This window comes from Xyrauchen texanus, chromosome 24, assembly GCF_025860055.1.
Source record: "Xyrauchen texanus isolate HMW12.3.18 chromosome 24, RBS_HiC_50CHRs, whole genome shotgun sequence".
In the NCBI taxonomy this organism is placed as follows: Eukaryota; Metazoa; Chordata; class Actinopteri; order Cypriniformes; family Catostomidae; genus Xyrauchen; species Xyrauchen texanus.
Window position 1 is genome coordinate 6,477,921 of NC_068299.1, and position 288,358 is coordinate 6,766,278.

Below are 288,358 nucleotides of genomic sequence, written 5' to 3' on the forward strand. Positions count from 1 at the left end.
TATGATGTACATCACAAAAAAACTAAACATTACATAAACATGTGAAAATGTAAAACAGCTAAACTTAAAAAGGTTAAAAATGAATACAATGAAAAAATTAATACAAGTATTAAAGCCACTACGTTCTGTTGTATCTCCATTGTTATGGTTTGCATATGGTTCGCTCTACTGTTTATCTTGAAGCAGACAGATAATACCGTTACTATTTAAAAATCATAGGTAGGGAAGACAATGTACATTTATATATGCTGCATTTTGATTATAAAATTAATATCAATATTAAAGTAATCTAATTTAATATAATCACATGTTCATGTATTATCATTATCATCACCAGATTCGTCAAAGCCAAGAAAGCTTTGCCAAAAATTGCATTTTTGCACCGTTGAAGGGCACTTCACGAAGGGAACGCCACTGTCGTTCCAAACAAAAGTAAGAAATAATTTTATTTTTTTCATAAAGGGGCCTTTTAAGGAGACTTTTAGTGAAGGCTACATTTAAACAGTAATGCCATGTTCTCTTCAGAGTGCCCACATCAAGAGCTCTGTATATCGTAGTGAGTAGGGCATAGGGATGATCGCTTTCGATTGATATTCGCCCAGTTTGAAGATTAAAACGGTCGGGCTTCCGGTGTTGATTTTTTCTCCCTCTGCGTGCTTCCGCTTGAGAAGTGTGTTTTGATTGGTCAGCTTGAGGTCATGTAACCAATCACGGCGCGCCTACCATGGAGGAAGGAATAAATGCAAGATGGCTCCTCATATAAAACCAGCAGCCTGGCTTCTCTTTTGTGATCAACAAAATTACTTTCCCCTACCTATTCGATTAAAATACCGTCTTTGGGAAAGTGCAGAGGGGTGAATTCGTCTGTGCGCTGGTGTAAGCGTTACTCGGCTTCTCCGGGCGCTGTGGGAGATATTTTAGAAGCGAGCACCGCGATTTTGTGCCCGTGCGCGAGATATTGGGCCTGGTCGCGCACGCGACGGCCGGCGATACAACAGCGCGAGCCCGAGCCTGAACCCGGTGTCACCGGCGCTTATCCAGCACTTTACCCGGACTCCCGAACTGCCCACATGGCAGTTTCTAGGTTAGTCTTATAATTTGGTCTGGTTTCCAAAATGCTAGATGTCTCTGCAGCTGAATTCTTATTTTTTATGTTATTGTTTAGATACGTGAAAAATGTCTGTCAGACGACCCGTTACTAACTGTTAATGTTTTTATTTTAATTTCAAATGTAAGTCATTGTCTATAACTGGGGGGTACATTTAACAAAATAACGTCCCACGCCCATAAATATGTAACGTGTCAGTTTAGGTTGCTGATAACTTGTTCTGCTTATCAAATATAAGCATTGTTTTATCTTCTATTTCTCGTGTAGTATGAATTAAACTTAAACAGTCGGTGATTTGCCAAAATGGGCCTTCTTTATCCAGGTGAATCTCTGGGTAATGTGTTGATCCACGTGTAATTTAGCGGACTAACCCCATGTCATCTCTCAGAGGGTTAGTCACTGACAAGTTATTTTTTCCAAGTTAGCATCCAGCTGGACTTAAAGCTGCACTTATGTCTCTAAATCCATCACTTCTGTTCATGCAGTAGATTCATGTGCTGTTATATAATGTGTCCTGTCATGGTAGTGTGAGGGAACCTTGTTGATATATCTATTTGACTCTTCAGACACAGTCGGATTGTCATGTGTTTATTAAAATTCATGCTTTGTGGCTAAAATGGTCAGAATGGTCTGCGATCCAGTAACATTAATTAAATGCAAGTGTCACAATCTGGCAATTATTGTGTTCCTGTGTCTTGAGTGTTACATCATTGTGATACTCTCTTTCCAATAGTCTGTCTCAATCATTTTCTTAAAGCATGTATAGGATCTGATTGTTGGGTCTTTATTCTGAGAATGAAAATATCCTCCCTCTCTCTCCAGGCTGGAACGTCTTTTTATCTTGCTGGATACAGGTACTACTCCTGTGACCAAGAAAGCAGCTGCTCTGCAGCTGGGAGATGTTGTCAAACTTCACCCACACAAGCTTAATAACCTTTTATCAAAGGTGAGTGTTCAGGCTTTGCCCAGGCAGGTAGTATAAAATGTAACCAACACTAATCTATTTAGTTGTCAGAATGAAAAATACCACATTAACGGTGCCGTTGAGTAGCATGGAAAATGTAAACGATTTGACAGGTGTCACTGAATTGGATGTCCTGAAATATAACATGTCTTTGTGACAGTGCTAGTCTCTAAACCACAGCAAACCGAATATGACAGGGGGTCGCCATCAGATTCATTGTGCAGTGACAGTCGGTGCAATTTAAAAGAATAGTACACCCAGAAATGAGAATTCTCTCATCATTTACCCATCATTTACTCATGCTATCCCAGATGTTTATGACTTTTGTTGTTCTGCAGAACACAAATATTTTTTTTTTTTTAGAAGAATATCTCCACTCGGTATGTCCGTACAATGCAAGTGAATGGTGGCCAGAACTTGTAAGCTACAAAAAAGCACAAAGGCAGAATAAAAGTAGTCCATATAACTCTTGTGGTTAAATCCATGTCATCAGAAGCAATACGATAGGTGTGGGTGAGAAACAGATCAATGTTTAAAGCTACTCTATGTAACTTTTGGCCCTCTAGCTGTTGAAGCATAAAACTGCAAGTTACTTGCGGAGGAAAGCTTTACGCCAGTTGTGAGTTGGCACTGCTTTTGTGATGGATGAATCTCATGATTTGAGTGAGGACTCTGAGATTACTTGCAGAACGAGTCCTGAAGAGCTATTTTTATGTTGATGTTATGTTTTTTGCTTAAACATTTATAACTAGTATTACTTTTAGGAAAATAAACAACACTCTGAAGTTTGATTATTGAAGTTTTATCCACTACACGATACACAAAAAAATAATTGTATTATCTTCCTTGACGTCATCTTATAATATCAATAAAGTGTTTTTGCACAAAAACTGTCATAGTTTAGTAAACTTTCTGATAATTTCCCACCCTGGCCCTCTGACTGAACACTCTGTTTTGGCCTCCGTGTCCCCTTTAAACTTCGGTGTAAATGCCCACTGTTCCTATTGGCTAACATTGTGCAGCCCCTCAAATTCAGCCATATTTGAAACTCAATCGGAACAGAATAAACAAGCTCTCCACAACATCATAAAACTAAATTTACACACTATGCACAGCACATTGTACACATTGTATCTGGATGTATCAAAGTACTCAAGCATATCAGCACCATAACTATCAAACAGTCTGTTAACTGCCCCATTCTTCAATGACAGTTCCTTTGCAAAGCTTGAAACGTATTATGACTGGTTCACAAGCAGCCCACGCTGATATTAGCTGCACAAACACGGTCCATTTGGAATTCCCAAATTTTGATTTCCCATGATGTCAAGCAAAGCAGCACTGAGTTTGAAGTTGGGCCTTAAATACATCCACAGGTACACCTCCTATCAGAAGCTAATTGTCTAAAGTCTTGACCAAGTAGATGTCCTAAATGATTTGCAAAATCTATAGTTTGCTAATATTATATCTGTGGTGTGGTTAAAAAATGAGATTTGATGACTTCAACCTAAGTGTATGTAAACTTCTGACTTCAACTGTACATGGTTCATGTCCAAAAAACATGGTACCTTTTTGTTAGTGGCTTACAATTCTGTGCATTTTTTAGTGGTGATGTAACACCCTCTTTGTATGCATAATATTTATTTCAAGTTTGAAAAGAGAGTATGATGTTTGTAAGCATGGAGGTTGTTGCTTGACTGTCTGATGTATTCCAACAAGCCTTGCTTTTGCTTTTGTTACAGTGCTCTGATTATCTATCTGTTTTCCTTCCTTCTGGCCATCAAAGGTTTTAACATACTTGAGGAGTCCAAACTGGGATACGCGAATCGCAGCAGGACAGGCTGTCGAAGCCATAGTGAAGAACATACCTGAATGGAACCCAGCTCCAAAGCCAAAAGATGGTGAGCTGAATATTCTCAGATTGCATGACCAAAGAATGAGGTTTTGGAATGATCTGTTCATTTTTTACTGCAATGCACATTGCTGCAGTAACTGGTTACATCATCTGCTTTGTGTATCTGCCTTCAGTCTGGCAAGTTCTGTTCAAGGCTGTTGCAAATCACACCAATCTGATTCCTGGAATTGTGATGCTACACATTAACCACTAACAAGTCTGAGGCCTGTCTAATGGTTTCTTTTTCTGTTATCTAGTAAAGTGATTTTCTTGTGATGAGCAAGTTCTTTATAATGTTTATTGTCCTCCAGAGGTGTGTGCAGAAGACATGTCTCCAGAGGACAGCTCCTCAGACAGGCTGAGTTTCTACAGGTTCGATATCTCCCGTCTGCTCAAGCATGGAGCATCACTGCTCGGTTCTGCAGGTGCAGAGTTTGAGATGCAAGATGACAAGTCGGGTATGATTTTGATTTCTCACACTGGCGATGTTATTTGTTTGTGGTAGTGATCATCAATTCTGTGCTAGCAATGGTGTTAGCAATAACAAGGTCATTTGTTCGATTCCCAGGGAATGCATGGACTGATAAAATGTATACCTTGCAGGGCTCCAGACTAACATTTGAGAGCAGTGGCACCAGCACCTCACTTGGTAGCACCGGTGGGGGTCTGGGGCTGATAAAATGAAAAGTTTAAAGACCGAAGCTAATAATAAAAGTATTAGTATTATATTACAAAATAAGTCCAGTTACCAATAATATTGAATATTTTGCCCCACTGAAATGCTCCTACAGTAAGACATTGATTTTGAGTTGAGATGCACATGTACATTTACTGGTATTAACGTCAAGAATGTTGTCTATAACATTGATTAAAAGTAAAAAGTCTACACCTAGTTTATATAGGGCTAACTTATTCTGACTGTGCAACTAAATTGGGACACCTGTCATCTTGTTTTTGTTGATTCTTGGAAGTTTGAAGGCTAACAAAACTAGACCTTTTGAAGAGAACCAATATTTTCTATAATTCACAATGGTCCAGGAAAACAAACTATGGCATTTTTGTAATTAAATAAAGTTCTCTAAACCCTTAAATTATTAATTCAAAATATAAACTGCCATAGTTGTAACAAAAATGAATGATTCCTCACCCCCTAATGTGGCCCATTATAAATGAAAATACTTATTACGGTCTAAAATGCTAGCTTATGCAGTTAGTGTTCCTATAGTACGTTTATGGTAATTCTCAAGGGTGCTGATGTGTGAAAAGTCTTGTTTATATCCATGTTCCTGTTCATCTTGTCAGTAGCCTACTGTTTTGAATGTTGGGCCATTTAATGTGGTTTTAAACTACTTCACTCACTTTTCATAGAGGTTTGCATCTGAGAATTCTGTGCCAAATCGAAATGTTTTCCGCGCCTCGCATCGAGATTCACTGGTTCTCGCAGGCAGCGCTGTAATGATCAGTGGTCTGTGTCGAGAGCTTGAGACCGGTTCGTCAAGTAAACGCAACTTTTCCACGCTCGTGCTGTGCTTCTCGCTGGTTCTTGCAGCGCTGTAATTATTTACAATCCACAAGTGAACGCAGCTGCTCTGTCTGTGCTAAAAATTTGTCCTGTTTGTGGATGGCACTGTTTCATTCAACATTTGAGGAGTTTGCCATTTGATATTTCTTAATAGAAAACAGGAGCGCATAAACAGAGAGGGAAAGGGGGAGAGCTGGCCAACATTGTAGTCGCACCAGTGCGACATGTAACAAAACTTAGTCGCACCAATGGGGAAATCGTTTGTAATATGTGACCATTTAGTCGCAGTCTGGAGCCCTGCCTTGAATGCATTTTAAGTCACTACCGACAAAAGTGTCTGCAAAAGCATATGTAAATGTATAGTATTTCTCATATTTGGGTTCAGGGGTTTGCATAAAAAATAAAAAGAACAAAAAAATCCCATAAACCTGCTCTGAAGGAGGGACCGTAGCTATATCCAGTGCTCGGAATAACTTTTGGGGTTGGCTCTTTTGACTCTGGCCTGTTAGTAACGAGCATAGCTAGAACCTAAAGACAACTCCGAAGATCTTGGCAATCACATAGCAACACCCTGGCAACCACCCACAATACTCTTCACATCTAATTTTATTTGTTTGTTCACAGGTTCATTTTGGGTGGAAGATGCAACTGGAGCTTATTGTTTTTTGTGTGTACAGATAATATTTGAAAGATTGTGTTATTTTTAAATGGTTTCTTAGCCTTAGATGTTTTTGTTGATGTCAGATGTCACATTTAAGATAGGTTTGATTTAATTGGCCCTATCAATTGTTTGGGTTATCTTCAGGAAGTTACTGTTAGACCCCGTTTGCTGGGATCTTCTCAGAGCTTCCTGTGGACGCCACTTGGTGTTTTCCCCTCAGCAGATCCAGTTAGATCTCCTGTATATTTTGTTAGCACATTTGTTACCAGGTATAAATTTCTAGTCACACAGACTGTGCCTTGGCTTAAATTCAGAAGAGCTACGCAACACGATCGTTATCAGTTGTAAATTATTTTCCCCACAAGTACTTGGTATGCCTTCCTCTTCTTTTGTATTAGAGGAACTCTGACATTGGCAAGCCACCCATCATCTGTGCAGCCAAATACTAGAAGATGGAAGAATTTGTTTCTTCAAGAAAATGCTAGTAAAGATGTTCACTGAATTTATGTGCTTTTGATTTGACTGTAGTGAGGAAATAAAAGCAATTTCCATTGACGTTCTACTTTCCTGAATCGGGTAACAAGTGCAAGTGATAAGTGTACAGTTTATTTGCATGTCTGTAAGGATAGAGGAAATTTGAATGAAATGGACTTGTATGTTTTTTCATCCCTACATGTCCTTGGTTTTCATATTAGTGTTCCATAAGTTGTACTTGCTGGGTTTTTTCATATCCCTAACTCCAACACTACATACATCGGCCGCCAGTATATTGTGCATGCATACTCAAATTTGTAGCTTGAGAAAAGGTGTGCTGTGACTTTTCTAAGCAATTGGACTTCAATGCAAACTGGATTTTGTTTTCACCTGAAGACTTTTGGAGGGACCAAGCCTTATATAGGGACCAGAATATCATAAATGCTTGGGTGAGGGATCTTTTGACTTAGGCCCTTAAGCAACCACCCAGAACACCTTAGCAACTGCATAGCAACACCTTGGCAAGTGGCAACAAACCAGAACACCTAGCATCGTTGTGGCAGCGTTTGCTCTCTTATGATTTCATTCACAACAGTTTGTCATGATTATGATCTGTTCTTCAGGTGAGACAGATCCCAAAGAACGTTTGGCCCGACAGAGGAAGCAGTTACAGAAGAAGTTAGGATTGGATATGGGTGCTGCCATTGGCATGGACACAGAGGAACTTTTTAATGATGAGGACTTGGAGGACACCTGTGTCTCCAGTACCAGCAGAACACTTTCTAATAAAAGCCTGGGCTGCCCCTTCTCACGCAACCATATGGTGAGTTGTGTTAGAGACTTTGACCTTCCTTTAGCCTTCAAATGCCAGTTCACACCAGTGTTTCCTGCACGGCTGGAGCGCCGCTGCTGAATCTTCAGTGCAAGGGCAAGAGAATGATACTCATGATACTAGTTCAATGTGATGAGCTAAAAAGAACGCGTTCTGTGAAATGATACAAAAACATGTCTTTCTATTGCATTGTGTAGGGCTGAACAATCCATTGAAATAAAATCAAAATTAAGATATGATGTCATGCGCTGCTCTGTTCTGAGCACACGTGAGGTGGTTCTGTCTGTGCTCCCTCCATAAATCTCATCTCATGCACAGAATAATGGATGTGTTGCGTTCAATTGTATTTACAGTGCTCTAAATTCACTTTAACTGGCCACTACAATTTACTATAGAATTACAAATCAAAAATCTCATAACACTATGATTTTTTTGTGGATTGAAGCGGAGATGAGAGCATTTTACCATGTTGGAATTCACAGGCGCTCATTCAAAGGCTTTTGTTAACATGACTTAAAATTAGTTTTTTTTTTTTTTTTTAACCTGTTCCCATAGCAATGCTGTGTACAAATTAAGAAATTAGAGAAATATTTCTTGTATAATAATAATAAGAGGGTTGTTGTTCGTTATTATGATACATTTGTAATTGGGACTCGACCTTAATACTTTTTATATCGTCCGGACAAATAGCCTGATTAGAACTTCAATAACGAAAAAATAACCAGCTCTATTTGTGATATTGTCTAGGCCTGTGACACATATTACAAAGTTAATATTATTATGATTATTATTATTATATTAAGTGCATAACTGTATAATTCACTAGCGATCGGCTTGTGTGTGTGTGCTGAACGTGTGTGTGTGTGTGTGTGTGTGTTTCGAGAATGCTCGTGGTGATGCGTATAAGCGCCTGAATTGTCAATTACATTTCAAAATTCTGGTGTTCATGTAAAGTCATTGATTTATGTCTAAAGTGAATGTAAACAGTGTGGGGGGGGGTGGTGGATTTGTATCAAACTGTCATACTTGTAAATGTAAGCTAATAGACCTGCTGCAGTCTAGTGTGTCATTTATATTAATTAAACAACCATAAGAAAATTAGAGAACCACTCGCTGTTCTTGACTGGATAACTTTAGTAGCTTTAAAAAGTATTATAATAATAATACAGAAAAGACCAGTCAGTAGTCATTTTATATTGCATTTCATTCTGGATGTTTACTTAAATACTTAATTTGTATTTTTTTTTTTTTCCTTTTATTTTTATCTATTTCTATTCATTGCTGTTTCCTTTTTTTACTGTTGATTTCACTAGTCTTGAATAATTACTTGAGAACTTGAAACAATTCTTACATGGTTAACAAATTAATTTGTGTTATTGTCAAACACTGCATGCAAGGAGTGCTACTTGGGTGTATAATAATTCCCATTGGTGCTCTTTGGATAAGGGATATTCTGGTCAGATGCTCTAGTGGTCCAAGGCACTAAGAGTAGGGTTTACATTTATACGTTTAACACACCCTGATTAAGTCTTTGATTTAATGCAATAGCCATGACTTCATAAAGGCTTTTTAAACATGTAAACCCTACTCTGAGTGCCTTGGACCACTAGAGCATCTGATTAGTGTTATTATTTGTTGTATTGAAGCTGGTATCAAGAATCTTCAAGTTAAATTTCTGACTACTAGGGTTGCTCTGACACCAACATTTTGGCTGCGTTATGATACCAGCCCTGGTACCTCTGTATTGATACTGGCTTGATACTTGGGCAAAAAATAAAAAAATGTCTAAAAGAATTGCATGAAGTCTTATAGATAAATGCCTTTTCTGTTTTAATGTTTCTGTAAAAAACAAAACAACATGCACTACAGAGCTTTACAGTATGAATGAAAACAATCTTATTACCTGAGGCTGAATCACAACATGCTGAAATTAAGTACTCTTGCTTATGTAATATTGGTTGCCTATTATTATTATTATTATTATTGTTATAATAATAATATAACATTTTAATATTATATTATTGTTACTTTGAATATTGCCACTGATTTGATTTGAATATTACACTTATACTTTAGTAATATTTTTCTTTCGTAATGTCTTCAATTTTACGCAATCAGCTGAACAGAGCTGAACATTTCAGCGGGACTTTTATTTTGAAAGATATTTTTGAAGTTCTTCCTGTTTGTGAAGAGTTCGTTATATCAAGCTTTCCGCAACTCGTGAGCTGAAATCTCAGAGCAGCAATGGAGAAAGGGTTCATTATGGAGTTCACAGACATTATGCACTCAACACACTGATCTGTGGCTCTGCAGATGGATACTATTGGACAAACTGCATGAAAATCACGCATTAGGTCTGTGTTGCATTTGTGTGTTCATGTGCGTGACTGTGTGTGTGTGGAGATGACAGGCACAGAGCACTCTTATTCCTACTGTGGAGCACAGCGCATGTGACTTATTTCATTAAATGACATCTTTTTCTGCTGTTTAATGATCACACTTGGCCATACAGAATGGTCTATGATTTCATCTCAAAACTCACATTACATTTTGCTGATGGCTTTCAACAGCAAAATGTAAAGTTACTTTAATATAGTACTGGAATTAACGAGATGATATTGTACCATTTCAAATTTTTTGGTATCACAATAATTGGTACCTGTATACCGTGCAACCAAACTTACTCAAATTGTGCATTGGGACAATGTATCATAATATACTGGACAAATAATAATATTTTTTTTTTTAAATTCTGAATAGTGAATAACCAATTCACTTGTCCGAAGGACAAGCACGTGACTCATACCTGTCAACATTTGGGTAACATAATCCGGGAGACCTGATCGGGGGTTGGGGTGGTGCTGGATGGCAGAGGCAGGCTAAATATATACAAATTGTGCCGCTTTGATTTAATGTGCTGAGTAATGTAATTTTTCTCTCTGTGTCCGATATTAAAATCAGTGCGACACACTTTGCAAAAGGTGTGGGCATTGTCAATATGGCTTTGATATATGAAATTAAATTCTTCCATCCAGCTGTTGTTAAATTTACATATTTATATTGTTTTTTGCTGAACCACTACCTAAGTCTTCTCCTTCCATCTACCAGTGATGCTTGATTCAACTTCCCATGTCTACTACCTGCGCAGATATCAACCGCACAAATGGGTTGAAATTTGTATGATGTGTCGATTGTGTGAGTCGGATGCGTTTCATACAAGATCTGCCAACTGGAAATCTTTGGAATAATATATTGATGTGATTTCATATAACGAGGTTTAGGCCATACAAATTACGGGAGTTTCTTGTGAGAAATAACTAAACGGGAGGGGGCGGGAGATGGGTGTGAAATACGGGAGACTTCCGGGAAAAACGGGAGAGTTGACAGGTATGACGTGACTATGCTTACTGAACTCACTGAATTAGTATTGTTCAAATGACAGTGTAGCTAGTTACAGATACACTTTTGCAATATTGTTTACAATAAATATACAAATTAAAATGTTACAGTGCATTCACAATTATTAGGCAAGTGAATATTATGTTCTTATTATTTTCATGCACGTTTTCCAACTCCAAACCATATAAACTTGAATGTTTATTCAATAATTTTCAGGTGATATGTATTTGTGTAATGAGGGAGGGTGTGGCGAAAGTGACTAACAGCTTATATCAAGGTGTGCATAATTATTAGGCAGCTTCATTACCTGAGATTTAACTGACACTGAAAAATAAAATAATTGTAAAATGCCTTTCATACGGATGAAACACTCTTGAAATAGCGAAATTATTAAGGCATGACAATCAAAAGTTTTGTTGCGAATAGTCATAGATGTTGAGAGAAACCAGAATGAGTAGTGGTGTGATCTGCACTTTTTTTGTCACAGGAGCACAAATTACTTCAATACTCGCAAGCACTTGGGTGTTAAAGATTGCGTATCCGTGGAACACTCACACAAAACACAGCTCCGCGTGTTTGGATGGGAGGCATGTTTGGAGCGTGGGATGAATCTCATTGAATTTGGTTTGATGGTCGCTCAAGTGAAATTTTGGGCCTCAGAAGCAGATTCAGTGACATTTTCTTGCGTTCTAGACATGCTATTCATCTTATGACAAGTCCAGCTGTCAGTGAAACACCATGTGTTTCATCATTTCTCTCAGTATCACGAGAAGCCCTGAACACTGATAGGCACGTGCACATGGAAATGTACATATATCGACATACAAAATGTACAAGCATTACAAATCACTGTTCTAAAGCCAAACCAATTTCACACCATGGAAGACACACTTTTCCCTTCATAATCTCCTTCTCATTCAAATGAATTTGAGGAAGGAGCAGTCTCTCCGCCTTCCATTTATTCGACAGAATGTGAAATGCATGTTATGTGCTGTACACATTTCTCGTGTGGCAATTTTGTGTTACCGGGATAGAGACGATAATCCAAAATGTATACCAGTTGGCAGATTTCAACCGATTTATCATGTCTACCGGTATATCGCCCACCCCTAACTGAGATCACATTTTGCCCCCATTCTGATGCTTGATGTGAATATTAACTGAAGCTCCTGACCCATATCTGCATGACACTGCTGCCACACAATTGGCTGATTAGATAAGAACAAGTAGATGTAAAGGTGTACCTAATAAAGGGGCCGGTGAGTTTATAACTTGGCTGTATTCTCCCCTTTAGCCGGCAGCAGAACTCATAGATTCAGAGTTTCGCCCAGGCATGAGCAATCGACAGAAGAACAAGGCCAAGAGGATGGCAAAACTGGTTGCAAAGCAGAGATCGAGAGACATGGATCCTAATGAGAGGAGGTAGATCTGGCAATTATGATTTTCAATACAATATAGATATTTGACTTGTTGACAGTCAGTCTTTCCACTGCTCTTATGTTCCTCTGCCACAGCAATGACAGTTTTGAGGGAGAACCAGAGGAGAAACGACGGAAAACCACAAACGTAGTCATAGAGCAGCCAGCAACGGACAGCAAAGTCTTAATTGATAATGTCTCTGATAACTCCAGTTTATGTGACGAGGTGTGTGACATGCACAGGGCCTGTATTGTAAGAGCTGTACATTCAACATGCATTTTTGTTTAATATTTGTTTTTGTTTGGCAGACTCAGGAATGGCCATTGGAAAGCTTCTGCGATGAACTGTGCAATGATCTCTTCAACCCTATGTGGGAGGTACTGCAAAAACACATCTACATGAAGCACCTTCTCTATTAAAATCAATTTAATATTCTGTCTTTCATGAAGTCATGTGCTTTTTGTAAGTCACGCAATGTTCATAAACACAGTTTATAGTTAAATATGGTTCTTGACAACTTTTTTTTGCCATGTTTAGATTCGTCATGGTGCTGGTACTGGACTGAGAGAAGTGCTGAAGTGTCATGGTGCTGGCGGAGGAAAGGCGGTTGGCAGTAAAGCTGAACAGGTGTTTACCAGCTCACATTATCACTCTCAGAGGTTTATAGAGGTTCAGTGTGTGTGATGTTTGATGCCTTCATTCTCAGATGGAGCGACAGCATCAGGAGTGGCTTGAGGATTTGGTCATTCGGCTTCTGTGCGTCTTCGCTCTGGACAGATTTGGAGACTTTGTGTCAGATGAGGTTTGTAATCTAAATTCATGTCTCTCGACATCTTGGCTGTTTTGCAGTGGTTGAACAATACTGATTTGCTGCTGCGCTTATCTCTATAAGGTGGACAGACATAATTTGTTTAAAAGGCATTTATACAACACTCCTATAAATAGTCACAAACTCCAACTCAGGAGAGGATGAAAACACACACCACAGTCAAGATGCACTCCAAACTTTCCAAACAGATTAAGGTGATGTAGATGGCAAAGTATGTGGGGAATTATAATACAAAAGCAAAAACAGAAGCAGTGTTGTTGTGAAATAAAATAGAGCCATAATTGGTGTTCCTCTTGAGCAAAATCTTGCCTGTCAGAGCGTCTATCAGCATCATTTCACAGTCACAAGGGCTTTTATCCCCTTTACTTGGGTATCTGAATCTAAAGAAATATAAAGTACTTTCATTTTTCATTGTAAAAGTTTCAAAGAAATATTGGACTGCTGTCATTATGCTTCAAAACAAACATGATCTCTTAACATTCATTTTCAAATGCACTCAATTGATAAACTATAAAATATTTTGGTAAAAGATCCCTCAGAGCCCACTGCATTGGCTGTCTCTGGACCACCCAGTGCAGTTTTGTAGTGACTATTTTGACTGTTTAGAATACATTTTTTCTTCCGCCAACTTTGAAATAACAATGTGTAAATGTGAATGTATATCTTGATAAATATTGATATCGAACAATATGGGCCATATCGCCCAGCCCTAAGCTGAATAGTTGATTAAGAGCTAACGATTAATCGTTGGAACAATCACCCGAATAATCATTAGATTAGTCGATTATCAAAATAATCATTAGTTGCAGCCCCAATGTAAAACTCGTGACAATGTGAAAAAACTAAGAATACTGAAAATATTTTTCTTAAATTTTCCAGGTGGTTGCACCTGTTAGAGAGACATGTGCTCAAACTCTTGGCGTGGCCTTGCGGCACATGACAGACAGCGGTGTTGCCATGACTGTGGATATTCTGCTTAAGCTGCTAATTGAAGACCAGTGGGAGGTTCGACATGGAGGCTTGCTAGGCATCAAATATGCTCTCGCCATCAGACAGGTTAAGCGGTCTCAAGTTTTTGTTATTTTTAATGATTGGCTGAAATGCCAAAATTCTGTGTCTTGAGATATTGAGAGTGTATTCCAGTTGTTTTGTAGTTTGTTTATAACCTGTAGAACCATACTGACCCATAGGATTTGATCTCAGTGCTGCTGCCTCGTGTTCTTCCTGCCATCACAGAAGGGCTGAGGGATCTGGATGATGATGTTCGTGCCGTGGCAGCAGCATCTTTAATTCCAGTGGTGGATGGATTAGTTCAGCTGCAGCCTGATAAGGTCTGAGGTCTAAGTTCATGAGTTTGAGTTGATATTTGAATTTTGCTGATATCTAGAGAGGGGGTGACTGACAAAGGATAAATGCATTACATTATATGAAACAAACATTTGAATCTAATAATATTATATATATTTTTTAAATGAAAATAGACCTATTTGAAAGCAGAACCTGGTATATTTTGGAATGGCACAAGGGGAATAAATACTTTCTAAGATGGCGCAATTATCTATCTTTGCTGATCTAAAAATGGCCCATGCATGCTGAAACTATGCAAGTCAGAATTGATTTGTTAGTTTGAATAAATGGGTATTTAATGCTACTGTATATCTGACTCTTTATTTACAGCTGTAGATTAGAGTTGATCTGTGAATGTTTGTTCGTATGTTGAATAGGTTCCATTCATCGTAGACACACTGTGGAATGCTCTGTTGGAGCTGGATGATCTTACATCCTCGACCAACAGCATCATGACCCTCCTGTCCTCCCTGCTCATCTACCCACATGTCCGCCAGTGCAGGTGAGATTTCTCTTTCAAAGTACTTGTGACACTTTCATTTCTTCACAATAAAAAGAAGCCCAACTGTGATGTGAATTGAACCTCAAACCTTATTATTTTGCTTCTCCAGTATGCAACAGTCACTGACTGTGTTGGTTCCTCGAGTGTGGCCGTTCCTAAGACATACCATTGCATCTGTTCGTCGGGCAGCATTAGAGACCCTCTTTACTCTGCTGTCCAAAGCTGATCAGGTTGGGTGATCTGTATATATCTGACTTCACACACCGTTACTGGAATTGCTGAGGAATTGAGATTAGTGTTTAGCATCAACCGACATTACACCCTTTGCCTTTAAAGTTGTACAGTTAATCAAATCAAAATCATGACATCTCTAATTAATAAATGCTAAAGGCTGAAATCTAAAAAATAACTATTGTATACATGTGTGGAAGAATTTAAATGTGGATTACTGTTGTATATTAATATTGTGCAAACTTGCCGGTTTGTTGTTTGTACACCCTTTTGAATGTGAGAACAGATTCTAGGATTGGTTTTGAGTTGACACTCAAATTGGCAGTGAACAGCCAATCACGTAAAATTCAGAGAAAGAGCTCCATTCATATTCACTTCTCGCAAGATGGAGTTAGTGGGATTTACCTCTCCGCCAAGGCCGCTCACTATGAAGAATTTAAATACATTTAAACTGTACAAGAGATTTTTCTAAAAGAAAAAAGTTATTCATCCCTTTCGCCATCTTGTGGAGTGATTTTAATATTTTAATATTTTAAAACCAATCACAATTGGCAGGTCTTATATTAATCCATCTTAGTAGCTGCTTTATAATAGATTAATATTATGTTTATATTATCATTAATATTTTATGGTTAGAGAAGGTAAGTGTAAAACAATTATAGTGTATTTAAATAAAATATAGGACTCCATGTGCAGAAAATCTATATTTAAATAATTTGAGGCGATTTTGTGGATTTCTAAAATGTATTTATTTTGGGTAAAATGCTCTTTAAGAGACACAGAGGAGTGACTTCATTGTGTCAGAGATTTTCATTTTACCCACAGCTGATTGGTTCAGCATCTGTTAGCGATTTGTTGCCAAGAACAAAACCTGCCACAGACCAGGGTAGCTGTGTAGCCCAAGTTACTATGTCGATGAACACTGGTAAAAGCAGGTCCAACCTTCATGGTTCCTATAACCCAAGGTTGATGCGAACTAAACAAACGTACCTAGCAATTCATTGAAACCAGCTTCATGGTACAGGCCTCTGCTGTGTTAGTTTGATTATGCTTTTTGTTATCTTTTTATCTGACCAGTGGCAAAAACATATGTTTATATAAATTGCAATAGCAACGTGTCAGTATGATCGCAATGTGTATTTAACAAATCGTGCAAGTTCAATGGCATTGTTCTTCATTCCATGTTTACTGTTCTCATTTTTAATTGTCCCTCAGAGTTGTGCTGTGTGGCTGAATCCCATCATGCAGGACATGTTAAGACACATGTTTCAGTCCTGCATCCTGGAGAGCAATCTAGAGATCCTAGAACTGATACAGAAGGTACTGTTCACTGAAGTTCAACCTGTCACCCTCTTTGGAAGGTTTTAGCTGATTGAAATGTTAATTGCTTGATCTAGGTGTGGGGGGAGTTGTTGCGGCAGGCCCCGCAGCAGTATGTGGTTGCAGCCAGCTGTCCCTGGATGGGTGCCTGGCTCTGTTTGATGATGCAAGCACCACACATCCCAATAGACCCCAACATGCTATTAGAAGTTAAGGTCCGCTTAAAGGTGAGGGTTGAGGTCAAACTTTCTTTTGCAGTGCTTCACTGGAATGGATAATTTGTTGTTTTATTACTTGACTTTTTAACAATGTGTTTGAGTAAATAATGACACAATTTTCATTTTGGCTGAACTATCCATTTAAGCTGGTTGCTGTGTTTTAAATGTTAAACACTGACATATAATTTAAGGATTATTCTGCTCAAAAATGAAAATTGACATTTGCATTCTTTGAGTCTTTCTACAACCTTCAAACTTTCCACTCGTACAAAAGCTTGCTCAGAGCTACGTTCTCTATTATTGTGTAGGAGAAAGCCTCTGGGAAGACCCGACAAGGTTCTGCTCCAGTCAAGGAAACGATCCAGGAGTACATTGGTGGAGCAGAGACTATCACTGAAGACCCTGCCACACGAGACTACGTGGTGACCCGTGCACGTCTAATGGCTGCAAAGTATGCGTCTATTCTACATTTATTCTTTTTCTCAGCAGTTCTGTGTTTGCGGAGGCAAATTTCAGTTTTGACTGTTGTCTTTTCCTAGGCTGTTGGGGGCGCTGTGTAGTTGTATCTGTGACCCACGGTTGAACAGCTCCTCTCAGGAACTCCGGCCTGCTGAGTCTCTGGCTCAGCTCTTACTGTTCCACCTCAACTCCAAATCAGCACTGCAGCAGATTGCAGTTGCCATGGTGATCTGTGAGTGGGCAGGCCTCCAGAAGGTGAGAACGAAAGGGGGTTAATGGAATAGTTTTCCAAAAAATATAAATTCTGTCATTTTATCACCCTTGTGTCATATGATTTTCTTCTGTGGAGCAAAATGTAAAAAAAATTTTTTAAAGAATATCCTGGCCTCTCTGCCACCATAAAAGTGCTCTATAAGACTTCATAAGAAAAATGCGCTGTATTCCAAGTCTTCTAAAGTCACATGATAGCTTTGTGCTTGAAACTAATGTTTTCAGAAAATAAAAAATATTTTTTATTTAATCACAGGTATATTTTTATGTGCTGTTAATGACGTGCTGTACTGTGTCACAGGAGTGTGAGCTGCTGTCCAACGTGGTTCAGCCTCGTTTGCTGGTCATCCTCTCTGAGCAACTTTATTATGACGAGATCGCCATTCCTTTCACGCGCATGCAGAATGAATGCAAACAGCTCATAGCCCTGCTGGCTGACTCCCACATCGACGTGAGAGAACAAATGGACTGCACTGTGTTTACTATTGATCAGGCTAATGAGCTGGTTAGTAAAGAGGCTAACTTGAATACAAAGTTCTAAATCTCTGTTCTAAAATCTAGCTGCCTACTTCACAGCATTTTTAGGCATCACAGGAGCTCTCCTGATGCAAAGGCTGTTTTTAAAGGTAGATGAATCTCATTATACAGTGCTGTTAAAAAGTATTTGCCCCCTTTCCTGATGTCTCCTATTTTTGTGCATTTTTCATACTAAATTGTTTTAGATCTTCAAACAAGATATAACATTAAACAAAGGCAACACAGGAAGTAAACGCAAAATACAGTTTTCAAATACATATATATATTTTTTTTTTTTATTGAAGAAAAAGGTTATCCAAAACTTATATCACCCATATGAAAAACTAACTACCTCCTTACACTTAGCTGGTTGTGCCTCCTTTAGCAGCAACAACTGTAACCAAATACTTCTGATTACTGGAGATCAGTCTTTCTGCTGTGGTGGAATTTTGTCCCCCTCTTCTTTTCAGAACTGCTTTAGTTCGAGCATGAACTGCCTGTTTAAGGTCCTGCAACAGCATCTCATTCAGGTTCACGTCAGAACTTTGACTAGACTACTCAAACTTTAATTTAGCTTCTTTTGAGCCAGTCAGAGGTGGTCTTACACCTATGCTTTGGATCATTGCCTTGTTGTATAATCCAATTGCGCTTGAGCTTCAACTCACAGACTGATGACCACATGTTTCCCTCAATTATTGCAAGTCTCCCTGGCCCTGAATCAGCAAAGCATCCCCACACCATCACACTACCACCACGATTCTTGTCCGTAGGTATGATGCTCTTTTAGTGGAAATGAGCCATAAGACCAAAATAGCTCTCCATTCCCACCATAGGGCCAAAACCCCCATAGCGTTCCCCTAAAACCTGGCTTTAATACGCCACCCCGGTGCAAATGTCACACACCCCGCCCATTTCACAAGACAAAACAAGTATCCTTTTTATTAAGTTATCTAGAATATCAAGTTTTTATTGTATGGAAACGTTAGCTAGCTAGCAAAATAATTTAACATTGATAACTCAAATTTAACTGCCATGGTATCTTGAATGATCTCAACTAACAGCAGGATGATGTCCCAGCACACAGTCCATGATCTCTAACCATGGAAAGTTCTTCCTTTTGGGCACCTCTTTGTCAATTGTCCATCTTAATGGATTTGTAATGTGTCTGCAATTTTATTTATTTTCTCTGAGATGCGGTTGCGTGATATACAAATAAGTCGGCACCCAGAGATGTATAAATTTAGTGATAAACATTCACTGTTATTAAATTCTATCAATCAACGAGTCAAAGTTCCTACATTACAAGATATTAAAGCTTGTTTAACAAATGTTTGCAGAGACTTGTGTACAAAACACATTAAATTAAACTCTTTTGATGATCGTACACCTGTAGCACTAATGCTAGCCTAGCAGCATTGTTTATCAGTTGGATTTCTAGGAAACAGTCAAACCCCTGTTATGCTAATGGGTGTGTTACAGTTTTGGTTGTTTAAACGCAATTTTCGAAGCATCTGGCAATGGAATTCGTTTATGATCGGAGTTCGGAGAATTAAAATTGGAATATCCCACATCTGGCTTGAATGAAAGTTTCTCGCTAAACTCTGCCTTTGACATTGACCAAGCCTCAATCCCCAGTTGGCATTCTTTGGCCTAAGGGCAATCGGTGATCCAAAGGCCATTGGCCTGAATAAGACCTGAGGAGGCACTATTAAGCCCTGGAAGTGACCGTGGGGAAGCAACTGGCCTTGGCATTCGCTAGCACACCTTCATTTGGCCCAACAGTGGAAACGTGACTACTGTGGTTCTTTTGGAGTCCCAGAGCCTTTGAAATGGCTTTGTAACCCTTCCCATTCTGATGTATTTCAATCATCTTTTTCTTTTGACTGTGGTATAATTTGCTAATGGGTGAGACCTTTTAGCCAACTTCATGCTGCTGAAAATTTTATATTTAGGTGTTATTTGATTGAACAGGGCTGGCAGTAATCAGGCCTGGGTGTGTCTAGTCCAGCTGAACCCCATTATGAATGCAGTTTCGTAGATTTGGGGATTTAGTAACTAAGGGGGCAAATACTTTTTTTGTATTACAGACTAATGGCGAACTCTTTGAGATCAATTGTCAATTAAATGTTTCTGTGTTCTTCTCTATTCAGTTAGGATACCAGTTTAAAGCAAGGTAGCTCACTAGGTATTGGAACAGAGCCTATTGTACTGTATATTGTTTTTAGATAAGTATCTGCTAAATGACTACTTGCTCATCCCCTGATTTTCTGTAGGTAACCACCATCTTCTCGGAGTGCACCTCATCTCTGAACCTGAAGTCAAATCAGTTCCAGCCGTTGGACAGTAAGAGGCTGCAGGCTCGTTCCACCGTTTGTGAGACCAGCACAGAGTGGCTGCAGCTGCAGCTGAGAGTTCACACCTTCGCGGCCTGTGCTGTGGTTAGGCTGGCCATGCTGCCTGACAAACTCAATCCTGTGGTCAGACCCCTGATGGAGGCAGCCCGTCGTGAAGAGAACATGCTCGTTCAGGGTTACGCGGCCTCCAACATTGCTTGTCTGCTGCAGCTGTGTGCTTCGAGATCTCCCTGCCCTAATGCCAAGATTGTAAAGAATCTCTGCAGCTCTGTATGTGTAGATCCGATGCTCACACCCAGCGCTGCCTGTCCTGTTCCACCAACCAGCACTCCCACTGTACTAGAGAGCAGTAAAGGTGAGAAGACAAGATCTCTGACATCCATTATATTTTCAAGTCCTGCAGAACAGTTTCCCAACCACTGTGCCTGCCACGAAAGAACGTCAGGTGTGCTGTGGAAAATTATCAGATTCCACAAATTAAATAAATGCAAAAAAATAATAATAATTTCAGGGATCCAAACTCCTCGCCTTTCAGAGTTTGCCATTTTGAAACCATAATCGGTCACATTTGTGATTCTGAAGAGCAATGATTAATGTACAAAAGTGAGTGATATTTATACGCGTTGAAAGTCTTTCACATGACTTGCGTCAGAGCTGCAGAATACATTAAAGTCTATGAAGTGACATCACTTTACACCAGTGTTTTTCACACACGTTTTTGCTTCAATAATGTCTTTGAGAGTACTAAGCAACAAGAAATATTTTAAAACGGTCCAAATTTGTGAAGACATTGAACGTGTAATCATTTCTTTTAATTATTACCTTATAGTTTATGAATATCAGAGACCCCAGTTATTGAAATAATTTAAATTCACCAAGAAAATGCTTAGACCTAAACATAAACAAGTCGTTTTATTACTTTCTGTGATCAAAGCAACTGCAAGCTATTTTCTCTCTCCCAAATCAGTTTTCAATGTTTATTGTGCACACCTCCCACTTTTTTACGTGGCAAACTCTTAAAATCGCCCATCTGTGACTCTTTCTGCAACTCTTGTCACGCTGTGTTCTGCCTCCTGAACCAAATTTAAACTGCCACAAGAAGTGGTCTGTCCGAGGCAAAGACTAAAAATCTAATGATTATTACCTCAGCATCAGTCTCCCTTGATGCGTTTGATTACGCACAGGCGAGCGCCCAGTTTAAGTCGATGCGGACCAAGAGGAAGTTTTGAGTTGTCGATTGAGTTCTGTTCAGCTTAATTCATATTTTAATCGTATTTGTTTTTTGTAATATTGCGTTGTTCAGATGTCTTGTTTTAGTGGCCAAACATTCATCTGCTTCGTTTGGTGTGTCTGTTGTTCATCTGTTCTCTTCATAATTAAATGCATAATCTGCTATATGCTCGTCCTGTAAGTTCATGATTAAAAATTAAAATGTGAATGAAAATAAAAGCTATTTAAATGTCTTATCATTAAAATATGAAAATTCAAATGACGGGAAATAATATATTGTGACGGAATTTTTTTTGACCCTGTCCGTCAAAATGACGGACTATAAAAGTCGTGTGTGTGTGTGTGCGCGTTTTATTATTATTTTTTTATTTTTTTGCTGCATAGCTGAATTTCAAACAATACAAGTAAACATGCTACTAAGATGGACAGAAAACATGGACAAGTTATTGAAAAGGAAAATATTGACGATGGTTGGCCTGTGTGGGATAGTGGTGTGCGGTAGATTTTTTTTAAAAATTTTTTTGTCATAAAAAGGTTGGGAAACTGCTGTAGATCTGATTATTTAGTCAATGTTACCTAAGCATTGAAGGAGGTGTTTTTGTACATTTTGAAGGGTGTTAATGAATCGTTATTGTTCAATCAGTAATATTTGCCACATACAATATTAGAAGCGCATGATATCATAATGTATTTTTTTTTTCCAGTTAGAAAAGTGTCTTTCTATGCCAGGATTCAGAAGTACTAAACAGTTTCTGCTGTATATGGTTTTGATGCCCATTTTATTGTTAAGCATTTTCTAGCAAAAAAAAATAGATTGTACTAATTTTGCATGTAGTACGAATGTGGCAATAATAACAGCTAATTACATTTAGGGCACTGGTGGTGGATATGTTGTCATCTATTAATGTGAATTTCTAAGGTCTTTTAAGAGTTAAAGGATTGGCCTAATAACTTTTGTCAATCGGAGCAAGCCAAAAAATAAAATCGATTCATTCCTGTTTAACATGTTACTACATAATTCATTTGAAATGTGAGCAGACATTTCACATATTTTAGAAGTGTAGTATATTTGATCTGTCCTGCAGCATCTGTGGCTGAGAAGGATGCGATGCATCACATGGTGAACAAGACGAAGGGCATCATCACTCTTTACAGACACCAGAAAGCAGCTTTCGCCATTACCAGTAAGAGGGGACCTGCCCCTAAAGCCCCCAAAACCACCACCAATGACTTGCCCCTAGGAAGCATTATTGCTGCAGAAACGGATGAGGTAGTTAGAATGTTGTTGTTATTATTAAAAGTTTAACCAAGTTCTTATTATGAATTCTGCTAATGATCTTTTTAATACCAATCTAGAGCAAGAAACCATACCTTATCCAGAGGAGAGGAGCAGAGTTCTCTTTAATGACGGTCGCTAGGCATTTTGGCCAGGAGCTGACAAGATCTTTGCCGTATCTTTGGGAGTCCATGACCGGCCCGCTGAGGAACGCGCTGAATGCTCCGGGATTTGGTGTGTCTGCTTTGATTTCTTTGGTTTCATCATACAGATTTTTCAGTTGGAGTCTTTTTAAAAAAAAAAACAATTACAAAAATAAGTGACATCTGTTTTAGGTGGGCTGGATGTTTCTATTGTTATTGGGTGTGTTGTAATCCTTTTATTTGATTGTTTTTAAGGGTAAAGTTCAAAAACAAGATACTAATTCAACAAATATTCAATGTATTGGATGTATTAGGTTGTAGTTTTCTACTTTTTCTTAGGATGAATTGCTTATTTTGTATTATTTCTAATGGTGTGTGTGTGTCTGTCTGTCTCGCAGATTCCAACCAGTTGTTGAAGCAGGGAGATTCAGTTGCTCAGGATCTTGTGAACTCTCTGCAGGTGCTGGAGGTCACAGCAGGAGCCATGACCCAAGAGCTCATTCCTTTAGTATGTACTCACACTTTCAAGGACATCTTGCGTCAAACTACATTTAACAATTGCAGTTACAATGGGAGTTTTTGATTTTACCAAACCATGTTCTTGCTTCCACCTGCAGTCAGTGTGTCCGAGCCTACTGTTCTCTCTCTGTCTGCAGGTGATGGAGCAGCTGCCTCTCCTGTGCACCTGTTTACAGCATCCATACACAGCTGTACGTCACATGGCTGCACGCTGTGTGGGTGTGCTCAGTAAGATCGCTACCATGGAGACCATGAATGTGTTCCTGGAGCATGTGCTTCCCTGGTTGGGTGCTATTGATGACAACACCAAGCAAGAAGGAGCCATTGAAGCACTGGCCTGTATCCTCAAGACACATGACAATCTTGTAATTTTTATATTAGACATGTCCTTGTTAACACGTACTATAAAATAGATGGTTCTGGTCCTGAGTGCTAATTGGCCAGTACAGCTTATTTTCATGATAAAATTCCTTTGCCGTAATTGCTAGGGTGCAGCTCAGCTGTTCATCTTGCTTCTGTGTATATATGACTGCACAGCACACCTTGAGGTCAACTATTAACCTTAATTTAAGTGCCAGGAGCTATATCGTTTAGTGGAAGGATGGTACATCTAGCATAGATGAATTTGCTTCAATTGTAGTAATGAAAATGTGTGCCCTTAAAATGTAGTAGCCATAGTATTAAAGCAAAAATGCACTCAAGGTCTGCTATGTACTCTGCTATGTGCCAAGCCTAAAATGCCCTTCACAATAAAGCACTGCCTCTCATAGCTTATTGCCAAAATATGTATATCATAAAACATCCTATATATATATATATATATGTATATATATGTATATATAAATATATATAAATACATTCTTGGGTCTCTTACATCTTGGGAAAGACTTAAGACCCGGGTATACTTGGTTTTTGTGCGTTCCGGACCGGCTGGCACCTTACCGCAAGGAAATCAGAGCGCATTTGACGCATGCCCAAAACCGCTGTGTGCTGTCAGTCCGTGCGTACTGTGCTAATGACTAAATTTGCTTCACGAATACTGTGCACGGAGCAATCTAAGGACACAATTTAAATGCTTATAAAAAGGTCAAAATATACTTATGTAAATAGGTGTTTGGAGTACAGATATTATCCTTTACCACAGTCACCAGGTGTGATGGAGCAGTTAGATGTGGATATTGTGCCATACATAGTGCTTCTGGTGGTCCCTGTTCTGGGCCGTATGAGTGACCCCTGTGACAGCGTGAGGTTTATGGCCACACAGTGCTTTGCTACTCTCATCAGACTGTTGCCGCTCGAGGTGAGGGCTTGGTGACCAGCACAGTCCAGCATTGCACAATCTGTCACATATAATGAAAGTAATTGGGTGTTGGGTCTATTAAAATTACAAACAACCACCATAAAGTAGCACAAAAGTGGTCTATTATATTCCAAGACTTCTGAAGCCATACAGTAACCTTAATTTCAATCTTTTCCTCATTTAGTTATTCACTGAAAATCTTTTTCTATTCTTAGTATGGTGGAGATGAAGGCTCATCACTTTGATGCAGAACATTTGTGCAGTTATTTTTCCATTTCACTTTAATTTATTTCTTTCAGGCTGGAATCCCAGACCCAGTGTCTATGTCTGAAGATCTGATTCGGCAGAAGGCCAGAGAGCGGCACTTCCTTGAGCAACTACTGGATGGAAGAAAACTCGACAATTACAAGATTCCAGTGCCCATCAAAGCAGAGCTCCGGAAATACCAGCAGGTGTGTGGTGTGGATCTGTCCATGGAAATAAAAAAAATTAGTTCTGTTTTTTTTGGCAAATCTTCACTAGAGTGGAATAATACAGATGTCTAAATTCTGGGTCGTTTCTGTGAAATGAAAGCATGTAAACATTGTCTGTGGACTTTTTCTGCCCGGGTGGAAAATCTGTGGAATGGATTTCAGTATGGTGAAATTTGGTAAATGAACCCCTGATCGTATACACTTCTATTGATGGCTAAAAGCACTGTCAAATTAGTAAATAATTTCATAAGCACGCAAGGGGTTAGGCATGTTTTTCACTGAATTAGAACGACAGTCTTTGAGTTCTAATGACCCAGATCTCATATGAACCTACCAATGAACAGGTGTTGAACACTTGCAGGTTCATGGGTTGTATGTTTTACCAATGATGCTGAAATTTGGTTTCAATCTGAAGTTCTTCCTATTCTTTTGTGTAGGATGGTGTGAACTGGCTAGCGTTTCTCAACAAGTACAAGCTTCATGGGATCTTATGTGATGATATGGGTCTGGGTAAGACCCTGCAGTCCATCTGTATACTGGCTGGTGATCATTTCCTTAGGTAAACCCTCAAACCAGCTTCATGCAACACAAGGAGTTTTGTTGTAAAGAACACACTAGTGTGCAAGCGACCCACTGAATTTTTGTGTGCGCAGAGCTCAAGAGTACACCAGGACGAAAGCACCCGATTGTTGCCCTTTGCCCTCTATAGTGGTGTGTCCACCAACGCTGACTGGCCACTGGGTGGATGAGGTCGACAAATTCTGCTCTAAAGAGTATCTCAATCCTCTGCACTATACTGGCCCCCCCACAGAAAGAGCACGGTACCTTCATTTTAAAAATGCATTTACAAATTAAAAGGAATATTTAAGGTTAAATAATACTTGTGATTTTGATAATTTTACAGATCAAATAAAAAAAAAATCATGCAAGTGCTTGTGCATGTTGACGGCTTGCCTGCTTTACAGCATTGTTAGCGCTTTAAATGCATTTCATGTCATTTACAAACTGAGGTACAAACTGTGGTAATTGACTGCATGTCACAGCAGCTGTCCATGGAGATTAAGTTGTATTTAACTCTGAATATTTCTGTTAAGACTTGGAATAACTAGAGCTTAAGAGTTTACTCTTGGTCTTGAAGTTCTGTGTCATTTTTGCAGGTTACAGCACCAGGTGAAAAAACACAATCTTATTGTTGCCTCCTATGATGTTGTCAGGAATGACATAGACTTTTTCAGGTAACAGTTATTTCATGTTTGTCATTGAAAGACTTGTCATCAATAAGGGTGGGGGGGAAGGAAGGAAAGCATTAATATTTGTATCCCTCTTCCTGTACAGGGATGTTAAATTTAATTACTGTATTCTTGATGAGGGTCACGTCATTAAGAATGGGAAGACAAAACTTTCCAAAACAATCAAGCAGTTATCTGCCAATTACAGAATAATCCTCTCAGGAACACCTATTCAGGTAAGTGCCAAGCTCTAGGCATGACTTTGACTCTCGTTAACCTTAATGCACTAACATTTAACACTGTTTTTGTTGCTATAGAACAATGTTCTGGAGTTATGGTCACTCTTTGACTTCCTGATGCCAGGCTTTCTTGGTACCGAACGACAGTTTGCTGCCCGCTATGGGAAGCCCATCCTCGCCAGTCGAGATGCTAAAAGTTCCTCACGTGAACAGGAAGCAGGTGGGATTTCTCAACTTTGTTTCCTCGTTTAAGCATCACACACTTCACAATATGAAGTTCTTCTTGAGATAAACACTGTTTTAAGGAATGACTAGACATGAATTATATTACGTTTAGATCTATGATTCTGTGACTGACCTTTTGTGGTGCATATGAGAAGGCTGTATGAATGATTGATGATTATTTGGGTCATTCCTATAAAAAGGTGTCTATAATTTTGTTATGATGATTTTTAAAATAATAATCTGTAAGATTTTAGACAAAGAATGTCTTTTAGTTTAAATGTTGATTTAAAATGTTGGTATGCCTTCAGAAAGGTAACAGGATTGATGGTAAGAATTAAATGATATCCACTTTTCAATAAGACTCAACAAGAGGCATTTTCTTGTCTAGGGTTCGTACAAGGTGGCTTTTTCAAATTTTAAGTCCTGGAATACCCTTGAAAATAGCAATTTTTACCAAGAGGTGCTTAAAGTTCTTGAATGATAGAAAATCTTCAAATATGTTGCTTAAATCATTTAATAAATGAAATGTATTTATTTTCGGAAAAACATGACAACAGTTCACTAGACCACTGCTGAAGCAGGCAGCACATAGACAGCGCTGTCACGTGGCACCTGTTACTTTTGGCAGCACTGTTCAGAATGGGCCAATCACAATCGAGTTTTACTGGAGGATTTAAAATAAATATATTTTATAGATACTGCTGTTGCGGATTTAATAAGTATGAATCCTTGCAACTATCAGTTTTAATTACAATTTACACTCCAGAGTGAAAAAATTATGAGATGTAAAATGTTTTGTATGATTTGAATTCAGAGCAATGGAGGATTCAGTTTTGTGAGCCATCTAGTGCCCCTTCTGTAAAGAAAGCTTTGTGTCTCACAAAATAGGTTATTTCTGACAACATTTGGGTCAATATCAAAATATGTTGACAAACATGTCCCTTTTTAAGTCATGAAAATGCTTTTCAAATAGCAAACAATTTATTTTAAATAATTTTATAACCTAACTTTTAATGATATTAAATGGCCGAACAAGTGCACAGGGAATCTCACTCTCTCGCATGCATGCACTCACTGTGTGGGTGTATATGGACAAACTTCAGCTTTTGCACCCCAAATGTTTTTATTTTTTTTAAACATTGTTTTTAACCTAGTGGTGTCCTTCCGAATCAAGGCGCATGCTTATTATCGACTAAAAAGAGAAGACCAATTTGTTTGGGTGACTCGAAAATGTACTGTAAACCCTTTTGATCTTTTAGTTTCATCAAAATTAACCAGTTATTAACTGGTTGCCAGCATTTAAAAATATTTTCACTCTAGAACACTCGAGTGTTTTCGGTTACATTTGGCAAAAAAGTTTTTGTTCCTTGAACCATTTTTAGTCTGACTACAATAATAAAACAAATGTCTAATGTATATTTGGGGGTGTGTGTGTGTGTGTGTGTTTTAGGTGTGCTGGCAATGGAGGCATTGCATAGACAGGTTCTGCCCTTCCTCCTGAGAAGAATGAAGGATGATGTTCTTCAAGATCTACCACCCAAGATCATACAAGATTATTACTGCAACCTCAGTCCTCTACAGGTACAAAAAATACAGGATATTTGTCAAGGATTTGATGGGTTGAATCATTGTTACAGCAAAAGTTGTACTGTTAAGTCAGCAGCCATGATGGAAATCAAATTGAAAATAACATTTATTGGCCCTCATAAAACACTTCAACTCCAGTTAGTCTGTACTGTACACCTTCAGAGAGAAATGAGAATCTCAGTTCTGCATCTCCACAGGCAATACACAAATATTGTCTGTATGGGTAATCTTCAATCTTATTTGTATCTGATTAGGTTCAACTGTATGAAGACTTTGCAAAGTCTCGTGCGAAGGTGAATGTGGATGATGTAATATCTACAGCATCACAGGAAGAAGGGGAGAAGCCCAAACTAAAGGCTACCGGACACGTCTTCCAGGTTGATCCCAGGAATTTAAATGAGGACATGAATATCCTCCTCTCAGACTGTCTTTAATGATGACGTGTTGCTTGTTTCAGGCTCTGCAGTACCTGAGAAAGCTGTGTAATCACCCAGCACTAGTGTTGACCCCACAACATCCAGAATACAAACACATTGCAGAACAGCTTACCAGTCAACATTCCAGCCTCCGAGACATCCAGCATGCCCCAAAACTTTCTGCACTCAAACAGGTGCTCTGCACATAACTGTTATCAAAGCCCTGCCTCATTATTCACAAGTAGGAGTATATGATAGATCAGTGAACATATCCGTCATGGCCAATATTGATATTATTAAATAACCAGCCTCTGTCTTATTAGGCCAATATTAAAAGCAGACGACATCTGGTCTTATGCCTCTAAAAAATCTACTGGCCAATGACTTTATCATTTATGCATTTGTATTCCTAACCTTGTTTTCTCTACCTGGAATGATGTTCAAATACATTTTAACAGATAATATGTAAATTTCAGACAAAAACGTAGTAGTAGTAGCAGCTGCTTTTATTTTTGTTCCATGTTCTTTTCCAGTTATTGTTGGACTGTGGACTGGGTTCTGCTGGATCGACTGATGGTGGCACAGAGGCTGTGGTAGCTCAGCATCGCGTTCTGATCTTCTGCCAACTGAAGAGCATGCTGGACATCGTGGAACAGGATCTGCTCAAACTATTTCTGCCTACAGTCACCTATCTCAGACTGGATGGAAGTGTTCAGGCCGGCCACAGACACTCCATAGTCTCTAGGTGAGACATCTGTGCCAGACTGCAACCTCCATTTTTGCGGCTCTTTTTTTATTTTTATTTTTAAAGGAGGGACAAGTCTAAATAAATGTATGTGGTAAATATGCCACAAATGCTGTCCATTTGAGCTTAACTTGCTTTAAACCCTGAATATTCATTTTAAAGTAATTATTATCCTTGTATGGAATCTCTTTCCTCTCGCAGATTTAATAATGACCCATCCATAGATGTCCTGCTGCTCACCACCCATGTAGGTGGACTGGGTTTGAATCTAACAGGTGCTGATACTGTAGTGTTTGTGGAGCATGACTGGAACCCTATGAGAGACTTGCAGGCCATGGACAGAGCACACAGAATAGGACAGGTATTGAGGAGAGAGCGTGTGTGTCATGTAATGTCTAGTGACAGACAGATATATTGGTGATTGATCAGTCGATGTTTAGACATTTTGAGATTATCTGAATCAGCCAGAAAGCATAATCCTATTAACAAATATTTATTCCCCATTTGTGATTTGACAGCCATGTATTTTTTTGTAAATTTGGAAGGTTTGGGGAAAATAGCATTTATGTATTAATACTTTTGTGTACATTAATTTGTACTATTTCATGTGTATTTATTATTCAAATCAGCATTGTCAGCCACACAGATTCTAAGATATCAACTTTATGCTCTTTTAATTTGGGCCAATTTCAGCTGTGGTAAAAATGTAGCCTAGTTGTGTCCATTTAAACTGTTTTTTTTTTTTTGTGTTCATAGAAACGTGTGGTGAATGTGTATCGTCTCATCACGCGGGGCACGCTGGAGGAGAAGATCATGGGTCTGCAGAAGTTTAAGATGACCATCGCCAATACAGTCATCAGCCAAGATAACGCCAGTCTGCAGAGCATGGGCACAGAACAGCTGCTCAACCTCTTCACACTAGACAAGGTCAGTCCTAATAAGGGGTGTAACGGTATAAGATTTTCACATGATAATAATTCACACAAAAAAGAGAAAATATATATTTTTTTAAAAGTTATATTTATCTGCAGCTAAATTTAGACAAAAAAAAAGACATGTGCTTTACTGCAATTTCATTGTATGCCATACTGTCAAAAATAATTTTTCATATTATTTAAAGAATAATAATTTGTAATAAATACTGCCCAGTTAAACGGATCAGTTATGCATTTGATTCAGGAATTGGCTGCTTTCACGCAGACTTTATTTGATGCTGTCTTTTCTAAAAATCCAAATCAGTTAATTTATTAAAAATCCTGACTTTATATCCATCAATTAGATGTCAACGGTATGAAAACTGTCATTACAAAAGTTACATCCCTAGTCCTAACTATCTAATATATATACATTTATATATAATTACACACAACACCAATCCATGAGAAATTTCTCTCCTAAACAGTGTTTAGCCTGTTATATACTCATTAAAGAATGTTTGCACAAGGACACACATTTTATACTGATGCTGTTTTGTGTTGATGTGTAGGATGAAAAGGCAGACAAGAGTGAGCCGTCCTCTGGGAAACCCAGTATGAAGTCTGTTCTTGATGGACTGGGTGACCTGTGGGACCAGCAGCTGTATGAGAATGAGTACAACCTGGACAGCTTTATGCATTCACTCAAATGAACCCAGTACAACATGCACGGCCGACATCTGGAAAGACTTGGAAGCATAAAGGAATGATGGCGAGATGTCCATCGCCTACAGACACTCCAGTCTAATGCTTGCCTAAAAATCTCATGACTCTCACAGTCTTCCAACTTTTCCCTTGCAAGTAGTCTCTTGTAATTCGCTCAAGACTGACGCCTGCAGTCCGTTATTAAATTGTCTCCTAGTTTGGCACTGGAGGAAGTCTTAAAGTGTTGCACAAGCATCTGTGTGGATAAATTGACAAATTAACCTCAGGATTTCCAGAACTCGCCATCAGTATCACAGTGACCGTATTACCAGACAGAACTAAATGAAAACGGTGAGTTAAGAACTGGAATGCACTGAAAACACTTCTGTCATCATCTAGATCAGTGAAGGACAGTGTTACTGCATCCTCCAGCCCACTCTAGGGGGAGTTAACTGACTATTGTAGGAATATGAAGGGCTTGTAGTTGCTGCCCTATCAGACACATCATTTAAAATGTCTTACATGCACTGACTGATCTTTAGGCACAGCTTTGTAGCATTTTAAAAGGAAAACAAAAATTAGGACTTGTAAATATTTCTGTTATTTGCCTTTTTTGGGTAAGCTGGTAGAATTTTAATAAATTCTAAAAAGCTCTCTTTAAAGAGTGTATTTTCTTGCTTGTCTGTTTGCATTTATTTAATATGTCTCACCCAGTAGCAAATTATGCCACTGTCGAACGAAATTCCAAAAATTGAGGAAAAAGGTGATTGAAATACATCAGTATGGGAAAGGTTACAAAACTATTTCCAAAGCTCTGGGACTCCAGATAACCACATTGAGAGCCATTATCTCCAGATGGAGAGAACTTGGCACAGTAGTGAACCTTCCCAGAAGTGGCTGACCTTCCAAAATTTCTCCAAGAGCACAGGGATGACTCATTCAGGAAGTCATAAAAAGCAGAGGACATCATCCAAGGAACTGCAGGCCTCTCTCACATAAATAAATGTCACTGTTCATGAATCCACTATGAGAAAGACAGTGGGCAAAACTGCCATCCATGGAAGAGTGGCGAGGCAAATATCCCAGGAGATCAGCAGTTAAATAAATACTCAAACCAGCCCGTCTGGCACCAACAATGATACATGCGATTCTCTAATCAGCCAACTGTGTGGCAGCAGTGCATAAAATCATGCAGATGCAGGACATGGGCTTCAGTTAATGTTCACATCAATCATCAGAATGGGGGAAAAAAATTTGATCTCAGTGATTTGAAGCATAACATGATTGTTGGTGCCAGATTTGCTGGTTTGAGTATTTCTGTATCCTCTGATCTCCTGGGATTTTTACACACAACAGTCTCTAGAAGTTACTCCGAATGGTGCCAAAAACATAAAACATCCAGTGAGCGACAGCTCTGTGGATGGAAATGCCTTGTTGATGAGAGAGGTCAACAGCGAATGGACGAACAGTCAAAGTCTACAGTAAATCAGATAACCACTCTGTACAATTGTGGTGAGAAGAATAGCATTTCAGAATGCTATTCTGAGATGTGGATTGCCACTGTTTTGGCGGTACCAGGAGAAGCTACACTATGTTAGTCCGTTGGTTTTAATATTGTGGCTGATCCAGTGTATATGTGTGTAACAGGAGCCAGCTGGTAAATGCCCACCTAACTTTCTTAGGATATTCATTCTTCATAAATTCACAGTATGCCCACCTCTTCAGACACTACTATGCCAATCGACTGTAGCCTAGCCTTTAGCCTCCTCGTTAACGCCCGCCTCCCATGCGGGTGTAGTGTGGAAGTCTGTTTCTCACTGTTTAACGGCGTTGACGAACTCTGTTATCCCATGTTTCCTCTTAGGTTAGTGTTGAAGTTGGTCTCCCCTATGTTTATCGGCACTAAGGGGAACACTAACCATAGGGGGAACAGACTTCGACACAACACCGACCAACCCAGTTCGAATCCTGCTTGGAATGAGTCAAGCAGGACCGGTTACACACATACACTAAATATTATACTATATACGTAACTTCTCAAAATGCAAATATTATGTTATAAACCATCACAGTGGTGCTATATCTTTACTTTTTGATGGGAATTCAAAATTGGCTGTGAGGGTTAGACTTGTAGTCTCTTCAATGGGTTGTTCTGTTCCGTTTGGAAAGCATTTCCAAGAAATGCTATTTGACAAAGCTGTAGAAAATCTACAAGCTTTCTACAGCTCATGCCATTATCTCTCACAACTTCGTTTCTATTCACTGCACAAATCAAATATGGCTGAGAACATTTTAATATTTACATGCAATGCAAATATATCTGTCAATATTTAAGTGAATATTCAGAGTTCAAAACTATTTAAACGGAATCAACAACATTTGTGGCATAAGGTTGAGTATCACCAAAATGAATTTACTTCTTTTCTTTGAAAAAAAAGAAAGGAAAAAAAATCGAGATTACAGTGAGGCACAGAAGTGAAAGGGGCAAATCCATAAACGTTAAATAATTCTCTGATTCAAAAGTATGAACACAAGATAAACAATGTGTGTGTTGACATGATTTTAGGGTGATGGAATTGCATACTATCCTCTGTGTAGTTACATCCAATTTTATAACTTTGTTGCCATGACGACTTAACGCCAAAAACACTGTAATCCTGAATAAACAATTTAAAGAACTTTACAGCTCAAATTGAAATAACACACGAATTTCAAAAGAAGAATTAATGTAGACCTAAGTGCTTTTAAAAAATTAGCTTCACATTTCTGCCTTTAAACCAAAAATGGTCCCCATTCATTTCCATTGTAAGTGCCTCACTGTTACCAAATGTCCCCACAAGGATATTAAAACCTGAGATCACCTACATTGTGGGGCCCAGCCAGCGGTCCTGATGGAAATGGCTTATTAAACATACTAAACAATTTTTTTATTTAAAAAGGTTGGGTTTAGGCAGGGCTGTAGCTAGTGGGATGAAAGTTGGTAATGATTCTAGGAGCCCAAAGGTACAGAGGACCCCACAACAAATTCTAAATTGTATTTCGTCATAGGAAAGGGGCCCAGATTACCTTGCTACGGTCCTGGGTTTAAGGGTAGGGGATATAAATAATCGTTAGATCTGCATAAAATGCATGGAAGTCTATGGAGTCCCAAACAATGATATAAAAACATTGTGTGTGTGTGTGGAGATTATGCCACAAATAATGTCGATTGAGCTCAACTTTTTTTGAACCTGGAATATTACTTAAAAAAGCTAAAACGGGCAAAAATGCAAGACATCTGAGTGTTTGGTAGCATTTCACCACTCACGTTTTACAAGAAGAGAACTGTGCAAAAGATGACAATGTTTCATACAGCTACATTTAATGAGATTTGCTTTTAAGTACAGAAAAGGACAAATCACGAAGGTGTAAAAGAAAGTAGTAAGCATCAGCACTGCGCTTATTTTAGTAAAAAAAACACGTTATTCACAGTTTTACTGCAAATATAGACACGTAGAGGTCCGGTTTAACACTCCAAGCCTTGTAAAGCTGTGTAAGCTGTTTAAACAAAAGTGAAGTATGAAATTAAAGTTATCTATCAAAAGGCTTTTACATTTTTTTAATATAATTCTCTTTATTTTTTAAATAACAAATGGAGCTGAAAGTGTGGTCAATGAGAGATGCCACAAGACAAAAATGAACTATTAGAGCTGTTTGATGTTAAACTGTCACTAAACACAGAACATTTTAGTCTTGAATGGTCTTGTGACCTGTAGTTACACAGCACAGCTTATTAAGGGGTATGAAATGATTGCAATATAATGTAGTAAAATCTAAACTTTAAAGAAATGGTATGAGTGAAATGTTAGCTTTCAGGGGGAGGTTGAAAGACCATTACAAAAGGGTTTATGTTTTGATTGCAAGGGAGGCCTTCACACCATGAATGAATGAAATCTCCAGTACATCTTTTAACATGCATTAAGGAAAAAGTGAGATTTTGATGATATTGTTTGCAAAATCCAATTAAATGGATGAATTGCTCAGAACTGTAAATGAAAGCCGGGCCTCTAGATTCATGCCAAAACACACACAGAACCCTATATTATATCATTCAGGTCAATATGGTAAATACTTTCAACTGAGCTTCTGAAATGGTTATGCGACATCTCATTCAGCCACTGAAGGTTTTTCAGAAGGAAGTGGGTTTTCAGTGGTAACAGTGAAAGCTCATTATGTCATCTCTCTTGACTGGGTTTCACCACAACCTTACATTTGCTCCAATCTGCCATTGTTTTTTATTGCCCATTCATAATACATTTTAATCACATTATTTGACCAACCATGATTGTGTTAATGTGTGTGCGTGATTTTTTTTTCTCCACAGTAGTGTCACATTAATGTAAGCAACTTCAGAGATAACAAGCTTTGCATTTCAAACTGTAGACATTTTAGAAACAATATTACAGAAAAAGGAAGAAAGAAAAATATTTGTAAGAATTAGCTCCATAAAATTAATTTATTCCAAGTAAACATACAAAATAATATTAATGACATTGACCAGATATGAAATTCTTCCCCCAGAAATAGCTAACATTAATGGTTGAGGATTATGTCTTTAAATAAAACACTAAATAAAAAATTATGGAAAATATGTAAATGTTTTGTCTTTTTTTTTATTTAGCAAAAAAAAAAAAAAAAAAAAAATGAAAACAATTCTCAGTACAAAGGCTACATGAGTAAATACACAGTAGAAAATAATTTGTGAATCACAATGCTTGCAATGAAAATAAATCTGCAATAAAGACTTATGCCTCATTTTCTTTTCTTTTTTTACAAACAGTACAAACAGTATTGCACATTACAACAAAGAATCAAGGTTCTCAGCTTAAAAAACAAAACAAAAAAGGGACTAATTCAAGTCTTGGGTGAAGGCCACCACATCACGATGCACATGGGGGCTTTCACTCAATTTAAAGATGAATCGGTTAACACATTTTCAGGTTTTGAAAATTAACGTTTTCTCACCATCTTTCCAAAAACCATAAAAAATAATTGTTTTCCATAACTTATTTAAGATTAACAAATGGGGTCATGTGTGCTTTACAAAACAATGAAGAACACTATTTTAAGAAATGTAAAAAAAAAGTCAAATAAAAATATAATGAACAAAAGATTCTTCCACAACTCTAATTAGCATAGTAAAGGACTGATTGTAAATATATAAAAATGTACGTAGTATGTTTATTTCACTTTAGAGGCACCTGATGGGCCTGCCGTATATAATATTTGTATTATTTATGTTTACAGAACACTGTGATTTTGAAGGAATTCAGCGGGGACATCATCCATACTTCAATTTCCTACAGTATTATTTGAAAATATAATACTCCTTCAGTTGTTGTTGTTTTTTTTTTCTTTTCTTTCTTTTTTTTTTTCAAAAATAAAAAGATAATAAGAATGACAAAAATAAAAATAACCATCTGTTAAATCATTTTTTTTCGAGCAGAATTAAATTAATATAGGCCTATATATATATTCTTTATTTGAATTTAAACTTACTTAAAAAATATTAATCTCTCCTATTATATTTCAAAATTGAGGTATTGCAAAAGATTACGTCAGTCAGAAAGCACACATATGTTTCTATAAAAAAATAAAAATAAAAATAAAAAAATAGAGAGAAAAAAAAAAAGAAACAAACAAACAAAACGCTAACTGTTCAATCATCCAGATACAAAGAGTAGTGCATAACAAATATCATTGAGAAGGAACAAACATAGAAAAATCTGGGCAGGGAAAAAATATCACAAAGACACCCAGAATTCAATGTCATCAGCATTCGCGACTACCATCTATCCTCTTTTCATTTTAATTTACTCCAATACAAAAGTAGTTTGTTTACGTCCGTTTTCTTTTTGCGGGACAACGAACTGAACCGAAAAGCTGACAGTTTTTGACTCTCGGTATTCACGGCAACGCGACGCTCGTCACACAAACGAAACGGGGATTTCCCGTTAAAAATCCAACGGCTAAAGCCTTCACATGCCATCCCATAATACCCATCCACACTCCAAACAAGCAGCCATGACGCGTTTGTACGCGATGCGTTCCTCTCCCCCATACAACCTCCAAGTCTACCTTTCTGAATTTTGTTTTAAAAAATGTCCACAATCAACATTAGCAGGTCATTATTCTACTTCAAGCTTTGCAGGATAATCTGGATATAAATGCAGCGGTTACGCACGGTTATTCTGGTAGCGTTACGGCCACCGTAGTTCATAGTTGTGCAGGCCTATCAGCTCATAACACGATCCACACGAAAGTTATTGATTTAGAGCCAGTTGTTCGCTTATTTCTCCCAGAGTCAGTTTGCCACACTAGTTGGACACCGTATTGTGAATTGTAGGCGTGTTATGTGTGTTGTTGGTCATTTAGAGTCGGAAAAGAAGCGCTCTTTGGTTCTGACTGTTTGTGTTGTGGGCCAAGTATGTAGATTATATTATTTATATGATTATACATTTTATTTTAATAGATGAAACAGTTTTGCATTCCCTAGCATTTATTTTAGGTTCAATCGCAATATCTTTAACCATCTCTTACCAGAATTATGCAAGACTTTACTACAATAATCACAGCAGAACTCTAGTATTTGTAATAAAACACAACATATACCATGGTTTTACTACAGTAGCCATATTTGAACTACTATACCTTTTAGAAAACCAAAATAATTCAGAAAAAAAACCATAGAAAGGTTACTACAGTTTAACTATAATAAACCATGGTTAATAAGTGGAACAAGTATTTTTTTTAAACCATATTTTCCACCAAAAAAACAATAAAAAACACGCCCTTTCAAAATGTAACCATGCTTTCACTGTAGTAAACCTGCAGCAACCATTTGTAGTAAGATCTGTGCTTTTAAAAAACATGGTACATGTAACACAAATGAGCCATGGTGTTACTATAGTAAAACAAACACGTTTTTTTTTTTTTTCAATTTAATCTAATTATACGTTTTGGTATTCTTGATACGGCTTTATTACAAATATCATGGTTAAAATATATGGTTACTGTAGAAAACCATGGTTAATTAACATCTGGGATGGAAAAAGGTATTGCAAGGAAACCCAAAATCACGAGCGAATGCAAAACTATTTCTGAAAATGTGTGTGTGTGTTTATCTACATACTGTATATACGCACATATATATTGTATATGTGTGTGTGTGCAATCTCTGCAGAGAGAACTATCAGAGACGGGACTGTATGCATTTATGTGTACATATATGTACACATACAATAGTTGTGAAGTCACAGGATTTCCAAGTCAGACATCAATAACAGTTAAAGCGAGTCACAGTTCTAGGCGTCATATTAACCTAACTACATACTGTATAAAAAAATTGCACAATTCTATGAACAATCACTGCAAAAAAATACTTCAAGACAGATCGTTAAAAGGACATCCTACATCTAATTTTGATTTCAAAACACATTATTGCAGCTTTGTCATCTGTTTCGGTTCACTACATGATTAGAGAACCTTGTGTGTTTTTTGTTTTGTTTTCAGTGTTTCTGTCATGTGTCTGTATTGTTGGGGAAATGAAAGTGTGGCCCAATTTGAGTTTCGGACATTCCACTGCATGCATTGCGGATTCAAATATGCAGTTTAGAGGCAAACGCAGACCTGCCTCTTGCCCCGGTGAGCACTCAACCTTGCAAAATGATCTGTTCGTCTTTACACCCCAACCTGAATAAAGTGTGACGGTATGGATTCATACCATGGATTTAGCAGCAAAAGCTATTGCAGCATTACATGTACATAACACTAAAAAAAAAAAACTGTCATAAAAATGAAAGCCCATAAATTGAAGCAAACATGAATGCATGAGGTATTACTATACATATTTTTCAAAACGGAGAACAAATAATGGTGTTTTACTCTAATTTTGGCATGTTTCTTTTTTCTCTTTTTTTACACCGGATCGCACGACTTTCTTAATGAATCACTTTTCCTTTGGTAACTTTTTTGTCTGTGTTTTAAGGGGAATATCCTATTGTTGTTGTTTTTTTTGTTTTTGTTGTTTTTTGTCACAATAAGTGCATGCTTCTTAAAAAGTCTGACCCCCAAAATGTTTCATCTATATGTATATAGATAAATCTAAATGAAAAAATATATAACTTCTGTAAATGTATATTCATATATAGTCTCACGCTGTCTAATGTTTCCTATATGCAGCACTAACCAACCAAACGATGGATAAGAAGATTAAAAGCACAACATCCTTATAAGCGTTAACACTGACTGTGGGTCATGTATGTGCCAAAGTGCATCTTTTGAGCACGCAGACTCAAAATGTATATTTTCTTAATATTCTCTGTAAGCAGAGTATTAACTGAACACATATATTAAGATATTTGTTTCTAAATAGACAAAATGAGAATGAAAATCCATGTGTATGTAGTTGTTGAGTTACTGCTAATGATGTTGAAGGTGTTTGGTGGGTGGAGAGGATGGTTTGAGGATGTAGCAGGACTGACATCAGCTCCAGCGGAAGGACACGTGTCGAGGTCGGTCTCCGCCTTCCTTCACCAGCGGTTTGTGGAACTCGCGGCCGGCGCGCGAGTGGATGCTCGCCCAGCAGTACTCACAGTAATACTGCAGACAGGTGACGTTGGCACAGAAAAATGGAGCAAACTTCCCTCCGCAGCGAGCGCCCTGACATTCATCACACATCTGATCATCCAGCACGTACGGCTTCACCTCCACCTGAAAAAACAAAACAAAATCGGATGTGTCAAAACATTGTAAACAGTGTAATGCAGCCAAAATGAGCGACGAATGCTGCAAGTTTTGATGCATTGGTTTGGTGGTGGGGGGGATTCTGGTGGGCATCCAGTTTCAGTCCAGTGATCACCAGCTATTTACTTCTAAATAACATTTCCAAAACAGTCCATTAACTCTGGAGTGTGCATAAGCGAACTGGAATAGCAGTGAGCTAAAATTAACAAATGCCACGTCTGAGACTTCAAATGGTTGTCAGGCCTCCAGCAGCCAATGGCCATGTTGATTACACACAGTCTGCTCTGGGGTTTCCGTCTATTTTGTCGGTTATATGGAAACGGCTTACAGGAAAACCACAAAACTGCAGGAAGGCATTCAGTCACATCTAGAATTACAGTTCAACATAAAATCCTTTTCAGGGTAGTATCTTGTCTGTACTGCTGAAAAGTCCTATAAGTGGTGTGTGAACAAGCAGACCAGTGTAGCCCCAGCAATATTCTGAATTCCAGTTTCCTAAAGTCTAGGGCCATCTGAGTCGCAATACACTTAAAGTGCAAATATAATTTTCAACAATAAACCGCACAAGTTTCTGTGCGGACCAATGCGAACCAGGGACTAAAAGCGAAATGTGTTTCATTTCGGTTCGTTCTGAGCAGAAACTGTATTTTTTCGTTCCAGTTCCAGCATTCCACTGCCTCCTTTTCAATTGGTAACCAGTTAGAATGAAAATAAAGAAAGGTTAATAAAGTTATTTTTAAAATGACTACACATTTTTTTTTTCTTGTGGGGGAATTATCAACATAGAAATCATAAGCAAAGTATACAGTAGCCTACATAAAATAACTACATTCTTAATATTAAATATATCCATAAAAATAATTAAAATATCATTTCAAAAATACATCTGGCCATATAAAATCAATTGCCAAAATCTCTCTCTCTCCTGCATTCATGCACACACTACTTGGGTGTGTTTGGACTAAACATCATCTTATGCAGGCCAAATTATTAGAATTTTTTATCCCCTTTTCTCCCAGTTTGGAATGCCCAATTCCCACTACTTAGTAGGTTCTCAAGGTGGCACGGTTACGCACCTCAATCCACGTCTCAGTTGCTCAGCCAATCCGTGCATCTTATCAAGTGGCTCATTGTGCATGACACCGCGGAGACTCACAGCACGTATAGGCTCATGCTACTCTCCGCGATCCATGTACAACTTACCACGCGCCAATTGAGAGCGAGAACCGCTAATTGCTACCACGAGGAGGTTAACCCATGTGACTATCCTCCCTAGCAACTGGGCCAATTTGGTTGCTTAGGAGACCTGGCTGGAGTCACTCAGCACACCCTAGATTCAAACTCGTGACTCCAGGGGTGATAGTCAGCGTCAACACTCGCTGAGCTACCCAGGCCCAGAATAATTTTATTTTAAACAAAGAATTTGTTTTGATTACAAATCTGCTTCTCAGTCAGAACCCGGCAGCATCAAATCTGTATCAATGCATTTTAATAACCATAATTCAGTGAGGACTTGGAAAAATATTGCGGTAAAAAGCACATTTCTCATTTGTTTCCATGTATCTGGCTTAACTGTGATTTAGACAACAATATATAATTACTACGTATACAAAAGTCTTCAGCATGTCACAGAAGGTTTCATCCATAACGTGCATTAAGGCAAAGAAATGTGTGATGCAGCAATTTCCTTCAGAATCAAAGCACATGCTTACCACGTTCAAGTAAAAAGAGGAAGTGGTGTAATTCTGAAAAATTACTGTGATAAACCATTTAGACTTGGAATATGACGCACAGTATGAGCTGCATTTATGATACTTTTGGGCCCTTTTTAAGATTAAAAGTAAGTTACTATCCACTGCAATTGTATTGAAGAAACGAACCGAGATATTAATCAAAACATCATCTTTTGTGTTCTGCAAAAGAAAGTCATTCAGCTTTGGAATGACATGAGGGTTAGTTATGACAGAATATTAATTCTTGGGTGACCTAAAAAAGACTTTAAGTCAATACTCTACTCAGTTTTGCCCTTTGGCTAGAGATGTTTTTTCCTGCATTGTGTAAAATAACACTACATTTGAGAGTTTGGCTTGCAATCCCCATCACGGAAAAGAGTTTTCATTGTGCAATTCTGGTTGCCATTATATGAGCCAACTCACCCGTTTGTCAATGTCATTATGCTGCAGCTGGACAAATCTGGCGCTGATTGCAGCAATGTAGCTCTGCTGATTGGAGAAGGCCACTCGCCCCGCCCCTTTGGGGTATTTGAGTTCGGGGTCAGTGTCAATGCCAGCGTAACACACACCTCCATAGAGTCTGTCCATAATCATAGCCAGCTCCACTAAACACACACAGATGAAAATCACAGTATTATTCTCAAGCTTTCAAAACAACTCCATAACTTTAATGATGACATATCTGACCTTTGGGGGAGAAAATATGAAAGTACTTCAGAGAGCTGAAAAACACACATCACCTTTCACAATCCAATCCAATCATGTTGGGTAAAATTCAAATCCCATCCTACATTTTTGTCTCAAGGAATATCATGTTTTAATCCAAAATATGCAAGATAACGAAAGGAAAATGGTTTGCAAACTGCATTTTAGGCTTACTTGATGATGTTTTCAGGTGTGATTTTGCCATCTACCATTTTCTAGGCCATGTTTTACACTTCTAAAAAGACTAATACATTTTTTTAATACTTTGAAGGGACAGTTCACCCAAAAATGAAAATTCATTATTTACTCTCCCTCATGCCATCCCAGATTCTTTCTTCAGCAGAATACAAATGAAGATTTTTTTTTGAAGAATATTTCAGCTCTGTAGGTCCATTCAATTCAAGTTAATGGTGACCAAAACTTAAAAGTCCAAAAATCACATAAAGCAGCATAAAAGTAATCCATACAACTCCAGTGGTTAAATCCATATCCTCTAATATTGATCTGTTTCTCACCCACACCTATTATATCACATAAAATTTATTTTTTTAGTATAAATATACACTTTCAAATTTTTCAATTTGACAATTTGCATTCTTTGTTCATATCGCCACCTACTGATCAAAAAGCTGGTCAAAGAGGGATATTTATCGAAGAAAAAAAAAAAAGACTTATAAATTGAGCCGTTTCTCACACCAGTGGATTTAACCACTGGAGTTTTATGGATTACTTTTATGCTGCCTTTATGTGCTATTTGGAGCTTCAAAATTCTGGCCACCTTTAACTTGCATTGACTGAACAAACTGGGCTGAGATATTGTTTTAAAAATCTTTATTTGTATTCTGCAGAAGAAAGTCAGTCATACACATCTGGGATAGCATGAGAGTGAGTAAATGGTGAGAGAATTTTCATTTTTGAAAAGTGGTGACAACAGTATCCAATCTCCTGATTTTAGTAGTTCCTGGTTCGAAACCATCAGGTTTATGGGGCTGGTCTAGAGCTAATTTTTCAGCCCAGAAAAACCTTTTGAGATGGGGCAAGCAAGCCTTTTTACACGCAACAGAGCAAGACCAAGAGATATTAGAGAGGAGAGTGTCACCTGCACGTAGAGGTCGTGGAACACCACCCACAAATATGGTCTTGCGAGGGTCAAGAGGCTGAGAACCGTCCATCACAAAATCACTGTCACTCAGGTTCCATGGGCGAATCTGGACCTGAGGAGGAGAAACGGTTAAATTCTCACAAGAATTCTCCATTTTGTCCAAACCAGGTGTGAAGCATTAAAGTGTTAAGCAATAAAAGCTCTTCCATGTAAATCAGAGTTTTTGCCCGAAACGACTGCAACCAGCATACAGATGTTTTTTTGATTACTTGCTTTCTATTTCTTAAGCCCCACCCACTCTGAAATCAAATTGGTCCAAAATCCCAAATTTTTTCACACCCAAATTTAAAAGCTAAATTGAGTGATGGTGGCGTAGTCGTCTAAAGCACATAACTGGTAGTCAGAAGGTCACTGGTTCGAACCCCACAGCCACCACCATTGTGTCCTTGAGCAAGGCACTTAACTCCAGGTTGCTCCGGGGGGATTGTCTCTGTAATAAGTGCACTGTAAGTCGCTTTGGATAAAAGCGTCTGCCAAATGCATAAATGTACATGTAAATGTAAAAGCTTACCCTGCACACATACACTAATTGGTCTAATTGGACAGAAAATTGCCCAAAGAAAAAAAAAAAGATTTAAATAATACTGTATATATTTACAATCTATGACAAACTCTATCTCCCTGTAAAAATCGTATTTCAGTCCACTAGATGACAGAAAAATAAATGTTTCCTCTATCCCCTTTCTTTACAATATACAGATATGAAATGTAGTTGGCGCTCTAATGCAGTTGAGCGCACACACATGCGCTCGTCCATTGACAGCAAGTGTATATTTACAATCCATAGACCGTCATGACCCAGTCATCTAGCTATCACAATTTGGCCCTTGTCAAAGTCGCTCAGATCCTTGCGATTGCCCATTTTTCCAGCTTCCAACACATGAAATTCAAGAACAGACTGTTTGGTTTACACAAAATTGTAACAAGATAAATCAATGTTATTCACTTCACCTCTCAGTGGTTTTAATATTGTGACTGATCAGTGGCTAATCAGGTTAGAACACCTGCATTTACTGATCTTGTCTGAATTCTACTCGTAGAATAAGGCATGAAGTCAATGATAACACATTTTAATGTCATATGTTTTACATGAAGGGCCCCATTTAAGAGCGCTAGCATTAGTTATAAGTGCAAAGTCAGTGGGCATGGCCATGAAATTTTGGTATTTTCGTGCAAGCGTGCGGTAAGTCTAGGCTTAAGTAGGTTTGGCAAAAACTCCCGCGCAACGTGCAAATGGGCTGGATTAAGTGTAATTCAATTCTGTGGTTCTTCTCTGGCATTTCCACCATCTGCAACCTATTATATAGTCAATTTCCTGTCAAGCACCATCGATATAAACAAATACAGCACATATATAAGAAGTTGGTAGTGTAAATGGACTGTATGCAATTAATTATAATAGACAATGTGCATTAAATGCGTCCTTGATGAATGGCAGTGACACGTATTTCATATTTTTATGACAGTGACATGCTCCTTTTATACGCATAGAAAATGTGATTCTCTTCCGAATTTGGATGTACGCTCACAATTATAGGGAATGTAAGTATTATTAATCATTTTCATCTACTGACACACAAATCAATGCTAGTATTAACAGTGATTGTTACAGTGAATGCACACATGTCGCTTCTACAGGTCGATGTTGATTTAAAAATATATAATTCATGCATTCAAACACAAAAAAATAAATAAACCAAAAATATTTCTAAACTGAAATTACACTTTAAACAAAATGAAAATATAATCAACATAATTAAGTGGAACAAAAATTATACCCAATCCAACAGAGTTGCAACAGACGGAGTTAACAGTTGGTATTGAAGCATCTTAATCGCAGTAACCTATTTCTCAGGAAAACAGCAAATTTGCGCTAATTCATTTACATATGATACACCCACAGTTTGCGTACATACACCCACAATAGCAAACACTCCCACCCACATCCATTTGTGCTGGCACGAAATTTGCCCTTAGAATTAGCGCTCTCATGAAAATTGGATAAGGCATTGTGCATGGTTGTAGCGCTTAGTACTGATTGTCCTCATATTTAAATGCTCCTCTAAATGCCTCCCACAGTGGTATGGGACAGGTGTCTGAATGTTCTTGCTCAGCTTTTTCAAACATATTTTACCTCTGAACAAAGAACAAGAACTTTTCAGTAAGTGTACTGGGGCTTTTAGTGGACCACGGCATGGCTTTACTCACTGGTTTATCTTTAATAGTGGGGCTGGAGACACACAGGTAGAGTTTTCCATCCTCTTCAATACAGGCGTCAATGAGGGCCTGAACGGAACTCTCCTCCTGAAAGAGCAGGAAAGCATAACCTGCAGGAGAAAAAGCATTAGAGATGAGACAATCTCATTGGACAATGTAGCAGTTTATGGTATAGTTTTTCTCAGATAACCCACCCCTAATCAGCACGTAATAACAAAACCGACTGTGATTGATCGATTCAGATGGTCAGAGGTCTGACTACACAAGACTATATGCCATTTGTCCATTATTCCCTGTCTTTTTTGTTTTTCTGCTACAAGACTGCAGTTTGAGAACATCAGGGTCAGAGCCAGCAGAGAGGTTAGAAGGAAGAAAAGTACATGTAACAAAACTGAAACTTGAACACATATTGAGAGCTATGCATAACGCATCAGCTACACATTTTCTCAGACACTTCTTGAGTCTAAATAGACAGGCAACTTACATCATTTAATTAGTACACCCAAATGTCAACAGCCATATAATAGTTCACGTGTTGTACTTGCTATAGTTTACTTCCATACTGCTTCTTCATCAAATAGCAGTCAATCAAGTAAAAAATATGACTTACTGCAATATTCTGGGTTCAATACAAGTTAAGCCCAATTGGCAGCATTTGTGGCATAATGTTGATAACCACAAACATTCATTTTGACTTGCCCCTCCTTTTCTTTAAAATAGCAAAAATCTGGTTTACAGTGAGGCACTTACAATGAAAGTGAATGGGGGCCAATTTTTGAACATTAAAATACATACTTTTTCAAAACTATAGCCACAAGACAAACAATATGCATGTAAACATGATTTTTGTGTGATAAAATCACTTACTAACCTTTTCTGTGTTGTTATAGACAGTTTTACAACTTCCATTGTTAGTGCCTCACTGAAACCCATATTTTTATTTTTATTATTTTTATTTTTTTTAAGAAAAAGGAAGGAATAGACTAAATATATTTTTGTAGTAATCAACATTATGCGACAAATGCTTTCGATTGAGCTTAACCTGTACTGAACCTGGAATATTCCTTTAAGGAAGAGCAAATATATACTGCGATTGTATCGTTACACATTTCATAAGAGAAAGACTGAGGAACACTAAAGCACAGAGATAAAAATGTAAGGGTTAAAGGGATAGCTTGCCCAAAAATTTAAATGATGTCATTATTTTCTTACTCATGTTGTTCGAAACGGCATATGCTTTTTATTTGTCAGTGGATTGCAAAAGTATCTATACAGTTTTTTTATTTTTATTTATTGACTGTTCACATCATACCTGTCAACATTTGGGTACCACAATTATAAGTTGGGGGGGGGGTGCTGCTGGATGCCAGAGGCAGGCTAAACACATACAAATTGTGCCGCTGTGATTTAATGTGCATAGTAACGTCATTTTTCCCACCATGTCTGATATTAAAATCGATATGGCTTCGAGATATGAAATTAAATTCTTCCGTCCTGCTGTTGTTCAATTTGTCATTTTGTTGTTTTTTTTTTCTCACTGGAGCACCACCTGGGATGCTTGATTCAACTTCCCGCGTCTACTACCTGCGCAGATATCAACAGTGCAACTGGATTGTAGGTTGCCAGGTTGAGGTCACAAATGGGTTGAAATTTGTATGATGTGTCGATTGTGTGAGTCAGATGCGTTTCATACAAAATCTGGCAACTGGACAACCTTGGAATAATATATTGATGTGATTATTCATATAACGAGGTTTGGGCCATACAAATTAAGGGAGTTTCCTGGGAGAAATAACAAAACGAGAATGGGGCGGCAGATGGGTGTGAAATACGGGAGTCTCTCTGGAAAAATGGGAGTGTTGACAGGTATGGTTCACATCCCCCAAAAAATAAAAAGATAAATAAAAGTTCTCTATAAGTCTTCTTCCGCCATGTGTTAGCTTTGTGTGAGGAACAGATTGAAATTTAAGTCGTCATTCACTACCAATCTTCATAAACATAGTAACCATGAAAAACTCTTCAAAACTTTGTACTTTTGTGTCCCACAGAAAAAAGAACAGCATGCAGGTTTGTTACAACATGAGAGTGAATAAATTACAGTATGATAGAATTTGACTTTTTGGGTGAAAACCATACAGATAAAGAGATCAGGTAACAGCTTTAATGCTCCTCCTCGAATTCTGTAAACTGGTTTCCAGAAGGTCTCAGAAACAGGAGGAGCTCTTAAAGAGAGCTCAGTATTACTGATCATCATATATCAACCCTGCAAATAGGCACTTACCCATTTTCAACATGTTTAGGACCTCTGTATTAAACTCAGACCTGCCCTCTGTGAGTCACAATGCTTTACAACACAGGATGGAAAAAATGACCAGCATCTTCCATTCACTCAGTCTGAATGAGTGTTTCATATGAGCTGGAGGACCAATGAGCTCATCTGCAAACTCCAGTTAAACACTGTGACATGCAGGCCAGGCACGAAGGCTACAGGAGTCCAGTTATACAGTAAAAGTGCAGTTGTTTTATGCAGGCCAATAATCCCCTAAACAACCCAAAAAAATAAATACAGAGGACCCAAACATTATCTGAACACTTAAGCCATTCTTAACAATATATGAATGTGGTTGCATTATGTAACAGAATATGGAATCAATTGACATTGATAGTACAAAGCACACTTTCAACCAAAAATATTTAAAAACAAAATTGATGAAATGAAAGGTTCAAAATTAAGTATCGACAATTTCAGTTAAAGCCTGTACCTTAACTGCCTGAAAGACTAAATAAATTTTGATTGGTCGCATTTGGTGATCAAACAGACCTTTCCTGTCCAAGTGGGTGGTTCTTGGCCAGAATAAACTACAGATTGTTTTTGGCTTCCATGATATGCCATATAATGATCAGCCACAACATTAAAACCACCTGTCTAATATTGTGTAGGTCCCCTCAGCCAACTTGGTGCCAGGCAGGCTGATTTGAGTGTTTCTGTACCAACTGTGGGAAAATAATATCATCTCAGAATGCTATTCTGAGATGCAGGTTGGTGCTGTTTCCCCGGCACGAGGGGAACCTACACAATATTAGGCAGGTGTTTTTTTTTTTTAAATAATTTTCTCCCCAATTTGGCATGCCCAATTTCCAATGTGCTCCAAGTGCTTGTGGTGGGTAGTGACTCACTTCAATCTGGGTGGCGAAGGACGAATCTCAGTTGCCTCCGCTTCTGAGACCGCCAATCTGCGCATTTTATCACGTGGCTTGTTGAGCGCGTTACTGCGGAGACTTAGCATGTGGAGGCTTCACGCTATTCTCCGCGGCATCCACGTACAACTCACCATGCGCCCCACCGAGAGCGAGAACCACATTATAGCGACCACGAGGAGGTTACCCCATTTGAATCTACCCTCCCTACTGGGCCAATTTGGTTGCTTTGGAGACCTGGCTGAAGTCACTCAGCACATCCTGGAATCAAACTTGAAACTACAGGAGTGATAATCAGCGTCTTTACTCCAAGGCAGGTGGTTTTAATGTTGTGTCTGATCGGTGTATGGACTCAAACCTATACTCTGAGCACCCTATCGGTCACTCTTTCTAGGTACTGACACAAACATCTGCATGTGTTATATGATGAAACTCAGTTGGTCTCTCCCTCTAGGTGTGTACTGTATCTGTAAGTACTTGTCTGCATGTGTCTGTGCAAGCCACAGTAACGAACACCTTTAGGCATTTTAAGCTGCTAGAGACCAATGAGACGCACAAAACACAAAATCTATCAGCATCAACACAATAGACTTCTTTAAGATAAACAGGCTTTGCACTTGCTGACACATTTGCTCAAGGGCACAGAAGTTTGAGCCATTGACCTGAGCCATAAATGCCATGTCACTAATATCTCTGAAGCTGCAGGACGTTGATGCCATGACAACACTGATTGGCTGATGGCACCAAAAGAAGGCACACATTCCCAAGCCGTTCACTAGCGACTATCCTAAGCTTTGACAACAAAGGCAGCAGACGGAAAAATATCAATCCGTTTCACTCTTTTAAGAGCCCTTTAAAAAATGAATTACTGAATACCAAAACAACGTATACAAAATAAGTATTTTAGTGGAGAAAGAGGCTTATTGCAGCCAGAACATGTAGTTACAGCATCTACCAGCAGGGGATAACAGGACCATTCTATCAGCTAAACCTTGACACCATGATTTCTCAAAATGAACTTAATGTTTCGCTGGGGTATTACAGGGAATAAATCTGATTGCGTTTACAGCTGTACTGAAGGGCTGCAGGAGAGATGATGTCATAATGTCATTACCTTTAGGAGGAAAATAGGATTTGCTCTCTGCTTTATGTGGCCAGTCCACCACCAGGTGTCCGTAGCGACGGAAACTATTTGTGATCTCATCTGTAGGAAAAAGGGAAAGTTTTAAGGCCAAAAATATGGATTCCAAAGATTGTAAAAAAGTATGCGTGCAATGGATTTTTAACGTTTAAAAGGATCTCCCTCCACATAATTGCAACAAGTGTTTTCTTATTGTCCTAAAAAAAGAACAAACCACCTTCCACTGTTATTATAGTTCCTAGACATGGTGTTGGAATTTCTTCACCCATTTTTGTCAGCCAAGCAAATTATAATAATTTAAAATCATGCAATAAATTCAATACGTTGTTTAACACCATTATTTTTAATTATCAGAATTGGAGCTGCTCTTTCCCTCCTCCTCCTCCTTGGTCAGACTCACACTCACACACTCTTTGTACTGCAGAATTTAATCAACAAAGCTCACAAATGCAACATGGGAATGAAACATGAACACTAGAGAAGTGGTAGGTCTTCCGCGATCTGCAGCGTTTTCAGAACCTTGCCAGTCAGACTAGAGTCAGTGCATGAAACTGCGTCTCGAAAATTATAGAAATTATTTTTATCAAAATCTCTCGAATGTACATGCGTCTATTGTGTGAAAGTTCACAAGGATTACAGTGGTGCAAAAAAACTGATACATTAATTTTAGTTGGTGTAGTAAAGGGGGAGAACAAGATGACAAGAGGTCTTTCCTGTCATCTTCCCAGGCATTGTTTTTACTTAATTCACCGGTTGTGCCTTTTCGGAAATACGGTATTTTCTCCCCTTTTTCTCCACAATTTGCAATTCCCAATGCACACTAAGCCCTCGTGGTGGCGTAGTGACTCAGTTGCCTCCACGTCAGAGGCCTTGAGATCTTATCACGTGGCTTGTTGAGCGCGTTACCGCGGAGACATAAAGCGCGTGGTTGCTTCACGCTATTCTCTGCGGTATCCACGCACAACTCAACACATGCCCCACCGAGAGCGAACCACTTTATAGCGACCACAAGGTGGTTAACCCATGTGTCTCTACCCTCCCAAGCAACCGGGCCAATTTGGTTGCTTAAGAGACCTGGCTGGAGTCACTCAGCACACCCTGGATTCAAACTCGTGACTCCAGGGGTGGTAGTCAGCTGGAATCCTTCTGTTAAATCTCATGTATTATTTGAGCAGTAGAGTTATTTAAATGGTTATTTTTACAGATTTTTTAGGGTTTATTCTTTGTTGACTACATCGTCATGGCAACGAAGTTGTACAATTGCCTATAACTTTACACAGAAAAGGTTATCACATTAAAGTCAGATTTACGTGCATATTGTTTATCATACATGAATCTTAAATCCGCTGTGTTTTCAAAAAAATTATGTTGCTAACAAGTTGAGAGATAAGGACTACAAATCCCACAAGCATATGAGAGAATGTTCTTGACAAAACAGACTAAATAGCTTATCTAGCAACTTGTGAGCAACATACTTTTTTTTAAAAACAAGGCAGCTTAAAAATTATGACTGTGTATACTTTCTATTGTATAACAAAATGACCAAGTACATTCAGGTAATGTTTACCACAGATGTTATTTTTACTCATGAATCTAAAACTGCCATTATAAAAACTAGAGGGAACCCATGGCTCAAAAATGCTAATTCTCTTCCAGGTTTTTGGACTACAACCAGAACAGCTATAGAGCTGATTAGCTATAGAGAGATTGAATTGGGAAAAGTGTGTATTACATACCAAAATGGAGCCAGGCTGTTGAAAAAGTAGATTTGTGACATAAAAGTCTTTTCAGAGGTGGATCAAGTTATTATATATGGATTACATAAAAGATTACCAAGACTTGCTTTTTTTTGGAATAGCATGTGCCAATGAATCACGCACTGTACGACCATAAACATGCATTAAGAAAAGATATTTAAGATATTAAGATATTTAACCAAAATACCCAACAAACTCAAGATCAGCACTAAGCTGAGAGTGTGTGTGGAGTACCTTCATCGATATCGGGTGGCAGTCCACCGACAAACACCTTCCTGGAGTAGCGTTCCATCCTCTCTCCATTCTGGCAGCGAGTGGGGGAGCTCAGCCCATGAGTGAGGGACTGATCACTATGACTGTCATCCAGGAAGCCATCCTCAAAAGGAAACAGTGAAGAGCGACCTTCAACAGGAAGTGGAGAGAACAAAAGAAAATAGAGGAATCACACAGGACAGGAGATGAAAGTGTGTGGTGAAGATAGAAGAGAGAGAGAGAGAGAAAGGGATGCCCAGAAAAGAGAAACAGATTAGTCAAAGTGGACCACCATAAAAGAAAGCAAAACAAGCTTAGAAATAATGCCATTTCTTTCCTTTCTAAACCAATTTCATTATTGTATTTGTATGGATTGTAAGTGTTTTTACATTTAAATTTAATAACAAAAAACAACAACAACATGTGCGTAAATTTGAAAACACTCTAGAGTAGACCTGAAAGAATTATAGAACACTAAAATAAAAATACAGCAAGTCCACATTCACTCCAAACATACGTGGTGGATATTACAGTCACTGTTCTCATGGCCAACTTTTTTTTTGTTTGATAATACTGTTTTTCCAATCCACCACACTGACTAGATGATTTAAAAATAATTTATCAATGTTTGTACTGGAAAAATGTATGAGACATTGTAAAGAAACACTGTTGACCGATGAACACAATGACTCTGATGAGATTATGACAATATGCGACCATTATTTTCTCTCAAATGAAACCCCAAAATCACAGTTAGCAAATGTGTTAGGTATCGATGGCTAAAATAGGCCTCGGACCACTTTGATTATATCCAATGATGAAAAAACAAACCCTATGTGGCAGAGCGGAGGGCGGGGCCAGGTAGGATCACTACCTGGCCCCGCCCTCCGCCCTGCCACACCCTACTTCAATGATTAGCAGAAAATTGGCAAAATCAAAAAGAGAATGAATTCAATCACATCACAAAATGAAGCAGTTATTATGACGCCACTCCCCCCAGATGTCCAAATCACCCTTATGAACATATATTCAGCCCAAGCACAAGCCCCATCATTTCTGCAAGCACATAACATTCAGAAGGCGACAGGTTACCTCTTCTGCGACCATAGCTCCTGGCTGCTCCAGAGAATAGAGTTAGAGTGATGGACAGAGAGAATCAGGACACGACAGAGAGGACAGACAGAAGAAGAGGGGGAGAGACGAGTGACAATGACTTGAGTTTTTGTGGGGAAACCATGGGAACAGTCACCAAGACAACAGTGAAAGTACTGTTGTATACCACAGAAGAGAGGGCAAACACATTCTCACCTGACCACCACTGTTGTGTCACATCTAAATCTCTGGAATCATGTTTACGTCATTACTAGGACCCCAAAATATACTCTATGGAATTATGTGAACACAAACGCTTCTAGCTACGCAAACACGATTTTGTTCATTCTTCCAAATGCAAAGTAGATCAACATAAGCAGTACTGCTGCAAAAGGCACTATTGTTGGCTTGGCATTAGCATAAATTTCTTATCAGAGTTCTCCTACCCGGGTTGAGAAACCGACAAAATGTCTTCGGTTCAGGTTAGGTTCTGGTTTGTAATTAATGAAAAAAATAAAATAACATGCCTGCCCAACTTGCTTCGTGCACGGTCTCACTAACAGACAAGTGTGAATGGACGAGTTAGGGGATGTTCACACCAAACATGTTTTTGTGAGCATCTGCTCTGTTTTTCCAGATGTAAACTGATGCTAGAAGGACATCTACAACTGTTGCATCTCACTATGTCTTCAGTGTCTCGTCCAGGACAGCCACATAGACACCATGTCAAGTTAAAAATAACTTAAAGTTTCAAAAACACATGTCAGGACACCTATATTTGGTTTCATTCGTTGCACAGCACAAACATTCTGAAGAACTTTAGGCCGCAAAAAGCACTTCATGTGACAGTTACAGTATATTGTTGCAAATGAGCCCAGATTGCTTTATATAAAGAGCGAGCGATTTTGGGTTCAGGTTGCATTTTAAGGCAGGTGCAGACCTCTACTTCTACAGTTTTCTTTCAGGTCAACCACGTCATAGCGACGCAACAGTTTGTAGGACAAGTTGGCAAAGCTAGGTTCACACTGTACAATTTTGCCCACAATATTCTGTCTGAAACAAATGTCAGGGACCGTTAAAGACTTTATGTTGGTAGTCGCTTAATCTGACATATTCACCCGCGAAAAATTAATAGGTTTTGTGATGAATCTTGGCCTCCGACAAGTTTTGGCAGTGTCAGAAATTTTGCATCCCAGTCGTACAGTGTGACTGCTCCTATGGCAGCCAGAAGAAGCAACACACAATCAATGCTGTCAATAGGGAAGTTTAAGACCAAAGTCTTGGCTATGATGTGTATCTTACAGACTGACATCATGTCGCACCGTGTACCATGCCTTTTACACAAGATCTCACTGGAATCATTTCATACAGTCATGACAATCATAAATCATGAAGAACAGTAAAACATTGTTAAGTGTGGATCCGGCTTTAGTTAAACGGTGACATGTTTATAGCTAGCTACCTAAATAATAATAAATCCAGAGGTAAATCTATCACCCTCTTAAGTTTTTCCATTTAACACCACAGTAATGAAAGAATGAACGAACATTGTACATGCAGTCCCATTGTAGCATGTACAATGGGACTGCAAACTTGCAATGTGTTGGCCATGCATTCACATCTGTATTTGCATAATTGTGTAGAGCATCATGTTTATGGCACTTTTAGGACCCCAAATATGCTCTATGGAAGTATGTGAAAGCGAACGCTTAAAGCTATACAAGCTCAATATATCCTCTACAGTCGGACATCATGCCGCACAGTGTGCCATGCTTTTACCCAAGTTCTCACTGTAATCATATTGAACAGTCATGACATCAATTGTAAAAGGATGGTAAAAATTGTTTAGTGTGGACTGGCTTTAGTTAAATGTTTGACAAGTTTATAGCTAGCTGCCTTTATAATAGTAAATCCGGAGGTAATTCTATCACCCTCTCGAGTTTTTTTTTTTAAATGGAAGAATGAACATTTTGCATGTACAATGGGACTTCATACTTGCAATGCACTGTATATGCTTAATTGTGTAGACAATCATGTTTATGGAATTATTAGGACCACCATATATAAAGAATTGTTCTGTCCTAACTGCGATTGAGTGCACTTTTTCAACTTCTTAGGGCAGTTTAGGGCATCTCTATCGGTTTATCCAAAAAAAAAAAATAAATAAATGGAAGAGGAAGAATGTTTGGATACTATTTCCCTTTTCATGGCCCAGTTCTGGACAGAAATGAGGGTCAGTGAAAGGTGCCAGAATTTTTGAATGAACAATTCCTTTAAGCAAGAGATTCTGGATTAGTTCCTTGTTCATCAACTCATAGTAAATGCTCGTGGCTATGCTTTGAACTGATCCAGTAGTCAGGGATGCTTTAAAGTACCTCTGGACCCATGGGCTCGATGTTCCTCAGAGGCCCCCTTCCAGTTGTTGAGTGGTTTTGGGGGGGGGATGGTGAATTGCTGTGCATTGAAAATGTACTACACTGATACCTTTCACGGTTACACACCATCTCTGTGTCAACAACTGCGTCTCATGCTGAAAGTGTTTTAACACACTCCTCCCGCAAACATTGATAGGATAAAATGGGGTAGAGGACACCACGAGCTGGGCATCCTGTGAGTTGTGGGCACCTGGGCTTCAGCCCGGGTAAGCCTGTGCGTTAATGCGCCCCTGCAGTAGTGCTCAACAGTTCATTGCATTCCATTGTCCTATAAAAGCATGATGGAAGCGAAATAAAGTCACATGAGGGGAAGCTCTTCAACACACACAAACTATTCTGGAAGAGACAGGTTTGCCGGTTTAGGCTCCAATTGTGTGACATTTTCAGAGTTGGATGTAAACGTTGTTTTCAGGCTGAGTTTTCATTAAAACGTCACTGTGTACCATCTAAAAAACTTTGGGTATACAGAGATGTCTAATAAATGTTGTCAAGGGCGTATTAATCTCCTAGCAACAAGAAAGGAGAGCTAGCTGTGTTGAATCGGTCATCACCCAGAGAGATGGGACAGGGGTGTTTGGTCCTAGTCCAGAGTTAGATCTGAGAAGTGACTGTAGGGCAGCATTCAAAAGGAAAGTTACAGATCTAATAGAGTTTCTCTTTCTGTTAAATAATAACCACTGTCAAATTTTACAAGGGCGAGAGTGAGAAACAGCAATTAGTGGAAGTCCCTCGGGGAAGTCATGGCATACCACAACGCAAGCTTGAATAGTCATGAAATAAGACACAGAGTAAGAACAGTAGAGTCTGACTTTCCTTGTGTTAGGACAATAATCACAACCCTGTCTTCTAAATAGATGTCAAGGTAAACAATCAACAATTAAGATTAGTGTGCGCCCACAAAACGCAGTCAATAAACCAGAAGACTGACACACCAGACCTCAAACATCCCACTCGAAGCTTTTCACTGGTGAGAAAGAACTCATTCTGACTGAGAGAGATCCTCACTACAAGCATCAGTTTAATGAGCACACTTTGCTTAAGTCATCTGTGACCCCAGTAAAATGCTCCTGGAGTTTCCTCTCTTTCATGTTTGTTCCTCTGGCAGTTTGCCACCTGCTGAAGTGGACAAAGTGTGTATATAAGCTTTCAGGACTGCTAATCATAGCACAGCAGATGTGTGCGGATTGGTGGTACCAGACAGGGGGTCGGAAAGGGTCATCACATTGCACTGAGACCTACAAGAAACGAATGATCGACCGATATGATGCTGATATCTAGATGACTGGTATAATGCTGATATTTACTCAAAACAATGTAATGATAGAAAATGAAACGTACATAAAATTGCACACAAAAAAATTTGAAATAGTGTCACCGAATAGTGATTTTTACGAGTTTGTTTGGCAAAAGAGCAGGAGGTGTGCACAGTAAACATTGAAAACATGTATTTGGGCTTATCGTAAAAATAAAGGTCTTTGATCAAGTTTTTGTTCAGTCTTTTCTGGCTTTTTTTCCAAAAATAATATCTAAAACTCCTTTAAAACAAGATACATTTACCTGACAAGCAACATATAATATATTTAGACATGCTTTTAGAGAATATTTGGAAAACAAGACACATTTTTTTTTATTTTTTTTCCAGTGAATTTTTACTGAATTAAACAAAAAAACGTATTTTCCTTGGAATTCAGTGAATGTCATTTAGAGTTATTTTTAAAAGATGATTTTGTCCTCTTTATTGTTAGTAACCACGTTTAATACAACCTTTTAAGTCTAGGCACAAGCTGAATTGTCAGTTAAGAGCTAATGATTAATCGTTGCAATAATCAACCAAATAGTCGAATAATCGTTCTAATATTCGTTAGATTAGTCGATTATCAAAATAATCATTAGTTGCAGCCATAGTATAGTATAGTGGTGAAAATGCAGCTAGCTCTCAGACAAATGAAGAATTACAAAAAATAAGAAATAAGAGGAAATATATAACCGTTCGCTTTAAAACAGAATTCCAAAACTTTATTAATGCTAATGAGAACATGCTTTCCTTTTCAGATGAACAAAGTACTGCAAGCAAGAGAAACTCACTGTTGAGTGGTAAAATATGTTCAGCGACTGGATGATGAAAGTTCAGACCCATGCGACCTAAAAAAAGAAGAGAGAAAAACACAAACCATTAGTGTTATGAAACAGACACCATGGAGACACAAGACATATTGCAACTTTCCCTTTTTACTCATACATGTTTACTTGGCTATCAAATTAAGTACATACCCTAGACCAGGAGTTTTCAAACTTTTGGATGCCAAACCCCCCCCAAATATGACAATCACCTTGCGAGGGACCCCCTTCTAAAATATGTTTTGTGAATAAAGACCAGATAATATTTAGGAAACATTTTAAGTGTAAAAGTGCATTTTAAAACAATTAAAATAATTATTAAGCTGTGGGGATGCACCATATATTTCAGCCAATTATTGACCAAAATAAAACCATCGATATAAACCAATTTTATTTCTTATAACAGAATAAGCATGACAATGCAGATTTTAAAAACAGATGGATTATGCATAATTAATTCCATAAATGTATTGCATGGCATTATGTTTATAATCATTATTCTGTGTGTAATATAAAAGAAATGCATACCAAAATAAATGATATCTGAAAAATTAGAGTCGAATACATCCATTCATAAAATGAATTTGTAATGTTCTCTCATAATATGTAAAATATGAGTTCTATTGTTTAGAAATGCAAAAAAATAAATAAGAGGTGCAAAAATGTTTTAGAAGTGCAAAATGCCAATGCAGTGGTATCTGAGGGATCTTCTATGAAAATATTACAATATTTCATAGTTTATCAAATGAGTGCAGTTGGATATGAATGTTTTAAGATGATCTGTTCATTTTGAATCATAATGAAGGTATAATATATATATATATATATTTTTTTACATTAAAATATTTTCATATTTCTTTACATACAGATATCCATATACAAATAGTATAGAAGCCCTTGTGACTGAGGAATGATACTGTATGGGGGTTCAGGGGTATCTCCAAAGAGAATTGTAAAAAAAGTAAAAGTCTTAATGGACCATTTTTCTATTTTCATTAAAGTGAGAAAGACTAGGCTACAAACTAGTAATTGTTTTGTCTTTAATCCTTGTCTGAGTTGATGAAATCTGAATAACTTGCCCCACGCTGCTGTAAAATTTTACAATCCACCTTGCGAGCTTGACGCTCGGCTTCCATAGGAAGGAATTGAAAGCGCTAGCTCACTACAAGCCAGTGGAAACATACGATAAGAAAGCCAAACTGCTAGCGTTTTTAGCAACATGCATGTCTAGATGTAGAACACAGGCTAAATATCGAGAATTACTCAAAAGCTTAACATTGATATCATGGAATTTTTTATCGTGATAAATATTGATATCGTTTTATCGACAAGCCCTAGTGAGTATGTTACTAAAAGCCCTTCAGTGGACTTTAAATGCATAGTGCAAGTGCATAGTCCACTGAATAAGATGCCACTGTATCAGTACCTCTGTATTGTTTTCCAGTAAATATAACTATGCACCCTTATAAAAATATAAAGATATTAAAAAGGTCATGACAAGAGGAATCATATTTTCCTTTATCTTTTGTCATAAAAGAGCTGGAGTCACTGCACTATGAACATTCTGTAATTTCCAGGACTCAAAACTTCCTCCTCACTGCAAAAAGATGACTTGTTCCCTACTTCCTCCTCATCTACATCTGAACGCCTACACAACACATCAATGCATATTTCACCTTATTACTTCTGTAGCCCCACCCAGTAGCAGGTGAGCAGTGATATGGCAAGGAGAGAGCATGTCAATCAAGAGTAGAGCAAATCAGAACTGTGGGCGTTTACCGTCAAATCTTAAAGGAGAAGCAGCACCAAAACTGAGCATTTCTGACAGAGGGTCAGAATGGTGGAAAATGATCATATTTTACAAATATTTTACTGTTTTTGTGCATAAAAAATTATTAATATTATAAGTGAACCTAAAAACATTAAAATAATGGAAAAGGCATGTCACGACCCCTTTAAACGATTAATTGCAATCTACAGATCACATTCAACTAAGATTAACATCAGTATTCTTTTGACAGAGAAAAGACACCCCAAAAGAGAGTTGACCATATTATGCTGACATTTCCTCACTGGAAATGTGCCTATGCAAATCATGCATTTCCTTTTCCCCTCTTGCTGTTTGATCAGACCTGAGCTCTGGAAGTAGATGTTAATGTCTTTACCTTCAGCATGAAAGTGGGTGATATCTTATGACAGATACACAAAAGCCATCTTTTCCCCTGACACATTAGCTTGAAATTAAGGTTACCATACAACTTCTGAGAACTTGGACCTTGTCACTTTCAAATTGCTCCTCTGAACAAGGGACAACTAGAACAGGAGCAAATCCCATGCCACAATTTCTGTGGAATTTTAGAAATTCTTCTAAAAATCATAATTTGTGTTCAGCAGAAGAAAGAAAGTCATACACGTCTGGGATGGCATGAGGGAGAGTAAATGATGAGAGAATTTTTATTTTTGGGTGAACTATCAATTTAAGTGCACAGTCTGGGAACTTCTGTTTAAGTAGTTTTTTTGTTTCAAAATCAAAGCTTGTATTCTTGTAATTCATCTCAGAGCTGGTTGGTTTGGTTCATGACTTAGAACTTTACTGTGGCTATTTAATGTATTTTATGAAATCCCTATGGAAACAATAATGGAAAAAACACTTCCAGAACCAAGATGGGCATTGTTCTGCTTTATTGTAATTTTTATTTTTAATTTTAATTGTCAGGTCAATGCATCAATGAATTTTTTCACTCCGTTAAGTAAGTTAGCTGGAGGGGAAAACACCTAGATGAATCAAACAAGCTTGCTGATAATTCTGGCAGCTCAGCACGTAAAGATTAGCTCACAGGTCAAATCACGTTAACAACACGTGTCGCACACCTTAAGCTTCACACAGTCACCCTAATGGGGCTTGTTTGGGGAAAATGTTGAACTATTAATAGAAAAGATCCTACATTGAAATTCTGTCCTGCAACAAATAAAACAAAACAATGTTTTTCATCCAGGTCATTCTATAAGGGACAAGTTGAACTGTGAGGCACTTCTATCAATGTCAAAGTTCAAAGTCAATCTAGCCCTGGGTTGACAAACATCTTGCATCATGGTCTTGGCCACTCACTCAACTTTGTCCTGAGTAAACCGACAAAATGAGCTCTGTCTGAACCCAATGGACCTCAGCGTCCCAGATTATAGGTCGCCATGTCAAGTGTTTCCTAGTTTTAATGAGAGGAACCTGAAAGAGAGGAATGCGAAGAAAAAGTGTCCGGAAATATATTCGTTTCATCAGCTATTTTAGAATGACCATTACAACAGAGTTATTGACCAAAATGAAATCAGACTGCATCTGCTGCCAAGCAGTTTCTGTCACCACAGTCTACACCAAGCCTCAGTAGATATTTCAAATCGCCCACATGTAGGGAACAACAGAGTTGGTGTAAACCTTTGGTCACAATTACACAAGAGAGATCATGTGATTTGTGTGTGTTTGTGCAAATGTTAGAATCTCCATTACTTGATCCTGCAGTTCAAAACAAAGCAAATTCCTCCACATTCCACAGCTATTGGATTAATGCCATCTAACAGCGATTATAATTAATAAGCTGAACACAACTAAGGTCATGTAAATGCCATTAACGGTTTCCTTTATCATGGTAAGGTGAAAAACTGAACTAAATTATGAACCAAGAGGATGTAAACTTGCAGGATAATGTGTGTAAATTTTGTTATAATGCCTTGTGGAATATACAGTATGTAAAAATCTGTTATGTCAAATAGATCATCAGGGCAGTACTAAATTAAAACAAAATGCACATTAAATATATTACACACATTTTTACCGGCTTATCCAATGTGCGCATTTGTGTGCAAACCTGTTTATGCTTTTATGACTAAAGCAATAACATCGCGATGATTTGTGTAAACGCAATTTTCTTGCGTTGTCAGATCAAGCTAAGCATATTGGGGCTTACATGCTTACTCTTTATGAACAGATTCCTGAAAACTCTTTCCATTTGCATTGGTTGTCCAAACAGTCCCATCCCAAACTCACACAATTGGTCAACATTATCCCACGGCAAAACGGCATGTTGTTTTTAACAGTTCCATTATTGGCCTACATTATTCCGACTCACTCATAAGTGCCATCTCCTAGTGGACATTTCTGCATCAGCTCTAGTGTGTTTATCTTCCCCTTGGCGCGACCGGAAGGATGTTGTGTCAGCAGCATGAGAGACCGGAGTTCATATCCCCACGCTGAAACCAGTAAGTAATAGTGTTCACATAAACAATTACGATCACGATTAGTAGGTTTCATTTTCCCCTCTAACATTAAAGTTTTACTCCACTGATAGTTAGGTTTAGGTTTGGTGATTGGGTTGGGGGGGTATAGTTCATGAAATATACATTCCTCTTCACTGTTTTACAGCCTGTACAGCTGAAAACAACTCGCATCACAACTTGCTTTTAACGCCCCTCCATGGATATTAAATCTGCAAAAATGGAGCTCACACATGCCCATACGCCCAACAACAATTACCGCTTTGGCCACTGGAGGCAGTAAGCACAGACCGATTTGAGCAAAGTAAAAATCAATCAAATGTATCCGACTTCACTGCGATGGACTGGCGACCTGTCCAGGGTGTCCCCCGCCTTTCGCCCAATGTTAGCTGGGATAGGCTCCAGCCCCCCGCGACCCTGTACACAGGATAAGCGGTTGATGATGGATGGATGGATGGTATCCGACTTCACTGCGAGATCAATCTGAATTGGTTGAGCTGCTCGAATAAACAAAGGAATGTTTGAATAGCACCACAGAGCCCCGGTGTGACACTTTTAGGTGAAATGTATCAACAAATGATGCACGGTTGTCTGCGTATTAAGCTGGAATGAAAATGATTACACAGATCATCTTTAAAATTCACAATGAAATGGTGTTTGCACCCCAAGCTGCTTCTGTTATTGGACATACAGTTTACAGCATCCAAGAGAAAAAGGACATTCAACCTAAAAAAATGTAGGGCAGGATTTGATCCATCTGGACTTGATTCGATCATGAAAAGTGGGCCTTATATACCAGAAAGGAGAAAAGAGTAAGGGGAATACAACACACATTTTCAGGTTTGGAGAATTTATTCCACAGGCTCTTGATCCGCTAGTGACTTTTAGTAAGTTCTTCAAAAGGAACATGAATGGCATGACAAGTAGATGCTAAACAACTGCTTTGAGTCACCACATTTCCCAAACACATATGAGAACCAAAATCACCACTCGTGAAGATGTGGAAAAGAGTTTACTTTTTGGCAACATAAATGGAATTTTTGATTTTTTTATTCATTTACCAAGTGCCAAAAACCAGAAGCATGAGAAAGTTCCATCCGAATATTTTGTCATCTCCTTTTCGGTCCATTGCCCCACTTTAATGACATGTGCTGGAGGTGTGCGGTTTGCTATGGTTAAGACATTTGTTAGTGAGTTCGGATTCTCTACTCTCATTTCAACACACTGTCAGTCAAGAACCCAACCCTCCAACAGCCAGATTCATTTTCAGAGACACAGTCATCCCTGAACAACACAAACCTGGTCCCATAATGAAGCTTTTCACAGCTCCTCTCAATCCTAGAGCTGGAAAAACAGCTCCACATTTGAGAACGTGACGGGGCCCCTGATCTGGCTCTCCATGCATCCAGCACATAAAAACAATCTCTCTACCTCACACTCGCTCTCTCTTTCCTCCTGTTTGTCGAAACACTCACACACCTCCATTGTCTAAGAGAGGGAAACCATCTCTCATGATCTCCCCTGAGACTGTTGTGTGATCTTAAAACATCTTATGAGAGAATTTCCCACAATGGATAAAAGCAGCTACTGTCAACCTTCTCTTCAGCCAATGCTTTGCTAAAGACTAACTTCTGCTGTCCTGTTCAGTTGCGTCCTCTAAAAGCGGCGTCTCACTAACCGACTCAGAACTCATTGGAAGAAGAGATGTGAAAAACTAAAAATACATATAAATACATGAAATAAAACAAGTCAAAATACAGATGAGGCATAAAAGACACAATATAATATCAACCAAAGCCTAATGATATTAATGAATGAAGCCAAAAGAACAAATATAGAACATATGGATGTTTAAACAGTCCTAACCTGAAAAAAAGATTGTTCCATAAAATATTAGCGATAGTCATTGGTGGGCCAACAGCAGGATGTTGTTTACCTTTGTCGTGGTCGGTCCTGATCATGTCCATTAAAGAATTCTCCAAGGTTTGCAAGTTAAATGGGTCAAAGGGTCGATTTCTTTCCTAAAAAAAACAGAACAAAGAGGTCAGAGGTCAGAAAGTAGAGACAAGCTACTGTAACTACAACCCCATTTCACAACCTCTTGAGTGTCAGGGCTGAGGTTAGGGCCAAGTTCAGATCTGCAGAGACACAAAAACCTTAGGACTGCAATCCTGTCAAATGTTGTTTACATGTGTTTTCGCATGGGATTTTCTTTTTTCCCATTCAATAGAAATTGATTAAGGTTCCTTATTTAAGTGTTTGGCTGTAACATTTCTGTAGCCGATTATGATTTAGACCTACAGTATGTGAACATTAAGGAATGTAATTAAGGAAAATTTAAGCAAAAGCCTTACCCCAAGTATTCTACTTCAGATTGGATTATCTGTTAAAAGCTCCAAAATGCTGTCAGTTTTGACGAACATTAGGTGAGATGGCCTGTCTACTGTGAACTCCATTAAACAATTCAAAGTGAATAAGCAGGGGTATAAAAGAAAAACTAAAAAGAGAGTGAACCAGTGAAAGTGTGGGGATGAATACAGCAGTGGACAGAGGCCAACCGAGGGAAGCGCATTGTTTGCACATCGAGCCTATTGTCTGGCAACTAGCTGAGCATTCAAAAAGCCATATTTCCCCTCTAGGGTTTCCAGATAAAAATCTGCCAACTTTGTAAAAATCAAGAGCAATCAAAACACTGAGCTCTTCACTTCAGTCGCTATCAGACACAAGCCACACATATCTCTGTATTAAACAACTACACACACACGCCACATCTTGTATTGTGGCCACCCGCTTGCATAACTTGTGTTGCATCTACTGAGCTGACTTACATTTAGAGCAGGGGCGTAGCAGTCATTTTAAAAATTGTGGGGGGGGGGGGCAGGCAGTTGTCAGTAGTGAGGCTCACACAGACCCATGTATATTAATATACAATTAAAAGTATTATGTTAATAAAATATACTTTCCTTTTAAAATGTTTTGTATTTTAAAGATTCAAGTATTGCAAAATAATTGCAAATTTTGCTAAATTAGCTGCAAAAATAGAGGGCATCTTGTGGAGCCATTGCTTCTGTATCACACATGACACAAAAGACAGAGCACAAGCTGGTCCTGAATAAATTGTTTAATCAATTACAATAATTGGACATGTGCAATTAATTTTTACTGTGGGAGTTAAATGTATCCAAGTGGCTAGAGTGTTTTGGCTACGTTCACCAAAATTTGTTCAGATCCATTGAATGATTCAGTGACCATTTCTGGTTATGCCGGAAAATGGTGACAAACGAGTTACAGAATCAAAAGAACATTTTAATCCTTTAAAAGTTGTATGTCTACAGATCTACCAAGAGACTTTAGTGGTTTTAAACATTATCAGAACAAAGCAAATCAATAATTTCCCTACAGTTTGTGAGCTGCTGAGCAGGGTTTGTATCAAAAGACAACAATAATAGTCTTATAATAAATTATAATGATATAGGTTTAAAAACAACCAATCAAACATTTACCTCACAAACATTATGTCAAATGCAAAACTTAATGAAGACTCATGCACTGATATAAACTCCACTTACAAAGTGTGCTTAAAAGAAGGATTGTCCTTTGTTTTGTTTCCTTTCATGTAATACTGCCAATCAAGTATGATACGCAGATAAATAACTCATTTGTGTGTTCCTCTTCTCTAGATTATTAATTTAGATCAACATCAATGCCAATAAAAAGCATGGATAGATGAGCATTGTTGAAAGCAACTTTGTAGAAATGCCCGGAGCCGTGTTGATTAGACTGTCTGATTGACGGCCTATTACGTAAGGGTTGTTTCGGCTCATGAATCTCACCTGTGATTGGCTGGATGGTTGCTCAATCAGCCCAAAGTAACAAAACGCAAAGAATACTGTATGCAAATCCACCATTTGGACTTGGTATGGGTTTAGCTTGGAAAAGTGCAGGGGACGACAAAAGAAAAACACCTTTTTAAAGAGTGCAGGGGATGTGTCTCCCACGTCCCCTGCGGTTGCAACGCCCATGATTTAGAGGGATCGAAAAGTTTGAGACAAATCATTGAAAATTTCTCATTTAATACATTTGGTTTCATTACAAATCATATTATTTGCATTACCATTCGAGTGAAAAGTTGAATTAGAATAAAACTAAAACATACATTTTTGTAGTATTTGTATGTCCCCCTTTTCTTTAATAACAACATGCTCTCCAGCTGACATGGAGTTTGTGCAAAACCTAATAGCTATCATAGCAAGATTTGAGAATGTTCCAAAGAGTGTGCTTCAATAGATAAAGGAGTAAACATGACCAATATTACAATTAGTTTAGTGATTAGTTGACCTAGAATATAAAATATAAAGACATAACCTTTCTTTTAAGTTGTTTTAATAACAAAACTTCCTCTCTTTAAATAGGAAATAATACCAAAACGTTATTACGCAACTGAAAACTTTAAATTCCAGATTTTTTATGTGGTCTCAGACATTTGGACCCCACTGTATCCTTTGCTTTGCTTTATTTTTTTCATATTTCTGTAAGAAAAATGTCTTCACTGTGCAGCAACTCCAATTAAGCTATAAGAAATAATTAACTTTAATTTTAATTAAGAAAAAACTCAAACAAAACCCAACCTTCCCTTGAACACTTCTCGAGCTCACAGTTTTGTTACAAATTACAACAAGAATTTATTTAATTTCAGGCTGTTACTGAAGTTCATTAACATCAAGTGAAATGTTCATAATAAGGTAAGCTATATCAGAACAGACAGTGTGCATGACTCATCAAAAACATTCATGAACATTTTTTGAGCTAATTATGGAGGAAACAATTCACTCAATGGAGCAGAATAAGATTGTTAAACTACATAATGAACTGATTTGCTTTATTAAAACAAAAATATCAAATGTACTCTGAGTCTATCACTTTGTCAACAGGATCGCAACAATGTTTCCGTTCATAACAGCAAAACAGGCCACGCCTCCTCAACTCAACAACCCCCAATCAGATTTGAGTGGTGTTCCCAATAAACACCCCCAAGTGGGCTGCAGAAGAGCTTCAAATGAGAATTTGAACCCTTCCACCTTACAATGACATTTATAAAAACAGCTGGAAAATAATTCAAACCAACTCTCCTTTAAAGCAAGTGAAAGTATTGCAAGGAACAATAAAAGGGAACAATAAATAGATATTTCTGTAAATTATAGGCTAAGCATTTGCCAAAAAATAAATAAAAATAAATTTAAAAAATAGAAATAAATAAATATATATATATATATATATATATATATATATATATATATATATATATTAGGGTTGAAACGATTAGTCGACATTATCGATACACTTATATTTAAGATACATTTTTACATATTTGCATATTTAATCACACATCTTAAAGCAATTCTAAATATTTTATATGTTGCTTCTCAAGTAAATGTATCTTGTTTTTTTAGACAATTTAAAATGGAAAACAAGAGAAAAAACATGATAACAATAGTATTTTTGTAGTGAATTTCTTTACTGAATTAAACTTAATAAAAAAAATGTCCCATTAATTCAGTGAATGTCTTTTAGAGGCATTTTTAAAAGATGATTTTGTCCTCTTTATTGTTAGTAAGCACGTTTAATCCAAACTTTTAAGGCACAAGCTGAATAATCGGTTAAGAGCTAATGATTAATCGTTGCAATAATCAACGAATAGTCGAATAATCGTTCTAATAATCGCTTATCAAAAATAATCGTTAGTTGCAGAATATTATGTACATTATGCACTTCCAATGTTTAACAAGATGATAAACCACAACATTTCTTAAAAAAATAAAAAAATATGCTAAAATGCCAAACGCAAAACTCAACATAAGACAATATTTCAGCCTCTATTTATAATGTTTTATGTCTGTATATGATGTTTATTTTGATGCATTATGTCTAAAGTGGTGTATTATGGAAGGTTTTTATCAAATCTCACCTGAAATGGTAATATGTTGTTGCCGTTGTCGGTTCTGAAGGATTCTGGAGGCTCTGATATCATCCAGGGTTTCTGCAAGGCTGCGGGTCTCTGATATTTCGGTGGCCCGATGACATTGCTGCGGAAAGGTTTCTTCGTTGGGGAGATAGGGTTGAGCGCAGACGGGACGCCCAGTCCGAGAGCTCTCCGTGGGTCTCTGCCGCTCCAGGGGTTCGCCGCGGAGCTCCACACGGCGTTCTGATGGTTATTCCAGGCGGACGAAGAGGCGGACGATGCGGACACTTTATTGATGAGGGTCTGGTGACTGTAGGGGCTCCTCTGATTCACACCGACAGGAGATCTTCGCATCTGCGGGGAAAAATTCCCCCCAAACACCGGGTTGACGTGATGGGGAAAGTTTGGAAACATCATCGTCCCGTTTACCGAGGGAATCCCTTGGAAAAAGCTCTCGTCCACGGTGTTCGTGGACCAAGTGTTGCCGAACGAAGGTGATGGAGAGGATCCGACGGTATCCTGATGGAAACCCACAGCAGGCAGGACCGGAGACTCCATGGCGATTCGTTCGGAGTGACCGTGGCTCGGCTCGTCCGGAATCGGCGGGTCGGAGGGGGTCGGGGTGGATGGCGGCTCTATGTTTGACGGGTCTTGCTGCTGATGAGGCTGAGCTTTGCTTTTGTCCATCAGTAAATCATCCTGCATGTTTTGAGCTGTAACACAGATGATCAATTATGATTGATCACTGGGATTTCTATTTATGGGCCCCTGATCACCCATGCATCAGCAGCACAGGATCTGTCTGTATCCTATCCCCCTTTTTTTATCCCCCCACACTTGTGCCCAAATACGAATTAAGGAGAAACGCTTGAAGGTCACCGATATTCACCAATTTTCGCCACGTCTCGTTTTTCTCTCACCGGAACTCTAGAGAGAAATGAGAAACTGATTCTTGTTCCTGTTTTTTTACATAAGCCCCTCCCCTGAATTTGCATACGTCAATAAATACAGCTGCGTAGAGACATATTTTACCATGCAGTTGAACATATATTTTTTTGTTTTTGTTTTGCAGAGTATCCTTTATACATGTGAACACATTTTAGATTCAAAGTCTTTTAAGTTAAAAAGATATCATACTACAATCTCTTAAATGCATTTAAGGATTAGTTCACCCAAAACATTTAAATTCTTTCCCCATTTACCATCCCAGATGTGTATGACATTCTTGAAGAATATCTCAGCTCTGTATGTCCTTACAATGCAAGTGAATGATGACCAAAGCTTTGAAGCTCCAAAAAGCACATAAATGTAGCATATAAGTTATCCATCCATAAGTAAGTTCAGTGTTGTAATCAATGTCTTCTGAAGAGATCCAATTGGTTTTGTGGGAGATCAGACCAAAATCTAACTCTTTTTTTCAATATAAATCTTGTCTTCAGCAGTCTCCTTGGCGATCATGATTTCAAGCTTGATTACACTTCCTAGTGCCATATAGTACTCCTAGACCTAGGAAGTGTAATCGAGCTTGAAATCATAATCACAGCAAGAGAATGACAAGATTTATAGTAAAAAAGGGGTTATATTTTGGTCTGCTCTCACCCAAAACCAATTGGATCTCTTCAGAAGGCATGGATTAAACCACTGGATTCATATGGATTACTTTTATGCTGCCTTTATGTGCTTTTTGGAGCTTCAAATATTTGGTCACCATTCACTTGCACTGTATGGAGAGCTGAGATATTCTTCTAAAAATCTTTGTTTGCTTTCTGCAGAAGAAAGAAAGTCATACACATCTAGGATGGCATGAGCGGAGTAAATGATGGGTGAACTATTCCTTTAATATTGCCAAGAATAACACATTTCTAAGGTATCATGACCATGTTTTTTCTTTCAGATTGAGCATTTCTATTTTATATATATATATATATATATATATAAATTTGATGTATTTTTCTGTATATTCTAAATGTCTGTTTTTTCGTACTCTGGCCTTTTCCCACCTTTTCATTGTTCTCTAATGCAGAACTCACTGTTTTTATGTAATGGGGAACAATAAATAAGAGTGCCAATTTCTTTTGTTGCAATGTGCATGTTTAAAATAACAAGCTACATATGTATTTGTAAAGATTCAAAACCTATAACAAATTTTTTTTTTACTGAGGTTACGGTCCAGTTTTAACGCACTTAAGATGTCTATAAAATAAAATGCACAGTTTTATGCATAATAGTGCAAAGTGTATGTACAAAAATCCATTGCATAGCTCAGCAACCAGGTTATATTTGCTGGTAGATCTTGGGTTACACCCAGTACTGCACAAAACATCTACGCAACTGAAATTTCAACAGCTCTTGTATGTTTTTCATATCTGGGCTCCTAGTCTGGCTGTATTGCACTTAATGTGTTGTCTGTGAATCTCTATATAATTTACAGCCATTCTCAAGTAGCTATTCCTCATCTGTTTTGTGAATTGTTACCATTTCTTTGTATAGCAGGCAGTTAATAAAATCGAGATTTTACTTCAAATTCAGAAAATGTATCTAAATATCCACCTCTTGAGGGTTTCTATGTCGGTTTGTGTAAAAAAGAATACTCCATGAAAAACAGGCCGAGAATGCGACAGTTTCCTCGAGTCTGACCGGTTATGAACTCAATCTTTGATCAAATTGTTAAAACAGAAGATCGTAAGGAGATAAAGAGCGATTCAGTCAAATTTCCCCAACGTTAATCCTCGTTTCTGCTGCATTAGAGCAGCACATCCAAGGTCATTTTAGACACCATTGCATCAGATCACGCGCAGACCAAATAAATATTATAATTTCATACCGTCACAGCACATGAATGCATATGACAGTGCATTTCTAAAACGCACTGGGTACTGGAAAGGAAAATAGATTAAATCCACCCCTTTAAGCCGCCGCACACAACTCATAGTACTAGCCTATTAAACACATTTAACATGCATATGATGGGTTGATTTTCTGTCTTTTAGTTCTGTCGTTTTCATTGTGTGCATGAATTAGACTTTACCTTATCGTTCGCCTTTTGGGATCCTGCAAATAAGGCTATTTCTGTTTGTCTCGTCTGGGCTTTCATATGACAGACGAGTTACTCTTTTTGCATTCGCCTCAACAGCTGATTGACTGCGGCGCATGGCTGATGCACTGAAGGATTGTGGGAATTGTAGTTTTTAGGGAACAAAAATAAAATCGACTGTATGACATGCTGTAAAGCGCATATGATGTTCTAACAAACAAAACACAATATTTTTACCCACTGAGATTTCAGTTAAATTCTCCTACACAATAAATAAATCTAATGCATTCTATGCACAAGAAAATGAAAATACACCATACACAAACAATCAAATAAAAATGTCATATCCATATACTATATGGTAAATAGAAAATGAATTTAGCCTTCATTAATCACAAATAGATTTGTACATGCTGATCAGTTTCACACTGCAATGTAAATGGTTGACTCTCCTTACCGCAGTATGAGGTGTTCTGAAGCCAAATATGTATCTTCATGTTGCTCAAGCAGGCGTAGTCCCTTTTGCTCTGGGCTGCCTGCCTGCCTGAGCGAGTTGCGAGTCACATGCAATAAAGACTCCATCCCCCAGAGTGCATCTGTGGTCGCGAGAGTCAACGCTCGCGCACGAGTGGTGCTGTAGCGTCCGCTCGTGCTCCCTCACGCGCAGTCAACGCGTGCTTCGGGAAATATAAACATTTATGATAATTCATTAATAGATAATTTTATAACTATTCATGTCGGTCGTTTGTAAGCGGATTTGTGCTGTTGTTTGCGTTAGTAAACCGCGCGCATATCAGTGTTTAATACGGCTTTGAGATTCGCCGCGGCCTGACGATTAATCGCCTTTGACATATATGTCATTATTAAAGTTGAGTTAGTTATCATTAATTAAGTGTGTGACCTTATGTAAGCATGACAGATGAAGAAGCGGTTGTGATGCAGCAGATCGTGGACAGGTGAGTGAATGATCAAACATGTAAACAAACGAGGTCAGCAACATACCATCGTGTCAGTTAAGCTGCACACATTTTTTTAGATATGTATGTAGAGAAATGCATATTCTTTATCACATTCTTAATTAAATAATAGAGTGGTTGAGGAGTGATTGTTTGAAGGTTTAGCATTTCAGCGCTTTAATATACGTATGTTAGCTACCTAGCCATTGTTACGTCATTTACGAGGGGGCGTGGCTTTGATTTTTTTCTTTAGGTATTGTTTTGTTTCGTATTTTACTTCTGTACTAAGAGCTTTGTGTGTTTTATGTGTCCTGTTAATTGTTTATCTTCCTCTATTCTTCTATTAATTCTGGTATCCACATTCCCAGGCGGTACTGTAAACACAGTTTTATTTAATCACATTTCAAATATTTTATTTGGAATATTAATATATTGTTGGGCTGAAGGATTTACAAGTTACAGTAGTTTATTGCATTGTTTCATAACCCTTTTCACCTACAATGGGGGCTGTAACTGAGATTGTTGGACTGGAAGTCTGAATCATTTTATTTATTTATTTTGAATGGCCTCAAGTTGATTATCTATTTTATCTTTTGTTTTCCACATGCTACTAAATTACACAGACTTGGCAGCAGGTAGTTGTGGCCTAGATTAAAGGAATGTTTCAGACAGATGCAATACAAGTTAAGCTCAAGCTGGAGTTTATCATTGAAAATGATTTAGACTTAAAATCTAAAGTTATAAAATGGATATAACTTTGCACTGACATGTTAGTAGTAAGCATTTTTATCACACTAGATAATATTCCCATCTTGTGGTTATACTATAAAGCATGCATTGCATTGCTTTACACCATTAGGGTTGCTCCGATACCAACATTTTGGCTTTGGTACGGTACCAGTTCTGGTACCTTGATATCGATACTTGGGCAACAAATAAAAAAGACTAATTTTTAATTAAATTACACAGAAAATGACTTGATTAAAAGAACTGCATAAAATCTAACAGCTACAAATTCTGCATTTTCCAATTAAAATTTTCTGAATTGCATGTTAATTTATTTAATTACTTTTTATGAACAAATGGTGTTTAATCAAAATAATACATACAGCTTTAATCAAATTAAAATGTCATTAGTAATTTTTAACAAAACAATTGCAATATTATTTTGGTAAAATAACACTGTGAAGCTCTGTTGTGCAGCATTTTAATGAAAACATTCATGAAGAAAATGTGATTACTTTATGCACAAGATTGCTATGGCTGATTCACAACATGCTGATGTGATCTTGCTTACAGATGATGATGATAATAATAATAGCATTTAATATTATACTGTTGTTATTATGAGTAGTATTGGAACTTTTTGAAAATTACATTTGAAACAGTAGGTATTTTTTCTGTCTTCAATGTCACGCATCCAGTTGAATAGCTTTCATTTTAGCAGGACTTTTATTTTGACAGACCTTTGAGTTCTTCTTGTTTTTGACGGGTTCTAGTTACATCAAGCTTCCCATTAATGGATACTCCTGTCACGACTTGCGAGCTGAAATCTCAGAGCTGCACCGGTGAAGGAGATTTGAGTGTTCACAGTAGTTTATACACTAAATTAAAATCAAGCACCAGTTGTGTATGTAATTTTTCGTCTGCAAAATTAAATAATTTTAAAGCTGTTCGTAACCGGCAAAGTTTAAAGTCTTGTTGTAGTGCAGAGGTGGATTGACAGGTGAGGGGTGGTGCTTCGCTTCTGTTCAGGATGCATACAGGATGGATTAGCGTTGTTTACACCTCAAATGCGATGTGATCACATGCGTTTATGACTACCTCTGTATGTTGTTTTGTGATCCAATCAGATGTTTAGACCACGTTTAGACCTGTATTTAGCATTGACCACATGTGATCGGATCACCAAAAACAACAACTATCATAATGCTTCTGAAGACATGGATGTAACCACTGTAGTCATTTTGGATTACTTTTATGCTGCCTTTATGCCCTTTTTGGAACTTCTGAGTTGTGGTCAGCATTCACTTTCATTGACTTGACCAACAGAGCTGTAATATTATTCTAAATATCTTTGTTTGTGTTTTGCTGAAGAAAGAAGGTCACATCTGGTATGGTATGAGGGTGAGTAAATGATGTGAGAATTTAAATTTAACACCAGGTGTAAACAAGGTCTTGTTTTGTTTCCTGTATGTGTTTGTGTGAGCTGGAAGCACAGACTTTTCAAAATAACAGTCCCCAGTGTATTTAGGGAATGTTTATGGTTAGAAGTCCTGCGTTATGGACCAGATCTTATTTATTGGATATTATTGAGATTATGGTTGCAAAATAATCTGGGATTGTATTTATTTTGGCCTCTTGCAGTCTATGTCTGTGCCCTTCACATAAAGGAAAGAATAAAGGGCCAGGTATAATTCGTTTTAGAGTGTTTCCGGATTGGCTCTCGCCTGGTTGACCGCATTGGCTTTTGTGAGTTTACTCTTCTGAACGTGTGTAAACCCTAACATGTTTGATGCATGCCCACTGCAACTTCTTTGTAATACATTTTTAGTAGAGTCGGTGCATGTGCCGATGATGACAGAATTTGCGAGTCTAGGAAATCTGGAACAACGCATACTGGATTACGATGAAATTTACGTCACGCATACTGTGTGCTGAGCGATCGCCAACGTGGATGCGCAAAGTATACTTTGGCCTTAAATAATTTTTTTAACATTCATTTAATCGATTTTAAAAACTGTTGGCCGATTCATTGGTTATCACCCTTTTCCACCAGCTAAATTTACATTTATGCATTTGGCGGACGCTTTTATCCAAAGCGACTTACAGAGCACTTATTACAGGGACAATCCCCCGGAGCAACCTGGAGTTAAGTGTCTTGCTCAAGGACACAATGGTGGTGGCTGTGGGGATCGAACCAGCAACCTTCTGATTAACAGATATGTGCTTTAGCCCACTACGCCACCACCATCGGTGTTTGCAGAATCCACTATCGGTTAACCTCTACTTGATACCCTCAGGGGTTATCAATAAGCAATATATTTAGCTGGTCCCTGTTATCACAGTATTATAAATGAAGGATTATTATTTCAGTAAATGACATGGACAAGATCCTTTTCAGTAATGATTCAATGGGTCACTGCATGGAGCCGAGCTGTTCTGTGTCTGACCTTGTCCATGTTTTTCCATTGAGACTGTCCTGTTTGCCAGAGGGCAAGTGCTCACCAAATAAACCAGATAACTGTTCTGTCTGCTGGTTGGACACAGCTCTGTCTTTCCACTTTAAAACAAGTTTGCCAGAAATGTAGATATGTGTGTTTTACACCTGCCATCTGCTTTAATTTTATGTTAAATAATCTCGCCATCATAATTGAATAGTTCACACAGAAAGGAAAATTCGGTCATTATTTACTGCCCTCCAAACCCCTACCTAAATCCGGACTTAAATTTCGGTCTGTTCCGTTCACAAGACTTGTAATATTGTGCACAATAGTTGTAAGGACCACTTTCAGTTTTGAGTGTTCTTCAATATAGTTAATTTTAGTAAAAAAAAAGCTGTGGAAATCAGATTACATTTACTGACATTCAAATAAGTTAACTATTTAAAAAAATTATTATATCACCTTTTTTCTCCCAATTTGGAATGCCCAATTACTACAACTTAGTAGGTCCTCGTAGTGTTGCGGTTACTTGCCTCAATCCAGGTGATGGAGGACAAGTCTCAGCTGCCTCCACTTCTGAGGCAGTCAATCCGCACCTCTTATCACATGGCTCGTTGTGCATGACACCGCGGAGACTCCACATGTGGCGGCTCATGCTACTCCGCGATCCACGCACAACTTACCACATGCCCCGTTGAGAGCGAGAACCCCCTAATCGTGACAACGAGGAGGTTACCCCATGTGACTCTATCCTCCCTAGCAACCGTGCCAATTTGTTTGCTTAAGAGACCTGGCTGGAGTCACTCATCACACCCTGGATTGGAACTCGTGACTCCAGGGGTGGTAACCAGTGTTAACATTTTATAGAATACATGTAAAAAATTAACTGTTTGTGTTTCTGTCACAGCTGAAGGGCGTACCCCTTCAAAAAGACATTATTTTGAATTTGTGTGGAAAATAAATGCTTTTCTGCAAAAAGTATTTTAGAAAGTAGCTTAAAAGTAATTAGTAATGTGGTTACTTTTTTGATGTAATCAAAGTCAGTAATTTAATTACAATTTTCGATTAGAAATTAGTCATTTGTAGTGAATTACTTTTTTGAGTTACTTACCCAACACTGACCACTTTTATGATTATTTTATGATGCTTTAATGTCCTTTTTTTTGCTTAAAAGCCTCCGTCCTTGTTTATTGTAATGGGGGGAAAAGAGCGACCGATACAATTATTAAAAAAATTATTATTCTCATTCTTTCCACGAAAGACAAAAAAAATTACACAGCTTTGGAACCACATAAGGGTGAATAAATAATGACAATCCTTTAACAGGAAACCACTTGAATTCAGCCTTTTGTTAGTAAATGTTCTAATGGAATGTTGGCCTGTTTGTAGACATTTATGTCAGTTAAAATTGGCATGGTGAAAGCTCTCCTCATCCGTCTGAAATGGACTGCTAACTCTAACTTGAATGTCCCTCACTGAGGTAACAACCTTAACGGGGCCTGTGTGGAGGCAGATAGCTGTACTCCAGCATGAAGCTCTATCAGACTCTAACACGCAGCTGAGAGCACTCTTATCAAGGCCTTCCATCCACAGCTGCTCTCTCTGCAATGCAGCTCCTCACTACGGCTGAAAGGATGGGGTCATGCTTAAATCCTGTCTGACCTTTCACGTGGCAGACACTTTATCACCCCCTTTTGTTCTCATCTGTACTCAGTAAGATGGCTCCATTTATTTTGGCCTTTTTTTTTTTTTTTTTAAACCTTACTCTTCCTTGTTTTTCCCACCCTAGCTTTAATGTGTTTCCACAGCACCATGGATAAAACAAGTTGTCTTTTCAAATGTGTGTCAGAATCAAGTTTGAAAGTGTCTGGAAATAATCCACCACATTTAGACCTTTATTAGTACTATTTTCCATTTAAATGGCAATTAAATGTAGCTTTGCAGAATGCCTGTGATTTTATCATGTATACTCAACAAGCTGCAGGATTTGAAATATCTTTCATGACTGTAGCATATTCCAGAATGATCACACATGAAATCAGCATGTAGTTTCTGAGAGTTCTGGAAGCCTAGAATCGGTTATGCTGACTCACCGGCTCCAGCATCTCAATTCCCCCTGTGGCGCGACCGGAATCCCATTGCATCAGCTGTGTGGAAAACTCAGGTTGGGATTGAAACCAGGAAGTAATCGCGTTTGCATAATCAGTGAGGTTGCATTTTCGACTCTAACATTACATTTTTACTCCACTGATGGTTAGGTATAGGTTTAAGTTTGGGGGTGTAGCTTATGAAATATACATTCCTCTTCACTGATTTACAGCCTGTACAGCTGAAACAACTCCCTTGTGGCACCCCTCTGTGGACATTACACCCATAATATGAATCTCATAAGTGCCCATATGGCCATCAACACTTACCGCTTTGGCCACCTGGGGCAGTGTTTAGCATTTTGATAAGGACAGATGATTTTAGCAATAGAAAAGTCAACCTACAGTTTACGATTTCACTGTGAGATCAGTCGACATAACCGGTGCAGGATGGGTTACGTGCAAGCATTTAATACCAAGTGTAATGTACTTGTTTATTCCCAAACCCTAATGATAAGCAAAATGAATAGCAATTGTTGCCTTATCAGTGGTTGCCGTACCGCCCACAGAACACAGAATGACCGTCCGATGCATATTGTACACAAAATGGGTAGACCATTTTGGCAAGCTCTGATCTGATTAGCTGGCTAAACACAATTTCTGGGAGTTAGGGTGCACAGGTTTTTCAATAAATGGGATTTTGTGAACATTAATTGTACATTCAGTTTAGTGGTCGACCGATATGTTTTTTTAATGGCCGATATCCAGAGAGCAGGGTGGCCTATACAATGCCAATATATCACACAATTTAATATAGTAAATAACAAAGTGCTTTGTGTATATATGTGTGTGTGTGTGTATATGTGTATATATATCTATATATCTATATATATATATATATATATATATATCTTATTTAGCACTATATTTACTCCATTTCACACAAAACAAAAAAATTATATTGTATTTTAATTGGTAGATAGCAGTTTCTTCAGATTTCTGTTTAGCCATCACATTTTTGTAATTTATTTACTTGCACATGAAGAAATTGTTAATATATTAGGAAGAAGGAAATAACAGTACACACATGGAATACGTGCTTCAGAGGAAGATATTAGATGAGCGCTCGATGGGAAGAAAACGCTGTTTTTTTGAGCTTCTTGAATTACATCAGTTTAAACAAGATTTCGGCATATTAGCAAATGATATATAATATATGTTTTATTGATATTTGACACTTTTATCATTTGACAAGACAGTTAAAAGTTACAGGGAACTCTTGAGGAGAGAGAGGGACAATGAAACGGGTGAGCATTTTAACATTATGAGCTGAATTGTATCTGTTGCAGCTCTGATATTAACCAGCCAAACAGGAAATTTAGTTGGCAGATGTGACAATAAAAAATTCAGAATATCGGCCGATTTATCGTCCTCTGCAAAATATCAGTTGACCACTAATTCTGTTGCACAAGTTCTCATATTATATTTTTTTTTGTTAATTCTTTTGGTAATTTCTTGCTTTTCTTTGTTTTTTTTATTTATATTTTTTTGCAGCATTTCTCCCAGAATAGCCACATGCATTTTAAGGTGCACTCAGTAATAGTTTATGGATATGTTCTTACACATATAGGGGTGTATCCGGTCCTGCTCAACCCGCTCCGAGCGGGATTCAATCTGGTGTCAGCTGGCATGGGATGCGGCATGCAAACGAGGAGGCTAAAGGTTACAGCCCCTAGCGTCAGTCGCTAGTGCACCTCTTGAGTTCAGAGGAGTTAGGTTTAAACATACCACACAGCTATTATGTACCAGCTGGCTCTCGTTACACTCACCCCCCCAAACATCACTCCCATCCGGGTCACGGCACCACTGTAACCGGTCCTGCTTGACCTGCTCGGAGCGGGATTCGAACCGGCGTCAGCCAGCATGGGAAGCAGCACGCTTACGAGGAGGCTAAAGGCTACAGCATCTAGCGTTAGTCGTTAGAGTGCCTCTTGAGGCCAAGGGAGTGAGGTGTACACACACTGCAAAGTCATCATGTACTAGCTGGCTCCCGTTACAGAGGCATGGATGCAGCATCATTCAAACTCAATAGTTTGCAGTTACCGGTACCATTGTAGAAATTCACCAGTCACAGTCAGCCATGAGTAATTCATTCCACAAGTTAAAGTGTCCAGTAACAGGGTGGTTATTGAGATTTAAGCGAGTAGTATTCAGCCGGTCATGTAATGCTAACATGGCAGCCCCCATAAGGGGACCCTTTTCATTTTTTTACAAGGTTGGAGTGGTAATGATGTTATTTGTTTTTAAAATTGCTATTGATTTCTTCAGGAGAAGAAAAAATATATAATTAGGAAAAATGACTGAGTGCACCTTTAACAGGAAATGGCTGTCAGGATACTCCAGATATTTTTAAGCATAATAAATGTAAGTTCAGTCTGAGAAGACATAGCTGTTATGTGTGTGTGTAACTTATGCTGTTCATTTGAAACAGAAATTTGGAGTTCTTTAGAAATGCTGGCAATACTTTGTGCTGTATGAATTAATGTTCCTGTTGGCTTTATACATTGCTAAAGAAACCTGAGCTTGTGGATGAGTCTTGTGACTCTGTGACCACAGGGGAGAGAGATTGTGTTTATGGATCAGCAGTAAGTCACAGCCGACCCGCCCCCTTCCCCCATGTACAATTATAGACTACAACTTCAAGATGACATGGCCTTACTGAAACTGAACTGAAATTACATTAACTTTAATGTACCTGGTGCGCTACTCATTAAAGTCTCTCTGATATTAGGATCAACTGTAATCTACATGCATCACACAATAATTCTGTTTAAAAACATTTGACCGAAAGCTATTAGGTGAATAATGTTAACCCTGAGGGATGCAGTTTGAGCCGATGATTTGATATTTGTAGAGCAGAGAAAAAGAAAGCAGGATGAAAACAAATAAAACTATTTGCTTAATCTGATCAGGATTATTTGAGTGAACAGTGAACATTGTGCACGTTAATTTCCAATCACAAAATTGCATATTCGTAACAGCCTTATTTATATCTCAGTCCGTCAGTATGCAGTATCTCAGTCAGTGTTACCTCTGATGCTGGGCTCTTTATCGGCTCCCTGGTGATGGAACTTTCTTTCGCTGGCTTTTAGAGGTTCCCACAATCATGTGACCACACTCGGATGAATAAAGTCATTGTGTCGAGGGTTTAATGCCTCTTTAAATACAGTCTGACCTGTGTAGCAATGAGAACATGACCATGCTGGAGAACTTGTCTTTGTATCGTCTACCTTTATTTTTATGAACGGACCTTTTTATTTACATTGTTTGCTAAGATAAGCACCAGTATTACTTGGAGCTGCATGATTAATTGTTACATTTATTTATTAATTAGGCCACATTTATTTATTTTAAATTGTTAATGCAGTTGAAGTCAGAATTTTACATACAGCTTAACCAAATACATTTTAACTTAGTTTTTCACAATTCCTGACATTTAATTGCAGAAAACTTTCCCTTTCTTTGGTCTTTATTTTAAGAATGAAATGTCAGAATAAAAGTAATAGAGAGAATGATTTATTTCAGCTTTTATTTCTTTCATCACATTCCCAGTGGGTCAGAAGTTTGCATACACATTTTGTTGATATTTGGTAGCATTGCCTTTAAATTGTTTAACTTGGGTCAAATGTTTTGGGCAGCCCTCCACAAGCTTCTCACAAAAAGTTGCTGGAATTTTGTCCCATTCCTCCAGACAGAACTGGTGTAACTGAGTCAGGTTTGTAGGCCTCCATGCTCGCACACGGTTTTTCAGTTCTGCCCACATATTTTCAGATTGAGGTCAGGGCTTTGTGATGGCCACTCCAGTAGCTTGACTTTGTTGTTCTTTAGCCATTTTGCCTCGACTTTGGCTGTGGTCATTGTCCACTGGGAAGACCCATTTGCAACCAAACTTCCTGGCTGCTGTTTTGAGATGTTGCTTCAATATATCCACATAATTGTCCTTCATGATGCCATCTATTTTGTGAAGTGCACCAGTCCCTCCTGCAGCAAAGCACCCCACAACATGATGCTGCCACTCCCGTGCTTCACGGTTGGGATGGTGTTCTTTGGCTTGCAAGCCTCACCCTTTGTCCTCCAAACATAATGATGGTCATTATGGCCAAGCAGTTACATTTTTGTTTCATTAGACCAGATGACATTTCTCCAAAAAGGTCTTTGTTCCCATGTGCACTCGCAAACTGTAGTGTGGCTTTTTTTATGGTGGTTTTGGAGCTGTGGCTTCTTCCTTGCTGAGCAGCCTGTCCAATTATGTCCATATAGGACTCGTTTTACTGTGGATATAGATACGTGCCTACCGGTTTCCTCCAGCATCTTCACAAGGACCATTGCTGTTGTTCTGGGATTGATTTGCACTTTTCCGCACAAAACTATGTTCATCTCTTGGAGACAGAATTCGTCTCCTCCTTGAGCAGAAAGATGGCTGCATGGTCCAATGGTGTTTATACTTGCATACTTTTATGTGTGTGTGTGTGTGTGTGTGTGTGTGTGTGTGTGTGTGTGTGTGTGTGTATATATACATTTTGTAAAATAACTGTTTTATTGCATATTTGCAAACCAATGCAAAACTAAGTTGACATAAATCTGTTAATTAAGCTTTTTTCCACTTGCTTTGGTTTTTACTTAGCATGCGAGAAACAGGCTAATCATTTCATTTATTTTTTATGCACTTTCTTTTTTTACAGAATTATTATTTGTTATTTATTTATTTGCAATAATAACAAGGTGCTCTTTAGTTTGGAATGGATTTGTTGTGCCCTCTTGTTTATATATATGATTTAGAACATTATTGCATTTTTTGCATAGATTGAAGTAGAGAACTATGTCAGAACCTCCTAGTAAATTTTGTTACTTTGTTTAGTACACTCATGTCCAGGTTTCGTAAATCCCATAAGCATTTTTTTCTTCAGAATCATGAGAGAATCCTGATCTTTATTCTAAGCAAATAAATCATGATTCTCAGTTTGTCCAGAATCGTACAGCTCTAGTATTACTCTTGCACATACTTGGGGTTGGGGATATGAAGAAACACCTAATCTCAGAAAATGTAGATATTTTCACCACTATCATTTATTTTAGATGGTTTCTCTCATACTGCTTCCATGTTATCTGACTAAGCGGAAACATCTAAACCCCATTCCTTATGATTTTATATCAGCCTCCGTTTAAAGATGGGACTTCATCCATGAAAACTCATCCATGTGCAGTAGTAGCTTGTGGAAGGATATCTAAATTATTATCAGGTTTATCGGTTCTAAAGACCCCTCTTACTGTAGCTTGCTTTCCTGTGTCATGTAACTAGGCTCCTAACAGGTACAGAAAGGTGAGCAGTATCGACTTTCTGACTGCTGATGGTATCTCATAGTCATTAGAGCCATTATCTGCAAGAACTGAAATGGAAAATCTAGAGGTTGAGAAGCCCATTTTCTGGGCAATGAAGATACATTTTGCCACTTGATTGCACTCCTCCAGGGCTGACTTAAAAGGAACAAAACTATCAGCATAAATCTTTGCAGATAAACGATCCAAAAAGCAACTATTGGCATATTCATATGTAAAACTGATATATCGGTTAGGGGTGTAACGATACACTCATCTCACGATACTGAAGGATTGCAGATTCTTTAAACTAAGCCTGAATCAAGAAAAGTTATGATTAAAGTTTTTTGTTGTTATTATTACTGTTAAGACATATGCAAAACAATTCCTTTAAAATTTTGCTAAAAGTACTGTTTTTAAAAGTGCTAAATAATGTACAGAGACCAAAAATTAGACCAGAACAGGGCAATGGTCACACCAAATGGAAATATTAGCTAATAATTCTGCCTATTGAAAATATAGAATAATGTTGTTACATACATATGCTGCTTACACACTGTCACTGATTACATATATTTGAAATATTTAGGGGGCCAAGCAGCGAAGCTGCTAGAACCCTATTATAATTGTACTGATTTTCTTTTTTTTTCCTGCCCTAAAAGTGTCTGAGCATCAGAGACGTAAGTCGTGGAGACGCCAAACTTGGCAGGATGATCCCAAATCCTCCTCACTACTCAGGCGCACAAACGCACACCCATCTGACCCTAGGTGGCGCTGTAATAAACACTTTTACATTTTGGCTAATCTCTGCAGTCGTAAGGGCTAGAATTTAAATTCCTTTTCCTCTGATTCCTTGAGTCAAACCCTACAAAATGTATATCTCTGATATCATTTCCATCTATAATTTTTTTTGTTTTATTTTTATTTTTTTAAAACCTACTTTTTTGAACTCCTTGACTGTTAGTCATGCAGTGTTGGTATACATCATCTACAGACCCTCTTGACAAAAAGTAATTAAAAAAAATGTGATATGTCAAATCGTTCAGAAGATATTAATGATACAATTCCTTATATTTAATGCAATTTGAGTAATTGTTCGATGTCTACTCATTGCAAACATCAAATGTAACCACACTCAGTGCACATAGTCAACAGGAAGTTTAGAAGATGTCAACAATGTTTTGTACAATTCTGCACCTATGGGGCGCTACAACTAAAAAACTGTCATAACTTTGTAGCCGTTTGAGCGATAAAGTTCAAATTAAATATGCATCTTCTTTGGTTCAAATGCTAACATGTTCTTAAAAAATTCAACAAATTAACAAAAATTGCCACTGCCATCCAATCAGATTTCAACACCTTATATCTCGTATTGGGAATGGCCGAGGGTTATGGAAATTACTATACATACCAGGGTGTCAACTCGTTGCTGCATATCAAATTTTGTGACAATTTGCCACACAGTGGCAGTATAATTTAGCTAATGCGTGTTTTTGCTCATAACTCTGGAACCGTATAGGCTGAATCCACCAGTGCCCCACAATAATATGGTCACTTTAATTTCCATTTCCTCAAGAAATATAATCTATAACTTAAGACAATCCTATTTTTGCTAATGTGCTCAAAGCAGGTGAAATGTCACACCAAAATATCTGTCCACAGCATACAACGGATATTTTTTGTATTGTTGTTTTGGTCATCTTGCCATATGGCTGGGCCCCCGACAATAGTCGCTTGTGGCTATATTTTACTCAAACTATATATATATTTAAGTAATTCAATTAATATCATAAATGTGCAAAGACTAGTCAACTAATGGTTTAAACTAATGACCACTAGTCGACTAGGAAAATCTTTGGTCCGGGGCAGCCTTCTAAAATATAATTTTCAAATGGATATTCAATCCCTCGTGCTGAAAATGCGCATATCTCCCACACTTTGTTTTAGATAACACAGTTTCAGGGAATTCATTAAACTTCACCTGTGGCTGCTAGTGTACATTTGTATATTAGAGCTGCTTGTGTGCAATGAAGCGGCTTCCATTTGTATGCTCATGTTGCGTAGACCGTCGCATGTATTGGATGGAATAGTCGCTAAAATAAAATCCAAAATCCAATTTCCACGATGCGCATCGTCACGTTCATGAAACGTGACGTATCGTGCCACTATTACCCCCCCTAATATCGGTCTACCTATGCTTGACAGCCCCTGGTTACCATATGATTTTGTTGGATAAATTAGTCAAGGAACTAAAAATCTAAATATGATTATTGCGTGTTCTACAGGTCAAAGTTTTGTTAGCCAAATTATTCTGTTTGTTTTGGTATATGTTTGAATGTTTATCATTGCATTTAAAGAAAAGCTGATATCAGTACACTTATTCTAATACACTCATAGATTTTGTTGTAGGTTAGTAAATTGGTTGTTCTCAGTAGAAGTCAGCACTCCTGGCTTAAGAATTTGGGCTACAAAACAGATGGAAATCTCATCATCTTATCGTTGTTCATATTGCGTATGTTCCTGTGTCTAATATAGTCTGTAGTTTGAAACTTTGCCCTTGTAGAATGAAGGCAAACAAGCTATCAGATACTTTTTCACTGCACAATTTGTTTTACTGCCGTTATTGGCTGATAATTGGTTTGTCTGACCTTGACAGTACACTTTATTGAACACTGCTCTTACTGTGTAAAACCATGCTATATGTGTGTGTTTGCGATTGGGAAGTTGGGCAATGGTGAGATGCATCTTGGGTTTCACAAGGATGATAGTGTTTCTAGAGGTTGTCATGATGGAGGCAGGGTTACAGAAACAGGATAAGCATATTCTTCTCGGGGAGGATGGAGAATTGTCTTTGTCTGAAGCTCAGCTTCTGTCGAGATCTTCAATCAGCTAGCGCTCCTCTCAAATGCACACAACTCAAACTGAGCAGACTGATCTCACAGTGAAATCAGAAACATTAGGTTGACTTCAACTAAAATCAGTTTGTGCTTGCCAAAATTCGAACCACTGCCCCTAGTGGCCAAAGCGGTAAGTGCTGATGGGTATATGGACATGTGTGAGCTTCATTGTCCTCAGAGGGGCGCCAAAAGTGAGTTGTGAAGCGAGTTGTTTGTTTAGATGTAATACAGTGAAGAGGAATGCATATTTTATAAACTTTACCACCCAACCCAAACCTAAACATAACCATCAGTAGAGTAAAAATGTAATGTAAGAGAGAAAAATGCAACCTCTGAATTGCGCTCATCACTGATTATGTAAACTGGAAAACATCCTGGTTTCAACGTGGGATGTTATGAACCCTACTCTCATGCTGCTGGCGCGACGTGCTTCCAGTCATGATACAGGGGAAGGTTAACACACTGGAGCTAATACAAAAATGTCAGATTGGAGATGGAGCTTGTCAGCGAGTCTGCATAATGTGGCCGATCCTAGGATACTGGAACTCTCGGAAACAATAAGCCGACTCGAAGAGCATGAAAGCACAAATCTGAGCCGTTTTGTTTGTTGAATGTAATTTGATTGTGTTAAGACCGGCCATTACACTCTGATGGTTACATGAATCTCATGCTCAGGAACACTTGACTGATCTTGGTCACTGGAGCAGCTTGGCATCACTCATGTTTTATGCAAGAAACACATTGGAAAAACTCATGCAGGAACCTGAGAGAAGGACTGATAGAGACTCTGTACCTCCTCCTGTAGTGATGCTGAAACATGGAGAGATTTCACATGGATTATTTACGTCTTCATTAGACATTGGCACACTGATGCTGATCCTCCTACAGTCATCACGGCAGATGTATCTCTGAATACAATTAACATTAAATATCATTTAGATAAGATGTCTCGTCTATTTTGATGTCAGATGCCGTAGGGTAAAATATGTAAAATATGACATCATTCCAGATGGACTACCAGGCTCTCGTGCAGCCCTATTAAACATGTTGTGTTATGGATCCTTCACATGTTATTAGTTGCTGTCTAATTACTGCAAATCTAGATAAGGTTCAGCGCAATTAAGGAAACAGGAATTGAAAATGTTTTGTTCTCTCTCTCTCTCTCTCTCTCTCTCTCTGTCTTTTGTTGTTTAATTCTTGTCCACTGTTCCTTAATACTTCTAAGATATAAACTATTAAAAGAATTCTGAGTTTTCTGTTCCTGAATCCTTGAGTTTCATAGTGTGACTTTATCATAGTTACATTAAACCCAAACATTAAAATCTTTGTTTTTAGAGATTCTGCTCTGGATTACATGATAAACACACTCAAATGTGAGATTGTGAACAGTGCTGATGAGTGTGTGTGTGTGTGTTAGCCTCCACTGACTCTCCCTCTTTCTCCATGTGTTTGTGTTGCAGGAGTTGTTGGGTGTGTTTTGCTACAGATGAGGATGACCGCACGGCAGAGTGGGTGCGTCCGTGCCGTTGCCGGGGTTCTACTAAGTGGGTTCATCAGTCATGTCTGCAGCGTTGGGTGGACGAGAAACAGAGAGGCAACAGCACGGCACGCGTCGCCTGTCCGCAGTGCAATGCAGAGTATCTCATCGTGTTCCCCAAACTCGGTATGACATAACTTCAATAAAACTAAAAATGTGTACACATAAGTGCTGCCGAGAAACTTCCAAGTTTACCTAAAAAAAAAATATAAAAAAATCTGTCATAGTTTACTCATTTATATTTTAAAGGGTGTTCAATTTACTGATTTCCATACAATAGCAGTTGGTAGTAACTCACTATAAAGCTTAAAAAAGCACCCTGTCATGAAAGTTGTCCATGTGACTTATGCATAGTATTCCAAGACTTCTGAAGGCATATGATTACTTTGTATGAAGAACAGACTGAAATTGAAGTCGTTATTTACTCGCATGAAATCAAAACATCTATCGGCTCCTGTAAACAGAGCTCAAACAAAGGGTATTTAAGTCCTTTTTTTGTAGAAATTATTTTCCCTGCCCAGTAGGGAGGCGATATGCATGAAGAATGTGAATCATCAAAAACATAAGAAGGAGAAAGTAAAAGTGAAGAAAAATGTACTTCAATATTGATCTCACCCACATCTGGAGTACTTTTTATGTTGCCCTTATGTGGATTCTGGAGCTTCAAAATGTTGGCACCCATTCACTTGCATTGTATTGAGGAAAAGAACTGAGATATTCTTTTAAAAATCTTCATTTGAGTTCAGCAGATGAAAGAATGTCATACACATATGGGATGGTGAGAGGGTGAGTAATGAGTTTTATTTTTTGGGTGAACTATTCCTTTAAGAGAATACTTGATGATGTGCTAAATTGCTGCCTCTGGAGGACGCGCAGTCACTAGGTTTTGTAGCAGACCCCATAATAAACATTTTCACATTCAAATTAAATGGTATGTGCAGTATGTGAACTTGAATTACAGGCATAATTCTGGACATATTTGCCATTCTTTAATTTTCTCGTGTTACTGCTGTTATGTAAATTTATCAGGTTTTACAGTATAACTGCATTAGTTAATCTTCAGGCTGAGCTAATAATCTTCCTTGGACTGCATCTCATGAGAGTCTGTCTGTCGGCCTCTCTCGCTCTGTCTCTTGCCATTGCAATGGGTTTATTCTGGGATACGGTTGTCAGGGTGACCGTGTCCAGCTGTGAAATAAAACCAATCATGTTCCCTGTTGATCTGTTCAAACTTTAAGAGAGAGAGAGAGAAGCAGACAAACGCAGTCAGACAAATAAAGAAATTTAGCATTTTACCGTGCCATTGTGAATGATAAGGGTTTATTCATTGTAACTGAATATACGGCTCCATGTAAAAATTACTTTGTATTTTAGTTGAGTTGTGAGTTGTAATTTAAATTGAATGTGATGATACAGTAAGACTAGGTATCGTGACCAGTACCGCCGGTCCCTATACGCATACTACACAGTCTGCGTAGGGCACCAACTCCCTAGGGGGGCACAATCTTACCTTAGGAGGGCACCAGAAAGTCCACCAGCTGCCCTTACTCGCACGTTATACGTTATTCAAGGACCCGAAACGGAACACCGGAACACAGACTATTGCTTCATGTCACGCAAACCCCTACTGCAACAAGACTAATAATAATAATCTATCTATCTGTATGTCTGTCTGTCTGTCTATCTGGCAAGCAAGCAAGCACGCGCTGATGTAGGGCCATATAGCACGATTGTGTGAGTGATATTGCTTATATACAACAGTTCAATGAACAACTAAATAATTTTTTTTTTTTAATTTTGTAAAAAATGAGTACAGTCCTAAAAACGCATTTGTGCATGGAACTACTTTCTTAAACTGCGGATTAGGACCTGCCGTTGCTGGTTCAAAACAAATGATGCATCCAAGCCTTCGTTAGTAATTCAAAAATGTCACTTCAGAAGTAGTGTCATGGCTTGTGAAAGAGTTGGAGCGTGTGCATGTGAGAGATAGAGAGAGTTTGAGCGTGTGCAATCACCTGTTGCCACACCCAAGCAGAGATGGTGTCAGCTTTCTGAAGGTCAGCTTTCTCAGTGGTAAAATAGCTGTCCAAGCGGGGATATTCCTCTATTTCACGGTAGCTGATGAGCAATACATTCCCTATAGAAACCGCAATGTCCTCCGCCATTTCAAACGGCATGTATCCAATGTGGAAACTCTGGTAAGAGGTAAGCACCTTGAGTTCTGTATCATCAAAATCAGTCTGTTGTGTCTCTCAGATGTGATGAGTCTCAAGCTGATGTTGTTCGTTTAAAGCTATTTCCTAGCTTTAGTAATGTAGTGGTAATACGAGCAGCGGAGCGCTGTTCTATGTAAACAATGAGTAACGGATTCATTTCGCGTCACCAAATGGCTCATATTACACACAAAAATGATCTTTTGCCACCACCTGCTGACTAACACATGTAATGTCAAAAAAAAAAAAAATAGATGTAATAGTTGTAAAAAGAGACACATCAGCTCTTACACTTGCGTTACCGTAGACTTTGTCAGTTGTAATCAGTCTGGCCAATCTCTGTTGACCTCTCTCATCAACAAGGCATTTCCATCCACAGGACTGACCCTCACTGGATGTTTTTTGTTTTTGGCACTATTCTGAGTAAATTCTAGAGCCTGTTGTGTGTGAAAATCCCTGGAGATCAGCAGTTACAGAAATACTCAAACCAGCCCATCTTTTTAAGATCCAAGATGGCGGCGCGGTAGCACGCAGCGGCCACTCCGGATCCACAACGGTGCTATTTTTGTTAAAAAAGCCCGACTTTTGCAACACATGGACATCGGAGCAACCAGTGTTCGTGTCTACCATCGCCAGACACTACTCAAATATAAGAATCATGCAAAAACCAAGCTGCATGATGACCTGCAGGAGGCGCTCACGCGTACTCGGCTTGCTGCGGAGACCAGGCCTCCAGCCCTGGCGTCGCCTGATGCCGGTGGCCGGGAGAGGACGTCGTGAGCGGTGTGCGAGAGCGAAGCCGGAAAGAGGGCGGGGGTCCATGCTAGGCTAAAAACAAACCCTAGCCGGCCGGCTCTCCCGTCTATCCTGCTCTCAAATGTTTGCTCCCTGGACAATAAACTGGACTATATCCGACTCCAGCAGGCTACGCAGCGTGAGTTTAGAGACTGCTGCGTCTTTGTTTTCACGGAGACGTGGCTCAGCGACAGAGTTCCGGATGCCGCCATTCAGCTAGACGGGCTCGCCTCGTTTCGTGCCGACAGAAATACAGCTCTCTGCGGTAAGACTCGCGGTGGTGGCTTGTGTGTTTACATCAACACGGAATGGTGCAAGAACTCTATGTTAGTCTCTAGTTACTGTTCATCGCTGTTGGAGCTTGTGACTGTTAGATGCAGACCTTTTTATCTACCACGGGAATTCACCACTGTTTGCATAACCGGAGTTTACATTCCCCCCAGCGCTAACGCTAAGGAAGCGCTCTGTGAACTGTATGGGGCTATGAGCGAACTGCAGAACGCTCACCCCGACGGACTGTTTATTGTCGCCGGAGATTTCAACCATGCAAATCTCAAGACAGTGCTCCCTAAATTCCATCAGTATGTGGACTTTGCAACGAGAGGGGCGAACGCGCTTGATCTTGTTTACACAAACATCCCAGGCGCGTACCGGGCGGAGCCCCGCCCCCACCTCGGCTACTCAGACCACATCTCTGTTATGTTAATTCCAGCATACAGACCGCTCGTCAGACGCACAAAACCGCTTCAGAAGCAGATGAAAACCTGGCTAGCAGGAGCCATCTCTGCTCTTCAGGACTGTTTTGAGTGTACTGACTGGCACATGTTCAGGGATGCTGCAACATATGGCGATTCTACCAACTTGGAGGAATACACAGCATCAGTGACCAGCTACATCAGCAAGTGCATTGATGATGTCACTTTCTCCAAGACCATCACCACACGCTCCAACCAGAAGCCGTGGATGACTGCGGAGGTGCGCACGCTGCTGAGGTCCCGAGACTCCGCCTTCAGAGCAGGCGATAAGGCAGCCCTAAGAACAGCTAGGGCCAAACTGTCACGGGCAATCAGAGAGGCAAAGCGCGCACACGCCCAGAGAATCCACAGTCACTTCCAGGACAGCGGTGACACGCGGCGCATGTGGCAGGGCATCCAGGCCATCACCAACTACAGGGCAACATCAGTTGCCTGTGACAAAGATGCCTCCCTTCCAGATGCGCTGAACGACTTCTACGCTCGGTTTGAAGTGCAGAACGACGTGATGGCGAGGAAGTCCACCCCTCCTCCCAACGACCAGGTGCTCTGTCTTACCACGGCAGATGTGAGGAAAACTCTACGTAGAGTCAACCCACGGAAGGCTGCTGGACCAGACAACATTCCTGGCAGAGTGCTCAGAGGATGTGCAGACCAGCTAGCAGATGTTCTTACCGACATCTTCAACATCTCTCTGAGCAGCGCCGTTGTTCCAACGTGCTTCAAGGCCACCACCATCATCCCCATGCCAAAGAAGTCTTCAGTGTCCTGCCTCAACGACTACCGTCCCGTCGCACTTACACCCATCATCATGAAGTGCTTCGAGAGGCTCGTCATGAGGCAGATTAAGACCCAGCTGCCCCCTCACTAGACCCACTGCAGTTTGCGTATCGTTCAAACCGTTCAACGGACGATGCCATCACCACAACCCTCCATCTGGCCCTCACCCACCTAGACAATAAGGACTCATACGTTCGAATGCTGTTCATAGATTTCAGCTCAGCATTCAACACAATCATTCCCCAGCACCTGATTGGAAAGCTGAACCTGCTGGGCCTGGACACCTCCCTCTGCAACTGGATCCTGGACTTCCTGACTGGGAGACCTCAGTCAGTCCGGATCGGGAACAGCATCTCCACCACCACCACACTGAGCACTGGGGCCCCCCAGGGCTGTGTGCTCAGTCCACTGCTGTTCACTCTGCTGACTCACGACTGTGCAGCAATGCACAGCTCGAATCACATCATCAAGTTCGCCGATGACACGACCGTGGTGGGTCTCATCAGCAAGAACAACGAGTCAGCATACAGAGAGGAGGTGCAGCGGCTGACGAACTGGTGTAGAGCCAACAACCTGTCCCTGAATGTCGACAAAACAAAAGAGATGGTTGTTGACTTTAGGAGAGCACAAGGTGAACACACTCCGCTGAACATCGACGGCTCCTCTGTGGAGATCGTCAAGAGCACCAAATTTCTTGGTGTTCACCTGGCGGAGAACCTCACCTGGTCCCTCAACACCAGCTCTATCACCAAGAAAGCCCAGCAGCGTCTCTACTTTCTTCGAAGGCTGAGGAAAGCACATCTCCCAACCCCCATCCTCACTACATTCTATAGAGGGACTATTGAGAGCATCCTGAGCAGCTGCATCACTGCCTGGTTTGGGACTTGCACCGTTTCGGACCGCAAAGCCCTGCAGAGGATAGTGAGGACAGCTGAGAAGATCATTGGGGTCTCTCTTCCCTCCATCAAAGACATTTACAAAAAACACTGTATCCGCAAAGCAACCAGCATTGTGGACGACCCCACACACCCCTCACACAAACTCTTTACCCTCCTCCCGTCTGGCAAGAGGTACCGAAGCATTCGGGCCCTCACGGCCAGACTGTGTAACAGCTTCTTCCCGCAAGCCATCAGACTTCTCAATACTCAGAGACTGGTTTGACACACACGTGTCCTGAGTTGCACTTTAATAACTGTCACTTTATAACTGTCTGCTACCTCAATAACTGCTATGTGCATAGAACATTATCTCATAGTATGTTATGTTTACATTTTTAGAAACTGTCATCTTTTTGCACTACTGAGTACTGGTCGGCGCTGCACTGTCTATTGTCCTGTTCATTGTCAGTAATTTGTTGTACTGTCCCGTACTTTTTGCACATGTTTGCACGTGCACTTTATATAGGTAGTTTATATAGGTATTTTATTTCGTTGTGTAGTCTCATGTGGTCCTATGTTGGTCCTTTGTTGTTTTTATGTAGCACCATGGTCCTGGAGGAACGTTGTCTCGTTTTGCTGTGTACTGTACTAACTGTATATGGTTGAAACGACAATAAAAACCACTTGACTTGACTTGACTTGGTACCAACAATCATCCATGCAATTACAGTTGATGTCAGAAGTTTACATACACTTAGGTTGAAGTCATTAAAACTCATTTTTTAACCACTCCACATATTTCATATTTCATTTTTCCAACAATTGTTGACAGACAGATTGTTTCACTTTTAATTGACTTTCACAATTCCAGTGGGTCAGAAGTTTATATAAGTTATCTGTGCCTTTTAAGCAGCTTGGAAAATTCCAGAAAATAATGTCAGTCCTTTAGGCAATTAGCTTTTGATTGGCTAATTGGAGTCAGTTGGAGGTGTGTCTGTGGATGTATTTTAAGGCCTCCCTTCAAACTCAGTGCCTCCTTGCTTGACATCATTGGAAAAGCAAAAGAAATCAGCCGAGACCTCAGAAAAAAAAATTCTGGACATCCACACGTCAGGTTTTTCCTTTGAAGCAATTTCCATATGCCCGAAGGTACCACATTTATCTGTACAAACAATAGTACGCAAGTATAAACACCATGGGACCACGCAGCCATCATACCACTCAGGAATGAGACGCATTCTGTCTCCTAGAGATGAACGTAGTTTAGTGTGAAAAGTGCAAAACAATCCCAGAACAACAGCAAAGGACCTTGTGAAGATGCTGGTGGAAACAGGGAGACAAGTATCTATATCCACAGTAAAACAAGTCCTATATCGACATGAAAGGCTGCTAAGCAAGGAAGAAGCCACTGCTCCAAAACCACAATAAAAACCCAGACTACATTTTGCAAGTGCACATGGGGACAAAGATCTTTTTGGAGAAATGTTCTCTGGTCTAATAAAACTATAATAAACATAACAACAGTCATTATGGCCAAACTGTTTTATTTTAGAGGAAAATGAGTGAGGTTTGCAAGCCGAAGAACACCTTCCCCACCGTGAAGCATGGGGGGTGACAGCATCATGTTGTGGGGGTGCTTTGCTGCAGGAGGGACTGGTGCACTTCACAAAATAGATGGCATCATGAGAAAGGAAAATTATGTGGATATATTGAAGCAACAAGACATATCTCAAGACATCAGCCAGGAAGTTAACGCTTGGTCACAAATGGGTCTTCAAATGGACAATGACCCCAAACATACTTCCAAAGTTGTGGCAAAATGACTTGAGGACAACAAAGACAAGGTATTGGAGTTGCCATCACAAAGCCCTGACCTCAATCCAAGGCGGCCTACAAATCTGACTCTGTAACACCACCAAAATTCCAGCAACTTATTGTGAGAATCTTGTGGAAGGCTCCCCAAAATGTTTGACATAAGTTTAACAATTTAAAGGCAATGCAACCAAATATTAACAAAGTGTATGTAAACTTCTGACCCAGATGGGCTGGTTTGAGTATTTCTGTAACTGCTGATCTCCTGGGATTTTCAAGCATATCTTTCACAGATATCTTCATTAGAGCACAAAAGGAGATGTTAGACAGAATGTGACTTAATCTGTTAGTCCCAAATGTTCTGCCTAACATCTCTTGTGTTACATGGAAGAAAGAAAGTCATACAAGATTGGAACAACATGAGGGTGAATAAGTGATTGCAGAATTGTCATTTATGTGTAAACCATTCCTTGAGCTTGAGTGAGCTCCAGTTTCATTAACAGTAATGCATTAAATCACTCTGAATGGTAAGGTGAAGGTGAACCATTTTTTATTTATTCGTAAGCCATTTGTAAAAGAACACATCCAGCATTACATGGAAAGTTGTCGTAATTTTAAAGTCCAAGTCAGTTAGATATTGCACTGCCTCAGGTGGTGCTTCATGTAGCCTACCACCCAAATACCACTAATAAAGCATCTTATTGGGCACTCATTTACTATGTGATCAGTTGTCTGGACAAGGTGCACCACAGTCACACACTGGGGAATCTGCAGCTCACCACTTATACATGAATGAGGCACACCTTCCTTGGGTGATATGAAACCAGTTCAGCATTACCCACTCACGCCTCAGTTCACAGCCAGGCACTCTCATTGCTGGGTCAGCAACAAGGTGGCCATTTGCTGGCAAGGCAGAAGTCCACTGCTGTATCCAGACTGGTCTCTGAGCGGAGGCTAATATCTGGGATATCTAAAAGTATGTGATACAGTAGGGAGTTCCTGTATCGGCAGCAACCCTGATATTCATGTATGGCTGCTGCTTCACACCTCAGTTTAGTTGGAGCAATATTGGCGAGTACAGCTGAAAATAAAAAGTGTTCTGAAGCCATGATCCATTCGAGAAAGAATGGAATGAATGTGAAAATAAGCTCCGTGAGACATCCTAGACATATCCTGCTGAGGAAGTTATTTATAGGTCGAGAAAGGAAAGCAGGTTGCCTGTCAGTAAATATTGCAAAATCTCCTCCTGATTTCCAGGTTGAGCATTTCCTCATTGTTTTCATGACTGTTTTAAAGAATGTTTCAGAAAGCAGAGGGCAGTGAGTGCAAAGAACTCGTCATCATTTTGAATGAAACCACATGATGTGCAGCACTTGCTCTCAGTATTGAGGCATCTCTCTGTATAGACATTAAACAACTTCCAATCCTGACTAATAATAATGGGTAAACAGTGACCTTTCATGCCATAATAGTACGGTGTGCCCCCTGCTGGACCGGCAGAAACTCGCTCAATCGCAGTCCCTCCTTGATTTCTGGAAGTTTTTCAGAAAAGCAATGATAAGTGCATAGGAAAGAGCTGACGAAAGTGTAGCTTTATAGTAAAAAAGATCTAAATTAATGACTTGCATACAGTACGTTTTTTTTTTTTTTAATTCACCAAAAAGTTTCAAGTCATTTATAAGAAGTAGCATGGTACGTTTTGTAGTTTAGATGCAAAAGAATGGACTCATAAGAGTCATTTGTTTTATAGCAGTGCCACTGATTGCTTACACAGGAAAGACTGTCAAGAGTATTTTATCACAATGTCCTGTCCAAGTCATGAAAATTAATTTGATTCCCGCATACAAAAAAATGGAACTGGTTTTCAGTTCCCAACTGAAAGAGTGTATTATTTTTTACTTGACTTGTTATACCACAAATGTTTTTTTTTTTTAACTTAATATCCGTTCATCATGAATCAAAACTCATCAACTTTTTCAATATCTGATGAGAACAGCATATTAAACTCAATTTGTGTGTTTGTGCATATATGTGCAGGGCCAGTTGTGTATGTGTTGGATCTGGCAGACAGACTGATCTCAAAGGCCTGCCCGTTTGCTGCTGCTGGTATCATGGTGGGATCCATTTACTGGACGGCTGTCACATACGGGGCTGTTACAGTCATGCAGGTGGGACATTTGACTCGCAGATGCATTGATTTCATATGTACATGACACTATTTGATTCTAAAACTTACCCCTTTTCCATCTTTCAGGTTGTGGGTCATAAGGAAGGTCTGGATGTAATGGAACGGGCGGATCCTCTCTTCCTGTTGATCGGCCTGCCCACCATCTCAGTTATGCTAATTTTGGGGAAGATGATTCGTTGGGAAGATTACGTGCTCCGCCTGTGGAGGAAATACTCTAATAAGCTTCAGATCCTCAACAGTATCTTCCCAGGTCAGTGGTGACAATACAAACAGTGATTGGTCCAGGTACACACAGTTTTTTTCTGTTTGCATCTAGTCTCTAGACGTTTCTACGTCTCTGGTCACAAGGATTATTTTTAAGCCGTTAAAATGTTCCAAATAATTCACCTTTAAAAAAACATGTTTCGAGACCCTTGCATTCTGTTCCATTCTGTCCAGCTGTTTTTTTTTTAACACAAGTGCATCCTGTGTGAACGCCCCCAATCCTCTTCAATCAGAGTGTTTAACGCCCCAATCCTCTTCAATCAGAGTGTTTAATGCCCCCAATCCTCTTCAATCAGAGTGTTTAATGCCCCCAATCCTCTTCAATCAGAGTGTTTAATGCCCCCAATCCTCTTCAATCAGAGTGTTTAACGGGGTATAGCTAGATTTAATTAGTGTTTAAAAAACACTCTTACTCATCCTTTAATGTGAACACGTAGTCTATATGCAGTATTAATTTAAAATACTTCTTTATTAAAAGAAACACCTGTTTGATAACACATTTATAGTTTTGATTTCTGAGTTTTTATTTTTTTTATAATATGTGGAAAAAATGTATTTGACGTTTCTGTCATTCCACCGTGCGCAGGTCTGTGTCATTATTGTTTTTGAAAAAGTTTCTGGTTTTCATTTTTACTTTTTTATGTTTTTAGTTTAGGTTTACAATATTATATGTAACGCTTTTCAATTAGGTTGTATTTGTTAACATTAGTTAACATGAACTTACAATGAGCAACACTTACAGCACTTATTAAAATCTTTACACAGAAAAGGTTAGTAAGTGATTTTATCACACTAAATTAATGTTAACATGCATATTGTTTGTCCTGTGGCTATTCTTTTAAAACTGAGTATTTTAACAATTGTTCCATTGGAAGTGCCTCTCTGTAACCCAGATTTTTAAATAAAATAAAAAAAAGAGGGACGAGTTGAAATACATTTTTGTTGTAATCAATATTATGCCACAGACGCTGTCGATTGAGCTTAACTTGTATTGACTATGGAATATTTCTTTAATCTCGGTTAATGTTAATTCCAATATAAACTAGCATATTTTTAACATTAAAAGTTTGTTAATATATGTTGTCTATTAACATTAATTAATGCACGATGAACAAAAATTAACTACGATAAACAATTTGTACATTTATAAATGTAAAAATATTGTTATTTCATGATACCTAATGCATTTAATGTTAGCCTAAAGGACCTAATTGTAAAGTGTTATTCATTTTATCTGCCTGTGATGATACTTGATCAGAAACACATGCTCAAAATAATACCATAAAATACCTTATATTATACATATAATACCATAATTACCATGCTAGTTTATTTTTGTGTCGTCCATAGCCCCTCCCCCAGATTTACATGCATTTAAACATCAGGTATGCCGGCGAACTGTGGCTGATACTGTTCCACAAATCAATCAATGAGAAATCATGCTTGAGAAATTATTTAAATCATATCAGCCAACAATGATTGAAAATACGAAAACGTAAGTTATTTTTTGCATGGTTCTGTTTAGTTTTCGTTCGTTTTATAGTGCACATTTAGTGTCTGTATAGTTTTTTTTATTTTTGTTTTAACCCATTTTTGTTTTAGTTAATGAAAATATTTTTCAATGCTAGTTTTTGTCTTCGAATCGTTTTCGTTAACGATTTTTCTCCCCTTTTCTCCCCAATTTTGAATTCCCAATGTGCTCCAAGTCCTCCTGGTGGCGTAGTGACTCGCCTCAATCCGGGTGGCGGAGGACAAATCTCTGTTGCCTCGGTGTCTGAAACCGTCAATCCGCGCATCTTATCACGTGGCTTGTTGAGCACATTACCGTGGAGACCTAGCGCATGTGGAGGCCCTCTCTATTCTCTGCAGCATCCATTTACAACTCGCCATGCGCCCCACCGAGAACGAACCACTTTATAATGACCACAAGGAGTTTACCCCATGTGACTCTACCCTCCCTAGCAACCGGGCCAATTTGGTTGCTTAGGAGACCTGGCTGGAGTCACTCAGCACGCCCTGGCTTCAAACTTGTTAACGATAACCTTTGCACAGGTATTGGCTGTCCAGTGCCGAGGATCCCGGCGGAGGCCAGTCCACTGGCCGATCACGTATCGGCCACACGGATCCTATGCGGTGCCCTCGTTTTCCCCACCATCGCCACCATCGTCGGTAAACTGATGTTCAGCAGTGTCAACTCAAATCTTCAGAGGACTATTCTGGTATGAAAATACTTGTGGAAAAATGATTCCAGTGATGTGCACATGTATCATCATACTGATGACCTTTATATCTTTGTTTCTCTTAGGGTGGCATTGCGTTTGTGGCTATTAAAGGGGCATTCAAGGTTTATTTCAAGCAGCAGCAGTATCTCCGACAAGCTCATCGCAAGATCCTAAATTTCCCAGAGCTGGAAGAGGCCTGAGCTCATCATCACACCCTCTGTCATTCAGTTTTAAAAGCCACTACTGCATCACATTCAGACATTTTCACAGACGCTGGTTTTGGTTTTCTCTTCCGAGAATATGATGATTGCGTTTCGAGTGTTAATTGAGATTCAGCTATGTTTTTTATTTTTTATTTAATCAGACCTGGGAAGTGGTGCGCTAATCATTTTATGGGCTTTGACTTTTTTTTTTTTTTTTTTGAGAAAGAGACAAAAATTATTAAAAGGTTTTATATGATTTAGTGGCCGTTTTTATAATTGATTCAAAATGTCTCAACTGAATCACTATTATTAATAATTTGTGATATGACTTTGATTTAAAGTATGTGGAAATAAAAGTGAAAATGGAGATTTATAGTAAAAAAGGACTTAAAATATTGATCTGTTTCTCTCCTGCAATCATCATATTGCTTCTAAAAACACATGGATTTAAACACTGGAGTCTGTGGAGTATGGATTATTTTATGCTGCCTTTTGTGATTTTGTTTGAGCATCAAAGTTCTGGCCATCATTCACTTGTACTGTATGGACCAACAGAGCTGAGATGTTCTTCTAAAAATCTTAATTTGTTTTCAGCAGAACAAACTCATACACATGTGGGATCACATGAGGGTGAGTAAATGAGCCAATTTTCGTTTTTGGGTGAACCGTTCTTTCAATGATGACGTTCTGTTTTACTCGTGTTAATATTGTCCCCTCATTAATAATTCGACTATTGAATGCATTATACTCTCATTTTAAAGGCAAACATAAATAAAGAAGGTATTTGCTTGTAAGATGCTTATAAAATAGCCTTTCTGTGGTTTTCTTGATAATTTTTCACCCCAAAATGTGAAGGAAAAAAGTATTGTATCAGCATAAGTTATTCCCAGCACTTATAACAATGATGTACACTTCTAATTATACTTTACAGACAAACTTAATGTGTTATATATATATGTATATATATATATATATATATATATATATATATATATATATATGTATATATATACACACAAAAAATTCTTAAAAAGCTGTATTGTCAATATTTCCTTTTGATTTTGGGGTGAAATATGAGCTGAACGTTTCTTGAACAGTTTTTGAATATTAATCTTTTCTCTTGCCTTTACATTCAAGCAAGCGCCCAACTATGTTTTGTTTACATCCATCTTTGTAGTGTTAATGACTGACTTACATTTTTATCATTGAGAAACTATTTGGTTTAGACAGTTAGTATGCCAATGTATTGTGTTCTGTGATCTGTTTTTATTGCTTTTCTCAATTGGGGCCCCTTTAGACCACTTTAAAATTAAAACATTTTGGCATGTGATGCCTCAAAACGGTTTATAGCCCTGTTTTATAATATATATTCCCATAAATAAATGGTCTCATGTGGAGCGAACTATTCGAGTATTAGTGCCCTATTTAGTTACACCAGGACAATATATATATATATATATATATATATATATGTCTTAAAGGCCGTGTAGTCCAGATGGACAATTGTATTTGCCAAATGTTTGTATCTATTTTTGTTTTTCTGAATCTTTCTTTTTGATGACTTCAGATTTATCTAGCAGAGCGTATTTCACCTGTTACTGTGATGTATCTGACATATGTACATGAGAGAAAACATTGTATAAAAACGTACTAGGACCATTTGTTTAAAGGCATATATAGCAGCAGTACACTACAGTTTAAGTTTGTGATCCAATGTGTGGGCTGGATTGCTGTATTTGAAAAACCTTGTGCAATTAACTCACAGGCTTATAATCCGAATTATATATCGGAGTACAATTATTTGTCCATAGTTTAAGCACATCATTAAAAGCTTGTTGTTAGGTACAACATGGACATGCTTACAGGAGACTGAGTTGCTGGAAAAAAGGTTTTTTTTTTCCACATTAACTGTATAACTGGTATTGGCAGCAGACAAGTGTTCTTTGTTGCTTAAATGTCATTTTAATTAAGTTTTTTCACCATGCAATGTTTATAGTTCAAAATGATCTCCATAAGGTCCTTTTGAGTTGTTCAAATGAAGCATAATGCCAAATACAGAAAGTGTTTGTATAAATCATCATCTTGTACAGATACAGCTTCTGAATTTATTGTTTCCTGGTTGATTTATGTAAATATATTTATTTTTCCAATGCTTGACTTTGTGGTGGACAGTTTGAGGTTTTTAAAGAGATAACCTCTCGAGTGCAGAATTAAACCGGCTTAACCCATTGATTAAAAAAATAATTCTTAAGATCAATTTTCTAAAACCTAAATCAAGTCTTTTGGAAGCTACAACTTTACCTAGTTTCTAAAGTTGATATAAACTTCCCTTTTTCAGGACACTGTATTGTAAAGATAATTTAGTAAAAATCCAAATAACTTAACAGATCTTTATTACAATGTTTTCCATGCTTGTTGAATGAACCATAAACAATTAATGATCCTGCACCTGTCGTTAAGAGACAGCTTAGTAAGCTCAGTAAGCAATAAAGGCCACAGTTATAAATACTTGGGACACTAAAGAGACCTTTCTACTGACTCTGAAAAACACCAAAGAAAGATGCCCAGGGTCCCTGCTCATCTGCATGAACATGCCTTAGTCATGCTGCATGGAGGCATGAGGAAGGACAGCTGATCGTCCTCGCAGTGGCAGACCATGTGTAACAACACCTGCACAGGATCGGTACATCCGAATATCACACCTGTGGAACAGTTACAGGATGGCAACAGCAACTGCCCGAGTTACACCAGCAATGCACAATCCCTCCATCAGTGCTGAGAGAGGCTGGACTGAGGGCTTGTAGGCCTGTTGTAAGGCAGGTCCTTACCAGACATCACTGGCAACAACATCGCCTCACATATATAGACGGAATGAGCGTTACACCAAGACCTGTACTCTGGAGCAGGATTGATTTGGAGGTGGAGGGTCAGTCTTGGTCTGGGGCAGTGCGTCACAGCATCATCGGACTGCCTGCAATGACAACAAGCTCAATCTCAACGCTGTGCGTTACAGGGAAGACATCCTCCTCCCTCATGTGGTACCCTTCCTGCAGGCTCAGCCTGACATGACCCTCCAGCATGACAATGCCACCAGCTATACTGCATGTGATTTCCTGCAAGACAGGAGTGTCCGTGTTCTGCCATGGCCAGCGAAAAGCCCAGATCTCAATCCGGGCTAGGGCTATTCCCCCCAGAAATGTCTAGGAACTTGCAAGTGAAAGAGTGGGGTAACATCACCCAGCAAGAACTGGCAAATCTGGTGAAGTCCATTAGGAGGAGATGCACTGCAGTACTTAACACAGATAATGACTGTTACTTTTGCCCCTGTGGCAATGGTCTGCATGTCACAGATGATGTAATTAGTGTTAAAGTTGTATTCAATTCAGAACACTTATTTAAATGCTTTTGTAATGTTTAACAGGTCCAAGATTTCCCCCAAAATTAATTGAGTGCAAATCTTAGAAGAAAAACAACAGACAACACAAACGATTTCATACAATGGTTTAATTAAAATAAAACAAACTCCCAGAAATACACCCAACACCTGTGCAAAAGTACCATTCCCAAGTTTCCTGCACTTTAAAACCACTTAAACTGAATGCAACTCAGCAAAAGAGATTTAAACTGACGTTTTTCTTCACGACTTCAGCTCATTAAAGTTTTATTTAAAACTATTTTTATCCAAAATCCTGGATTACTGGTCCTCTAGATTTCTTTACATTAATGTCCAGTCTATCACATGTTCACCACAGAATGAGCAAGCAACAAGTGACTTAAGGTCACAAGCATGTTTCATAGTCACTTAACGGAGCAGATTCTAGAACAGTTAATGGGATTAAGGGTTCATGAATGCTCCACAAATGATTTTTGGGTTTTAAAATGAATGGTTTATACCACCCCAAAATAAATAAAAATAATTCTATCATCAGTTACTCATTTCATACCAAAAAATAATGTTCAGCAGAATATCCAAGTTGCTCTTTTTCATTCAATGGAAGCAAAGTGACCACGAGCTCTCAAGCTCCAAATAATTAGCCTTATAAAGCATAAAGTAGTCTATACGACTTCTGTGGTATATTTCAAGTCTTCTGAAGCCAAAGGACAGCTTTTTGTTAAAAGTTAAACATTTCAGTCGTCATTAAGCGCTGAAAGTCTCGTTTCCGTTTTATATCAATGATGAGACAAGCAATGAGTTTTGTTTTTTGACAGGCCAGATTTGAATTGCGTTAAGATTTTAAAGCAACAGAGATTTTCGGAAAACAAATAACTAACACAAATCACACAGAGTCATCTGGATGACTGTTATGGTACTTTGGTGTTGCCATACAGATAAGACCACACAGGAGATTCTGCTATATTTCTTCTGTTCCATGAAAAAAAAAGTAAGGAGTTTGGAATGATATAAGGGTAAGTAAATGATGACAACCTAATTTTGTGGTGAACCACTCCTTTTATTTTAAAAACAAAACACAATTAATGCATTGTGATGGCGGAGTAAATCCAGTAGTTATAGAGCAAGCTTGTTTAAGAGGCTGTTGTCTAAAGTTTATCTACAGTTTTTATGGGCAGGGTCATGTTTTTGTCCAAAAATAAAATGCAGCATTATAGTTGTTACACTTTGATACGCCTGAGTAAGTCCAGAATAATTCTTATCTTAGCAGTAGAAACTCAAGAATTGTTGAAAGTTTCGGAGACCTGAGAGATGAAGACAAGAATGGACTACAAGACTAAACTACTACACACGATCACGATGTTCCTGTTTTAGTGCAGGTAAATTAAAGCCTTCAGCAAGAGCAGATACTTTACATGAAGGTATTCAGAGCACAGACTAATCTGTTTTTCCAAGCCCAAGCCCAAAGATAGTCCAGAAAAATGCCCAGTAAAGTTTCATACACTAGTCAAATGCCCTGTAAATGACATAATTGCTTGTGAGGAGTCAAGACATCTGTTAATAATAATAATAATAACAACAACAATTTAAAGGGGATTTCAAACACGAGTGTGCAGCCCCAAGACTGTGATATAGACAGAGTCAGGTACCAGCTTGAGTCTATAAGTCGATTTCTCTTTACAAATTTCTGGACATTTTGTAAAAGTGGAAATTGGTATTCAAGTGCAAGTCGGATCGAATTAGCACATATTAAATATCTCCAAAAAGATACTGGGCCTTATGAAACGACAGCTGAATGAATGTGCGTAAACCATTCTTACCACAACAGTCACATTCAACACAGCAATTTACCTAAATTGTTCGTAAAACTACTTGTGCATGAATTGATGCACTCAATACATTAATTTCCGAAAAACCATTTTACGTATATGGTCACAAAATCAACGCATTTAGCGAAATGTTTTGTCAAACTACTCTTATAAATTGCAGCATTCAATGCATTCATTTCTGGAAAACATTAATACAACTATTCTGCCATTCATGCCTTCATGCAACAAATAATGCAAGAAGGGTTTTACATACGATTTACACAAATCCGTGTTTAATTAATTTAATATCTTTTTTGATTATGACATTGAGTTTGGGTCAAATAATAACAGGGTTTTAGAGATCATCTTTTGGAGTCTAAAAGAAAAAACAAAGTAACTTAATAAATAAACAAATTAAAATGATATTAAAAATGGTTTATTATGATATTCTTTCAACCTTGCACAGATACATTTACAACACTATCCTTAAGATAAAACTCTGCCAACATGCACTGAAAATAACAGCCTAAAAACATCTCTTCAAAAGCAACACCTTTAAATTAAACTTTTCTATAAAAAGGTGTCAGAAAACCCGATCACTGATTAAAATCTTTTTAAGGCCAGAATTTTTTCAGGAGACAACATCACTTGATATACTGCACCAGCTACTGATGGTTTAGCTCAGCAGCAGTAAATGAAACAGCTTTATGAAATTAAATATTAAACTTATTAGGAACTGAAGAATCAGAATGTAGGCGTGTCTTCATGGCCAGCAAGTATGTCCTGTATTATATAGGGAAACAAATTTCCTGACAGAAGCAACACGATTTTTTTTACCCCTCCACTAAAAAAAGTCCTCACATTGTATGTTCCTGTTATCTATGAGATTTCAGGTGACTGTGTGATATCTGGATGTACGACACGGAGCACAACTAAAATGTTGCAAGCGGCACTATCATTGCCCTGCCTGCTTGCGCACACACACACACACACACACACACACACACACACACACACACACACACACACACACACACACACACACACACACACACACACACACACACACACACACACACACACACACACACACACACACACACACACACAGAGAGAGATAACCGTGCTACTGGCTCCAGATTTGGGCCTCCCTGGTAACCTCATGATGCTGATCACAGCTTGGCAGCCATGAAGTTGATATGAGGTTTGGCGAGAGGGAACAGCGGTAAACTCCTTTTGAAATTAGTCATATTCTCTACCAACACCGGCTGAAAACACAAAACACAGCAAATCAATGGGTGAATTGGATATTGCTTATTTTCTGTTTTCAAATATTTTGAGAGCAAGAGTAAATATAGTCTAAAATACCTTTTATTTATAAACAGTAATATCTACTTGTTTTACATAAACTGTACCACTCTAAATAGGAACATTGTTATTTGAAAAACCCATAACAGTTGACCATTACTGTACATACATATACATTTCTGTTCAGTACCTGAGGAAGTGAGGGGGCAGGAGGCAGATTGACATCATTTTGAGCAGGAAACTCCCCCACCAGAGGACCTGCAGAAGAGACACAGCACCAGTATATTAATCTGCCCATCAGTCAGTTTAGTCAAAGCATTTCATTGTGTCCTATACTCACAGGACTCCATCTCTCTGGACAACACATGCACTGACATCTTATGTCTTCTGGGAGCATCGATGGCCAACAGGTCCTGAAGGGAACAGACACGAAACCAAAAAAAGAAAGAAAAAGCAGCCAATTTCAGGGACATTCTTGCATTGTGACATTATTTTCATCACAATTAAGTTACAACCCCCCTCCAATTAATCATCAGGATGTTTCTAATGTATAACCACTTTAGAAATTAAATATAATTTTAAGGAATATTCTGGGTTCAATACAAGTTTATCGACAGCATTTGTTGCATAATGTTGATTACCACAAAAATTTATTTCGACTTGTCCCTCCTAGTAAAAATTGTTATATGCCATTAATTTGATAAATTAATCGTGTAATTGGTTTGATTAAAAATTATCCATCTACAACCCTAATATATAGAGTGTATGTATGTATGTATGTATGTATGTATGTATAACTGGTGGCCAAATGTTTGGAATAAATGTACAGATTTTTCTCTTGTGGAAAGAAATTGGTTCTTTTATTCACCAAAGTGGCATTCAACTGATCACAATGTTAGTCAGGACTTTAATAACGTGAAACGTAATTAAAATGTGAAATTTTTTTTAGAACTTCTTAAACTACTTCAAAGAGTTCTCATCAAAAAATCCTCCACGTGCTGCAATGACAGCTTTGAAGATCCTTGGCATTCCAGCTGTCAGTTTGTCCAGATACTCAGGTGACATTTCACCCCACACTTCCTGTAGCACTTGCAATAGATGTGACTGTCTTGTCGGGCACTTCTCACCTTACAGTCTAGCTGATCCCACAAAAGCTCAAAGGGGTTAAGATCCATAACACTCTTTTCCAATGATCTGTTGTCCAATGTCTGTGTTTCTTTGCCCACTCAAACCTTTTTGTTTAGTTTTGGGTTTCAAAAGTGGCTTTTCTTTGCAATTCTTCCCATAAGGCCTGCATCACTGAATCTTCTCTTTACTGTTGTACATGAAACTGGTGTTGAGCGGGTAGAATTAAATGAAGCTGTCAGCTGAGGATATGTGAGGCGTCTATTTCTCAAACTAGAGACTCTGATGTACTTATCCTCTTGTTTAGTTGTACATCTGGCCTTCCACATCTCTTTATGTCCTTGTTAGAGCCAGTTGTCCTTTGTCTTTGAAGACCGTAGTGTACAACTTCTATGAAATCTATGTTTTTTTTTTGGTAATTTCAAGGAATGTATATCCTTCATTCCTCAAAACAACGATTGACTCTCGAGTTTCTAGAGAAAGCCGTTTCTTTTTTTTTGCCATTTTTGACCCAATAATGATCTTAAGACATGCCAGTCTATTGCATACAGTGGCAACTCAAATACAAACACAAAGGCAACGTTAAGCTTACTTTAACGAACCAAATAGCTTTCAGCACTGTTTGATATAATGGCAAGTGACTTTCTAGTACCAAATAAGCAATTTAGCATGATTGGAAATGGGGCCTTTCTAGACTAGACCATAAATTACTTTTTTTGGGTCTGGGTAGCTCAGCGAGTATTAACGCTGATTACCACCACTGGTCAGGTCTCATAAGCAACCAAATTGGCCCGGTTGCTAGGGAGGGTAGTCACCAAGGGGTAACATCCTTGTGGCTGCGATTAGGGGTTCTCGCTCTCAATGGGTGCGTGGTAAGTTTTGCGTTGATCGCGGAGAGTAGCATGAGCCTCCACATGCTGTGAATCTCCGGTGTCATGCACAGCGAGCCAAGTGATAAAATGCACAGATTGACCGTCTCAGAAGTAATGACAACTGAGTCTTGTCCTCTGCCACCCAGATTGAGGTGAATAACCGCACCACCACGAGGATCTATTAAGTATTGGGAAGTGGGCATTCCAAATTGGGAGAAAAGGGGATAAAAAAAATATATATATATATATATTTTGTTTTACGTTTTTCAAATAGTGATGGTGCTGGTTTTTTTTTTTTTTTTTTTTTTACATCAGTAATGTCCTGACTTTGTGATCAATTGAATGCCACTTTGGTGAATTAAAGTACCAATTTCCTTCCGAAACAGTAAAATCTGTACATTATTCCAAACTTTTGGTAATCAGTGTATATGTATGCATATATACACATACATACATACATACATAAATACATATTGGGGTCGAATATGACCCAAATATGTCCTTCACTGGTTATGTGAAATGCAGAAACACAGTGAGAATGATAACGGGATCAGATCCTTACTAACCCGGTAAAACGTCATAATGTTCTCCTTCGTCAGTGTCTTCAGGTAAGCCACCTCGATATTATCTATGAGAAAAAAAAAAGACAAAATTAGAAAATAAATAAATAAAACTTCAGCTTGACTCTAACATGACTGTTTAGATGAATGGATTTATTTTGAAATGTACAGTGTCTCTCACCCCTGTCAAAGTTGTACTGTTGGGAGATGATCTCTCCCCAGTACTTGGCACACTCCGCTGCCAGTTTCTTGGGTTTGTCCAGGCGGCGGATGGCCAGTGCCTGAATGTGTTTTTGAAAAGCTTCCTCTCCCATCTCCTCCACACTCTTCTCCATAGTCTTGAGAAATGCCTCCACGCGGGACTCCAGGTAGTGCGGGGCTTTCTCAGACTGTATGATGAAACGTAGACCCTGCACTCCATTGGCCTTGCGGGGACCACTGAACACTATGTAACCTAGACAGTAAGAAAGAACCCATATTCACTTGAGGCATTCAAAATACAATCTTATAAATGATAAATTTATTTTAATTATCAATTTGTCAAACACAACTCTATAAGCAATTCATAGCTTCTTTTGAGAGCATTGAGGTGTTACAGCATATCACATGACCTAAATCACAGACTAATCATCTGCCTTTTGACTGTCTTTCAGCCTGTTTCATTGCAGAGCAGCTAAATACAGTAAAAATACAGAATAATATTAAATATTAAGGCTGCATAATTTAACTGAATTATCAAACTACAAATTGTGCATGCTCCACTTCCACTGCAAGATGTCTATATCATGCAGACATATTGGAGTATGACAGAAAAGAGGAATTGTTATTAACAAAAATGACTGTGTGTATGTGTTTTAAGTTACCTAGCTGTTCTTTGGTGCGTAGCGTGTTGAAGCAGGGCTCAGAGATGATCTGACAGAAAAGCTCCAGCAGCATGTTCTCATGAGTATTCTGAATGTCCGTCTGGTAGTAAATCTCAATTCCACAGTTATTATGAACCTCGTTCCTCTGCTGGTAAACATACCAACCACCTGATAACCACAGAGAACTGGACTTAAAACATAAGAAATATGACAAACATACACACAAACAAAAACACAAATATCATGGACCTCAGTTTTCACATCATAAATTCAGGCTTAAAACTGCTATTATGTAAAACACCAAAACATGGTAGGGAACAAGCAAGCTAAGTCCCAAACCCTCAGCCATTACTGCCATCTTGCATTTAAGCATGGACTGAACCTGTGTGGATACCATCAAATCCAGGAGAGAGGCTCAACAGAAATGAGAGAAAGTGTGTTGGTCGTGCTTAAGCATTTACCATCAGGAACCTGTACTTCTCTGTATCGAATCAGCTGACTCGGTAGGAGGGGCTTAGTACAAGCATGCTCAATGAGTGTGTCCTCCAACATCTGCATCATGCCCAGAGCGGACTGGAGACAAGAGACAGACAATTATTAAAGACAGACATGCTGTTTGCTGTGCACTTTTTGCTGAACTACAAGTTCGAAAATAAGGTAATGCGCTCCATTTAAGTTACTTCTGGTGCAATAAAAAGTTAAAATAGTTTGTTCTTTTTCTTGCCTAAGATGCATAATTTGAGGTATTTAGATTTGTTTTTATAGAAAAATAAAACAAACAAAATATTTTAACTTTTTATTGCACCAGAAGTAACTTAAAATGGAGAGCATTACCTTATTTTCGAAGCATGTCGGAAACTTGTATTGTAATTGCTGTTTAGAGTAACAAATCCTTAACAAAACAGAAAAAAATAAATAACATTTTGAACCAAAATATTAAGCCAATGATTGGTGAATCAAATAGATATGTTTTCAATCCAAAGATTCAAACCCCTACAGTATAGAGAAGGCTGGGTGTGTAAACCAGACCAAAAACTACCAAAGACTGTTCATCAGGCCATTTCTCTCTCTTCATCCAAAAACACTTTTAAAATCTAACCTGTTTGGTGATGTTACCATGCAGCAGAGCTTCGATATGCAACCGTGACAGCAGTTGCGGTATGAACGCCTTGAGACGAGGCAACGTGACATCTGAAAAACACAACTAGGGATGTTAATGAATAATCGATGATTATTTGTCATTAATAATTTGATCGATTAAGCTTTTTGATCATGGATTAATCAGTTTCAATACAAATGCGTTCAGTAATATTGCCAGTAGATTGAGAAAAGAATGCCTATACAGTAATCCCCCTTTAGAGGGTGCACTGCCGCTTTTGCGCTGCATATACGGAATAAAAAAACAAAACAGACGTGCATCCAGTACCGCCGCTCCCTATAAGCAGAATGTGCAGTTTGCGTAGGGCACCAACTCCCTAGGGGGGCACCATCTTACCCTAGGAGAGCACCAGAAAGTCCACCGGCTGCGCTTACTCGCAAGTTATACATTATTCAAGGACCGGAAACAAGTTACAGAACACAGACGATCGCTGCGTGCTCATATCACGTGATCTAAAACAATTCACTAAATTGAAAATATATTCAGAGAAAACTATCAATACTCATGATTTAAGCACATTTATTCAAATTATATTTAAACAGAAGGCTGCTTGCACAGACTTTGGTGGCCGTTTCATGTCTTCACATTTCCTTTTACAGAAAGTAATTTGTTCCCGATGCAAAGTTGATGTTTTCGAGTTTCCATTAGAATGGTTGGTCAGTCAAATCAAACTTTGCCTAAATACTGGTTTGATTAAAGAAAAATATCAGTTTCTTTTTTTGTTTCAAGCTGTACGTCACAGTTTATTATTACTGTTGATATTGATTAATCGATTTTCATTCATTAAAGCTAACGATTGTAGATTAAGAACATTTCTTAAGTGTCTCTCACCATCTAGAGCATCTCGGAGTTCGTCTTTGGTCCAGGCTACCTCAGTCATGAGCAGCCGCAGGTAATACATAGCATGCTGGTGGGGCTGCTCAGCACGGAAGTTATTCAGAGACCTCATATACTGCAAATCACACACACAACAGTTTCACTAAGGTGAAATATTACAGAGCTTAAGGGAAGATTTTCTTCTGGTAAGTTTGATCTGTATTCAGATGTCTGAAGACCAGGCCCAGAGAAGTGAAAAAGTGTGTCTCACCGCTTCTTTAATTATATCAAAGCGCTTCTCGTCAATCTCAAACATGGCCATCTTCTCAATGATCTTCTTCAGCAAGATGTGTTGCTTGTCGTTATAACCCTTCACTGACAGCTGACACACACAAATAGCAGTATATATTAATGAAAATGAAGGATAAAAAAAAAGCTTAAATTCTGATCAGACTCTAAACTGAATTGTCATTCACTCCATAACTCTACATTTGACTTGTGATCAAATGTGAAAAATCATTATTCTACATCTATTCTAAATGCCATTTATTCAGAGAGGCCATCCTTAGAGACATACAACACAAAAATACCAAATCATGAGTTGCTGCAGAACAAAGGACAATTAAAAAAACAAGATAACTGTAAAAAAAGTTAAGAACATCAATGCAGTTAATTCTGACAGTGTGTGTGTGTGTGTGTGTGCATGTATGGTAGATTGTGATGCATATGTAATTCACACAGCAGTTGAGGTTGCCAGCAGACCATCTTTGCCACATCATCCAAACTTCAGTCAGCTAAGGCCCTGCGAACGCCTGCTTTTATCAGACTAATGGAATCCTCCTTCAGGAACTGCAGTAAATATAAGGACTACACTGGATGGAAGTTTAAAACATATGCAGAGTAGAGGGGGCCGCACACCGGATACGTCTGCCGGACGATGCACGCATTCTAAACAATTGTCTTCTATGAATGCAAGCTCGGCATCTATCGGCAGCGCCTGTGGAGGCTGCTCAAAATCTACAGTGCCAAGGAGCACTACTCACAGTCTTATTAAATTCAACCTAAATCATTATCAAGTGACACTTCACTTTAGCCATGGCTAAAAGATACATTGTGTATATTTCTTTTATACAGCCTACACAATACATTTTCAGTTACAAGTTCATCTTTTTGTGGTTTCACAGCTTGAATGAAGCCTATTCAAGGCTACCTACAGAGAAATCGCATAATAAACTTCGTCATTTCCAACTGTTCAGTTTGCGCAATTACACTGGTTTCATTCACTAACCTGCAAACTTGTCAACGTCACTTTGTTCATTCTTCAAGTGCAAAAACCTCTGTAACTTGTCTCCATTCCCCCCTCCATTTTCTTTTTTCTTTGCACAAATATATTTAAATGGCATTAGGAGACTTATGCCAATCTAGTACACATTTCCTAAATGAATCAGTTCCCATTCAAGTTGTAAGGAAAAGAGCAGCTTAGCCATTCTGCAAAATAATACCACTGAAGAAATAACAATCATGGGTCTATAATGATACAAGTAAGTAAATAATAGAATGATAATTTTAGGGGGAACTAATAAAACAGCAAAGAAAAAAAGAAAATGACAAGCGGGTAAACTGCAGATTTTCACAGTTCCGGTCTAACTATGAACCATCCTTCATGAATAAAGGAAAATGCACATATCACGCATTCATTGTCTCTCTTGATTGACCATGTTTGTTTTCTTCTTTTGGATGTGTATCTGTAAAACAAGACCAATGCCCATGGTCTAGTGACTAAATACCACAATTATGATAAGGGACATTTAGAAGGCTTCACACCACACCACCCAGCAGAAAGCAGCAGAATTTAATAGACAAGCAACCCTGAGCACTCCAAAGCTCCACCCTTCTCCCAATGCCGTGCCCCTCTCCTCAATAGGGGGAGGGGCTAAACACCATACTTACAAGGAGGGCGTTCATTCCAAAGTCTATGTCATAGACCAACCCTGCCAGGCTGGCTGCATATGTATACTCTCTCAAATCATCCTTCAACAACTTGAGAAACAGGTAAGTCATGTTGCAGTGCAGCGGGTCTGCATATAGGTAGCGACTACCAGGATGGAAGAAAAAAAAAAAAAGGGATGGGGAGAGAGACAGACAAATGGAGTGATGCTTATAAGGAAGGTTAACTGACATGACAAATGGAAAGGGATTGCCAAAAGAACCACAGACAGAGTATGGATATGCAGCCTCAGCTCCGGCGCTATTCTACTTCTACATTCTCAACAAGCTAAACAATTAAAATGATGAGAAGGGAGTTTGCTTTGTAGAAGCACAAAAACAGCTTCATTTTAGGATTACTAAAAGGACAGCAATCACTGAAGGCCATTTGCTTGGATGCATAATTTTTCCTCACTGGAGGAGCATGTTGGGTATGCATACTTACATACATTCCATAGACGGTATTTTGGAGGTCATAGTTGAGGCCAGCTAGCTCAGCTGCATATGCATACTCGTTCAGGGAGTCCTTAAGCAGCTCAAGGTACAAATATGCCATGTTACAATGCAACGGGTCCACATAGGCAAACGGGCTGTAAAGAAAACGGAAGTGATGAAGCCCGTTAACTTTAGGTGGTTGAGTTTCTCGTATTTCTCAAATATTTCCAACAGTGAAATGCAAGACTTTGCTCAAGTCTAACCAGAAAAAAACCACAAGTGTACTGCGTAGGACAGCATGACCGTTACAGTGAATGGAGAGGTAATTTTACAATTAATTTGAATAGATTTATCTTTAAATAAAAGCAACACCGTTACAATGTTAATTAAAAAGTAACGTGTGACTTCAATTGGGTAAAGAATTATGGATTTTAACTTCTATCTGGTTGCAGAACAGCAAAGAAACTCCTTAAATATGGGATATAAATATGAAATTAAATTTTCAGTCAAGGACATTTCTTTAGCAGGACAATGACTGGAAAACTAGTGCATACGGTTTTTTAAGACTAGCAGTTTTAAACAGATATGAGCTACAACTTGGTGACATTACAGGTGATGTTTCGTGAACCTACCTGAAGAACTCAAAGTTTAAACAAGCCTTTGGCAGGAAAAACTTGTCGTCCTGTTTGAACCAAATTTTACTCATTGCTGTATCCTAAGAAAAGACAGATAAAGTGTGAACTGTCGAATGAGGGATTCTACAAAACATACAGGCAGCAGGTGAACTACGGACAACACTCACATGTCTGTGAATTTCAAACTTTTGCAATTGATCAAAAAACAACATTTATGAAAGTACATGCAACTAAAACAGAGAAATGATGATGGAACAATAAACAAAAATGCACCTTGATTAAAGTGGGGGCAGAAGGGGAATCCTTCTCTAGGGGGTATATTTCAAAGTTGGTTGGGATGAATTCATTCTTCATTGGCAGCTTGAACTTTCCATTTAGGTCTGCATTTTGCCATTTCTGAAACAGACAATTCTTCTTATAACACACAGAGTAACCAGAGATAAAAAGTACTGTAAAAATAATGATAAAAATACTTCATGGTATAATGGTACAAATATGCATCTCGGTATACTTAAAGACAAAATGTAACACAAATTCTCATGTATTTCCTCAAATATAGGAATAAGAATGATATTTTCAGCATAACGGTAATGAGTATTGGAGGGGAAAACATGCTGTGATTAAATGTAAAATGTAATAAATTTAAATATGTGATTTAGTTTTAAGTTAGCTAATTAAAATGGCTGTAGAGTAGTGGTTAAGGGACTCAATATGGATTTTAAAAAATGTGTCATCAAGCTGACATGTTTATTGAAATCACTTAAATATAGTTCCCATTGCTCAAGGACAAAATGCAGATAGTAAACACATTGCCTATTGCAGGGTTTAAAATCAACATATTTTTAATAGTTAAAACCACTACCCCAAGTTCTTGATTAAATAATTTATTATACCCTTTCTTATGCCATTTTTAATCAGAAAAGATCTCCAGTATTTTGACACAGAGGCAACCTATAAAACAGAATATTAACTAAAAACAAAAAACAATCAATGTGTCTCACCTTAATGACCTCATCAGAAATGGCTTCCTGCTTGTACTGTGTGCCGTACCACTCTTCAGTCCTGTCCGTCTGTCCATCAAACGATTTGGAGACAACAGCAACCCTAAGAGGGGGAAGAGAGAAAAAAAATCAATAATAATAATTAACCAAGGAATTGTTATAGATCACTGCACCAGACACAACATGACACTGTCCATTTCTCACCAACCCTCTCTGGGAAAATGAACAGTGCAATTTTGATCTCTTGCTTGGTAAATTGGTGAATCATGGTAATTGCATCAATCATTTAACTGTGATTAAAAGGTGCACACAATTTTTTCGGAGTAATACTTAAGGAAACTTGTGGGCCACAACAAAAAAATACAACAAAACCTCACTACAGCACATTTACCTAACGTTTGTGATGTTAATGGAATCAAATCATTTGAAATATAAAACTTTTGTTTCAATCACTTAAGTAAATGGGATATCGGAGCACAAGTGCGCATTCGGCTTTGTTTTTAGAAATAATCTGAAAGGTGACAAGCAGCAAGCTGAAATCAAAGTCTTTATCATAGAGATCCAGATGGTTTTGTAACACCAAGATATAAGTTTGTTCATTCCTTTAACTAGCTGAGACTTGAATTATCACTCAACATCAATAACAATACAGAGAAATCCTAAAAGCTTAATTCTAGTATATTTTTATTCATCCTTCCCGATGAAAACAGGTAATATGCAAGCAGGAAGGGCAAGGTTCGAGATACAGTTCAAACAGAGAGGCTCTCTGAAAGCTGGAAAGGAAGTTGAATTTCAAAGGCTTCTTCACATTTGTGAGAAGTTGAGGTGGGATTCTTCCAACACACACAGTAAGAACATCCAGCCTCAAAGCACACTTCTAAACCAGATATAAAGGCTGTAACCAATCTGTGGCAAGTTTGGCCCCGAGCAGCGATACATGAAAAGCACTGATATTTGCTTTGCAAAGGATCAAATATGAAGCTCCTTCTGTGGCTCTTTGAAGAACGTGGCCAATTACCGAAAGTCTGTTAAACTAATCTCATCCTGAGGGGAAACAAAACATCTTTTAGGTCATAGGAGTTGATCCACAGCACTATTTTCATCAGGTGTTGACAAAGACCTGCTGAAAGTCCCCACGTCATAGCAGGATCAAACTGACAGTTTAAACGATACCATATACTGTACATTCTCTTAGCTATTAATGTGAATGTGGCTTGGGCCACATTCACATTAATATGCTTGCCTTTGAAAATACATAGATTTTTTGGTTTTGTTTCTCACAGACATTAGAACGGCATTTTCCTCCAACAAAACCGAACTCGACAACGCTCTGCAGGACAGCATACTTTTGAAAATGATGATGTTTGAAAAGGGATGTTCAGAGGCTCACATACTTAGAAATAATTTCCAAAAAAACTCTAGATGTTGCAGGGCGTTGCCTGGCATGTAGAGCTTGCAAATAATGCATGTCTGTGTGTGCTTACCGGACATTCTCTGGTCTCAGTTTATCAAGCACCATCTCTATGAGATCTGGCCTGAATTCTTCCAGCAAGTATTCTGCAGCTAGTACCTCCTCCAGTGGATAATCCTGACACACAGAGGGGAAAATGTCAGCATTCATACAACAAAACTGGGTGTTTGTTTGGCTCATAATGAATATCACGTTATCATAGTCTTTAAAGCTGACATGTTTGCTCCTCCAGTGCTCATCTCTGTTGTTATGTTAGCAATATGATTACATAATGATGAGGGTATATTCTCTACGATTATGTAGTTTGAAATACCATACTAGTTTTCTTTTGCAGTATGAATACTGTGCATGGTATGCTTTTTTCTGCATGCATGGAATACCTAAATTAGTTACTACATTTGCCAAAATGTGCAATTAGTTTTGCTGAGACACAGGTGCATAACGTCACACAAGTATGTCGTCACCCAGAGATTTACAAAGTTAGTGATAAACATTCACTTTTATTAAATAAAATCAATCAATAAGTCAAAGTTCCTACATTACAAGATGTTAAAGATTGTTTAACGTTTACAGAGACTGGTGTACAAAACAGTAAATTAAACTCTCTAGCGTAGCAGCATTGTTTATCAGTTGGGTTGCTATGTAACAGTCCAAGCCCTGTAATGCTAACCGGAGTGTTGCCGTTTTGGTTGTTTAAATGCAATTTTCCAAGCATCTGGCAATGGAATTCCTTAATGGTCAGAGTTCGAGAATTCAAGTAGGAATATCCCACATCCGACTTCAATGAAATGCAGCACGATTGTCTCGATAAACTCCACCTTTGACATTGACCGCGCCTCAATCCCAAGTTGGCATTCTTTGGCCCAAGGATAATCGGCGGGCCAAACGCAATTGGCCCGGAATAAGCCCCGGAAGTGACAGTGGGAACGCAAATGGCCTTGGAACGCACTACCATGCCTTCATTTGGCCCAACAGTGGAAAATGGCTAGTGCGGTCGTGTGACCACTATGTTAGACAGTAAAGTTTGATACGATTATTGCTTGCATACCGCTCCATATTCCATTTTAAAAAATAATGACGCAAGAAGTATTCTAGTTTTTCAATTGGCTATGACCGCCTGACAAAACACAGAGCAACACCCTGATGACAACAGGTGATGAAACTAGCAAGTGTAACCATGGTGACAACTTTTCAAGACACCTACATGCAGTAGTCCAGCCACTTTAGATGTGTATCCACGTGGACGTTCCTTATCTTTAAATCTGAAAGCCACTTTATTCAAATCCTGCAAAAAAATTAAAATAAATACACATTAACAAGCCAGTATTGTGTTGACTTGAGAGCAAGTTTTACTCTACCCAAGAGCAATATTTAGCCAATAACAAGAAAAGAGTATGTTGATATGAATTTAAAATACTTTTCCAGACATGGAAAACAATTCCCTGACATTTCCAGGTTTTTCCATGACTGTGGAAATCCGTTGACTAAAACAAGGTCAAATACATGCAGTAATTTTCCTATTAAGTAATTTCCCAGTTTAAGTAATCTAAAGTATATAAACATATTCATACTTTGCACTCCTGAAAGACCCACTCCTGAGGACCCTCTGTCCGCAACTTCTGAATGTACTGGAACATATGAAAGATGATATCCTCGACATGCACTAGAGGACAGAGGAAAAACAGCTCAAACCACCAAAAACACACTAACCAGCACCAGCACCACACACACACACACACACACACACACACACACACACACACACACACACACACACACACACGATGCTTACAGAGTCCCTCTTCTGTCAAGTCCACATTAATAATGAAGAACATGAATCCTCTGGCTCCTTCTTTCTGGCCTCCAACAAGTGTGTTCACCCATCCTGAGGAGAGATAGAGATCATCCATGAATGAAACTGTTATCCAAGTAATAATAACCTCCAACCACAAATGTGCAGTTGTGAGTCTGGTCAAATTTAATCCTTTAACCCTCCAAGGTCTAAGGGGTCTTAAGTCCGCCTGGCATTATTTTGATATTTTGGCTTCTGGAATGGTCAATTTTCATAGCAGAGTGAAAGAGTCATATTTCTGGATTCTATAGATTCTCATCTACAATGTGGATGCATTGTAAATACACTTCTTGAGAAATTTTACATGTTCTGATGTGATATATCACCAAAAAATACAAAAAGCGGATATTCAATTTTGTTGTTTTTATTATATAAAAAATATTAAACATAAATTAATAATGAATTTTACAACAAATATTTATTCCTCAAAGGCTTTAGAACAACTTCAAAAGAAATTGGGTGAAAAAATATAAAGAAACAAAACAACTATTTACATTTCTGTGACTATAGTCACCATAAGTTTTTTTGGTTGAAAAACATAAGAAAATATAATAGGGAAAAAACCGTTCATGTGAATGAAATAAGAAGCTGTATAAATGGAGTAATATCCAAAAACACCACAAGATGGAACTGTTGCACCACTGATTGATGTGCTTTTCATCAGTCATTCTCTGCCACACTTGGCTGAAAGGAATTTCACACCCCTCCCCCTTTTACTCCAATGACATCTGACCATGTCATTCTTTGCTTTGGTCTGTGATTGGTACACACACACACACACACACACAGCTCTGTGATTGGTTCACACACACACACACAGGTCTTTGATTGGTTTACACACACCAACAGCGTTTTATATCATTAGATAAAATAAAGTACAATGTCTTTGTTTTGCGGTAAAATCTATAATAATAATGCTATAGATTTGCACTAAAATACTGGAAGGCTTATCATTCGCGGAAGTCAACACAGTCTATGCAGACGAATGTCAGCTTTTTCATAAAAAACAACAAAAAAAAAAGTAAGTTAATACCTTGATCCATTCCGAAGTTATTAATAGATATGTCAGAGGTGCGCACTTTGACGCTCTGGATCGTCAGTCGACTTAGAAGGGTTAAAGAATTATCAATTTTAAAAATCTTATGAAAACAGAAAGGGATGAGTTGAGTGCCGAAATGTTTATACTGAAACTTGAAACTGAGTGATTGTGATGGATACGGTCACCTTTAGCTTTGAGCTCGGACAGAAGACTCCCTGGCCCTTCATGTCCGATCAGATGGCCCAAATAATGTCCAGGGTTTGACTTGTAGTACTTTTGCAGGTCTGGGATGGGGAAGGTCACATACAGGTTTCTAATGTCCTTGATAGGCACAACTTTGTAAAAATGCTGCAAGGAAGATGGAAAAATGGGAGATGTCAAACACTAGAGACAATAAGAAGGCTTTAATGGTGTAGGGTTAGAGAGAAGAATGAAATCTCACCCTCAGATGTTCCTCTTGAAAAGGGTGTGTAGGGAATTCTGGAAGAGGAACACTCTTGTTCTCCACCTCTCTGAAAAGCTTTACCACCATAGACGTCAACTGGTCCAATGTCTCTGGCAAAAGTGTTTGAGACACAACGTTAAACCATGGATGAACAAATCAAAATCTAATCATCTTTGAATTCCCAGAAGCTCTTATGAAAGATTTAGCATCAGACTGAGCCTGAATGTAGAAATACAGTGCGTGTTGTGTGGAGCTCACAGATTATTAGCTTTACTGTCAGCAACATCTACGACTAAAAGAGGTTAGTTAAAATTAATTTAAAAAGAAGTACTGCAGAATATTTTAACATATAGCACAGATGTGAATGTAGTAACTGTAGAGCATTGAAAATGGAAAGAATTTGAAAGAAATAAAGTGAACAAGAAATTATTATCCAGAATACGATTCTGTATTTGTGGATGGTGACTGACCTCTGCCCAGCACACACAGTGACATCAGGTTGGAGGAGTAGTAGGTGGAGTGAAATTTAAGCAGCTCCTCACGGATGTCAATGCCCTGTTGAGATGGCCTTGTCTCAAGTGTTAACTTATTACCTAAACCAAAACAAATAAAAAAATAGGGGAAAAATTTAACAAAAATACAAATAACCCAATAAAAAAAAAAAACATCAGACATTTATTACAGGGCACCTCTTTGACCAATTGGAACCCACCAACATTATTTAACAAATATCCGAATTAAGTTTAAGCAATAATATGTACACACATGCTTACACTTTGTACTGTGATATACAAATATGGGGTATATTCAGTTATTATATCAGCCATCCCCCACACTGTTCTTTATATCACAGAATCAAGGATTGAAAAATAATTTTATGGCACAGTGGCTAACGTGAAGGTTTTTTCTAAAGCAAACAAGCCATACATAACTCAAGGCCGCCACCATCTGGCTATTCAGAGCACAGCTAAATCTTCTTAAATCAGATTAACATTATTCTCCCCAGCTTTCTACTGTGCTTCACCAAGGATAAAGTATAGACAATTTTTAGAGCATTTTCTGGGGAAAGTGGCATGTTTCCAACTTTTCTTCAAATATATATTTATATTTGTTTGACCAAAATCCAGAAAAAGGATGTTATAATATTAATAAAGAGATCAGGTGAGTAGCATTTCCATACCAGTGCCAAATTTGCTAAAGGGGTGTTTGGGGTTCCCAGTGGCTTTCTCCAGCTGAAACAGTCTCCAAGCATCATTCATGAGGTTCTTCTCATGTTCCGAGTCTACTGCATTCACCTCTCTGTCCTTACAACTCTCATCAAACAGAGGACAGAGGAAAAACTGGGAAAACCTGGGGAGGAGACAGTAAAACACCATTAGGTCTTGGTGATACAGCCATAAAATGTATCTTAAAATGTTTTGCCTTTTGACATACAATATATCCCTATAATTATTTGCTCTGAAATGGCTGCTTAAGAAAGCATCAATGACTGTCGCAATGAGCACGTCTTCTAACTTTTTCCACATTGGGAATGTACCATCAGAGGTTTATCTAGGATGATGCCTAGGTTTTTTCCTCTAAAACTTTGCATGCTGACACATGTGGAATATCTCTCAGATGATACCAAATTACCAACAAAATTTAAATATGATGAGAATATTTAATAAAATATGAGTTTTTGTCAGGTGCGGTGAGAAATGTAAATTGGTTCAGATCTCATCTGACTTTGTGCTCAATTTAATAAATAAACAAAATAAGCCTTTAGATGCGTCATAATGAACGTGGTGCGCTAATATGAATTTGGAATGGACACCAAGTCGTGGTCAATATGAACTGTTTAATGCATAAAAAAAAAGAGAGAAGGGTCCAAATTCCTCATATCTGCTTTTGTACTCCACTGGAAAAAATGACAGCATATGGGTTGCTAATGAGGGTGTGCTAAAGACAGAATTGTCATTTCATGGGTGAACTTTTTCAAGATACATAGTCAAGACCAAGTTGAATGAGAATAATCATGAATCATTCAAATGTTTCAATGAGCATGTGGTGTTCTGGGTCACACTGACAGCTGGGCTATAAGGGAACTCTCCAGTGTACATCCCAAAACAGAGCAACATGATTCCTCCTGGACGTGTAACTCCACACTGACAGACAGCGTGACACCTGAAGGTCCAAAGCCTTTTCACCATTTCATAAGTTCAAACACAGGGCTCACATGGGCATTTAAAACAGGCCAGCATTCCAGATGACACTTTAATAATTCAACAATTCCTCATTTCGAGCTGCTTTTTTAAATTAATTTACCTGTCCAATGCCCCTTGCAGATGCTCATGGGATACATCAAAGTAGTAATTGGTGTGTTCTCCGCTGGTGAAGGCATTGGAGCTGCCTGCATGCTCGCTCAAAAACTGGCTGTACTCGTTCTCTTTGGGGTATTTTTCTGTGCCCAGAAACAGCATGTGCTCACAGAAATGGGCTAGTCCTGCAATGTTTTCAGGATCTGACAAAGAACCTGCAGGACAGCAAGAAGAGAGGATCAAGAAAACTTAAGTTTGCTTCTAGGTTTTGCCACAACAATACAGAATCTTAAGCACTTTACAAACATACACTCAAGGTCAAATCTATTCACTTTATGACAGCAGGTTCAGGCTTTTTAAAGTGCCTCATACTTATTCAAATCCTGATACACAAAGGTCAGCAAGGTAAGCTACAGTATCAAAAGGAATTAGAACACCTAATGCCGGGTGCATCATAATATACTAGTCAGCATTTCCAACCCTGTGGGCTTTGTTCAGAAAGCAAACATCCAAATATGTAAAATATTGAATAAAATATTAAAGTATGCTTTGGCATCCCACTCAAAACAGAAAGGCATGAAAATGTATTGTTTTCAAATCAGACACAAAGCTCGTCAACCAGAGCAGAAACAATTTCTGTAAATGGTTCCATTTTTACACAAATTCATTTCAATGCTTAGGAGTGATTCCGCTGGTTTTTTTTTACATCTTTTATTTAAAATGTATATTTAATTAAATATATTATTGTTTTGAAAATAATTGTCAGTCCAAAGTCAAATCAGATTAGATGTAATGTTTTCATAATTGTTTTTTTGCGAGAGACATGCAAATTACGTCATACATGAATATGCAGTAGTGTCTATGGCTAGCCTATATCTATGTCCAAATTTAAATAATTAACTCTTAATTCTTATTTCTATCCCCACACAATGAACTATGTGGCTTTCACTATGTAGTGAATCATAAATGAATGCATTTGACCACTGTATTTGGTTCAATTCAGGTGCTTATGCAGTGTTATGAACCTCACGAGTTCAGCACCACAGCAGACCTCATGATGGATATGAGTGGAGGCAAAATATCCTGTTTTCCATCCTCTCTTCCCACACTTACAGCAACTCTTGGCATCAAGCTTAACAAATCATCATTCTTTAAAAAAAAAAAAAGGTATATAGTTCACCCTAAAATGAAAATGGTTATCAACTCACCCCTTGTTCTAAACCAGTATGGTTTACTTAAAGTGGAAAACAAAAGATAATTTTAAATAGAATGACAGTCTCAGTCACCGTTCACTTTCCTTTGATCTTTTTTCCATGTAATGAATGTGAATGTTGACAGAGCCAAAAGAGACACAAGGTACTGTTTGAGAACATTCAGACACTGACCATGTCACTGGGGGAGTGCTTTTAGTGGTACAGAGGAACCTCAAGACTACATAAAAATGTAAAATTAATATAACATAAAAATGTGTTATCAATGACTTCATGCCTCATTCTATGAGAATTCACACGAGATCATTAAAAAGGTGGTTTGTGACAAGGAAGGCGTGGCTGGGCTAAGAGGATGCAAGCCCGGTGCTGAGTGCCCAATCAGCGGGAGAGGGGAAAAAGGAGGATCCGGGGACGCAAGAGAGAGAGAGACGCACGAGGCCGCTCTGGGTGTGTGTCATGTTACAGGGTTATAACTACTTGATGATGAAAGCAATATACATGCAGTAGATAATGTGTAATTCATGTTTACCTTTTGTATTCATGACGCTAATACACTATACGTGGCCAGAATATGTGCCAATCACACTCTGTTATTGTAATTTATGATGACACTGATACTATTGCAAAAGTGTATAAAAGAATGTTAAAGTTATAGTTCATCCGAAAATTTTAATTCTCATCATTTACAAACCCTCATGCCATACCAGATGTGTATGACTTTCTTCTGCAGGGCACAAATTATGATTTTTAGACCAAGAATGTTTCAGCTCTGTAGGTCCAAAAATGCAAGTGAATGGCAGTCAGAGCTTTTTTGGTCCAAAAAGCACACAAAGACAGCACAAAAGTAAACCAAACAACTCTTCTTATGAAGAAATATGATGGGTGTGAGAATCACAGATCAATATTTAAGGCCTTTTTTACTATAAATTCTCCTCCTGGCCCAATATGTGGCGATATACATGAAGAATGTGAATTGCCGAAAACAAAAGAATGTGAAATTGAAAATGTATAGTACAAAAATGCCATAAATATTGATCGGTTTCTCACTCACACCTATCATATTTGTTCAGAAGACATGCAATTTGAGTAGATTTGATTCCTTTTGTAGACTTACAAAAAAAAAAAAAAAGGCATGACATTTTCTTGGAAAATGTGTCCACGCAAAAGATCAGACAGATGAGGTTAAATTTGCACCAGCTTGCTAATAACTCTGCATGCAGATGTGTTCATGTTGCTGTCGGCCTCAAAATAGGAGGAGCTACATGTCACACCTCCTGATGTCGGTCAATCAATGGCAGTAAAAAGGTGTTGAGCAGCATACAAGTCGTTTTCCTTAAAGTCCCTGTTGGTGAGCTGTTATGAACCACAGAAACAAACTCAAAAACACCTTTGTTTTTGTGAGATTGTGTTCCAAATTATGTCACATCCATTCATTCTTTGATTTCGGATGAAGTGTGCTGTGCCGTAACATCTTCTTTGTATTCCACAGGAGAAATTTTCATTTTTGGATGAATTATTCACTTAAATCAGAATTATGTGCAATTTAAACAAGTCTAAGAAAGAGGAGAAAACATGACCTCAATCGTTCAGTAGTGGTGTACTTGGACTTATTAATTAAAAACTTCTTTAAAAGTGTGATGAGCAAGTAATAAACACAACCACGTCAGCTCTCCAATATCCTTAGCCGCGTTAAACATTAACAAAGACAAAGTAGACAATGTCATGTTTAGTATCATTCTTTACATACAGTGGTCTAAAAAGTGATTTAGTTGTTAGTACTTCCTAACATCTGGTAACTCCACCCAAAGGTCTGTGTTGACATAGTAGGCGGCAAACTAGCCCAACTCAAATGAACTGCTTGGTTGTACAAGTTTCTTCTTGTTTTTCCCCCTGAAAAGATTCAACTTGTGTACCAGCATGTGTAACCAGCTTTTACAGAACAGCCTGTCCAGAAACTAAATTATTCAAAACTCTCATGGGCTTTTTGAGTGTCTCTTTGCAGTTTAAAGGTCATAAAACCAGGACAAGGTTAGACACCAAGGTTACTAAAATAAATGCTTTTTGTGGACAGGAGGAAGAATGGGGGAAATTTACAGAGACAGACATATTGAGCAAAATCATTCAACTGTGTTAAATGTAGTTAATGATGGCCAATAATGAAGACTTGACATGTCCTTGAGGTCAGTAATAAATGGCTGGTACTAAAATACATAGGAATAGAAAGCCATAAGTGCACTTACTGACATGATAAGCTGATATGTAAGGGAACCAATAAACTACATGGAGCAAATAATAAAAAAAATGTACATTTACCTATGTGGACATCCAGTGCGGCTGATGATTTGTCAGTGGTGGGGTCACTGATCAATACGGCTTTCAGGCCATTTGTAAACTCAAGTCCTTGATACTCCCTTTTGTCCTCTGGAGAGCGAATGATAGTGCTCACCACCCTCATCACTGCTGGATCACTCATTCTGACAGACAGAGTCGAGACACCTCTGGACAAACAAAGACATTCATTTATGAGCTTTGATTTAAGACAAGAGGTTGGTCCATTTTCTAAAAAAACTAAAAAAAAACTTCACTCCTAAAGGGATAGTTCACCCCAAAATTATCTCATCATTTACTCACCTTCATGCCATCCCAGATGTATGACTTTCTCAACACAATGAAAGATTTTCGATGAATATCTCAGCTCTGTAGGTCCATACAATGCAAATGAATGTTGACCAGAATTCAGAAGGTCAAAAAAGCACAGAAAGGCATTATAAAATTAATCTATATGCCTACAATGGTTTAATCCATGTCTTCAGAAGAGATATGATAGGTGTGGGTGAGAAAAAGAAAATTGTTAAGTCAAATTGCCAAAAAACAAAAGAAGTGAAAGATGACATAAATTATCTTTTTATAGCCTACATCTGCTTATGTATCTGTTTTTTAAACCACACGTATAATATAGCTTCTGAAGACATGGATTTAACCACTGGAGTCATATGGATTACTTTTATGCTGCCTTTACGTGCTTCTTGGAACTTCAAAGTTTTGGTCACCATGCACTTGCATTGTATGGACAAAAAGAGATTTTCTTGTAAAAATTGTCATTTGTGTTCTGCCAAAGATAGAAAGTCATACACATCTGGGATGGCATGAGGGAGAGTAGATAATGAGAGAATTTTCTTTTTGAGTGAACTATGCCTTTAAATGGCTCACTAACCCCAAGTATCAAAATAATACATCTTATCAAAAATAGACAACACTATAGATACATAAAGGTGTATTATGCCAAGATTACCATATACAGTGTATTCATGTTTCTTATTCACGTAGTTTCCTTCAAAACTTCTAAGCTATACATTTTATCTGCATATACTGTACATGATTTGGTAAAAAAAATATAGTGCCATAAAGACACATATTAAGGGCAAATACGCTACATAAAAGAACAACATGAGAGCTGTGAAGTCAATCCTTTATTTAAAAAAAAAAAAAAAAAGAAGAAGAAGAAGAATTTTAGTCCTTTGGGGTGGTGGAGTGCTTAAAATATACGTTTACTCCATTAGTTTACTTACGTGTAAATGTGGTCCAGTAACAGTTTCAGTGTAAGACTAATACCAAGTTACGTGTAAATCTAGTCCTTATATTAAGAGTAAGTTAAGTACTTTGGTTTAAGTTTAGATCGGGTTGAAACAGTCGGCTTCAGTGGTCTGCATTGACTTTTATCAGTACATTGACTTACTGTTGAGTTATACCAAAATAGTGAAATATTACTGAGTTTAAATAATTTTACATGTTAAAACATGAAAATATGAGAAAATGTGATGAAACGCGGTGTCGCGAGCGTCCGCACTGAGGCTAACACATGAGTAGCACATGAGCCCAGTGAACAAAGTAAAATAATACACTCCGTAAGTATATAGTTGATACTTACCTAATACTTCGAGGAAAAACTGTGGATAATATCATAACATCCGAAGATATCTCGCTGTAAAGGCCCACCGGCTAACACATTTTAGCATAATTCATTGCTAAACAACAAAACTCTTATTAAGACGTCAGAACGAGGACGCCATTATTTCTGCAGACACAACCAATCAATTTCAGAGCATGACAGGAACAGCTTTTATGTGCTGTTTATTCATTTATATTTCAAAGTTCTATTTTCTTTTTGTAAACTATAAACATATAGAACATGAATTGTTTTCGTAAAATATTTTAAATACGTTTTAGTTTTCTGACATCGCTGAAATTGCTTAGTCATGTCTTGCCTACGTTTGACGTTACGAAACAGACCGCACCTACATTCACGCTTAGGGGAGAACCAGAACACGACTATTTAAAGAGAACCTTATTTTTCTTTCATTCTTTTTCCTTTCTTTCTTTTTTTCTTGCGTTTGTTCATGCTTTAGCTTGTTCTTTCTGTTGTTGTTATAATGGACAATATTATGTCAAATGCCAACTACATACAAATAATTTTAAAAAGTTTGGACATCATCTCTTACTGGTCTAATCACCGATTCATCCTTTTCATGATTATCTCAACACCGAATGTAATTGGGTATACAAATAACATGGTCATAAACATTGTTTATGAACAATTGTTTTAAAGCATAATCTACACTAATGTATACAGAGTCATCATGCAGCTTCAGTTTATGAGGGGGCATGATGCACCCAAATTGACTTTGAGTGCAATTTAAAAAACATTTTGAACATTTTAGGGTTTTTAAGTGTCTAAAACGCTTATGCGTAATAAAAAAAAATGAGAAAACAATTAAATAATCCAATAAATAAAAACATGAAATGTCTCAGTTTGATTTATTTAGTCCTTAATATTTCAACAGTTTTAATTCAGTGTTGTCAATATGACATCTCAAAAAGAAACATCTACATTACTTGTTTGTATTTGTTAGTCTGAAAATATTATTTACATCAGACTAAGTGGGGTTATCTTAACCAGTTACCTAGTCTATACTATAGTCTCGATAAACAAGGAAGGCTGTTTCGTCATATTTGACATCTGTTTGAGATGCCTTTTATTTATTGTATTTTTCGTTTGTATTTGTACTGTATATCAAAGGTATGACGTCAATTTTTTTTTATCTGAAATGTAATATTTGTGTATCTTTAAGCTATTTCACATTGCCATGCACAAGTTTAGTACTACTACATTTCACTGCGACTGAGGCGCTTTGTCGTTGGCTCGCCGTGATCGTATAGTGGTTAGTACTCTGCGTTGTGGCCGCAGCAACCCCGGTTCGAATCCGGGTCACGGCACTTTTTATACATTAAAATGTTACGTTATGTTTTGATTAGTCTAAATCGTGACGGTAAAAGATTCAATCCGAAGTAGCCATGACAGAAAAGAAAGTAGAGAGTTGGATTTATTCTGTTGTATTTGAGTATCAATCACATATAGATCATTGGTATCAATACTAATATTCCACAACTATATTCACCAAATTTTTCAAGGCAAGTTCACTCGGCGGCCATATTTGGAACGCTCCTGGGCGGCCTGCGGACTGTTCCATAAACCAAGATTAGAGTATAAGCCAGGCTTATTTCGGTTAGTCAGGCTTATTTTTGGTAGATTCGGTTTCATAAATCAAACTTAAAAAAGTTCAAACTCAGTTACCCCGGCAAATTATGCTGGCAAATTAACCTGGTCCGGGGCAGGCTAACTGTCAGGCTAAGTCTGAGTTCAGGCTTAACGAGCATACCATTTATACTCACCTGCTGGTATTTCGATGTCATTTTATTTTACTTAACCACTATTAATATTTTTTTTTTTTAAATAAATAAGGAAATGTACTTTACTAATAAATGTAAGAAAGTATAAGGTATAAATACACTAAGAAATGTTCAAAACTTGTGTTTAATTGGTGAGTTTGGTTAATGAGTTTGGTAATTAATTAAAAGTACATAAATAGGGAGCTGAACTCGTTTCCAAACTTAACCATGGCGTGTCCTTTCATAGATGAGGTGGTGGATGAGGGAGCTATAGTCTTGCGGAGGGCATTTCAAAGAGAGAGAACTTTCAGAGACAGGTCAGACCCATTGGCTTTTAATGACAGCTACCTGTATGAGCGATATAGATTCTCAAGAGATGGGATTGCATATATTTGTAGATTACTAAGCCCACACATTGCAATTAATACACGCCGCAACAGAGCTCACAGTCCCACAGACGGTGTGCATTGTACTTCGCTTTTTTGCCAGTGGAACATTTTTGTACACAGTTGGAGATGCAGAGAATATCAGCAAAGCATCAGTTTGCCGCTCTGTACGAACTGTGTACCTTTCTTTAAAAAGGCTACTCAAATGTGTTCATCACATTCCCTGGCCACAAAGCTATTCGTACCATTAAACATACCGTTTATGGAATAGCTGGTAAGTTCAAATAACTATAAAACATGGAAATATTTCTTGACTGTTGATTTTACATGGGACATATTTAAAACAAATAATTTTCCTAGGTTTCCCAAATGTTATTGGTCCATTGGACTGCACCTATGTGCGTATTAAGTGTCCGTCTGGTCCACATGAAGCGGACTTTGTGAATAGGAAATCAGTACACAGCATCAATGTACAGGTACGGTCCCACTGAGATGATATTGAAGGCTATGCTCTAGCACTGAGTGTTCTGTACTAAGCTGGGCACCAGTGTTTAGTTCATTGCAATTAAAATGTAGTGACCTACAGGTTTAATTTATTTTAGACGATTAGTGATGCAGATTGCATCACCACAAATGTAGAGGCCAAATGGCCAGGCTCTGTGCATGACTCCAGAATCTTTAGAGCCTCATCTCTCTACCAGCAACTAGCAAGAGGTATGCTAGTAATCACTTAATCGCAAAAAGTCTCAAAAGAAAAAAAAAAAAACTACACATATATTCATTCTGTCTATGCAGGAGAATTCTCAGGAGTTTTGCTGGGAGACAAGGGATACCCATGCCTGCCTTACCTCCCTATCAGGAGCCCCAGACAGAGGCACAGCACCGCTACAACATTGCCCATGCACGCACAAGAGGTTGTATAGAGATGGCATTTGGGCTGATAAAGTCAAGGTTTCAGTGCCTGAAGCACCTCAGAGTGACTCCACCTAGGCCATGTGACATTGTAGCTGCTTGTGTAGTGCTCCATAACATTGCTTGTCTGAGGAGAGAGAGGCAACCAAGGATTGTTGAAGAGGAAGACTGGGGCAATGAAGCAGTATTGGAAGAAAACGAAACACATATGCAAATAATTATTTTGCTTAATATGGTCTAAACCATGTGTAGCCTTTAGAATTTTCCACTGGCCCCTCAACTTTCTCCTTAGTTGAACAAACACACAGAAGTCGAAGTATTTAAATGTGATTTGTCTTTATTCAGAGTGAATCTGCCTGTTAGGGGTGAACACACAAATAAATGTTGTGGAAAGTGATCAAAAAGGTAATGTTTTTTTTTTTCCCCCCCCTTTTCCTTTTTTAAAAATGGTAGTTCTACTTGCATTTTTCTGTAGCTGTTGAATTTCCAGCTCCAACTTCCTCATCTTCAGTTTTTTATACTGGATGTCGATATCAATCGCTTCCATTTGTTTAAGGAGGTAGCGTTTATACACTCCTTTTATGTTTTCTGGGTTCTGTAGCAACATAGATTTAAGTTATTTCATTGAATACTCTTGTCACATTGTTTTCATTTCTTAATACTCACTTTGTCCCAGACTGAGAGGGCTCTAGAACAGTGTCAGCATCCTGAAAACACATGATCATTTTATCACACAAGTACACTTTAATATTCAATACAGTATAGCATGGAACCTGTGAGTACCTCAGGCCTCCTTGAACATACAGACAGTCTCCTCATCCTCCTCAACTGATGGGCCTTCTCCCTGTGAAGACTGATTAAACTCAGTTAAACTCATTAGCTTACATGACTGATTTAAAAGGTCTCATACTCACAGGCAACATGATGTCTGGTGGATCCATAATGCATACAGAATCTTGATAGAAAAAAATATATATTTTTTTACCAAAATGCACCATTACAGTAGCACAAGTACCTCTACGTGACATTACTGCTATGATGTACTTAGGCTTACAATGCCTAAGGAAGGAGGAAATCAGTTCACACACACACACACATGTTGTGTTTCCATGTTTTATGGGGACTTTCCATAGACATAATGGTTTTTATACTGTACAAACTTTATATTCTATCCCCTAAACCTAACAGAAAACTTTCTGCATTTTTACATTTTCAAAAAACATAACTTAGTATGATTTATAAGCTGTTTTCCTCATGGGGACCAACAAAATGTCCCCACAAGGTCAAAAATTTCGGGTTTTACTATCCTTATGGGGACATTTGGTCCCCACAAAGTGACACACACACACACACACACACACACACACACACACACACACACACACACACACACACACACACACACACACACACACACACACACACACACACACACACACACACACACACACACACACACACACACACACACACACACACACACACACACAGTGAGTGATGACTGAATGAGACACAGGTGAAAACAATTAACAAAATGGCAGTGATGATGGCAGGTGGATTCTGGGAAGTGTAGTTCTAAACAATGACAAGTGAACACGAAGGCTAACCAAAAGACAAAAGTGAAAACTAAGGAATGCAAAAGTGGCAGACAAAGGGCAACAGTGAAACAAGACAAGGAATTCCTAACAACATGATATCATTTTAGATGATGTCCCCCCCTCTATTCCCTCAAGGACGGGCCTCCCTTTATTAATTTCCAAAGCCAGCTCCTCTGCAGGAGTGAAGCTGGCTGGTGGTGGCCCTCCCCCAGTGCCAGCAACCTCAGTCTTCTTTTTGGTCGCTGCAATTAAAAAAAACCTGAATAGTTGTAACTTCAAGCTGGCATTGACTACATATGTACATACCATTAGATTTACTTACCATTCTGAACTATATTTTTATATTTTATTTTCACCTGCTGCCAGGTTCTTTTTCCTTCACTTAAGTTGCTGCTGCGTGAAAGCAATTACTGTTATTCACACACAAACTTTGCAATGTATTGTGACACACATTCAATGTTGATAAAGTATTTTAAATAGTTTACACCTACTTACGCATTGAGACGATCAGCAATTTCCTGCCAACCTTTCTCTCTTGCTTTATTTATTGCCGCTGTATTGCCTTTTTTGGTGATGGCATCTTTAAATTCTTCATATGTTTCCAATAGCAAACGCTGTTCTGTTGCCGTGAACATCGCTGCTCTATCTTTTCCTTTTGTTGCCATGGTAGCCCACAGTAAATCGATTGACCCATGCTCGACTTTTCAGGACTTTTAAACAATGGCGTGCACGCGCAATTATCTAGACTATTTAAACCTGACTCAAATTAGTAAGATCACATGATCCTCAACTTTCTGTTATGGAACCAATTTAAGCGCGGATGTTTAGCTCGGCTCATTTCAGTCAGGTTTTGGACTTTAATCCCCGCTTTTCTAAGCGGCTTTTATGGAACAGCCCACAGGACAGGTACTTTCTATTTAATAATCGGCATAAAGTACAGCCCCTATGTACTTTGGCGAAAGACAAAAATCTCAAGAACAGTTGGCCAAGATACAATCAAATAACCATTTTTGTTTAAATAAGCAGTCAAATCTGTCAATAATGCAATCATAAATTGTGCTCCTTTTGCTCAGATCACGCAACAACAAAAAACAACGATATTTTTCAGTCTGGTCAGCCAATGCGCATGCGTATTCCACAAATTGACTGACAGGTGATGTTTATATCTAAAAGGTGATTGACTCTTTGACCTGTGAGGCGGAACTTTTATTATACATCCTTTGTAAATATTCCATCAAGCGTTCCAATTTCTCCAATTAGTTTTAACACTAGCGGTACGTCTCGGACTAAATAATCTCTGCATGCACAAGGACATCATTCTCACGAGTTTATTTTTTTATTATTTCCACTAGGATGTGGTATTACACGTGTTTTTAACTGATTTAACTTACAGTAATAATACAAAAGTGTAAATTATGACACTACCGATCTCGCTTTGTCATTCTGAAATCAGTTTTAATGTTCATATAAAAGGAACAATGAAATAGGCTACACACACTATTCCCATGACATTAAACACAAACTGCATTTAAGCTGGGTTTGATTATTACCACAGTTACCAAAGTTCTGAGGGGGGCTGATCCGTTGTTTAACTTATGACTTTGAATTGCTCCTCCTACGAAACCTCACAATCCTGTTTAAATACTCCCAGAAACTCACAGTCACTGTGAATCACAGTCTGACACCAGAAGACTATCATTTACTTATTACACTAATTTAATAACTCAGGATTATTAAACATGGAGGCTGTTTCCTCACATACACACGGCAGAAAGAGGAAAGTGATCGCGGTGGTGGGAGGCGGTTTGGTGAGAATCACTTCATCTTTATGACTTGATTACATTACAATGTTCTCACTTAACGTCTGTATTAAAGCCTCTGCACCTATTTATCTGCCAGGATGTTGAGTATTTGAGCAATCAAGCACAGGCAAAAATGGACAAATGCCAAAATATTATTAAAATTGTATTAGTATGTCCCTGCATAAACATAATAGACTTTTATAGTTTAGAAATGTATATGTATAGTCTATATAACAAGTGTCAAATTATTTTACATTACAATGTAACTTTTTTATTATTATTTTTAGTTACTTTATAACTTTTTATTTTCAGAGATAGTAATTATAATATTCTGTAACAGACACGAGGAGCATGTTAATGATTTATAAAATGATTATGAAACTCTGTTTATATGTGCTATTATATCACATGTGTGGGTATGGGCATCCTTACTTTTTAGCTTGATCAAAGAGCAGAAAATAATATTCATGAAAGAATGCATTGCATTGGTTTTAATACAAGTTAAGTCTAATCGACAGTATTTGTGGCATAATATTGATTACCACAAAAACTAATTTCAACTTGTCCCTCCTTTTCTTTAAAAATAAGACCCAATCTGGGTTCCAGTGAGGCACTTACAGTGGAATTGAATGGGGGCCAATCAAAAAACATTAAAATACTCACTGTTATAAAATTTTAGCCACAAGACGTAAACAATATGCTTGTTGATGTTATTTTAGGGTGATAAACCTCTTACTAAACTTTTCTGTGTACAGTTATTGCCAGTTTCGCAACTTTGTTGCCATGACGATGTAATGTCAACAAACCCAAAATTCTAATTTTAACAACTTTACAGCTCAAATAACACATTAGGTTTAAAAGAGGAATTAATGTAAGTGCTTTTATAAAATTAAAAGCTTCACATTTCTGCATTTACACCCTCCAAAAAGTGGCCCCATTCACTTCCATTGTAAATGCCTCACTGAAATCCAGATTTGTATTTAAAGGGTAACTAAACACCTGCTCAGAGTCTGACTCCACCCACTAGAAATATTTGAAAATGCAGGAAAAGTGGGCAGACCCCGGCGGGGATAGAAGGAACGAACCGAGTGCGGGGCTGAGCGGGGCTGCGCGGGGCTGGGGGGGGCACCTGAGACTCGTAGTGACGGATTAATTGACAGCTGCTGTCAAACTCTATGTTATTATTATTCCTCACACGGTCGCAAGACGACATGTACATGAATCTGGCGTGGTGAGCTGGAACCTGCTTACGTCAGCTGTCACCGCTTACGTCACGAAGTACCGCAACAGCCAATAGGAAAATTCAACTGCAGTAGCCACCGTTCAACCTGAAGAGGGCAGCACTCAGACGTTTTTACGCCATATATTGTAGAATTAAAACACTTTATACACAAATGTCAAAAAAATTACTTGAATCAATGACCAGTACTAATAAAGCCCCATGCTTACAGATCATTAACTAAAAAAAGTTGGTTTAGGGTTTAGTTACCCTTTAGGAAAAATGTTTTTTTTTTTTTTTAATATTTTATGTGGTAATCAAACTTAAGCCACAAATGCTGTCGACTGAGCTTAATTTGTGTTGAACCCGGACTATTCCTTTAAGTTCAAGTAGTTTGGTGATGAGTTGGCTACTGTATAGGCCTTTCTTTTGAGTTGTATGTTTCTAATAGGGTCATTCTCAGGTAGCACAGTCACCAAAAATAATGTTGATGATATAAATAACACAACACTCAACTTAATCACATTATTTGACAGCTTTAACTATGTCTGTTCTGTATTTATTGTTTTGTTTAATGAAACATGAATTTATGCAAATTTTATATTTCCCCTTTAAAAGTAATCTTTTGGCCTTTCTCACTTTGTTTTACGGAGTGACATCATAAAAAAAGACAATTACAGACAGGCATTCTTTTTTTATTTTTTATAAATAGACACTTTGGCACTGATCTTCAATCCCATGAAAATGCAACAGCCATGGTATTTTTGGTACTTTTAGTACATGCACAGATTTTATTTATTCTAGGTTGGATCTTTGAATGCCTGCTTCTTTGCAAAACGAGGATTTGACGTGGCAGTCTTTGAAACTCGAGAAGGTGAAGACATGAGCTATCTCAATTTTATGACTCCAGGTTTATTATTACTTTGTAAACTGACTGTAACCCCAATGTTCACAAACACTGTGATGTAGAAGTCAACATCTTAAGCACACAATAAACTTGTTGAAGGACTTTAGACCAAGTATTTGGACACTTAAGTCATACATAAATATGTCCAAATATCATTGCATTAGATAACAAAATACTAAACCTAGTGGCATCTGCAAACAAATTATGTTACAACCTATCTCAGAACTATCTTCACTTTTTCTGAGCCATTAAGGTCAGTTTTAGAGAATGTATGAAGACCCCTAAGTTCGCACAGAGGTCCAAGCACTGTAACCACAGTACATGTCATCATATTAAGGGGATAGTTCACCCAAAAACATTTATCAAGCCATCCCAGATGTGAATGACTTTCTTTCTTCTGCAGAACACAAACAAAGGTTTTTAGAAGAATATCTCTGCTTTGTAGGTTCATACAGAGCAAGTGAATAGTGATCAGAAAGAAGCCCTAAAAAGCACGTAAAGACAGTATAAAAGTAATCCATACGACTTTGTCTTCTGACTCGATCCAATCGGTTTTGGGTGAGAATAGACCAAAACGTAACTCCTTTTTCTCTACAAACCTTGACATCAGCAGTCTCCTTGGTAATCATTATTTCATTCTATAGCGCCATCTAGCACTCTGCACATGCGTCAAGCATTAGGAAGTGTAATCGAGCTTGAAATCATGATCGTGCCTAGAGACTGCAATGGCAAGGTGTGTAGTGAAAAAGGAGATACAATTTGGTCTGTTATCACCCAAAACAATCAGATCGCTTTGGAAGACATAGATTAAACCACTGTAGTCATTGTACTTTATGCTGCCTTTATGTGCTTTTTGGAGCTTTAAAGTTTTGGTCACCATTTGCATTTATGGACCTACAGAGCTGAGAAATTCTTCTACATATCTTTGTTTGTGTTGAGGGTGAGTAAGCGATGAGAGAATTTTCATTTTTGGTGAACTATCCCTTTAACTATGAACATGTTACACTAACATTTGACTACCAGAGAGTGTCCAAATGTTTTTTGTCATCATTTTAAACAACATATCTATTGTTTTTAATACATAACAAACTTTCTTTGCCTGAAATGTTAGCTTATACTGTCTTTAAAATAAATGACACAAACATTTATATTTTGTAATCTGATGCAATGACATTTAAAATAAATATTGATTTGGCTTTTGTTGTCTCATTTAGTAAATTAAAGGTTTTAAAATGTTCCATAAGTTGTGTTTTACTAACCTGTCCGTTTGAAATCCCGTTAGATATTCGGCAGGCTAAAGTCGTGAGGGGTCGTAGCATCAACTTGGCCCTCTCCCACAGAGGGCGCCAGGCCTTGAAACATGTGGGAATGGAGGATAAGGTGGGTTTAGTCCACATTTACATGTGTTGCTTGTGAAACGTAATGCACAGTTTGGTGTCCAGGTCCGTAGAGCCCATTTAGTCTTCTTTGACATAGATTTGTGCTGCTTATAATACATTAGGCACTTTTTCACTCTAAAAAATACCCACCACCATTGTGTCCTTGAGCAAGGCCCTTAACTCCAGGTTGCTCTAGGGGAATTGCCCCTGTAACAAGCCAAATGCATAAATGTAAATGTAAAACTGCATTTTTAAAGTTGTAAAACAACTCATGAGTTTTGTTGAGCCAGTCTCAAGTTTCTCTGCAGAGGGAAATTAGGAACTTGCTGTGAGGAAGTGTGGTCATGTGAAACCAGGTCAAATTATACTTGCAGTCAATACTTTTACATTCATACTTACTGTCAATGCAGAAAGTCCTGAATTTGGGAAGATCCAGTGTCTTCATGATTTGGTTATTTACAGGTGTATAACTTTTCAGCATGACAGCCAGGAATGCCAGATCAGGAATACTGCATGAACAGAACTCACAGTAAACACAACTTAGTTTTACCGTCTGACAGATTGTGACATTTAGATTGAGTCATTAGAGGTGATGGATGGATGGGGGGAAGGGCAGATTGAGTTGCTGTGAGCCCTTGTATTTAAAATACATTATGTGAGTTAACCAAGTAGGACATGTTTTGATCAACCAATCAACCATGTCCTAATTGGTTAAATCAATCTGTTTAAAAATACCCCAGGCACAATTAACAACAGCCTAAACCTTGAACTTGTGATCTCTTATAAAATCTGTTCTTTGTTCCCGCTAACACTTGTTTGCTGATATAAAATATCTTGAGCAGTCAGATCAATTCAAATGTGTTTTTTCTTATAGATCGTCTCCAAAAGCATTCCGATGCATTCCCGTATGATCCACAATTTGAGCGGAAAACGTTCTCCCATACCCTATGGCCGGAAGGGACAGGTAATAATAACTATTGCACAAATATGTCCTGATAGTACAAAATGTGAACTTTTGTTTGCTTATCTCTGCAGTTCAGAAATGTTTAGTCACCTGACAGTCTGTAAGTTGTTGCACAGTTATGGGGTTATTTACCCACTAGTTGAGAACATTTACATCAGACATACATTTATGCTCTGAGCCCATTTGCGGATGATACATAACATGAGTACCATGACCAGTGACCCCAGCAGAATCAATGCAACCTTCTCCTTGTAAACCAGTTTGTTAATCATTACAATCATAATGAAGACATAATAGGGCCAATAAGGCCTATGGCATACCTTCTTTTATCTTCTTTCAACCTTTTCTGTGAGAAATCGGCAAATTCACATTGAATGTTATATTCACTACACCTTAAATAGGGTTACCATGTTCATAAAAAAGCTGACAATATCAAGGATTTTTTTCTAGTTTGGACGATGCATGTTATTCTATATTTAAAAAATAAATCTTTATAATCTTTCAAATAATAATCCTTTTTGTAGCTTGTTCTGCCTTTGAAATTATTTTACTTTTTGGCTTATTTTTCAACCCGAGGCCTCCAATCACCTTTCCAACTTTTGATGATCCAATACAGAAGGATAAAATTAAGGCCAGTCCTACATTATTTGTTGTTGAATATCCTGGTACACTAAGAACTAAGTACACTGTTTTGTGTTGATTTTAAATATTAAAATAAAAACATTTGCGGACACATCAAAAAGCTCTTTGACTTTCTCTGACCCAGATTGTATGTGTACATTTTGTGCTTAATGACCTCTGCAGGGATTATCATTATAGCAAGACTTCAACAGATGGTCAGAAACTGAGCTACATTGCAATCATTATCTTATTACCAGGGCTGGGAGGGTTACTTTTGACATGTATTCCACTACAGATTACAGATTACATGCTTTAAAATGTCATTTGTAATGTATTCCGTTAGATTACTCAAGGTCAGTAACGTATTCTAAATACTTTGGATTAATTCTTCAGCACTGGTAGATTTTTTTCACTTGTTTTGAGTATAAAAACTCTGTCAGCACAGTAAGACAAAATACACATGTTAAAAATACATTCTCTGAAAACTTAAATATCTTATGCAGTGTTGTTTCTAAAACAAGATGAATCAAATTGATCTTGTTTTAAGGATTTTTAGATATTTTTACAGGAAAACAATACAAAATTATTATCAAGAATAAAATTTTTGCCCTAAAATCAAAGTTTTTACTAGAAAAAAAGAAATTATGTTATATATAACGTGAATTTCTTTGATTAACAAATATGATCATGCCTGGTAACACGTGAATGTAAAATGGCTAGAAAATATTAAGCATATTATCTTAGCGTAAAGCTGACAATTTACACAAGATTTATTTCTATCTCTTCGGTAATCAAAATACTTTTAAAATGTAACTGTATTCTAATTATCAATGATTTAAACTGTAACTGTAGTGGAATACAGTTACTTAATAATTTGTATTTTAAATACATAATTCCGTTACATGTATTCCGTTACTCCCCAACCCTGCTTATTACTATTGTGGAATCCCTTACAAAACACACAGAAAGAGAAATAATAATGCCAGTGACCTGCGTCATGGTGGTTTTAAAAAGCAATGTCATCTAAGCTGTAGATTATAGTGCCTTTCAGATGAGTGAACTCCATATTTATTACAGCATTAATGCAGAAAAGATCTAGAATGTCATTAATCCACTATTTCAGAGTTTTTTTGTTGTTTTTTTGTCTTTTTCTTTTTGTAGTACATCCTTTCTGTGGACAGAGCCAACCTAAACAAGGAGCTTCTAACAGGTAGATGTTAATTTAACCAATTATACATTTCAAGTAAAACTAGAAGAGGAAAGTTTGACAAGACAAACTTTGAATGTTGGCTTTATAGGCTTTATGTACATGGATGGATGGATGGATGGATACAGACCTGTGTCTTTGCTATCTCAGTTTTCTCAGATTTTAGAGAAACTATAAGTAACCAGGTTAGACAATACAATATTTATAGTGATGGGCAGGATGGATTTTGAGCAAGGCATTCCACAGAAATGGTACTAATGGAACTAGTGCAGGATTTATCAACTGCAATAGACAAAAATAAAAATGTGGTGGGAATTTTTGTTAATCTAAAGAAAGCATTTGTTACCATTGATCATGAATTGTTGTTGAAAAGATAAATAAATATGGTTCTTAAGTAGGTGCCAATATGATAATTTAAATGAAAGTGGTACACAGTCAATGGAGGTTAAAGGGGTCATGACATGGGTTTTTTTATTGTATTATTATGTTCCCTTAGGTGCAATTATAGTATTAATATATTTTTTTTAAGAAAAACTTTTAAAATCTAGTGATTTATGACCTTTTCCCACCCTGTTTCTCATCCTCTGATTCAAACAGTCTGTTTTGGAGGCGTTTTCCATTTAAGACTTCAGTGTTAACGCCCACTGTTATGATTGGCTAGCGTCAGTGCCTATGTATCAATTATTGGCGCCCCAGCCAGAACAATATGCAAGTAAACTAAGTAAAAACACTGTGATTATTCATAATGAATGAAATTGCGCTTTAAAAAGTAGTTTAAAGTTTAAAATAGATTACTTACAGTTTACGTCGATCGTTGTTCCCAGAATAGTCGACGCGGACTTATCTTTGAGCAACAGTTTTCTGGCAAAGCCAGCATCATATTGAGATTTGTTCTCAAAACAGTCATCCTTAAAATGTACAGAACAAGCGCTTAAGTTAACACTGCCGTGACTGGAGCGTCCATCAAAAATAAACTGCATCCATTTTTCCCTGACGTCTGGATCTTTCGGCAGCTTATTCAGAGGTTTTGTTTGACCACAGCCAGGAACAGCACATCTGTGTGGCATCATAATTTTCCTGTGCACAAGTAGTCTCTGTCAGAGCTCGCTGTCCATCAACTGAACACTTGTGAGCGCTGAAATGGCGTGCTGTCTTAAATGAGCGTAGTTGTCTTGTGCTGGAGGCGGTCATATGCAAACACTGTTACGTCACTTCTAACCGACACGTCACTTCTAACCATGAATCCAGAACGAGCTGTATTTTGAGCTTGATTAAATAAATGATTCGTTTAGAATGGGGAGGACGTCTTAAAATATTAAACTTGCAGGACGTTTTAATGATACAAAGACCTCTTATATACCAAAAGATCAAGGCAAATTTGGTTTCTCATGTCATGACCCCTTTAAATGCGGAGTGCCGCAGGGATCAGTTTTAGGTCCAAAATTATTTATTTGTATATTAATTATTTTTGGATGATATCATCACAACTGTTCAAAAGTATTTTGTTCGCGAATTATATAAATGATCTGGAGATAATTTATACAATGTATTAAATATAGTGGGAAAATAATTGGACAAGGTTAACAAAATTGTTTGCTATAAATGCAGTTTGGGAAAATGCTTATAAATCTTTTTTATGTTTAAAAAAAGCAATAAGGATTATTAGTAGTAGTAATTATAGAGAACCATCAAATCATCTATTCGTAAAACTAAAGATATTGAAATTTAAAGATCAGGTGGATTTAAAGTTTGTTCAAATTATGTATGATGCGTATAAGCATTTATTACATAAGAGAGAGTCATTATAATTTGAAAGGTGTATATATGTATATATATATATATATATATATATATATTTTACAATAAGAAAATTGGAGTTTGGATTGATCTTAAAAAATATGTATTACAATAAAAGTAGTGAAATAATGGAACAAGCTTAAAAATGTATTACAATTAATATATTTAAAAGAATGTTTAAAATTTAGATATTTAAAAAGTATGAAAGATCGGGTTGATAGGAACATTGTATTATATATATATGTACTGTGTATCTGCAGTATATGTTTGTTAAATGTATATGTGTCATGCATATAGAAATTAAGCAGTTAAAGCAACCAGTACATTTTTTAATATTTTGTATGAGTTGTGAATTTGATTTGAAAATTGAAATATTTAAAAAGAGAATATAAAATAAGACACATAGGCCTATTCCTTTTTGGCCATTTTGAAGAAAGAAAAAAAAGATGATGCTGGGTTGATTGCATGGTTGAAATGTGTAGATGCTGAAATGAAAATGGATGGACTGATGGATGATAGATAGATGCATACACACAGTACTTACATGCAAGCCTGTATGTTATTCATTTTTTGTGACTGATGCAAACATGCACAATTAAAATTATTTCTTGCAGCGGCAGAAGCACATCCAAACATGACATTGAACTTTAGTCACAAGCTGAATGACTGGAGTCCAGAAAAAGGAACAATGACCTTTCTTGGGTAAACAGTGACCTTTCTCTCTCTCTCTCTCTCTCTCTCTCTCTCTCACTCTCTCTCACTCTCTATTTTTAGTTTAAATGTATGTATTCTCTGTTCTTATCATTTCTGTCTTGTATGAGGTTTTCCAGTATGGACAGCCAGTTAACCCTTTTTCATAACACTCTTTATATAATATATATAAAAATATATATTAAACTAATATTATATTTTTATATAAAAAAAGCCATTTAAAATAAAAAACATCCTACAAAGTAGAGATGTAAGTTGATTGGCAAATGACGTTTGGCTCTTGTGATTCACAGACCTGATGGCCATAAGAAGGAGATCCAGGCAGATCTGATCGTAGGCTGTGATGGAGCTTTCTCTGCCGTCAGGAAACAGTTCCTACGCCAGAGTCGTTTTAATTACAGCCAGACTTACATTCCCCACGGGTACATGGAGCTCACCATGCCTCCCAAAGATGGAGATGTAAGCATCACAGAAATGTCCTATGGCAATCTCACACATGCCCTCCTTTTGTGTGATCACATGTCTTCCTCTCTCTCTCTGTGTGTCCTGTAAGTTTGCAATGGAGCCCAACTATTTGCACATTTGGCCAAGGAACACTTTTATGATGATCGCTCTGCCCAACTCGGTGAGGTCATTTCATCATTTGAAATGTTTACTTATATGTATTTCTGTATAATTATTAACATAACTTGTATTATTTACTTATTATTGTGAATAAATAACCTCTGACATATAATGCAAAAAAGTCTAAAAAAGGAGAACCAGGTGACCGATTTTCAGACATTGTTAAACGCTGTAATATATGTGCGATTTAAGGTCGCATTCAATAAATATTAAAATAATAAAAGTTTCCCCATAAAGCTTTCCTTATTTATTGATCAATTACAATTCAGTAATTTTTTACTCTCCCTCGTGTTGTTCCAACAGATCACACTAATGTTTTTATTTTGAAAACTGTAATATGTTCAGTGGGTTTAGAATTGCTGTAGTTTCCTCGTGGTAAACCGTTCCTTTGATTTCTTGTTTTGAAGGACAGGACGTTCACATGCACCCTCTTCATGCCCTTTGAAGACTTTGAGAAGATTCAGACTGGTGATGAGGTCATTCATTTCTTCAAGAAATACTTCCCTGACTCTATCTCTCTAATAGGAGTGTGAGTACAGCTCTCTCTCTCTCTCTCTCTCTCTCTCTCTCTCTCTCTCTCTCTCTTTCACTCTTTTATCACTCTCAGTTTTGGAGTACTTCTTAGTGAGGTGTGAAATTGCAGTGTAACGGACACAGCGCAGTGGGAAGGTTACTTTAATATGAATGCTGCAGGTGATGGTAGATAAAGTACTGAGCTGACAGCGGTGAGGACAGTGAGTCATTTGAAACATTTAGATTTGCTTGTCAAAATGATTGTACAGTCCTCACAGACATGATTGACACGTACTTGAGTACTGAAAGATTCATCCAATAAGTCTGATTTTACAGCATGATAGAATTATCTTTTTAATTTATGGAGCAATTACATGATGCTCATATTTGGTGCCTGAATCTACAGTATTTAAAATATTTATAAATTAAATTAAAAATGATACTAAATTGAATATCTACAAAATGATGAATATGTTTTTAACTTCTGAATTTCTTGATAATTATTATTATTTTATTTTTTTAAATTTTACGAGGCTTAAACTAAATAATGTCATGGTGGCGTGACTGTCCTGTAATCGTAAAAAAGAACAAAAGTTTCAGTAAAAGGCAGATTTTTAAAGCATGTAATTTGGCATAATATTATATTGTTATTTGTTAAAAAGAATATGAATTAGTGAACAAGAATAATTAGTGGTTCTGTTTTAAAATATTATTAATATTTGAAAATCTTTCATCAACTTTCATACCGAAGTCAATATGGTATAACAAACATGCAAGAAGTTATTTTATTTCCATGTGAAAAGAAAACCATCAAACAGAAACGATATTACAGATTGACTGAACCCCAAGAAAACTTGATGATATTCAGTATTCAAAAAATATATTATTTGAATATAATATTCATATCCGGTGGCACCTTGAAAACTATGTTTTATATAACATTTTTAGTGTTATTACAACTTTTAATGGTATAATTTGATAAAAGATTTTCAAAACCATATGAAACCAGCGTGAATGCAGATATTACATTTATAACATTTTGCCACGTGTTTGAAAAATAGATTATTTTTTAAATAATTTTCTTTTCATAATTTTTATAGGAATGTAATTTTATAGGGTTAGTTCACCCATCATTTACTCACTCTCCTGGATGTGTATGACTTCTTTCTTCTGCAGAACACAAATTAAGATTTTTATTTATTTATTTAATCCCCTTTTCTTCCAATTTGGAATACCAAATTCCCACTACTTAGTAGGTCCATTAATTCGGGTGGCGGAGGACAGGTCTCAGTTGCCTCTGCTTCTGAGACAGTCAGTCCGCACATCTTATCACTGTGCATGACACTGCGGAGACTCCCAGATCCATACACAACTTACCACGTGCCGCATTGAGAGGAGGTTACTGGATGTCACTCTACCTTACTTAGCAACTGGGCCAATTTGGTTGCTTAGGAGACCTGGCTGGATCACTCAGCATGCCCTTGATTTGAACTCATGACTCCAGGGGTGGTAGTCAGCGTCAATACACGTTAAGCTACACAATCCCACACAAATGAAGATTAAAAAAATATATATTTTAGTGGGTGCCACAATTTTTAAGCTCCAAAATCCACATTTAGGGAGCATAAAATTAATCCATAGGACTCCAGTGGTTAAATCCATGTGTTCAGACACAAAGTGTGGGTGAGAAACAGATCAATAATTAAGTCCTTTTAAAAATAATTAAAATTCTCCTCCCTGCCCAGTCCCCTACTGAGATGCAAGAAGAATGTGAATCACCAAAAACAGGAGAAAGTGAAGGGAGTGAAGGAAAAAGGACTAAATATTGATCTGTTTCTCACCCACACCTATCATATCACTTCTGAATATAAATATTTAACCACCAGAGTCATCGGGAGTACTTTAATGTGGTCCTTCTGTGGGTTTTGGATATTCAAACTTTTGGCACCCATTTACTTGAATTTTATGGACCTACAGAGCTGAGATATTCTTTTAAAAATCATTGTTTGTGTTCAACAGATGAAAGCAAATTATACACATCTGGGATGGCATAAGAGTGAGTAAATGATGAGGGAATTCACATTTTTGTGTGAACTATCCCTTTATTCAAAGTGCAAAGTATTTGCAAGGAGGTGGAATGCTAAAAAAATGTAGTCTTTTTATTTTATTAAAAAGAGGCTTTAAACTTTACTAATGACATTGTCCTCAGTACATAAAATGTCATAAAAAATGAACATAAGCAGTGAGTCATTGTAAAACAAAGAAAAGTAAAACTAAGTAGAGTTTGTATTTTTCAGAGAGGCTCTTAAAAAGGATTTCTTCAGACTGCCGGCTCAGGCCATGGTCTCGGTGAAGTGTTCCCCGTATCATCTGTTTGATAAGTGTGTCCTGATGGGAGATGCTGCTCATGCTGTCGTTCCTTTCTATGGTCAAGGCATGAATGCTGTAAGTGAAGTTTGACTGATTAACAAATGAAATTTGAATGCATATCTGAATGATATCTGGGGGCAGTGGTGGCTCAGTGGTTGAGGCTCAGGGTTACTAACCAGAAGGTTGGGGGTTTGAGCCCCAGCACCACCAAGATGCGACTGTTGGGCCCTTGAGCAAGGCACTTAACTCCAGGTTGCTCCAGGGGGATTGTCCCTGTAATAAGTGCACTGTAAGTCGCTTTGGATAAAAGCGTCTGCCAAATGCATAAATGTAAATGATATTGATTAACATACTTGTAGCAGTTAAACTTAAAAAGTTGAAAACATGAAAAACAACATATTTGTTTTATCTCATACATTTCTGTGATAGATTCAGTTGAAACTGTACTAAAAGGCCTCTTCAAAGTTTATGATTATGAATTTGAATGTTCTTGAATTCCATATTACATCAGAAAATACAAAACTAATGTGATTTTACATTTAATGTGACTAATGTGTATCACCTTACTACTTATTCACAGGGTTTTGAGGATTGTCTAGTTTTCGACGAGATTATGGACCACTTTAATGAAGACTTTGGTAAGACTACACAAGAAAATTCAAACTGAATAATGAATATAAAGAATTTGTGAATTTAATTTAATTATTTCATTTATTTTTTTTTAGATATTTTTAAATGTATTTAGTTTCATTACATTTCATTTACACTCAGCGATCAAGGTACATTCATCTTTGAATATAAACAAATATTTTGTCATTGTTTTACATTTTAGCCCAAAAATCACAGCAACAAATGCTGCTGTAAAGATTAGGTTGATTGCCAATTAGCAGTGAATGCTAATTAAAAATGGTCTTAATTGCATTTTATGACATCAGATTTCAAAGAAATGTGAGGGAACTAAGAGAGGCCAGAAAGCAAAATATTTTGTCCCAAATTGCAGGTGTATAAAAAGTGTTCACTTCTGTTATTTGAGATCCATTAACCATTTTCATTCATATACCTGCAGCTGCTGTTCTCAAAGAATACACTAGAGTTCGTGTACCTGACGATCATGCCATTGCTGACCTGGCCATGTACAACTACATAGAGGTAGGCCATGAAATTCAGCAATATTATATTTAAACCCTTGACACAGTCAGATGAACTCCCATATCCCTATAGCTGTCTTTTAAAAGTGTAGTTAATTTTACATTGTTGTGCAACTTGCTGCACTGTCTGATAAAAGATTCTCAGAGAATCAGCAGGGTCCAGAATCTGACAAATAGGTGGCTGGCTGGATAGATGAATAGATGGATGGATGATATGAATGATGGATGGTTGGATGGAGGGATGTTTTGATGGATGGATGGATGGATGATGATGATAATAATGCAGGATGGATGGATGATTTTGAATGATGGAAGGAAGATAATGGCTGGCTGGCGCGATCGCTGGATGGATGGATCGATGATAATGATGGGTGGACAGATGGATGGATGATGATGAAGGATGGATAGGTGGATGGGTGGATGAATGAATGGATGGATTATATTTAATGATGGATGGAATATAATGGCTGAATGGATGAATGGATAGAGGGATTGAAATTATGATGAATGAATGGATAGAGAGATGATAATGATGATGGATGGATGGATATATGAATGATAATGAATGATGGATGGATGGATGGAGGGATTGAAATTAATGATGAATGAATGGATAGATAGATGATGATGGATTGATGGATGGACATATGGATGATAATGAATGATGGATTGCTGAATGGATGGATTGATGCGTGGATGGATGAAAGGAAGATAATGAAGGATGAATGGATATATGGATGGATTGATGTATGGATGGAAGGAAGATGATGGATGGGTGAATGAGAATGAATAATGGATAAATGGATGGATTGATGCATGGAGGATAATGAATGAATGATAGATGGTCCTTAGAATTTCTGTTCATTAAGTAATATGCACACCCACATGCATATATATATATATACACACACACACACACACACACACACACACATACACAGTCACAGTAAAGCAGTAATCACTCAAAATACTGCAACTGGTTTCAGCTGGTCTTATACAGACTGCAGTGACACACAGTTCAGCCTCATTAGTTTTGGCAGACTAATAAATATAGTAGGAACACATCCACTCTCTCTCACACACACAAACATTTTAGACTAAATATTATAATTAAATCTTTGATGTTTGTGTCCAATTTTGAATAGGAAATTATTTTCACCTTTAACGATTACCAGTTACAGTTACAATTGTGTTCTAGACCATAAAATACCTTCATGCACAATGTGATTTGTGTTTTAGATGAGGGCACATGTAAATTCCAAATACTTCCTGTTCCGAAAATACCTGGACAACATCCTTCACTTCATCATGCCAAAAACAATCATTCCACTTTACACAATGGTAAGTCCTATTGTGTGGTTTTGTGTTGTTAGTTGAATTATGCTCAAGATTGGTTAAAGAGATAGTTCACCCAAAAATGAAATTTCTGTCATTATTTACTCATCCTCAAGTTGTTCCAAACTGTATGGCTTCATTTCTTCTGTGGAATACAAAGGAGATGTTAGTCAGAACTTTAACCAATATATTTTTTTACCACTCAATGAAAGTGAATGGCGACTGAGGTTGTCTTTCTGCCAAACATCTCCCTTTGTGTTCCTTGGAAAAATAGTCATACATGTTTGGAAGAACATGAGGGTGAGGAAAGGTTTTTTGGGTGAACTATTTCTGTAAGTGTCCAGTAGTTCTTACAGTATGTTTCGTTATTTGCCTCTTAGGTCACATTTACCAGAACAAGATACCATGAAGCTGTCAAACGCTGGCACTGGCAAGATAAGGTTTGAGAGTGTTTGGCAAGCCGTGTACACATGCTATTAAAGGCAATCGTGGTCTCTTGCCAACATAAATGTTAAAGATTTAGGGACATCTCATTACTTCTTGAGAATTTTCTGAGCATTCACAGGACAATGCAAATATAATAGAAACCAATCCATCAGTAAATATTAATCCGTGTATCATTCATTCATTTTATATTCAGTTAGGAATTAAAAATTGGAAAAACAAAAAACGACTTATTTCATTATTCGTTTACAAAACCAGTATTAAAAAACAAATAATTTATTGGTCCCTGTGGCTATTTTTCCAATTTCCTATTTTTTACATGAAATTAAATAGAAATTACGAAAAACAAGTCATTATTTGTTTTTTAATATTGGTTTTGTAAACAATTAATGAAATACGTTTTTTGTTTTTCCGATTTTGAATTCCTAACTGAATATGAAATGAAGGAATGATACACGGATTAATATATTTCTTGCCTTTTACAGGTGATCACTCATGGTCTGTGGCTGTCTGGAGTGGTGTCTGCTGTGGGAGGGACGTATCTCTTGGTCAGATACTCTTCCAAAATCCCGAACATCTCCTCAGAGCAGTTGTGGAACCGTGCGCTTGCTTTAAAATGGTTCTAAAACAAGGAGAATAACAATGCGTGGGAAACCCAGGGTTGTTGTGTAGTAGTCTTGTCATGTCTAGTAGCCTTTATCAAAGCAAAGATGAACAAGATGACCTTTCATGTGTCTGCATACAGGACTCAAGCCGCAGACCAAAATTAAAGTCTAAAATGAAAATTCAGGGTTCAATACAAGCTTCTTCTACAGTTTTGTGGCATAATCTTGATCAAAACTATAATAATTAAAAATAATTTAGACTCAGTTCTCAGAAAGTTCTTCATACTTTTGTTAAAGCACTTATATTACTTATTTGGTAAATCCAATTGTATTATTTGGGCTTTTAAGTGTACAAAGTTGTGCTTTTTCGATTTGGATGAATGTCTGGTAATGCTTTACCAACATAATATCTGTGTGTGGAATTTGCTCCATGTAGACAGTCTCTTTCAGGTATCATTGCATATGTGGTCATGACATTTCATCATAATTTCAAAAGTGCGTTTTTTCACACTAGTCTCATTCCAACATGTTCTGTATAATGGTTGAGTGTTATGGCTATACAATCAAAACATTGTGCATTTTAATATGTATTGCCTGGCTCTGGGGAATTCCATCATAATTGCCTTGCAGCAACAATCAATTTGGCCTTAAGTAAATGGAGGTAAGAGTTGAATATGTCAGTAATAAACATTATGCCACAAATCTGTTAATAAAGCTTCATTTTTAATAAACAGAAAATCTGGGTCACCATGAGCATGAATGACAGCATATGTGAGGGAAAAATTTAAAGAGGATGTATAATTCTTAGTGGGTGTCTAATCAGGTTCGGATTAACTTGATATATATAAAATCACATCTGTGTGGGTGTTTATGAATACTGTGGTTTTATAATCGAGTAGCCTGCATCCAGATATCTTCTCTGTTTTTAATGTTTAATTTCATGAATATGTCAAAATAATCTCTGTAGTTCATGTAGGGTCTATTGTTCTTGAAGTTCAAAGAGTTCAGTATGACTGAAAACATGTATTTGTTAAAGTGGTAGTTCACCCAAAAATGACAACTCTCATCATTTGCTCTCCCATGTCATCCCAGATGTGTATGAATTTCTCTTACTTTTGCTGTACACAAATTAAGATTTTTAAAAGAATATCTCAGCTCTGTAGGTCCACACAATGCAAGTAAATGGTAACAAGAACTTTGAAGCTCTAAAAAGCACATAAAAGCAGCATACAATTAATCCATGTGATTCCAATGTTTTTATCCAAGTGATCCAATCGGATTTGGGTGAGAACAGACCAAAATATTACTCCTTTTTGACATCAGCAATCTCCTTGTCGGTCATTTTTTCAAGTCCATTACATTTCCTATAGCGCCATCTAGCGCTCTGCACATGCATCAAGTATTAGGAAGCGTAATTGAGCTTGAAATCACGATCATGCCTTGAGACATCAACGGCAAGATGTACGGTGAAAAAGTAGTTACATTTGGGTCTGTTCTCACCAAAATAGATCAGATTGCTTGTGAAGATAAAGATTTAAGCACTTGAGTCATAGGGATTACTTTTATGCTGGCATTATGTGCTTTTTGGAGCTTCAAAGTTCTGATCACCCTTCACTTGCATTGAACCTATTGGCAGAAAGCCTATTGACTGAAAGTCATACACATCTGGGATGGCATGAGGGTGAGTAAATGATGAGAGAATTTGGTGAACTATTCTTTTAATAGTAGATGTTGTTTGCTGTTTCATGGACTTGTCAATTCATTTCTAACTTACAGTACAACTAAAACATTAGGCCATAAACACTTTCTTTTTCGTTTTGTGAAATGTTAAATCCTCAAGATGGTCTTGCTTTTTTCAAGTTCAAACAGATGTCCTAGTAGATAGCCACAATCATAGTTCATGAACATGTTCCACTAACGATTGACAACCAGCAAGTGTCCAAATAATTTTTTAATCTTAATATCGAACAGTATATCTATTGTTTTATCATTAAAAAAAATAGCAAACTTTGTCTTTGAAATAAACGCAATTTAATATATTGTTATCTAAATATAATTTTGTGAACACAGCTGTTTTTTAAAGACACTTCTTATGTTTTTATACTGTTATTGGTATTAAGTTTGTCTTTAATAATTACTCAGTATTTCATTTTATTTTATATAAAGTACTATGTAAATACGACACTTCTGACATTCACATGTGTACCAGCAGAAGTCCTGAGTTCAATTGCAGTATGCAAAACCATATGCAGATTTGTAAATGACAGCTAATGCGGGTTATTTTTTCATTTAGAAATACTATTGATGTCATTTCACAGTCATTGCACTAAAATGGAAGTGGAAAGGGAAGTGTAGTTGAGGACCTCCCTGAGAGATACTATGTCGCATCCATTAAAAATGTCCTGTCCTCTTTGAGAGTCCTTGTACTAACATTGTGTTCCTAATCTTTCCAAGCACCCATAATAATGTATTCTGTTCACACTTTTTGCAATCTAAGCCATAGGATATCTCACTGTCACACAGAACTGGGTGGAGGTTGAAGTTTCAGTGTCAGAAAAGACAGAACTTACACAATTGATCAATAATAGCTTAATGTGGGACCTACGATGGTTCCAAATTACATTGTCAATCAATATAACATACACAAGTAGCAGAAAAGTCACAAACGTCAGTTTAAAGAAATTTGAACATACATTATATGAGGATAGAAAAGGGACATGGCAGTATCATGGACATCTGGATTTGGTGTGTGATTTTTGCAAACTTCAACTTCGTTCTTAAATGTCATCCCGGCAAGATGAAGTGTCAAAGTGGCCTGACTTGAATGACATTGATTTCTGGTACGTCAGTGCATTTGGAGGTGATGTCCAGAGGATGAGTGTCATTGCTAGCGATGATGAATACGATAGAGGAAGAGCAGAAGGTCACCCTCTTTTTGGGTCGGTTAGATCGGCCCTGTGACATCACAATGGGGCGTACAGGATGTTCGATGCGTGCCAGGGGGCGGTCCTTAATGCTGTGCTGTAGATTGGGGAGGCGGGAACACAGCAGCTGCAACATGCACCTGCGAAACTGACCAATCCGAGAGAGAGAGAGAGAGAGAGAGAGATGGGAAATATGTTCAATTAAACTTACTGACATACATTCTTCAAGCTGCACATCCTGTACAGAGGATTGTGTTTTTATATTCAGTAATTATTTTATTTATTTTTCCTTCTCCTGTACTTGTCTTTAGGATTGTATTCATACATTGTTTGATGTTATTGAACATTTACACAGAAAAAAACTCCTCCACGGTATATGATGCCTTTAGGCGATTAAAAACATACACATCATATTCTGAAATGCATAACGATCATTTGTTTTCGTATCTCGTATCACATCTTGCGTGTACTCTGTTGTGAATTGCAATTTGGAGTCCAGGCAGTCATCGGGGATTCATCATTAGTGAAATGTTTTGTAATGTGTTCACCCCTGTCACCGATTCGTCGTGTAATTTGACAGACAGTTGTGTAATATGAACGGTACCACAATCTGACATCTTTGAAAGTCGTATAGTGTGTAGGAGGCATTAGAAAAGGTTGTTTCGAAAGTGGGACAGCATGTGTTGACTAATGTGGGACAGTCATATATAGCTATATCAGTTGAGAAAAAATGTATTAGGAAAGTTAAATGCCCTACATGTATTTTTGTTCAATTTTCGGGTTTATAATGCAGCAATATTATTTGTTTTAAGATCAGGATTCAAAACCTTGTCATGATTTGCTAGTTAGCTATCTTACGGTTTAGCTAAGTAGCTACCTAGATAGCTAAGTCAAAGAAATAGATTTTAGTCACACTGACATCAAATATAACATGGCATATTTTTTTTAATTCCGTGCATAGAACAAATACATTTTCTTATCAATCTATTAATCGATTCCTAAATGTAATGTATTACAGATCACAATGGCGAGCTGTCAGATTACAACATTCAATTTTTTTTTTAACGATTTGACACTAATACATGTGCCATTTCCCCTTTGAGTACAATATCTGAAAATTCTCTTCTGATTTAATAAGGGAACATCTTGGGGATAATTATATAAGGTGTTGATAAATCGTTTTGGCTTCAAATGGAAATATGATACAAAAGTCAGAATTGCAAAAAGTGTCCCACATTACCCTAATCCACCCTTTTGATTCTTAAAATCCAAAGATTTTATTTGAATTTTAAAGTTGACTTCAGTTTTGGTTGTGTTGATTATTCTATTCACTAAATAAAATTACAATTAAAACATTTAATTATGGCCCTTTTGTTAATTTCTAAGAATATTTTTTGTAATGTACTGTACCAAGTTAGAGGTTCACTGTATAATTTAAGAGAGAATTTCTTTCATAAAATGGACATTAAAACCTACCCAGATGAATCAGAATCAAGTCCAATTGTATCAAAGTCAGAATCAAACAGAATTGAGAGCCTGTGAATCAAATCAAATAAAATCGAGAAATCTGTATCAATGACCAACCCACATATGGTATAATTTAATTTAAGTGCTGTGCATCGTAAATACAAATTTTGTTTTATACATTTGTAAAAAAAAGTTGAGTTGAAACAGACATTTTATTATATTATAAATATCTGGATGATTTCCTTCTAAAAATTTAAATGATGTAAGTTATTAATTCGACCAATTTTACTGGATAAGTGGCATTGCAAGAGACTTGATGTTTCATATAATTCTGGAACTGGAATTTTCTGGAATTTGTATCACTTCACTTGTTTGTATTCACTACATACTGTAGTATTTCAGTGATTTTTCTAATTTTTTATGATGTCAGTTATGGACATACTTATATTGAGTATAAAGTATATAGTTTTTATAAATAGTAAATGATAGTAAATATTTTATATATCTAAATGTTATCTTCAATTAGCTAAACTGGTTGTGGTCTTTTTTGTAGAAATGTTCATGCTGATGTCACAACACATAAATGATGTATATAACCTGTTAAAAATTTATAATCAATTTAAAAATCATTTATCTCTGAAATTCATGGAAAGATAATTGTAGGGTATTGCCAAATGTAGTAGCATTAAATGTAACATCTCATTCTCTCTGCTTTTTTTGTCATAGTTAACTGAATCACCCATACTGATGACCTGTACAGATTGTGTCTCGGTAGACAAGACCAGCCCCTGTGATATAATAAATACCCTTCTAAGCATCAGAAGTGAAGGACCCTTTCTGACCTTTCGGCTCATGAAGGCGTAGATGACGGGGTTATAGGCGGTGCTGGATTTGGCGAATAAAGAGGGAATGATGGCGACTGTGGGGGAGATAATGCTCTTCCTGCCGAAAGCCTCCAGCATAGAGACCACAGCATAGGGCGTCCAGCACACCAGGAAACAGGCGATCATCATCAGGAACATTACAGCCACTTTCTTCTCATACCGCAGAATTTTAATTGTCTGGACTGTCTGCAGATCCTGGATAGAGCGCAGCTATAGAAGGGGAACAGAGGACATACTATAATACTGGACATCATTGGATAAAAACTTTTGACATCACGCTTGGACTAACAATAACCCCCTGGTGAAAAGCCTATAGTGATATAACATGTTGTCTACTTTGCTGTGTTTTTGACATTTAAAAAAAAAAAATTATGCATTTGGCAGATGCTTTTATCCAAAGCGATTTACAGAGCCCTTATTACAGGGACAATCCCTCCGGAGCAACCTGGAGTTAAGTGCCTTGCTCAAGGACACAATGGTGGTGGCTGTGGGGCTCGAAACAACAACCTTCTGCTTAGCAGTTCAGTAATTTAGCCCACTCCGCCACCACCACTCCCACTCCACGAAAGTCCCTTTTTTAGGTAAAAGGCATAAATGTCAACTTGATCACACGGGAAGTGGGCATGTTGCTTCCGCATGTTTTAGTACCCTAACATTAGCCCCATCATGCCGGGTTACTGACAAGTGGCATCTCCCTTCAGACATCAGGTTCAAGTGTGTTTACATTCTCCTGTTGTGCGACCATTAGCGCATTGCATCAGCAGTGTGGGAGACCGGGGATTTTGTCCCGCAATGAACCTAGGAAGTTATAGCGTTCACATAATCTTTGATGAATGGGATTCAGAGAATCCTCTTTCCCTCAAAGATTACATTTTTACTCCAGTGACGGTTTAGGGTTGGGGGTTAAGTTTCAGAGTAAAGTAAATAAAATATGTGTTCCCCTTCATTGTATTACATCATTTACAGCTAAAAACAACTTTGTTGAAAATCTGGCTTTTCACCCAGAAACTAGAGAGCACACATGCCCTTAGGTTCAAAAACACTTCCTGCTTAGACCCTTAGGGTAGTGGTTTGAATTTTGATAAGCACAGACCAGGTTTAGGCAATGAAAAGTCAACTTACTGTTTACGAATTTATAACAAATTCAGTGCATTTTTAACCCAAAAGGTATTTGGCATTTCACACACTAATATTTTACACATTGATATATTTCAACATTTACACCCATCATACACACTGGAACAGTGTTTTCCTCCACCAAAAATGAAGGGCACATCCACACTAACCCGGTTTAGTTTGAAACCTCCTTTTTAAGATTCCTAACATCATCATTTTCCAAGTATACAATATTGGAGAGCATTCTCAAAGCACCCCAGCTTTGTTGAACAAAAACCCCATTCTAGTGTGGATGAGAGGCATAAACAAAAATAAACTAAGCCATTTTTTAAAGAAAAATGCATGACCAAAACAAGGTACCCTATCTTAGAAGGCAGTATGCTGCCTAACTTTGGGAACAACCTTTCTTGCTTGCAGAACACCTATCATACCTTAAAATGCATGCTTAACCTGGCAACTCACTAGGTTTTAGAACAGAACCCCTATGTCTCTTTATGTTGATTTTTTTTTCTTGAAGTTTGTTCCATGGTAAAAACACTGATTTACACAAAAAAGCACCAGTACAATTTAATACACACAATACAACCTGCATCTCATATCTCAACTTCATATCCCTACATCCACTTTATACAATCCATTTGTCCAACCAAACTAGTAACCCAAATTCATAACATATTGCACAGCCCTTTAGACCCTTAATGGGCATTGCACATGTTAAAGAGATACATTTACACTTGTTAATCAGTTGTATCATGGCTTTAGAAACATGTTTTCATGTAGTGCCTTTATCAATGGCATAACACCCTGAGAAACTCTAATGGTGACTCCATTTTCACTGATTCATTCATTCATTAATACAGAGAACACATCTGTTCAAAGACAGCAGTACAATTCACTGAGTCTGACTAAGCTTCTTAGCATCTCTCTGAGCACTGGACATTGTGTTACTAAATGAGAACTGGGTCACCACTTGGGGGCATAGTAGTATCGCTTGTAGTCATTTTGCGCTCATCTATGAATCTGAAGAATATAAACACAATGTAACAGTCATTCTTATTCGTAACAGTCACTTTGCCAAAATGTCAGAGCACTTTTTATATGCTCGATATGCAAACATAAAAAAGATGATATACTGAGTAACTGTCACGATTCCCTTGTTGTCTGCCCTGGGTTTCACTTGTCATTGTTAAATGTACTACACTTCCCAGAATCCACCTGCCATCACCACTGCCATTTTGTTCATTGTTCTCACCTGTGTCTAATTCAGTCATCACTCCCTGGTTATTTAAGCCCTGCTTTTTGTTCACTCCTTGTCGTTTGTTGAATGTTGTCAAGCCTGATCTGTGTTTCCCTGCCTGAGTTCTTAGTTTATGTTTGTTTCCCCATTGAGGGTTTTTCCTTTGTGTTTGTTTTGTATTTTGTTAATAATAAAGAAGCCTGCATTTAGATCCTCTCTCCTCGCTGCCTCATTCGTAACAGGACGAACGACCAACTATGGATCTAGCAGGGTTCCTCATGGAGCTGACACAGGTCCCGGAGACTGCACCTGGCGGGAGTACGTGGGACTCATCTTGGAGTTCGCTGCCAGGGAACCACCTCTCCAGATCCCAGCTCCCGCCTCTGGGCTTTCCTCTCCAGCCACGGTGAGTGAGCCAACCCCCACGCCTGCCGTGGTCAACGAACCAGCGCTGCTAACTTCATCCGCCCGGAGGAGGAGGAGGAGAAGAAGAAAGGCCTCTGCTCTCCAGCCTCCGCTAACCATGGCCAACCAGCCAATGCCTGCAGCCCTGAAGGTCAGTGAGCCAGCGCCTGTAGCCTCCGACGTCAGTGAGCCGGCGCCTGTAGCCTCCGACGTCAGTGAGCCGGCGCCTGTAGCCTCCGACGTCAGTGAGCCAGCGCCTGTAGCCTCCGACGTCAGTGAGCCAGCGCCTGTAGCCTCCGACGTCAGTGAGCCAGCGCCTGTAGCCTCCGACGTCAGTGAGCCAGCGCCTGTAGCCTCGACCGTCCCTGAGCCAGCGCCTGTAGCCTCGACCGTCCCTGAGCCAGCGCCTCCCGAGCTTTCCAGAGCTCCGCCTTCCGAGCCTCCCGAGCTTTCCAGAGCTTCGACTCCCGAGCCTCCTGCGGCTCCGCCCCCCCGAGCCTCCTGCGGCTCCGCCCCCCAAGCCTTCCAGGGCTCCGCCTCTCGAGCCTTCCAGGGCTTTGCTTCTGGAGCGTCCTACGGTGCCACCTCCGTTGGCTCCGCTTCCAGAGCCTTCCTGGTCTCCGCCTCTAGAGCCTCCTATGGTGCCTACTTCCACGCCTCCGCCTGCAACGGCTCCACCTCCCACGGTTCGGCCTCCTGAACCTGTCCTTGCCCTGTGGCCGCCTTCCAGGCCTCCTGAACCTGTCCTTGCCCTGTGGCCAGCTCCCAGGCCTCCTGACCCTGTTCTTGCCCGGTGGCCAGCTCCCAGACCACCTGACCCTGTTCCCGTCCTGTGGCCTCCTCCCAGGTTCCCCAAACCTGTCCTTGCCCGGTGGCCAGCTCCCAGGCCTCCTGAACCTATCCTTGCCCAGTGGCCAGCTCCCAGACCACCTGAACCTGTCCTTACCCTTTGTGCCTCCTTGGACTGCCTGTCTGCCCCCTGTGCCTCCTTGGACTGCCTGTCTGCCCTTTGTACTCCCTTGGTCTGCCTGTTTTCCCCTTGTACTCCCTTGGTCTGTCTGTTTGCCCCTTGTGCTCCTCTGGTCTGTCTGTTTGCTCTCCCCCCCCCCCCACTCCTTGGATGATTTTTTTTTTTTCATTCATTTTTTTTCTCTGAGGAGCATCTGGAAGCCGCTCCTTCGAGGGGGGGCTATGTCACGATTCCCTTGTTGTCTTCCCTGGGTTTCACTTGTCATTGTTAAATGTACTACACTTCCCAGAATCCACCTGCCATCACCACTGCCATTTTGTTCATTGTTCTCACCTGTGTCTAATTCAGTCATCACTCCCTGGTTATTAAAGCCCTGCTTTTTGTTCACTCCTTGTCGTTCGTTGAATGTTGTCAAGCCTGATCTGTGTTTCCCTGCCTGAGTTCTTAGTTTGTTTGTTTCCCCATCGAGGGTTTTTCCTTTTGTGTTTGTTTTGTATTTTGTTAATAATAATAATAAAGAAGCCTGCATTTAGAGCCTCTCTCCTCACTGCTTCATTCGTAACAGTAACAAAAGGAGTGTGGATAATTAAGAAACCCCAGATGTGTGTTATAGGGTTGATCTAAGAGCAAGGAAGCGGTCCTCAAGCATTGACATGAAGCAGTGGGGATTTAGACTGTAGTGAGAATCACCCTTGCACCAATTGAAATGAACTGGGCCTCACACAAGACACCAACGTATGTGGAGATGTTTGATCACACTTCACTTAAGGTGTATTATTAGTGATTTATTAATATCAGATGGCCCCTCCCTGCATCCTCGGGCACCAGCTAAGGAGTTTCACCTTAACAGTAAAATAATGATCCAAATGGACCATTCAATGAATTTAAATTATGTCAATTGGAGGGAGTTGGTCATCTGAATAATCTGAAGGATTCAAGAGCAGCCTAACCCTTTAGGGCTCTTTACATTATCAACACAAGGAACACACAGTTGTAATAAAATGAGTTTTATTTTCAAAAAGACAAAACAAGAATAACCAACAAAAACTGCAAAATGGTACAAAGTGCATTGGATGAAAACGTGGTTGAATTGGATATAGCAATGGCAAAGTTTGACTATTATCTTATGATGAAAGATACATTGCTGTTTCTCTGTTAATTAATAAAGTGAAAACCTTTTTTTATTTAAACCGATTTCTCAAAGTTTATTTGCTAGACCTTTGATACACAGGTTATGCAATCTAAGAAACATTAGATAATCATAAATTGATAGTATATACACTAATGCCAAGGTCTCTGGAAAGAGGTTTAGTAGTGATATTTACATTCTCCTTGATCGATCGATGAGTTCGGTGACTGTGACATCTTCCATTGGGGCTCAGGGCCACATTACAGTGGGGATGGATTGCATTTCAACAACCTTGAACATGAAGGAGCTGAGGAATGCTGATGTACTGGAAGCACCGAGAGGGTAATTGCAATCTGGAACACGCAGATATACAGCCCTTATGTCAGTGCATGACCTGGAACACACAGTCAGAACTAAACATTGTTGAAGTTGGCGTATCAATAGTCACTTGTAGTGAGACGTGGTACTTGGTCGATCTTCTACTGTCTCTCGGATGGACACTGAGTATGTTGGGTGATCTGTTATCTGCTCTCTCTCTGTGAAGTGGAAACTTAGCATGTTGGATGGTTTGTATTCTTTTCCATCTCCTATAACTCAGGCCAGAGATTCAGAATGTTGATTATTCTGTTATTGCTCTCGAACTCAAACAGCCAGGAACTATTGCCTGACAAATGTGTGGTTGTTGTAAGGATATTTTATACCTTACCGATGAGGAAATTTCAGTTTGGCGCTTCATGTTTCAAGGTTTTGATTGGCTGCTGACATCAGAGGGGGCCCACACAGTGAGGCTCACCCTCCCTTCTCTGTGTGGAAAATGTCCATATTTTAAAGTACATATGTTCTCATCTATGCATTGTTCCTTTTTCAAACCTCTCCAAAAACACTCTTGGCATTTTTCTTAAGGTATAGAGACCAAACAAGATATACTTTATGCAATCATATATACCTTAATAGTATATAGAACTATTGTGTTAATCAAACAACTGTTAACCAGGAAGAACCAGCAATATTGGCCCAACCAATGATGCGATTTTGGGGCTGGACTAGGGAGTGTTCAGGAAATCTGCTTGAAAACAATTATTGTTTTTGTAATTCCGTTTTGGTGACAATAGTGGTACAGAAATGATGCCACTTCACCTTTAAGTTTTGCTTGCCCTGTAGCACTTCTACACAAACTGCTCAACATTGTGATAAACACGATCACAATCACTGGCTGAGCATTTTTATAGCATTTCTATCACCGCTCTGGGATAATATCCCAACAGCCCTGCTCTACCCCCACCTGGCTGGCACACTCGATAAGATCTGATGCACAGGAGCTGTGCTGAAGAAAACCGCAAGCTATTTATGTGCGCTATAACGGTCTCTCCTTATGAAAGGCACCTTCAGACAATAAGCTTTCAGTTGAAATGCCTGTCATTACAGCAGAGTGTCGACACTGTTAAATCACAGCAGCTTGACAGTGTGTTTATACAAGAACAAGTGAGAATGATGAAAGTCAAAGATGACAGAAAGGAAGAAACTGTGAGGAGCAGCATGCAAATCATGAACCAGAACTTACAGCGAGAATCAAGACAAGCTTTTGTAAACGAAACAATTAGGGGGGAAAATTACTTTATTACTATATTTTTTCACTTAGAATATCGTCACCTTCCTAAAATAATAATTTTGACAAAATGTATTTATTTTTTTTTGCCTAAATAATCTCCTAATCAAAATAAAAACTTGAAAAAATTACTTAGGACATTATTTTAGGAAGGTGACGATATGCTTTCATTTGCAAAAGACAAATTATTAAACAAACATGTAGATGAACGTTTCATCTACAATAATTCATTTATCAAATGTTTTGGAATAAAGATCTAATCATGGTCTTGATCAACCTTCAAGAGGACATTACACATACAACTGCAAAGTAGTCCTGAGTAGGCCAAAATTGTCCTCATTTTAAACTTTTTTATAAATTTGTTATAGAGGTGAATTTAAAAGGTCTGGGTAATGGACAAGCCCAAAATTGAGTGATTTTGGCAAAGATAACTTTTCCTTGTCAAAATGAACAACACGATCACACAGGAAGTTGTTTCTAAATTTTTCGGTACCCTGGCATTAACCCTATTAGTTACTGACAAGCGCCGTTTCCCATTAGACATCTTTGCATCAATTGAAAGGTGTTTCTGTTGCACTACTGATTCAGGGCAAGTTCACAGGTTCTGGACACATGGCGACCAGGAAGTAATCACATTCACATAAACAATGGTGGGCACGATTCTGAGGTTGTGTTTACCCTGAAAGATTACATTTATACTGTGTAGTTAGGTTTAGGGTTAGGGTGTATGGTTAGGGCTAAGTGATATGGCTACAAAAATGATATTTCAATTTTTTTCGGACTATTGACTTTATTCAATATATACTTGCTCAAAGGTGATTATTTTTTTATTTTTTTTGTCAAAGGAACCATCATTTCATCCAAACAGCTATTGTAGCAAAGTAGATTCATTATTTTAAAGTTATTAAATTAAAATCTATTTAAAAACAATGAAGGCATGTTACCCCACAGTTTATAATTAGCTGATTAAGGGAGAAAGAGATCTAATCATTTTAATTGATATGCACTTGTTTTTTATATTTATATTTTGTTTACAATGATATATAGTAGCTTATTAAAAAGCATTATTTAACTTCATATATTTTTACAAAAAATATATGAAGGTGTGCAAAAATGACAATTTTTTGGAACCCAGTTGAATATTGCGTAATACTAAATGATTTTCATAATATTATCATTATTTATATATATATATACACTGAATTAAATGGCCTATGTATGGTTAATAAAATATGTATTCCTGTTGACTGTATTACATCAGTTACAACTAAAAGATCCAACTCAGGTTACAACATGCTTTTAGCGCCACTCTGTAGACATTTCCCCCAGAAACAGTACAAACATGCCCATATGTTCAACTCAGTTCCAGCTTTGGCCACTGGAGGCAGTGGTTCCAATTTCTGTAAGCACAGACTGATTTCAGCAAGTTTCAACTTTTGAACTCCTGTCTCTGAATTCAAAGAAATATTAGTCTGAGATAGTGTATATATATATATATATATATATATATATATATATATATATATATATATATATATATATATGTATCTTGTTTTCTAACACAACACAACTTATTTGTGTTCAGATTTTCAAATGGCGATTTATGCATCCCACCAATCATGTTAGGGCATCCAATCCAGATGTATTAAATAAGAGACACATAATTAAAAGAAACTGCATTACACTTGAAAGGAAATCGCCTTACCATTCTCACTGTGTACAAGATGTTCCCATAACAATAGGCCATGACACCCACAGGGACAAAGAAGCATCCAAGCAGGAAGAAGAGAATAAAGGCGGCATCATTGGGATTTTTGGAAGCCCAGTCGAGAGAGCAGCCTAACTGGTGCACCTCCAGCGTGTAGCGGTTCCACCCCAGGAGAGGAGCACCAGTCCAGGCCAGAGAGTACATCCAGATGTGTGCAATGGCCCTCCAGGCCCAGGGGAAGTCGATGACCTTGGCATGAACCACACGGATGTAGCGCTCATAAGCCAGGCCAGAGAGAGTCATGATGGACACGATTCCTTGAACAGAGAAGGGAAAGATATTAAGATATTTAATGTTAAGAGTGTTTGTTACCTTCAATATTCTAAATGTCGATTCTCTTGCCTAATCCAGTAATGATAATCATTCTGTCTGTCAAGACACACTGATTACATATAATTAACAACAAATAAATTAAAGGCTGCAAAACAAATACTAGCATGATGAATAAATAATTTACAATTTAAATAATAAAATAAGTTTTCACATTACAGAGGCAGGTGAAACAAATGTGAGTTTCAAGTTTCTTTAACCAATTAATGTTGTTCACCTGAACTAATTTGTTAAAATGTATGTATATGAAAAAATATTGTATAATGTTAATAATGCATCAGCTGATTGAAGTCTTGATGTCTGTTCCAAATGCACGATTTTACTGTATAAGTTATGCAACTTCATGGATTGCTGACTAGCAGCCTATCTGTCTGCATTTGCTTACTGATTTAAGTAATTACATTGTAATGAATGAACTCTACCTATTTTAAAGGCAGTACAACAATTACTACAATGATGTCTAAATAACTTTTATACAGTACCGGCACTTATTCGAGCATAAATGGGCTCCCCTGTTAACGCACACAATGATTGACAGGCACAACGTCTTCTGATTGGCTAAACAATGATCTGACCGCGGCCCGCGGACATCTTTCCCCCCGCTGTTTACCAAGCCTGGGGCTGTTACAGAAACAGGTTTGAAATTTCATGGCACCAATTTCAGTGATATTTGACAGGAAACTGTGATGTTTTATGCATGTCTTTTCATCAGATATTACTTAGAGTACCTTTACTCTGAAATTGGAAAAAGCATTTTATCATCCTTTAAAAGCTTGGTATGTTCTTTCTGTTCTACAAGTGCCACCAAATACAATTGCAAAAGTAAAACCTGTTTTAAAACAGTTTTCCAAATGTGTCCCTGTCTTCTATTGATAGAACAATTGATAGTCCAGCCACCAACTCATGCCATTGGTTGAGTCAATGCTGTTGTGTTGGGCTGGATGGGCCACTTAAACAGTGGAGATTTAATAGAACCACAGAGACACTGTTTACAGTTTTCAAAATATATTTTTACCTACAAGTTATATAGCTTATAGTTGTCTCTGCATATTAAGCTGGGATAGGAGTACATAATTTAACACAGAAAAAGTTACACGCTTCAACTTTAAGATTTTTTACATTGTGAAAACATTTCCAGTTACACACAATTTACTCCACGATTCTCCCTTATTCCAATGTGAATAAAGATGGCCATTATGATATTTACATTGTCACATTCAATAATGCTCTGTTTGTTTCAGCACCCCTTCAGGTCAACACAACAACATTGACTTAACCAATGGTGCTTGGGCTGGGACTATCTGTATGCGTGGCCAGTGGCAGATGGAGGGTGTATTCGTAAAATGTTTATTTTTTACTAGGGCTGTCAATCGATTACATTTTTTTATCGAATTAATTACATGGTGTCCCGATTAATCGTAATCGCATAAACAAATATTTGCTGAGAAAGCCCCTCATATAAAAATAACTCAATATATAATGATGAAATAATTATACATGGTTAACTTTAAATATGTAAAAATTATATATATATATATATATATATATATATATATATATATATATATATATATATATATATATATATATATATAATAAAAATATTCAGATAATTAAAATGCATTACATTCTTGTGGCAGAAGAGTTAATCATTGATAAGACCATACAAAAAGCGGCTTTAGAATACAATGTATTGTTTACTACCATATTATTGATCATAAGTCAATCATTGGCATACAGTTCACAGCAATACATTTCACAAGTGAATTTGTCAATCAGTTGGAGATTTATTATGAGGGCTTGTTTAAGGACCCGTCAATGAACACCTGCGTCAGACATGCTTGTGTAGCGTTTCGTGTGCGTTGGGTCAAACATAAACTTTTTAGGTCACTGTGTCAAGTTAAATATAGTTTAATACTTAGAACACATCTTGAGATCTGTCAGTTTGAATTTGTGCTCCATCAAGTGTTTTGAACGCAAAAACATAACGAAGGTCTGTTTTGTGCTGTCTGGTTGTTTTCTTCACTGTATAAACTGTGCGTTGCCTCTCAGCAGAAATTTCAATTACTGCCCCCTGGAGTAAACAGGTGGTGCTACAAGCTTGCATTTCTCAGGAATCTTCCTTATTATGCCGTTTTTTTTACATTAAACAATGTTTATTTTGCAATTCTGTTAGGTGACGCTAGTGTCACAGATATTACACTCTTTAGGTTTAATGGTACTTCATTAAACTCATCTTAATTTTTGCATAAATATTATACAAAATCTAAAAAAATGTTATTTATTTTGGGATGAGGTACATGATGACATGTTTTTGACAGAAAAACTCTGTGATCCTATGCTCTATTTCTCTCTATCTTTATTTTTTCACTGTGCTTCTAGAGGTAAATAACTGTCTCTGTGAATGCAGCAGCAGTATCTCAACCATCCAGGCATACATAGACATATTCACCCAATTACCCAGATATCCACAGTCGTCCATGTCAAAGGCAGACCAGTGGGGAGGCTGCACTAACATGTTTGGTCTCAACTGTCAGCAGTGTTCATGCAGACGTCTTTTTGAGACATAAACCAACATCAGATTATGGCTGTTTTTTTTTTTTATTGTGTGTTTTGCCCAATAGCTTGGAACGAGAACATTGTAGAGGTCTGTATGAAAAGAATAAAATAAACAATAATAGTTGTTTGAATAATACTTATGCAGTAACTGAGGCAGAGTTTAGCTAGAAAAATATGCAATATTTATTCCAAGCATAGGAATATAATGCAGGAGTTGAATCTCATTATAACTGCAATTTTTATTTAAAAAAAAATCCAGTTCTCAAATGGAAAAATTGCCTCCACAAAAAAGTGTTCAGGCCCAAAGCATCAAAAGCAGCCAATTTCACAATTCTTAAATGAGTCAAATATGGCAATGGCTGCAATTCTGTGTGATGATAGTCTTTTGATTCCTGAAAAATAATATCATGTGTAACCTTGGGAGAGCATCAATTTTTCATAAATGTGATTACGTTGCTCTCTGCATTGCATAACTTCTGAATCCCACAAGTGCCTTTTCTGCTGGTTATTTCTGGCCCATTAAAGTGTCATTATCTGACTCTATTCGAGTTGATCTTTCGAGATGAACCTTTTTCCCATCTTAAATTAATGTGCCATGCTTGGGGTTGTTTACATTCTTTGCCTTTTGTTGTAAAGGATTATTAAAATCAAATAAGGATGTATACAGTAAATAAGGAATTCTGTTAATCTGTGGCAGTCTGATATGATTAATTAAATAAGAAAACCATAAACTTCCTTTAGATAATGTGCAATAATTTCCAGATAATTTCCAATGGGTGAAAAAAAAAATCACTAGATCTTTTTAATATCTCAGATGTTTTCTTAGACACCAATGAGATTAAATAGAGAAATGGAGACGTAAAATGTTCCATTTGTGAAATAGACCACAGTAGCTAATCTAACATGCCTACTTCATTTTATTAAGAAATCTGAACAATGTCTGAAACTGGGGTCGGATTAGCCAAGATACAAAAGAATGCAAAAGTAAAAAAAAATAAAATAAAAAATAAAAAACTCAATCAAAACATTTCTCATTAAAATCTTCCAAAAGTTGTGTATTTACATATTTCCATTGATCATTATGTAAATAATGGGGGTATTACGAATTGAGAGGAATGCGTTTTCGCTTCTGTCTGCGCTATTTTCTAATTATTTTAATTTAGCCTACCAATCTACTGTAAAAAACGCGTTGCGTGTGTCTCGCGCCTTCAAAAACTTTGAAAAACGCGTCTCGAGACACCTGCTCTCCGTTCTATTCGTTGCGCTGCTTCGCGTTCGGTCTGACGAATTTGCAATTCAAAGTAGGATTTCAAAGTAGACTTGAAAATTTAACAAAGCATTCAAATGAGTCTTTGATTTTGTGCATGTAGGACTAAAGACAGAACTGACCGAATAAACTGTTGCTGAATCCATCCCAAACGCATGTGGCTGAATTAAAGATCCATCCTCTCTTTACGCACGAGACGAAGGTGAAGTTAATCCCAATAACAGACACCAGCAGATCACTTACACTTATATTCACTATTAATAAATTAGTTGGTGTTCGGAGTCTCTTGAATCTGTAGTAAAGAATAATGATGATGATGTTGTTACAGAAGCCCAGGACACCGATGGATCCGATGGTGAATGCCAGGAGTCTGTAAATCTCATCGGCGAAAATATAGTTATACAGATTAGTCTCGGTCGATGTTCCATTAACAGAATTCATTTCCTTTCCAAGTGAAATTCCAGCATGGTGCAACTGAAGCTACTGATGTTCAGTAACCCGAATCACCAGCTCGTCCAGAAAAAATCAGGGCAGCCAAATAGTGATTTTATTTCAGTGTGTCAGTAGTGTTGAATTCTCCATGCAGTCATCCTTCTCGCATCACCGACACATCAAAAGAAATGAATGAAAGTCCCTACTGGAAGCGCACGAGACCTCTCAAGCTTTTAATATGAATAACATTCACTAATGACTGAGTGCAGAGAAAAAGCGCTGTTATGAACTCAAGAGATGCTCAGTATTTAATGCGCTGTTATGAACACTAATGACAGTATGAGTTATATTTATAATTCACTGTTATAACCACGAATGACATGTCACAGTGATGTTATCGTTATGTAATGACTATAATAATTACAGTGAATATATTATTTATTATTGTGACATATATTTGCCTGTCAACATTCTCAAAAGCACATTAAGTAAAAAAGAATAATAATAACTTTTATTAACAAAGGATAATCAAAGTTTAAAAACTGGTCATCGAATTTGTCATATTTACACAGCAAAAAATCTATAAAGTTGCATACACTAATATTTAATTGGACCGCTTTTAGCTCACTTAATTTTTAGCTTAGATTATGGCGCGCATTTGGCGTCGCATTGTTTCAACAACCCTATGCAATATCACAACATTTATTTCCATCCATTGTTGCAGTAATTTTTGGCCGAGATCTTGTATCGATGACGGGAGAGATGAACCACTCTGTGAAGACTTATCCAGCACATCCCAAAGACTTTCAATGGGGTTAAGGTCAGGACTTTCTGGTGGCCAATTCATGTGTGAAAATAATTCCTCATGCAATCTGAAGCACTCGTTCACATTTTGAGCCTGATGAATCTTGGCATTGTTGTCCTGGAATATGCCTGTGCCGTCAGGGAAGAAAAAATCCATTGATGGGATAACCTGGTCATTCAGTACATTCAGGTAGTCAGACTTCATTTTATTGCTGCGTAACATTGCTGAGACTAGACCTGACCTACTAAAGCAACGCAAGATCATAGCACTGCCTCCAGAGGCTTGTACAGTGGGCACTATATATGACGGGTGCATCACTTCATGTGCTTCCCTTCTTACCCTAATGCAGGCCCGGTTCCAGATCAAAATCACTGAGGGTGCTTCTGAAAATAGTGGGGGTGCTCTGTATAAAGTGGAGATGTATCATAATTATATATTAAATCATGTTTAAATGCTACTTAAACAACATAAATAAAAGATTTTTTTAATGTACAAAACATTTATTGCTTATGGGGGTTTTCCCCCCATGATCTTTCGCTGAAAATGACAGCAAAATTCTGCGCCTGCAGATTAGGACATACTGATGTGCAAAATCATACACTTTATATTGTAAGTTTTGATGCAGCATTTGTGCATTCACAAAATGCAAGGATTTTTGTGTGTTTGCTGGTATTCAAGAAAATCTGCTTGCCAATTTACAGTATTAGTCTTACATATTTAATTGAGCAGGGGTGTGCAATTATTTTGGTACTGGGGCCACATCAGCCGTTATGTAGAACATGGAACAAAGAAGAAGAAAAAATCAGCAGTTTTGTCTTTTGAGCCCAACATGCACTCAATGAATGATGCACAAATTTCTGAAGTGTATACTGATGGGACCATCCTGCGATTGCTTGAAGTTTTGCTGCTACTTTTCAATCATGTGTTAGTAAAACTGAATAAAGGCTGAATAAAATTATTAATTGATTATTTTAGCCATATTTCAATGCAATGGTAATTTAGTATTCAATTGAACACTCTATATCAGCTGACGGTTCTGACGGCTGACGGTTCACCACTATCTGTCCAGGTTTTAGTAATGCGTTGGACAGTTCTTAACACAATTCCAATGATTTCAGCAATCTCCTGAGTTGTTTTCTTTGCTTGATGCAGGCATATTTTACCCCTTCTGCTTCACAGTAGCATCTTTTCCACAACCACGGGATGAGTCTTTCGACATTGATTTTTAAGAAATGAGAAGCTACACTGTAAATACTAATAATAGTCACAAATTTTAAATATCTAAAAAAATTGTTTACTAAACTTAATCTTAAGTTTTTACTATTCTTACTAGTTTTAATTAAGTTACTGTTACTCTCTAAATCCTAAAGTCGTCATTAATAAAAACATTTAAGTAGTCCTAATTAAACATTACTTGAAATGTCAACATTTGAGTACTAATAACTAAAAATTACCAAGTACAAAAATGCAATACCCATAAACCCTTGAGCTTGAATACATTTTGTTTGTTTGGTCAAATCAAGGGAATTTAAATAGAAAAATAATATTCATTTTTTATTTTAAAATGTATTTAGGTTTAATTCTTATGACTAATTTTTTTGTTTTGTTGTAGCTGGTTGATAATTGAGATTTTTGTGAAGTCACCGTGAGGGTGATTAGTGTGTAGCCTGTTAAGTTTAAGCCAATCTTCTTTACTCATTTGTACTTTACAAATGCGCAGATTTATATACTGAAATAAATTAGTCCAATGTACCATATGGCTAACCTAGTGTCTAGTCATAATTTCCCTTATAATGTATAAGACATGTTATAACTAGGGCTGTCAATTGATTAAAATTTTAATCAAATTAATTACATGGAGTCCTGATTAATTAAGCACGATTAATCGCATATACAAATATTTACTGAGAAAGCCCCTTATATAACAATAACTTAATATATAATGATTATACATATTTACATCAATATATAATTATACATAGTTATCTTTAAATATTAAAAAAATTATATATATATATATATATATATATATATATATATATATATATATATATATATATATAATATTCAGATAATTAAAATGCTTTACATTCCTGTAGCAGAAGAGTTAATCATTGATAAGACAATACAAAAAGCAGCTTCAGAATACAATGTATTGTTTACTAACATATTATTGATCATAAGTCAATCATTGGCATACAGTTCACAGCAATCCATTACACAAGTGAATTTGCCAATCAGTTCCAGATTTATTATGAGGGCTTGTTTAAGAGCCCATCAATTTACACTTACGTAAGACGTCATAAAATGTTTAGGTCACTGTGTCAAGATAAATATAGTTTAATACTCAATCTTTAAACACATCTTGAGATCCCTTAAATCGCATTTGCGCTCCTTTGAGTGTTTTGAACGCAAGAACGTAACGCATGTTTGTGTTGTTCTGCCCAGAGCCATATATAGAGAGAGTTGCGACAACGCCATTGACTCCGATGCAACGTTTTTTTTACAGCAATGGCGGCTCGTGGAGCCTCTCAATAGTTCCCGGAAGTAGCAGCAAACACATGCCGCGCCGTAGAGATGCATCAGAACAAACCGTTTGCGACGCACTTTTAAAAGGTGAGACGTTTAAAGAATAATATTTTCTTATTCTGTATATTATCAGTACATCTAAATAAAAATAACTTGTAAATTAAAACCTTATAGTTGAATATTACTCATTAAATTAGGAGATAAGGGATGTTATCGGATAACTAACAGATTAGGCAAGGATTGGAGCTGGATAAAGTTAGTAACGAACACCCTATTAATTGTAAAATCTTTGCAAATACCTCACACATTTTTTTGTTGTTGTAATTTTTATTTAAATTTAGATTGCTCCTGCTGACTTGAGCCAACCATTTTTTTCTCCTCTCCATGTCAGTGGGGAAGCCATACATTCGCACACCTTTCTCTGAGCGATGTGAGCATCCCCATGCAGCACAGCAAACCATGGTGAAGACTATGCAACGACAACATGAAAGAAAGGACACATAAGCACTTCCTGGAACTATCTGAGGTCTACGTGAATCACGTGACGATCAAGCATTTAGAACTTCCGTTGTCGCAACTCTGCTTTATATCAATAATATATTTAAAATTAATTGGATCAAACATTGTCTTTGTGATAATAGCCTTCCATGGTTTTTCATTCCCAATTTAATCTTCAAAAAATGTGGTGGTCTTAATTTTCTACTTGCTTGTGATTTTAAATGTACTAAACTCCCAATTAAGTTGTCCAACTTTCATAAACAAGCTTTGAATGCGTGGAAATTAATTTACAAACACAATTTCTCTCCCCATTCATGTGTTATTTGGAATAATCAATATGTACTATTCAAAAACAAAACCATTTTTTGGAACGATTGGTTTAACAAAGGTTTAATTTTTGTTAAAGATTTGATAAATCAATCAGGTGACCTACTTAATTATAATGAATTTATTAATTATATTGGGACAAATGTATCTTCTAAAGAATACTTTAAACTTATTCGTTGTATCTCCCCGAAAGTACTTTATCTTATAAAAAAAAGAAAAGATGTATAATCCTGTAACTCCAAGTTTTCTTCCTAGTCTGACTGTTGGGGGCCTTTCTATTAGAGATAAGAAATTTAATAATATATATATCAGAAGAATTTTAACCAAAGAAAAGTTCTTCACCTAAGGCAATGGTGAAGTGGAAACAGGATTACCACTTTCTGGTTTTTAAAAATTTGTGGTCTGATATAAATAAATATGTACTCCCTAATAAAGTTAAAGAAACTCACTTTAAAATAATAAACAGATACTATCCCTGTAATGACTTTATTAGTAAATTTAAAGAAGGGTTTTCACCACTATGCAGTTTCTGTAATGAAGAAAATGAAACAATAATACACTTATTTTTTAGTTGTAATTATACTAATTTATTTTGGTCCCAAGTTTCTTGGTTTCTTTTTGAGTTATTTTATAAATTTGTCACAATAACTGAGGTAATGGTCTTGTTTATGGATTGTAACTCTGATTTATTGGAAATGAATAATATAACTGAAACTTCTAATTTTATTTGGAAAATATCATATACATAAAGCAAAATGTATATCCACTGTACCAAATGTTAGACTATTTTCCACTGATTTGAAGATGTTTTATAACTCTCTAACTTCAATACAAAACAACCACAAAGCTCTAAAGACATCAAAACTGTTGAAAAGGATACTTAATGTATTAGAAAGATGATTGATATGTGAAATAAGATGCAGAATTGTGATTTTTTTTTGTTTTGTTTGTTTCACGGATTCAAATGTCTCTGTATTTCCCTTTAACGTTTTCTCAATAAAGTAAAATAAAAAAATAAAAAATAAAAAACTCTGCTTTATATGGCTCTGGTTCTGCCTACTGAAGTGTTTTCTTCACTGTATAAACTGCACGTTGCTCATATAGCTGAAGTTTCACTTACTGCCCTCTGGAGTAAACAGGTGGTACTACAAGCTTGCATTTCTCAGGAATCTTCCTTATTATGGTCTGGGGACATTTCGATTAATTGCGTAAATTTTTTTAACGTGTTATTTTTGGTCAAATTAATCGCAATGAATTAACACGTTAAATCGACAGCCCTAGTTATAGCCCAATTTAATAATTAAATCAAAACAACGATACCCTTAACTCATGAATAAAACTTACTTGTATCTAGTAAACGTTACTTAAAAAATTACATTCAGTTTACTTGAGCCAAATAAGTACATTTACTTAGAGAACGCATGCAAACCGATTGCCTTGAAAAATTGAATTAAGGTCAACTAATTTGATTTTACAGTGCACACACTGCATCAGTCAGGATTAAAAGAATTGTTGCCCGCTGAAATATATTAATCTCTGCAATTATGATCCAATCATCTGCTTATTTAAATCCAAATTGCAATTTGTTTTTGGCCAGGCAGTGTATATAGTACTAAATATCTAAAAGCTTACAGCCCTTATATGAATCAGCTAGAGCAAATAAATCTCCTTTAGTTATGAAAAGGTTTATGAACTTCGGCACCTTCACATCTCTGCAAGAAATAACTCAATGTATTTGTGGAGCAGGTTTGCAGACCTTTGGCATTCAATGGCAGCAATTTCACCTTTTTTAGTTGGCTATTCACAGTGAGTAAATACACTGAACGTCCTCAATATTCTCTATTTTAAAATAGTATGTCCCTGGGGCGGATTTAGGCATGGGCGACATGGGCAGACACCCGGGGCGGCATCTTGATGGGAGCGGCACGTGTTCATGATGTGTTTATTGAAGATAACTGCAATCTTTGCCACTGAAGAGAGTCTTGCAATAGATCTCAAACCTCAATAACAGTAACAATCAACAAACCTCATTAAAGGGACAGTTTATGATGAACATAAAAGTTAAAATATGAGCTCCTAACATCACCACACAACAATTGACTAACAGTGGCAACATTAAACAACAATAACAGAAATAAAAGTCAGCAAACAGCAAAAAAAAAGGAAGGAACATTTATTCACGTTGCATTGCATGATGAGAACTTGCAAATAAGCAACATTGTTTAATACAAAATTGTTTGTACAGACAACTCATTTAGGCTAGTTGGGCCAACATTTGGGGGAATATTGTGGGTCTTGTGTGACGCTCTTGTTCTACCCGCTCCGTACGGGACTCGAACCTAGGTCTCCGGCGTGGGAGGTGGGTGCTCTAACAAGGAGGTTAAAGGCTACATAGCGTCAGTCGCTAGTGCACCTCTTGAGGTCAGGAGAGTGAGGTTTACACACTGCACAGCTATCTACCAGCTGGCTCCCATTACACTTGCATACAGTATCTTTTGGGTGCTAAATCCTTTACATTAGTAGTAGTATCTTAGATTCAAAACCACCAATAATCTGGTTTAAATGTGATTTAATTTTGTGATTTAGTGCTGCAAACATGGCAACATCCAAAATCTGTGCTTTTCTGACAACATAAACATGAACATAAACATGTATATATTTCATTTGACCAATTATGGTCGTCTTATTTTGACAACCATAATGCTGAGAGGGTATTCAATTTTATTCTAATAAGAATTCTATTCTCATCATTTGCCAATGACAGCTTGAGGACAATTTGAGATGTCATAATGGAATAGTTCAGCCAAAAATGAAAATTCTCTCATCATTTATTCACCCTTATGCCATCCCAGATGAGTATTACTTTTTTTCTTCAGCAGAACACAAATAAAGATTTTTAGAAGAATTTCTCAGCTAATTTGGTCCTCAAAATGAATGGGTGCCAAAAGCTTTGAAGCTCCAAGAATCAGCACAATGGTAATCCATGTGACTCCAGTGGTTAAATCAGTCTTCAGAAGGCATATGATAGGTGTGGGTGAGAAACAGATTATAATTTCAGTAAATGTTTATGATAAATTCTTCTCACTGCTCAGTCAATCTCCAATTTAACTTTCACATTCACACTTTTCTTTTGTTTTTGGTGATTCAAATTCTTAATGCACATGCCCATAGGGCAGGGAGGAGAATTTATAGTAACAAAGGGCTTAAATATTGATCTGTTTCTCACCCACACCTATCAGATTGCTTCAGATATGGATTTAAACACTGGAGTCTTATAGATTACTTTTATGATGCCTTTATGTGCTTTTTGGAGCATAACAATTTTGGCACCCATTCAACTGTACGGACCTACAGTGCTGAAATATTTTTCTAGAAGTCTTAATTTGTGTTCTGCAGTAGAAAGAAAGTCATACATATCTGGGATGGAATGAGGGTGATTAAACTATGAGAGAATTTTCATTTTTGGGTGAAATATTCTTTTAAACGCACTGCAGCAAAAAACAAATAAACAAAAAAACAGCCTTTTTAATTCAAAGGGTTAGAGAAAAGGTGGAACATGGCCAACATTATAACATTAAAAGTGAATCTCAGGCATAAAATAAAAAAGTTATGATATGGCTCCTTTAATGTATGAACTACAGGGTGAAAGGTGTGATATTTTATTTATTTTTCTTTTTTAGTTGATCCTCAGAGAGTGCTTGAGACTCAGTTTGAACTGGCACAGTTGAAGAATCAGACTTGGGATTAAAGTAAACATTCTGTACAAACACCATCTCAGATGCTAGGATTATTAGATGCCAAAACAGTCCTTGAAATATATTTGATGTCATACAGAAACTATGAGTTCACTCTATCCATTTCGTACTGCATAACGTAATTTAAGTAAGCTCTGATACAGCCACAGAGGTGATGGCTTTTGTTCTTCTAATTACAAACAGGCAAATGAAGCTCAGGTGATTAGGGAGCATCATTAAGATTAATAACGCTCCTGCAGCTTAGACAGAAAGGTTGGTTACAGGTTATCATTGAAAATAATTTCATGCTTTTCTGTTTCAAGCCATGCATAAGCAATGTTCAGAATGGAACACTAGTCTACTACTTACTGAATACTCAACAGTATATATTGTATACTTCCTACTAATTTAGAAAAACAAAATAAGACAAAGGTTATGTTTCAAATAGCATACTGATATAGGCTACTGCTCCTGCTATTTTTCAAGTGTCTCACCATCTTTATCATCTCATCCATTTCAAGACCCTTTGTGTAGATTTGCCTCTACAGCAGAATTGAGTATTTGCAGCATACATTGTCAAATAAACATGTAAATGCATGGGAATGGTTCATCATTTGGCTCACATCATTTACTCACCCTCATTCCATCCCAGATATGACTTTCTTTTTTACTTGTTGACTTCCATTGAATGGACCGACAGAGCTGGTTTTATTCTTCTAAAAATCTTGTTTTGTGTTCAGCAGAATAAAGAACCCCATACACATCTGGGATGGCATGCTTAAAGAATCATTAAAGTAGGCTATCATTGCCTAGATTTCCAACCTGTATGAACTTTTTCCCCCCTTGTGGACCACACGAAGATAAAAGATAATGTTTGGCAGAATTTTTTTTGGACCACTTTTATGGGATCATATGGTGCTTTTTTGTGATTTTCTTGGGTCTTGATAGCCCCAGTGACAATTCATAATACTGTAGTTATAGTAAAAACAACATACATAGCTCATTTTGTGTACCAGATAGAAAGTCATACAGGTTTGTAACGACTTGAGAGTGAGTTAAAGATGACATAATTTTCATTTTTGCTTGAACTATTCCTTGAAATCCACATGTATTTCTTTAAACAATGGCTGGTTTACCCTTTCGCTGTTATATAACCAAATCTCATGTGATAATAGATGCTTTTGTTGTCCTCCCTTGATTAAACTCTGCATGCTGTGTTGTCTGTGATTACCTAGATAAGAGATTCTTCCCCTCACATCCTCATCTGAGTCACATCTCTGGAAACTGGGTCATTCCATCCATGCATCTATTCTTTTTTCAAGTCTCTCTTGCTCTATCTAATAATAAGCACATTTAGTTTACGGCTTAGCACATGAACTGTTTATGTAGTCTAATTATGAGTTGGAATCTGAATGAATTTTCCCAATCTCATGGAAATAAACCACACTGTGACTGGCCCAGTTCTCTTTCTCTCATCGCCCCCAACCCTTTCCCTACACATGGAGAAATATTTCATACATCCCCTCGAGAAAATGCCATACTATGTTTAGGTTATGTCTTGTGTGCCCTTTTTCAGGTTGAAGTAGCAGCCCTCAGAGATGAGAGCTCAAAGCTGGGATGGATTTCCAGAGGGGTATGAGATGCAGGTTTGGAGCTGTCTGGCAGGAAACAGGGAAGAGCTTTTGCTCCACAAGCATGAAATTTGCCTAGTTCCCAGTTGAACACGTCTCACATTTAGAGCAGTGAGCATTTCAAGTCAGCTTCACAGCTACACATCGTAGGAGACACAGGACATCACATACTTTCAGTATGGGAATTGTTTGACTGGAGAATCTTGGTGAATTTATCGATGGTAAAAATGTTGGTTGCATTCACGGAATAAAGGAATACATATTTTTCTTTTATAATATAAATACAATGTAAAAAATAAAATACAAGTAAAGTAAAATCCTGTTACATTTAAGGTAAAAACAGGCATCTGTGGTTGCCAGAAATTCACAGTAAAAATATAGTGACCATTTTGAATGCATTATAGGATGTGAATTTGGTGCCTGCATATTTTACAGTTCAAAACCATATTATAAAACGTTAATGTTAATATGTCAACCTACTGGAACTACAATACATTGCTTTGCATTTTTAAATGTACTGTTATTCACCATAGTAACTGGGGCTGTGTCGATACAATCAAATATCACGATACCTTTTCTCACTATACTGTATCGATACTTAGATCCATGTATCGTGATATATTGTGATATTTTCAGTGCAGAGGCGCTTCTATGAGGCACGAAAGAGACAAACTGAACCTGCAGGATTCATGGTTCCTCACAGGGACATGCTGGACCTCTTTCACGTGCATAAAAGTTCAGCACCAAGTTCTTTTCACTGGATGCTGAGAGTGAGTCCAAAGTCTAGATCAAAGCAAACCATTTGTTGTTTAATAATGTCTCTTTTAATATCCTTTCTGTTCTCTACAGTCAGTTATTTATCAAAAACAATTAAAGAAAATTTTTATTCTAATCACACATAGCATGGATGCAGTAAAGAAGCCATTCGACCAAATGAACACTATTGTCAAAGTCCCTGCCAAATAAGGTCTTAAAGATTTAGAACTTGTTCTACATGTCTAAGTAAATACTTCTAAATAGTACAAATTAGGCATGTAAACAACAAACATGTAACAATATACTGTATATATGCAATATAATATTTTCAATTTCAATACACCATATTTATTGATGTAATACATGGACTACATCATTTTTTTTTAATAAAAGCTGAAATGTCACCAAAATGATGGAAAACTAATGCTAAAATTAATTTTGTAAAATGAACGTGTCTGTAGTTTAACAAGTTAGAAGTTCCCCTGTATTATGAATAACAGCATTAGCTGAAAGATAATTTCTTTCATACTGTATACAAGCAAAAAGGACATTATAACTGAACTATAACCAAATTAATTGAAATTAAAAGCCAAATCGAACCATGATATTGTGATGTATCGCATATATCGTATCGTGATCGCAAAATGTATCTTTTCTTGAGGTGGCTGGGGATACCCATCCCTAATAGTAACTCATAATGACTTCAATTTCATCAAAAGTGGCCCTTCCAAGAACAATGGCACAAAAATATATGTTGACAATGCACAGTGTTACCTACACAAATACAAAATACCAACAGAGTAACACACTGACACTAAAATAAAGCAATACAATTTAACTAAACAACATAAAACTGTAACATTAAAATATCCCAATGCACATAACTGTTATCAAAAATAAGAAAAAACATAAATATTTCAATAAAATCTAATGGGTGATGTGATAGGTCATGCAGGTATTTCAGGGAATGCCCAACTATTGTTTTTCACCATAATTTTAACAATAGTCTACAGTAAAAGCACATACATTTTCTTTATAATATACATTTTCATCATTAATTCTGGTAATTTATACTTTGCATAATATTATGGTAATATTTTGCGGTAAAATGTTACCATAAAATGACATGCATTTTCTTATTAAAATATAATCTTTCACCAAATATGGTTGACATCCAGTCAACCAATTAACAGTTTTTTATTGTTATTTTGACACTCTTTTTCCATTAAAACTATGGAACAAAAATAATTACAATGTAAGGGCATTCACACAAGACGCAACCTATAATTCAAAAACAGCGCGATGAAGACTAGGTTTGCAGAAGGTCCTTTGCATGCTTAAATTTTGCAGGAATACCTGGAAAATTGGCTTGTATCAAAGAAAAGCGCTTAAAGGTTTAGTTCACCCAAAATTTTAAATTCTACTGCTGCTAACCGGAAGCGATGATTTATAGATACAAAAGTACTTAAATATTAAATATTTTGCACCAAAAGCATTCGCATTGCTTTCGAAGAAGAGTCGCATGGATGACTTTTATGCAGACTGTCTGGGATTTTTGGAGCTTTAAAAGTCTGATCACCATCCACTTGCATTTTAAGGACCTATCGAGCTGAGATATTTTTCTAATTTTCTTCAAATGTGTTTTGCTGAAGAAAGAAAGTCATACACAACAGGGATGGCATGAGGGTGGGTAAATTTTCATTTTTGGATGAACTATCCCTTTAAATGTGCTTGAAATTAAAATAGAACATTTCTTCTGTGTTATGTTGAAGTCTTTTTAGTAAGCCAGTTCACTTGGTGGCCATCTTTGGAACTCTCCTGGGAAGCTATTTTCTATGGATACAAGCAAATGAAAAATACAGAATTCTCCAAAATGGTTGGTCAAGATTACGATCAAGGAACATATTTCAAATAAGCAGAAAAATCGGACAATACTGGTCTCATAAATTGTGCTTTTTTACCTCAGATTAAGCTAATAAATGCTATTTTCCAGGCTTGTATAGCTAATACATTGACATAAATACATTGACTGTTGGCCATTCCAAATTCTCCCATTCATTTTAATAGAAGTGTCCCATCTCCGCTTTATAGTCTCTGGTCATGTGTGTTGAAACACTTCTGCGTGACATTTGCAGAACTGCTGCCATTCTTAACGAGAGAGTACAATTTTAGCCCTTTTTATATAAATGAGTGCAAACTCTATGTAAAGTCTTGTTAATTGTACACATTTTTAAAACAGAGACAGTTTATTATTATTATTATTATATGCAATTTTTTGACAATGTTAATAAACAAAGGTAGAATTTGTAATAATAAAAAAAAAAAGCTAAAATGTGATTTTAATAATGAAGACAAACTGATTATAAAAAAACTAAAATATACACTTTCACATACTGTAGATTATTGTGCATTATCCTTCCCGGCATATAAGGTCTGTTCATGCCATATCACAATTACTGTAATTACTGTCATTTCTGACTAATAAATACAGTACACTCTTTATAAGAGGCCATACATATGCATGTGTATTCAGAAAAGTTATCATTTACCACATTTACTCATTTAAAATGTACAATGTTTTACGATACAACACAGAGTTAAAATGTACAATACAATAAACAGACCAAACATACAGATGACTCATCTTGCACTCTTTTGCAGATCCTAAATATTGTCCAAAGAAATGGTCTCTAAAATGTACACGTTCCCTCCTGTTTTACAACCTGCCACCAAATATAACAGGTAGCAAATTATGGTTCATTGCCATGGTGTTAACTAAGGGCTATTGCCTATTTTCAAAACAAGAAAAGAACCTGTTTCTTAAATCAATAGAAACTTGAGGCAGTGTATTACAGTGATTTTTTAAGAATACCCCTTATTCATGGTGAAATCACTGTTATGCACAGATTCGTGTTGCTTATTGCTTTATTAGAAAGGGGATGTTTTACAGTATGTAAATATGTGTATTCACTTATACATGTGTAAGTACAGTATATGTATGTTTGTGTACATTCCATTAAACTGCTCTTATACTTCACATTCCTTTATGCTCTTGGGTTTGATTTGAATTGTTAATTGCCTATTGTAAATTCATCTCTCACAAATCACTTAAACAAGTCATGGCACGAGAGTCTAAGCACTCATTCATTCACACTGAGCGATCAGGGCAACAGCCTTGAGGCATTCAGGACTAGTGTCCTCTGAATATTTTTCCCCCCATTTATTTCTCCTTTACCATGATGCATCCAACCTTTAGTAATGTAGGACACTAAGGACACGAACCCATTCATGATGTTCTGTTCCTTATATAATCATCATGATTGTCTTTTCTTCATAGAATGGGGTGAAATCTATTTATATAGTGCCAACACCACAAATGATGAAATGGGTTGCAATCTGAATACGCAAATGTAGCTGTCATCTATCAAGACCAAGAAAATACAAAAATACTGCTGGCCTTGGGCAATTTTCTCAGCTTGTCTGCCTAAATCATACAGCAATTCTTGAAAGGAAAACAGAGAAGAGGCATTTATCAGTGCTCAGGGTTTTTTGCAGCAGGTTCTGGAATTGATTTCTTATCCGTTTATGTGCTCTCAGGGCTAGGAAAAAAAATATTTTCCTCAGAGATTCTACCTTTGATAACTGTTGATTTGTTGCTGATAATTGATTAGATGACCTGTCAGTCAGTGCAATGTGTGAAACTAGTGACTGTCCTTTCAGCCTGTTCTGTAAGACTTCAGTAAATGTTGTAGCAAAATAATTTGTTTACATCAGTTCAACTATTCAATAAAATCTGTCATTTCAACTCGATTGTATGAGTTTCAGCTTGGTTTTCTTTATCAGTAAGTTAATTCAAAGTGATAAAGAGTAATGAACTTAACACTGCACGTTGCAATGTTACTTTGATCGAGCATTATAGTTGAAGATGCTGTTGTTTTAGGGATGAGAATCATGAGGAATTTAACGATTCTGGTTCCGAATTTAACGATTCATCCGAATGATTGAAAGGAGTTCTTTTACGGTTCCATTAACGACTCTTTAAAGTTGTAAGGCAGATGCCAACACAGACAGGCTGTAAAAACAATGTGACAGAGGGAGGGCGGGGCCGGGTCGTGATTATACACACCCGCTCCCTTATCATGCTAATCAAGCCTCCGAGAGGGATAAAGGCCGACTGCGGAAGGTGGTGTGACGAGAGAGAGAGAGATTTCAATGCAAGGTGTATAGGAAAGTAATCCTGACTAAATGACAGTAAATATAGGTTTGGTACTGTGTTGGATAGCAGCTAAAATATTGGTCATGAAGCAAATCCTTTGAAGAACCTCTGTTCTAACACATAATGAACTATTATGCTGTTAAAACTTACTCCTGTTGTAATGTATGTCATATCATGTGGATTCATCTATACAGTAGAAGAAACAGCTTCTGTCCATTCAAAGTGAAGTTTTGTGGAAGATCTTCAATCAAAGAGAATTCTTCACATATCCAAAGAGCATTCATTTAAATGAGTTATTTTAAAACAAAAAAGTCACTAAAGTCGATTGAATAAATGAAGACCTTAACCTCTGTCATGGGTTTCAAACAGAGAGCAATTGCATGAATAATGAATCTATGAATGAATCTGTGGCAGGGCGGAGGGCGGGGCCGGGTCGTGATCCTACACACCCGGTCCCTTATCAGGCTAATCAAGCCTTCGTGAGGGATAAAGGTCGACTGCAGAGGATCGTGCGGGAGAGAGAGATGGCTTACGGACATGTCCGTCATGTGTGTGTTTGTCTTTGAAGTTTGTCATTAAAACTATTATTTATATTGTCAAGCCGGTTCTCGCCTCCTCCTTTCCATTGATCCCTTTACAGAATCCTTGTGTGTATGTGTCAGAGGCCAGACTGTTATGAAGTGATGCATAAAAAGCCACAGCACAGATGCTTATTTAAAACAAGGGATTTCTACATGATGAATAGTGTTTTGTGTAAGTCAGGTGTAAATTCAAGCCAATAGATCAGCTGAAAATGTTGTAGATTTAAAGGGTTTTCCTATCCCAGTTCGTCATGCTTTGTGATGTTATTAAAACATTGCTCCATTGGTTGGAGCATTGCAACCACTCAGAAAAACCAACACTGGCCCAACCAATAGTGTAGGTTTGGGGTGGGGCTATCAGGAAACAAAACAAAAGTTTTCCAATTGCATTTGGAGGTGCTAGTGCTGCAGAAATGACACCTCACCTTTAACCACCTGAAACCCGAGTGTGACTGCTGTGTGCATTTTTAATTTCCCTTTTTGATTCGTAACTAGTAGCCCCTAAGAAACATGCCCCAAACATTTTTTTTTTCTACAGCGGGACTAAGTTGTGAAATTATAAATAATGCCAAGCTATAGAAATTCAGATTAAAAAACAAACAAACAAACAAAAAAAGAGTGTTGGTTATTTATGTTTTAAGACGTTACAGACGTTACAGCTGATTTTTTGGAAAGCTGCTTTGGAACAATGTGTATTGGGAAAAGCACAAATAAAATTATTATTATTTCTTTTTATAATTATTGGACTTGTTTTAACTTTTATTTTACAATGTTTTTTTGTACTTCGGCCACAAAATCTCAATGTTCTGTCTTTGCACTGTCAAACAAACAAGTGATAGCCAGTGCTGAAGCATTTTACCAATCAGAGATTAGCATAAATAATTCTGATAAGCATCATCCAATCACTGCACATCATGTTAAAATACAGTAAAATTATACGTAACCAATTCTGAATCTATGTACTGATTATCTGATTATGTCCCATGTATGCCAAATATGCTGAGTGGTCATCATCCTGTTCATCAAACTGAACATTTGGTCTGATTTTAGGCGTGAATGCAATTAGCAGCATAGGAAAGATATAGGATGCTCCCTTGCTCCCTATTTAGTGAATGACTCAACCTCTAGTGTGCTGTCTGTCTGCATTAGTCTCATAACAGTTAGGAATGCATCTTGTTTTCATCCTAACACCATACAAAGCCTCTGAAAGCAACATTAAAAGTGTGTCATTTCACAAGAAATGCATACAATTTAAAAAATTGTCGCACAAGGTTAAGGATATTGTAGCTTATTAAAACACTTAATCATAACAATCCATAACCGTGGTTAAATCACCTTATTGCCTGACATCTTGTGGCTTATTGCTTGAATCCATATTTCTTGACTCTATGTGACTGTGAACTCCATAAGAAGCTTAATCGGTGTCATAATTTGCATCCAAAAGTAGAAAATTGCTGCCTTCAGAGGCTGTATATAGAGGTTGATAAGCATTAAGACACATGCAAATTCAGAATTTGCCTCAATACTGTCTACTAAGATACCTTCGTAGATCCTTTGATGTCCTAAAATCCTGTCATAAATATGGCATCTGATGGAGCGGGTGAAAGCAGCAGTTTATTTGTATTTTTTTACATACAAATCACTACTCCATTTCTAGCAAGCAATAAGCTTTGTGCTTGGTCATATCCAAAGCTCACTTGAAATTGTTTCAGGTAATCAGACACGACTTTATGCCACAAGATCCTAAGAATGCATTTTATTTCATGATGCTGTTTACTTTGTATTTAAATGTCACCATCCTCCTGGCCTGATCCTCCTCATTAGTCTCTCTCCTTTTCTCTACCTCACCCCCTCTCATTCTCATCTTTCTCTCACCTCGCTGTCCTGCTCAGCTAACATGAAAAGCCTTAACTGCCTACTGCTCCTCAGGGAAGCCGTTGCTCTCACATCTGTCTCTTTGCTCTGTCATCCATTAGCACCTCAGCAAGTCCCATCCATTCCTTGTTCCTGACATGTCAAAAGAGCTATGTGATATTGCTATTTAGCCCAGCACACGCTGATGTCATTAGTCTAAGTCTCATGATACTGTGATCTTGGACAGATTTATTGTTAATTAACTATGAGTCCAAATAAGTGAGTAAATCTGATGGCTTTTAATGAAAAATCTGACAGTATTAATCTCCATTCTGTTTAATTGTATTGAATTGAGCTGTGTGATCATTATGCATTTCCTCCATAATAATCCAGTGGTTTAATCCATGTCTTCAGAAGCAATATGATAGGTGTGGGTTAGAAACAGATCAATATTTAAGTCCTTTTTTTTAATAAATTCTCCTCCCTGCCCAGTAGGTGGCAATATGCACGAAGAATGCGAATCACCAAAAACAAAAGAAGAACTCTTCAGAGAGACGAGAGCACAAGAGGGCTGTAATATAGTATATTATCATTTCTGAAGACATGGATTTAACATCTGGAGCCTTCATTTTATGTGCTTTTTGGAGCTTAAAATTTCTGTTCACCATTCACTTGATTGCATGGACCTACAAAGAGGAGATATTTTTCTAAAAATCTTAATTTGTGTTGACCAGAAGATAGAAAGACATACATATCTGGGATGGCATGAGGGTGAGTAAATGATGAGAACATGTTCATTTCCAGGTGAACTATTCCTTTAAAGTTTCTCATCTTTCAGCTAATTTTTTCCCTCCACTACTACGTCTTCTCGTCCCTTCTCTGTGTGACAGACAGGATTAATGTGTTTCTGTTGACATATTTACTGTGACTTGATGTGCTACTAAAACCTCAGAGCATCCCACAGTTCTCTGCTTCACCCGACTGACAGCGCTGCTCTACTAACCCACAGTTAAATGAAAAGCATATTACACAGTCCTCCAAAAATCACAGAACGACAAGAGCTGTGCTGTGCCAGAGTAAGTGGTTGATTAATGCAGAACAACTGAGGATATATATATATATATATATATATATATATATATATATATATATATATATATATATATATATATGTGTGTACTGATATACAGTATATAAGAAAAGGAAAATTAATTATGGTAATGAAATATGGTAGAGGCTAATGTCAAATGAAAATACAAATGCATTAGCCTACCCATACATATAATGCTTCAACAATCACAGCATTTTACGCATTTATGTACTTGCTTAAATCGTTCAAAGCATTTTTAAACAGGCTTTAAGAACATTGTTTAACAGTTTAAAACAATAGAATTCTCTTTACACATGTTTTAACATATAACATGTATTACACTTAAGTGGAAAACACTCTGGGCTATAAATCATTAAAATTAAATATGATTAATACTAAATTGATATACACCCAGTCCTCACAAGTGCAGAAAACGTGGTCAAACTCCACACATGCAATCCATAAGCATTCTTCAAAAATGATCCACAACAAACACTGAGTTTTAACACAATTTTAAACTGAAGACAGAACATTTCTGAACACATATTTGATGCGATTTTTAAGTATCAATTTTACTTTAGTATCAAAGTATAACATTTTCACAACTGGCGATCAAAACTGGGCGCTTGCTTTCCTAATGCGAGAGAGTGATGGACAATTATAGGCAATTTCTCCACTTTATATAGGTAAGATATTTGTTGGCTGATTTCACCAAGGAGTGTAACACTGTGACTCTGTGGCGCTATCAAAACATAAACCTTACATCTAAACGAGCTAAAGTGTATTGGCTCAACCGATGGTGGAAGTTTTGGGGCAGGAGTCACGTGACATCTGTTTTTGTCTGCTTAATGGAAAACAGGGAAGTATTTTGGAAAAAAAAACATTTTGAAAACCATCATAATTTTTTGCAATTGACACTAGTGGCACAGAAATTACATGATTACGTTTTTAAGACTAAGAAACTAAACATAATCTATGCAAGTATGCAAATGCAAACGCTTCTAGACTTCTTTGACCATTGCAAATTGTTTTACTATTTTTTCCATAATTTAATGTAATGAGTACACTGTATTTAAGACGCTATATCAAATTAATAGCAGTTCAAGTTTTAAAAATCTGTTGAGACCCTTGAATTTTATTCTATTCAGAGTCTTTCTAGCAAGTCAGTCCACTGGCGGCCATCTTTGGAATGCACCCAGGAAACTATTTCCAGTCATGACAGTGCAACTCCTATCTACTTACATGGGAAAAGACCAAAATCAGCAGTAAAACATGACAACACTGGTATTATAAACTGTGCTTCTTTACTTCATGTTACACTAAAAAAAAATAATGTTTCCAGCTTGTCTAGCTAATGCACATGCAAGTTCTAAAAGGTGATTGGCTCTTTAACTTGTAAGGTGAGACTTCCTTTTTACATCCGTTGACCATTGGGCGCTTAGAGCTCTGTTGTTGGGCATTCCAATTTCTCACATTAATTTTAATAGAAGTGGCCCATCTCTGCTAAATAGTCTCTATTCTATTCTATTCTATTCTATTCTATTCTATTCTATTCTATTCTGCTGCACTGTGTCTAGAGGCAGGTCCTGTGGCCATGGCCTCAAATGCAGTAGATCTGACAGTTCATTGACCTTAACATTTAGTTTTATTTTGTTGGTCAGATTCGTCCTCTGTACATAGTGATTTCGGTTAGCACACAGGAGGACAATAAAAGCATTTGTGTGATGACTGGTCAAAGGAATTGTGGTCAAATAGCAGAATAATATCCAGCAGCACCTCCGGCAGCTCAGATCTTTTTCTAAAAGTCAGGTAAATGTCACAGAACAAACAGCAGGGGACATTCAATACCATGGGCTTTGTGTTCAGGTGAACGGTTTCTTCAGCTCATGCCCTTTCTCTGATCACGCACTCCTGACTGGAAATACAATTTGCAATGATACTGTAATACTGTGTACTGACCAGGGGTTGCATGATAAGATTCAGTTCATTTGTCTGTCTGTAATGAAACCAAAATGTTGTGTGACGTGGCACAACATATTTAATGTTGGATATATAGTGAACTATAGAAGCCATGGGAATCTGCCCCTGCTCCCAGTTGCCGAAGCTTGAACTGTTATTGAATATATGGGCAGATGTGAGCTCCAGTTTTTGGGTAGAGCATTTAAAATCAGTCTCAAAATCAGCTTCCATTTCAGTTGATGTTCAATTCATGAGCCTGATTCAGTACCATTAGCATCATTCTGGAATTTCACATGATGAGTTAACTGATGCTCAGTGAATGATGGTAAATTAAATATACATTAGGGTCAAAAAGGAAACTGGAGCTGAGTTCTTTCATGCCAGTGACCCAATCAGCTCTAATGGGGTTGTGTCAGGTCTGTCTTTGTTTGCTAGGCAGGTTGGCATAATGAACAGATGCTCAAGAGTATTATGTGATACACTCATTTGAACTGAAAGACAGAAGCTGATGAATTAAAATGACCTTGTGAGCTGGTAGCTGTTGTCAGCATAGCAGATTTTGCTACATATCTTTGCTCTTTCCACTTGGTACCAGATACTGAACCTGATATGCCAACAGTCAGACCGAAGAAACCCCACAGAAGCCATGAAAGAAATGCAAAGGATATTCATCCATTCCTACACTGTACAGTATATCTTCAATATTTTAAAGGAATAGTTCACCCAAAAGTGAGAATTCTCTCATCATTTACTCACCCTTTGGTCATCCCAGATTTGTATGACTTTCTTTCTTCTGCTGAAAACAAACAAAGATCTTTAGAAGTATATTTCAGCTCTGTAGGTCCACACAATACAAGTGAATGGGTACAAACATTTTGAAGCTCACATAAACCACATAAAGGCAGCACATGTGTAACCCATAGTACTCCAGTGGTTAAATCTGTATCTTCTGAAGCGATATGATAGGTGTGGGTGAGAAACAAATCGATATTTCAGTTCCTTTTTACTATCAATCTCCACTGTCACTTTCACTTTCTTCTTCTTTTGTTCTTGGTTATTTGTATTCTTTGTGCATATAGCCACCTACTGGGCAGAAAGGAGAATTGATATGCCGAAAACCCTTAAACGAGTGTAAAAGCAGATTTACACAACATTACAGCTCAAATAATACACAAGTTTTAACAGACAAATGATGGTATATAATGCTATTGTGGTATTATATATGGTATTTATAGCTTTTATAAAATTATAAACTTGACATTTCTGCCTTTATAAACTACAAATACTGACCCCATGCACCTTCATTGTAAGTGCCTCACTGTAACCTTGATATTTTCTTATTTATTTGTAATTAAAGGTCCTTCCTAGTCAAAATATATTTTTTGTGGTAATCCACATTGTGCCACAATTAATAGTGATTTACCTTAAAATGCAAACAATAAATAAATAATAATATTTTTTTTTTATTTCTGACAGAAAGTGAATATTGTCAACTTTTAGGAGTACACTAGCATATTGATGGCCTCAAAGCAATCAGACATGGACTAAAAGCCACAAAAGTAACATTTTTATTTCAAGTTTTTTCAAGTTTTTTTAAACCACACATATGACTCTGTCATGGTCAATCGCAGACGATGCAAAAAACACCATCCATTTGGTTATCTGCTAGGGAAAGCAGCACTTCCTATATAAATATAAATGAGTACTAACTAATAATCACATCCAATGTAAAATGATTATTCCAAGTATCCATGACAGTGGTGAGTGTGCAGAGTGTGTCTGAGGACTGGATTCTGTATGCATTCTGCTGCTCTCACATGTGGGGGAAGTGAGTCTGAGGACAGCAAAGTGCTTTGAATTATTAGTTTTGTCTCTGACATTCTTGGCTTTGCTCTGCTTTTGAAGCCTCCATCACAACATCGGAGTCATCTTTCTCTCTCGACCTCTCTTAATCCTTAAAAATCTTGGCTTTCCACAGATTCTTACTGTACAAGATTGGTTGATGTTGAATTCAAAATCTAGGACTAGTTAGGGTTATTTAAAATCTTATTTTAAATAATATTTAATGAGCAATTTGATTGAAACAAATGGTTCTTGAAGCAAAGTTGTACAAAATAGGAGATCTATCATATGATATAAATAACGTGTCTGTGTGAAACACTGCAGAATATACAACCATTTACACGCATATAAAACGTGAGGTGCTCCAAGTGACAAATATGTTTCTAAGTTTGCACAGATCAATTGGGCCAAGAGTCAAATTGGACCACCACATTTTGTTCCCATTGGCCTTTATTTACCTTGTCTAGATGCTGAAAATTGATTGGACTGTCCTCATAGACCTTGATGGCACCTTGGACAAAGACGCTGCATGCAAAATGTTGGCCCAACGGTTCCACAGTTATAGCTATTTTTAGGTTTGTCATGGCATAGCATTTTTAGGTTTGTCATGGCATAGCACCAAGTGAGGCGCTCCATTTTTTTCATGTGTCCTCAGAATAAGCTCTTACATAAATGTCCCAAAGTTGGTGAAAATATCTAATTCCTTTCAAGAGTTATAACCATTTAAACAAAAGTGGCCAACCCACTTCTTATGTTTTTGCATGCCATTGAGATTTAGTTTTTGGTTTTGACACACTGGTTTTGGTGTAATTTTCTCTAAGGACATTTACTATAAATTTTTCTGTGAACACAAAAGTCTAAATGTAATTACGATAAATGTGTTGTAAAATTACGACAAACACTTCGTGTTCCACAGAAGTAAAAAAATGAAGAACACATGAAGGTGAGTAAATAATTACAAAATTGTCAGATTTGTGTGAACACTTTCAACCAGTTTTTATCCCTGATCTATTTTTCTCTCCCAGTGTATCTTTTCCCTCTAGTATTCTGCATTCTCATTCCTGTCAGCTGTTTGTTTTTTATTTCCCTGTTCCCTCCATCTCAGCTCGGCACTGCAGATTCCGCCTCTTAATTACACAGAGAACTGTCATAGAGCACCATTGAAATGCAGAGGATGTCTTGACATTAGAATGATAATCCATACCGCACGCTCCTCTGTCAGGCTCAGTCCCCTCCGGATGCATTGTGAAAATGATTTACCTGCTCAGCCTTTCGGATTCAACTCTTTCTGCCGAAGAGCATAATATTAAGGAATTTGCATGCATGGGCCCAATGGGTGACCTGTCCTTTTTGCATGCCAATAGTCCTGCATTGACATGAAGGAAACCTAGCAAAGTTGGTCATACCATATATATGCACTGTGCTGTTCTGTTGATTACTGTACATCCTTAGAGTTTACTTTGATTATTAATGTAATCTAATCCTAATCTTAATCTGCAGTAGATCTAATTTTAATAACGTGATTACGCTGATGGATTGCACCTGTTTGTATTCATAGAAACAAGTTCAAGTAAATGTGTGTTTCTTCAACTTCAGGCACTTGTGGCATTGTGGACCTACTAGAAATTAAAGTATCATTAAAACAGTTTTTTCTTCTACTAACAATGTCCAACAGTTTATGCACATGCATCACATGAGATTTATGTAATGTTTTCTTCAAGTCTGCAATTCAGATTTTAATGCTTTTGAAATTGAATGGCTGACTCTTTTTTTTTCTTGCTAAGGCTAATTTAATATCTACTATTGTATGCAACTTAAAAGCACACACACAATGAAATAATATTTCCTGCTCTTGCGTAATTGATTGGAAAGGATGCCTAATAAAAATATCCTGCTCACAAGTGTTATTACAGTACCTTGAATTTTTGTTGTTTCTTCAAACAGCACTTGTCTCATATTTCATCTCAAGCATGCTCTTCCCTGACAATTTTGTTGACGTTTGAAAAAAACTTTATTAGGGGAATTTATATAGCTGTGGTGCAAATTAAGCCACATCTGTTGGACAGTTGCAAAAAACTTGAGAGACTTTAATTAAGTCAAACATTTAAACAAAGATATAAAGTTGTAATCTGTTCATTTCAGACATTACATTCCGTAAAGACTGAAGTTGAAGAAACACCCATTTTTGTTTTTCACTCTAAAGATGCACAAGTCGCATGGAATGCTTTCGTAGTTTTTTCTTCTTTTCTTTTTTTGGCCTTTTTGGAGCTTCACAGCCATGGTCACTATGAACTGTTGTTGAATGGAAAAGAGCCGTGTGAAGATTCTTAAAAAAATCTGCCTTTATGTTCAATAGATTAAATAAAATGAGTTGATGAGGGTGAAAACAACAATGACAGAATTTTTACGTTTAGGTGAATTATCACTTTAACTACTCTTCAGCCACTGAGAGCATATTTGCATTGACAGTTCTTTTACCATAATTTACTGTATGTCATAAAAGAAGCATGTTTGCAGTGTGTGCAATATTCCAAGTCGCCTAAAGCTGGTGGGTGCGTCTCAGTCAGGTCCCTCTGTGTGAATCAGTATATTGTGAACACAAATTCAGGCACAAGGGTGTTTATCCACTAAACATTGGGACACTTATGACTCAATAACCTGCGACAGGATAACGCAGTAATACAGTATAAATCAGTCGTGCATTTTCGTTGTAGATATTCAAATGTACAGAGTTTTTTTTTATTTATAAAAGACAAATTAAATAAACAAAGAAAATGGTGTAGTGTAACCTTCTTTTAACAACTCTAATATTAAAAGATTCTTTCACTTTCAGTGTAATTATGGATGAAAGACAACATTTAAACAACATTTAAAAAAAGCCTTTAACTTCATAGCTTTAGTGCTCATCTTCTAATGACTTTCGCAATGCAATGATGCTCCCAGGTTTTTACGATACTTTATGGGAATTTTTAGGGAAACTACTGTCTGAGGCAAGGCATAAACATCACATCCTTTGGATCCTTTGGACCCGATATCTTTGCATGAAAATCAGTCTACAGGCTTTAATAGGCAACCTAGGAAGTCTGGGAAGGGCTCATTTTTAAGATGTGTTACAAGCTGTTCACACATTGGTAAAAAAGGCAAATATTACATGAAAAATTTAACATATTTGCACCTTTATACCAACATAAGATATCTTTCCCTCCTACATTCACAGTTAATTAAAAATATATTTTTATATATTTATATATTTAAATATTTTGCCAGAATACAAACACCATCAATACACTATAAATGGCCATTAAAGAAAGATGCTTTTGTCTGCAGAATGGTGTAGATACAGCCTAATGGTGTAGATGCTAACCAGTCAAATCATGACCCTGTGGATTTTCCTATCAACCGCACCACAGATGGTCCTTTTAATAGGAGGCCCACAATAATTACTGTGAGAGACTAATAAACTCCCCCCAAACCTAATTTCACACATCAGCAATCAAAATAGGCAACATTGTGGAGTATGGTGATGCAGTAAATTTAAAACAAAAAATTGTCATATGGGTGAAACAAACATTTATAGAGAGAGAACAGTAATCAAAAGGCCTATGGATATAACTCATTAAAAATGCATCACAGGTTTTGTAGTACAGAGCAGTTGTTGTGGGTCTCTATAAACACTTACTGACAACAGAACACATCTCTACATGGAGCGTAATATCTTGATTATAAAATGCTGCTGAATGGAACATTGAAATGGAATGGAAATTAAATTAAGAGCTCAAAAAAGAGCTCATTTCTTGTGCTACAGAGTTTTAAAGAACAATTTGTTGTTTTAAGTATTCTCCAAATGGATCAAAAGTTCCATACACTTGCATTGAACATTTTTGACTGTAAATCTATCTATGAATCTGTCCGTCCATCTGTATGTCCAAACTTAACTTCTCCAGTTTCACTTGATTTTTGCTATGCAATATACAGTGTTTAAGAGCGGTTCTGTATATATCTAAACATCATGGCTTGTGTTGATATAAAACCTCTGAACACACCATGAATGAAAACTAACTAGCCAACTATGACTACATAGGCTCTCAAATGCAGGAAAAAATACATGGCTACAATGTCTCACTGCCTTCATTAATGAGGGCAGGCATTTCTGGTCATGACATCAGCTTCAGGAGATGCTGCTGAATATTGTGTGGGTTAAATTATTGCAATATTATTGCAATTCCATTAAGATGTCACGATTCTTTTTGGGTTTGCAATCATGTTGCATGAACAGCATTCAAAAGTTGCACCTTATTCATTTAAAAGTACTTTCTTTGATCCCTTTGGGGGAAATTGAAAACCATGAAAATTTTATATGAACAGCAGGAATATTAACAAGCCTGTGGAGCTTACTAGAATAACAAACACCTCAGTCACCGTCATCTCTGAAATATAAAGCTTGTATAGAGGCTGGTACAAACATGCACGAAATTGAATGCTTGAAATCTGGTCTTTTTAGCTAGTTGCTTTAGTAGTATAAAGCTGTTTTTCCCATGGGCATCACTGACTGGTGCCCAGGATTTAGGTGATTTTAGGTTTTACTATCCTTGTGGAGCCATTATGTCCTCACAACGTAGGCTAACCTGACTGTGATAGGTCTCAGGTCAATCTCAAGGAAAATAAGGAAGCCGAACCAGCTCACACTCTTTAGCATCGTTTATTATTGGTTACTTTCCAGGCGCACACACCTACACAAAACACAATAAACACAAAAGTAATTCTCCTCTTTAACATAGACAGCATCATTTTGGGACTCTGTCTCCTTTCTCTCTCTCCCCACTGCATCTCTGGCTGCTCCTTTATCTCCCTCCAGCTCTCATTTTAACACAAAACAGGTGTCAGAGAAAGTTTTCCACAGGTGTCAATCCTTACCACTCTCATCTCCCGAACTCACTCTCCATTCACAAACCACTCCCCCACCACCACACTGACCTACACACATTTGTTTGTCTATCATAGTGGGGACATTTCATTGACTTTTAATCTTATTGTATATCCTAATGGAAAGGGAGCCAGCTGGTACTTGATAGCTGTGCAGTATGTGGAAACCTACCTCCCCTAGCCTCAAGCGGCGCACTAGCGACTAATGCTAGAGGCTGTAGCCTTTACCATCCTAGTTAGCGCGCCCGCCTCCCATGCCGGCTGGCATCGGATCGAATCCGGCTCGTGCTTGGAATGGGTCGAGCAGGACCGGTTACAGTGGTGCCATAACCCGGATGGGAGTGAGGTTTAGGGGGTGAGTGTAACGAGAGCCAGCTGGTATGTAATAACTGTGCGGTATGTGTATAACTCACTCCCCTGGCCTTATAGGCAAAAGGGTCCTATAAGAGGGCTGGGGGCCCTCATAGTCACAGGGCCCTGTTGAAGGGTGCTTGTAAGCTCTGGGGCCCACATATTTAAGCATATATATAAACATTTGTTTTCAAAGCTAATGGGCTATGAGACCTTGCAGCCCAGACCCCCTCTTGCTCACCTAGCAAATACTAATGACGAAAATGTATTCAACTTTAGAAAATCAAATATAATTAACCAAATGAAGTTGAGTTAAATCTGCTATAGTACATTACTTTGGCCTTATCTGCAGGCCCGGTTCCACACTTCTCGTTAAAAAACAGTAAGCAGCAGGGTTGTCAGCATCTTACTGTAAAATTAATGGTGTATTGCTGTTGCTGAAATTTACAGGTAGATATTGTTTTTACAGCTACAGTATACAACTGTAATTTAGCAGCATATAGCTGTCAAATTACATACTATCTACTGTTGTTGAAATTAAAAGCTAAGTTCCCAGCATGCACTGCAGCATGAAGAAATTGCTTTGATTTATTTTGCTATTTATTGGTTTATCTTGATGTTGTTTTTGTTGAAGTCTAAGTTACTTGTATTTTAATGTTCAGATTTTACTTTTTTACGTAAAAATATACGTTTCAAAATGTCACTATAGCTTTTGCCAATATGATATCATGATATTAAATGTTCATTTCCCCTAATGCCTTGCATACAACAGCTTTTTTTTTTTACCATCAAATTAGTTAGTTAACAGTGAGCCTGCTGTTGCTCTCCCAGAATATAATATTTTTATTATAACTATTGTATCTTATAAATGTACAGCAATGTTTTACAGTGCAGATCAAAATCACTGAGGGTGCTTCTGAAAATAGTGGGGGTGCTCTGTATAAATGTTTTCATAGATCTACTTGAACAACGTAAAGAAAAGTTTGTTTTTTAATGTACAATAAATTTATTGATCCTGGGTTTTCCCCCATGATCTGTCGCTGAAAATAACAGCAAAATTCTGCGCCTGCTGATTAGGACATACTGATGTGCAAAATCATACACTTTATACTGTAAGTTTTGATGCAGCATTCAAAATGCTTCTCAAAATGCAAGGATTTTTGTGTGTTTGCTGGTATTCAAGAAAATCTGCTTGCCAATTTACAGTATTAGTCTTACATATTTAATTGAGCAGGGGTGTGCAATTATTTTGGTACTGGGGCCACATCAGCCGTTATGTAGAACATGGAACAAAGAAGATAAAAAGTTCTGCATAGTTTTATCTTTTAAGCCCAACATGCACTCAATGAATGATGCACAATTTTCTGAAGTGTATACTGATGGGACCATCCTGCGATTGCTTGAAGTTTTGCTGCTAATTTTCAATCATGTGTTAGTAAAACTGAATAAAGGCTGAATAAAATTATTAATTGATTATTTTACCATATTTCAATGCAATGGTAATTTAGTATTCAATTGAACACTCTATATCAGGAGTCTGGTTCTAAACAGAGCTTCTAAAAGCTTATTGGTGGTCTAAAAGCAAAGTGGACCTGTTTACTTGTTTTATTCTCAGAACATTATCGACCTGTTTACATGCTCATGGGTCATGATGTGGGTCTTGTCAATGTTTGGCACCCCATTCAGCACACCACTGAATAAAACAGGCTGCATGACACTGATAAATGATTACTGCCAGAGTAACATTCACATACAGGTGTGAGGGACTTCAGCATTTTACAAATAACACAAATAATAATAATATTCCTCTTTCTCCTTAACTCGCGTGTCCCCTTAGTGCACTATTGAGCGCAAAGTTGTTGTTTGTTTGTTATTTTACGGAGAGAGAGAGCGTGTGTAGGTGAAATATTTCCAATTTGTGCAAGTATAAATCTCTGATTGCGGCATTGCATCTATTATCTGGAAACCCCGATCATATCAAAAGCTTGTGGATGCGCGACAAGTCCAAAAGCCAGATAAATGAAAGATCTAATAAAAAATGTTCATGATAAATTGACCCGGGACTGCTTATCCAACTATTATATTGTCTTAAGAAACTGATTCAAGGGTACTAAATAAATTTTAGTGTAACTAACTTGTTCTTATTACAGTAGGCCTACATGTAACTATTTATATAACCTTGGTGTGTTGGAACATATTCGTGTTGCTGCAGACTTTATTAAAATACTTTGATTTTTAAAAGCAATAAACCCTCTATGCAGTGCTGAAATTAGTAACTCAGCCTAACATGAATTCTTAAAATGGAAAGACTCTTAAGACTGATGAAACACTTCATTCTTTTAATATTGTCTTCACTGGGCCATTTCATTTTATCAAAATTCCATTAAAGTTTAATTTGCCTGTGAATAAGTAAATGAGAAAGTGTGTGTAAGTGTGTGTGACAAACAAGATTGACATGTTGTTCTAATTATCACCCCCTCTCTCTCTCTGTCTCTGCCACTTTTCTATTTTCCTTTAATGGGGCTTTAATGAAAGTTTCAGCGTGTGCAAACCTTATGAGCTGTTCTCTCTCAGAAGAGCACTACTGCCACAGAGCAAGAGAGTGAAAAGAAGAGAAACTGACAGAGCGAGTGAGAGAGAGAGAGAGAGAGAGAGAGAGAGAGAGAGAGAGAGAGAGAGAGATATTTGATTTTCAAAAACCCTTTTTATTACAATATTTACATATCACAATCCAATAACAAAACAATATCAAAAAATACACATTTTAAAAAACCATAAAACATCCTAACTAATAGGGGAAAAAACAACTCTTCTTCAACAATTTCACAAATGATCCCATTTAAGTACCAAATTGCCTCAAATTATAAAAGGTCATGCAATGATAATGAAGGTCATGATAATCAATCAAAATTCAAGATTTTACTAATTTACAAAAACAGCTTCTATACTACTAAAAATATTTTGTTAAATGTTCTCTTTCTTTGTGATATATATTGCCATTTTTGCTTGTCCTAACAGGAAGTTCAACAATTGAGACTTCTGACAATATTTTCTAACATATTTAAAACCACAAATAAACACTTTCATCCAAAAAATTAAAGAAAGAGATAGAAAATAAAAAAACTTTAAACGCATGAAAAATATTCTCTTTTTGTAAGCAAAACGTACAACCTTCAGTAATGTCAGAATTTATCAATGAAACAAAATCATTGACTGCAATGGCACCATTCAACACTCTCCACTGTAAATCTCCAGTTTTTTTGACTAATGGTGATTTATATAACACTCTCCATTCAGGTTTTTAATTTACATCAAGATTAAGTACATTTCGCCATGGTGTATCACACTTGTTTTTCAAAGATTTTTTATTAAATGCTTTTACACAACTCTTCAACATATCTTTACCAAGTGCAAAGTTTGGACCCACAATTATTAAATCTTTATAAACATGCTATTGCACTCACCTAAACTGTGAGATAGACTCAAATTCGGAAAAGGGTCTTTACAATCAGGAAAATAGACCCCTTTGAGTATTTATCCAACAGTTCCAAAACGCTCAGCAATTGCATTCACATCTTTAAAAGCAAAACCCACTATTTGATGTAAGTGTTGTTACCTTGGCATCACACAAATTCCTTTCCGGTATAGCACATGACATCTCACGAGATAAGTCCAATCGTGAGCCAATGACCAATGGTTCTTGTAGTGACCAAAACAGGGAAGATTCATTACATGATTCTCCAGTCTTTTATTGCAACTTGTTCAAAGTTGGTGGTGGTGGCGTAGTGGTCTAAAGCACATAACTGTTAATCAGAAGGTCGCTGGTTCGATCCCCATGGCCACCACCATTGTGTCCTTGAGCAAGGCACTTAACTCCAGGTTGCTCCAGGGGGGATCGACCCTGTAATAAGTGCACTGTAAGTCGTTTTGGATAAAAGCGTCTGCCAAATGCATAAATGTAAATGTAAAGTAGGCTTTATTTAAAACAAGCAGGGAAAGCAGTTTTAATCTTTGATCTTAATCTTTAATTCCATCAATGCCTGGCGCTTTTCCATTCTCCATTCTTTTAAGAGCATCTTCTAGTTCTCTTAAACTCAGGGCTTTACTGATTTCTTCGTTAACATCTTTGGTTACTTGTGGTAAATAAAAAAATAAAAAAAAACTTTCATCTTTTGCCTCTAAAATTTCATTTTTATACAGGTCTTTGTAGAATTTTTCAGCTCTTTTTCTGATATCTAAAGGATTTGACAACAAGACTCCAGTTTCAGACTTCAAACCATGAATAAACTTTTTCTGTCCATTTTTCTTTTCCAGGTTAAAAAAGAATTGTGAAGGAGCATCCATTAAATCGGCACTTTGAAACCGGAATCTAATTATTGCACCTTGTGTTGTCAAACCTAATATATCAGTTTACAGATAACTTTTCTTTTGAATGCTTTCTAAAAAAGTGACATCTTTTAAGGTGCAATCCCTTGTAACCTCATTAAATCTTCTTCCAACACACTCCTTGACTTGTTTATGTCTCTTGTAGCATTGCGAATATATTGCTGACACAACTGTTTGATTTGTACTTCCATAAAATCCCACCACTGCTTCTATGTCAAGAAAGAAGATTTCATAGCTTTGGCATTTTTCCAGAACTCTTTAAAAACATTTCTAAAAAAGAATCACCCAATAAATTATTATTAAAATTACAATATGCACTTTTTGATTTAATATGATTTTTTGCCACAATACATTTGACCAAACTACGGTCAGAGAAATTTACTGGGATTATTGAGCTTTCACTAAACATACTTAGTTGATGCTTAAAACCAGAAAATCTGTCAAGCCTTGCCATTGATAAGCGTGAGCCCAAGGTTATTGTCTCTGCGTGCCATGGAAATTTCTCCATATATTAATAATTCTATGAGACTTCATCAATTGAATGAACTTCTTTCCTGATTGCATGTGTGGCTCGACATGATTTCTGTCTATGCCATTTTCAGTACAATTCATATCCCCTCCCACAAATAAAAACTCATCAGCATTAAAATCATTTAAAACATTACCCAAAGTATTCAAAAAAAATATTCTTTCTAATGCCACAGTTGGAGCATATACACAGACAAACAAAAAAAGAGCTATTTTCTAATGAAGCTTTTATCTTTCTTTAATTAATTCTTCTATATTATACGAATATGGAATCAAATTCTTAGAAAATAAAACCAACTCCATCATTTAATGAAGTATGATGACTTAAAATCACTAAACCATCAAATTCTTCAGCCCATTCTGTAGCATTTGATATATCACTATGGGTTTCTTGCACAAACAACACATCCATTTTCTTCCACTTCATTGTCTCAAATACTTGAGCTCTCTTCTTATAATCAGTCGCTCCATTAACATTTAAAGAAGCAAGATTTATTTCCCTCATTAAAAATCAAAGAAAAGAGCAACAGAGTCAATAAAGCCAAAAAGGAAATACAATGTTATCCATTCTTGTTGATTTCCCAGAAAACTCTTGACTAATTGTTTAACTTTGTAAGAATTTTCTTAAGATGTAACCCTCCCAATCAGTGAAACAGTTTTCATTTCTGAAAACCTTTACTTTTTTAATAAACTGTATTATGTCAGGGAAATATTCCTCTACTTTTACCTCTCAATGTCAGTCTGGCTCTCACAATTACCATCCATTCTTTTTGCTTGTTTGTCAGCATGACATCCCAACAATTTCCTTTTTTGGGGAGTTTTAAGAAAACATTTTTATCTCCCAACTCAGAACCCTCCACTTCTGGTATCGCCATCTTATTTTTCATAGCCTCATCTTCACTGTTACTACTCTCCGACTCATCTGATTCACATACTTTTTTTTCAGTTCTCAAAGAACTTCTGACTTCTTCCCCCCCAGCCGCAACTTTTCCTTCTTTTTCAACCATTTGTCCTGTTGGAAGCTCTATTCTTCACAATTTTTTTAAACAACTGGTGCCCCGCTTGGGCCTGGCATCTCTTCATCATTTGCGGCAATGTCGTTCCGCACTTCAGCTACATTTTCAGAAGTAACATTTAATGCAGTTTCATTTTGATTATTTGCACTTCTTTGACAAACACGAACAAGATGTCCATTTTCGCCACATCTAAAACATTTAATTGTGTTTGTTGTAGAGTAGATCACATAATTGAAACCTTCATGACTTAAATTAAGGATCAGATCAAGTTTGTCTACATTTTCTTTCAAGACCATATATACATATCGTCTGAAAGACACCACATGTTTTAATAAAGATGACTTGCTTCCAATTGGAATCATCTTTATTGAAGAGACCATTTTCCCATACCTAGCGAGCATTCCGACAAGAACCTCATTCTTAATATATACGGTGGCACATTAGACAATGTTACTCTTTTGGAAGGAGTAGAAAGAGGGAGTACTGATGTAAAAATACCACCAATCTCAACACTACTCTCAACTATCAAATTCGCTACAACAAACAAAATATTAGCGCTATTCATTCGCCAAAAATTAAAACATCTGATGCATCCACATAATTTTGTGTCGCTTCTGTGCCACTTTCACTGACGCTTTTTGCTACTATTTTTACTTAGTGCAAATAGCCTCTTCCATTTTTCATTTATTAACAATTTTTGCAAATATACAAATTGGGTTAAATGTCAGTGAAAAACAAAATTTTTATGTAAAATGTATGTTTTATTTTGAAAGTTCACTTAAATTACACACTAAACACTGATGAATTATTCTGCATGAATGAGTAAAAATATGCACCATTCAACTAAATAAATAAACAAATAAAACACTTTAAATCCCCCTTAGAAAGGTGACATGTCTAAATGTATTTGTGTCTGCCCTGCAGTGCAGGTTCCGTGTTTAAATCTCTCAGAATCACACAGGCATAGAGGATTTTAGGATGCATATTTAATTACGCTGTTTTACCTCGATGTATTTTTTTAATTCAATTTGCCGCTGGTCCTGTATGCAGCCTTGAGACTTACACCAAATAACCTTATAAGTTTATTTTTGTAACTATGTGGTTGCTAGGGTTTTCTGGGTGGATGCTCAGTGGCTGCTTACTGGCAAAGGTCAAAATAACCCTCCCCAAAGTCTCAATATGAGATAAGTTATAAGAAATACACAGGGTACAACAAATAGAAAATATAAAAAAGCAAATGAAAAATTCTGATGTCACAATGCCTTGTACAAGATTGATAAAGAGATGTTTCGGATCACATAAGATTATGAGATGGGAAAACTGGCTCATCTTTGTATGTATAAGAAAACATCTTGTGTTTTGCTTTTTAGTCTGTGAATACAACTTGGCCGAACATCATTCATACCCTCTATGCTGTATTCACTCTCTTTTCAGTTGCTATGGGGACATGCATTTGTATTATGCCAGTGTAAAAGGTGGGTAAAGGTTGTCAGGTACTTGTGAAGTTCCTGTGTGTCTGTCTGAAAGTCGTGCAGCATCAAATCTAAACATACACTCACATCCTCTCTATAGAAATGTCTTATAAAGTAATCGATTCCACATCTTAAAAGGGATAGTTCACTCAGAAGCGAACATTTTGTTATCATTTAACTCACTCTCATGTTGTTGCAATACCTGTATGACATTTTTCTTCCACGATACACAAAAGGACGTATTTCATAGAATGTCCAAGCTGTTCTTTAGCACACAATGAAAGTAGACAGGTGGCTGTCATATTTATTTGGACATACACTATAAACATTGTACACAAAAGTTAAATGTTCACTGTAAAGCAACTATAAAAAAATATGTATTATTAAAAGCAATGTACAAATACATTAAAATGATGCTAAATTAATTTCCAAATCACCTTTTTCCCCTTAAAGGAAGACATTCTGCAAAGACACTCAAAAGAAGGTGAATTGAAGACAGGAAAAATGCAGGAAAGACGACAATCATAATACAATTAAAACATATAACTACTGTACATGTCTCATCTAATAAGTATAAGTATTTTTCCACTGTAGAATTTATCCATTTAGCATCACAGCATGCAAACAGTTGAAAACATCTTCTCTACTCACAGACTGTTATATACTCAGTAATAATGCAATTTCAAAACAAGGAAAGCATTCACAAAAGATACTAAATAGAAATGAACAAACTCTCAACATTTCTAATGAGCTTTCAGCATATGTACACACACCTGTTACCAAAATAATGCTATCATTTATGTAATTAATTGCGCTCCGTTTCTGGACGTCTATCGTGAGTCAATCCATCTGTAGGCAGCCGATGGAAGAAGCAGCATCTGGGACTGGAGCGCTTCGCTTTGTGACTGTCTTCTGATCATAACATTACTGTATTAGATAAAACTTTAATTTTGCTTGATTATTAGGATAACCATTAACTGCACACATTACACACATTGTCTGGGGAATTTTAAAGATATCTTACAACATTTAAAAAGCAATAATCTAACCGCATGACAAGCATGCAAGCATTGACCGGCTACCCACAAAACGCCAATCAATCGCACTTCCGCTAGCCAACCGGAAATTCCTCCCACTTAGTGAAATACAGTGGACTAACTGAGGATATTGTGGATTAGATAATCATCTGGTCGCTGAAAATTTTATCTAACTGTGATTATTTGTGATAACCAAGATTACTTTGTAGGCCTACTTCAAATCACAATCACATTTTAGAATCCAATTAAGTCGATTTTCAGTGAATATAGAAATGGATTGGAGGTTTACGTCAAACTCGCAGGAAAATATAAGCAAGGATTTTGATAGTGAACGCAAAGTGCTCCGGTTTGACATTAATTTAATGTTTGCATAATGGCAAATGTTCTTGGTTATTGTGGGTTCATACACACAGTGTTTATGACATACTGTGACACAGAAGAGGAGAAGTCAGCTTACTTCTACTACATTATTTCTGTGGAAATTTGCAATAAAGAAACCCAAAATCTTAAATGTCTTCCTTCAAGCTTAAAGGTTTAATTTATGTGTTTAATCAGAGAGCCTTAAAATATTTGTTCAGGTTGATCCGGTTATAAAACAACTGTATAAATGTAAAATGGACCAAGACTACAGTTGACCAAAAAGAGAGATTTGGAAATATTTTGATATAAAAAGGTATAACTTTTTCTGTCATTCTACCCCTGGGCAGTATTTTTCCAAGCCTTAGCCCAAGCTTCAGGTGACACATGCCGTAGTGACTCATCAACAAAAGTTATAAATAGAATCAAGCCTTAATCCCCACAGCTGTTGTTTTGTAGTCTTGAATAAATTTGTCAATATTGTTGGCATCAATACTAGCACTTTTAACATAATTTTTCATTTTCTGTATTTCACTGTTTCTGTGCTGTCATTCCAATCAAGTCTAAATCAGATTAACCAGTATTCAGTGAGGGGGTGAAAGGTCATCGTGTTTTATTTGATAAAGTGTTGCCATACGGCAACATTGAATTTCCCTTCTTCTCTATTCAAACTACATACTCGCTATAAACACATTGCATTGTTGGAAATAAAAAGGGATGTCTTTTGAAGAAACAGTTGCGTTTAAGTCACATGACAAATGATTTTCTCCCCAACTTCACTCTGGTGCAAACAATGGTATATGCTATTTACACCGCACTGCAAATAGTGGCAGATATTGTTTTCACCCCAACCCTGGTGCAAAAAATGGCAGATACCAATTGCACCCATATTTAAATAATAACATACAGAATATGGGCATAACCGCAATGTGTTTATTGTGTTTATTTAGAGTCCCACAGACAAACTAAATCCTACCCCTTAACCTAACCATACCTTACCATAGAAAAAATAATGACTACCCCCCCCCCCTCTCTCTCTCCCTCTCCCAATGTGCCCTTTCTGTCTCTGGCTCCACTGACATGAGAAGTGAAAATTAAAAAGAAATAAAACTTGGGCCAGCTACCTCAGGGATATGCTACCTTTTCTATTGCACAGAGAGTGAGGTAGTGTTCAGCCATTTAATTTGAGTCTGAGTTTGCCTGGTGAGCTGCTGCAATTTAGTGCGTGTGAGTGTGTGTGTTGTCTTGTCCCATTGAACTGGCTGCCTCTTGGTAAATCAATGGTAAATCAATGGTAAAATCCATAAATAGAAACATATTTGTATTTTAAAAAAAATGTTTTAATGAATTTATAAAAAAATTTTCTCACACATTCCCTTGCACATTTCTTGCACATAACTTCTACCTCCTGATGCCGCTTGCACTGTTATGGCCACCGGCCATATACATATATTTACACATTTACATATTTATACCTCATTCTGTACAATGCAACTTCAGTTTATGCGTCCTCATTTGCACATTGTACTATATTATAGACATTTGCATTGAGCTGGTCTCTGCTTCTCTACATCATAAATTTGCACTAAAAAAAAAACATATTGTATATACTTACATATATATATATATATATTATATACATATTGCTATTTGCACTTCTGGTTAGATGTTAGCTGCATTTCATTGGCTCTGTTCTTGTATTTTGCACAATGACAATAAAGTTGAATCTAATCTAATCTAAATCTAATATGCATTGTCCTGTTTAGGGGGGCTTCAGCCTACAAATTTGCATTTTAGTTTTCCTAAATGAAAACGTCTCTTTTTGCTGAAAACTGCTGCAGTAAGCTTTCTGAGGTTATTTCACACAGAATTCTCCACTTACCTGCCATTAAAAACATTTGTGACACTAAAACGATAGTTTACCCAAAAATAAAAATGCTGCTGCACCGTCATTTAACATTTGATCAGTTAGTGTGTTTCCTGGAAATTAAATCCATGCCCTTGGTGATGTTAGAGCCATGCTCTACAGCTACATTAAATAAAAAAATATTCTATGTACAAGACTGTAATTAGTGGGCATTTGAATTTTGCACAATGCTTTTGATGATGCATTGTTATTATTACAGTTAACAACTACAATAAAGCTTGCCCCTCAAATCAGCCTATTATTATCATCAAATAGGACAGCTAAAAATATGTGACCTTTTTAAACAACTTTTATGAACAACGTTAACAAACATGATTGCATTACAGTGATACTTTAGAGGCCAAATAGTTCATGCACTTTCAAATAGTTAAAAATAGCATAAAACTTAATTTACATATACACTGGCGGCCAAATGTTTGGAATAATGTACAGATTTTGCTCTTATGGAAAGAAATTGGTACTTTTATTCACCATTTAACTGATCACAATGTATAGTCAGGACATTAATAATGTGAAAAATGACTATTAAAATTTGAAAATACTAAACTTCTTAAACTACTTTAAAGAGTTCTCATCAAAAAATCCTCCACATGCAGCAATGACAGCTTTGCAGATCCTTGTTATTCTAGCTGTCAGTTTGTCCAGATACTCAGGTGACATTTCACCCCACACTTCCTGTAGCACTTGCCATAGATGTTGCTGTCTTGTCGGGCACTTCTCACCTTACAGTCTAGCTGATCCCACAAAAGCTCAATGGGGTTAAGATCCATAACACTCTTTTCCAATGATCTGTTGTCCAATGTCTGTGTTTCTTTGCCCACTCAAACCGGTTCTTTTTGTTTTTCTGTTTCAAAAGTGGCTTTTTCATTACATTTCTTCCCATAAGGCCTGCATCCCAGAGTCTTCTCTTTACTGTTGTACATGAAACTGGTGTTGAGCGGGTAGAATTCAATGAAGCTGTCAGCTGAGGACACGTGAGGCGTCTATTTCTCAAACTAGAGTCTCTGATGTACTTATCCTCTTGTTTAGTTGTACATCTGGCCTTCCACATCTCTTTCTGTCCTTGTTAGAGCCAGTTGTCCTTTTTCTTTGAAGACTGTAGTGTACACCTTTTATGAAATCTTCCGTTTTTTATCAATTTCTAGCATTATATAGCCTTCATTCCTCAAAACAATGATTAAGTTTCTTTTAATGAACCAAATAACTTTCAACTGTGTTTGATATAATGGCAAGTGATTTTCTAGTATCATATTAGTAATTTAGCATGATTACTCAAGGATAATGTGTTGGAGTGATTGGTGCTGGAAATGGGGCCTGTCTAGATTTGATCAAAACTGACCAAATAGTGATGGTGCTGTTTTTTACATCAGTAATGTCCTGACTATACTTTGTGATCAGTTGAATGCCACTTTGGTGAATTAAAGTACCAATATCCTTCTGAAACAGCAAAATCTGTACATTATTCCAAACTTTTGACTGCCAGTGTATATACAAATTTAGATATATATATTCAGGGTTAGGAGGGTTACTTTTGAACTGTATTCCACTACAAATTACAGAAATAATGCTGTAAAGTGTCATTTGTAACATATTCTGTTAGATTACTTTTTGAATGTATCTGTATTCTAATTACCAATGATTTAAATTGTAACTGTAGTGGAATACAGTTACTTATATATTGTATTTTAAATACATAATCCTGGTAATGCGGTCATGACGTGCAGCGGAGTCATTTAATCCATTTATACCACGGTTACCACACCTAATACATTTTTCAGGGTTTTATATCTCAAGATATTTTCTTTTTTTTTTTGTCCTTAAAACTCTTGTGAGTGGAACTACTTTCTTTCGCCATGAATTCAGCGTCTTGCTGATCACAGCTGATTCAGAATATGCCAATTTATTGATCTGCGTGTATCTGTAGAGAGCCCACAGATCGGAAATAATTACAGAGAACCACTGAATAAGTGATAAACAACCACAAACTGACTCTGGAGGGAGTTCAAAGGCACTAAAATATAGCAGCACTTTATTTTTTATCAACATCACTTGAAAGAAACATTAAGGAGTTTGTATTTCCTTCTAGTATCTGTGAATGGTTATTGCAGATTGAATCTATGCAACAGCAATTCAATTTGTGTTTCTGAGCTTTAGTTGGCTGATTGTATATTAAATATTTGTTACAATCAACATTGGATGTTAGAGACTTCATCTGCTGCATAATCCTGAATAAACCACTTTCTAAAATCAGTCTACAGATCAGATATTCCCCCAGTTTTACTGTAATAAAAAGCCTAATTATGAGAAGAATAAAGGTTGTAGTTCATGTTGTTAGTTTGTGCCACACGGTGGCGCTGTGGTCCAAAAGAATAAATCAGACTATCCAATAATGAGACAGACCTCTTATTCAGTAGATTTTTGTCATTGTTTGTTTTTGTTATTTTGCAGAAATAGCAGAAATATATGATTTATTAAACAAGCTGAAATATCACAATCATTACTATAAAATACCAACGAATAGTTACACAAGAAATGACCTCATGAACTTCTGTTACATCTAAAATTCACTTTTTTTATGTATGATTTGAATATACTGAATTCAATATATTTTGTATATATTCCTCAGTTTGCAAACACATTTGTAGAATAAACAAGCAAACTCTAAAAATACAGTGATATACAGTGGTCCCAAATGTATTTGAACATATTAGGCACACTGAAAAACTTATGATTGTCATTGCATTTGATGACAAAATCTTCAAATTAAGCAAAGAAGTACTAAAACAAGATTCTGGAGCTTAAAGGGATCATGTAGCATGCAAGGTGTAATCTCCCTGTGTGTTTTTTTTTCGCCCAGTTTCCAGTATTACAATATGCATCAAACCTTGCTCAGTTCTCACATAAAAAAAGAAAATGACAGAATTAATCTGTCTTATTTTAATGCAGCAGAAAGGACCTGAACCTGAATGAATGTGAAATGCCTTCCAGGGGAAACACAAGATCAGTGTGACGTGTCATTTTGTCTTTCTCTTTTCCCATATAGCAATCACTTTCTAAAACAACTGCAATTATTTTCTTTTTTGGTCTCTGCATTCATTTTAGAGTCTTGTGTTCTCTCACCATTAATTACAATTCTTGGTTTATTTGGCCCTGATCTAGGATAAGGCTCCTTTGATTTGATTTTCACCCAAAACACTAAATACCATCAAAAACGTCTAGGTTACGTATGTAACCTCCGTTCCCCGATGGAGGGAACGAGACGTTGTGTCAGAGAAGCGACACTAGGGGTCTCTCTTGAGCGCCGATATTCACCTCTGAACTATGAAAAAAGGCCAATGAGAGTTGGCAACCAGTATTTGCATGTCCCGCCCCCGGACATACGGGTATTTAAGCGGCGCAAATACGGGAGTTCATTCAGGATTTTTCTGAGGAGCCGGAAATGGTCCGGCCACAACAGGGGCTCGGCTCAGCGACGTGGCAGGGGAGACACAACGTCTCGTTCCCTCCATCGGGGAACGGAGGTTACATACGTAACCTAGACGTTCCCCTTCTGTCGCTCTCTCCACGTTGTGTCAGAGAAGCGACACTAGGGGTCCACTTAAAAAGAGCCATGCGCTGAGCCGTGATCTGCTGATACAGGAGCGAGCAGGTATTCCTACGTGCAGAACGACCAACTGTATCAGGCTGCACGTACCCTTCCCTAATGCCCCATTTAAGCCATCAGGATTCCTTATCGTTACCCTGGAGGGGGGAACAAGGTGATGGCCGCCAACATGGGAACAGGCCAGCCTGGCTGGGCCTCTTTTCTCTCTATGTTTCTCGCATAGAGCAACTACGGCCGGGGCCCTTACACGCATTGAGGGAAGGGGGTCTTAGCCCTTATTAGGGTGGAGAAGACCCTGCGGAGGCCACACCTACCCGGGAGGGGAGGCAAATTTTGAGTGGCAAATACATCGCATGGCCTATACTTAGGTCTTATGCGGAAAAGTAGTGCGGTGGTAGATCCAGCCTTGCAGAGGGGGGAAGCATACAGCACGGCAACCGAGGCAGCTGTACTCCCCAGGCAAGTTTTGTCTTGACAGCGCGTCCGCTATCACATTGAGGTTGCCGGGGATGTGAGTGGCGTGCAGTGACTCCAGTGTGCAGTGACTACAGTGACGGGCGAGCTGTGACATGTGGAGGGAGCGTACTCCGCCTTGGTGGTTTATGTAGGCCACCACCGTGGTGCTGTCTGTCCTGACTAGGACGTGCTTGCCACGAATCAATGGAAGAAATTTCTTCAGGGCAAGAAAAACGGCCAGCAGCTCTAGGCAGTTGATGTGCCAGTGCAGCGGGCCTCGGTTCCACCGGCCTGCGGCTGCGTGCCCGTTGCACACGGCGCCCCAACCCAATTTGGAGGCGTCGGTTGTAACCAGAACGCGACGGGACACCTGCTGCAAGGGTACTCCTGCCCGTAGAAAGCAGAGGTCTGTCCAGGGTTTGAAGGTTTGGCGGCAGGCAGGGGTAACTTCCACACCGTGCATGCCGTGGCGCCATGCTCGTCTCGGGACTCGAGTCTGGAGCCAATGCTGAAGTGGTCTCATATGCATCAACCCCAGTGGTGCGGCCGCCGCGGAGGATGCCATATGCCCCTGGAGCCGTTGGAAACGTTTCTCATGGGACCACGGTGCCTGGTTCGAAAGAAGCGAGGCATTCCAGCACTGACTGAGCACGCTCGTTGGAGAGACGTGCTGTCATTGAGACTGAGTCTAACTCCAAACCGAGAAAAGAGATGCTCTGGACCGGGGTGAGCTTGTTCTTTTCCCAGTTGACCTGAAACCCTAAACGGCCAAGGTGCTCGACCACCTGGTCTCTGTGTGCGCATAGTAATTCCTAAGAGGAGGCCAAAATGAGCCAATCGTCGAGGTATGCGTATGCCCGCTCCTCGTAGCGGGGCAAGAGCCACCTCTGCGACCTTCGTGAAGACGCGAGGGGACAGAGACAGGCCGAAGGGGAGGACCTTGTACTGATACGCCTGGCCGTCGAACGCGAACCGTAGAAAGGGTCGATGTTGAGGGCGAATTGAGACGTGGAAGTATGCGTCCTTCAGGTCTACCGCTGTGAACCAATCTAGATGCCGGACGCCAGATAAAATTTGTTTCTGGGTAAGCATTTTGAACGGGAGTTTGGACAAGGTCCGATTGAAAACTCGCAGGTCCAAGATCGGTCGTATGCTGCCGCCTTTCTTGGGTACAATGAAGTAAGGGCTGTAGAAACCCTTCTTCGTTTCGGTCGGAGGGACAGGTTCTATCGCGTCCTTGATTACAAGGGAGGCGATTTCCTCGCGCAGGGAGTGGGCATGTTCGCTGTGCACTGCGGAGGAACGAACGCCCATGAAGGGGGGCGGAGACCTGGTAAACTGAATTGCGTAACCGAGTCGGATGGTCCGGTGCAGCCACCATGACGAGCTGGGCAGTGAAAGCCATGCCTCTAAGCTCCGTGCTAGGGGCACCAAGGGGACGAGTATTTTGGACGTACCCGGCGGGGCTTCGCAGCGGTGCGGAACAGGTAACTGCGGGTCGGGAGGCTGTGGCGTCCGAGGCTCTGGTGCTGAGAATAAACTCAAAGCACTTACCTTGTTCCGCGCACCCGGCAGGCGGCGGGTTCGTGACTGAGGAGGAGGTCTGATGCTGGCGTCCTCTGGACTCGTCTGAACCGGCCAGCCGGGGAACAGTCGTGGGGCTGAGGGCGGGAGCACCGCATCCTGGGCGCCGAGACTGTTGAGGCCTGAAAGCAGAGTGCCGTGAGAATGGCATTTGCGGGCCATGTGACCCAGAGGTAAAGGAAATAGCTCTTTTATTGAGAATTTGGGTACCGCAGCCCCCGTCAGGGGGTGCGGCAAATGAAAAAACAAAAGATTCTCCTCCCGGCCCTCCACCGGGGGACGGAGTGGTCTTACCACCTCCGGAGCTAACTTCCTGTCCTCTGGGTCCGCTGTCTCAGGGACGCTTGGGAGCCTTCTGGGTCCTCGAAGGGGTCCGTGAGGCAGGGGGCATACGCTTCCTGTGGTTTGCTCGACGCCGGGGCTGAGAGCTGGTCCCAGGTTGGGGCGGAGCAGAAGGTATTCTGGCCGTGGGAGGACGCCCTCGGCGAGCAGGTGGGGCCTGGGCTGTGGCGGCAAGCTGCAGCGAGGCATGATGTGCGAAATGGCCTCCGTCTGCTTCTTCACCAGGGAGAACTGCTGGGCAAAGTCCTCAACGGTGTCACCGAAGAGGCCAAACTGGGGGACAGGGGCGTTGAGGAAGCGAGTCTTGTCAGCTTCACGCATCTCAACCAAGTCCAGCCATTGCTGACGTTCCTGGACCACCAGAGTGGCCATCGCCTGCCCGAGTGCCTGTGCTGTGACCTTCATCGCTCTCAGGGCGAGGTCGGTCGCTGAGCGCAGTTCCTGCAGCGTGTCGGGATCAGGGCAACCCCCGTGCATGTTGCGAAGTGCCTTGGCTTGGTGGACCTGCAGGAGAGCCATGGCATGCAGGGCGGAAGCTGCGTGTCCGGTAGCGCTGTAGGCCTTCGCGGTGAGCCAGGATGTTGCTCTACAGGACCGGGAAGGGAGTACAGGGTGGCCCCGCCAGGTGGTAGTGCTTCCGGGACATAAGTGGAGCACAACAGCTCTATCCACCTGGGGGATCTCCGTGTACCCGTGGCGTGCTCCGCCGTCGAGGGTGGCGAGGGCGGATGAGCAGGTGGCGGTGCGACGAGTGGAGAGGGGTGCTCTCCACGAAGACGTCAGCTCATCATGCACCTCCGGGAAGAAAGGAACCGGGGGGAGCGAGGCTGTGAGCGGCGCCCAATGCCCAAGAACCAATCGTCCAGCCGTGTTGGCTGTGGGGAGGATGGAGGGTTCCAATCCAGACCCACGCTGTTGGCTGCCCGGGAAAGCATATCGGACATCTGTGCGTCGGCCTCCTCCTGGGCGTGCAAGCCTGAAGGCGGCAGCCCAGAGGAGCCCTCAGCATCAGAGCCCACACCCTCCGATGTCGTGGCGAACTCATCTGCTTCCATCGCTTCCATCGCAGACTGGCTGTGAGGCGAGTCGCCGCCACCTCGAGCGGGGACGGGAGTCAACGAGCGTGCCGGGGCGCGGGTGGGCCGAGGGGGTGTACCCGGCGGAGCTGCACTCGCTGCCATCCCCGAATCGCCTCCATCGCCAGCCGCATCGTCCTCAATCCCGTGGGAAGAAGGAGTGACGCGGGGGGCGGCTGGAGTGGCCTGCTTACGGTTGTAAGCCGCGACCACCACGTTGTCATGGTCATGTTCTCGCAATGAGAACATGAACCATCCACAAACGTAGCCTCAGTGTGATCACTGCCCAGACACACGAGACAACGCCTGTGGCCGTCGGAAGCGGAGAGTACTCTACCGCATCCAGGAACAACACAGGGGCGGAAAGTCATCTTTATAAAGACGCGTCCTTAAAAGGACGTTCAATGCCGCTGTGTTTTTGCTCTTTTAGAGGAAATTACTCTTTTAAATAAAATCACTCTTTTATGAATGAAAGAACTCATGAGAGATCTTTCTTATCTGCAACTGTCGATGCGCTCAGGGGCAGGAAGTGCACAACCGTGCAAACAGGAGAAAGCCGCTGTTGTGCGCCGTAGAATCCAACAGCATGCAGCAGAGGATATCAGGAACTCGGTGTGTAAAACGCAGCAGTCTGCAAACACAACCATCGGCTCCGAAGAAATTTTCTGAATGAACTCCCGTATTTGCGCCGCTTAAATACCCGTATGTCTGGGGGCGGGACTTGCAAATACTGGCTGCCAACTCTCATTGGCCTTTTTTCATAGTTCAGAGGTGAATATCGGCCCTCAAGAGAGACCCCTAGTGTCACTTCTCTGACACAACGTGGAGAGAGCGACAGAAGGGGAACTATCACAGCCCTTCCCTAAACACCTGTTTGTCACTGTGCACTGCAATAATTTCAAGATCATTGCATATAATGTCTAAAGTTTGGTTTTGAGGCACTCTACGGTAGCTGACAGGTCTGAATAAGTTTACATGTGATATGTAATGCTGGACAGCCACTGCCGTCTAATGAATTGCTGGCACGCAATGAGGTCACTAACCAGCTAAATTAGCAGGTTGCCCGCAAAACATTTGAGTTTGAGCCAAACTGTAGAATATATTTTTTTCCACCCACTTGCTTTTCACAAGCACTTACTTCACCCCTGGGAGACACAGAATCAGATAATCTCATTAGTCTAAACAAAACATTTCAGAGAATGTCAAAATCTTTGGGAAATATTTTCACAGTGGCTTAAAACATGTGCCAAGCAGGGCTTCGTTGGATAAAACACAGCACAGCACAAAAGCTGACTTAAAATGCATGTTTAAAGTCACCTGTGACCGTTTGCAAATCCAAATCAGAGGTTCAAATGTTGTTTATGTTGACTTGATATAATGTATTTTATATTGACATGTATGTACGATACATTTGTTACTTATAAGTGTGGCCTAAATGCCCAAAGACTTTTAAAGGCCACTTTGCTGATAACAGAATTTGTAATGAAATACACATATACAGTATATTAATTGATAAAGTTTTATTAAACTTCCAAAAAGCTGACTATGTGTACAGAAAAGCTTGCACTTAACTTCTTCAACAAACACAACAACATTTCAGGATCCAGCAATGGTTTCTGTCATCTAACTGGTAAAGCATGGTGCTAACAACAAAGGTCATGGGTTCATTGCCAAAGGAATGCGCATACTCATGAAATGCATACCTTCAAGTTATATAAATGTATAAATGGAAGTGTTTGCAAAATGTGTAAATGTCAGATTTTTAAAAAGACAACTACACTGTCATTCTTTACTGGATATAGTGTATGTCAGTGATCATTACAATGCAGATAGTAACACGGCTTTCTAAGGCAAAAGGGATTTCAGGGCTTCATTATGGAAGTGTGTTGTACAATTCTGAGTTTTTAATTATTGAAAGCCTTTAAAGTTTAACTGACTGTGCTAAATCTTCATGCTACTGTAATACTATACTGAACCCGCAGATGGCTCGTGTGTTTCAATTTTAAAGGTTAAAAGCATCAACTGTCTTTTAAAACATCAATGATTTAACTTTTGTCTCAGAGACATTTTACATGTTGATTCATACTAAAAATTGCATGAAAGTTCAAATTACACACATTTTTTGCAATACCATACTAGATTCATGTGCCAACCCCAAGAATAAAAGTAGAAATTCTGAATATTTCTGAGCTATGAGATCAATTTTCAGAAAACTTGTAGTGAAGTATACAGTACTGTAAATTTAGATGCTTTTATCTGTACTGAAAATGCTTCGTTCTCATCTGGAAATATCTAACTCATGCATTTTGTACAGTAAAGGTGTTAAGTCTTTATGCCACTAGAGATGTGTTGCAAATAAAAAAGTCTTCTTTGATGGATTAATATATTAAAACTTGACTATTAGGCTGTATTTGTTAACATTAGTTAGTTAATTAATTAGTTAACATGAACTAACAATGAGCAATACGTTTACAGCATTAATTCATCTTTTTTATTATTATTTTATTTTTTTCCCCAAGAATGCCCAATTTCCACTACTTAGTAGGTCCTCTTGGTGGCGCGGTTACACGCCTCAGTCTGGGTGGCGGAGGACAAGTCTCAATCTGAGCATCTTATCACGTGGCTCGTGCATTCCAACACGTGGAGTCTCACGCTTCTCCACACACCCATTGAGTGCGAGAACCTCTAATCGCGACCACAAGGAGGTTACCCAATGTGACTCTACCGTCCCTTGCAACTGGGCCAATTTAGTTGCTTAGGAGACCTGGCTGGAGTCACTCAGCACACCCTGGCTTCGAACTCACGACTCCAGAGATGGTAGTCAGCGTCAATACTCGCTGAGCTACACAGGCCTCCAGCATTAATTCATCTTTATTAATATTCATTTTAAAAATGAGATATTATATCTGTTAACAGTTATTAATGCATTATGAACTAACTATTAACATTTGTATTTTAATAAATTATCATTAAACAAGATTAATAAATGCTAAAAAAAATATTGTTCATTGGTATAGTCCATGATGCCTAATGAATATACATTAGTGTTATCATTAATACTTCACACTCCTTGTGTTTTTAAATGAATGGTGTGCACTGAAGCTGTGTGTTGAGGTAGGAGTTCAGCCATTTATGGGTCTGTTTTGCTGTATAGTTCATGGCCTCTGCCACAGGTTTGTGAACGTGACTGAACGTGTGAAAGCTCCTCTAAACAAAACATAATGATATGCACCGGCAAAAGTTCCACAGAAAACTGCTGGAAACCCATGGACGTGAACAAATGTTTTGTTTGAACACTCTCCTCCTGACTCTAAGAATTAAACTTTGGTATGTAAATCGCCCAGCACCACTTGTGCTATCAGGCTCAAAATGTTTTGTCTGATGATAAAACAGCCAAAAAAAATCCCATCGATTTATCCAGGGACCAGAATGTCAGAATTACTTGGAGGGTGGGCTATTTTGACTTGGGCCAGGAAGCGATCACCTAGCATCCACATGGGAACATGGTAAAAACATTCAAAAAATAAGACCTAAGCAACCGCATAACAATGCCCTGACAACCACCCAAAACACCGCTAGCATTGTGAGTTTTGCAAGGGCAAGCACCGCTCGCATTTTTTCAGAAATTGAAAGAATGTAGTTTATAGTGCAATCTGTCTGTACACAGAGCAGAAGACATTTCTGCATAGTTTGAGGAGTCTCAGTGGGGGATTCAGGCAGGCTTGTTGAGTATGTGCCATCTGGACTGTTTCACGCTGTCTGTGATGTGGCTCTTCTTTAGCCTCAAGCTCTGTGACCATTGACCTCAAAACTTCTCAATGTCTAAGGCAATGGTCAATGAACACCTATAAACGTGGTGGCTGAACAGTGTGTGCTCGTTTCATCTTTCCAACATATTAATCTTTTCTAACTATCTTTTTTATTTTTTATTATTTGGAATATTTGATTCAGTTGATTGCCTTCTGTAAGCCACATTGGTTCAGTCTGAAAATGCTTTTTTTTTTGCAAGATTTGAGCTTAAGAAGCACAGTTTATAATACTTCTGTTGTCACATTTTATTGCTGATGTCACAAGTCATTAAAACATAATATAGACAAACAATAGAGAAGATTTCAGTCTTTTCCCATTCCAGTAGATATAGAAGTTGCACTTGTATGACCTGAAACAGAAAGCTGCACAGGGACATCGTCAGTATTGCCACCTGGTGAACTAACTTACCTTAAAAGGGACTTTGTATGTAGTTATTTAGCTGAAGTATGTGACACTCTTAAGAATATGTAATTTAAACTCTTTCTCCATCATAGCAACACATAGCCAGCATGCCCTTCCTGTAACTGCAACTCTATCCAGACATCAACTAACTAGCACCATTCCATATCTTTCCCCTTTTCGAGAATGCATCTCATTAAGTGCTTTGGAAAGGAAATTGCATTCATTCTTTCAAATGCGGTCATGTCTCAAAACACTTTCCTCCATCGCTCCTTCAGGAGCCAACAGGCGGATCAGTCTTGTAGTTCCTCAGGAGTTGTGAAATGCTGTATCAGTGGTTTCCCCTGAACTCGGCATGTAACACCCTCTTGTGAGATACACTGGCGTCTTTATAGCAAACACTAAACCAGGTGGAAAAATCATTCTGCTTGAATGATGCTTTCGTTGGGACCACAGTTTATTTATCAAAAGTCTGATGGTCAGCTTATTCCACGAATTGGTGGTTTGCTGCCTTGGTGCTTCATGCAGTGAAGTTGTGGGCAAGTTGAAGAGTAATCATATTAAGCTGGGATGGGGGAGTGTATTTTTTAATGTGGAAAATATACACCTTAAAAATGATTTCAAAGTCAATTTAAATAATAAAATAATTAAAATACTAGAAAATAATATGTTTTAAAATGTTTAGAAATTTAAGTTTAATATGTTGTCATATATACTGTATATAGCCATATTTGTGTGTACTTAAACTACTGGCCCAGCCCCCCATGTTCCATTGTTCCGCTCCACTAGAAGTGAATTTTTGGGCACTCATAATTGTTTATTTTTTTTACATTTACATTTATGCATTTTGCAGACGCTTTTATCCAAAGCGACTTACAGTGCACGTATTACAGGGACAATCCCCCCCGGAGCAACCTGGAGTTAAGTGCCTTGCTCAAGGGCCCAACAGTGGCACTTTGGTGGTGCTGGGGCTTGAACCCCTGACCTTCTGGTCAGTAACCCTGAGCCTCAACCACTGAGCCACCACTGCCCACTGCCTACTTTTTATTTATAATTATTTTATTTAGTTTATTTTTACTTAATATTTAGTACTTTTATGATCAGGTAACTATCCAATCACAAAAAAAAAATCATAAAGTGACTAAGTATAAATACCCCAAACAGAACAGTGTTTTACCACAGAGCTATACTGTTTACACTTTTCAGGAAGTCAATTTAGGGGAAAGAAATATTGTCTTTTTTATAAAAAAAACAAAAATGACACTTGACCTTAGGTTGGCCTACATTTTTGTATGCATGTTCTACTGTAGCTTTCCATTCAAGTTGAATGTACAGAATTTTTAACTGCTGCTCTGTTTGTGATCCATATAACAGACCACCTTCACCATATAAAAGCTGTTCTGGAGGAGACATATATATTTCCATGATATTTTACTTTATCTACAGTAATATTTGCTTTGATTAAACTCTGGGTATGTGTGACAAAAGTAAATAAGGCCTGTCTCATTGGTATATTTCCTTCATTAGTTCAGTCTGAGTAAGACAGGTACAGCAGACTGAGTGAACAGTCTACCTCAGGTAGAGAAGTGCTGACACTAAGGTGGATGACATCATCTGTTATGTTATTACAAAATATATTACCTTTACAGGACTTCTGCTAAATTTACAGTAATGCCTTGCCCAGTCAGCGAGCAGGTTTCCCAAAAACAAAATGTACCTTTCTCCCCTGGTGGAGGTCAAGTTACACACGGTGCAAAAAACAACTCAGTGCCTTTGACCAGACCTTTACACAAACAGCCTGTCCAAATAACAAGCAAATAATGACTACTATGGATATGAGGATGACATTACGTTTTTAAAACAGAAACACTGGTGTTGAGTGAAGACATTGTGCTGTGTTTTGGGGAGTGTCTACAGGCTTTTGCACCCGATTATTTAATTATGTAGGCCCAGGCAAGGAATGGGGGCTTATGTGTAGTTGTTGTTTGCATGAATAGTCAACCTGTGGTCAGTATGAAAGGGCAGAAACTTTACATTTGCTGGTATCTGAATAAAGGGAAATATGCTTAATTTTCTGTTACAACTGTAGTGGAGAATACTGAATTAGCCAAAATAAAATTGCATAAATCCCTATGTACACATATATTAAATATGTATGAAGTATTAGAATGAACAATACTGACTTTGCTGGACAATATTGGATTTACTCAATATAATTCAGCTGTGCTAACAAAAAAATAAGAAGTATTTTCAACTTAGAATATACACTCACCGACCACTTTATTATGTACACCTGTACAGTGAGTGCTGAAATCTGCAGAACGTTCTGTGGAGCTCGGCAGGCTAATAAGACAACAGTGGAATATTCCAAACCTCATTAAGAAAAAACTTTAGTCATCAAGAACAATGTTTGATTGCGTTGCAGCCGTCTGGCACTCTAACAGCAAACAAATCTGTCTCTTTTTGTACCAAGACACTGAAGCAGTGAGATCTTCTTGTACAGGACAAAGTTTGTCTTTGGGCTGTTAGTTTTTACGATCATGTAGAGCACGAATTTCTGCCTCAGTCCAATGTCTTTATTTATGGCCTGTCTTTGTTTTCTCATAGGAATGTTGGGAATGCTACAGGCTGCTCGCTCTCTGTCCCAACAAGACACAAATGAATAGTACTGGCACCTCATTTTAGACCCAATCTCACCCACGTCCACTCCACTGCAGGACATCAGACCACAATCTGAGGAATGTAAGATGCTTACAAGAGGGTCAGATTCTCTTCACCTACAGTCACATCATCATCTAACTACAGTCACATCTGCCACATTATCTGATGCTTATTCAGTCTTTCATCATGAAGAGAGTTTTTAGAATTTAACTATAATCTTACATAGACTGAACATCATATAGAACAGACCAGGGCTAGTTGTTACATTTTACATTTACATTTATGCATTTGGCAGAGGCTTTTATCCAAAGCAACAATTACAGGGACAATCCCCCCAGGGCAATCTGGAGTTAAGTGCCTTGCTCAAGGACACAATGGTGGTGGCTGTGGGGATCGAACCAGCAACCTTCTGCTTACCAGATTACTAGTTATGTGCTTTAGACCACTACACCACCACACGTTTTACTCCAGTGAATATTCCTCTGGTCTAACATTGGAACATTTCCTCCATTATTGCTCAGGAAAAAATTTACAGTTACTGAATAATTGAAATTTAAACAAAGTAAAAAAATTAATTAAAAAAACGCCTTAGAAATAAAATAGAAAAAACAAAACAAAAAACTTAATAGAGTTATTTGATAATGTATTTATTTCATATTTAGCTTCACAGTGTAAAAACATATATGCTTTAAACATATAGGATTTGGTAGTGTGGTTATTGAAATAGTCAGTATAAATAAACTGGTGCATGAATGGATTTGTGATGGGGACAAGGCTTGTATATGTTTCCATTAATTTACACAGGCATCTGGATGAGAAATGTTATCTCGCTATTGTATAATTTTGTGGACGTTGTGCATGAACAACCGTGAATGGAACAAACCTCATTTTATCTGCATTTCCCTTAGTATTGGTGTCTACACATGCTTAAACTGCTGTCATTTTGCAACTTAAAAGATACAATGGCTGTGATGTCAACTGCTTTAATTTTGCACTCTGTCACAAACAGCAAAGGTATGCAGAGACACTCTGGGGTAAATTCACTAAACAGTGTGCTGTATTTCAGCGCAAAAACCTGCAACTTTTTATACACCCACAGTCCAACTTGACTAAGCGCTATATGCCCTGTTTTAGCCTAAGCACCTGATCCTAAAAATGGTATTTGCCAACCGTAATTAACATTTCCCTGTTATTTGAATATAGTTTTTTTAAACAGAGAGGTTTCTCTACATTTTCTATTGATTTCATGGCAGTTATTCAACAAATGATCATCAAATGACAGAGAACATGCTTTATAGTCCCAGTGAAGTTTGCTGAATTCTCCACAATCAAGCACTCAGAACCATTTAAACTATTAGGGCGTGTTTGCGGCGTTACCTGGTTTGCATAATTCCTTTAGTGAGTCGGGTGCTAAAACTATGCAGTCAGCGTGCAAATAAACACATCAGTGGCTGCAAATACCTCTTTGTGAATTCTCCGCTCTGAAGATAATGCTAACAAACTGAGAAAGGACTTTTTCTGAGAAAGTCAGTTTAGCCTCTTCAGTTCATAAAAAAAAAAAAAAAAAAAGAAGACCCAACATTGCCATGTCACGTTGCAGATCTTCATTTGACTATTAAGTCTCTCTGTGGGCACAAGCAAATTATATTCCCTTTTGCTTCTCAGTCAAAGTCATGATCTATGGCACAGGCTTATTCATGATATTGAGTATGTCATCCAAAATGGAGGGGCCCAAGTCGAGTTCAAGCGAGCAAAGGGATCCTGTGATTTGCGTGAGCGACTCCTGTGAGTGGCTTTTGCTTTTGGAGATTTCAAAGTCTGAATCACATAAACGACCCTCTTCCACGCCACTATCTCTGTCCGCCCAATCTCCATTGACTTCAAACAACTCATGCTTGTACTGGAAGACTGAGCTGCTGTTGTTTTGGTTGTTACCATTACTGAAATTCCCATTGGCATTGGTATTGGTATCCTCGTTAACAAAGATGGATAAAAACTTCTCAAGATCATTTCCACTGCTGTGGATCTTCTTTTTGGCAGGTGAATTCTCAGGTATCTCCAAATGTTTGATTGAGGGTTGGTCCTCCTCCGGAATGGGGCTGGGGTCACTTCTGAAGACATTGACTGACTGAAACAAGGTCTCCATCTGCAGGATCTCCAGATCTTCATTCACATCGAAACTGTCTGGAAGAGAAGATGGCTCATCTAGGTTGTCCAGAGGGTCCCGAGCCATGGGGAACACAGCAGTGGAGATTAGAGGTAGGGTTAGTGCTTGGCTTCCACCAATGCTTGGGAGGGAGATGGCATTTTTCAGAACTGGGGATGGAGTTTCGACATAAGCGGCGTCGGAGGCACTTTTCGCCCTCATAAACTCCCCATTTTTGTTGTATTGTGGCCGAATAAGACCACCTTTTCCAGGTAGAAGCTCAAATCTTCCTTGCAGGAACGACATGTCACCAAAGGCATCACATTCACCACCCTTTCCAATGTGTATAGTGTGTCGAAAATCACCAAGAGGAGGGCTGATCATGTCAGGGGACAAGATGTCTCTCAAACGACATTTCTTTCCTTTCTTACTATTGGTGGATTTCAGGTAGATTGGTGTTTTGGCAGGCATCCCTGCTATGGAATATTCCAGCAGGTATGGATGGGAAAGGGACACACTCTTAAACTTCAGAATTCCTCAGCTGGGTGATAAACTTGCCGAAGTCTCCCAAGAGAAGGGCAGAGGTTACATTCTCAGGGAGCAGCTTGTTTAAATATGTCCTCAATCCTTAGTGAAGATAATCCAGCTCAAATGTTTTAATGACCTTAACCTGCATAGAAGGTGAATTAATTTAGTTTTCTTTGTACTCAACATCAAAGATTTAGGCATTTATTGCATAAATAAATAAGACTGTATAGTATTTTTTAAATGTTAAACTATGTTTAAACATGTATCTTGGGCATCAGAATGTAATTCTTACGAACACACATCAAAGCATATCTTTGTCTAATCACACTCAGAAGTAGTTCTCACATGTGCATCTGGAAGAATATTCAGTGGAACACATTTGTTGCCACTGATCTAAGAACAGTTTGGAAATAGTGAAGCTTACTTGTAAAAGGGATACAGTAACACAATGCAGATTTCTAAAATCTCTGCAGGACAGAGTTTTCTCCTGTTTAACACTTGTTAATATGACACAGCTGGATTTCGAAAAGCTTACAATTGACAATGGGAAAAAAAAATCAATAGAAAGTAGAAAAAGAAAGCTCATTAAGACAGACTTTTGAATGCTGGCACAACAGTTTAAAATTTAAGACCCCATTTACACCTTGTATTAAGATGAGTTTTTGTGATCTGATCACTTTTAGTCAGGGCTACATACAGGTCTAATCGGACGGTTTAAAAGGAAATAACCGTCCGATTAGAAAAATATGTACACAAGCATGAGCACTTCACGTATCTTCCTCAGTGTGTTTAATACCAACATGCAGGGCAGGGGCGGATCTAGAAATTTTTATCATGGGGTGGCATAAACCAAAGCAAGTGCCCATGCCTAGTTCTTAAGGATTAAGGTACCAGTCTCTATTAAATCTCTATTAAACACATACAAAAATTATAAATGTTCCTTAGCTTGACATTTAGAACTGGCAGTCTGAACTAAAAGTCAAATCATGAATGCCAAATTGTTTTATTTTTTTAAGTGTACCCACGGATAGAGAGTGCATGCAAATACCATGTTATTCTGCTTATAATGTCCTGTAGACCTATCACCTTTGTAACAGGTGGAATAAGCCATTTGAAAGCAAACATTAACACAAAATTAGGCCTAATTAAATAAAAAAACTGTATGAAAATTGTACTGTGGGGGGCAGTGCTGCAAAACTCATGAATATGTATTATGTTATGTACAGTAAAATATTCTTTTAAATTACCTGTTTTAATGAACAGTCATTCTGACCAATTCATGCACCCAAATACATATTTCACATCATATAGTAATATCATCTCTACAACTGCCACTATCTTGTCTTGGGATTTTGTTATTCAGTAGATGAACACATAGATAAGCACTTTAATTAAGAACATGACTGACTGGTCTGGTGGTGACATTTTGCCTTTAGTTTTTAGAGGTTCCAGGTTCTAAGTCGTCCTAGGGGTTGCATAGACTAGTTTACTACAAATAACCTAGTCGATGCTGTCAGCCTGTAGTCGACTAGTTGCTGTCCACATGATTTATAAGAGGCGTCTGTAGGAAATACAGCAGGTGTGAAGCCCAGTGGCATGCAGTTAAAGGTATTCCAGGCTAAACTAAATATGTTCAGTTCAGACATTTATGTAAACTATTAGCTACCCAACAGCTTGACGTATGCATACTTATTATTGCACACTTTTAATAAAAAGGTGTTTACAAGGAGATAACGTAATGGTTGATGTTTCTCTATCCAATTAATATACAAAGAAAACACTTGTAATTTTCCCTTCATTTTTCAAACTACTATGCACGTTTCCATGGCAACCTATAGGACCCTACACACAGTCTTGCTGGCTATCTGATGCCTGATGACATTTTTGTTATGTTGATCTGTTTGTAATACATATAATATAAATGAGATATAAATAATTTACCTCTTTTTGAGGCCACTGGCCACTGATGTAATCTATCACATGGTTGGGCACTGATGTAATCCATTATGCGATTGGCCGCTGATGTAATCTATCATGCGATTGGCCGCTGCTGTGTTCAATCACACAGTAGGTCTGTGTTGTGGGCTCGGTTAAGGCAACGAATCAAATTAAATGAATAAACCCCTATACAATGTACATTTATTTTTTTTATAAATCGGGATACTGATGCTAGGGTTGCAGATGGGGTGGAAATGATTTTTCTTAGGGTGGCATTTGCCAATTCTGCTTGAAATTTTGCTTTTGTGTTTAGATTGTCTGGGAGAAACTTTTCTGAATTTGTTGTGCTTTAATGTCATGCAGGAACATGACAAAGTAATTGATGTACCTCGTCATGAAACAGAGTTCCTCCCCTCCAAATCCAATCACAAGTGGTTACAAAATGTATTTAAGTGACCAGGTGTAAACAGCGATGCGTCTCACCTGACCACATGTGATCAGATCACCCGAGACGCATCTTAATACCAGGTGGAAAAGAGGTCTAAAAGTTTGAAGTTTAGTTTGAAATCTAAAGGTTGTACAAACGTGTAGTTTGAGTAATAGTGCAGTTTGAAAAGGTTTGAAAGATAGTTTTTCAGTTATGCCAAGCTACATGGTTGCTGAGGTGTTTTGAATGTTTGCTAGGCTGTTGCTAAGGTGGTCTGAATGGTTGCTAGGTAGTTGCTAGGGCACTAATAAATGGTTGCTAAGGTAATCCGAGTGGTGTCTAAGCAGCTGATAAACTTATGGATGGGTAGATGGATGGATATAATGATAGACTGATAGAAAGAAAGATAGAAAGTAAGAAAGAATGAAAGAAAGAACAAAGCCTACTTAATCAGATCAGGCTGAAGGTGCCAAGTTCAAAAGACATGACAAGTCAGCAAATTGTCTGGCTATGGATAAAAAAATTAAAAAAATAGAAAGCAAGGCTAAAATAGAAAGAACATGTTGTTGACATTTATTTCAAAATGACAGTAACTTTACATTATTCAGTTGCTTTAATAAACACTGCATGAGTCAAGAAGCTTTACGGATAAAGGAAGGATTTCTAGAGATAAAGTTGAGTAAAATGAGCAGAGTTTAGAGAGGCTTAGAGAGAAGAGAGAGACAGAGGGAGGAGGGCAACAACAGAGAGAGGGAGAGTTCTTGCCCATTTATGGACATGTTTCCTTTAGAGAGATCTTTAAACACTGACCCTCGCCGACAGACTGCAAACAGTCACTTAAGCACAGGCTGGCCGACAGTCAACCAAATATGTACGACTGTAAAAACTTCTACATTCCCCCAGCAGCAGAGCCCTAAATCCTCTAACTCCTTTAAGACCAGCCATTTTCATTTAAACAGAGAACCTCTCTTTTTGTAGTTGGTTTGTTTGCATCAGGTGTTCATTTAAAAATGCTTTATTTTTAATAAATATCCCTTTTATGTGACAGATATCACTGAAATAGGTATTCCGAGATAGCATACCTGTCTCTGTGATGGTTGTAGGCTTTGTAAACAGCAGAACAATTGTCAGGGGAGAAACCCACCCTTCTTAGCCAATCAGAAGCACTCTCTGTCTGTCAAACATTTTGAGAGTTTGGGTTTGCTGGCATGCACAGTATTTGGAGGGTGGGGTTTAGGAGAGTGGCTGGTTTTTGAAGGGATGGTAAAAGCAGTTGCAAGCTGTTTAAATGACAAATTTCACTTACATCAAAATGATTTTTTTGGACATGTAGTCTACCATGGCAGTACCACAGTATTCTTGGAATATCATGTAAATACAATGGTACATGAATATGGCAATCATTTAGTATCATGGTATTAAACATAGAAACATGGCTCTGGTCTGAACAATGTCACAGCACTATGATCCGTCAGTTAGAGACTGTCAAGGAGGACACTGTTTGCAAAACATTCGAAATTCCATTTCCTCTGAGTACATGTTTCCCCTGTGGTAAAATCCTAACAAATCACACAGATGATAAACAACAGAACTAAGATAAAAGGAGGCTGAAGTACACTTGAAAACAGTTCCCAGACAATGATGCACTGTAATCTATATTTTCCCCTGACTAAAGTAATGGCATTATTCTGGTCTTACATTCTTTGTACAGAAAGGGCACAAAATTATCCTGATATAGTGAGCTAAATCGAACAGACTACACTTGCTTTAGAGACATTCTTATCTGGAAAATTATTTTCACATTAAATAAAAAAAGTTTTTATATATTCTAAAAATGTGTGCTGTTGCCGTTTACGCATTAACACATGCAATTAATTTAAAACATTTAACACGTTAATTTACAGGTACAGGTATAAAAATGTTAGTTCACCCAAAAATTCAAATTATCCCATAATTTACTCACCCTCAAGCCATCCTAGGTGTATATGACTTTCTTCTTTCAGCCAAAAACAATCAGAGTAATATTTAAAAATATGCTGGCTCTTCCAAGCTTTTTAATGGGAGTGAATGGTACCTTAGATTTTGAAGCCCAAAAAAGTGCATCCATCCATCAAAAAAGTAATCCATATCCAATAAAAATATCCATATTTCTAACTTTATAAACTATAATCACTTGCTTCCGGTAATGGCTGTCCGCGCGGTCACAAGAGAGTTGAGTTCCTGCGTGTGACGTAGGCGTAGCATAAGCCCCCGTGATAAGCGCACATTGTTTACAGCAAACGAAAACAGTGAAAAGTAATGAGTTGTTTTAGCTATACTGCAGATTTGTATTATTCTTAAAATGATGCGTTCGTGCATCTATCCAGTCATTCCAGTCATCCATTCATGGCAGCAAACTCTCTTAGCCTCTGTTGGCATTACCTCGCATTTCCTGCATGAGCACCACCACGTTTCCCATACTCTCCATCTACCAGACAATTTTGTGCCGCAGCTGCAGCCTCCCGGAGTTCCTGGTCGGTGTACTCCGGTTCAAACAAATAGGGCTGGGCAAAGTGATTATAGATTATATACATGACGGACATGTCTGTAAACGATCTCTCTCTCCCGCACGATCCTCTGCAGTCGACCTTTATCCCTCACGGTGGCATAATTAGTCTAATACGGGACCGGGTGTGTAGGATCATGACCCAGCCCCGCCTTCCGCCCTGCCACATTTGGATATTTTTCTTACAAAAACGCATCGCTTCACTTCAGAGGGCCTTTATTAACACCATGGAGCTGTATGGATTGATGGATGGATGCGCATTTTGGGGTTCAAAATCTAAGGTACCATTCACTAACATTATAAAGCTTGGAAGAGACAGAATTTTTTTTTTATATAACTCCGATTGTGTTTGGCTGAAAGAAGAAAGTCATGTACACCTAGGATGGCTTGAGGGTGAGTAAATGATGGGATCATTTTCTAGGGTGAACTAACCCTTTAATTACCACAAAAGCAAGTCAAGTCTTAACTATCACCAAAACGCAGAATGAGACATTTTTGTCTGCACGCGTGGAGCAGTGTTTTATGCTGGCATTGACACTCTGACGCAAATCATGAACATTTCTTTACGGTTGTTGTAGGAAAGTGGATAGCCACAGTCGACCGGCTGAATAATATTGTGGAGGATGAGAGTTTAAGAGATATAATGCCCATTGCAATGAATATGCTACCTGTGTGGGTACTCATTGTTTCAATAAGTCAAACTCCCACTTAGACTTATAAATGGATAAATGTTTAATGTTTCTTGAATTGGTGCTTTTTTTAAAGCATTTCTATCTTAAATCTGTGGAAGGCATTGTTTGGAAAATGTTACTAAACCATCAAATTGTAACATATTGTTTTGCACTTTTTCCCATAATGGAAATAAATGCACTTGGACAGGAAAAGAAATATACAGTATATAGTGTCAAATTTCAGCATTTTAAATTCTGCGATTAATCGTGATTAACTACAAAAAAATATGAGATTAATTGCGAATCTATTGACAGCACTACTAATAATGCAAAATTCTTAAAAATAAAAGTCTTTTAGGACTAGGGTTATTTAAAGTAATTCTAACTGTATAAAAATTACATGTGTCCATTAAATTATAATTTTTTTTGGTTCAAAAATTTTAATATAAAATATAAACTATGCAAAATGAGAAACTGTCAGAAATAAAAACAATGGGAAAACAACATTTTGCCTATTTCTTTTTAAATGAAAAACATTCAAAGCATAATTTGTTTTGTTTTTCAATTTTGAAAAAACAAGTGAATGAATACAACTTGTGCATGAGCAAACTTTTTGCACCAGACCAGAGGGCGATGAGTTCACCGGCTTTACAAGCATTTTTGGACACTGATGCAGTTAAACACAAATAAACCTCACTGGAACAGTGAACTATTTATAAGCGTGACAAACATCATCGGGATGGTTGAGGAATGTGTGTCTGCATGAGTGTCAATGATAGACGCAAGTGTGTGTGCGCAGGGAATGTAGCTGTGCTCACAGCTGAAGGGAGTTGGATTATATCGGAGATGTGAAGTGTTTTCCGCAGTGGATGCTTATCTTCCCTTTCCTCTCTTTTAATATTCACTCTCTAAAACTCTCATTTAACTTTTTCTCTATGTAAAGTTATTACCAGTTATCAGTTATATGTACTGTATTGTTTAAATAAACCCCTTTGTCTTTTACCTTGACCATTGTCATTGATACACTGGTGGCCAAAAGTTTGGAATAATGTACAGATTTTACTCTAATGGAAAGAAATGTATACTTTAATTCACCAAAGAGGTATTAAACTGATCACAATGTATATAGGTCAGGACATTAATAACGTGAAAAATACTATTACAATTTGAATAAAATGGTCAGAACTTCTTAAACTACTTCAAAGAGTTCTCATCAAATAATCCTCCATGTGCAGCAATGACAGCTTTGCAGATCCTTGTTATTCTAGCTGTTAGTTTTATCCAGATACTCAGGTGACATTTCACTCCACACTTCCTGTAGCACTTTCCATAGATGTGACTGTCTTGTCGGGCACTTCTCACCTTACAGTCTAGCTGATCCCACAAAAGCTCAATGGGGTTAAGATCCATAACATTCTTTTCCAATTATCTGTTGTCCAATGTCTGTGTTTCTTTGCCCACTCAAACCTGTTCTTTTAGTTTTTCTGTTTCAAAAGGGGCTAATCCTTTGCAATTCTTCCCATAAGGCCTGCATCACTGAGTCTTCTCTTTACTGTTGTACATGAAACTGGTGTTGAGCGGGTAGAATTCAATGAAGCTGTCAGCTGAGGACACGTGAGGCGTCTATTTCTCAAACTACAGTCTCTGATGTACTTATCCTCTTGTTGTACATCTGGTCTTCCACATCTCTTTCTGTACTTGTTAGAGCCAGTTGTCCTTTGTCTTTGAAGGCAGTAGTGTAAATCTTTGCATGAAATCTTCAGTTTTTTTGGCAATTTCAAGCAATGTATAGCCTTCATGCCTCAAAACAACGAATGACTGTCAAGTTTTTAGTTTTTTTTTACCAATTTTAATATTGACCTTAAGACATGCCAGTCTATTGCATACTGTAGCAACTCAAAAACAAACACAAAGACAATGTTCAGCTTTTTTAATGAACCAAATAGCTTTCAACTGTGTTTGATATAATGGCATGTGATTTTCTAGTATCATATTAGTAATTTAGCATGATTACTCAAGGATAAGGTGTTGGAGTGATGGGTACTAGAAATGGGGCCTGTCTAGATTTGATAAAAAAATACTTTTTTCAAATAGTGATGATATTACATCAGTAATGTCCTGACTATACTTTGTGATTAGTTGAATGCCACTTTGGTGAATTAAAGTACCCTAAGTCCTCGTGGTGGTGTAGTGACTCGCCTCAATCCGGGCGGCGGAGGACGAATCTCAGTTGCCTCCACGTCTAAGAACGTCAATTATAGCAACCACGAGGGGGTACCCCATGTGACTCTACCCTCCCTAGCAATCGGGCCAGTTTGGTTGCTTAGGAGACCTGGCTGGAGTCATTCAGCATGCCCAGGATTTGAACTCACGACAATCAATGTCAATACTCGCTGAGCTCCCCAGGCCCCTATGTGTGGCTATTTTGAGACTTTCCTGCCAGGTTTCGAATAACTAATTGACATTTTTTTTTAGGACGTCCTCTTTAGCAGTCACATTGAGCTTTTAATCCAACAATCATAACACACCTTGCTGAACTCAGACACATTCAATCATGATTTAGCGTACATTATTCCAAACTTTTGTCCCCCAGTGTACAAATAGGAATTTGTTTGCTTACATTGAGGACAAAGTTCACACAATTCTAAAGCAACCTGTCAGAGCAAGATCAAAGCAAGCAGGTGTGTGAATACCAGTGCAGGGTTAAGTAAATCCAAAAAGGAAGCATGACATGAGAGTAGGGTTGAGGTCAAGGTTAGGGGTTAAGACTAGCTTTAGGAATGGGGAGGGGGGAGAGGGGTTTAAGGTTAGAGTTAATGGGATAGTTCACCAAAAAATGAAAACTCTGTCAAAATTGTTAGAATGAGACAGAGTGAGACTGAATGAGACAAGGATAGGTCTACATGAGACTAAATGAGACTGCATTAAATATAATGTGAATTAATGAAATAGAATGAGACAGTAAATGAAATTGAGTGAGAAATAGAAAGAATGAGACTGATTCAGACAGCATGATTTAGAATGAGTTAGAAGGAGAATCAATGAGACAAATGAGTTAGAATGAGACTGACTTGGAATAGAATGTGACAAAATGAGAACGTGAGACTGAATGAAAAAGAATGTGACACAAATTAGGCACAAAGAGACTATGAGACCGAATCAGAAAGCATGAGAAAGAGTGTTGTAGAATGAGGCAGAATGAGCCTGACTGAATGAAACAGACTGTGACAAATGAGAAAGAATGAGACAGAAAGAGACTGTATGAGACTAAATGAGACAGAATGAGACAAGAATAAAACTAAATGAGACAATGAATGAAATTTAATGAGACTGAATGGAATAGTATTTGAAATAATGAGACTGAAGTAAATAAGGTAGAAGGAGAATGAATGAGACAGAATGAGACAAATGAGTAAAGAAAAAGACTGACTTAATGGAATAGACAGAATCAGAAAACATCAGTTTGAATATGGTAGAATGAGACAGAACAAGACAGAATGAGTTAGAATGAGGCAAAATGAGACTGACCGAATAAAACTGAATGTGACAAAATAAGACAGAATGAGAGAGAGTGAGACTGAATCAGACAGCATGAGCTAGAATGAGATTGAATGAGACATAATTAATTATAATGAGACAGAATGAGACAGAATAAGACTGATCGAGACTGAATGAGACTGAATGAGAAATAATGAATTATAATGAGACAGAATGAGACAGAATAAGACTGATCGAGACAGGATGAGACTGATCGAGACTGAATGAGACTGAATGAGAAATAATGAATTATAATGAGACAGAATGAGACAGAATAAGACTGATCGAGACAGAATGAGACTGATCGAGACTGAATGAGACTGAATGAGAAATAATTTATTATAATGAGACAGATCGAGACTGAATGAGACTGAATGAGACTGAATGAGAAATAATTAATTATAATGAGACAGAATGAGACTGATCGAGACTGAATGAGACTGAATGAGAAATAATTTATTATAATGAGACAGATCGAGACTGAATGAGACTGAATGAGACTGAATGAGAAATAATTAATTATAATGAGACAGAATGAGACTGATCGAGTCTGAATGAGACTGAATGAGACATAATTAATTATTATGAGACAGAACGAGACAGAATGAAACTGAACGAGACTGAAAGAGAGAGAATGAAGCAAAATATGACTGAATGAAATAGTATCTTACAAAATGAGAGAATGAGACTGAATGAGACAGAATGAGACTGAATAAAAATGAATGTGACAAAAAGGAGATTTGAGTGAATATGACAAATTAGACATAGTGAGACTATGTGCCTGAATCAGACTGAATGAGGTAGAATGAGATTAATGCATGAGGCAGAATTTATTAGAATGTGACAAAATGAGACAGAATGAGACTGAACGACAGACTGACAATGAACAAGACAGAATGACAGAGAATATGACAAAATGAGACAGAATGAGACTGAATGAGACTGAAAGAGTTTGAATGAAACAGAATGACAGAATATGACTGAATATGACTAAAAAAGGAGACAGAGTGAATATGAATGAGATTTAATCAGCCAGAATGAGGTAGAATGAGACTGAATAAGACATAATTTATTATAATGAGACAGAATGAGACAGAATGAGACTGATCGAGACTGATCGAGACTGAATGAAACTGAATGAAACTGAATGAGACTGAATGAGACATAATTAATTATTATGAGACAGAACGAGACTGAATGAAACTGAATGAAACTGAATGAGATTGAATGAGACTGAATGAGACATAATTAATTATTATGAGACAGAACGAGACAGAATGAAACTGAACGAGACTGAATGAGAGAGAATGAGACTAAATGAGACAGAGATTCCGTAGATAAGCACAAAATAGGGTGAGGGGTGAGACCATGGGATGCAGTGAGGTTTGATGATGGATCTAATTGCATGTTTTTTTAGTACTGTTGGCACTTAGTAAATAGTTCACGTGAGGAGTATTTGGGTCAGATTATTATTAGAGCAAGTGTGATTGGTAATCTAAATATGGCCAGTGAAGGCATTCCTCAGGCAGAGCCTGCTGTACACAGAGATGTGTTTAGTAGACAGAGCTCTCTTCAGCCCTGCAACTGCACCACTTTGATTCTCCCCATGACCTATTTTAACCATATTCTTTTATTGGATGAAAACCTGGCCAACCGTCTCCCCTGGCTGGTCCGGTTTAAGCAGTTGTTGTTGGTGATGCTGTATTTAAATCGGCATCATCTGGAAATCACAGGATGGTGCTTTTGCCCGTTCTTTTTACAGGTGCATTCTTAAACCCCATGCATGGGAAAGGAAAATCACAAATGAGATCGCTTTAATGTTTCAATTGTTTCTCTTAGACAGCAATGGGATTAAATGGAAAGCAATAGTCTACAGCTTCTCAGATGTTTCTCCTGAGAAAAACACAGCAGTAGTCTCACAAGAGTCTCCTCTACGGCTTTAGAAGCGATCTTAGAAATGTGTCAAACTGTGCTCAAATTTGCAGATATATAAGATAACAAAGTGTGCAATTACTTAGCTTTCAGTAAGAACTCAAACATTTCTCATCACATTCTTCCAAGGCCAACATATGCTGAGCTATGCCATCCATATTAATGATATCGTTTTTTGGGCCTGGGTAGCTCAGTGGTAAAGATGTTGGCTACCATCCCTGGAGTTCGCTAGTTCGAATCCCAGGGCGTGCTGAGGGAATCCAGCCAAGTCTCCTAAGCAACCGTATTGGCCCAGTTGCTAGGGAGGGTAGAGTCACATGGGGTAACCTCCTTGTGGTCGATATAATGTGGTTTGTTCTTGGTGGGGCATGTGGTGAGTTGAGCATGGATGGCGTGAACATGTGCTTTGTCTCTGTGGCAACGCGCTCACTATGCGACCACAAGGACTTAAAAGTGCTTTGGGAATTGGGCATTCCAAATTGGGTGAAAAAGTTTTTAACCAACTTTTTCGGAATTGGGGTTGTATATTCTAACTGTATGTCAGCAATTCTCTTAATTAACATGTCTTCATTTTTCATACCTTAAAAAAAACATACATTAACTGAGAACACCATTATGTCTCATGACCCATGAAGAAGCAACTTCTGAGCAAATAATATTTTCCTCTGGGTCCTATGTTGAGTATTTCTGGCCTACCCCTTTCTCCGACCATAAACGTACAAACGACCCTCTCTTTTGGACAATGTTTTAAATGAGTGTAATCACACTTCATTCAGTTTGAAGTTTCCAGACTGTTACATAAAGGAACCCTTAATTACATGCTGGGATTGTGCTTGCTGCTGTTTCAGGGTGGCGCAAGATCTCATTTATTCAGCTAAATGTTTTATTAGTTTTACACCCATGCCTACTGCCATGCTGCAGTTGTCTTTGGCTGGCTCCGAGCTGAAACGGAATGAAAAATTAGAGTTGCTGACTGTTTGCGTGTTGACTTTCCAAGTTCTGCTGGACGGCGGAATGTATCTGAGGAATTTGAAAAGAAGCCCTCTTCGAGCCCAACGCCTGGGTGAGTATGTGGTAGAAGAACAGAAATTAGCAGAGGAGAACTGCCAGGTGTTGTGTTGCTTTGACTGTTTTTGAAGGCTGCCCGACCCTTGTTTCGTGGCGTGCGGGAATTTTTTTGACATATACGGCACCACAAATTCTCACGTCATATTAATAGCCATGTGCGCAAGTGGAAATTCAGTTTCAAAACACTACATAGCAGGCACCTATGTTACAGAAACAGCATATTTCATAAATACACAATGCAAGAAACCTTCATTAAAGGGATGGTTCACCAAAAATATCATTCTGAATTTTAGCCTTAGTCAACATCCACTTTCATTGCTTGGATATAAAGATGCAATGAGAGCAAATGTTAACCTCAGCCTGTCATTCTGCCACCTTTTGTTTTCTAAGGAAGGAAGAAATTCATACAGATTTGGAAAAACATCAGTAAATGATGACAGAATTTAAATATTCAGTGAAATATTGCTTTAATCAGCAAGCCTCCATTGGTCCTTATTAGAAATGCTAATGGTGAACAACTTAGCTATACTGGTCCTTCATCTACTGAAAACCAGCCCCGTCTAAGATGGTATATTCAGCATGGAATTTACCCCATTTGAACATCATTTAAACAATTATTTGTTGTCTTGCACATACACCTGTAAAAATCTACTGTATCTGTTTTTACCTGCTTGAGTGTTTTTGAAGAATAATGTCCCTGTTTTCTCACACTGTGGTTGCTGTCCCAGAGGTGCCTTGACCCAAACTGTAGTTGGCTTCTGGGTGGTGCGGTATGTTGCCGTTTTTGGATTCTCTCTCACACTCTCTCTCTCTTTCTGCCCTTGAGGGTTTACTTCTCGCAGGCAGGACGTCTGCTGGACAGCTGTTTCAGAATTCCTTCTCTGAAGCAGTGCGGCTTGTCTCCCCTTTGCTTTGCTCCTCCTTTCTCCGCTTGCAGCACCTGTCCCTGCCTGTCTGCTAGTCTGCCTCAACTGTGGACAGCAGCTTTGAAATCCAATTCTGCCGTCCTCTGCAGTCTCAATCCGCTGGAGTTGGCAGTAATTCCTGGAGAGACAGACAGTGCTCAGTCATGGGAAGAGGAGAAGACTCATGTGGACACTATTGCTATTTTATGTTCCCAGCTTCTCAAGTGAAAGTCCTTCCTTACCATAACAGAGTGGAAGAAATGCAGCGTCTCTCTCTTTCTTCTCTACAGTCTCTTCCCACCTCTCTCTCACTCACTCTCACACCCTCTCTCTCTCTCTCACTCTATCCTTCTCTGCATCTCTTACAACATGTTCTAACCAGTCGAAAATCTCTTCCATGTAAATTTGAGGATTTACATTGACCAGCTGCAATGCAAAAATCAACAAATGACAATACATCTTTTCATTCACTTGGATTTTAATTAAGTTGCCTTGTGCTGGGTTTCTCCACCCAAATTAAAATGTCATTGGTCGAAAATCCCACTCTATATCGGTGTCTATAGAACGCAACAGTCTGGTTCCGGAAGTAAAAATCCCATTTATTTTCTTGATAGGGGAATACATTTTAAATGATAACTTAAAACCTTTCAAGACAAACCTACAGTGAGCTCCAAGGTTACTAATCGATGGCATATGCTTCTGTTGAAGCCATCAGACTGTTATTTTTATGATAATTTTATGTTAGTCTGCTTAAATAATTTTTGCATTCAAATCAAAGTTTGTAATGTTGTGATTTACCCTGGAGCTGGTTGATTTGACCTCATGGCTTAGAACACTTTTAAGAAATCCCTATGGAAATAATAAATGGTTGAAAATTTTGGCGGGCACTTTTGCGCTCTTAAGCATCAAACAGATTTTTATTAAACAGTATTGTTTCCTGTTGTGCAGCATTTTTATGTGTTCAATGTGAACAGACAAATTACTTGTCTCGCACCTTGTTAGAACATGGTGTTAGGGGCCGTTCAGTCAGGAAATGCTTTTGTGTGTGTGTGTGTGTGTGTGTGTTTAAAAACAGTTTGATGGAGCTGAACTCCTTTTGACATAGGATAAAAAAAAAACAGTGCTTGTGATGTGAAATACTAAAAAAAAATGAAGATTAAAGTGTTTCAATTGTCAAAGATGCCCAACTGCTGCACGTGTATGTAGAAAATGATGGCACAGATGGAGCACAAGAATACGTTCTGTGTGAACAGCCCCTTATTCTGCCTTTTATTTGTGCTGACTTAAGCATATATGCCTCATCTGTATGCTCAGCATATACAGTAACAGACACCATGAAAACATCCGATAGATGCATTGCCTAAACATTGCGGGAATCATTGCAGGAAATTTCCTGCAGTTGTTCCCCCTCAATGACTTATCAGAACAGATATTTATTGCTTATTAAAAGTAAAAACAAAACATAATTAAATCAAATGAGGTTGAAGCTTCCGTTTGTGAAATTGCCATTCTGTTTCCCTTCTATTTGAACATAATGTGAATCTCAGTGGTGCTGAGGAGCTTCCCATTGCTTTACTCTACACCTAAAATAGGGTTTCATGTCAACATACAGCATGGTGATCTGCAGTGAGCTCATGTTTGAGGGGGATGTGTTGGGGGTGCAGGGAGTATTTATACCCCAGAGATCGAGAGAGACATTAGCTCTGTTACAAAACCCAGTGAGCTGCCTACCTAGACAGAATTTTAAGACATCATAGGCTAATAATTGTGTGTGCTATATGTCTTTGTATGTTTTTTAGGGCATTGCTGTGTTAGCTTAGTAGCATGTTAATGCCAAACTCAACTGAAATCAATTGTGAGTCAAGGCTCCTCTTTCTCTAAAAGAGGCATTTGCTTCTTGATTCAGTGTCATATTCAGCTCCGCTTTAACAGATATAACCCTTTATTGACCATCTACAGAAAGGCTTTCCACGTCCTATGCTTTTTAATGTCCGGTTAATATTGAACCATCATTCAGTGACAACATTGAAACAAGCTTTCTGAATGAAGTTTGTGTTTCTGAGCATGTGGAGAGCACATGGTCTTAGGAAGAATACTGAGTATTGTCCTCATGTTTAAACAATGTGAATGTGCTTGTAGATACTGGAGTTTAGAGGAATCTGAAGCAAACACCTTCAGTTCCTCCCACACAAAGTGTTCAGAGTTCACATGTGTCACGAACCCCGCTCCCTCGCTCCGCCCCCTCGAGCTTCCACGCTCGCTCCGCCCCCTCGAGCTCCCACGCTCGTTCCGCCCCCTCGAGCTCGCACGCTCTTTTTGCTCGCTCAAGCCCTCATGCCCACTTTGCTCCTACTCGCTCACATGCTCAGTAGGCAATCTCCCTTCCTCGAAGTTTCTCACGCGCTTCCAATCCCCCAGAACATTATGACCACCTGCACTCGCGTCATCTGCACTCCTGCACATTAGTTTCACCTGCACTCGCCTCATCACCTGTCATGGTTTACACCTGCACTCGCCCCTATATATATCACTACCCTTTCGCCTCACGGTTGTTGGTTATTGTATTTAGTTTCCCGTGTCTTTGCCCCCGCTAGTCTCGCTCTAGTTTTGATCCCTCTTGAACTCCTCTTGATTACCCCCTTAGCTTGCCAGCTCCTCGTTCCCCTAGTACCCCTGTCTACTCCCTTTGTTAGTTTACCCGCCTCTCGATCCTGTTTACCCCGGCTTTGACCCTCGCTCCCCTCGACTACTCTCCCAGATTTGCCCCCTTTACTCTCTTTGATTCCCCGGCTTTTGACCCTACGCTTCCCTCGACAACTCTTCACTGGATTTGCCCGTTTGTACTTTTGCCTGCTTTTATTGTTAACAATAAAAGCAGTTTTTGACTTACATTGGGACTGTCTCATCTTGTGTGTGTGTGTCCGGGTTACAACATGACTTAGTGTTGGATATGCTGTGCTGTTTTTGAAAGAATTACTTGATTTTCCAAGTTTCGTATAAGCTTGTTTTGGAGCTCAATTGGAGAAGAGAACAGAGCAGAGCCTGTGAACATGTTGTCAGAATGACTAACTGCTGCCACTGATGTCACTTCCTTGACTGTCAGGGGTTTTGAGGTAATATATAGACAGTACTTCTTTGAGAATCTAAAAGAGCTGTACTGTGGGTTTACAATTCACTGCATATCTTTGGCAATAAAACTCACTTTTGCATTTTTTACACTGCTTTGGAGCAGGGTTTTATAACACAGATCTAACTCAGAATAAGTATGGATAGTTCACAAAAAATTATAATTCTCTCGTCATTTACTCACCCTCACATAGTCTCAATCTTGTATGACTTTCTTCCTTCTGTGGAACACAAACAGAGAGATTTAGTTGGATATATTATGTTCTTTTGTCCACAAAATGGAAGGCTAAAAGTTTCAAGCTCAAAAGTGAACATAAATGCAACTTAAAAGTAATACCCATGACTGTGGTTTAATCCATTTCTTCTGAAGCAATAGGATCGCTTAGGGTGAGAAACAGATTTAAGTTCTTATTTAAGTCTTGACGTTGCACATTACATCAATAAGATTTCATTCAATTTCTACTGTTTATCATCAACATTTTGGTAACTGAGGTACAAAAAAAAAAACTAACCTGTGATCATTTTTACTCACTTGTGCATTTGCCAAAAAACTCAACAGCAAACCTATTAATAGTGTGTTTGGTTTGTGCATAGCGCTCTGTGCATGCATAAAGCACATAGTGTTACGATCCTTGGTTGTCTGCCCCGTGTTTTCCGTGTCACCGTCACCATGTTCCATTCTGTCATTGTGCGCACCTGATTCTCGTTTGTATCCTCATGTGTCTGTGTATTTAAACCCTGCCTGTTCCTCCATTACCTTGTCGTTCGTTGTTCCCACTGTTTTGAATGTTCTGACTGTTTTGATGTTTCCCTGTCCTGATGTTCACTCTGCTGCCCGTCTTGCCATATTTATCCTGCCATGTTTATCCGTTCCGTGTTCCTTTGATGTCTCCCTGTTTTAGTTTCAGTTTCCCTCCATGGATGTTTCATTTGTTCCAGTTTTGTCTTATTTTCACTTTTGTTCAATAAACTGCGTTTAGATCCCACTTCTTGTCTGCCCTCGTCTGCACGCATAACAGAAAACAGTGGGAACAAGGAACGACAAGGTAATGGAGGAACAGGCAGGGTTTAAATACACAGACACATGAGGATACAAACGAGAATCAGGTGCGCACAATGACAGAATGGAACATGGTGACGGTGACACGGAAAACACGGGGCATACAACCAAGGATCGTAACACATAGATTACTTTAATGCTGTCTTTATGTGCTTTTTGGAGCTTCAAAGTTTTGGACCCCATTGACTTTCATTGTATGGACAAAACACATCACACATTCTTCAAACTATCTTCGCTTGAGTTCTGCAGAAGAAAGAAAGTCATACACATCTGGCATGGCATGAGGGTGAGTAAATGATAAGAGAATTTTCATTTTGGGGTGAACTATCTCTTTAACCCATGGTTAAATGTGGCCTTATCCCAGGGTTAAAAACTACATTAACCCAAGGTCATACTAGGCTTTACTTTGGACACCGCAGCAGACGGGATATGATTTCACGCTGGAGGGCTTCTAGGTTTAATGAAAAATAAATCACAAATAAAAATGTTTATATAAAAACTTTTTACATGTAGCATTTAGTCACTTTCCAGCAACAATAAAAAACATGCAGCTTTGAAATACAGTTTGTATTCTTTGTATTGAGCCAACAGATCTTTGTGTGACATCCATCTTCAGTCAGTCACATGCCTTCTCGTCATATGAATTCACAGATCAGAGCTCATCAATCTTAAACTTTCATGTGCTGCAAAATGGGAAATTTGTGTTTCCAGTAGACACCATTCAAATGCGTTTGAATGGAAGTAAATGAAGCACGAAATGTAGTGTGACCGTGGCTTAATGGTTTGCTAGAAGTATAGAATAATTGATTAGTGCTAAATATCATGGACAAATTTTTCTTTGTAAATGAAGAGCTTGTAAAGAATTTCATCAAATCCAATGGCTGTGCAATCAGTTTGATTAGTTTGCACTTTTTCTTTGGAAAGGCTTTTTATGTTCTCTCTTTGCTCTAAGCAAATATTTACATAACTGTACAATTTATTTTAATTTAATGCGTTTTAAATTCTGTGATTCCAACAGTTGCATAACAAGTGCTTTTTTCCCCTGACCTTTCAAAAACCTCCTTATATGTTTGAAAGCTAGTAAGAGTTTCACAGGTTTTGTTTGGGTAATGATATTTCCATCTTCTTTTTTTCTTTTTTTAAAGAGACCTCAAGTTTTAGTTTGGTGATGTTTTTTATCCTCCCAATGTTTTATAGTGCATCAATTGCAAATTTGACTATTTGGTTCCCACTTAAAACAACACTTTCCACTACTGACACTACATGTGCCACCAACATGTGTCATTTCATTAGCACATTTGATCTTCATATCTGTACTAGTGTTACATAAAAGAAAAACATAGAGAGCGCAAATATGAGATGCATTATTGTCATCTTCAACAGTGTATACAGTTCAAATGTAATATAGAAAACAAATCCCAAGGCAGACTCACATGATGTTGAAACAGAATACTTTCTTATTCGTTAAGTTCATGTACAAAATGTTCTCTCCCTCCCACTTTCACTGTTTACACATCCAGTCCTGAAGGCAGATGTTAATAGTCATTAAGAAGTTCTTTCTTTAACACGTAGGCTCTAAGATTTAGGCTGAGCAAATGCCCCAGATACTCCAATAAGCAAAAATAAATAAATACAAAATAAAATAAAATTCATAACGCACAAACATTAGGTGAAATTGTGAATTTTAAATTAGACAAGACAGTATATTTACAAATCAACGTTTTCTCTTTTCACTTTATCTGCCATCCTGAATAGATTTTTCCACTGAGATCTTCACAACACATCATGCAATTGTTTTCTCCTCAAAAGATACATGGGATGCTGCCTTAGAATTTGTCTATGATGCTGCATTAGAACATATATATATATATATATATATATATATATATATATATATATATATATATATATATATATATATATTGGGCTGGTCAAGATGCTCAAACAAACTGAGCCAAAGAGCCACAGTGTTTCAACTTTTAAAGGGGCTTTTAACCTACAAATGGGTTACTGTGACATGAAAAAAAAATGGCACACATTATCTTGAACTCTTAAACTTTTGTTTCATTTTCAGAGGGCACTATAATGCGCTTCAGCCTCAAAGAGGAGTGGCTAATGAAGGAGGTCAGTGCTGCATTCCCAAAAGAATTCCGGTAGCCATTTCCGGCAGTATGTCGTCTTGTAATCAGACTGTAGTATAGGGAAAAGAACTAGCCACAAGGTTGCATGAAAGAACAAACCCAGAGTGCATCTGTTTATTTCATGAAAATAGGCAGCACACACAAAGTTTATTACAGGGCACATGAGGTCAGAGTGGGAGTCATACTGATTAAAGTGTCGGAGTGCTGTCAGATCACAGAATGCTTTTCACTCACTTTAGAATAAAAAGTTTGAATATAGACCTAGGTTAAAAATGTAGCTTAACACAAATATAGTAGCACAAATAGATACAGAATAATCTACTTAGATCACATTCTTGGCCAGATGATAATAAATATATTAGGTGTGTTGTTTAGTTTTAGGTTTTGTAAAGTATATTAGAGCATTCTTGCCTGTAGATTAAAGGAATAGTTCACCCAAAAATAAAAGTTCTCTCATCATTTACTCATCCTCATTCCATCCCAGATGTTAATGCTGACCTCACATGAAGAATTTTAGAAGAATATCACAGCTCTGTAGGTCCATAAAATGCAAGTGAATAGGTACCAACATTTTTAAGTACATAATGCACATAAAGGCAGCATAAAAGTAATCAATGGGACTCCAGTGTTTAATCTATAACTCCAGAAGCAATATGATAGGTGTGGGTGAGAAACAGATCAAAATTTAAGTCAATGTTTTACTCTAAATTTCCACTTTCGTGATGCCTGTTTAGTTTAATTTAAATATTGTTCTGTTTAAAATAATAAAATTTTAACACCAGGTTGCTCTGGGGGGATTGTCCCTGTAATAAATGCACTGTAAGTCGCTTTGGATAAAAGCGTCTGCCAAATGCATAAATGTAAATGTAAATGTAAAATGTCTAACATTTAAAGAAGAAAAAGAAAAAAAAGATTCTTTAAATGTTAGACATTTTACTCAAAATGTAATCAAACATTTGAAATACACACGTTCTGTAGTACTTCTGCTGCATAGATTAAAGTTCAAAATGCAAATTCATGCTCTCATCATTTAGGCCTACTCACCCTCATTTTGTTTCAAACCTGTACGGCTTTCTTTCATCTGTGGAACACAAAAGGAGACGTTAGACAGACTGTTAGCCTCAGTCACCATTCACCTTCATTGTATGGAAAAAAGATACAATGAAAGTGAATGGTCACCAGTATATTTCAATGCTTTCACTTACAATTGTTCCACATTATTTTTACTTACATCAAGTCAAAAACTCTGATTTTGAAAGGCCTTTTCTGTCTTTGCATGCTGATAGGGATAATCGGTGTCCGATAATTTTACAGTCCTTATCTGTACATTCCAAAATACTATTCCCATTGGAAAATTGCATGTCACTCCCTTTGGAATACCCAGAAAAGTCAACACTCCCTTTATCAGTGTAGTCAGTAAATAACATTCCAAAGAGCAATAGATGACCATCAGGAAACTCCAAGTGCACTCCTTAAAAACCTATATTTAAGCTCTAAGGATTTCCAGACCGATAAGTACTTCATAGCCATAGTTTCCCTTATGTAAAAGATTGGGTAACACTTCATTTTACAGTGTCCATGTTACACATATTACATGTTACTATTATTAATTACTATAGTAATGACAATAATAAAAGGTACAAGCAGCTCTACAAAATAACTACACTGCATTAGTATGAATTAGTAAATATGTAAATCCTAACATGAATTCCATGATCTTGAATCCTCCATGATATTCTGCTCTCTAGATATGGCTTGTTTTCCTATTTCAGTGTATGTAAATCTATGGGAATATTTTACTGGTTTTATCATTTGCCAGGCAAAATTGGTAAAGCCGATTACTTTGAAAATATTAGCAAACTGCTCCTCAACAAGCCGCATGATTTGAGGTATCATAGCACAAATGTTTGGGACAAGTCATATGCCGACGTTTGATATGGTTTGCATGAGCAACAGTAATAGTGATCTTTGCTTTGGCAAGCACTATAAAAAGGATGAGGCTCAATTAATCCCTTGAGTCATGAAATCACTATGTCTGTCCAAGAACTTTTACCCTTGACTTGTAAAATATACATGTGTTTGTGTGCCTGATAGGGCAGGGGTAAGCTACATGCCACAGATACTTGAACATTCACAGTATCAACAGTCAATGAGTGATGTTCAGGAGCACATGCAAAGCCTGGAGCGTGTGCAGTTGAACTGATAATGTAATTGTGAAAAGAATTCAACCACAGGATTATAACATTTGTTATAATCCTAATGAGTGGAGTGGTGTTTGCGTAGTGGTCTAAAGCACATAACTGTTAATCAGAAGGTTGCTGGTTCGATCCCCACAGCCACCACCATTGTGTCCTTGAGCAAGGCACTTAACTCCAGGTTACTCTGGGGGGATTGTCCCTGTAATAAGGACTCTGTAAGTCGCTTTGGATAAAAGCGTCTGCCAAATGCATAAATGTAAATGTAATGAAATGTTCTCTAGAACTGAGCACACACACACACACACACACACACACACACACACACACACACACACACACACACATCTGGTATTTTTATTTAATTTTAACCTGTAAATAAACAAGTTGAAAAAAAAAATGAATATATTTTGCCCCTTTTAATAATTCTAGGAATTAAATCAAATTAGTGACATTGACCATATTAACTCAAAAGTGTTCAGTATACATGCAGTTATAAAAGCAAAAGCATGTGATAAAGCAAAATTCAAAATATTAATAATAATGTAACATTATTAGTTCAACAGTTCAGCTCTTAACAATTGATATTCTTATTATATAATATATATAAAAAAAGTATTAAATTAGAAAATAATGCAAAATTGAAGCATTTTCACTAGTAGTTTTAAACATTTGGACCCCACTGTACATACAGTAATGCAAGTATTACACTGTAAAAAATAATAAGTTGAGTAAACTTAAAAAAATGTAAAGCAACCAGCTACAAAGCATTTTTGAGTTGACTCAACTTCAGGCAAATTTGAATTGTAAGTACCATGAACTCAATCTAATAAATTCAGCAAACCCAAAAATAAGAATAATTGTTAAATTCAATAAACTTGCATTTTTTAAGTTCAGATGTCCATTATTTTCAATATTCTTGAAAACAATTTGAAAGATGAACTTTATTAAGCAGATCTACATTTCTACATAAGATCATGTGTCAGCTCCACCACAGCCCCAAACAGTTAGTCCAACTCAAAAGATCTACATAAAAACTTCATCAAAGTAAACACAACAGGATAACATCATTAAAAAACACACATAGAGCTAAAACATCTATTAATTAAAAACAGATTATTAACAAATTATCTACATGTCCTCATAAATCGGCACGCTTTGACCAAACACACTTAAATAAATTCAAGTGTAAGGGATTGTGGGGGTATTGCCTTCAGCCACAATGCTTCTCCAGTGGACATACTCAGTAACTGATACAACAAAATAAAGTTTATAGTGCTTAGCCTTGCAAGGTTCCCACTAAATGGACAGTCCTATGCAGTTATCTTCCAAATTTTGGGAGATTGTTTTGCCACAAATGGCCTCCTCAGGACTAAGCACCAGTGATCAAACTGAGCATGCTCAAAAGCCAGATTTGCATCTCCAAATTTGACAATGTATGTGCTCAAGTTACTCTGACTTATGACTTAATGGCATAACATTTTACTATATTTATCAGTATATTTTAAGAAATCGAAACTTTTTCTTTATTAGATTGTTCAATCAAACTTTTAAAATGTAGTTTATCTGATGGATTTGTTTTTACATTGATATGAACATCGGTCTGCTGAATTTTGTTGTAACGTTGCTACAAGGGACTTTGTGAGTTAATTTTTTTTTTCACCCTCAGCATGAAAGAGATTCATGAACATGTTCTCCAAGAGGTTAAATGAAAAATGAAGGGAGTGCAGTTTCTACATTAACTGAAATAGCACACAATTTGGCATAACGCCGCAACATGCCAAGGAAAGTAAATAAATATGCCTGACCAGTACGTCATTAACATTCTTAAATGTTTGTAACAGCTATCATGTGTTTGAATAGGGAGACATTGATAATAACACACAGCCATCATTCAACATACAACCCAAATTCTGAAAAAGTTGGGACAGCATGAAAAATGCTAATAAAAACAAAGATTTGTGATTTGTAAATTATATTCTCCCTTTGCTATATTCAAGTCAAGTCAAGTGGTTTTTATTGGTGTTCAACCATATACAGTTAGTATATGGTGAAACGAGACAACCTTCCTCCAGGACCATGGTGCTACATAAAACAACATAGGACAAACACAGAACCACAAGAGTCTACACAGACTAAATAACATTTCTACATAAAGTGCACGTGCAAACGTGTGCAAAAAAAGAACGGGACAGTACAATAAATTACTAAAAGGAACAGGACAATAGGCACAGTAAGAGACAGTGCAGTGCCGACCAGTACATTTGTAATCTGAGTAGTGCAAAAAGATGACACTTTATAAAAATGCCAAATGTAAACATAACATACTATGAGATAGTGTTCTTCTATGCACAAAGCAGTTATTGAGGTAGCAGCCAGTTATAAGTGACAATTAATTAAAGTGAAACTCTAAACATGTGCAAAAGTTGGATGGTGTACAAGTGTACAGGTGTGTGTGTGTGTGTGTGTGTGTGTGTGTGTGTGTGTGTGTGTGTGTGTGTGTGTCAGTCCAGTCTCTATATTGAAAGCTCTACAAATACACATGTGATGTTTTCACTTGTGAATTTCATTGTTTTATTTTTGTTTAATATGTAGAGTAATATTATTGGAAATATGTCACACTGAATGTTAGTTATCTGTTTGCCAACGGCAAATGGCAAACAAGGAGAGTGTTTGGGAAACCTTTTATTTAGTGGCACAGAAATGATCCACTTCACCTTTAAAAAGTGAAACACATTTTTGCTTGTATGATGAATTTGGAATTATTTTCTACAGTTTCTGCTTTCGATTCCATAGTGGCAATAGTTTATTTTCCCAACCTGTGAACTGCCAAACAGCTCTCAGTTTTAAGAAACTACATTCACATGGTGGAGAGCAAATAGGTGTTTATCTTTTGAAAGAAGTGTAATGAACCATAAAAAGATCTAGTGAAGTCTAGCAGATGTTTATGGTCTAGCATGAATTGCATTCCTGTAATCTGACATGCTGTTTATCTCTTGGTTCCTACAAACTGTTCTTCTGTCTACAAGCAACAAAACCATCTGCACAGATGTTTCTCGCAGCATCCTTCTGCTCAACCATAAATGAATCTACACCGTTTTGCATGTAAAGATGAATCTTAAACAACATCTTGACATCATTACACCCATCTCACACATCTGACTACAACTAGCATGCAAAAGTTCTTCTTCCATAAATAAACATATCCAAATGATCCAAATGCTCTCTGTGAGTATAACACAACAGATTTCAGAATGGTATTTCCTTCAAAAAAACTTTGAAGCATACATTAAACACATTTCATTGCATAGTTAAATACAATTGAATTGAATTGAGTAATCTTTAATAAAATGAAATTAAAAGTGTTGTTGAAATTTGTTAAACATTACACAATTCAATTTGATGGATTTTTGTAAATAAATTAAAATGTCTAAATCTTAATATGCTAAAATATTTTTTTTGAGTGAAGACAATTGGTGTCATACCATAGCAATGTGATGATTTTACTGTGATTTATTTTTTCTTCAGAAAAAAAAATCACATTTTAGGCCCCTCAGACATGTTTACAGCCTTATTTTTATATGGCATTTTGTGTATGATCACATTGGCTTCATCTAGAATCAAGAAATGGTATAATGTTACTTTTGACAGACTGCTGTTTCATGACTCAACAGCCTGTGACGTACTGTCTGAATATTCTTACTGTTTTATCTCCTGATCTACACACAAAAGCCCCAAAGGGTCAGTCTGAGTCTCCTCTGGCTCATGCAGTAACTCACTCAGGAATTTATCACTTTTTATCACAGTTTTGCAACTGTTACATCATCAGAAAGCCACATTCTGCATGGCGTCGACATCTGCAGCAATTTTTTCTGATCCCTCATTCTGTGTCCATTTAAAAGAAAGAAGGTGCTTTACTGAGCATGTGTAAATCCATATGGCTATTTCAGAGCATTGCTTTTATTATGTCAAAGTCTTTATAATTATTTTTATATTCAAAAATCGTATGTCATATTTAACTCTATTTTTAACTCTATTTTTATATACTTTACAAAAGGCTAACATTTTTCAGGGTTCAAATGAAAATGCAACGAGAGAGGACATTAATATTTTCTCTTAGACTCCAGTCAAGTTTGAATACATATTTTTGAATGAGATTTGAGAACAATGACAAAAGTGAAGAAATTTCAGAAATCAGAAAACTGAAATTTTGCTCTGTTCTTTACACAACGCTATCATATGGCTGCAAAACAATTTGAATGTAGTGCATGGGTCGTATGGGCTACTTGTATGTTGCTTTCTTTCAAAAATATTTACATATCATTTGTTCATAATTCATAATTATTTGATCTCTTACTTGAAGTCAATATTTTATATCACAGAGGATCGGTTGAGGATAATGTTGGAAAAGCCTGCATTATGAGACTACTCTGGGTTTGACATAGATTTTTAAATGTTTAAAAATAAAAATTAGACTCTTCATCTTTGTATCTTTTTGTGTCTTATTGTTCTCACTCTTTGTTTGCTCTCTCTCTCTCTTTGTGTGGGGCTGGCGTGGGACAGAGTGAGAGAGAGAGAGACTGAAATATCTGAGGGTGTGTAGGCCGAGCTCTAACCACTGGCATGCAGCAGGAAACAGGCCTCTCTCCAGCAGGAGGACATGGCTGCTTCACTGAGAATGAGAGATACTGTATGCTTGTGATTACAAAAATGATTCCTCAAAGTAAAAGACATTGTCATGCATCCTTTCTGGTGTGTCTATCACTTTCCAGTCATGTACAGTTATATAGCCATGAAATTACATTTACCTTCCTTGCAGATTGTTTACTGTAGTTTCTTACCAAAGCAACATGTCATGATGCATACTGTACAAGGTTATAGTTGCTGAATGCAAACTATCACAAGGGGACAAACAGTCAACAGCGTCAATTATGATTAATCTATTTTTCTGTCATAAAAAATTGGCTACAGTGCTGTGTAAACTCTTGCCCACCCCATCAAAACATGCAATACACATCTCTGATCTGCAGTGGCACCTGCAGTTGTACGGCCTTAAGCTGCGTACACACTGCCAGCGACATCGCGCAAGACAGCGACACCATCCCATTCATTTTCAATGAGAGCACAGCGACTTCCGGCAACACGAGCTGTCGCGACTGTTGGCGACCAGATGTGGGCGTGTCCAGCGACTCGACAAAGTTGAGACAAGTTCAACTTTATTGAAATGAAGAGCGACTTACGGAAGCGACAGCCAATAGGAGAGACGACGGGAGAAATCACGTGATCCTTCTCTCTCTCTCAGCTCCTGCAGTAACGGAAAGATGGATGAAAGGCTAATTCTTGCTGTTAGAAATTTTCCAGTGCTCTATGATATGTCTCTTCCCACGTACAAGGACATTTTTAAGAAAAATACTGCGTGGAAAGGTGCATCTGAGATCGCGGGGATTCCAAGTAGGTTTAAATAATCAAATAGTCTGTAAAATTAACTATTAAATGATTTGTTTTGAAGATGTGTTACATGTATGACAGCAAACAAAACCATATAAATTATCAGATATTGTGAATAAACGTACAGCAATGGAATGACATCCGTGAATGTCATTTATAAACGTTACTAGGCAACCAGTAGTGGGAACGCCCACTAGCGACTTCACCGCCAGCCACTGGTGACCTGCAGCGACAAAGTCGCTGGCAGTGTGTATGCAGCTTAAAGCTACGTTCACACTGCCAGCTACCTTGTTGCTGCATGTCACCAGTGGCTGGCGGTTAGATCGCTAGTGGTGTGTATGGAGAGTTTAATCAGCACAGTTTCTTTACAATTAAAATTATTATTAAAATATTAGAATCACGTGAGCTCTACCATCTTCTCTCGTATTGGCTGTCGCTCCCCAAAGTCGATCTTCATTTGCATAAAGTTAAACATTTCTCATTGCGTCGCTGGACACGCCCACATCCGTTCGCAAATGGTCGCCATCGCTCGTGTTGCCGAAAGTCGCCAGCTCTCATTGAAAATGTATTAGATGAGGTTGTTTTGTCGCTGCCAGTGTGAACGCAGCTTTAGCACTGTGCGTACCATGAACACTCTGACTGACCTTAGCGTTATTTATTCCCAGAATATTTCACCAATCATGAAATGTGTCCTGTAATTCTGATGGCTGTTTAAAAGAACTAGCAATGGCCAATTTGCAAATGAATAATTCTTTTAAGTCAGTTCTTTTCAGTGAATTGGCCAAACGGGCTTGCAAAATGGTCTGAATCGATTCGTGATTCAGTACAATTCATTCACATCACTCTCTCACTGAATCATTTGGAGCGGTTTCTCACACACCAAAACAGTATCGGGATATTTACGAATACAGAGAACATAACAGCGCTGCATCAGTGGAAATTTATCTACAATCAACTGAAACAAAAATGAGAAACTTCAGCTAGTGGTGTGTCATGTGAACAAGAGGCTGTTAAAACTGAACGTGTTTTTGGCTGCTTTTCAATTGTTTTCCTTGTAAACATTCGCTAGATGGATACCTTGACAACTGTGTCACGTTTCACTGTTTTAGCATCTCTCACAGGAGTGCTGCATTTTTATACGCTGTCAAGTTAAAAAGAACTCGACCTCCAGACACCTGCGTTGTGCTCTATTCGTTGTGGTGCGTTTTGCTTTTTTATCGTGAAAATGCGTCTGTCTGAATGGTTACTGGAAGAAATGCTTTTGGCAATAGTTAGAAGAATGCTACTCATACTCGAGAAAATAAAACAAATGCTTATCTCAAAGTCACCAGAACTGAACGCTTTGGTGTTGTTTTTTATAACAAAAAAATAAATAAAACATATCCCGGGGAAGCCCCTGGACCCCCCTAGATATAAGCGCAAGGTTTATTAGGCAGATTTCTGTGCATACCTTCAGATGAAATCCTGCAGGTGCCCCTGCTGATCTTTACCAATTTTTCAGTATGTTCATCTGGTCACCCTAATAAAACAAATGATGTAGCTTAAATAGTTAATTTTATTAGGAGCAGTGTTGGGCTACTTTGAACTAGCTTCCAAAGCTACAACCACTCACAACCTAAAGTTTTTAAACTACAGTCAAACTACTCTTTTAAAAAAAAAAGAGTATTACAAGCTAATAAGGAAAATTCACAACCAAAACATTGAAGGTGTTCAATTAATAAAATATTGTTTAATATTGATACTAAATTGATAATAATATTTAGTATTTTATTTAATTTTATATTATTAATTTATTTAAATAAAGAACAGTATATGGTACAATCAGAACAGTAGGATATATATTTTACAATGACAATAAAGATCTCACTTAAAGTTGCTGTCAGCGATTTTGTTTCATGGAAAAGTAGGCCAAAAAAATTCCTAATCACTTAAAGATATTAATGAAATAAAAGTCCTGAGATAACTCACCAGTCTCTGTGACAGCTATAGACTTTGTAAACAGCAAACAAAAATGTTACACTTGTGGCTTTTCACCTATCAATCATTTTGTTCATTTGAAGCAGATAACTGAGGCTATGATTCATAATGTTTGTCAGTTCATGGCGCTATTGCCACTGTTGAATTTGACAGCCACAGGAACAAACAATGCTGCTTTTTTGCTTGGTTTTGGCCTCAAAATTATCTTTGGAGGGGGTTTTTGGAATGAGGGGGCGTGGCTAATTCAGCGGCTCAGCCACGTGAAAGCTTCAGAATGCTAAAATAGCTTAAAGCTCCTTTAAGGTTACAACATTAAAATAAACAAAAATTCAATATAAATAATAAATACAACTTAATTGAAAATGAACAAATAAATAGGCTACTAAATACTAGGTAGACAAATATATCAGTTTTACCGACTAATCGGTGCTGACAGTTGCTTTTCAGATCTTATCCAGCAAAAATCGATGCTGGATGATGATCTTTTATTAATTTCAAAATAAGAGTCACCGATGAGTTTCAGAATTATTTATATTTAACAGTTCCGTTCGATGCACCAAATTGTTCACCATGAAATGGGAGTGGTGGTGGCGTAGTAGGCTAAAGTGCTGAGCTGGTAATCAGAAGGTCGCTGGTTCGATCCCCACAGCCACCACCAATGTATCCTTGAGCAAGGCACTTAACTCCAGGTTGCTCCGGGGGGATTGTCCCTGCAATAAATGCATAAATGTAAATGACCAAATTTTTTGGGGGGGGGGGTAATTGTTGGAATTTTGGTTCTACAAAAAATGCATCTGGGATTTTATTAATTTTGCACAATTTTTCTGTGCCCGTCCTAGTAAGGAAAGAATAAAAAATCTTTGACATTCTATAAATCGATTTTAAAAACTCGGCCCAAAAAGTCGACCCATTAATCGATTATCGTCCTTTCCCACCACCACATTGGCAGCAGACTGGCCATAGGGACAACGGGGACTTTTCCTGTTGGGCCATCCATGAAACGGGCTGAACGGGGCAGAACGGGTGGCGATAAGCTGAAACGGGCCACCGAATGGGCTGAGTGGCTGAAGAATGTTGCAAAATGGCACTGCGATATGCTAAAGGGGCCGCGATATGCAGAAAAGAGCCGTTCTATGTAAAATCCAGGGCCAATTTCTCTTCCCAGTCCGCCACTGGTTATCGATATCGGCAAAATCCACTATAGACAAAATCCACTACAATAAAACATTCAAAACACTCAATTTTATATAACCAAATAGAAAACAAAGTGAGAAACAGCAGAAAATACCTAAATATATCGCTTCAGAAAGGAAGAGACTTTGACTTCAAGTGAATCAGTAATTTGAACTGGTTCATTTCCATGAACCGTCCAAATAAGCAGATATATTCGCTAAAATCATTTGGGCTTTCCAATGGTCCATTTAAATGACTTGGTGAATTGATTATTTTAACTGATTCAGTCACATGAACCGTCTGAACGAACCGACACTTATCTCAGCATACTGTGCAACACCAGATTCCTGCAGGAATAAGTTTGTCACTTTCACATACCCACAAATATGCTTATGCTGGGTGATCATGTCTTTTCTGTGGGCCTGAAAGTGTTTAGTGCCACACTAAAAACGACCAATGAGATTGCAGACAACAGCCTTGTTTGGGATCTCTCGACTTGCAAAGATTAGCAAATGTCATCTCTGTTGCGCCCTCTGCTGGGCTGTGAATGTGCACACATTTTCCCCCTCATGAAAGGAGATATGGCATACCTCTTTTCTAGTCCACTCCACTACAATATCTTGTTTATCATCTGTTTATAAGAGAGAGAGAGAGAGAGAGAGAGCACCCAGTTTATTTACACATTTGGCAGATGCTTTTATTGAAAGTGACATACAGTGCTTTCAGGGTATATATTTGATTAGTGTGAGTGCTCCCTGGGAATTAAACTGATCTTGGCATTGCTAGTGCCATGCTCTACCAATTGAGCTACAGGAACCCTCACAACCCAGTAATCTCACGTGTCTCTTATCGAGTCTGTGTCTCAAACAGTGTCATCAAAACATGTCTCAAAGTCTGCTATCAAAAGTCTGAGATTTCAATATGAACTCAAACATTACATATTAAATTCTTTCAAGACAAAATTAAATAAACTATGCGCTATCCACATTCATTTTAGCTCTCTGAAATCTCACTATATGTTAATGATTGTCTGTTTTTATTTCTCCAAAGAAAATTAAAGAGAAGAAAGATTTATTCTTTATTACTAATCTTTCTAGATTTTAGAGAAATAGTAAAGCCATCAAAACTATGAAATAACAAATGAAAGTTTTATGGAAGAATTATGTTATGACAATTATGTCTTATTCAAAAGAACCACCCTTTGCATAGATTACATCTTGATACAAACAAGTCTTAGTTATATAAAGATATTGTACAATTTATATTTGTCTTCAAAACTAACTTGTCTAAAACCAATTCAAGCATAAAAGCATAAGCTTATAGATCAAAAGGTTTTATAATGACAAGACAACATAAATTCAGTCAAGTATGTCTAACCTTTGAATGGTATGTAATGATCCAAGAATGGTTAAACTTTTGTAGAAAAGAAAGAAAGACACACACACACACACACACACACACACACACACACACACACACACACACACACACACACACACACACACACACACACACACACACACACACACTGAGAGAGAAAGAGAAAGAGAGAGAGGTTAACTGATAGTGAATTTATTACAGTTCTTAACAACACATTACAGGCATACAGACGCCGATGTGTATCTGCTGCTGGTGGTATGTGAGGCCAATGACATGTATCACGTACAGCCTCTGCTCCATTTGTGCACGGAGAAGAAAAAAGTAGCCAATGGTCTCATCTCTGACTCTCCTGTATGGACTCACTGCCAATAGGGATCCATTTTAGTGAATTGTGTCATCATGTGGGCACTAAACAGGGTCATGGTGAGGACAATGCTATGTGCTAATATTAGTGTGTCAGTTTATGAACATCTATTAATGTACAGTGGGGTTCAAAAGTCCACTTGTAAAAAGGCAAATCAAATACAGTTTATTTTCATTACTAATTATATTTAAGCATAACAATTTGAGTAAAGATTTGAATTAAATTAACATGAATTTCAGAATTTGGCTCATCCCTCTTTTGCTTTAAAGACAGCACTTAAGCTGTCACGGACCCCACAAGTTTGTGCAAAACCTGATGATATCCCAGAATGATTTAGGAATGTTTCAAAGAGCATCTTGTGTGCTTCAATGGATGCAAGGAAATCTGACCTTTTGAACAAAAGAGTTAACATACAAAATGCCATAAATTTGCTTACATTTGATTAGTGACTTATATATAATAGTGGAAGTATTTCCTCAAAATGTACGTCATAAAATGTTTTTTTATTTTATTAAAGCATTTTAGTTTATTTCCAAGTTAAAATTAGAATTTGAAATGTATGTCTGGCAGTAAATTTAATCTCAAAACATTCAGCTCTGGTATGCAAAAAATATTCCTGAACATTAGTAGATCTAAGCAGCATTCTTGTGTTTCTAAAAAATGCTGTCTGGAAGTTCAGTGTTGATTTTAACTAGTGCTGAGATCTCTTTAAAACTGATGTCACTGATTAAACATTTAGCTGCCCTTACATGCATCAACAGACCATCAGATATATGATTATACTGGAGGTATTTACAGGAATATGCATGTACTTGTGCTAATTGTTATCACCCTACAAACAGCTTGCATCTAAATGTCATGTTGTGTATGAGGCCATAATTTGGTGCCAATGGAACATCTTGTTATTTGCTTAAAAGTGGGGATGTTAAACTTTACACATGGATAGAAAGGCTTGCATCCTGGTCAGTTAATCTTACAAAAGAAAGACATTGTGCCCACTGACTGTTTAGTGGATACGATTATTTTATGCAAAAATGGCAAGAGCTGGCTTAAAAAGCCAATTCCAAAGTTGACTGGCTGCTACGCAATTTCTGGAAACTCAAGGTGCATTTTATTGTATTTATTTATAATGAGTGAAATGAATCGCATTGCACTAAAATTGGGCTCTGAGTCTGGCACATTTTGTATCGCAACAATACATTTAATTAGTCTTGTGTAGGACCTACACATGGTGTAACGGGACAGAAGATGAACTGTATCAGCCAACTTTCAAAACCACCGTGGGAGATTGCAGTTATATAAAATATCCTGGATGACTTTATGTAAGAGAGTCTTTATCTTGGTATCAGTCTTCCATTCATAGCGCAGACGTCAGATGCTCAGATAGCTGTAGATCTTTATATATTACCTCTGGACAGTTTCAGCGTGTGTGTTCATGAATAACAATCTGTTGCGTTGAGGATGGTGAATAATCTGGAGGTTTTGGCCTGATCAGAATGAGATCTTAGGTGCGTGACAGCTATCATCCAATCTTATTTAAAGCAGGACCTTCTAGTGCCTTAAGTTGGTACAGTATATCTACATGTGTTTATAGGCCGAGCAAATTCAGGTTGGTCTGGAACAATGCAGGGTTTTTGTGAAAGGAAGTGCATACATGAAACTGCACGTAGCAATCGTAGCCATGCATGGAAGCTCTGCCTCGTACACCTTCATGTGGGCTACCGTGTTTAAATGTACTATGTGAGGGTGACTGCATGTTTTTCCACAAATAGCCCGTTTCTTAAAGGAACACTGTTTGAAGTGAGATGGTCTGTTGGATCCTGAGCACCTAAGAATGTGTGGACTGATTTGACAGAAAGAGTTGGAAGTCTATTGACGAAGATGCTTGATACATCCAAGAAGCACTTTAGTTCACCCCACCTAAATGAGCATACTGTCTATTTTTACACACCCTCATGTCGTTCCAAACCTGTACACTTTCTTTTTTCTTTTTATTTATAAGAATTTTAAAGGTCTTTAAATAAGCTCTTTCTAATACAATGATTCATAGTGGGGAAAAAATTAGTGCATTCCACTTCCTGGGCACCTTGTCAGGGCAGAAAGCCTGCATGAAATGGCTGGCCAACTTATCTGCAGCATCTCTCCATAGATGTTTTTTATTGCACTTTGCAGATTTAAGCTGTGCATTCAGCTCTTTCAGAATTTAGGGTAGTCATTCACCTTCACTCTCGGTGTGCTGCCTCATAAGATCGATCAAAAACAAAGTTTAATCTTTGCTGAAGCCCTCATTTGCTGACATTGGCACGGGTGAGGGTGATGTGCTGGATGCGGCATCACTGTTCGCCTGGCAGCTTTCTAAAGCACACATAAAAGCAACAGGTTAGCATGCACAACATTATTAACATTATTACTATTTTTTAATATAATTTGTATTATTTTTATTTAACCTGTTATGGTGTGTGAGTCTTCAGCTTCAACCATGTTTATCATGATTGTCAGGTCCTCATTCGTGTAGTATGTGGTGGGGTCTGCTGCCCTCTGGTACAAGGGACCAAGGAATGGAGTGCTCCTCTGGGGATCCATGAACATGTTCATGTTGCTGTCCAAATATACTAGAAAAAAAGTATGCACTGTTAACATCACAACCATAGTGCTTTGGGTTAATTAATTAATTAGTTAATTTACAACATATACAACACCTCTACATGTTCAAAAGTCAATCACAGATACATTTCAAAAATGTTAAAACCTTTTCCCAGTGGTGGAAGTATTTAGATCATTTAATTAAGTGAAAGTCACAATACCACAGTGTAACAATGTTCTGTTACTAGAAAAAGTCCTAGTACACACAAGTATTAGCATCAGAATTTACATAAAGTATCTTAAGTAAATTTACTGTTGAATGCTTGATTCTGATTGGTTGACAGATGTTCTAAGGTGTGCAATTATTTTTCAGGTAAACGCACAGCTATAAAGTAGGTCTTGAATGCATAAAGGTTCCATATCACTTCGCCAAATTATAGCCCTAAAGGCTACCACAACAAAATAATCAATTAAAACAAAGTCATTGTTTAAAGTAAATCTGTTAAGAACATCAAACAATGTCTAAAATATCCTACATATTTTTCAATTTCGGTTCAAAAGAGCCCAGCAATTATTCCTTACTTAATAGCACTATGAAACACAATTTTTGTTCCCGGATAGTAAGTGTTATTTCCAAATTGCGAATATGGATTTCGATTTAGAAGTGAGCATTTTTTCAAGATTTACGATTATACTGTAAATACAGTATAATAATAATTCCTTACATTTATATAGCGCTTTGCTAGGCACTCAAAGCACTTTACATAGTATAGGGGGACTCTCCTCAACCACCACCAGTGTGCAGCATCCACCTGGATGATGCGACGGCAGCCATAGTGCACCAGAACGCCCACCAGCTATCGGTGGAGAGGAGAGAGTAGAGTGATCAGGGATGGAGATTATTAGGAGGCCATGATAGGGGCCAATGGGGGGAATTTGACCAGGACACCAGGGTTGCACCCCTAATCTTTACAAGAAGTGTCCTGGGATTTTGAATGACCGCAAAGAGTCAGGACCTCAGTTTAACATCTCATCCAAAAGAAAGGGCATTTTTTTTTTGTTACAGTATAGTGTTGCTGTCACTATACTGGGGCATTAGGACCCACACAGACCACAGACCTGCTGGCCTCCATAATACCACTTCCAGCAGCAACTTTGGTTTTACCCAGGTCGTCTCCCATCAGGTACTGGCCAGGCTCAACCCTGCTTAACTTTAGTGGGCAACCAGGCAAGAGCTGCAGGGTGATATGGCTGCTCATCAGTATAATTGTAAATCTCGAAAAAATACTCACTTCTAAATCTTTTGTAGTCATTTTTGGATAAGTAATTTGGATTCATATGTTGTTTTTTCTCACTTTATGTGAACAAAAAGACACACATTCGCCCTTTTTCTCATCAGAAAAATATCACTGTCCTGGTCACAAAAGCAAAGTTTGTGAGCAATAATAGCCATTTTCTATACTTTTGAGGCATAAACAATTAGGAAAAGCACTTACTACCCAGGAACACAAAAATAAATAAAAAATGTTACACAGTTTAATCTATTAATAATCTAAATCTGTAAAATACTACTGTGTCACTTACTGTTGATGCCGAACAGCCATTTTGGATTCTGAATTCGGGGTTGTTACGGTTCCTCCGAGTACAGATGGAATAACAATTTGCACTGCATTTACAGATAATTGTACTACATTAAACTAATAGTCCTCCTGATAATGCCAAATTTCAAATTTCAATGCCATCATTTTACTGGCTAAATAGGGGCAGTGGTGGCTCTGTGGTTGAGGCTCAGGGTTACTGACCAGAAGGTCAGGGGTTCAAGCCCCAGCACCACCAAGATGCCACTGTTGGGCCCTTGAGCAAGGCACTTAACTCCAGGTTGCTCCGGGGGGATTGTCCCTGTAATAAGTGCACTGTAAGTCACTTTGGATAAAAGCGTCTGCCAAATGTAAATATTCACATAGTTTTGAGAATGGTTTAGAATCGGAGACAATACTATTTTAAACTTACAATATTAATTTAAAATTCTTAAAATATATGTAATCAGTGACAGTGTACAGTACAAGCAGATGCATCTTACATAATTATGTATTTTTCAACTGGGCACAATTATTAATATTTCTATTCTGGTGTTACTATTGCCCTCTGCTGGGCTGATTTTAGTCCCACTCCATCCTCGATGTACTTTTACTCTTTAGAACAGTACTTTTGGTTAAGTTTTACAGGTAAAGGAAAGGAATTGTTTTCTGAAATGTTCTGAAAGTAATAATAATAATAAATGAAAACTGAACTTTTAATGATTCAGGCTTTGTTCAAAGTTCTTTTTTATTAAAAAGTTTATCAGTTATCAGTTTATTTTATTACATTTTAATAAAACACAGGGAATAATTTTTTCATCCAATTAATTAATTAATCGATTATCAAAATTATCATTAGTTGCAGCTCTACATTTTACAATAAGGTTCCATTTGTTAACATTATTTATAACATTAGTTAACATGTACTAACAATGAACAATACTTCCTTTGTTAATTTTAGTAAATGCTAATTTCAGAATATACTAATATTTTTTTGTATCAAAAGTAGCATTTTTTTAACATTAGTTAATACACTATGAACAAACGTTTTTTATTAACTAACATTAAAAAATATGTTGTTCATTATCAGTTCATGTTATCAAATGGAACCTTATTATAAAGACCTCATATTATGCTCATTCATAATTTTATTTTGGGGGTCTGCTAGAATAGGTTCACATGCTTTAATGTTCAAAAACACATAATGCAGCCCCTCTTTTCACCCTCTGTCTGAAACACTCTATTGTAGCTCCTGTCTCTTTAAAGCCCCCCTTTCCGAAAAGCCCAGTCTGCTCTGATTGGTCAGCTGGCCCAGTCTGTTGTGATTGGTCAACCACTTAGAGTGTGTGCTGGAAATGTAACACCCCTTAAGATATGGCTACCAGTTGTTGTTGGAGTAAAATATGCATGACTATTAACTATAAAAGAACATGGGGCCCTCACGGACCTGAAGCATGTCTGATCAGGCAGGAAATTAGTACAGAATGTACAAAACATGCAAATAGCCACTTACATAAAAGTGCTTCAATTATTATTATCAAGAGGTTCAATCATTAATATTACATACTTTTTTTTACTTGAATACAGTAAAATTTTTCAGATGATTTTCAGGTCTGAGCTTCATTAACAGAAGTGCTGGTCAGGTGGAGGGAAACAAACCGAGCATTAGTGGCTGCGTCTCCTTTCAAAGACAAGTTATAAGAACATTCTGAATGTGAACATTTATTTTCCGTTTTTTTTTATTGTTCATGTATAACTTGCACGTGAATTGAATGAATGAGTGGACATCTCCTATGTTTAGCGTAGTGAGTGCTCCCCATAGAGTCCCTGCATGCAGAATTCTGTAGAACATTCTAAGAGTTCAGAGAAGAACACCTACTAATGCATGCCGGGCCGAACTAGGCAGATACCCCTTTATTATACATATTGAAAAACGATCCCTCAAATTTTGGACACACCTAAATTCAAGTTCCCCTAACACACTGCAACACGAAGCCCTTAAAACCCAAGAGCTGAAGCCTAAAACCAGTCCCCTTTGTCAGCTGGCTCTGAAACTCACAAACCCACTAACAACTAACAAACACCAGTTTCAGACCAGCACTGCTGAACAAAACCAAATCAGAATAAACCAAATCATAAAAGAAAGCAAAAATTCATATTTGGACCATTGGGAAAATGAAAGTAAAAACCAAAGCAAACTGGAATGTTATCGGGCCCTAAACAGAACGACTCGGTTACTAACGTAACCTCGGTTCCCTGAGAGGAGGGAACGAGTATTGCGTAAGTAGCTTACGCTATGGGAAAACTCAGTTTCTCGAGAAATATTGAAGTCTTTATGTAAAACGCATTGCAGCTGCACAGCAGACAGCAATGAGCGAGGCAGCTCGGTCATTGGCTGTGTTGCGGCAACTTGCTCGAACCAATGACGAGGCGACTCTGAATGCGCGACCAATGAGTGCGCTTCACGCCCGCGCTCAGAGCCCGCCAAGATTGGCGTGGCTAAGGCTATATATTAGGCGCCCCATCATGAGAGTTCTTTAGGTTCAATCGACTGAAGCGACTGACCAAGCACAAGCACGGCAGCTTACGCAATACTCGTTCCCTCCTCTCAGGGAACCGAGGTTACGTTAGTAACCGAAGTCGCTCCTTCGAGAGGTCTCTCCTATTGCGTAAGTAGCTTACGCTATGGGAACACCATGCAAAACGCCGTGCGTGCTGACTTCGCTCTATAAAGCCAGAGGCAGATGCCTGAGCCTTAAAGCAAAGTGATTATTCAACGAGCCGCCAACGGTGAGCTATATAATGGGATAATACAGAGCCTTTTGCCCCAAGGTGGCCCATGGTGGGGCTCATTGTAAAAACACACGCACATATCTTATGTACTGATTTTTCTATTTACTGATATGCATAAAAACTCCCTAAGTCAGTCAGAGACAGACCTTATAAGGGAGGAGAAAATGCTCAGCATATATGTACTCCAGTCCATACTACAGTCAGGCTGATAGAATGTTGGAATGCAATGAGGGGACCTGTAGGTTATAAAACCTGATAAATGTCGAGGCGAGGCCCAGCCTGCCGCCGCACAAATATCCTCAATGGGTATCCCACTCGACCACGCCTACGAGGAGGCCATGCTCCTCGTAGAGTGAGCTCTGACGCCTAAGGGGCATTGAAGGCCCTTGGCTTCATAAGCCAGCTTATAGCATCTACTATCCAGCCGATATTCTTTGCTTTGAAACTGCGAGACATTTAGTGCGCCGCCAAAGCATACGAATAATTGTTACGCCTGTCTGAACGGGACAGAACGCTCCAAGTATACTCTGAGCGCCCTGACCGGGCAGAGTAAATTAGCGTCGCTTCGTCTGCTGAAGACGATAGCGCTGCCAGAGATATCACCTGTACTCTGAAGGGTGTGGAGAGCACTTTAGGAATATACCCGTGCTTTGGCCTAAGGACAACTCTGCAGTCGTTAGGTCCAAATTCCAGGCAAGCAGCGCTTGATGACAGCGCGTGCAGGTCGCCCACTCTCTTGACTGAGGCGAGTGCCAGCAAGAGCGCAGTTTTGAGCGAGAGCTGTTTAAGGTGTACGGTTCGGAGAGGTTCGAACGGGGCACTCTTGAGTGCGTCCAGGACCGTGGCCAGGTCCCAGATCGGTACCAAGGGGGGGCGAGGAGGGTTCATCCTCCTAGCGCCTCTTAGGAAACGAATGATTAGATCGTTTTTCCCTAATGAGCGTCCTTTATCAGGATTGTGTGACGCCGCTATGGCAGCCACATAGACTTTGAGCGTGGAGGGTGTGCGGCCCGCCTCCAGCAGCTCTTGCAAAAAGGCGAGTACACTTGGTATCTCGCACGATTTGGGGTTCAAGCTCTTGGTATCACACCAGTCACTGAACACTTTCCACTTTTGGGCATATAAGCGCCTCGTAGAGGGCGCTCGCGCCTCAGTGATGGTTCTCAACACTCCGCTGGGGAGGTTCTCTGGAACCCGTTGAGGGGCCATGCATGAAGGGCCCACAGATCGGGCGGGATGAAGAATCATCCCGTTGGCCTGCCTGAGGAGGTCCAGCCTCAACGGAATCGGCCATGGGGCAGATTGCATCATCTGCATCAGTTCTGGAAACCACGTCTGGTTCTTCCAGAGTGGGGCTACCAGGAGCGAGCGCGCTTGGGCGAGCGCGTCCGTGCTCTTTGAGAAGAAAAGAGGGCAATGCGCATTTTCCCTGGAGGCGAAGATGTCGACCTCTGCTACGCCCAAGGTTTGCCATAACCACTGGACCGTCAGGGGGTGGAGAGACCATTCTCCTGGGAGAACCTTGTCTCTGGACAGCATGTCCGCTCCCTGGTTCAGGATGCCTGGCACATGCGCTGCTCTCAGCGAGCGCAGGTTGTGCTGTGACCATAAGATGAGCTCCCTGGCCATAGAGTGCAGGGAGCTCGACCTGAGTCCACCCTGGCGATTTATATACGACACTACCGTCATGTTGTCCGTTCGGACCAGGACGTGTTCGTTTTTCAGGTACGGAAGCAGGGCTCTGAGAGCCAAGGCGACCGCTTTCATTTCCAGACAGTTTATATGTAGGCGCTTTTCCGGGTTTGACCAAAAACCGGAGACAGGCCTGCCCTCGTAAGGGGCCCCCCATCCTATTTTGGAGGCATCTGTCGTGATAATTTTTCTCCGCGTGTTCACGCCCAGACTCACGCCAGTTTGATACCAGTCGACGGCCTTCCAGGGCGTCAGGGCTTTTATACAGCCGTGATTCGCTCAGATTAAAAAGTGGCCCGAGCGCCATGCGTGAGTGGGGACATGGCTCTTGAGCCAGCGTTGGAGAGGACGCATGTGCAACAATCCTAGCTGGAGTACAGCTGATGCCGAGGCCATGAGACCGAGCATCCTTTGAAATCGTTTGACGGGGCGTGCGCGCCCGCTCTGAATGATGTTGCAAGGCGCCGAATAGCGAGCGCGCGCTCTGATGAGAGGCGCGCCGTCATCTGCACTGAGTCTAGCACTATTCCCAGAAAAGAGATATTCTGGCTGGGGGACAGTGCACATGAACACTGCTGCTATTTAAAATAAGTTTGTACATTATAATTTAACCTCTGAATTGAGACCCTGTTTGGATGAAGAATGATATCGTGTTTGATCTTGATCGCCAAAATCTTGTGTTAGCCCATACATATGATGCCTGCTCTTATGTGAAACTAAAGTGCAACTTAACTGGGTTGTCTGAAGTATGAATTGACTGTTAATTTGTAAGTACATAAGTGGTTATTCCTGTTATTCATCTCATGTTCATGTTCATGTGCTTGTGAAGTAACTTATGGAAGTATTTCTAAAAGAGTATAACATAATTTCAGAAATATGATCAGGTCAAGCTAAGTCATGGATTAATTTTGATAATTTACATCATGTGTAATTGGTTGGAACAGAGCAAGATGCAAATAGATCGTAAGTTAACCATTGCTTTCTTTTGATAAGCATCAAGAGCTAGCTTTAATGCAGATGTCAACTTTAAGTTTGATGTTTGATATTATCATACTGATTTCTGTAATTTGATCAAACAGGATAGAATGATTTAAAGTGAGCCAAAATAATTAATAATTTCACCATCCATAAAATTGCTAGGCTAATACTTAGAAATTCAGAATTTTCTGCTGTCGTTTTCCTAACAGTATAGGGTCACTTCCTGGAGAAAGATTTCTTTTCCGAAATGGTTTTGTTAAATGAAGCTTAACATTGTCTTTGTGTTTGTTTTTGAGTTGCCACAGTATAATAGACTGGCATGTCTTAATGTCAATATTAGGTAAAAATGGGAAAAAAGAAATCGCTTTCTCTAGAAATGCATCAGTCAACCATTGTTTTGAGGAATGAAGGCTATACAATGCTTAAAATTGCAAAAAAACAAACAAAAACCCCCCGGAAGATTTCATACAAAGGTGTACACTACAGTCTTCTAAGACAAAGGACGATTTGCTCTAACAAGGACAGAAACAGATGTGGAAGTATAGTAATACATCAGAGGATAAAGAGGATAAGTACATCAGAGTCTCTAGTTTGAGAAATAGATGCCTCACATCTTCATTGAATTCTACCTGCTCAACACCAGTTTCATGTACAACAGTAAAGAGAAGACTCAGTGATGCAGGTCTTATGGGAAGAATTGCAAAGAAAAAGCCACGTATGAAACAGAAAATCAAAAATAAAAGGTTTGAGTGGGCAAAGAAACACAGACATTGGACAACAGATAATTGGAAAAGAGTGTTATGGATGTTAACCCCATTGAGCTTTTGTGGGATCAGTTTGACTGTAAGGTGTGTGAGAAGTGCCTGACAAGACAGACACATCTATTGCAAGTGCTACAGGAAGTGTGGGGTGAAATGTCACCTGAGTATCTGGACAAACTGACAGCTAGAATAACAAGGATCTGCAAAGCTGCCATTGCTGCACATGGAGGATTATTTGATGAGAACTCTTTGAAGTAGTTTAAGAAGTTCTGAATTTTTTTTTCAAATTGTAATAGTCATTTTTCATGTTATTAATGTCCTGACTATACATTGTGATCAGTTGAATGCCACTTTGGTGAATAAAAGTTCCACTCTCTTTCCATAAGAGCAAAATCTATACATTATTCCAAACTTTTGGCTGCCAGTATCTGGTCTTGTTTCATGAATACAGCATATATATTTTTTGCCGTCTACCTTGAAAAAAGGAAAGTGAAATGTTATAATGTTCCCTGTAGGCGGGGTATGTTGTAACATGTGAGGGGAACATTGTAACACAACCATTTAACAGCTTAAAATCCAGGATTGAGGTAGATTTGGGGGACTTTATCACATTAATTTAAAAATAATTAGGTGTGTTAAATTGACAGCCCTATTTTGTAGAGTTTACATAAGAAAAGTTCATTTACATTTTTTGCCAACTACCGATTTTATATTCTAGGCATGAAAATAGCTGGCACTTATGGTAATTTGGCAATTGTTAGCGTTTTAAAAAAATCTTATATAACCAATAGATTTATAGATGTATTTCAAATAGATGTGAGGTTGCTAATTAACATGTTTTTGTTTTCTTCTCACTGCAGTTGTTCAGAATGGCTCAAGCGGACAGCAGGGCTCTGGCTTTGGGAGTTCTGGCCGGGGCTGCAGGGATCAGCCTGGCGATTGTCTTCTTTTGGAAATCTGGAGCCGATGGTGGCCGAGTCCTGCAGCTGAGCCGTACCTCGCATAGACATGGGAGGCAGTGTGGTTCTGCATCAGGCCAGGCAGAAGTCTTGGAAGTCCCACCAGGAGGAAAAGAGCAGGTGCCCCAATGAGGAGTGAAGGACAAAGATCAGAAGAGGCAGAGAGTGAAGGAATGGAATGATGGGTGTTTGAGCTCAACTGGCATGTAAAAAATATGTAAGAAAGATTTGGTTATTAATAAGGGAAGAAATTATTTTACTGTGTTCTCCTTCGATATCCCACCCCCGTTTTTTGTAGGAATAGTTCACCAAAAAACAAACATACAGTATGGCGCTTTAGAGACAGAAATTCATAAATACATTAAATAGATGGGTTTATGTGGAACAGATGATGGGTTTTCAGTCACCTGTTTAGTCATGCTGTCAGCGTTTTGGCTGCGTGTAAGATCAAAGATCAAAGATTTAGTCACTGAGTTAAAGATTGGATTGTTGGCTGAATGTAATAAACATATGAATTCCTGAGGGACACCTTGCTATTAAATCAGTTGTGACATGTAGCCTAATATACATAAGTTAGAAATTAGGCCTAATCGGTGAATTAATAATGTGGATATAAACATTAAATTAGACAACCCAAACAAGACCAACACTGACTAATACACAAAGCACAGAAAATATACTTGTACAGTCCAGAAATGAGACATGTAACAGGTGTTATGAGGTTAATATGAAGTAGACTGTTTTAAACGTCATCTTTGAGCTGATAACGATAATAATCTCCATTGTGATTTAGCTTCTGTTCATATCAGATGCCGTTAGCAAGTTGTATTAATTTTTAAGTTTTGAAACATTATCTAGTTTTAAAATTTTCTTTCAATTAGAGTATTGAGCATCTCAGATTTCCAGCCACATGTATAACTGGGGTTTTACAAAGTTTATTATTTTTCATCCAGCGGTTCATATTTAAAGGCGAACAAATTTGAGAAAAACACACTTTTTTAGCACGTGAAACAGCATCTAATCTGCATGGAGAGAGATGATGAGAGAGAAGCACGGAGAGACATGGATTTACAGTCCTATTGAAAGAAACAGTTGATTTCTTGTTTTCTCATGTGTGAATTAATAATTATCATAATTATCACATTATGTAAAAACGAAACATTTTGGGTATTTCCCAGACTGTGATTATGGAATATGCAGGGATCATTAAAATGTTGAGTAAGACATGCAATCCCGCTCCGAAATTCATAGTGTTTTTTCACCCTGCATTTTTCAACACATTAGTATTAGATGCTGGTATCCATCTCCATTTACTGCAAGTGTGCTTAAATAGGAACACGCCTCCACAAGTTTTTTTTTTTCCGTTGTGTTTCTGATTTTATTTTGAGTGATAGGGATGTGTTTTAACACCACTAAATGTTGGTTTAAAGAAGAATATTGATTCAGTGGCAAAGTTTATCCCGGAAATGCTAGGGTATCAAAGCAGTTTCGAAGGTCAGATGTCATGGTTTGGCTGGTTAGCGTGGACAGTTAGCTCCTGCTGATAGATGCTGTAACTGCACTGTCTGGGGCAAAAAGCATCTTTCTCTATTCAAAAGTAGCAGTGTAGTCTGAAGAAATATTTGTTTCTTCAACTTCAGGCTGTCCCAGGGGTTGCTTTTTATTTACAAACCGATTTCGACTGTTGTTATGTGAAAGTCACATTAAAACTGACTTGAAAATGTTTTACCATGCCTTCATAATTTATTTTTGGGTACTTTTCAGAAGCCTTTATGTTTATGATTATTACATATTTTACAGTTTTTTCTTTGTCTCAGACCCAGGCTTTCAGTATTAAACAATGAAATCTAGTATAAAAGACTTTCAATGTGCACAGTTAAAGAAACACACTTAAACCGCTGGAAATTGTTGAGTATCTATTGTGGTTATTGTTTAATAAAATCACTCATACTGTGATATACGATTTTGGTTATATGCCTACCACTAGTCTGCATAAATTATCCGTTAACACTTCTATTTGTTAATATTAGTTAATGCATTAAGGATCATGAACTAACAATGAACAATATATCTGTTACATAATTTAGTCATCTGTTAATGTTAGTAAATAAAAATAGAATTGTTCATTGTTAGTTCATAGTGCATTAAATTATGTTAACTTTTCATTTTAAAACTGTATTATATGTTGGAATTAACATAAACTAAGATTAATAAATGCTTAAGTATTGTTTATTGTTAATTCATGTTAACTAATTTTGTAAAGCGTTACCAATTATCTATGAATCAGAGATGGAGCAGGATAATATCTGTAAGTAAACGCTTTTGAAAGATTGAATTTATTTTGGGCGAAATTTTCAAATCATGTGTCATCTGTATAGAGGAGGTGAACTCCACTGCCTGCAGTCATTCATTTTAATGATTGTTCAATAAATTGAGCACTATGCACTTACAAGTCCATTCCAGTCTCACTGACTTCTGCTCCTGAAACAGTTTAGAATACATCTGTTTTGTTTTTCATAGCGTCTCTGCTTTTTAACCCTTTGTTCCTGTTTTTTTAAAAGTTAATCCTTTAATTAATTGTTATGTTTGGCTTCTATTGCTTTTGCCTTAGATACTTTAGGTACTCTTAAAGTTCACCCAAAAAAGACAATTCTGTCTTGATTCTTGCACCATTATTTTGTTCAAAACTCATACGACTTCCTTTATTCTGTGAAACACAAAAGAAGATGTTGGGTAAATTCTTAGACTCAAGAAATTTAATTGTATGGAAAAAGATGGAATGAAAGGATATTTTTTCAAAAATGTACCTTTTGTGTACCATAGAAGTCATACGGTTTGCAACAATATGAGGGTGAGTAAATAATGACATAATTTTAATTTGGGGGTGAGCTGTTCCGGTAACACCACTATGCGATGATTGAGAGCAGAATGATTCAGGGGCATGTGTAGTTTGGTCCTGAAGCCGCACAGGACTCAAAGAGCTCTTTATCTGTCAAAACAATTGCATCCTTTACGTCTCATTTTAAACAGTGGCCGTTCAGTCTTAAGTAGTGACTACAGAGTTATATCTGCTTAATTTTTACCGCCTCATGTAGGAACTTGTGTTTTCTGTCACCGTTCCCACAGCAGTGGAGCATAATCATGCCACAGCTCGCATAAGTCTGTGAAGGATGTTAAAACTTGAGTGTTTAAAGCGGTACCTTTTATTAAGTTAGATTGCTGTAGATTTAGATAATACAGTTATTGTTTATATAGAAGTAGACAGGTCAGATCACTGAATGAATGCTGTCTAAAGAACTCAAGACACTTGCAAGAAGCTCTGTTCTGCTAGATGGACTGTGACGTTTATTTGCGAGTCTGCAGTATTGATTGTTTTTAAAGATGCAGACAGTACATCATAGTGTAGATTGTGAAAGATAATATGTGCACACTTAATGAGGTGTGACATACAGATACCTACGGCTATGACAAGAAACCTCCTTGTATTTTACTCTCTTTTTCAAATAATTGTTTACAGTGCAGCACTGTTTTGATATTCCTCAAACATTTGTTCTAAACCCCGAACCCTTTATCACTTAATGTACTGATTCAAACTTCAAGTAAATAATTTAAGCTTGTTCATTTTGATGAAAGATTAAGAAGACGATCATTGCTTTTCTTTGGAATAACATTTATCTTTGAATCATGCACAATAACACCAGGAACGTGTGTTAAGTCCATTTTAGATTCCAATACACTCTTTCAGTCTTCCATTAGTTATACAAACAGATGGTCCCGCTCCAAACTCACACAATTGGTCGAGCCAGTGTTGCTGTGTTGGGCTGGGTGTTGGGCCGGTCAAACAACTTTTGATAAAATGTTGTGCCAAGCCAAAGATTTCACTTTTAGGTATATTACCTTTGTATATTAAGCTGGCATATAAGAAATTAAGAAGAAAACATTGTAAAAAATATATCCACCTGTTTCATGCTGTTGTTATTTGTGATCCTGCCCTACGACAGCCAACAGATGGCATTCGCTGTCTGCCCCACTCACTGATAATGCCAGCTGAGGGACAGAGAGAGTTAACGTTCTTCTCTAAATGTAGCCTCTGTATAAAAGTGCTTACACATTAACCTCGAGGAGGCCCTAAGGATCAAGCTCTCACCTCCTTTGAGCTCTAGGGATTGTTGATGAAGTCATTTGAATGTGTGCATGCACAGCCACTAACTGTTGCGATGGCAACCAAGTTCCCCCTGAACAAATCTCTGTTTGAAAGTGCCTGAGATTTGTCATGCATATTAAAGGCTAGAGGCTGGAGTTTTAATCAATTCTGTTTGTAAATGTGCCTGGACAGTGGATATTTGCACCATAGCAACAGCACAAGCTTTCACTGCTTCTCTTTAATGTCTTTCTAAACAGAATGTGCTTTTATTATTTTATTTTACAGGCCAAATATAACTTTGTGCACACTGACAGTACCTAGTCTCATAGAATGAACATTACTATAACTACATTTTTGCAAACAGACTTTTACGTGCCGCATTCTACATTTCATTACAGTTTACTGGTGAAGTTACACTAGAGGTGCTAAAACAACTGCGTTTTATTCATTTTCACAAACATTGTGTACAATGACTGATTATGACTTTATAAACACTTATTTTTCTCACTATTACTCACACTGCTATGCTATGAAAACACTTTTTATATAATTCATCATTTGAAATTGGAATTCCGTGGTTTGAGTCCGAACTAGTTTTAGTTTAGGGAGGTACGTTTTACTCATTAAAACCTCCATCTAATATTCACCTTAAACCTTGTCTGATTATGACACCAGTTCACTTGCTTTTGGTGCCCCCCACTGGACATTTCACTTGGAAACTGCAGCGAGACATGTAATAAGAGCATGGTGCAAGCAACAGGAAGATAGCAGGTAGAATTATAAGTTTGTTTCCTAGGGTCAGCACTCCAGCTGTACAGGCAACGCACCTCATCAAACTAACATGAAGGCAGCATAGCCTTCCTCAGACGTGCTTTTGCACCTTAAAGGCCAAAGTGTACTTTGCACATCCGTGTTGCTGATTGCCCAGTGCACAGTATGTGTGAAATAAATTTCATCATAATCCAGTCTGCATCTGACTCACGGACGCATTCATGGTTTGTGCGCATCATATGCACATGCGCCGGCCATTGACTGTACTAATAGTGTATCACAAAGAAGTTGTTGTGGGCATGTGTCAAACGCGTGGTCTAAAAACACTGTGCTTATGAATGGAGTCTCTAAAAACTAGCAGGATACGACACCACCAAAGTGAGATGCTTTCTGATGCAGAAGTACATAAACTAACAATTAAAAATAGCGCAGAGTGAAGTAGGACAATGATAGGGTTATGTTCAATGATATGGAAATAAAACAAATAATATTTTGACTTTTTAAATCCACATTTTGTATTTTTCTATCGCATTAAAAGGATAATCAGCCAATCGTAGTGCTGGGGCATGAAAAGTCTTGCATTACTTTTTGTCTGTATTTTGTTGTTATCACCTCGCATTTGCTTAGCAAAAGGGACATTGCCTACCTCTGAAACTTTATCCTCTGGTGTTACTTTTGAAATATCTGATTTCTATGTCTGCCAATCGATAATTTTTTTTAATCTAATTGATTACATGAAATACCATTTCATTAATCAAATTATTTGCTTTTGTTTGCATATAATAATATTTGCTGAGAAAGAGCCCCAAATAAAGATAATTAAATACAAATAATACGTAATAATTCAAATAATAATTGAATGTTTAAAAGTGAAAAACCTTTCAAGCATTTCGAGATCCCTGCGTTCTGTTGTCCAGCTGTCATGAATGTGTACTCTGAGACCGGTTTCGTGAGAAATAGAATCCCCCCTGAAAATCGGGTCTCCCTCTGACGTCACAGCAATTTCATTGACTGAGGGACCTATGAATGGGTACTATATTCATTGCCGGAGTAGAAATCCTTTAAAATCTTTTTATGATGTATGCCTATATAACTTTGTAAATATGATATTTAATGACTTTTAAAGCATAAGTTACACATAATAGTTTATAACTGAAGTTATTGATTGTGAAATTAAAGATGTGTCATTGTTTGTGTTTTTCAATTAGCCTAAACTTCAATGACATGCTATCACGATAACATGATGGGTTTTTACTCTGGCATTATATGGAGACTCGATTTACCGGTTTTTGCTCAGTTACCTCCATAGTTACTCTATTTACTGGGCAGACTCAATTTATCATGATGCCGGCTCTCTTTCTAAAGGTGCGTACACACTGCCAGCGACATCGCGCTCGACAGCGACTCCATACCATTCATTTTCAATGAGAGCACAGCGACTTCCGGCGTCACGAACTGTCGCGACCGTTGGCGACTAGATGTGGGCGCGTCCAGCGACGCGACAAAGTTGAGACAAGTTCAGCTTGTCTCAACTTTGCTCACGTGATCCTTCTCTCTCTCTCTCTCAGCAATTCTTGCTGTTACAAATTTTCCAGTGCTCTATGATATGTCTCTTCCCAATACAAGGACATTTTTAAGAAAAATACTGCGTGGAAAGGTGTATCTGAGATCGCGGGGATTTTATGGACCCAGACAGACCGGCATTTGCATTTTCGCCGCAGATAAACAGCCGCTATGGCAAACAGCACGCCTTGTTTCTCATTCATCTTAGTTATAAAGCATTTTAGGTACTGATTCAATTTATATTTAGTCATTTCCCTCCAAAATGTTTGTTTTTAGTGGCAAGAAAAGAGATTCGCTGTCAACAGCAATGGAATGACATCCGTGAATGTCATTTATAAATGTTACTAGGCAACCAGTAGTGGGAACACCCACTAGCGACTTCCCCGCCAGTCACTGGCGACCTGCAGCGACAAAGTCGCTGGCAGTGTGTACGCACCTTTAGGCTGTGCTTCTCTTGAGGTTTGTTAAGGTGCGCTGACTGCCCCCTGCTGATGCGGCTCGGAAAAACACAATGTTAAATGTACATCAAGTTTGAATAGCTCAGATTTTACGAAAATACATAATTTTATTTCAGAATTTATGTGTGGGTGAGGAGGCATGATTAATTACTTTAATGTTTTTAATGCAATATTTTTTATATAATTAATCGCACTAAATTAACACGTTATATCGGCAGCCCTACAAATATCACAATACTTGTTTTATTTGTCTTGTTTTCTAATCCAAATTGTTATGACGAGGCCCTGTTCTTTGCCTACAATGAGAAAAGGTCTCTGGTCTGGTGTGATATGTGATAAATGTACAGTGTTGAAACAGCCGACAGGAGTGAGAATGAGAAAATAAGCTTCAGTACTGGAATGTTCTGATTTAAATCCATGTTCAGCAACGTTCATTAGCACCTCCACTGAGAGAACGTGCTCAGCGGACAGAAAGGAAGACTTTAGCTGCTGAATGGGTGGATAAAGGCATGTATGAATGAAAACAAATAGGAATCAAACCACCCACGTGGCCTTTTCGCTGTTGCATTTAAAAAAATTGTTTGCTGATAAAAAAATGTGGATCCATTTAAAGTGCACGTTTACCGTAGAAGATCATTCAAATATTTTTTTACCAGTCAAAAAGGAGCTGTTTATTTTGTGTCCTACAATCCGGATATGAATTAGTATTTTCATGCTATTGGTTCCCTTGGTAATTTCTAATAGGGTTTCAATTTTATTGCATCTTTTTACCATACAATGAAAGTAAAGGAGACTGAGGCTAATGTTATGCCAAACATCTCATTTTGGTTCAACTACACAAATGATTTAATCTACCATTTTTTATTTTTTTCCTCCCCAATTTGGAATGCCTAATTCCCAATGCGCACTATGTCCTTGTGATGGCATAGTGACTTGCCTCAAGGGGACGAGACAAGGTGGCAGAGGATGAATCTCAGTTGCCGCGCTTTTTAACACGTGGCTTGTTGAGTGTTATCGCGGAGACATAACGTGTGTGGAGGCCCACACTATTCTCCACGGCATCCATACACAACTCACCACGCGCCCCACCGAGTGTGAGAACCACATTAGAGCGACCACTATGACGTTAACCCATGTGACTCTACCTCCCTAGCAACTGGACAATTTGGTTGCTTAGGAGACCTGGCTGGAGTCACTCAGCATGCACTGGATTCGAATATGCAATTCCAGTGGTGGAAATCAGCCTCAATACTAACTGAGATACCCAGGCCCCCCGTAAATTACAATTCTTAAAATCGCAACTTTTACAGTTTTTTTTTATTTGCATTCATCGTGTATATTGCCACCAAATGGGCAGTGAGGAGAATTTGTAGTAAAAAAGGACTTCAATATTGATCTGTTTCTCACCCACACCCATATAGATTTGACTACTGTAACCTTATGGATTACTTTTATGCTGCCTTTATGTGCTTTTGGAGCTTCAAAGTTCTGGCCACCATTCACCTATATTGTATGGTTCTACAGAGCTGAAACAATCTACAAATCTTGTGTTTAGCAGAGGAAAGAAAGTCTTACACATCAGGGTTGGCATGAGGGGGTGTAAATGAGATCATTTTCAATTTTGGGTGAACTATTCCTTTAATTATGTTTGTTAATGTTCTGTTCATCACTGTCGCTGCAGTTCCATAGGATGCTTCAGATTGCAGAGTACCAGATACTTGACAATTGTTGATCTTTGCTAAAGACAGATGAACCACGCTCTCAGACAATCATCATGCTCTTCAAATTTCATTTGTGCTCATGGTGGCCACACAAAAGGCAGATAAAAGATTGGCATCAAAGTAATCTCTCTGGAAGATGTGTCTGCATCCGCCTATCCAGAAAGAGAGAGGACTTGATTCAACTTCAATCAGACTATGGCTCATCGATTTAACAAAAAATGTATACCTTAACAGCCATTTACATTTATGCATTTTGGCAGACGCTTTTATCCAAAGCGACTTACAGTGCACTTTATTACAGGGACAATCCCCCCAGAGCAACTTGGAGTTAAGTGCCTTGCTCAAGGGCCCAACAGTGGCATCTTGGTGGTGCTGGGGCTTGAACCCCTGACCTTCTGGTCAGTAACCCTGAGCCTCAACCACTGAGCCATTTTTAACAGAACCACACTGCCATTGTTGCCAATTAGATTAAAAAGATTTTATATTAAGAACTACGGTAAAATCTAGATAAACATCATCAAGGCATGTTCATGTGCTTGTGAAAAAACAGTGTGGAAAAACAAGAAAGAATGATATTTAAACAATTGTATTTATATTCATCACTATAACAAGGCATGGAAATAAGCAGCAATTTATCTACAGTTCACATGTTTATTTTACTAAAATATTTTAATACACGAAAAAAATGGTATGTGGTGACTTTTTGAGTCGTGATGCAAGTTATTCATTGAAACAGAGTTATTAATCGATTTATTAAAACAGAAAACAGTTTGAATTGATTCACAGAAACAACTGCGTTCAAATTCAACTTTTTTGCCACAGATTTTATAATAAGAGATGCTTACAACTTTGCCTAAACACTCTCATTTTTGCAAGTTACAAGATGAGGGGATCGTGGAAAGTCTAATGCCGTGGTTTAAAATCCAAAACATACCAGTTAAAGGGATTGTTCACCCATGGTCACCCTTCACATTCATTGTATGTATCTCCTGTTGTATTCAATGGAAGAAAGAGATTTATACTTTATGGGCTTTTAAAGACATGATTGTGAGTATATTATTGACATTTTTTTGAGTGTGCTTTTCTTTAATACAGAACTCTCAATTACATTATTGTTGTTGGGTGGATATGGGCGCAATCACTGATGCTCCATACAGCTTAGTGTTTCTTTGATTCCTGGGGTGATAAGTGATCTCCTTTGACTAGTATGAGCACCCTCCATGTATGTAATGTTTAAGTGCCCTTGGAGGTTCCAGCTCCAACCCATCCCTGCAGAAGTGCTCGAAGTCTCAAATGTTCTCTTGAAACAAAGATGACGCAAAAGCTGTTGTTGGAACCCTTTTATGTTTTCACTTTTCCTCAAGTGAGTCTTTCACTAAGACCGGATCCTGTCATTAACATGGAGTTTTTACACTTTCTTTCTTTCTTTCTTTCTTTCTTTCTTTCTTCTGGTTAGTGCACTGAGTGTGTGCATACTTACAGTTATTGAAAAGAGACTTGTTTTTTGATGGCTGCAGGTATTGCGTGCTTTGATGTGAGAGAAATAAACAACCACACAGTGTTTTTACATGAAAAACCTTGAGGTGTCAGTACAAAAACCACTGGTGCCAATAAACAGTTAATTGCTCCAATTAACTGTGCGTAGACCAAGAGGTACATAGATGAAGTGGATGTTTTGTATGTAAACATTTTACGAACATATCTATTACTGGCTACAACAGTTTGACCATCGTGTGAAAACGCCCTTGTTAAATTTGGACATTGATTACCCAATTTTTGCTTGGCCTTGGAGTGAATTCCTTCACCTCTGAACGTTTGGGAAAAAACGCACATGGTAAGGGCTAAGTGTGCGTGATCCTGTTGAAGTTTAACCATGTTTTCAAGCATGACATTTGAATTCCAATTTCATTAAGCCTGAGCCTCCAAAAAGGTTTCTTTGTGATCGAGGAGCCCCTAAAAGCATCCTTATAATGCAAAGTCAACATGAAATGCTTTCTTAAACCATTTTACTTCTATATTTTGACATTTCTAGGTGAATCAGAATATGCAACAAGAATTTTTTTTTAATATTGTTCTTGAGTAAAAGTAAATGTCCTTAAAATCGAACATTGACATTTATTACGGAATAGGCCCGACCCTATGCAATTTGCTGTTTTTTTATGGGGTTGTTAGGGTTGGACTACAAGTGTAATCTGATTCCCAAACGAATGACTCTTGCATCCCGTCTACACCAGACATGAAATGGAGGGGTGTGTCAAAAGCAAATAGATCCCATTATAATCAACAAAGCTGTCTGCACTGGAAGCATACGTTGCGTTAAAGTAAATGGATGTTCGGTTCAATTTTGCACTGCATGCGCTGCCACTTCTCCTGCCAGCAAGACAAATAAACAGTTTAGATTGTGCTCTTCGACGTGTCAAGTGTAGACTGCCTCAAGCTGTTGCGTCATATCAACATACATGCCCGGTATAGACAGGGTGTTACACTTAAAATAATTTTATGATTTAAGCATTTCAATTTCATTACAAAATTCAATCAAATTGAATTATGTAATCTTTAATGAGATTTCTAAATATTATACATGTATTAATTCAATTTGATACATTTTGTTATGAAATTGAAATGCATAAATCTTAAAAATAGGCTTAAATATTCTTTAGAATATATGAGTTGGTTCTTTGGAATCTACACTATAAAACACAGAGTGCAACCAGTGTAATGCAGTTCCTTAACAAATGACTCTTTTTAGTGAATCAAAAACCCATATCAATCCAAGAGGTTACTGAAATAAGCTCACTTACCTGGAATATGACTTCAGTCATGTCTAACTCATCCTTAATGGATTGAATTTATGCCTCTAAAATCTTTGAAAGGTAATTAAAAGCTCTCCGTAAACACTTTTTGCGCACATTGTATTCAATTTATTTCTGATTTGTTATACTCTATCTACTAAAATCTGAAATAACCTTAACGTTTAACAACAGACATGCAGATGGGCAGTAAATGCAATAAGAATTGCACTTCTTCTTTTCAAGAATCGTTAATGGAACTGCAATTAACAAAGGAAACTGAACCAGAATCGTAAAATTCCATACGATTCCCATCCCTGTTTTTAAAAGTCTCTTGATTTTCTATAGTTTCACACTCTCAAACACCAATAATTCAGCACACACACACATAGTGGTCGACACAAAACATGTTTATCCATGTAGTGAACTTGTGTTAAAATAGTCTGTGTGGTATTTTCTTATACCTTGTGTAGTTTTGAATATAAGGGCATGGCACACAACCTATGTTGGGATCTGCCTAATTTGGCTAATTTGTACCAAGCGATACATCAGGTTTGACACACATCCTTTGAAATATACGTCAGCAACAAAAGATATGGAAAGCATTTTCACCTTCTTTTTAAAAGTTGACAAACCTATTTATTTTGCTAACCTTCTTTGCACAAGTATACAGTTAGTTGCATTTTATGATTTGCATTTAGCAATGTTTTTTCCAGCTGTCCGCAACCATATCAGAAAAAACTGTGATCCATTTTTGGGTTGCAACAAACCAGTTGAGATCCACTTATCTGTAGAAAACATCATCCACCCACCAACATTACAACATAAGTGAACATTTGCCTCATTATCCTATCTGCCATGTGCTGTAGGTATTTAACTGCACTGACAGATTTTGAGGAAGAGTGACGAGGATGGTAAGCCAGTGGATGAACTCACAGCACTGCTGCAGAATGCAGACCGATTGCACAGCTGCAACGGGGCAGAGAAAGCGCAAGGCCTAGACGCTCTGCTGGAGAGGAAAGAAGAGGTGCGTACAAGTTTTGGTATATGGATAAAAACAAAAATGTTTAAGTGACGCATATGTCATGTTTAAGTTTACAGTTTGAGCAGAAAGACCAGCACCTTTGGCGGTTGTCCAGAGCACATGCATATGGCCATGATGTCGCAGTGGACCTTGCCGAGAAAAAGAGCTGTGCTGAGAATGGTAATTGCAGCTTTTATGATTACAGGTAGACATCCATGCAAACGCATCTTATGCAGATATACGCAATTCTGAGACGGATATTCATAACTTGAAGAAGAATTCTGATTTGTTCAATAGTTTCGCAGATATAAGCATGCTGACAAAGCATACTGCAAAGTACTTACTCATGCTAATTAAATGCATTACAATACCAGCTTAGTAGTTCAGTTTCTAATCCTTCTTCACTAATACATTTTAATCACTGTTCTCAAGTCAGTTCGCTGTTGGAAGGCTTCAATGTCAAAAAGTTTGGAAGCAGACAAATGAACAACTTTCAACCTTCAGGGGCCCTGACAGAACTCTAAGAGCAGAGGAAGTGTGTCGTTTTAGTCCAAATGTGAGCAGATGCACGATCGGTTCTTCTGAAAAGTTAACCTTTCATTTAATTTATATGTAGGCTTCAGGAGAGTTTTGTATTTCTTGTTTATGTGCTTGAATTTGCTTGTCTTTTTAATTCCAGGGAAAAAGTTGGTGAAGAGGCAATTTCCATCAATCCACTCTGTGCTGAATGTCATCAGTGGTGAGTTTGTGTAGAAATATACATAATGCATAAAGATTTTAGGACAGTTTGATTGAAGTGACTTTTTGAAGGTGACTTTCTGTCATCATTTACTCACCCTCATATTGTTTCTAACCTGAATCACTTTCCTTGGAACACAAAATTAGATGTTAGGGTGAATGTTAAGTCACCATTCAATATCATTTGGAGAACTATGGAGAAAAGATGCAATGAAAGAATGGTGACTTGATGCAGTCAGTCCTTAACATTCTGCCTAACATTTAATTTTGTGTTCCATAGCAGAAATAAAGTTATACAGGTTTGGAATTAAATGAAGGTGAGTAAATGATTGTCATTATTTACTTGCCCCCTTGAAATATGGCATGTACAATATCTTGTAGAGACACTCATGACAAAACGTTATTAAAAGAGCTTGAATTAAAAAAAGGGAAAAAAGAAAACTACCTTCTTCACAAGTTGATTTGAAGAGATTTTGCTATATGAGAACAGAAAAGTTGGCCCTCAGAATTCATGCAAAACACTCTCACACACCAACACAGTTTTCACCATCACCATTTCACCACTTACCTGTTTGTAGCTGTTTACTAGCTGGGCTCGTGGGTTTGTGTGTACGTGGGTGTCCTGCACTGGAGGTGTTTTTTTAGGCCTGCCAGCTTTGCTTGATACATTCACCCAAAAGTTTCTTGATAGCATCACCACACCCCAGGAATGCCAAATGAACACATGCCAAATGCAAGTCAGTCCCAAGCTAACATGTAAACACACACACACACACACACACACACACACACACACACACACACACACACACACACACACACACACACACACACACACCTACTTAATTGCTTGAAATTGCTTGAAATTGCTTGAAATTGTGTGTGTGTGTTGCTTTTTGCATTACTAATATGTGCTCATCAGATACAAAAGCATAAATGTATGCATTCTCAACTGCCGATGTAGTAGATCATTTTCCTATAAATGTAAACTGGGTGGAAATGGTTAAACAGATGTAAGAAAAAAAGCCCAATCACAATTCTGTATGCAAATAATGCAAGAATAAACATTTTTCTTAATGACTTTCATTTGGACAAGAAACTCCCTAGTGTCTTCTTTCACAAGAGACCACAATTATGCCTGTTGTCCAACAGGGCCCTCCTTAATGATCGCTGTCCGGTGAGGATAGCCACGTGGCCGCACCGGTTGCACCGCCCTCACGATGGCCCTGTATTCACTGTATATACTGTTGTGGAGCGGAGGGGGGCGGGGCCGGGCTTGGCTAGAATGTCGCACGCCTGGTCCCCAATCGGCCTGATGGGGCGCGCAAGGGATAAAGGCGGCCGGTGACGACGGTTCGAGAGAGAGAATTACGGGCATGTCCATCGTGTGTGTTTATGTTTGTGCTTTTGTTTTGAGTTTAATTAAATTATTATTTATATTGACAAGCCGGTTCTCGCCTCCTCCTTGCCCATCTGAATCCCATTACAACTGTATATGTACAGTCAGCCAGTTGTCATCGCAAAATAAACCCCGACAGGGTGCACCGAGAGGTCTTGTATCACCCTGCAGGGGTTTATTTTGCGATAACAACCGCTTGACTGTACATTATTCTGCTTATTACATGGCTATTAACATAAAATATTGTAATTACATTTGTGATACTGAATGTCTGAATGCACATTAGTCAGCCAATTAATAGTCTACTTGCCAAACAAACAAATAATTGGAGATGAAACATTAATTTACGTTGAAATTATATAATTATGTGAAAATAAATAAATCGTTGAACAGCTGAAATCCACCTCAGGTTTGCTTCAGAGTTCTGTTTGTGTATTTAGTAATTAAATAAATTTTTGACTGCCCAATATGCTTCTTATTACAAGACTACTTGCCAAATAAATAAATAATGCACATTAAACATTTATTGGAGTTTAAATTATTTTATTATCTTACTTGTAGAAAACTCACAGTGATCCTGGTAGAAGGAAATACTGCTTTCAAATACCCAGATAAGCGGTCTGATATGTGGAGGTACGGTTGTTACAGGGAAATATCAGACCACTAGATGGCACCATTAACCATTCAGAATCGAGTATTTGAGAGAGCTGTGTAATAAATATATATTTTTAACAGCTCGCTGGAGTACTCAATTCTGATAGTCTGATCACGGTTATTTGAGACAACTGCGAATATTGGGCATTAAAATTCCAATCACAATTAAAAATGTTTAAGTGAATATACTATATAATAATATATATAATAAAACGAGGATAAGAAATCTCAAAGGTTTTGCTTCATGTCAAATAATTAATTAGATCATTAAAATAATGCTTGAAAGTGAATAAATTAGGAAAGAAATGTTTTATAATAAAAATATAAAAATGTATTTTATTTTCAAAAAGTTCAAAAAAAAAAATAAGTGTAAATGTAAAACTAACCATAACTAAAGTTGCCCAAAAAGAGAGACACATTTTAAGTATTTAGAAATATTTGTATATTTAAAACATTATTTTTAATGTCATTCATAAGTTTTTAAAAACTTATAAGAAAATCGTGTTTTATTTCCATTTTATTATTTGATTTATATATTTGAAGTTAAATATGTACAAATTACTTCTTAAGGAGTATGAAGCTTATATGACAATTTATGTGACAATTTATCGTGGAAGCCCTTAACGAGACCAAAGCAGCTAAAATGCGAGCAGTCATTAGTGTGCTCTATACTGTTGTAAGCCATGTTATTGAGATCAATTTGTTTGATTTAGTGTTTGGAAGCTGTTTTGCGTGTGATTGTGTGTATTGTTGTAGGGAGGCTTAATGGAGGTATGTTTACTGATCTCTGTGTCTGTATTTTGCCCATGTAAATCCCTCTGCAATGCTGTACAGAGAGCAGGATTAACAGAGCAGAGCCAAGAGGAAGGTTCTCTGTGATTGACACACACCTTTGTTACTGTCACTGTGATGTGTCCTTGATGTCATTGAGGATGTGGCCTTCAGCTCTGGAGAATTCTGTCTTGTCATCATGCAGTGTGTTGCAAAATGATGATATATTTTTCTGTAGAAGCCACAACTTCATTAAACAAATGGTGTATACAAGCTAAATAACTACTTGCGACAAATTGTGTCATAATTTGCTCACCCTCATATTGTTCCAAACCCGTATGACTTTATTTTTATTCTTTCAATACAATGGCAGTAGAAAGTACCTCACATTAAAGCTTAAAAAAGGACCCAATATTATCTTAAAAGTTGTATGGATGAGTGTTTTGGAGGTGTTATCTACCCGAGTAATTGAAGTAATTACTTGATTACTCGTCATTATGAGATGTCTCGATGGCCAACTCAATAAAACAATGCTCAGAAGGCTCGTCTCTCTGCTCTTCATTCCTGTTACCACAGTTGTCTTAGTAAGCAGGCACCACTGTTTTTGTACACTGAACCATGTATTTGCAAACCAAATTACTGTTTTTTGCTCGTCCCCCATGATATAATTTTGGGTTTTAACACAGAGGAGCCACAAACATTTACTTTTACAGACGTGACCCTGAGAAACAATTGCCGTCGGAATAGGGCTGAAGAGTATGTTTCTGAGATGAGTTATGCTGCTTTCCATTCAAATCGGAGAGAAGAAATTTCCAACTTCATACTGGAAATGTGCAATGGAACGCCGCTTTATGGTGGACTTCAAACTTGAAAACTCGTGCTTAAATATTCAACTCCGATTGCAGGTGTTTGGCGTCAAAGTTTATGATATGTACATGATAATACATCATAATAAATCTTTTTAGCAAGCGTTAACCGATACAGGTGTTCAAAACACGGTTAATTATCTCTTTTGATTATCGTAAACCTGTAGTACAAACGCTAGCATTGCAACATCCCACCCGATCTCATGAAAATTTTTACATAATTTACAAGTTGGCTATTTCGTATGGTCTTGTACAATGTTGTTTGCATAAACTCGTACAACTTCATCAAGTGCAAATTCCCGGATGTCAAATGCGGAAGTGTGAGTTCCGCGCTGGAGGTGTTAAGGACATACTTATTAATAATATGCCCTTATCGAAACCCCTTATCTAAACTTAACCAATCAGTGTGTAAACATGGTAGGAAGCTGTTGTGTGTGACTTAAGAAAGTAATTGTCATGTATTAGATGGAAACGATGTCCAGCGACATCATTGGCTGTAGTGAAAATCATAGTAATTCAAACGAGTGCAGTCGCACAATATCATACGAATTAGACAAATTTAGAAAAGTCGTATGAATCCTGACGACTTCACCGTGAGAGTGTGTTGGCAACATCGATTAGCAGTTTGGTTGCTTTGGTTGAGACGTCTCTGTTAACAATCAAGTTACTGCTCAAAATCACAACGTAATCAATTTCATAATGGAAAAATAAGGTCCCTCTTTGACACATTTTTATATAGTTGTCTGGTTGTCACCGAATTCAAAATTTTGTGAAAAGTCATGCCATGCATGATCATCATTTTCATGACTGTTCATTGCTGTCACTTCCAAGTAATCAAAAACGCATTCCCATGCCTAGAAAGTAGTCCATGCAGCTTGATGCAAGTCTAAATTGAAGTAATTTTTCAGTGACAATTTTGACGTCTGTTGCACGTTCGTGCGTGTATGCAAAAAGCTTGTTCACAGTGGCTGTTTGTGTTTTTAGCACAATTATATTAGTTATGATAACAGTTCACATGCACTGTGTTTCGTGATACATATTGTATTGTGAGGTGCTTGCCGATACCCAGCCCTATTCGAAAACGTCTTTTTACACGTAATTAGTTCAGTTGAGGGGGGTTAACATTGTTGAATTTTTTTCCGTCAGTTTCTCACAATTTGAGAAGTTAGACATTTGTCCTTCTATCTTTTTTGTTTTGTTTTTTTTCACACAGAGAAGTAGTTTGACCTTGAATAGCAATGGCAGTCATTGAGACTTTGGTGAATGTTTAGCCCAAGGTGACGAGAGAGAACTTTCTGTTTGGAGAGGTGAAAGGAATCTATTCTTTCTGCTGAGCAGTTTGACTATTAGACCTCTTTGTTTGTGGCCAGTTGCTCAGGGGATTTCTGAAGCCCATGAGGAAAATACTGATTAAACTTACATAATCTTCTGGCAACCACAACTCTTACTGTTCTGCTCTTTTTTTTCCCCTTATCTTTTCCTTTTGTGTGGGGTGTGTGTGTGTGTGTGCGCGCGCATGTACGCATGCATGGAGCAGAGTGTGTATGTGTCTATATAATATTTCAACTGACTGAAAGGACTCAAAACAACTTGTCAGGGACAACCTTATGCCAAACCACACTTTTCCTTGTACAAATCTCTTCTCTCTCTCTCCTGTAGTGTCATTTTCATTCTGTCCTTGCTTGCTCTTCCTCCCTCTTTCTTCACCTCTTTCATACACACACAATTACAGATTGAATAAACTTTACAGAAGTTTCACTCCAGATCACTGAAAATTGCCTGAAGCTCTCAAAACTTCCCCAACCTGTTCTAAGCATAAAGACTTATGGAGCAACAAACATCTGCTTGTTTTCTTGAACACTCTTGGGAAATATGTAATTAAACACAAGATATCATTTACTCTGCCAATGAGCACAACCTTTTAATTCTGAAACAAAATGTGCATTTTCTTAATGCATGCAAAACAGCTAAAGAATTGTGGTAAAGTTTAGGTTTTATATTTGAGTTCTGTATAAATGCTGCAGCAGAGTTGCAAATTTCTCTTGCATGTACTTTATATCTTACGGAGCCACTTGCTATTTTTGACAATTGTATTATCACAATATCTGCTTAGAACACAAGCCAATGTGAGTGAAAACACAATAGACTGGAAAACTAAAACAGGCTTCCGTCATAAATCGTGCAACACTTCCGGGTTCAGAAAAAGGGTGGAAATGGTTAAACAGATGTAAGAAAAAAAGACCAATCACAATTCTGTATGCAAATAAATGCAAGAAATAACATTTTGAATAGCAAATATTATAAAAATTTAGGGAGATTTTCAAACATAAAGGAATGCTCCAGGTTCAATACAAGTTAAGTTTAATCGACAGCATTTAAGGCATCATGTTGATTTCCACAAAGAAATTATTTCAACTCGTTCCCCAAACAAAGGTTGCAGTTACAGAAAGGCACTTACAATGGAAGTGAATGGGGCCTGTATATAAACACTAAAACACGCGTTGTTTCAAAAGGATAGCCACAAGACGTAAACACAGATTCTTTTATGTACAGCATATGGATATAATAACCTCTGCAGCTCTACAATAGGAGAGAACGTAACAGTCAGCTAGCATGTTACGACAGCAAGTCACTGTTTTCGGATACCATATAAATGAGTGGGGCGATGACACCTACCTATCGCAATATCGTCTGTGACTTCTTTAATAAAACCTCAATTTATTGTAGTAAACTCCACACTGTTAATTCCAAAAGCAATGTTTATGGAGTGGCGGTGGTGTAGTGGTCTAATACACATAACTGGTAAACTGGTAATCAGAAGGTTGGTGGTTTGATCCCCACAGTCACCACCATTGTGTCCTTGAGCAAGGCACTTAACTCCAGGTTGCTCCGGGGGGATTGTCCCTGTAATTAGTGCACTGTAAGTCGCTTTGGATAAAAGTGTCTGCCAAATGCATAAATGTAAATATAAATGTATTGTAAAACATGTTGAAGATTAGTTGAAAGGCAGTCAGTTCATTAAGTGATGAGCTGTTTCCTCACAAAAGCATTTTATTCAGCACACTGAAGCATCTCCTCTAAAGACATCCATTCAAAAAGAACAGCCTCTTGTCTCCTCGCAAGTGTACCTTAAATCCCACCCCCACTCTGTGAAGGTCAGATTGAGTGTGGGGTGTGAGATTGGGCCTTTCAAATCTACAGTAAAACAAATTCAGGTTGTCAGCCAGTCGTTGGTCCACCACAGGGTTGGGGGTAGGAGTCCTGTAATTAATAAGTTGTTTCAGGCCACTCCTCACTGATGTAGGGTCGTTAGCTGAAAACTTGTTTTCCAGCTTCTCAGAGTAGCTTCTTTTAGCCACTCTGATTTCCTTATTCAGTGTGTTCCTGGCCTGATTATACAAGACTTTATCCCCACCCCTGTAAGCATCCTCTTTGGCATGGCAAAACTGTCTGAGCTTTCCTGTAAACCATGGTTTATCATTGTTGAATGATAAAAAAGTCCTAGTAGGGATGCACATGTCCTCACAGAAACTGATGTATGATGTAACAGTATCTGTGAGCTTGTCCAGGTCTGTAGCTGCAGCTTCAAAAACACTCCAATCAGTGCAGTCAAAGCAGGCTTGTAGTACCAGCTCTGCTTCATTAGTCCATCTCTTTATAGTCCTTACAACTGGCTTTGTTGATTTTAATTTCTGCCTGTAGGTTGGAAGAAGATGAAACGTAGAGTGATCAGAGAGTCCCAAAGCTGCACGTGGGACAGAGTGATATGCATCCTTTATTGTTGTGTAGCAGTGATCCAGTATATTCCTGTCTCTGGTGGGGCATGTAATGTGCTGTTTGTATTTGGGCAGTTCATGTGTGAGATTTGCTTTGTTAAAATCCCCAAGAATAATTATAACTGAGTCCAGGTATTGTACTTGTTGTCACAAACACATGAAGACATGTCTACCCAATATCATGTTGAACTTATAATTGACACATTGTAATATTTTTGTTTTTCTGTATCCTAGACACCTAAGTCGTCCACTTGCATTGTCAGCGAGCATCAGAATAGCTCATAATTTTTACAGTAGGCTACGAATTTGACCATGTATTACACAACAAAAACAAAACATGTTTCCGGCCAAATGGCGAGTTGTCCGCAAAAGGGAGAACTCCGCAATCATTTCTCCCTTGATATAACACGTCTACAGAGGCAAGAGGCACAATATTTGTATGAATGAACAAAGTCAGAGCTGTGTAGCTTTAAAATAGATTTGCGAGTGCATATGAGACGTTTTGAGCATGCACTCTCTGAGCGAGAGCAGTGCGATTTCATAGAGCAGCATATATTTAAGAGCACGCGTCCAGTTTTACACGAGAGCCAAGGACAACTGCGTGCTAGGGGAGATTCATGGTACATGGATGCGCTCTCGTATAATATGCATGCTTTCAAGACATTAACAGTGTTATAACGCCAAAGAGCTTATAGTATTTATGTGTGATTTGATTTCACTTGTTGAATTTATCATCAATCTCCATGCCTCCAATGACATGCTCTGGTGCCCCCCTGGGGAGGTGCGCCTCCCATTTTGAAAACCGTGGCATTATGCCATCAATGTTGTTGATTGAGCTTGTATTAAAGCTGGATCATTCATTTCAGTTTCAATGAAATCCGTATGTTAAGCAGTATCTGAACCACACAATCAAATATGATAACCACATATGTAAACTCTTTATTATTAGGGATGTTTACCAACAATGTTTGTGGAAAGCCCAGATTCTTTGATTGGGGAGATATGTCAATTTTGGGACATGCTTAGTCAGGCAGGAGAAGTGTTGCCACTGGGTTCCAATGCTGTGCTGTGGTTAAATATACAGGCCTCCAGGCATTGCCAGAACATGACAGCTATGAATAAATACAGGGTGGCTGTGGCTCAGGTGGTAGTGTGGGTTGGCCACTAATCGCAGGGTTGGTTGTTCGATTCCTGGCCTGCATGACTCCACATGCGAAGTGTCTTTGGGCAAGACACTGAACCCCAAGTTGCTCCCAACGGCAGGCTAGCACCTTGTATGGCAGCTCTGCCTTCATTGGTGTGTGAGTGTGGGTGAATGAGTTCACAGTGTAAAGCACTTTGCAAACCGCTAAGTTTAAAAAATTGCAATATATGTGCAGACCATTTACCAAACACTTGAAAAACCAATCTGTGAAAGGAGGGGGAAGAATAAGCTGTTGGAACACTGAGCGACCTTCTCCCCATCTGTACAATCACAGTTGTTATTAGTATTCACTGTTGGTATGTCTTTTTCATATTATTTATTGATATTATTGCCACCGCATTTTGCTTCAGTTCAACTTTATTTGCAATCCATCATGATTTGGATACATTTAGTTGGGAATGTGCACCAAAATAACTCTTTTTCTCCAAACATTTTCACCAAATATATAAGTAATCAAAATGATAAAAATTCTTCATTTTGTGTTCACTATGTTAGCACTTTTCCAAAAACCCAGTGAGCTGCTTTGCTGTTTACACAACTACCTTCTAAGTACCTTTACTAAAATGGAACCTCATAAAAGACTGGGAATACTTTGCATTGGCTGCAACTCACAAAAAATGCATTGGGGACTTAATGAACTATCGATTCTAGTTTACATTAGCACATTGCTAATAAAGTAATACTATAAATGCATGAAAAAATACATCTTTTTGGTAATGAATGAAATGCAATTATATTTGCAATCAACCATTCTCTCTTTCTATCATCTAGGTATCATCTTGAATTAATTTTGTTGTCTGTTGCAATTTATTCACCATTGCAATGCATTCTGTGATTGCTTTATCCACATAGGATGCAAGCGCTCACTTTAGACTTCTCCCTCCATTCACT

At 37.9% G+C, this 288,358-nt stretch overlaps 7 protein-coding genes and 1 non-coding gene across 13 annotated transcripts; 4 read left to right on the top strand and 4 right to left on the bottom strand.

The window, feature by feature from the left end:
- The first annotated feature begins 741 nt into the window (after positions 1-741).
- On the top strand, positions 742-31,983 carry LOC127617806 (TATA-binding protein-associated factor 172-like). 2 transcript variants are annotated; one of them, XM_052089895.1, is made up of 38 exons: positions 742-1,084; positions 1,931-2,054; positions 3,859-3,973; positions 4,278-4,424; positions 7,247-7,446; positions 12,149-12,276; positions 12,369-12,498; positions 12,582-12,650; positions 12,811-12,900; positions 12,980-13,075; positions 13,982-14,158; positions 14,293-14,433; positions 14,827-14,951; positions 15,061-15,181; positions 16,398-16,502; positions 16,580-16,729; positions 17,029-17,171; positions 17,260-17,434; positions 17,751-17,954; positions 20,239-20,674; positions 22,635-22,819; positions 22,906-23,059; positions 23,367-23,476; positions 23,625-23,826; positions 24,639-24,787; positions 25,087-25,239; positions 25,698-25,819; positions 25,914-26,081; positions 26,418-26,495; positions 26,596-26,725; positions 26,807-26,948; positions 28,404-28,534; positions 28,795-28,917; positions 28,998-29,150; positions 29,490-29,701; positions 29,903-30,062; positions 30,458-30,628; positions 31,188-31,983. In XM_052089895.1, the coding sequence occupies exons 1-38, from the start codon at positions 1,071-1,073 to the stop codon at positions 31,326-31,328; spliced, it is 5,574 nt and encodes a 1,857-aa protein (XP_051945855.1). In that variant the 5' UTR covers positions 742-1,070; the 3' UTR covers positions 31,329-31,983. The 2 variants fall into 2 exon arrangements, with proteins under 2 accessions (XP_051945855.1, XP_051945856.1); XM_052089896.1 differs by lacking the exons at positions 742-1,084; positions 1,931-2,054 and having other exon boundaries at positions 3,916-3,973; positions 4,280-4,424.
- Positions 31,984-36,700: 4,717 nt separating this feature from the next.
- Positions 36,701-71,709, bottom strand: LOC127617875 (cytoplasmic polyadenylation element-binding protein 3-like). 3 transcript variants are annotated; one of them, XM_052090012.1, is made up of 11 exons: positions 71,631-71,709; positions 68,146-68,852; positions 64,117-64,201; positions 57,882-57,938; positions 53,362-53,385; positions 52,252-52,419; positions 50,234-50,323; positions 45,913-46,031; positions 43,642-43,756; positions 42,261-42,442; positions 36,701-40,071 (listed from the first exon to the last, which is right to left on the bottom strand). In XM_052090012.1, exons 1-11 carry the CDS (start codon positions 71,668-71,670, stop codon positions 39,844-39,846), a joined length of 1,815 nt encoding a protein of 604 aa, XP_051945972.1. In that variant the 5' UTR covers positions 71,671-71,709; the 3' UTR covers positions 36,701-39,843. The 3 variants fall into 3 exon arrangements, with proteins under 3 accessions (XP_051945972.1, XP_051945971.1, XP_051945970.1); XM_052090011.1 differs by lacking the exon at positions 71,631-71,709 and adding an exon at positions 71,168-71,274; XM_052090010.1 differs by lacking the exon at positions 53,362-53,385 and having other exon boundaries at positions 71,631-71,686.
- Positions 71,710-71,783: 74 nt separating this feature from the next.
- LOC127618094 (E3 ubiquitin-protein ligase MARCHF5) lies at positions 71,784-101,455 on the top strand. The gene is made up of 6 exons (XM_052090340.1): positions 71,784-72,129; positions 87,114-87,316; positions 96,458-96,588; positions 96,675-96,858; positions 98,925-99,091; positions 99,178-101,455. Exons 1-6 carry the CDS (start codon positions 72,086-72,088, stop codon positions 99,292-99,294), a joined length of 846 nt encoding a protein of 281 aa, XP_051946300.1. The 5' UTR covers positions 71,784-72,085; the 3' UTR covers positions 99,295-101,455.
- Positions 101,456-102,532: 1,077 nt separating this feature from the next.
- Positions 102,533-127,667, bottom strand: LOC127617987 (insulin-degrading enzyme-like). 2 transcript variants are annotated; one of them, XM_052090191.1, is made up of 25 exons: positions 127,500-127,667; positions 125,885-126,069; positions 122,368-122,575; positions 121,244-121,413; positions 120,534-120,656; positions 120,061-120,173; positions 119,804-119,966; positions 118,520-118,612; positions 118,299-118,390; positions 117,932-118,012; positions 116,741-116,844; positions 115,257-115,359; positions 114,529-114,651; positions 114,253-114,335; positions 113,150-113,294; positions 111,471-111,581; positions 111,215-111,335; positions 110,324-110,415; positions 109,686-109,797; positions 109,225-109,392; positions 108,543-108,815; positions 108,368-108,429; positions 106,145-106,217; positions 105,995-106,062; positions 102,533-105,764 (listed from the first exon to the last, which is right to left on the bottom strand). In XM_052090191.1, the coding sequence occupies exons 1-25, from the start codon at positions 127,532-127,534 to the stop codon at positions 105,669-105,671; spliced, it is 2,997 nt and encodes a 998-aa protein (XP_051946151.1). In that variant the 5' UTR covers positions 127,535-127,667; the 3' UTR covers positions 102,533-105,668. The 2 variants fall into 2 exon arrangements, with proteins under 2 accessions (XP_051946151.1, XP_051946150.1); XM_052090190.1 differs by lacking the exon at positions 113,150-113,294 and adding an exon at positions 113,631-113,775 and having other exon boundaries at positions 102,541-105,764.
- Positions 127,668-128,773: 1,106 nt separating this feature from the next.
- Positions 128,774-128,845, top strand: trnah-gug (transfer RNA histidin (anticodon GUG)). The gene has a single exon. It is a non-coding gene; the product is annotated as a tRNA-His (tRNA).
- A 5,017-nt stretch (positions 128,846-133,862) lies between these two features.
- LOC127617926 (kynurenine 3-monooxygenase) lies at positions 133,863-152,152 on the top strand. The gene is made up of 15 exons (XM_052090100.1): positions 133,863-134,002; positions 136,020-136,089; positions 137,405-137,502; positions 138,376-138,465; positions 140,248-140,296; positions 142,705-142,792; positions 143,095-143,260; positions 143,355-143,426; positions 143,833-143,954; positions 146,236-146,383; positions 146,889-146,946; positions 147,375-147,457; positions 148,696-148,797; positions 149,172-149,231; positions 149,721-152,152. The coding sequence occupies exons 1-15, from the start codon at positions 133,934-133,936 to the stop codon at positions 149,859-149,861; spliced, it is 1,416 nt and encodes a 471-aa protein (XP_051946060.1). The 5' UTR covers positions 133,863-133,933; the 3' UTR covers positions 149,862-152,152.
- Positions 152,153-152,364: 212 nt separating this feature from the next.
- LOC127617927 (opsin-3-like) lies at positions 152,365-167,943 on the bottom strand. Its single transcript, XM_052090101.1, has 4 exons — positions 167,625-167,943; positions 163,284-163,603; positions 155,074-155,325; positions 152,365-152,912 (listed from the first exon to the last, which is right to left on the bottom strand). The coding sequence occupies exons 1-4, from the start codon at positions 167,941-167,943 to the stop codon at positions 152,646-152,648; spliced, it is 1,158 nt and encodes a 385-aa protein (XP_051946061.1). The 3' UTR covers positions 152,365-152,645.
- Positions 167,944-220,336: 52,393 nt separating this feature from the next.
- Positions 220,337-235,657, bottom strand: LOC127617965 (cdc42 effector protein 3-like). 2 transcript variants are annotated; one of them, XM_052090157.1, is made up of 3 exons: positions 235,625-235,657; positions 235,145-235,521; positions 220,337-222,501 (listed from the first exon to the last, which is right to left on the bottom strand). In XM_052090157.1, exon 3 carries the CDS (start codon positions 222,300-222,302, stop codon positions 221,364-221,366), a length of 939 nt encoding a protein of 312 aa, XP_051946117.1. In that variant the 5' UTR covers positions 222,303-222,501; positions 235,145-235,521; positions 235,625-235,657; the 3' UTR covers positions 220,337-221,363. The 2 variants fall into 2 exon arrangements, with proteins under 2 accessions (XP_051946117.1, XP_051946116.1); XM_052090156.1 differs by having other exon boundaries at positions 235,145-235,656.
- Between the last annotated feature and the right edge of the window lie 52,701 nt (positions 235,658-288,358).

Bases quoted from the DNA above. Each gene is read 5' to 3' on its own strand.
- LOC127617806 (XM_052089895.1), top strand. The intron at 12,651-12,810 runs GTACTGCAAAAA...TGCCATGTTTAG, and splicing joins TCTTCAACCCTATGTGGGAG to ATTCGTCATGGTGCTGGTAC. The intron at 26,496-26,595 runs GTAACAGTTATT...CTTCCTGTACAG, and splicing joins AATGACATAGACTTTTTCAG to GGATGTTAAATTTAATTACT.
- LOC127617875 (XM_052090012.1), bottom strand. From the start codon at position 71,670: ATGAAGATACATATTTGGCTTCAGAACACCTCATACTGCG. The intron at 53,386-57,881 runs GTGAGTTTCTCT...TCTCTGGAGCAG, and splicing joins ACATATTTTACCACTCAACA to CCAGGAGCTATGGTCGCAGA. The intron at 40,072-42,260 runs GTGAGTTGGCTC...TTGTTTTTTCAG, and splicing joins ATAATGACATTGACAAACGG to GTGGAGGTGAAGCCGTACGT.
- LOC127618094 (XM_052090340.1), top strand. From the start codon at position 72,086: ATGACAGATGAAGAAGCGGTTGTGATGCAGCAGATCGTGGACAG. The intron at 87,317-96,457 runs GTATGACATAAC...ATATATGTGCAG, and splicing joins CATCGTGTTCCCCAAACTCG to GGCCAGTTGTGTATGTGTTG. The intron at 96,589-96,674 runs GTGGGACATTTG...TCCATCTTTCAG, and splicing joins GGGCTGTTACAGTCATGCAG to GTTGTGGGTCATAAGGAAGG.
- LOC127617987 (XM_052090191.1), bottom strand. From the start codon at position 127,534: ATGATATTATCCACAGTTTTTCCTCGAAGTATTAG. The intron at 121,414-122,367 runs GTAAATTAATTT...TCTCCTCCCCAG, and splicing joins CTGCAAGGGGCATTGGACAG to GTTTTCCCAGTTTTTCCTCT. The intron at 108,816-109,224 runs GTAACTTAAAAC...CTTACTGTCTAG, and splicing joins ACGCACCAAAGAACAGCTAG to GTTACATAGTGTTCAGTGGT.
- LOC127617926 (XM_052090100.1), top strand. From the start codon at position 133,934: ATGGAGGCTGTTTCCTCACATACACACGGCAGAAAGAGGAAAGTGATC. The intron at 138,466-140,247 runs GTAATAATAACT...TTCTTTTTGTAG, and splicing joins CCTATGGCCGGAAGGGACAG to TACATCCTTTCTGTGGACAG. The intron at 147,458-148,695 runs GTAGGCCATGAA...TTTGTGTTTTAG, and splicing joins CCATGTACAACTACATAGAG to ATGAGGGCACATGTAAATTC.
- LOC127617927 (XM_052090101.1), bottom strand. From the start codon at position 167,943: ATGAATTCTGTTAATGGAACATCGACCGAGACTAATCTGTATAACTAT. The intron at 155,326-163,283 runs GTAAGGCGATTT...CCCCTTCTATAG, and splicing joins TCTTGTACACAGTGAGAATG to CTGCGCTCTATCCAGGATCT. The intron at 152,913-155,073 runs GTCAGAAAGGGT...CGGATTGGTCAG, and splicing joins ACGCCTTCATGAGCCGAAAG to TTTCGCAGGTGCATGTTGCA.
- LOC127617965 (XM_052090157.1), bottom strand. From the start codon at position 222,302: ATGCCTGCCAAAACACCAATCTACCTGAAATCCACCAATAGTAAGAAA.